The 249,301-nt window shown below is 37.4% G+C and overlaps 13 protein-coding genes across 30 annotated transcripts; 3 read left to right on the top strand and 10 right to left on the bottom strand.

The window, feature by feature from the left end:
• Window positions 1–8,536: 8,536 nt before the first annotated feature.
• lims1 (LIM and senescent cell antigen-like domains 1) lies at window positions 8,537–17,490 on the bottom strand. 3 transcript variants are annotated; one of them, XM_043252370.1, is made up of 11 exons: window positions 17,459–17,490; window positions 14,537–14,696; window positions 14,190–14,256; window positions 13,984–14,104; window positions 13,140–13,289; window positions 12,908–13,058; window positions 11,690–11,782; window positions 11,525–11,573; window positions 11,336–11,411; window positions 10,839–10,972; window positions 8,537–9,880 (listed from the first exon to the last, which is right to left on the bottom strand). In XM_043252370.1, coding segments are annotated over exons 1-11 (1,014 nt in total). In that variant the 5' UTR covers window positions 17,470–17,490; the 3' UTR covers window positions 8,537–9,878. The 3 variants fall into 3 exon arrangements, with proteins under 3 accessions (XP_043108305.1, XP_043108306.1, XP_043108304.1); XM_043252371.1 differs by lacking the exon at window positions 10,839–10,972; XM_043252369.1 differs by lacking the exon at window positions 8,537–9,880 and having other exon boundaries at window positions 10,660–10,972.
• Window positions 17,491–21,196: 3,706 nt separating this feature from the next.
• On the top strand, window positions 21,197–68,371 carry thsd7bb (thrombospondin, type I, domain containing 7Bb). Its single transcript, XM_043252540.1, is given in 56 exon segments — window positions 21,197–21,457; window positions 33,670–33,822; window positions 41,949–41,980; window positions 41,983–42,103; window positions 42,106–42,148; window positions 42,150–42,222; window positions 42,224–42,294; window positions 42,296–42,435; window positions 42,438–42,533; window positions 42,536–42,736; window positions 42,739–42,763; window positions 45,628–45,853; window positions 45,855–45,874; window positions 46,194–46,204; window positions 46,207–46,352; window positions 51,772–51,904; window positions 53,488–53,663; window positions 53,665–53,732; window positions 53,804–53,840; window positions 53,842–53,912; window positions 53,986–54,040; window positions 54,042–54,112; window positions 54,849–54,957; window positions 56,175–56,267; window positions 56,269–56,368; window positions 56,460–56,474; window positions 56,477–56,517; window positions 56,519–56,567; window positions 56,570–56,703; window positions 56,705–56,745; window positions 57,220–57,326; window positions 57,329–57,423; window positions 60,430–60,533; window positions 60,535–60,568; window positions 60,665–60,682; window positions 60,684–60,740; window positions 60,742–60,768; window positions 60,770–60,784; window positions 60,872–60,981; window positions 61,403–61,524; window positions 61,527–61,551; window positions 62,823–62,857; window positions 62,860–62,894; window positions 62,897–62,941; window positions 62,943–62,997; window positions 63,176–63,264; window positions 63,267–63,302; window positions 63,304–63,361; window positions 64,332–64,342; window positions 64,345–64,433; window positions 64,553–64,598; window positions 64,600–64,635; window positions 65,640–65,721; window positions 65,724–65,828; window positions 67,570–67,657; window positions 67,920–68,371. Coding segments are annotated over 55 exon segments (4,128 nt in total). The 5' UTR covers window positions 21,197–21,457; window positions 33,670–33,695; the 3' UTR covers window positions 67,999–68,371.
• Window positions 68,372–86,521: 18,150 nt separating this feature from the next.
• Window positions 86,522–95,701, top strand: spoplb (speckle type BTB/POZ protein like b). 2 transcript variants are annotated; one of them, XM_043252728.1, is made up of 13 exons: window positions 86,522–86,702; window positions 88,216–88,331; window positions 88,756–88,885; window positions 89,904–90,028; window positions 90,125–90,246; window positions 92,133–92,284; window positions 92,406–92,533; window positions 92,635–92,812; window positions 92,991–93,046; window positions 93,619–93,741; window positions 93,821–93,963; window positions 94,253–94,306; window positions 95,129–95,701. In XM_043252728.1, exons 4-13 carry the CDS (start codon window positions 89,951–89,953, stop codon window positions 95,271–95,273), a joined length of 1,179 nt encoding a protein of 392 aa, XP_043108663.1. In that variant the 5' UTR covers window positions 86,522–86,702; window positions 88,216–88,331; window positions 88,756–88,885; window positions 89,904–89,950; the 3' UTR covers window positions 95,274–95,701. The 2 variants fall into 2 exon arrangements, with proteins under 2 accessions (XP_043108663.1, XP_043108664.1); XM_043252729.1 differs by lacking the exon at window positions 94,253–94,306.
• A 1,416-nt stretch (window positions 95,702–97,117) lies between these two features.
• Window positions 97,118–102,704, bottom strand: nxph2b (neurexophilin 2b). Its single transcript, XM_043252275.1, has 3 exons — window positions 101,538–102,704; window positions 100,938–101,073; window positions 97,118–98,527 (listed from the first exon to the last, which is right to left on the bottom strand). The coding sequence occupies exons 2-3, from the start codon at window positions 100,986–100,988 to the stop codon at window positions 97,781–97,783; spliced, it is 798 nt and encodes a 265-aa protein (XP_043108210.1). The 5' UTR covers window positions 100,989–101,073; window positions 101,538–102,704; the 3' UTR covers window positions 97,118–97,780.
• Window positions 102,705–102,838: 134 nt separating this feature from the next.
• si:ch211-227n13.3 lies at window positions 102,839–106,613 on the bottom strand. 4 transcript variants are annotated; one of them, XM_043252271.1, is made up of 6 exons: window positions 106,390–106,613; window positions 106,018–106,078; window positions 105,296–105,908; window positions 105,115–105,193; window positions 104,325–104,438; window positions 102,839–103,709 (listed from the first exon to the last, which is right to left on the bottom strand). In XM_043252271.1, the coding sequence occupies exons 1-6, from the start codon at window positions 106,569–106,571 to the stop codon at window positions 103,031–103,033; spliced, it is 1,728 nt and encodes a 575-aa protein (XP_043108206.1). In that variant the 5' UTR covers window positions 106,572–106,613; the 3' UTR covers window positions 102,839–103,030. The 4 variants fall into 4 exon arrangements, with proteins under 4 accessions (XP_043108206.1, XP_043108207.1, XP_043108209.1 ...); XM_043252272.1 differs by having other exon boundaries at window positions 106,381–106,611; XM_043252274.1 differs by lacking the exon at window positions 106,018–106,078 and having other exon boundaries at window positions 106,381–106,606.
• A 391-nt stretch (window positions 106,614–107,004) lies between these two features.
• Window positions 107,005–122,575, bottom strand: phka2 (phosphorylase kinase, alpha 2 (liver)). Of its 6 annotated transcripts, none has more exons than XM_043252265.1 (32): window positions 121,910–122,575; window positions 120,959–121,117; window positions 120,485–120,532; window positions 120,206–120,374; window positions 119,230–119,312; window positions 119,069–119,149; window positions 118,898–118,996; window positions 118,543–118,689; window positions 118,404–118,457; window positions 118,185–118,307; window positions 118,003–118,098; window positions 117,148–117,255; window positions 116,857–116,935; window positions 116,117–116,251; window positions 115,860–115,969; window positions 115,594–115,738; window positions 115,426–115,504; window positions 115,192–115,322; window positions 114,176–114,346; window positions 114,011–114,111; window positions 113,792–113,925; window positions 113,533–113,689; window positions 112,668–112,747; window positions 112,463–112,541; window positions 112,249–112,378; window positions 112,061–112,162; window positions 110,953–111,071; window positions 110,803–110,826; window positions 110,433–110,486; window positions 109,775–110,002; window positions 108,601–108,801; window positions 107,005–108,196 (listed from the first exon to the last, which is right to left on the bottom strand). In XM_043252265.1, exons 1-32 carry the CDS (start codon window positions 121,985–121,987, stop codon window positions 108,023–108,025), a joined length of 3,678 nt encoding a protein of 1,225 aa, XP_043108200.1. In that variant the 5' UTR covers window positions 121,988–122,575; the 3' UTR covers window positions 107,005–108,022. The 6 variants fall into 6 exon arrangements, with proteins under 6 accessions (XP_043108200.1, XP_043108205.1, XP_043108202.1 ...); XM_043252270.1 differs by lacking the exon at window positions 121,910–122,575 and having other exon boundaries at window positions 120,206–120,289; window positions 120,366–120,374; window positions 120,959–121,042; XM_043252267.1 differs by lacking the exon at window positions 110,433–110,486.
• A 474-nt stretch (window positions 122,576–123,049) lies between these two features.
• On the bottom strand, window positions 123,050–136,867 carry col6a2 (collagen, type VI, alpha 2). 2 transcript variants are annotated; one of them, XM_043252136.1, is made up of 28 exons: window positions 136,664–136,867; window positions 134,295–134,378; window positions 133,181–133,788; window positions 132,973–132,993; window positions 132,005–132,070; window positions 131,830–131,883; window positions 131,659–131,703; window positions 131,283–131,309; window positions 131,160–131,186; window positions 131,027–131,071; window positions 130,888–130,941; window positions 130,746–130,808; window positions 130,580–130,642; window positions 130,446–130,499; window positions 130,321–130,356; window positions 130,177–130,239; window positions 129,990–130,052; window positions 129,820–129,882; window positions 129,611–129,673; window positions 129,474–129,524; window positions 129,297–129,395; window positions 129,156–129,218; window positions 128,557–128,592; window positions 128,436–128,481; window positions 128,196–128,348; window positions 127,634–128,089; window positions 127,497–127,535; window positions 123,050–124,514 (listed from the first exon to the last, which is right to left on the bottom strand). In XM_043252136.1, the coding sequence occupies exons 2-28, from the start codon at window positions 134,362–134,364 to the stop codon at window positions 123,913–123,915; spliced, it is 3,030 nt and encodes a 1,009-aa protein (XP_043108071.1). In that variant the 5' UTR covers window positions 134,365–134,378; window positions 136,664–136,867; the 3' UTR covers window positions 123,050–123,912. The 2 variants fall into 2 exon arrangements, with proteins under 2 accessions (XP_043108071.1, XP_043108072.1); XM_043252137.1 differs by having other exon boundaries at window positions 136,668–136,867.
• Window positions 136,868–147,605: 10,738 nt separating this feature from the next.
• On the bottom strand, window positions 147,606–177,479 carry col6a1 (collagen, type VI, alpha 1). The gene is made up of 35 exons (XM_043252236.1): window positions 177,202–177,479; window positions 176,023–176,152; window positions 174,656–174,856; window positions 174,414–174,573; window positions 174,028–174,141; window positions 173,464–173,484; window positions 173,347–173,367; window positions 173,224–173,268; window positions 173,039–173,092; window positions 171,431–171,475; window positions 171,296–171,322; window positions 171,125–171,151; window positions 171,002–171,046; window positions 169,894–169,947; window positions 168,645–168,707; window positions 168,409–168,471; window positions 168,238–168,291; window positions 168,070–168,105; window positions 167,882–167,944; window positions 166,268–166,330; window positions 163,905–163,967; window positions 163,745–163,807; window positions 163,602–163,652; window positions 163,239–163,274; window positions 161,882–161,944; window positions 155,914–155,979; window positions 154,998–155,033; window positions 153,708–153,744; window positions 152,406–152,414; window positions 152,194–152,318; window positions 151,816–151,925; window positions 151,459–151,645; window positions 150,004–150,175; window positions 149,346–149,375; window positions 147,606–149,264 (listed from the first exon to the last, which is right to left on the bottom strand). The coding sequence occupies exons 1-35, from the start codon at window positions 177,287–177,289 to the stop codon at window positions 148,663–148,665; spliced, it is 3,024 nt and encodes a 1,007-aa protein (XP_043108171.1). The 5' UTR covers window positions 177,290–177,479; the 3' UTR covers window positions 147,606–148,662.
• A 10,034-nt stretch (window positions 177,480–187,513) lies between these two features.
• tdo2b (tryptophan 2,3-dioxygenase b) lies at window positions 187,514–191,469 on the bottom strand. The gene is made up of 12 exons (XM_043252936.1): window positions 191,328–191,469; window positions 191,057–191,147; window positions 190,894–190,984; window positions 190,732–190,802; window positions 190,326–190,453; window positions 189,799–189,985; window positions 189,595–189,702; window positions 189,388–189,499; window positions 188,877–188,934; window positions 188,693–188,772; window positions 188,522–188,612; window positions 187,514–188,300 (listed from the first exon to the last, which is right to left on the bottom strand). The coding sequence occupies exons 1-12, from the start codon at window positions 191,360–191,362 to the stop codon at window positions 188,141–188,143; spliced, it is 1,212 nt and encodes a 403-aa protein (XP_043108871.1). The 5' UTR covers window positions 191,363–191,469; the 3' UTR covers window positions 187,514–188,140.
• Window positions 191,470–193,500: 2,031 nt separating this feature from the next.
• atp13a3 (ATPase 13A3) lies at window positions 193,501–227,183 on the bottom strand. Of its 6 annotated transcripts, none has more exons than XM_043251878.1 (34): window positions 227,001–227,181; window positions 219,368–219,458; window positions 213,438–213,525; window positions 213,188–213,361; window positions 212,642–212,818; window positions 210,763–210,833; window positions 210,592–210,675; window positions 210,423–210,492; window positions 210,152–210,286; window positions 209,005–209,077; window positions 208,648–208,779; window positions 207,392–207,574; window positions 207,004–207,161; window positions 206,082–206,270; window positions 205,505–205,566; window positions 205,264–205,414; window positions 205,042–205,158; window positions 204,935–204,961; window positions 204,684–204,837; window positions 204,471–204,591; window positions 204,227–204,351; window positions 203,125–203,297; window positions 202,737–202,865; window positions 202,573–202,652; window positions 202,376–202,418; window positions 202,172–202,281; window positions 201,674–201,770; window positions 201,481–201,553; window positions 201,076–201,241; window positions 200,774–200,949; window positions 200,311–200,399; window positions 199,915–199,995; window positions 198,449–198,541; window positions 193,501–196,298 (listed from the first exon to the last, which is right to left on the bottom strand). In XM_043251878.1, the coding sequence occupies exons 3-34, from the start codon at window positions 213,486–213,488 to the stop codon at window positions 196,098–196,100; spliced, it is 3,765 nt and encodes a 1,254-aa protein (XP_043107813.1). In that variant the 5' UTR covers window positions 213,489–213,525; window positions 219,368–219,458; window positions 227,001–227,181; the 3' UTR covers window positions 193,501–196,097. The 6 variants fall into 6 exon arrangements, with proteins under 6 accessions (XP_043107813.1, XP_043107814.1, XP_043107810.1 ...); XM_043251880.1 differs by lacking the exon at window positions 193,501–196,298 and adding an exon at window positions 198,115–198,321 and having other exon boundaries at window positions 227,001–227,182; XM_043251879.1 differs by lacking the exon at window positions 198,449–198,541.
• A 2,218-nt stretch (window positions 227,184–229,401) lies between these two features.
• Window positions 229,402–237,819, bottom strand: tmem44 (transmembrane protein 44). Its single transcript, XM_043251596.1, has 9 exons — window positions 237,555–237,819; window positions 237,349–237,478; window positions 236,777–236,867; window positions 236,511–236,671; window positions 236,291–236,377; window positions 235,519–235,689; window positions 235,207–235,428; window positions 234,966–235,109; window positions 229,402–233,087 (listed from the first exon to the last, which is right to left on the bottom strand). The coding sequence occupies exons 1-9, from the start codon at window positions 237,698–237,700 to the stop codon at window positions 232,893–232,895; spliced, it is 1,347 nt and encodes a 448-aa protein (XP_043107531.1). The 5' UTR covers window positions 237,701–237,819; the 3' UTR covers window positions 229,402–232,892.
• A 218-nt stretch (window positions 237,820–238,037) lies between these two features.
• Window positions 238,038–243,026, bottom strand: lsg1 (large 60S subunit nuclear export GTPase 1). The gene is made up of 14 exons (XM_043252924.1): window positions 242,585–243,026; window positions 241,986–242,112; window positions 241,317–241,437; window positions 241,109–241,195; window positions 240,937–241,023; window positions 240,774–240,834; window positions 240,521–240,697; window positions 240,071–240,394; window positions 239,890–239,991; window positions 239,555–239,698; window positions 239,293–239,416; window positions 239,136–239,215; window positions 238,867–239,040; window positions 238,038–238,749 (listed from the first exon to the last, which is right to left on the bottom strand). The coding sequence occupies exons 1-14, from the start codon at window positions 242,684–242,686 to the stop codon at window positions 238,573–238,575; spliced, it is 1,887 nt and encodes a 628-aa protein (XP_043108859.1). The 5' UTR covers window positions 242,687–243,026; the 3' UTR covers window positions 238,038–238,572.
• A 1,000-nt stretch (window positions 243,027–244,026) lies between these two features.
• fam43a (family with sequence similarity 43 member A) lies at window positions 244,027–246,195 on the top strand. The gene has a single exon (XM_043252493.1). It carries the CDS (start codon window positions 244,246–244,248, stop codon window positions 245,287–245,289), a length of 1,044 nt encoding a protein of 347 aa, XP_043108428.1. The 5' UTR covers window positions 244,027–244,245; the 3' UTR covers window positions 245,290–246,195.
• Window positions 246,196–249,301: the final 3,106 nt, after the last annotated feature.

Genomic DNA, 249,301 nt, shown 5'->3' with positions numbered 1-249,301 from the left:
TTAAAGCCATTTAAATCTTATATACTAAAACAAAACACGGTTTATGTGTTGTTTTAGAGCTTGACAGTTGCATGCAACATTTACTTATTACATATAAAAACGTCTAGGCCAAATATTCTTGAAAATAATTATAACATTTTCACTTGTGGTGACTTTTTAATGAAGGTAATATTGCGTTTTAGACATTTTAAATCTGTTATGGAAACAGATGATAACCATATAAGAGCTTTTTAATGAACACTTAGACATTTACTGCCGATTCGGTTTAAAATAAACCTTTTTTTGTGGGGGGGTGTTTGTGCGAGTGTGTAGCGTGAAGACAAACTACCCACACTCCACTACCTGAAATGGCACACCACATAATCAGCCTGTAACCTCTCATCATGGCACCATTAAAGCTTCAATCAACATTTTCAAATAACCCTCAACCTTTTCCCTGAAACACAAACTCTGTAGACTATTATGCCGCCGCTCTAGCAGATGCTTTCCGTACAAATGATCGTTCGCTAATTTCAGATCAAGTCTTTCCGAAGCAACCTGGAGCAATGGCTTCATTTATTCTCCAGCTCAAAGGTAATAGCGATTTGGGAACGGACTTGAAACATTCGTGTGATCAGCCAACTGTTACGCAACTTTCACATCCGGTAATGTGCAAATTACAAGAAGTATCATAGCAAAACATGCTTAACCTTTACAAAGAGCAAACGGAATCTGTGTAAACATTTTACGTTTTTAAGCAACTTTGGTAAGAAGAAAACGGTTATTAAATCACATTATCGCATTAATGCCAGCTCCCCGGACGCACAGCTGAGTTCAGGCAATTAAGCAAAAACACAAACACCAAGAAGAACCTCATATAAATTCAAGGATCTTTTAATTGCAGTAAATTTCTATCAAACAGAGTAAGTGAAAGTAGCAGCGTAACCAAACTAACTACATTTTGGTTGAGCTACTTTTAAATGAAGTTTAGTTTTTTTGTTTTTAAGCTTTCCCAATACTGTGACCAAAGTAAATCAGCCCATAAGAGTCTTTAATAATCAATAACAAGAAGCAAAGTCATTTGAAGTGCACTAATGTGTGTTAAAAAATTAGACGTGTTGAACATAAGAGAGAGAGAGAGAGAGAGAGAGAGAGGAGAAGAAGAGGAAGAAATTAAGAAGTAGCTGCGTTAGTTTAGGCTAAAAGATAAAATACTTTTGAAAATGCATTTGCTTTAGTAAAAATAAAGAAGCGCATCTATTAACATATACAGCTAATTAGCAGGAAATTACGTGACAGCCCAAAGGCAATATGGGCATTTCTAGTAAAACTATAGTATGGTACGTTTTCAGATTTTACTCTAATGAGGGTATTTGCAAATGTCCTTCTTATGAATTTTTAGTCTTGTTAACAACCTTACAATTTGAGAATTGTGGGAATTTTCTCTTCAAGATATGCATAGTAAAGTGCTCCTTACCCATTGACTAAATCTAGCTCTTAAATGTAGTTTAACTGAACAGCGAACAGTCACTTCATAATATATTACCTCACTGACCTAAAGAGCCCATGGGCATGTAACATACACACACATTTGTTTTTTCTGTCATGGACTTTTCATTAAACAAACAATTCACCAATAAATAAATAAATAAAATAAGAAATTCACTGACTGTGTAAATGTTTTAGCTGTTTGATTCTGATGACACCCATTGACTACAGATGGCTTTTATTTCTGAGAAGCCATTTTCCTCTTGGGCTCTTTATGGCTTCTCCCCTCAATATAGATAATTTTAGATTTTACTGACTTTTGGGGACATTCTTTCCCCAAAATGCGTCGCTCTTGCACAATTGTTTTGGCGGTGCTCTTTGCAAAATTAATTTAAAATGATCAAAGCTGCCAAACACGCGCACACACACACATGCGCCAAATTTCCTGGTTTGGTTTAAATATAGCTCTATGTTTCACGGCATTTGGTTGAGGAAAATATGTTCTGTTGGGAGCAGGCCAGAGGGGAGAGAGATCTAATTTGGTATTCTTGTCGATCCCTCTGTATATTTGTCTGGAACAATCAGGTGATTACGGCAGTGGAGTTGGATGGCAAATCAATGGCATTCCTTTCCCTGTTGTTTCTCTCGCCATCTCATCAGGAAGGCCAGATTCAGTTCAGACACACAGAACATGCAATGCAATATGCTAAAGGTTAACGGAGCACATCGGGTCAGCCTTAATCAGATAGCTTGAAAATGTCAGTAGAGGGCAGAATCTTTAAAACTGCCTGAGCGCATTAAAGGAATAGCTCACGGAAAAATTACAATTTCGTCATTTTTCACAAAAAAGGAGGAATATTATACAAATATCCAACCTGGTTGCATAAAAATATGCACCTTATATGTAAACCGTTTTTAGTATTTTACTGGCACTAAAATACAGGTTCAATACGTGCACCCTGGTACATTTTTTATTACGTTGCTATAGGTATGTATTGCAGCAGTTCAGAGTTGAAATATCAGTGGACTGTCACTAGTTACTGTTCTATCATGTTGGAAATATGTTCTATACCAAATTCAAACCTAAAACCTACCCGATAGAGTTACCAAATGCAAAACTGATATAAAAACACATTTGTTGATGCAACTGTGCCATTTCAGCTTCCTTTTACACCGATTTAAACGGTTTTGTCAAAGCGTAGTTACACAGGATTCGAACCAGAGCTCCTCGTCCTCTCTGTACTCCGTGAGCTACCGAGCAAACCTATATCATCTATGAAAACAAATGGACACGGAGCTGGATATGTGTGACGCTAACACTTAAAAGCATTGGGTTACAAATATCCCAGCATTTTAATATTGTTTTGAAGCCATAACATGATATTCTTCAAGTAATTGTGTAATAATTATTCTCTATTAATCGGAAATTTGTGTGAAAAGGAATAAAAGGAGTCAGAGTTTTACTGCCTCTAGTGTTCATATGTTGGTACATATTTTGTGAAAAAAATTGATGTTTGATCTACATTTGTGAGTTTGGACATTTTAAAACACTGCCATGTGTAATTCACTCTATTCTTTAATAAGCAACAGGGACAGAGCTATAACTGAAATATAAACCTAAATTAATTATAAATATAGCTTCTGAATCAAATCTGTTACAGCTTGTAAAAAGTTTTTGTGCATTTTTTATTAAAATGTTTTCTGTGAATTGTGTCTAGTAGATGTGTTTCAATGGACTCTAACAGCTTTGATTTAAAGAAAAAAAACTGGAGGTCTCATCTTCATTTTTCACTTCACAGCTCTAACCTAACACCCGCTAATATACCAAGACATTACGTAAATGGCAGACTAGAGATGTTTAATAACTTCATCTAAATACAGCGAGGCAGGGAGTCTTCAATCAGGAGGACTGCGATGACATTTAAACAGGCACCTGAGCAAATTAAACCTGGAGAAGGTTAAGCTCTGTTAACACCGTCGCAATGTCAAAAAATCCTACATAAAGTTACTTTCCCATGCCTCTTTTATTTGAGGTGGGATTCAGTGTGATGGCTCACAAAGCCAGGAGAGCTCTCACACTGTGCTCTGTCTGAAACAATTATCTGCTTTTAGCTTACTAGGATTTGTAGACTGAGAGTACAGCGAGAGAAATGGCATACTGTCAGTGTGACCCCTTGGGGAGGGTTGTGAATTTGGTGCACCGTCGTCCTTTTATGTTTCTCAGAAGGCCTGGATGCAATGAAGACTTTACTTTATAGGCGTTTTTGACAAGGTAATGGTGCAGGAAAGTTATCCCATTCTGGATGGAGCAAAGTTATAGGTTGTTTTAGGTGGAGATGTGCTGTCAGATCTTTAAGCAAACCATTCGAGTGTGAAATTCATAACTCTGGGTTATCATTTTTAACCCCGGGTTATCTTGTTCCGTGTACATTTTAGGCATTTGGCAGATGACGCCAAGCTATTTTTCCAGTATGCGCATTCCCTGAAACAGAACCTATAGTTGAGCTATAGGAAGGTTTCACACTGCTCATCGAGTTTATTGATCCCCGGGGTGGTCCGCTTTTGAGATTAAATACTGCACATTTAAAAACCATGAGTTAGCATTCTTATTTGCATTTTCAATTGGCAATACTTATAACTTTAATTGGACAAATACAGAATACAATAAGAGCACAATCTGTTTGAAGAACATCTGTGTAAGTGTTGTCACACAAATCCACTGTGGTTGTCTTCTGAAACAAAGACTATATTAAAGGAAATGAAGACACTTTATTTATTGCAGAGGAGCATGTTAATAAGTGCTAACATTATTGCTAATAAGTATTAGTATGTACGTTTTTTTTTTTACCTATTGCAGGAGGATGCGTTAATTGATTAAATAAATTAGATTGATATTTTCCTCTGATGTTAAAAACTAAACATAGCACTTTAAAGTTTTAGCATGATTGGTTGGGGTTTTTTATGTACGTTCCTGTAGCTCAAATAGTAGTACATAGGCATCAGACTAATTAACAAAGAATGCAAGAACACGTCTTATTGGGTGACCTTGACTGCTATGAACTTGGATTAAAAAATAAGTACGATTTACGTATTGTGGTCATATTGCATTGCAAAACACTTCTGGATACCAATAAGGTTAGGCACAGGTTTAATGGTGTGGGTAAGGTGTATGGAATGGGTAATTACAGAAATTATTTACAGATGTAATTGCGCATAGGTATTTTTAAAATATATAAATGCAATGTAAAAAGCATGTATGTACACAATTAGTGCACTGTACCAAATATAAGTACACAGTAGCTAAGGCCACCTAATATAAGTGAGGCCATAAAATAAAAGCAGCATCTTTCAAAGGTATAAATGTAAAATTTTAACATCCATGCTCTGCACACTGTACACATTGGAAAGGGCTTTACAACCCATTAATTAACTGTCACCATCTTTCTCGCAAAAGCCTTGTAATTGTGAAATATGCATAACCTTCTCTGGCTTAAAATATGGGGTTAAAAAAGATCTCACGATTCACTAGAATAACTAAAATTAATTGAGACATCCTTCACTAGATATTCATTTTTACTTCGTGCTCAGACATTTCCATTTCCATGAAAATTCAATGCAGTGTGTTTTTTAAATGACAAACAACTAAATGATCTCTATCTCCCAGATGGCATCCTGGTATAAGAAACTGCTTATTGAACATTGAAAAGAAAAAAATATTTAGGTGATATAATCTCCCTCGTGTCCACGAAACAGATGCTTTAACGTTATTTTACTGGGAACTTCCTTGAAACCAAATTTGCCCAAAATCTGAGCAAAACTTGCTGTCACGCTGATGAATGATGCAATTAAACATTGGCATCTCGAACTCACAACATCTAATTCACCCCCCACATTTCACAGGTTCATTACATGCTGTAGATTTAATGCCATTCTTAACTAAGATATCCGTGAAAGCATTTCCTTTCTGCCGTGTTCCTAAATCGTAAGAAAATGAGCCCTGAAAAATCAATAGGTAAAGTAATTTCACTTTAGTGACTTCCAATCAAACACCAACCCAAACAAAAACACTCAAGCGCACTTTTTTTCCCCCCGATGCACAAGCCATGATATCACTTGTCTCCTGAATAAAACATGCGTCCCATTTTGATTCACTTGGCTTCGTCTTGGAGAAAGAGAGAGATCTGGTCTGATGGGACGTGGAGGAGAAGCAACGTCTAGAAATAGTGCTGGCACAAAGGATCGACTTATTCGCAGATAATTATGTCAATTATACAGCTCTGAAATCCTGCTTCCTCTTTACCTCAATAGCGTGCGATGAAGACGTCTGGTCGCTTTCGAAAGTCTCCACTTGAGAAAGTATGTAAAACCAGAAACCAGCAGCTCAGAGCACCTGCCATGATGGCACTCTTCTCAATATGCTAATTAAGGAGACAAAAAGTAGAAGATTTGACAAGTACAAGATGTCGAGAACACTTCTCAGTCACATACGCTGGAGCATATACAGCCGAGACGCCATTAATGCGAGCCCACACATCCTGGCTGCACATCCCCGAGACGTTTCTCCTTCTAAAACTTTAGCGAAGAGAAAAGCAACTTTGATATCGGCCGTGTTTATATCGGATGAGCGGGCTACCGTAATTTTCCTCGCCCGAATCAATAATATTAATCAAAAAAATGAACTGGGCTGTGTTTGGACAACCAGAAACCCGATAAGCACGGCTGCACCTGCGTTTCCGCACACAGATCCCCGGCTCTGCGCTTGTCGCTTTCCTTTATCCACCCGGAAGGTTTTCTGTGTGTGACACATATTGACGTTTTCTATGCATACTGTCACCATGATAGATTTTCAGTCCTTTGCCATAACTCCCCGCAGTCCTGAGCCTCACTGTTTCCATCAGTCCGTCTCTCTTTTCAGCCTTCTTTCTTTCTCCTACACACAAATTGATCCGACACGTGCAGGAGTACCAAGCGTCTACGCTAGTCAATCAATGCGTCCTATCGTTGAATAACAAAGTCTAGCAAGTACGACTATTCCCGCTCAGCATGAATAATTAAAGAGGGCTACTCTCGTGGACACAGGAGCTATATTTTCTTTTCTTATACTTCATTCGCACTAGAATCGGCCTCTGGGCACAGCATGATTTTTACACGCCGCAATCAACAAACCAAATGCACTGCGGGCTCCACAACAAATATCTGGTTTGATGTAAATCCTTAATTAGCAGACACTACTATACACTTCTGGCTTCCAGCTAGCTGCATCACAGCCTATATTTCAAAAATGTAGTTAAGATTTTTTTTTTATGGTGCTCAACATAATCAATGAACAGAGAGAGTAGTCTATTCAGCCCAGTGCGTCTGGATAAAAATTAAAGATGTTTATTAAAAGGCCGGTCAGTGAAGGGAAGCAGTGCTGTGCAATAACATAAGGATGTAACTACATATTCAAGATTAATGGGAAAAAAATTTCATTATATATCATACATTTGTATTTGTGTGTGTGTGTGTGTGTGTGTGTGTGTGTCATGCGTGGGACCTCATCTTAAAATTTAAAAGGCATCTGCATTTTCTTGGATAAAGACACACAAAAATATGAATGTCTAAATATTTAAGTTAAATAATATAAAAAAAATATATATATATATATATATATATATATATATATATATATATATATATATAAGTATATTGCACTGTACTGTACACAGTACTGATGTATTATTCATCATTCATTTTCTTATTTTAATAAGATTTTCTTTCATATATTTATTTAAATCTAATTATTTATTTATCTGTTTACTTATATGAATAATTTGATTTGAGGGTAAAATAGGGACAATTTTCTTTTAAATTGCAGCATACAGATATACAGCAAGTTTAGCATGCAAGATGATGACGCACCAGCCAATGTATTATTATAGGAAATAAATTTGTTATAGCACAGAATGTAAAATCGTAAAAGTGGGGTAAGAAGCCCCCTACTTACCTTTAAAGGACTTTATGTATAGGTAGCCTTTATATATGAGCTATTTTGACATTGTAGTTCAATAACGGATGACAAAGAAATATGTGAAGATACATGAAGCAAAAGCGTGAAAGCAAATCCATCTATTTATCTATCTATGTAGCTGCTAACAAACAACACCGAGGTTGAGGTAAATACTGAGGAAGACTCAGGAAGTGTCTGCACAGATCACAGCCCTGCAGTGTCGACATATTGTTGAAGATGATCTCTGAGGAACTAACTAGTCCAATCCACCCACTTCAATCGCTCTCTTTGAGAACTTTTTGAATGCGTCTCATTGTTCTTTGTCATTTCCTTCTCTCGTTTCATTTGAAAAGACTCCACAGAGGAAGAGATGCTCGCAGGGAGATGACGAATTGCTGCAGCCCTCGAGAGCACAGAAATTAGCGCGGCTGAATGTAAATTACTGCCATTGTAAACGATGACAGAGGCGAGGCGACACCCAGATAATATTTTTGCGCTGTTCTCACTTCTGCCGTCGAGCTACAATAATAGAATCAGAGGTATTGTTTCATTTGTACTTAGAGCTTCAGAGGGTAAGACAGTGAGTCTGTTCAGAGTAGCTGTTTATTCAGTTCAATCCACCTCAGAGCACTTTATATGCGTTGCGTCCCTTTTCTTTTTTTATATTTTTGAATGAAACCATTCAACCGTGATGCACTTCGACTGTGTAACTATAATTCTGAAGGGAAACTAGAGGAAGAGACGGCACTGAAGAGTTTACAGTAGGAGTTAATGTCTCTTCCAAAACGAAATGCAACTTTCCTTGAAAATTTCAGCTATAAGCCTAGTGTAGCAGCGCCACCTGGTGATGTAGTCACATTACGTTTTTCCTATTTAAAAACAAAATGTTGCAAGTCTGTCCTGGCCCCTTATTCAAGCGAGATCTTACTATCCTGCCTTTTGTTTTCATTGAAGTGCAAGTTGAGTCAGTTGGCTGCATATACATGTAGAAGTCTGCTAAAAGCTAGTTTTGACTATTTATAGGAGCGCACTAGCATGCAGATGACTTTAATAGATATGGACAAAAACAAATACAAAGTGTGAAGACATCCGAAATAGTGCATACTTTATTCATATATTTTGATATTACATACAGAACATAGTGAGTTTTTTTTTTTTTTTATTAAAAAGCTGCCAACAAGCATATTAATACATATTTTGCCTAAATGCATCATTCAGTGAATGCAGACGTTGATTAATTCGTAAAGTAGATTTGCAATAGCGAAAAAAAATATACGTAAAATTCACTTAATAAAAATTAAATGCCTAATAATTTTACTTTAAAAAAACCGAATGCATAGTCAAACAAAATATAATGTGAATTGATGGAAGTAGAAATGTAGTGAGCTTAAAGGTCTCCTTTTTAAAATATCTTTAATACGTTATGAAATCAAACACCATCAAATCACGTTTAAGTTCAGTCGATTAAAAAAAAAAAAAAATCATAATTACTGTCAATGCAGATAATACACAAGGCACGAATTCATTATATCTGAGGAGTATAAAAGGCATTTTTCTCCAAAACGATAAGGCAGGCATGTCATAAAACTAAACTTTGAAAAAGACAAGAATGTTATGATGCAAGACAGTCAATACGGTTCATAAACCACTCAGAAGAAATATAAGTGGTCTAATGCATTGCATACTGCGAAGAACATGGCGAAGGCTTTAATAAAGCAAGATAGTTTAGCTTAGAAGCAGATTACACAGCCTCAGCACTTTCAGTTGAGCATAAACCTAGGTTTAGAGCTTGTTGTGCTGCTCCAGGCTCATTACATCATGCATTAGCTTCTGATCCCCCGTCTGACACAAAAATATGAGGCTTAAACATACATTAAATATCAAATACAACTCTCAGATCAATACATCAAAGCCAGGCCCACGGTGAAGACACAGACAGGGGTTCGACATCTGTGGCATTGCAGATGAAGCAACAGAAGTGACAAACGTGCTGAATAATCACTCCGAACAGTGTGAATATAACTAGTATTATCTTTATAAACATGCAAGTACATATATATCTATATATATATCATTAAACGATGTAAAAGTATTTGTTTGGTTTTGGTTGCAGAGTGTTAAGACATAAGAACATCTGCTGGTGTGAGACCAAAGAAAATCTGCTGGCTACTTTCTGCCATGGAAGACCCACTTCTACGACTAAGCCAAGATCATGTGTGGTCCAGATTTAGTTTGGTCTCCGTTCGTACTTTAAGCACCATAGATGTAACTATTGACTATCCTTTGACTCCCCCTACGGGCAAGGAGATCTACTTGCGGCCTAAGGTCTCCGCAAGCTTCTTAAGTCTCTTCTTCAGCTCCAGAGGAAACTTCTCGTAACATTTCTTACACACCGGCTTCATGTCAAATTCCACAAACTTGTTCCTAAAACACAAAAATTGGTATTAGGAGTGGTACTGGTATTAGAACCATTTCAACTAAAACTATCAAAAATAATTTGGGGTAATAAAAAAAAAAGAGGAATAAATTAAATATTGTTGAAAAATGGTTACAAAATAATACAAAAAAACACTGTTCTTTAAGATAACTTTAAATAAATTTAGGTTGAAGTGTTAAAATACTAAAACTAAAATTTTAATATATTTATACATTTTTTTATAAAAGCTAAAATGATTACTGAAAATATTAAATATTGTAATAAAACAAAAACGAAACTATAGGAAAAAAAAAACTTTATTAAAACTTTGATAAACATTTTGAAGACAGTGTCATGCATTAATTAGGTTTATGAGTGGCATCAATAAAATATAAAAACAAATATGATAATGGGAAACTGACAAATGAAATGACAAATGAATACTGGTAAATAGAGATGCATCTATATTATATTATATTATAACTATTGCTGATTGCAATAACCAGATTATTATTTTGATGATATAGGCAATAACTGGCTGTCATTTAATTTATAACAATTTATAATAATAACTAAATTAAAAATGTAAGAATTTTAAATTGACTACAACTGAAATTAGGAATCATACCAATCCAAAAACTATATTAATTTTGAAAAGTATTATTAAATTAATAGTGGTTTTTTTGTATTTGTTTAATAGTTTATTTACTCTTAAAGAAAAAAATCCCGCTAGTAATTAGATTAGATTATGGTAAACATTTCAAATTGATGGAAAAAACAGGAAAATAAGCATGCATAATTATATATATATATAACTAAATATCCATTATTATTATTAATAATAATAATAATAAAACTAAAAAAAAAAAAAAAAACTAAAAATGGTGAGGCTAAGAACACTAACCAATAATAATGAACGAGTGAAGCAGATGAGCATGAGAGAAAGGAGAGAAAAGGGTTACAGACAGACGGCGATGACTTTCTTTCGCCGTTCGCGAGAGTCACGTTCACGTTTCGCCAAACGGCGCTTCAGCTCTTCCGGCAGGCGTTCATAACAGTGTTTACACACCGGCTTGAGGTCCACCTCCACAAACCTGTCCCTGCAGGGCCACCGCCGGGGACGAGGAGGGACCAAAGAGGAGAAACCAGCCAAAAGGAGGGGGAAATTGGATAGAAAATTGGAAGAGGAATGGGTTTGAAGTGGGAAAGAGAAAGAGAAATGGAACGCGGTGGCATTTGGAGAGCGAGGGGGAATCGAATGGGACAGAAGTACAGAATAAAAGAGTTAGCTGGAGAGAAAGGTTAGTAATGATCCAAAGAAGTACATCACGGCGGCCGAGAGAGCCGATTTAAAGGCACTTCTGCACAAATTTAAACACAGCTACCGAACAATCGCTAAGAGAAAAAGGAAAGAGGACAGATTGTGATATAGGATGAGTACGTGTGCGTGTAGAATCACTTACTTGAGGGTGAGCTTGGTGTTACAGGTCGAGCACGAGAAGCAATTCACACACCAAGCCTTGTTCAGAGCCGAAACCACTGACAGAAAGCACAAAAACAGCTCAAAGAACTTGTTTTGTAATTGTTATATATTGATGTTTTAAAGGCTGAGAACTCAATGTTGATATCGTGTTCAAGCAAAGAGCGCTTACCATCTCCTTCGATCACGCGGTTGCAATGATAACAAACATCGCCAAAGAGCTGCGCGACACACAGAGCAGACGCTTTAGTCTCACGTTAAAAACTTTCATTACCTGCAAAACAACAGCCTTTTGAGATGAGAAGGGGCTTTGAAAGAAGAGCCAGGCACGCGTTACCTGGTTGTAGTGAGTCTCGCAGTAAGCAAGCCCTTTTCTCTCGTAATGACGGTGGCCCAGGAAAGGCTTCTCGCACTTGGCACAGACAAAATGCTGCAGAGACGCACAAACACCGTGAGCGTGGCCTTCCAATAGATGCTAACATCCAAACGTTTCAACTATTTTAAAAGAAGTCTCTTATGCCCCCCAAAGCTGCATTTATTTATTGTAACATATCACTACCATTTAAAATAAGTGTTTTCCACTGCAATACATTCTGGGATGATGATAAAGCTATATTATTACCATCCTTGTTCCAGACTTCAGTGTCTTTCATAAATCATTTTAATATGCTGAATTGCTGCTCAAGAAATACTTAAACATTTGTTTTTGTATGCTTTGAACAAAGAATAACATTTAAAAGAAAAATCATAAATGCCTCTACATTCACTTTTGATCAGTTTAGCGAATCTTATTTGATTAAAAGCGTTAATTTCTTTAAAAGCCATATCATCCGGTCACAACGCCGAAAAAAGGCTGATATAATGCCGTTTTGTTTAGTATGAGTTAAGTATTACTCAATTAGGTATAGGACTGTCACAATATTAACATTTCAGAAATAAGCTTTTCATAACAATAAAAAAATAAAAAAACAACAATTAAATAAAATGTTGATTAAAATTAAATATGAAAACTACATGAAACCTTTAGTTGTCTTTTTAAAGGTAAGCAGTCAGTAATAAAATAAATGCATATTTGAATATAAATATACAGACACAAAGAAATAAAATAATGTGCTTGAAGCTTAGCACTTCGTTGCTGAAATATTGAAGAAATCACCCAGAAAGTGTGATATGACTAATAAAATAAATCACCTGGCATAGTTTATTTTTACTGCATGATGTTTATATAATACACATTAATACTGATCTGATGCAACTTGACTGCACAGAGTTTAAATGAAGCTAGATAAAAGCAATTTTCTTCTATATTATTATTTGATTACTATTCCAAACACAAAAGACCGTGGCAGGTCTATTTTACTGCAAGCCCTCACAAACAGAAGCGATATCCCATGTCCAAGGCACAGCGGATTGCGTTTGCATTAATACCTCGCCAAGGCAGCAATTCTGGCCAATGCACACGTCTTTTTTGCTATCACCTGACATATTTTTATAAATATTACGGTGCACATTGTACTGGAATTGTCGCAACACCGAATACAATTAAGGCACGGACCTCAACGTGCCACTGTTTGCCCATGGCGTTGACCACGCGGCCCTCGATAGGACGTCTGCAGGCTCCGCAGATCGGCACACCCATCTTATCATGACAGGGGAGGCAGTAGAGTTCCCCTTTCAGCTCGCGGGCATCAGCAGTCAGTTCCTTGCTGTAAAAACGCACAACCTCAAATTCACATCGCTTTCAGTAAATGCACACAGCAGAGGGGCTCATTTAGTGTCAGACTGACCCGCAGTTACTGCAGTTGAAGTGGTCGGGATGGTACGGGTCGTTTTTGAAAATGAGGGGCTGTTCCTCGATGATGGCGTGACACTTCTGACAGATGTATTTCCCTAGGCCCCGAGCTTTCTCGCGGTTATGGCACGGACGGCAGAGATGGCTGGGAAAAGCAGACATGCGCATTTGCCAATCAGAAAGCTCGATCGGTGATTTGGTTCCACGTGCAGATATGCATCTCAAAAAGGTGATTGTTGTTGGTAGGACTAAAACCTGTTTTTAAAGGAATAGTTCACCCAAAAATGAAAATGACCTCATGATTTACTCACCCCCGAGCCATCCTAGGTGTAAGACTTTCAGACAAACACTGTCGGAGTCTTTTAAAAATGCATCCTGGCTCTTTCAAGCTCGGTGGATGGTGACCATTATTTTGAAGCTCCATAAACCACATATATCCGTCGTAAAACTAAACGATATGCCTCCTGGGGGTTAACACGTGTCTTCTGAAGCAGATACGTTTTTTAAAATGATAACCATCACTGACTACCAGCAACGACTGTATGCTCGTTCGCAAGGGAGTCAAGTTCCGGCTTATTAGAGGACCTCCGACTCAACGTATGCCGTTGCCAGAAGTCAGTGACTTGAGTTATAATTTAAAAAGAAGACATGTATTAACCCCCTAGAGGCCTATAGGTTAGTTTTACGACGGATTTATGCCATTTATGGAGCTTCAAAATAATGGCCACCATCCACCGCCATTACCAAGCTTGTAGATAAATTTTGAAAAACTGTTTATTGAATGCATGCAGCCTAGCAGTCGCCCGTCCACGGTCACCCCTCAACGGCTGTAAACTCACCGGCCGGCGTTCTTGACGAATCCAACATCGGCGAGCACGGCTTGGCAGATATCACAGCAGAAACAGTCAGGGTGCCAGCTGTTATTCATGGCCTTAATCACACGCCCAATTATAAACTCTCCTGTGGGAATATGAGGGACACAATTCACAATTAGCATAGTCAATAACATCACCTGTTCGTATGTTTGTGTGCGCGCGTCTCGTACCACACTGGTGACAACAAGGAGCAAACAACATCTGGAAATCATGCTCACAGTATTTCCTTCCCTCAAACTATGGACAGAAGGGAGAAAAATCAAACATAACATCAGCTCCAATGGGAATACATGTCAAAGTCAACCAAATGCAGACAGTTTGCAACCTGCAGACCTAATGTTACTAATATTTACATTACTAAAACATTTAGAAATTTATATTTCAGGTTTTTGCTACAAACAAAAATTGTATCTTCCTATAATTTACGAAAAAAAAAAAAAAAAAAAAAAGGATTGATATTACCCCTTCAACCCCTAGGCTTCATGATTTAATGCTAAAACGGGTTTAATTGAAGTACCTCATAAAAGAGCCCTTCAGGAAACTGCTGGAAGCACTGTGCACAGACGAAGCACTGTTCGTGATACAGCTCGCCGTTGCTGTTGACAATCTTCTCTGCTGGGGCAAATCCACTTTTACACCGTTCGCACGAGGCATTTGCCAAGGCATTGGCCATGTTGCTGTTAGAAACAGATCAATGTGAGGAGAAATGAACGGCAGTCGCCATGAGCCTTGATCTATCTGCAACAACTAAATGCAACAATATCATTTTTTTCAAAACCGAACTGCCGATAACGATCCAATCTGATATCAGCAGTTTTTTTTTTTTTTTAAATCAATGCAGAATGTCTTTACTTCTTTGTGTTGACCTGATCCGTCACTCTTCTGTGTGTTAAACATTTATATACTGTATATTTATATATAAAAGACATTTCTTTCATATGTCTAGCACATTGCACAGAATTGTATTATAATATGAAAAGTTCCAATATAGAGTGGCACTCCCTGCCAGAAAGCTTATTAAATATAAAAAAAATAAAAATAAAAAATATTTTATTTCAAATATTCACATATAAATCTTTTTTACAGCAATATTTGACAATATTAGTATTGTAATTTTTCTGTATTTTTCTCAAATAAATGCAGCTTGGGCAAGTAAAGTGTTTTTTCAAAAAACCTTTTTTCAACAATATTATATATTACTATGAGAGTTTATACGAAAGTATGAATCCTCTTTTGTATTTACAATACGAATCCACATTCAAACACAAAAACATCAGTGGGGCACAAGATGCAACGACAATGTAAAGTTTATCTTTCATATCACCACTGCACTTGCATTAGAAAGCCATGTTAAACTAATGCAAGCTAATCTTTTAAAAAGTGCTTTTATGACAATTTTATTAAAGCAAAAAAAAAAATTGAACAGATATATTTATCCGAAGATAATTGCAGGCCTTGGCTTAGCCAACAAACAGAACTCGATGTTTAAAGGGATAGTTCACCCAAATATGATTGAATTCTGAATAAAGTGTATTCAATTATGCATGCGTTTCACTGAATATCATTAAACTGAACGGATATCAGTATCCCATCGTCATTTGTTATCCTTCTCCTGGAAGTGATTGAAGCTGATGATTCCATACTGAAAACCCCCACGCCGTCTGCCTGGCACTTCGCGAGATATTAAGTTTCTCCATTAAAGAGTCACCAGGCAAGGCTGCAAGCAATGTTTACATCACACTAACAGAATTAGTCAGCCGTGGCCTGTGGTTACACTGCCAGACGCGATCTCAAATGACTCCCTGCTCTATGACATCACAGGTGATGTGGCTATTAGGGCACGGGGCGTCTTTACAACTTCCCCTCATTCCCTTCTCTGCTGTCACCCGTGTTAATGCAGACCGATGATTCTAAGGCCGCGTTCCCTATATGGTGAAGTGAAGCCCAGCAGAGAGGATCTGCTTGTGTACTATAAATAGATCATTTGTGTTTTAAAGAGAAGGAGACTGTTGTTTGTCAGTTCTTGTTACATGCAAGACCTCACAGGGAAACAGTGGAGGTGTCACACTGCTGTGTGAGAAACTGGGAGCTGTGCCATCTGTGTGTGTGTGTGTGTGTGTGTGTGTGTGTTGAAGATTTGCTTATGTCTGTCTGTACACCCTCCCAGCTGGAAGAATACACAGTGGAGCATAAAAGTTTGAAAGCCTAAACATAATATAACTATTTTATTTTCAAATAAACTTTTTATCCCAAATGTAATTAAAATATTAGATATTTTTTACTAGTGTTCTTACATAGAAACTCATGTACTGCTGCTCAAAAGTTTTGGGTCTAATATATATATATATATATATATATATATATATATATATATATATATATATATATATATATATATATATATATATATATATATTTTTTTTTTTTTTTTTTGTATGTAGCTTTTGTATATTTATATTTTGAAACATAACTGCAATTTTAAATAACTGCTTTCTATTTAAATATATTTTAAAATGTCACTTCTTCCTGTAATGGCACGGCTGATTCAGTCTTCAGGGTCACACGATCCCTCACAAATCATTCTGATACGCTGATTTAGTGCTTAAGATTTTTTTTTTGTTATTATAATCAATATTGAAAAGTTATTCTGCTTCATATTTTGTAGAAGCCATAATACTTTTTTTAGTAATCTTTAATAAGTCATCAACACAACAGCATTTAAACATTATATGCATCTTTACTATCACATCCATTCTAACAGAATAAAAAGTATTAGTTTACTTTTTTAGTGTAAACGTCAGCGCAAATTTTTCTATTTATATTTTAAACACGATCATTGTAATCTTAACATCTCAGGAAGCAGATCGTATCCATGTTTCCCCAGAGGACCTCCAGCTCAAGAATGCCTCCCAAAAAGCACAGACTGCACAAAACCACCAAGAAGCAATATTTCACGAGGAAGAGGAGCACAGTTATCCAGAAACACTTTGAGATTTAATATCACAGTCATGTTAAATAAAATGAAGGGATTTAATTTGCTCACAACGCATTGTACGGGAGGTTAACTACGGTATGACAAGACGTATCTAAACACTTGTGCTCTGTCTGTGTGTGTGTGTGTGTGTGTGTGTGTGTGTGTGTGTGTGTGTGTGTGTGTGTGTGTGTGTGTGTGTGTGTGTGTGTGTGTGTGTGTCCCAGGAAAACTCTACTACGGAGGCTAATTAGCTTAGCATCCGCCCTCATTTAGCAATCTATTACATTTCAGTTTTCCCTCCAAAATAAGCACAAATTTAACACAAATCGTTTAACAATAAATAAAGAGAGTGGGTGGAAAAAAGAAAGATTTTTTAAAAAGTAATTAGCCGATAGCTGCAGAATCTCTGGTTAGACGTTTTTCCGTAACATATCAAATTAAAAATTAAAGTCGCAAACATTGTACCTGCCCGTCATCTCTGACACCCCAGCATCCCCTTCAGCACACACCGTTTTGAAAGACGATTCAGATTTTATTCGACAACATAAGACGCCCAGCGGATCTGTTGCTTTTTCACTTTTTCCGTTCTCTCTGAGACAAAGATGTTGTGGAAAAACAGACCGTACACTCTGCTCGCTCAGCGGGTAAGGTCACGTGCTGCTCCGCTGGACTTCTGATTGGTTACATGTATCAGCTCCACAACCATGCAGAACTTCGAGCTTTATTTGTGTAATATAATAGAATATAGTGCTTTCAAACGATTCATCACGATTAATCGCTTTCGATATAAAAGTTTTTGTTCACATAGTAGATTTGTGTGTGTACTGTATATATTTATTATGTACATATAAATGCACACCCATGCATGTATATAAGAAAAATATGTTTATAAAGTACATATAGTTACATATCGTATAAATTGAATATAAATGCATGTAAATATATATATATATATATATATATATATATATATATATATATATATATATATATATATATATATATATACTTTTATAGTATAGTTAAATGTAAATATCACAAATAGTAAGTAAGCTTAGTAATCAAATATTATACACTCAGCCATAGTTCTTTAAAACTTTGTACAAAGCACAGACCTCTCTAAGAAACATACGTTTAATGTATATTCACTACAAATCTACATTAATATTATAACATTGGTAAGCACTGATTAATGTGCCCTCTTGTGGTTGTTTTAAGTTAATACGGAACAGTAGTGAAAGAGGCGGAACAGAGTGGACAGGCTAGAATCCACAGTAGAAACGAGCTACACGCTTCCTCTGACGTTAGCACTGTTTTACTCACTTCTATCAAATATAGACTTATATGGCATTGATTCGCGACAGCGCAGATACGCTCATTTAGAGTTAAAATCCTCAGCCTACGCGTCTGTAAACGTCTTTCGTCTCGCTTTAATCGAAAAACAGTATTATTCTGTTAAATGCGCACTGCATACATTGTGAAAGTATGCGTTTTGAAACTATGTTGCGAGCTTTTGTTGCATATCCACCACACGAGTGCGCTGTTGCAAAAAATGAAGGCAAAAAGATCTTGCTTCTGTGGTTCCGCCAGTGACACCTGTGTGAAATAAAACGGAAACATGCAAAGTAAATAAGATTGCAGTGTTTCTCTACGTATATGCTGTACTGTAACAATTAGCGAAAGTAGGCTATCAATTAATTTTAGCATTGCTAATCATATTGTGTGCGCGCGGATGTGCTTTGATAACAACAACAACGGTGACTGTAATGTATAAAGCAATTATTATTATTAATGGGAATTTATGCAGGCTGTCATTTACACGCACAAACCCAAATCTTTTGCCTGTTATACCCTATAATTTACGTCCATTTAACGTGATTTTTGAATGAGATGCTTTGTAAGCAATCCAAAAACATTGCCATCATTTGCATTTTCAACAACTGTCAGTCAAGTTGTTAAACAGAAACAGCAGCTGATAGGCTACAGACTACAGAGAGAGAGAGTCCCTGTTATTAATGTGCCCTTATAAAGAGCAGCCGTGTCTAATCTTTCTGTAATGGTTTCTAAGCTATAATCTTGTAAAAGCCGTTACCAGATTTCAAATCTCTCATTTATATATTATCATTTTTTTGGCCTCTGGGTTTTGCCCTTTAGTCTGATGTCATCACCTCCTAGGTATCGTCGTCATGGATACAGATGGATGCGCAAAGGTCCATCTGAAGTTCTGGGGAAGAGAAATGCAATATTCCCTGATGAACATTCAGAGTTACGTAAAGATAGTATAATCAGCAGCAGGCCTGATAACGCTGTTCGTCTTAAGGTCATCACCGCTTTAGAGGAGTGTTGAGAGGGACGATCATTCATGAAGTGGAACTTTAGTCGCGCTTTAAGTGGCGTATGTCAGTCCTCGTCAAGTTTTCCTTTTGCCTTCTGAGATTTGAACTAAATAAGCGACTGTGTTTGTGCATGTGCGTGATGAGCTCCCAAAGATGGGCTTCACGCTTCACGTGGCAGAGGAAGAACATAGATATGAATCAACATCTCTTTATAAGTGTTTTTTTTTTTAAAATCAACTCTGGGGGGGGTGTAAAAATATATATCTGACACAGCAAAGAACTTTGATGCATTCAGAATTTAAAAAATCAGTTATAAGAGCATGTAATGTAGGATATTAGGTATTGATTTCACATCCAAAACATGATCGATAATTATTATATGCAAAATAAAAATAACATTTTGGCCATGTAAAAGCAAATTCAGCTGCATTGTTTGAGTTAATATTTCATTTCATGGTGTAATTTGCTCCTTCGGCTACATTTGTGTTAGCAGCATTTTTGAAACAAATATGAATCATACCAAAATGTACAATTAAAACTGAACTAAGCAATGAATCACCGCATAATTTGTGATGATAATCACATAATCAAAGTGAATCACCGCCAGGGCAAATATTTACACCTACAGTGGCTGAACATCCAGATAGATAGATAGATTCATCAAAACTTTTCAGTGCAATGGTATTTCAGAGAGTGGTTCTTGTTGCCATGTGAACAACACAGCTCATAAACATGTGATATGAAGCATGAAAACGCTGTGTGCGGTGTTTCTACATGTGGCTCTGCGCATCTGAGCGTCTCAGGGAAGTGCGGATGAAGGACAAACTATTCATAGATTACTCTTCATCTCTTTCGATGAATGTAGATTTCTAAGCGTCACTGAGAAGTGAGCCATTCACCGCGCATTCATCTCCCGTCCTGCCGGAAACCTGATGAGTATCACGCACACTATATTCATGTCTTTAGAGTTCTATTTTTAGACCCTTCATGTGTAAAGTATGGAAACCCCTCTCGGATATTCACAGCGATCTGCATAGAAACACTTGCTCTTTTTAGGAAATAAAAAAGGTCAAACGATGAAAATGATTCATGCCTTAATGACAATCAGTTCAAAACAGCATCGATGGAGATTAATATTGGCCATTTAACATAAGCCTACCTTTTTTCGATTTGATTGGCCATCTCAATCGTTTTTACATCGATAAATGCTGCTATGGGCTTCTGAGGCAGACCGAATAAAAAATAAATAAATAAAACATTTGTCAGATCAACAAGAAAAAGCAACATCAGTCTGGTCTTTCCTTAATGTCTATGCTGGACCCAGCTCTTCAAGTTGGAAAGTAGAGATTCACAAAGTTTCGAAATCTCCCATCGCTCCTCGATAGCGAGTGGTTAGAAAGTCTTTATGACGTTCTGGTCTCTAAATACAATCCTGCAGGATTTTTTAAACCCGTTTAATCATCCACCAGGTGAAAATCATAAGATTGCTAACCAAACGATTCGAGGCGACCTTCGGTTTTGTGGTTGAATCATTGCAAGAGGTCTATAAGGTTAATACACCTAAATACTCCCAACCCTAAACTACGATCATTAAAGCTTGACATAGAAGGCACCACTAACGATGCATGAAATCTCCAAATCTCCTGTACGATTTCGAACAAGAAACGCTTGCGATCTGATAATATGTATGAGATTATCGTAGTGTTAAACTCTTTAGCCTGGTCTGATATGCTTTGAATGCCGATCCATTATTTGACAATGAGATAGAGGAAGGGGTGGAGGGGGAGTTGAGTGTTGGCAGAGTGAGAGAAAGAGAGGGAGAGCGAGTGAGCGAGAGAGAGATAGCTAGTGCTGCCAGTGTCCGTACACCACACACAATCCCAGCTCTCTGTCTCTCTGTCACTTTATCTTCAGCAAGGGCTGCCCACTGGGATAATATTCTCTATCTGTCTTTCACGCGCATTAATCAGTCATTCTCCGGCTTTTTCTCTCCCTCATTATTTGACACTTTTTCTCCATCTGCTTTCTGTCATCTTTCTCTTTCACCTCCCTGTCCTCCTCCTTTATCACTTGCCTCTCACATCATCTCACAGACTGGAGAACTCACAGGACGCTGGAGGACAGACAGGTAAGACTGCGTGCGAGAGAGAAGTAAAAAGATGCTGTGCATGTTTAGACGCGTGGCATGTTAGATTGATAATCCATAATCTGCTTAACTGTAAAAGTCTCTTTTAGCTTCATTTATTGTTCGCCGAAGTATCATCTTGGTGGTAGGTGTTTTAAAATACTTTAGGAGACACAAATGAGACGGCCAATGTCATATGCTGTAGTAAAGTTACGATATTAACGTTGGCTGCGTGGCTTGGTCTTGGAAGCTTGTGTGGAGATATCTGACTTTCGGCTGAATCTGAAGCGTTTGATGAGATTTCTTCGAAAACTCACCTGTAAAAATATATTTTTTGTGAATGTTATGAAATGGTAAATCTGTGTGAATAAATCTAAAGACATTTGTTGCTAAATTTCACTGTTATTCCGTTGTGCTTTCCGACATTATGTTTATTTGAGTGATTTGCCAGACATCACAAAATAATATAGAACTGTTTTTGAGCGTCAGTGGAAATCTACGGTGACCGGGAGGGGACATCTTTGGTTCACTTAGTTTTGTCGTAGCTACGATTCGTTACGTTGAGGGAACGATATATTTTTCTCGTGGCCGCAAGTTTATTGCAACAAACAAACCGGTGTGACCATACCCGGGATTATCAGAAAGATTACATTATATCTTTTATTGTTTTATAAAAAATTATTATATTGACTGTATGCTATCAGACAATAAGTTCATAATAAGTTTATCCTGAAGAAATGTGAAATAAAGTAAATTGATAAAGTAATATTTGTATAGCATCGTCATCATTAATTATAGTTTTATGTCATTTTTTTCCCTTAATTTTGATCTCTGTACAATTTTCGACATGCCAACATTGAAGCTGACGTCATGCCACGTAGAGTTCTGGGAAACTGCTTTGTTTATCCGCCATTTTGAAAGGATTGCTATGACTCTCCGCTATCGAGTTCAGGGCAGGATTTTGATTTGTCATAATTGTGGAAAATGGCGTCATAGTTTGTCTTTCATGCTGCATCGAGAATTGCGAAAGTATTTTCGATCATCAGCATTCAGACCAATCAGCAGAGGGTGACTCTCTTAAAATGGCGGCGGCGCCCCAGCTTGCAACGCAGATTGTCTATAAAGCTTTGATTTTGCTGACGGGAATTTTTAATTTAAGATTTTATTTTTGCAAATTTATTCGGCACGTTGGTACTTTAAAATTTCCAAAGTGCCTTCTGTGTGAACGCAAACAGGGTTGGGGACATGGTAACATTGCCGGGTTCGGTCCCAGAACGAGCTCTGTGTGAACAAAAGCCAGAGCCAATACCGATCTTTGTGCTTTATTAATACTATGAATGTCAGTTTCAGGTTTTTTTAAGCAGTCAGAAAGTTTCTCATCAGTCAGTCAATAGACTAATTTAGTGAGCCGATAAAACGTCCCTCCTTTGAGACTCCACTAGAAGGTAACAAAAACAACAGGCTGAGATAAACAGATGTTTCTATACACGTCTGAAGACATTTATCTATGTGGGTAAAGTGACCTTGATAGCAATCCACACATCTCCTCATGTTGTTTAAGTTTTAAATAAAAGTGAAAAGCAGGTGTTTTGGTTTCAAGAGTTTGTGTATCTGTCTACCCGTGACTTCACCCTGAATTGTGAGGAGAACTCATCTGAGCATGAGACATATGGCTGCTGTCTTTTTCTGCCCTGCTTTTAATTGAAATTCCACTAAGGTTAAAGCAGGCGAAGGCTTACCTGTGGTCTTCACAGATGGGCTTCTAATGGCCCAAATTTTCAGTGTCATCTTTTTCAAACTAATTTCTTATCACTTGCTTTCCATCCATCAGTCCATCCATCTGTCCACCTGTCTGTCTGCCTGTCTATCTATCTATCTATCTATCTATCTGTCCTTCTGTTTGCCTATCAATCTGTCATTATCATCTATCTATCTATCTATCTATCTATCTATCTATCTATCTATCTATCTATCTATCTATCTATCTATCTATCTATCTATCTATCTGTCAGTGTCTGTCTATCTGTCTATCCCTCCATCCATCAAACTATCCTCCAATCTGACTAACTATCTAACTGGCTGCCCATCTTTTGTGTGTAAAACGTTCTTTCTTCATGTCTTATTGCAGATTTTTTTGTCCTCTTTAACATTATCTCCATGTCTGTCCTTCTGTTTTCCTCCGCTCTTCCTGTTCACAACCGGCTGGAATCTCGCTGTCACTTTGACAGATCTATGTTGTGATGGATTTGCGTGTGTATCCATCTATAGAGCCATAAAATATTTGTGCGTCCATTTTATGGCTCCGAGGGTCATGAATTTGGAATGGGCCCATCGGTGCTTTGTTCAGATCCATCGGGAGAGACGAATGCGGTGTGCATGTGTGCAGTGAACATGCGATTCCCGTTGTTACAAGTGCACATTAGTGACAAAAGATTGAACGAGTGTGTGCTGTGGACCGGAGTGTGATGTGGCCATTGTGTGATTCATAATTAATGCTATTATTTTCATAATTTATATGAATGGGTACAGTAGTTGGGGGGGAGAGGGAGTGGGCACTTAGTAATCAAGGTTTTGCTGGGTTAATTATGTTAACTGCTTTAAAAAAAGGGTCAGGCACACCACTTTACGAATGCAAACTGGTCTTTTAACAGCTGAAAGTAAATGAGTTTATTTTTAAACTCAGGGAGCGTTTATGCTGTTATTGTCAAGAAACGATTTCAGTGGCGCTGTTGTATTTAATGTCAAGTGTGTTGCCATGTTGTGAACACCTCTGACCGCACGCTTGGTTTGTTCCGTTCAATAATTAATGGATATAATTATAATTAACGTTATATTTCAGCAACATTTCTCAGCTACGGTTCTCCGCTGGGAAAAGCATTGATTTGGTTTGGAAAAGGAGAGTCAGGTGAAGTTTTAAAGGTGGAAAGGAAAGTAAACTCCCACTTGAAATGGCTGTATAAAACAGACTAAAGTGTGCATGCATGTTTGTGAGAGCGAGCACGACTGTGCGTTGTTTCCTCTCCACGGAAATCAATCCAAACATGGAGTGCTGGAGCGCTTATTGCTATTCAGGCGCGCGTCTGTCTGTATCATATCTTTAAATCTGCTAATTAACCTCATTACGGCGCTCAGCCTGCAGGGGATCCAGTGTAAACCAAAGCATACGCTCATACACACACAGATTCCACATGAAAACTTCTCCAACCCAATGCAGACTGCTTTTCCAGTTTAATTATAAAAAGCCAATGATTGAATAATTAATACCGTTGGGTCACCCTCAACATCTCACTAAACAGAGGCCAAGTGGTCACTGCGGTCCAGATAGATATGCTCTAAATAATCCAAACAGTCAAAGACCTCTGTAAAGTGCCAGCAGCCAAAAACATGACCCATGCAACTAAGATTATACCCTTCGATACACAAAGCACTCAATGCAAGCCTTCTGTAGATTTGCACAAAGCCTGATCATTGAACAAAACATCAGAACGCAAGCTCTAACCACACAAAATCAAGTAAACATGTTTGTTTTTGCAAGGCAAAATGATGGTGGTCTTCCGGCTTTGGCAGCTCACATAAATGACTGGAAATTGCACTTATTCAAAAACAGGCTTCACTGATACTATGGAACAAAGCATTTTAGCAGCAGTAAGGTCGTCAGAGCTAGTTGAAAGGCCCTATAAAATCTGTTTTATTTATTCCGAATTCAGTTTTTTCCATTTAAATTTTTTGGCATCCTATTTTTTCTTCGTTCAAATTTTTCTAAATTAGAACATTTTTGCATTAACCAAAACGCTCGTTTAATTAATCGAAACTTACAATATTAAACGAAATTCATTTTAAGGCCCTTTAAAATATGTTTTATTCCTTCTTAAATTCTTTTTTTATTTAAAATATATATTTAAATATTTAATACATTTAAATAATGCATTATACGTTCATTAAACAACAGATTTTAAAGCTGAAATTTACATAACTGATAACAAAAATGATTGAAAACACACAAAATGTACTTTAAAATGTGTAGTGTCACGCAAGGATATCAGGTTACAGTTTTTGACTGTAAACTATACGTTGATTTGTTCTATTTACTTCTAAAAACCGTACAATTAACATCATTTCACTGAAATGACCGGTTAGATGTTTTACACTTTAATGATCATTTACATGTGTTCATATTCTGTTTTTATTTAAGAGAACTGACCTAATGTTGATGTATCCATCTAAATTCTGTTACATTATGTAACATTCTCTATTGAACGTTTTTATGGCTGCATGGATTCTGGAAATCATAGGGCACTACAGTGAGTAGATTACATTTCACATATACGAGGAAAGACTCTAAATGATTATGAAGGAGAAAAGCAATAAAAGTTGCCCACTTTCTGGGAATAATTATATTTCTTCATTACTGCAGTTACAAAAAAAATGTCTGACAAAGTACAAACAGTGAAGAAAAAGGTAATGAATTCATAGTGATTTGCTAGCACTGGTTGGCGATTTGATTCTCAGGGAACCCAGTTACTGATTGAAGAAAAAAACATATTTTGAATGCATCGTCACTTTCATTACAGGTACAAGCTTTACGTGAGAAAGTATGACAGATGTGTTAAACAATAAATCCATGTTTGCTATTAAGATAAGTTATCCCAAGTGCAGTCAGGGGACCGAAGCCCATAATTTGTGCTGCTCCAGTTTCTTTGTTTATTTCATCACTGATTTGATTTGCTGCACTTAAAGGTTTCTGGTATCAGGCATCATATGAGAAAGTCTCAGCATCTGCTGTGCAAAAATAAATTGTAGAGTGAGAATGATTTACAGTAGACACCTGAAGAGGCATAGAGTGAGTATGTTTAACTTTTTTTTTGTTTGCTTCAATTGATTTCTCATTCAATTTGATTTCTTATATACAATAATGCTTTATTGAAACACAGTGACTGATTATATGACAGAAATATTTTTTGAAAGCAGCAAAAGTAATACATTTATATTAGTATTATTTTTATATTATAAATAAATATAAATTTTAATATAGAAACATATATTTTTTAAAATATATTTGAAGTATAGAAATATATTTTTTTAATATGTCAAATGTGTGTGTGTGTGCGTGCATGTGTTTGTATTCACATATACATAATAATATACACATTCATATATTATGTAAACAAAAACTTTTATTTTCAATGCAATTAATTGCGATAAATTGTTTAACGGATGGAGCTGTTGTTCTAATTTTATCGTTCTAATTTTTTCACATTATTTTTATTTTTTTGTGACAGTTTATCTAAGAACTGCCTTTAAGAAATGCCTAACCTAGTGTCATTCAATTGATGTTGACATCTACAGTAGCATGGAACATACACATCCAGAAGTTTTCCTCTGTCCTACTCTAAAGTTGTCTTTTCTCTATCATTCTAACTGAATACTAGACAGCAGCATTCTGCTGTTTGATCTCAAAATACTGCTGTGGAGCGTCCAATGCAGCAGTCCAGGACTTTGCGAAAATTGTGAAGTTGTGCTAGAGTCTGAGAACTTTAGAGATGATCCTGCAGTGATGATACAGAGGCATCAAAGCACTGACAGCACCTGATTCTGTCCGGCCCTTCAAAGCATCACCAGGACTTTTCTCCGAAGCAAAATAGCTACTTTGGACAACTCGATGCATGTCAATGTGAAGTAACACATATTAGTTCATCAAAACATTTGGATTTTTTGTTTCATTTAATTGCATTTTCTATACATATCGCTATGTCTGAAGGACCGTTTCCCGGTGTATCAGAGGTAGCTCAATGTCTAATCTTTCATAAACCCACAGCGTTCGCAGATAAAACAAGAAAGCTTTATAAAAAAACAAGGTTAAAGCGTTGACATTTGTCTGAGCATTTCTCTCTGTTGTTTCAAATGAAAGTTGAGGCAGCGACTCCAGCTCTCATAGATCCTGAGCCCAGCTTTCAGGCCTCACGGCTAAGAATCACAATGGGACTATGAAGAACAGATGAAAGAAAAGACAATCAAAGACAACTCAAAAAAACATGTTGAGTTTGCTTTAAGTGAAACACTTTGAAACCCACTTCCCGCACTGTTTTTATGCAGAAACTCTCATTAGTGTGGCACACATGAAAACAACAGTATTTCAATCTGTGTGAAAATTAGCTCAAAGACTAATAGACTCTCTATCTCTGCGTCTTCAGTTTTACTGCTGTAAGTCTTTACTGTTTGTCAGATGTTGAGTTATTGAATGACGGATGCTGTCACTGAGAGCTCCTCAACATGGCAGTTCTCTTTTCTCTCAGCATAGATCCTTTATTTTTGATGTACTACGCACAAGGACCCATATTAGATTTTTGCCACCCTGGCCAAAGGAGAGTAAATTTAATGACCATAAATCTTTCTTACTGGCCACAAAATTGTATTTTATTTTTGTATTTTTAATATTAAAGCTATATTTTCATCCCTTAGGCAATGCAATTATTCCAATGTTTTCCCCAGTGCATGTCAGCGTGTGACTCACAGCATTATATATGAGATCTCTACTGAAACTATATCTGACATTTGATTTTGTTCCTCATATTTTCATGTTGGTGGTTTAATCAGTGTTTGTTTATAGTGCAACCAGCAGACAGATTCTACCTTCTTTTTGGTCTTAAAGCAGTCAGGTACTTCATTTAATAGCAATAATAATAATAAATTATAAATTATAAAGATGATTATATATATATATATATATATATATATATATATATATATATATATATATATATATATATATATATATATTTATTTATGTCAACAACAATAATGCTGACAATAATAATGTTATTGCTAATGTTTTGCTATTTGAAATAGAAATATAGAAATAGAAGATGTTATGTTAGACATAATTGTCCATTTCATGTCCATTTCATCAGCTTCAGAAAATCAATTAATCAATTTTAAAATAAACCATATATTATATTTCCGTTCCTGTTAACATAAAATGACTCATTTTACTTGCATTTGGTGCCTAGTGAATGCAAATTGAAGACCCTGAACGTTCATACACGAAGCGGACTGTATTGAAGCCTGAAAGCCAATTTCAGAGCCCCTGGACATATCTGTAATTGCGCTCACTCCATTTTCCATACACTTTACCAATTAAAGGTCTACACCTCATCCTATTTAAGAGCTGTCTCCAGCCACCAAGGAAATTACAAGAACAGATGTTCAATCCAGCAGCTACGCACAGCTCTCATTTGAACCCTATAGACACTACGTTTTTATTGATTCTTTCATTTCCACTTGGATTCATAAGTGTATGTGCGACAGTTTCCTGCTGAGCCGGAGCTGGTTTGGCCGTATATAGCTGCCATATGCTTCCTGCTGCAGAGCTCAGGGCCACAGCAGGGTCTGTGTCCTAATTGAACTGTAATTGACTCAGCAGCAGGGAAGGTCAGTTTGTCACTGAGCACTGCATACAATAAGTTGTCGAGCCCTGTTACCTGATCTCACAGTTATGACTCATGCCACTTTTTATGAGATAAAACATGAAACTGATGCTTACAATTAAGAACACGCATACAGAAGCACCATATCAAGTGAAAGAGAGAAAATGTACATATTCAGTGACATGTGGATTCACATTGACTCTAAAGTAATTACCTAATGTAGCTGACGCTATTGATTCTTGGATTTCTGTCTTGTATGTGAACACTAATTAAAGACAACAGGAATTTTGCTGTCCTCACTATCCCGCTCTAGACACACGTTCTGCAGGAGAAAATGTATATTATGCAGTTTTCCCCAGAAAAAAAAAAAAATACAAATGATAATAATGATAAAAGTAATAGAATAATTATAAAAAGAAATCAAAGTAATTTTATTTATTATGATTTGTAATGTTTTTATTATAATAATTGTAATAGTTTAATGTATTATATGTATTGAAAGGCATTTTTATTTACACCAAATTCAAATCTTAAGAGTCAATAATTAGTTTTTAATATAATATGTAATTAATACTTATGTACTTTATACATTTTAAATTGTGTTGTTTTTTTTTTACTTTCCATTTATGAAAAAGACAACAAAAACAATTCAGTTTTATCGTCATAAGAATAAATTAAATTCTAAACATACAACTGAAATTTTGAATTGTAAAAATATTACAGTATTTCACATTTTAATATACCATAGGAACAGAGTATCTCAATGTGGCCAGTTAAACCTAGCATCATTAACCATGTTGCTACACAATTAATTTCGATGCATAATCGATATGTTTTGCATCGTGTAAAGGGCATTGTTATGCCAAATGACCGTCACCTGTAAGTGCTTGTGGATCTCTTTGAAGTTGCTCTCTCCTATACATTTGCACATTAATTATTCTGATAGAAAAAAAACAAGATCTCCGATTCAAACAGAGGCAGCATCTGCGAGAGCAGCCGCTGTAATAACGCAAGATTAGCTCTGTCGTCCTCTAGGTTAATTACTACAATATCGCTGAAGCAAAGGTTAAACAAAGGTGAGTCTTGTTGGCATTTAGCTTGGATATCCGAATTCCTCCTCAGCAGAAGCGTGAAAATTTGAGTCAACTCTAAACCTCAAGCGTGGGAGATTCTACGAAGGAAGGGTGAATTTTAACGCAGGAGTTAAATGTTTTAAATGAGAAGCTCTTCCAAGGCTGGTATTATGAAAATGTCATTGCACTTCTAGTGGGTGAAAAGTGATTTCAAGTGGTGAGACGTCCTGCAAACCCACCTGAAAATCGCTGTGGAAATGAATGCGCGTGTTATTGCCTTCTAAATGCATGTGTGTGCAGTAAAGGCTTACTTTGAAACAGATTGCCTCGAATAGACGTCTTAGGAAGGGGGTGTTCGTGAGTTTTTCTGCAGGTCTAATGATGCCTGTGTGTTAAAGATTAAGACGAATTTGTTCATTATTCTTTCCTTTACAACCCCTCGACCCTCAAAAACAGAGCAGAAGATTTCGAGGCTTAATGAAAAGGATGCGCCCGTTTAATCAGCCAAACAAACTATTTAATTAAACTTTCCAGCGAATTCTCGAGTCCCGCAATTCCTCGAATCAATCCGGCCTTCTTGAAAAATGAGTGTTGTAATCAGGCGGTCATTTGTAGATTGCTATTTCTACTTCGTGTGTGTGCGGATGCATCGGAGTCTGCACATGTGTGAGTGAATGGAGTCCTGTCGGAACTGATTAGCTTTGTAATTACTCTCCGGTCTCCGGTCAGCGCTAACAGACATGTTTAATGCTAGGCGTCAATCTACAGTCCCACGATGAAACGAGCGGGGAATTTTGAGATAACAGCACTTGGAGGAACGCAGCGGAGAACTGTGTCTCGAAGCTCACTTCAGTTGTGACAGGCTTTTCAAACTGTGTGACAGAGCCGAATCAGCTAACCAAACATTTGATGCGGATCCAGTCAGCGTTGTAGTACTGTGGAAGGGAACGTGATTTACATTTTTGGATGGAAATTGGAGCGGGGATTGTGGCGAAAGGAAGAGACAGATGTGGAGAAAAAGGAGGAATTATCTCTCAGAAACATCAGGGGAAATAGAATGGGAAGTTACGGAGCTGAGTAGCTAATGAATGGGAGACTATTGGAAGCAGAAATAAGAGCTGTTTGCAGACCATTATAGCCAGTCGACAAATTATTTAATCTATGATCATCAAAGAATCCGTACCTCAGAACTATAATAATCATTTCAGCATACTTCAGTCAGAAACCATATTTTTTAATTTTGATGATCAAGAAACATTCCTTCTTATTAGCATAGTTTAACATTTTGTGGAAACGTGATACATTGTATTTTTTCATTATTAGAAAGTATTGGGCAGCATTTAAAAATATATATCAGTCTTTTGTAACATTTTACTGTTACTTTTGATTAATTTAAAGCATCCGTTAATACTTTAGTATAGGACTGACTCTCACTGTTAACTAGTTTCTTATTAGCAACTACCTGACTATTACAATTTATTAAGGCAAATAATTATGTAAATTAAATGTGACCCAGCATCCTTGCTAAATAAGAGCATTCTTCTCATTATTCTTATTCTGAATCGTACATATAGATGAATCAATAAACTGAAAAATATTAGCTTTCTTTTGAGTTGACTTTTTTCATAAGATTCAGTACTGAACCATATGCCTCATAAACCCTGTTCTATTCCAAATCATATTTGATGTCAATGGAGCAGTGAACACACAAACAGAAACACACACCTTTTTTAGGTGCATTTGGAGTGGTTTGACTGAGTTAAGGACCTCCCTCCTCATCCTTCTCAGAGGGTTAATTGACTACTGTTTGTCTGAAACAGATGTTCCAGTTCAGATCTACAATTATTTAGTGAATCCTTACAGCCTGGCGTCTTTAAGAGTTTTTTTTTTCTCTCTCTCTGTCACTATACAATATTTCGTCTTTATCTCTCCAGCTTTTCATCACCTCCTGTCTGTTCTCTATTTCCCACCTCTTCTCTCTCTCCAGCCTTTTCTTCTTTCTGCTAAGTAACGGATTTGACATGGCGGGAATGTGGCAGACGTAATTTAGCTGAGTGGAATCAGCCACGGTTCTTTGTGCAGCAAAGCACCGAGTGTCCTGTTCATCTCTTTAAATGTTCTCCTCGAACAGAGCGCACGCTTCATCCAGTCAGCTCTAACGAGCGCCAATCAATTCCCTTCAAGAGCCTGCATGGATATTTTTTCCCCTTTAGGAAAGTGTTTATGTGTGCCTTAGAGACAGACGAATAAAACAAGACAAAGAGGGAGCGAAACAGATACGGAGTAAGGATTTCACAGGTTTAGCTTTTCGTGTAAATGTGTTCACTGTCTCCAGGGGCGTATACTTCTTCTCACTTTTTTGATTTATTGTGCTAAAACTTTCAGACAGAGATTTTAAACTAACGTCTAGGTACCGAAACACATCTGGATCTGTGGCTGGAAGTTAATTAGTACTGTGCATAATAAGCACTGACATTTTGTATATAATATTGTATAATATTTCACCATTTTGACACATTTTGACAGTTCTTGATCAATTTAACCTCAAATTTGACTTAAAATCATAAAAACTTTGCAAACCGTAGCAATGGACCCAACGTAGACGATGCTCAATTATTAAAGACACTTACAATAACGTGTTTAAAATGAAAGCATCAAAACAAAGAGACATTAAAACAGTTTTAAACAACTTAAAATGCTGGTTGAACAAAATACTTCTGTGAGATTATAATATGATTTCGATATTTCTGATTACACTTGTTAGGAAATTATAAAAATATATATAATGAATAGACGTGAAAGGTCCTTAACTGTAGGATCAGTACAATTTGGTGTGCTTGGTGTAGGGTCAGCGATTAAATAGTAGAAATTTGTGGTAGAGACTGAAACTGGTAGAGATGTTGCTATGTTGTCAGGTAATCTTAGCATTTGCGCACATTTTAAGCACTGCAGTGTAAAAACAAAGGTTTTTAAGCGACTGAAATGCAATCAGCAGTGAAAAGAAGTCGTTTAGCTACATGCACCCACCGTCGGAGAGGGACCGTTTCTAAGCTTTGTCAGAGAAGTGTGTGTATGTGAAGACAGTGCTCAAAGACCACGGGGGGTTATTTTTGCCACTGTATAGGAATTGAACGGTTAAATACACACACTTGTATGTGTCAAGTATCTTTCTAAACACAGTCATTTTAGGTCTTAAGCAAACAGGGAGACTGGAAACACACATGTCACAGAGTATTGGATCCAAGCTGCTCTTAATATGCATTTAGATCCGTATACATTTGATTTGATTTAATCGATTTTTAATTAAATTAAATTAAATTAAATTTATTACTTTATCCAATATATGTAGCATTTCTTACATATTTGTTCTGCTGCAGTTTTTTGTCCAATTGGTTACAATAGTCTTAATTAACCACTGACTAATTACTTGTCCTCATTTAGCTTGAGTTTGATCTATGATATTTCTATGGTATCAAAAATTGCTAACAAAAAAATAACTACATTGTGATTTAGAGAAATAAAATGACTCTTATTGCAATATAAACTTTTCCCCACTCCCTAGCTTAAGCCTAGTCTAGTCTAGCACTTAGCTTAATGGATGAATTCTCATTAGATTGAAGGAGGGTCTAGAAACCAAAATGTACAGACTTTGACCAGTGAAGTGTCGTCTTAAATTTCTAGAACTAACTAACTAGCTATTGTGTATATTTCTTTGCAGGTTAGATACTAACAGGCTGACAAAAGATGGCATTTCTGAAGGGAGAGATTACCTTTGTCTTCTCCCTGTGGGGTTCCCTCCTTTATGTAGCACTAATGTCCCTTCCACTGGGGGCAGAGGCACCAAAAAGAAGCCAGTACATCTGGAAAACAGGTGAGTTGACAATATTTCCAACATTAGCTTTTTTTTGGGAGACAGAATGAAATTCCTACATGTGGCCCCAGCTGATTTATGAGTGTTTTTCTTCCATGATTACTTGTTTCTGTCATCATTCACTCACTGCCATGTTGCAACAGTACAAACCTTTCGTTCTTCTGAACACAAATTGGGAGTTTTTGAAGAATATGGCCACTATTTTCCATATGAAAGCGATTCATTGAAAAGATATGACTCAAAAGATGTGTTCAGATACTTCTCTCATAGGAAGCTAAGGCTTTCCATGAATATCTAAAATGTGGTCTTTTGTCAAAGCAAAGCAATCATATGGCTTCAGAAGACTTTTATGCTGCTTTTTTGGATCCAGACACTCCTCATTTGCTTTTAAGAACAGCCAAGATCACCTTTCTGGGCTCTACAGAAGAAAACAAATGCAACAAATGCATTTTCATTATTGCATTAATTGTTTCTTTAACAGCGCACATGGTAAATCTTCATACAGATAAAAATGCAACCATTATTTCAAGGTTTTGAGACATGTTAAACACACAGCTTGTGTTTGTAAGATCCATCTATATGAGCCAGAGAATTCTGACACATTTTTTTCTAATCCAGTTGAAGAAGTCACTTATTAGGATTGCATAATCAAATGTGTGAATGACAGTGTTTGGTACAGTACAGGCAGTCGAGAAGCTAGGTAATGTACATTTCTGGTCTGCATTTGATAGAGGAGAACAGAAGTGCTAAAAAAATGGTCCACGTTGGATATTGATCTTTGTTGTCGCAGATCTTGAATCAGCAGGCATGTATGTACAGCACTTCAGAAAACTGTGAGACCATCTGCCTGTGTTATCTGTGAAGTCTGATCAATCTTATATCCAGCTGGAGTTGCACTGAGAATTCTTCATGTCGCCATAGCAACAATTGTTAAGTGTGAGATTGACAGCTCGCAAAGAAGAACAGAAGATTATTACTTGGCCTATTAATGCCGTCCAGCGCATCCAAACTACATTTCAAGACGCATACAATTAAGCACTTCTCCAGAACTTGTAACAAAACATCCTACATATGGCTGTGAAGACCTCAGGTAGAAACTTCATATCAGGCAACTGTGATTCTCAGTAAATAAAGACAGAAATGAGTATCCCTCAGTTTCTCTGGCTGGATGCAGGGACCAAATTGTGGGAGTTTTAAGTGATCTGACAGCTCTTGATTAGATACATCTATTCCATCGAACAGCTTTTAATAGGATATCTTTAGCATATTCGTTTTTGTAGGTGTTATCATTTTAAACATTTTTCGATATGTATTTCTTTGTGTAAAACGTTTTACAATAATACCATCCTTATATTTCAACAGAATTAATTATTTTATGATAACTAGCTGATTGACGGCTTCTTTTAAAAGTTTACTCCCTTATTGTAAAATTCAAGCGCTGGATGGATGGATTGATGCATGGATGGATGGATGAGTGGATGGGTGAGTGGATGGATGGATGGATGGATGGATGGGTGAGTGGATGGATGGATGGATGGGTGAGTGGATGGATGGATGGATGGATGGATGGATGGATGGGGATGGATGGATGGATGGATGGGTGAGTGGATGGATGGATGGATGGATGATGGATGGGTGAGTGGATGGATGGATGGGTGGATGGATGGATGGATGGGTGAGTGGATGGATGGATGGATGGATGGATGGATGGATGGATGGATGGGTGAGTGGATGGATGGATGGATGGATGGATGGGTGAGTGGATGGATGGATGGATGGATGGATGGATGGATGGATGGATGGATGGATGGATGGGTGAGTGGATGGATGGATGGATGGATGGGTGAGTGGATGGATGGATGGATGGGTGAGTGGATGGATGGATGGATGGGTGAGTGGATGGATGGGTGAGTGGATGGATGGATGGATGGATGGATGGATGGATGGATGGGTGAGTGGATGGATGGATGGATGGATGAGTGAATGGATGGATGGATGGATGGATGGATGAATGTCCAGCGCTGCTGATGAAGGCAACTGTAAAAATGCTTTATAGACAAAAGTGGTGATGATAATAGAAGTTTGGTGTGAAGTTGTGGTCAGTTCTCTGAGACTCTGAGTGAGTTTCCTCACGTGCTTTGTGTGGATCGAAGAGCAGCTCTGCAGGGCCACGGGGGTGATGATTCCTGGAATGTAAAATCGATACTTGTTTCATCCTGAAGGAGTGGGTCCACTTTCACACTGTGAAGAAATGCTCATTTGTCCACCTACACACTTGCTATTGTACTCAAGGTCTAATTTTCCTTACCTGTTTTGTTCTTAATTTTTCTTCAGTTTCCCTGTTCTGGAAATGAGAATACTGTGTGCAGACAAGAAAGCAAATTCCTGAGATTGTGTCTTAAAAGCACTCTGCCTGCTTGAAAATCTCATTTTAAAACCAGTTTCCCTGGAGTTCATGTAACTGACGTCACAAGCTGGACAGATAATGACTGTCTCGGAAAACAAGAGGGTGCAAATTAACCTTCTAGAGATAAAGACAGCTAGCATAAGGTTGTTCTCAAAGCTAACAGGCATGTACTAAAAGCCATAAACGCATTTTAATGCAGGAATTACTTTCATGCATCAGCCACACTCAGTCTTTTCAGCTGCACTCTTTATAACGCACAAGTGCTTCAATAGTGCCTTAGGATAAACTATCACTTAATACAGTGAAAGCATGATGTTGATTTATTTTCTTTCATTATTATATAGGCTGCTCTCTCTATATATATTTATTTATTTATTCATTTATATTTTTGCCTGTATGAAAAGACACTGGTGACCTCTCACTCTAACTCAAACCCCAGTTGCTAAAAAAACAACATTTGTTTTATATTAATAATAATATATACATATATATATAAATACTATAAATACAAATCTAAACATGAACATGCATATTATATAAGCTGAATGTAATTATAAAACATATACATATACAGACTGTTAAAATACATAATATAATACAAAATATACAATTTACATTATTACAAAAAGGCACCAAACACTTACAGGACGATCAAATATTTGTTTAATATTGACCAAACAATTCAATTTCTTCAAAAAAAAAACATTGACATCACAACCCTTACCAAAGTTAACAATGGTTTTATCATAGTAAAACTCCTTAATTTCATTTTGTGTGATTTCTGAATCATCGAGACCATAAAGTCAATCACACTGTATTAATAAAATCATATATCTGTACAGAACTTCAATTGTAATTAATATATAATACAGTTGAATTACAATTCATTTATTTACATTTATAGTTTATTAAAGTTCTATCTTGACCCCCTTTTGAGGCCCTGACAGTAAGTACTAATTTACTGTGGGGTGAATGAGGAGAAACCATCACCATGTACAGATGTTCACACACAGCCTTTCACAGAATTATAGTTGGTGGTCGTGAAATGAATAGGATTCCTGTTAAATCAAAAGCCATTCTTCTTGTAGCGGAGTTCTCTTTCACAAAAGACTATAAAAAGGTTGGCATTACATAGAGACTGAATAGATAATTGCATTATCTTTATGACCTTTATCTCTGACTCTAAATCTGGCCAACTACATTTCTTTCTGTCATTATTAAAATACTAGCTCCAAACTGTATGCATTTGATCTTACATACATTAACAGGAAATAAGAGAAAGTAAGCATATTGCAGGTTTTATTGTTGCTCAAAATGAACTTGTTAGTTGTCAGATGTTATTAGAACATGCAATAGTTAATGTAATTTCTGTCATATTTTACATCCAAGAAAACAAAAAAAGCTTTCCAGAGCAAGATCCAAAGCCTTTCACATTTAAGACGTCAGAATCCACCCAGACTCCAACCGACTCGTGACAGACCAAAAACAGCTCCATTTCCTTTGCTAAAGTGTCGGTGATAGGCAGAAAAGCACTGTAATTGCATCTGTGACCATCAGCAAGTAATTAATTTGTCATGTGCCCTATTGTTTCACCGTGGACGTATCCAAAAAGTGTGTGAGTGTCAGACCAGAACATTTCTTTGAGCTGCTGAGGGAGGATTTTGCCATCTCCAGAGACCTCTGGGTCAGGAAATGTGTTTTCTTTTCTTTTCTTTTTTAATGTGTAAACAACACTAATGGCTCTGACACTTTCAGACATCATAAATACATAATTTGATTTCTTTCGGCATAAACAGTGGTTGCATTGTTGAGTCATGCTGTGTAGCATATGGACCAATGCACTTGTTCATTACGGCAGCCAATCTCCAATTATACTTAGCTCTCTTATTCAGCTAAACAGCATGTGATTTGGTTTAGCATTGCATACTCTTAGTCAACTGTTTTAATATTACAAAAATGCTTTTTAACATACTGTAGTTGTGTAAATTCGAGTCACATTAGACCTAATATCTGGTTTATTATTATTATTCACTATTTTGAATGGTACTGTTCAGATGTTTTCATCTATTGCTGGATCATGTATAGCAACAAAAAAAAGTATTAGCAGCACAACTGTTTTTAAAATTCATAATAATAAGAATTAGCATATTATTTTATAAAATCATGATTTATGTTCATATATTCAACTGTTTGCATTTCTGTGATTAATCTGAAGAGTTCTCAGATGCTTGTAGTGTGTTTAGTATCACATCACAGTATGCAGTATGCATAAATGGTAACATCATTGTACTAAAGTATATTTTTGTAGGCTGAGAAGACTTCATCTCAGAGTATGCAGCTAACAATGCTAAGGTCACAGGTTAGATTGCCTGGGAATTCACGAGCTGATGAAAATGATAATTTTGCATTGTTGAACTTTTTGCACTAGAAGTATAGGCCAAATGCAAAATAAATAACATAAAAAGAGACCAATAGACAGGTGTTTTGAGTGTGCTGCAGAGGTGATACAGCAGTACAGTGCTGTTGATGCCGGAGGTCTTCATAATAGAAGTACAGCCACTGAGGAATCCCACCATAGAGAGAACTCTGGGAGCCTTGTGTGTTGTGGGTGATTAAAGCTTTTGAAATTTTGAATAGCGGAAAATAACCTGTCTCGGGTGTGTTTGAACCAAAGCATCTGATTGGTGCTAATGAAATATACCTAGCAGTGGAGGGCGATGGGTTTTGCCTGGGGCAAAAATAAAAACCTCTTGGAATGAAAACCAATTTCAATTTTCACTCAAAATTAGATTTTTTCAAGTTAATAGATTTAAAATTTTTAGATAATGTGTAAGGAAATAATGTGTATTCTCCCAGATAAGATATCCTAGTTCAAACTGTATCTCTGTCTTTGTGCTGCCAAAATTGAGTAAAACCACTCTCGATCTTGCCGACAGTGACTTTGCTTGCGATGCCCTGGGAGCGACCTCATCCCATCTAACAGCTTTAAGTTGCTGTGACACCACGGGACAGGGTCCTGCTCGTATCTCAGTTCTGTTTCTGTCCGCCTGCCTGCTGAGTTTCAATGATGACCACATGAGAGACAGAGGAGATAGAGGATCAACTCCCTGTGAGACATACAAGTCAGTCTGAAAGTTGGAAGAAGCTTGTCACAGCTGTGAGGGTGATTTTGTGTGTGTGCGTGTGTGTGTGCGTGTGTGTGTGTGTGTGTGTGTGTGTGTGTCTTCCAAAATGTAATTAATATTTGGAATTTTTAGAGTCTCAATGTTGTCAAATCAGATTTGAAAATATCACACTTTTCAAAATTACTGCACTGCAGAAACACTGTCTGACCGCAAAATATTAATGGGTTATGTTCATACTGTAATTTGGTGAGCGCCACATGTGGTAACTCTGGTAAGGATGTGAAAATCAGCTGGTCCTTGGTTTTCCTGAATCGGTTTATGTGTTTTTTTCAAGCAATAAGGTATTCATTTGTGAAAGTGACAGCAAATATTTTTACTTTGAATCCATGCTGCTCATTTGAACTTTCTATTTACAAAAAAAATCCTAAAAATGCAACATAATTCCACAGTATAAATAAATAAATAATACTAAGCAGTGAAATTGTTTTGAGCAGCAAATATTAGAATGACCATATGATACTGAAGAATGGGGTACTGATGCTGAAAATTCAGCTTTGCTTCAAAATAATAAATTACGTTTTACAATAAATTACAATAAAAAAACAGCTATTTATATAATACTCACGATACACACCGCTTTTACTGTATTTGTGATCCAAAACATAAGAAATCATCCCAACCCCAGAGTTCTAAATGCTAGTGTGTAAACCAAATCAATATATAATCTTCATAAGCATATGAAAAAAATAATATAATGGATATAGATCTACATTTCTGATAACGTGGTTTTCATCTTCCAGTAAAAGTAGAGTAAATGTATCTCCCTTCACAGCTAAAAGCGTCGCATTTTCCTTTCTCTCTCATTTTCTACCCCAAAAATGTCAGTTCAGACAGAGAACAACACAACAACAACCAAAAAAAAAAAAAAACCTCTTTCCTGGCGCTTTTCTCTCATCGCCTCAGTTCAAAGCGATTATTCCTACATCTAAAGTCTTTAATCAGCATGCCATCCATCAGAATCCTGATTAGCAGGAGATCTCTGTAGGACAGGCCTCTGCGGTTAAAGTTTTACCTGAACCCCTGCCTCAGAGTAAATTGATATTTGAGTAAGGAGGATGAGCGCGAGCAGTAATTAGACGCTGTGAGGACTGACAGTCTAATGATCAAATGTGTGTTCGGCTTTGACTGGAGGGGGTTTGGCTGACCTCGGCGCTCATACAGTACCGATGTCACCCCATATGGCTCTGTCACATGCTTTATGTCTGCTCCGCTGTGCATTAGCTGCCATTTAGGAAGGCGGGTCTCACTGGTGACCTCACCAGTGGTGTGATGAGGAGAACATGGTCTTTGACGTCCCCTGAGGAACAGCAGCAATGATGTCAGACTTTTACTGTGTGTTTGAAGCATCTGCTCCTCTCTTCCCGTGGCTTCTTTTTCTTTCTGTCCACTCATTTCTAATAGGGGATAAATGAAGCAGTTGTAAAAAGTGGCAGTTTTTTGCCTTCCTTTGAATTGAAAAAAGTATCACTAGGTCATCAGGTAAATGATTTAACATGAATGATCTGGATTGTTTTCGTGGCTGTGAGGTCGGAAAAAACTGTAGTTGCAATCTGGCTGAAACCTTGAATTTTGGTTTAAATAGAAATAGTTCGATAGACATTGTTCTGGAATGTTTAGGAATAGTTAGTCAAAAATGCTGATTAAAACTCTTTTCCATACAAAGGTAGGCAATTTCTGACAAACTGACTATTATAATATTATATTATATACAAAAATTTAGGAACCCATCTTTATATTTTTATAATATATATTTAATGCTTACTAAGGCTTCAATCAAAATTACAGTAAAACACTAATATCGTAATAGTTTATTTAAAACATGTTTTAAATGTTTTACTGACATTTTGACATTTTTTCAATTATAACGTTCTGTCTTTCTTTTATTTATTTATTAAAGAATCTTGTAAATTGTTTAAGTTGTATTATTATATTATACTATATTATATTATATAACTATATTATAATAAACACTAAAAGTTTAGGTTTTTTTACTTTTTATTTTTATATATTTTTGAAAGACGTAATGCAATAGTAAAAATATCAATGTTGTGAAAATATTAAAATAACATTGTTTATTTGAAACAAAAATATTTAATAACTTTATAAATACTTTTACTGTGATTTTATATGCATTTAACGTAACTGATATATTAACTGACCCCAAACTTTTAAATGTTCTTTTCTATTCTATTCTATACACTGTTCCAAATAGACTGATTTGCTGCATCTTGTTAGAATCGAAAGCTCCTATTTTCATAATCTTAGCAGGTAGCAAAAAATCCAGATTTTTTGTCATTGTTTTTCCCATCTTTTCCTCTCCAGTTCATTTCTTTTGACAGCGCTGTTTCTAAAGTGATTAAAGATGATTATCCTTCTTGTGTGGCTGAACTACATGTACAGTATTTCAGCTCTAAAGTGAGATAGATAGCAGCTCATCAGCTAATACCTCTCTTTGGGCTTTAATAGACAGCAATTACAATATGATATAATTCCGCGTCATATTCTGTCTGCCTCTCCCTTTTCTTCTCCTCTAGATGTATGGGGTGTATCGTGTAATAGTTGCGGTTAGAATTAGGGCTTCAGAGTAAGCTCTGTGTGGTGTGTGTCCATTCTGAAGGCTGGAGCACGCATCAGTCAGTACTTTCATCTGATCGCCCAGCGCACCAGAGAGTGTGTGTGAAGATGTGCAGTGCAAGGATCTGTTTGAGTGGCGCTCGTCTCCTTGGGGTCCCTGCCCCGGGTCCTCTCCTCCCAGCCAATCGATGTGTGACCGCTCAGCGTGGAGTGCGACGAGATGTGGTGTGTGTGAAAGCGTACCAGCGGCACCGCGGTGAGCCAGCATATGTGAAAAGCGTTTTCCAGCAGCGCGGAGCGAGAACAAGTGTTTGTTACCCTGCCCGATCGACTGCGTCGTCTCCTTCACCCACTGGTCCACCTGCGAGTACGTACCTCGCGGTCGAGCCCTCAGCAGCGCGCAGACCGCGATGCTGTGGCGCCCCACTCTGTATGGAGGAGCAGACTGTCTAGCCTCACCCAAATGTCCCTGCAACACGAAAGCCACCCTGCCCTTTGTCCCTCCGACCAACAGGAATACGGTTACAGTTTGTGGGTGGGGCCCTGGAACCTTGCAGACTTAAAGGGACGGGGCCTGTTGGAAAAGACCACAGTGGACTTTGGTTCGGGCTTGATGGGAAAAAACAATCAAAGCCGTACACCATCAACACGCTAGAGTAATTACCGTCAAATCATTATGATGAAAGAGGCCATAAAGAATCCTGGGAAATTATCATTGGCTATCAGACTAGGCAACTGCGCTGTATGAAGGCGATGGGAAAAACGCCATGCTAAGGTGGTAATGAGTGTAGAAATGCAATCAATTTAATGTCCATCAATTCATGAATCGATCAGTCAGTGTACAGTTATTAATTTTATTTAATGTGTTTTTATTTCTTTATTTTATTTTTGTGTGCTTCATCCACACCATAAGAGCAAAACTGCTTAGCGATACCTATCAAAAAAGTGTTTTAGATACTTTTTATTATCTAAGTAAAAAGACATTGTAAAGTCATACAAAGAACATGAAACTAGCACGCTATGAAATTGATCAATTATAGCATTTTACAAAAAAAGTCCACAGACTGCTTCAATTGGTTATTGCGATAATGAAGAGAGAGCTGTGTAATAAAAACTTTCTGTAAAAAGAAAAAGCAGAAAAGAACCTAATGTAGATGTATTCAAATTGTCTGTGGTCAAATAGAGCCGCAATGAGGACTCCATAATCTGACCATGAATAAATGATACAGACCTAATGCAGACAGTTATGCAACAATGTTATGCAATAAATTTACTTGTTTTATTAAATGCCTCCCCCACAGTGAGGATATTAAGTCTTCTGTATTAAGCACTACCATCCTGCGAGTGCAGATGGATTCCCATTTACCATATGATCTTTGTTTGCATCAAAGAACATGCTGATATTTATGTGTATGCGTTACTGGTTGCACTGTCAAATTAATGAATCTAGAATTTTGCAACTTCTGTTGTGGCGAGACGGAGAAAACAGAAGATATTCATACTTTTCTTTTTCCTGCTGAGGAAGATCCAAGTCAGCTGCTTTTTATTAATTTTTCATTCGATTTTAATGGAAATAGTACTTGTTGCACCTAGAAACTACAATAATAAGCTCCAGAGAGGAAACAGGACTGCCGTGTGTAGTGAATATTAAAATGAAGAATCATTTCAGAAAATATCCACATCCTGTCGAGCATACTATAGAACAATTGGGAATCAGTGAGACAAGCAAGCTATGCTTTTGATTTGCTGCAAATATTTTCCAGAAGTTCTGTGTATTCATATTTGTCTAAAATCGTAGCACCCACTGAGAGCCATCTATTGACAAAAAGGAAAAGAAAGGTGGTCTGACTGAACCAACTGCAGGAGTCTTAACAAATCTCACAAAAATTGTAACAAATCAGCGTTTAAGTTGAAACATAGTGAAGGAAGACTATTGTGCCCCCTTTTACAAAGATTAATATAAGTCTCAGGTGTCTCAGAGTATGTCTGTGAAAACTGTCAAATGACCCATAGACCATTCATATCATCATTTTGACATCAATGCCTGTTTGAATGGAAGCAGAAACAGGCTGTTTTTGTGCATGTCTCTTTAAATGCAAATGAGCCTGCTGGTCCCAGTCCGCTTTTCCAGAGAATTGGACTGTACCTTGGCAGTGTTGCCAAGTCCATGGTTTTTCCACAGGGTGGGCTACTTTAACACTGTTGCCCTTTTAGTGTCTGCAGGTTAGCGGCCACAATATGATATTAATCCTGAGTGTGAATTTCAACCCCGGGACCCCCACTGGGAGCGGGTTGGGCGAGTTTGCAGTAGCAGCAATTGAGTGGGTTTGCTGTAGAAAGCTCTGAGCAACCACTCTTTGATCCTACCTCAGTACTCTCCTGGAAAGTATCTTCTGATACTTTTGATTTATAGCTCCTGTCACATATAAATCTCATGCGTTTTAAAACCATAGTAGTGAGGGAGTGTCTCAACCAATGCCCAGCACTGTTTTCAGCTGATCGGATAGGACTTTGTAAATGTGACATCACACTTGTTTGGGGTCTGCTTATGATTTACGAGGATTAAATAAAGCAGCAGGTGGATATGTATTATTAAAGGGTGGTTGTGTTCACACACTGCCAGTGCATTTATGTTCAAACAACGAAGTGATTTTTGCATAATGGAAATTACTTCAAGGTTCAAAAATGTCCATATAAATCTGTATTTAAATATAGCACCTGAGTGGGATGAGTTTTAATTCCATCACTATGTAGACATTTTAAGTGTTTTTAGCGTATCAAACTCATTATCTGATGAAATACTGTAATATTATTTAATCAAAATTCTTCTGCTTTCTATTTCATGTTAATACCTTTTTAATAGTATATTGAAGATTAGCACTTGGCGATCCTATTTAACTAATCCACTAATGTTTATTCAGTGTCAGTTCAACTCTAAAACAAGCACACTACTTAATCAATATTTTGCAAAAAGCGCTGTTTGTTATCTATGCAGTAGCATCAATAGTGTTACCAACAATAAGATGCTAATGCCGGTCTTTATTGTCTGCATAATAAATTAACATCATTTTATGTCTTCAGATTATCACGATTCCCATTGCGGTTTACCAAACTTTTTACGCGCGTGCGTATTAAGCCAGACTAAACTTCTGAATAAATTGGTACCACGGAACACCCATCTCTACTTGGGATTTCATGGATTTGCTTTTTAAGCTTGTTTTCTATGCCAATATATTCCAGTGAGAATCAGCAGCAACGATAAAGCCTTGAAGTTCAGGCTAACTTGAAAAATGTTCTGTTTATGTTGCTACCTTTTTGTCATATAGCAGGACTAAATGCATACCAGCAGCTTCAGAACAGGCAGATGAACCTCTTTTTAATACAAACCAATACATAAACATGAAAATCCTTTAAAGTAACCCAAACAGTAACTGCTGATGTAATTTTTGGTGTAATCAGTTTGTTTTGTTGTTTTTAATAAAATCCCCAAAGAGGACAGTTCAGCCAACCAGTTAACCTGAAAATAGCAGCAGAGCGCCACAAACTATCAATCATCTTTTTTACAGCGGTACAATTCTTCATTTTACAGTGTCATAAGAAATGAGTAAAGATGACACTGTAAATTTTCTTCTCACCCAGCCTTTGCGACCCGCGATAACAGCCGGTGAACTTTCGCTCATGCGTGATGCCCAGACACCGCAAAGTGTCTGATTGATCCGGTGATCCCGTGTTCAAAAGAACATGTCCGGACCGTCTGATCAATCGCCTGCTTCAAAATCAGAAACATAGCCTGGAAAGAGCAGCCATTGGTGGAGAGAGCCATGCCCCGCCACAGAAGAGCATTAACCTTAATGTTTTGGAAGACCACTCTGCCACTGTGCCCAAGGTGAAGAGATAGCATTGGCAAAATCATTTTAAATGATAGTTTTAAAATTCAACTTGAAAATAAATTTACCAAAAATGCACATGAGCAATTATCCGTGCAGTTTCTTTAAAAATGACCACATAACTTTAAAATCATATCTTACTATACAGTTTTTTTTTCATTTTTGATAATTGTTGTGGAAATAATATAGAAAGAAGATATGTTGCTATTTCAGTTTTATTATGACTTTTTGAAAAGACTGGACTCGATGACTCTTTAGTTTGTCTTCAAGTGTATTTTATGTATTTTAATGTGTATTTTAATTGGCTGGGAAATACAGGTATGAGTGGAGGTGACCAACTGGAAACCATGCCAGGTGACCCCACTGTTGAGTCAGCAGGACCATGCATGCATGCTGCCACCAGCATCCTGTGGGCGTGGCATCGGACCCGAGAGGGATATTGTGTCCAGAATCCATGACAACAAGTATCATCCCATAGTAAAGAACTCAGTTTTTTTAAAGTCAACTGTGGATCATTAACAGAAATATGTTTTTAGTTAATATTTTCACACAATGTTACATGTTTTTGCACAATGGTAGTATCGCACATTATTATTTGAAATCGTTTTATGTGAGTATGAGTCATTTATGTAGTCATTAGGACTTAGTGAAAATCAGTATACAAGTGGTCTTGACAACATCCCTATCAGCTAAAGATTTCACGAAAAATTAAATGTGCATTGATCATCACAAATTTGCCTTCTGCAGGCAGTAAATCAGTATATATATATTTTAAGAGATCGTATGACAATGTAGTAACAATGCTGAGAATTTAGCTTTGCATCATATGAATTAATTAAAATGTTATCCATATTGACACAGTTAATATGATTATTTTAAAATTTTAATAATATTTAACAATATTGCTGCTTTGCTCTATTTGTTTAAACAAATGCAGCATAATGAACATTAAAGAATCTTACAGACACTAAACCTGTTTTACAATTTCTCTGATGTAGTTTTAGTTGTTCAGACTTCACATATCATTATCAACAATAATGTATTAATAAAAAGATTTTAAACTAACGACAAAATTTCACCCTAGTAATTGTGTGCATTATATAAATTTATGCTTATTAGGAGTATTGTGTATCGTTACCTTAGCAACAAGAAAAGTCCTAGGAATTTGCAGCCTATGAAGTGTGATCCAAGTCATTTTATAAGATTCCATTTGAGTGAAGATGATGCTTTTGAACACTTTTTTGGTTTTTCAGATCAGAGCACTAATAATATGTCCATCGCGTTACAACAACAAATGTGATTAACACAAATAAGAGTCTTTTTTAAAACATTGTTGGCATAAACAATGTTTAAGGCCCACAATAGTGCTTTCCTTTTTACTTAATCCTTCATAGGCTGTGTTAAATCTCAGGGCAGAGCAGCTAAGGGAGATTAGTTTCCTCTATATTTCTGGTTTTTGATTTAAATGGTAATCTCTGGCCACACAGATGGATTTGAATTACATTTATTTTTGTGTTTGATGCATTTCATATAGCTGATAAAAATATACCACTTTTTATAGTAAATCTCTCCGTTTTTCTTATTAGTGAATCGGCCTGTTGGCAGAAGCATGCACCGGACGCTACCAGCTATTAGCTGAGTCTTGCTTCATTCCTGTCAAGAAACATTTGTCCCCTCACGCCTTGGTCACCTGGGGACCCTGTGTCTCATGACCAGCTGTTTGGAACTTCAAGGGAGAAGAGGTGGGGGCAGAAAACATCCATCAACTGAATCCCTTTTACATCCAAAGCTAAATCGCACATTTATTCCCACCCCTGTCCATGGTTTCTCCTCTCAGTAATGCATAATCATGTGTGAATACCAGGTGTCAACATATCTGACCCTAAGCTGTGGTGCGCCCTCAGGTCAGCTGCATTCCCTGCATTTAGACTCGCCATAACGCCTTTTTCTGCATATTCCGTTTCTATTTCTTCTCTCACTTTCCTGTGCATATATATCTGGCAAGATATTGAAGCTGCTACGCATTTTATTTTGCCAGGTGTTAGAACAACCTCTGCAAAAGCGTTGGCATCGAGCAGGTTGCTGTTTTGAGTCATCGCTGTTATTTTGCCTGCGTTCACCTCACTTTTGGAGTTTCAGGGTGAGAACTTCGTTCTGTAATTAAGGAGTCATGAGGCGGAATCCGACAGTTGCCCTCACGTCAGCGGCGATGACCTGCGATGACCCGTCTGCTTCCAAGTGGAGTAGCGTCTGGGGACCCTGTGTTCCTCAAAATGGGCCGTGTGGCCCAGGATTCCAAGAACAGAGTCTGGAGTGTTGTCTGCCACAGGTATATATATACACAGCTCATTGTTTCCTTTTTCTTTCTATTTTTATGGAGTAGTTGACCCAAAACTGAAAAGTCAGTCTTGCCTTCATGTAGTTACATACCTGAAGACTTACTTTTATTCATGGAACAGAAGAAGGACTTATTTTGCAGAATGTCAGATGTGCTCTTTTCTGTACAGGAGAAAATAAAAGCAAACTAACAGTATCATGCCAGTCCATTTGTATATTTTCCAGTTATTCAAATATTTAATGTTATACACCATATTATTCAACCTGTTGTCTAATGTTGTAAGCCCTTTTGCCATTTGCCATTGCCTTTTACCAACAAACAAATTATGGCAGCCTGACTGATTATAAAGACCGATGATACTTGATGCCAACGACATCAGTTCTGAGCGTCTTGAGAGTACGAGGCGTTTTTAGGAAATATCCCACAACTATTTCTTCAGAAGAATATAGTATTAAGACAAATCATGGTGGACTGTAATTTCATAGTGTTTGTTGTCATTTTTGGAGCCTAACATCCTAATCTACTAACTTCCAGTTTGAGTTTTGGTGCCAATTAAATTTTGTTGTTATCATTTTTGCTGTTACTCAGCAGGAACCATTATATTGTTCAAAAGTATCAGTAAACACATTTATAATGATACGTAACTTTCAGTAAGCTGTTATTTTAAACTGTCTATTCATTAAATAATATTGAAAAGCTGTTAAGACTAACTGTTTCTCAAGCAGCAAATCAGCATATTAGAATGATTTCGATAGAATGATCACGTGACACTGAAGACTAGATAGTGATGCTGAAAATTCAGCTTGTATCACAGAAGATAAATAACATTTTAAAATATATTAAAAACAAAACATGTATTTTAAATTGTGCTGTAATTTCACAATATAACTGTTTTGCTTTGTTTTTCATCAAGGTAAATATGTAGCCTTATTTTAAAAACATTTCAAAAATCTTACTGACCCCAAACTTTTTGGCAAAAAAATCTCAAGGTATTATTCTAAAAACATGCATAGAGGTGATTAAAGGGAATGGATTCATTTAACAATGAAAATTCTGTCATAATTTTGATAGTATAACCTCAAGTGGTATGAGGGTGCCCAACACAAAGAAAGATATTCTGCAGAAAGTTAATCAGGCTGTTTTGGGTCACCATTTCTATACAATATTTTCCTTTGTATTCGTCAGAGCAAAGAAATACATAAAAATTTGGAACTACTCAGTGAAGTAAATGATGAAATACAAAGTGGGATTTTTTTGTTCGCTAAATGAGAATACCATTTGCATTTTGTGAACTATCCCTTTAATTATCTTTCTCAATCCCATCATTCTTCACCTTCATCTCTAATTACTTTCAACCTTCTTTTATCCCCATCCTCCAAACTCTTGATTAGTTATTTTTACTCCACCAAGCAAATGATCCAGCTATCTTTTAATCTCCCTCTCCTCCCAGAGGTCACGTGTGTATTTCTTATCCGTCCTCAGCTTCTCACTGAGATGAGTTTGAGATGCAGTTTTGACACACAACAGCCAAAAAAGGAGACATGGGTGTTCTCTAAGGTCTTTCTTTGTAATAATATCACTCATCCCACGTCAAGCGCAAGCATGTGTGTTAATCCATCAGTAAGTAAGCATATAAGTAAGTCGCCAGAGGGAGTTTCTTTCAGCATGTAAACATGTCATGTATAGAGCAGTCGCCGGGCATGACTGGATGCGTTGGAGCTGGAAATTTGACATCCGGCTAGCACATACTGTATCTGCATTAAACCTTACAGCGTCATCCTCCCAGCATGCATACCAGAATGTTCTACAAAGCGCCAAAGTAGAAGCTGAAATGCCAAAAACCATTACAGCTGAACTGCAGCTGGTTAATGTGATAATGTATTCTTGCTGAAATTTGAGTTGTAATCGCACATGCTTGGTTAAAGTTTATGTAAACCATAAACTTGATTTTTACATTTTCTGATGAAAAATTTAGTTGGTGTTTTTCTGTGTACTGCCATGGTGATAAAGTACAATTCTGTGTATATATGTATATATACACAGTTACTATAGTGCTAGTTTTGATCGTACTATGCATTTTGCTGTATAGGAAATTGCTTATTGGAAGAAGCACAAAGTGTAAGGATTTTTGCAATGGCCAGACATGGTTCATAGCTTCATTTGCTAAACTTATCCTCAGTTTTCTGTGATCTGACTGCAAGTTCGATGTTTATGAAGTAGCACGCTATTGAATTCTGCTGTCTATCAACAGTCCTGCAGTTCTCTAGCGCACTATAATGCACTTTTAAGGCTCTAGGTGATAATCACTCATATTGCTTCTTCTAACAGTACAAATAGTTGAAAAAATCTCCCTGTCTGCCGTATCAGAAAGAAAATGAAATAAACCATATAACGCAACAGGAAAGTGGTGATTACAGGGTCATAAAAATGCATATTAAGAGCTGTGTGCATCTTCAGTGAACGTCTCTTTAAAAAAAAAAAGACTCAGTTTGTTTCATTTTATATCTTAAACCTTGAATACAATTCAGAATTGATTTTAAGGCCTAACATCAATTGGTGAAAACGTTGCCCTTCCTGCATCTGAGATGTAATGGAAAATGAACTATTAGCTCAATATCTGATTCCTCAGAGGAGAGTCTGTCAGACCAGTCAGGTTATTACTGTAGCACATCTTTGTTCTTTTATCTCACAAAACAACCTGAAGGACACGGTATACTAATTTGATTCCGTATGTGTCTATTGTTCTTTCAATCTCTCACGAATAAAAAGATCTGTAGAGATCGTTTTTGTATATAGGGAGTTGATCTTTTTCCTCAGTTATAAGTTAATAATGTTTAGTTAATGTTTGGATTAAGTATACTCATTGCAAAAAAGCTGAGCCTACTAAAATGTATTAAAACTCATTTAAGTATATATCTTGGCTGTTTTGTTTTTCTTGAAACTAACAACATATAGTAAGATTAATGTTAAAACATAATCCAGAAAGTACCACTAAAATCTTCTTTCCTTCTTTATATTTATTTATTTGTTTATTTATTTGTATTAAGCAGTTAGGACTTCAGAGTATTTTTCATATAGTGAAGTTTAGCGCTAATGTTTTTAGCACCATTAATTATCAGATAATTATTTTCAGCTGTCTGGTAATTAAAAATCATGGTCTTTGAGAACAGAATGAGCAATCATAGTGCTATTCAGCATCTTATTTGCATATTATTCTATTTTAATTAAAGAAAAGTGATTGTTAGGTGCAAGATAACAGTAAACCGAATTCTCAGTACTTACAGCAAACCATGATCATTATTTCAATGTTCTAATTTTACTTGGCAGTAAATTTAATTGCATATTTTAAAAAAACAAAACAAAGAAAAAACACATTTCCTTTGGTTGTATTCGAAGATGTTAATTAAATGTGCATTTTATTAGGAAAAATAAGTGTTGTTCAAAAAGAAACTGTAAAAATATAAACAGTATACAGTATGTTGATATAATTAAAAAACTTAAAACAAGGGCGTTTTGTTGCATTTAACAGAAATGTCTGCCTTCATCTTTGTATTATAGGTGAACCGGTCCCTAATGGCCAGGTGTTCAGAAGATCCTCCTCGGTCCTGCAGGCATGTGAGATGCCTATCCTGGGGACTGTGTCCTGGGACACTGGAGCCCCTGGACTTCCCTGTTCCCCAGTCCTGCTTGAGTAAGCACCAGAGGAAAACCGACTTCGTCGCGTCTGATACAAGCTCTTCCTGAAGGAAGTGTGAGTTCAGATTGAACATTTGGTTCCGCAGTATTCAGTTTGTGCAGGCGTGCCAGGATGCGGGCAAATGATTCAGGCGCAAAGTTGAGTCATATTTTTCATTGTGATGATATGGTTATTGTAAAGTTATATTGTAATTATTACAACACACAATGAGGACAAATCATGAATACACAAAGCCCAAATTATAAAAACGTGTTAGAAATGTATAACGTTTCCGGCAGTTGCAGAAGAACTGAGTACAACAGCAGGCTTATTAAAGCTCTTCTTTGTGGCTCATTCCATTTAATTATTCAAATGCCTCTTTTAAACTGTACTCTGATTTACCCCAGTACAAATCTCTAATCACCGTTTTAAAATGATATTCTATTAATCTCGTCTGTCATCCCCTTCTTTGTGTTGGTGCAGCTCTTTCCAATGAATTATGATACTGTCTTTTATGACAAATTCACGAGGACATATCCTTTGTTTGACCCCTCAAACATATGTGCCTTCATCCCTAAAGCGCTCCTATTATGGGTAATGGGAGTTCACAGGTTTTGTGTGTCGCTAACAACAGGTTAACATGCATGCATAGTCAAAAACACTTTATTCTCTTATAATATGCATTATTTTTATTTGCTCAAACAATTAGCTTTTCCATTTTGTTACAAAACTACGTTCATGTGTGCAGTGCTGCTTTTTGTACAGCATTAACGAAACAGCTATATTTTACCGCTCAAAAGCGGCACCTGTGGCAGAATGAATTAGCATTTTCATTCAGACCATGAAAAGACCAACAAGTTTCAACGTAACGGCAGGATTCATTTAAAAAAACGACTTGTTTCCAATGATTGAGTCAACTCTTTCTTTTGAGAGCGTCTTTATAAAGCAGTGCAAAAATGTCTTTTCATGGCCACAGCGCCATACTGCATAAGTAAATTTCAAATCCATAATAGGAGCGCTTTAAATGCAGCGCGGATGGGTGTGTGTATGTATAGATTTTTGTAATATATATATTTCAAAGAAAAATCTTGAGCTCAACAGGCTGCATTAATTGATCAAAACAAAGGATATATGTGATTATATTACAACTGCAACAGACATTTATATTTTACATTTTACATTAATTTTATTCCACAATTTTTAGCATTCATTACTCAGTCTTTTGTTGTTATAGTCATGAAAATCATTCTTATAACTACTTTTCAATTTTTTTCTGAATCCTTCAAAGAATAGAACGTTGAAAGAAACAGTATTTGTATCACTCCTGAGTAACTGAATATTTCTTGCTGAATAAAAGGTAATGTAAAACATCTTACCCCAGCCTTACTCCAAACTAGTGTGATATTATGCACAGCTAATGATTGATATGTATATACAGTATAATACTATAGTGGATGTCTAATAAATGATTCTATGATGCCATTAAATCAATGTGTAGAGTTTTACTGAAGTGATAGATTTGTTGAGGCTATAAATAATTACTGCCGTAGTTGTTGGTATGCGACAGATTTGGGATTTAAAACTACTTTTTGTTATAGCTGGAAAGCCATGTCCTCCGGCCCCTAGGCTGGAGCAATGGAGACCCTGTGGCACACACTCATGCACAGTATACTGACCAGGATACTTCACAGCCAGGATCCTGTGTGCCAAACACACCATCTGGAGCGAGCGAAGGTAACAGCACAACTCACAGATGGAGAATGATGCCACCTGCCCAGACAGGAGTAGAGAGATTAAGCCAAATCACGTGCAGAGCCGGGAGCGGACATGTTCTGCCAAAGCGGTAGAACACAAAATCTTCCATCCTAAATTGGTCACATACAGATAGTCTCATGGAATATCTTTAGGTGTCAGAATCCTCCGTCTGACTAAACAGTCTTGTCCTTTACCTTACCAAAACTGGCTGCGTTGTCACACCTTTTAGTGAATGGAGCGCCTGTACCACTTCCTGTTTATCAGGTAAGCGTAGTCCTAACCAGACTAACCAACCCATTAGTTTACAAACTCTCAGTACTGTAGTTTCTTTGATTTTCTAGTAAATGCTACACTGCAGCAGTCCGTCACAGGATCATAATCCAGAGACCTGTTCTAATGGAGGTCAGAGTGCCCCGATACTCTTTATGAGGAGAGAGAATGCGATCCACCTCCTCTCTGTAGCGTGCAGGTAAAGAAAGAAGTGGTTTCATAATTGAAATATTGAAGTAAATGGCAAAAAGTTGAATAATCTGAAGAAAGGCCCAACAAGTTAGCTATGGTCAAGTCATTTTACAACCAAATCTCAAAAATTTTGTAGTTTCAAAAGCTACACAAATTTGGTTTTGGTAACTTAAAAAAAAGAAAGTCTCTTATGCATTGCACAGCATTGCAGCATTTATTTTCAAATACAGTAAAAACTATAGTATGTTCAAATATTATAACAGATTTTTATTTTACTATATTTTTAAAATATTAATTTTATTGAAATAGAAATATTTTATAATGCTATAATTTCACCTTAATAAAAACATACATTTCAATTAATAGCGTATAACAAAGCTGCTGTACTCCGCGTATCAAAATAAATTATAATCAGTTTGAAAATGACATAATATCATCATCAGTAGCTCATTAGTTATTCGTTGTCATGAAAAATCCGAACTGTGTACACTAAAACTGAACTTTAAATATCATTTTTCTCATTTGTTTATGGGTTTTTCTTAAAATTAGGAAAGTTTTATAAAGTACTCTAGCGTTTTAAGAACCTGTCTTTTAAATACCAAATGTAATCAAACATGTGGTGTTGGGCAATGGTAATGTGTATCTACTAGATGTGCCAATAAGATACAAAATGTTCATAAGGTATCACTGGATGTAAGCCAGACACCACCAACATGTTTTTCTGTGCGCTGATGTTTCCTGGCAGATGGCAGACCCGCTGGCATCAGTGCATTCTAGTACCTGATTCAGTGAAGGAGCAGGCTGAGCTGGGTAGGCCACCAGAGGCATGTGAGTATTAGCCTAGAGACAAAGTAAGTGACAGATTAGGATCTCTGTATGATTTAAAAGTTTTATTAGGAAAGTTCAAAACCGGGGTTACTGTAGGACGATATGCTTATCTAGCAAAGGAGATTCAGAAGGGACTTCTTGGCTGCCTGAAGGTTATTTTTTCCTTGTGATTTCCCCATATTCTCCGTCTTATAAAGCGTTGTCAGAGATGTCAGAGAGAGGACACAGCGCGGTGTGACATCCCAGCATCTCCGTCCCCGGGCACCTTTTTTAAAACACCCTACAATTGCTTCATGTAAATTTAAAAGGTGCTGGCCTATCAAAAGAAAGACACAGTAGGGATCCTTTCAGTAATGCGGTTGTATGGGACCAAACTCTGTCTATCAGTTTTGGGAAAGTAGAAGAGTATTTCTCAGCAAACAAGCGTACTTGGACTTCATTTAAAAACATGAGCAGAATGATTATCTATATGTAAATTGTTTGTAAGAAACCATTCTTCCTTAAATTATTGAGTGGAACAATTTACATAAGACGGTTATATGAGCGTTTGCACTGTTTATTCTGCTCATCATTGAGCAGATAAACTCAGTATGTTACAGCAGGCTCAAAATATAATTTTACTTTACTTGGGGCCCATTGGTGTAACTTGACAAAATCCCCTCAACACAATGGAAATAAGTCTCAGATAGCTGACAGCAAAACCATAAATCGCAACTTGTTTTATACATATTAATTTTTATATATTAGCATATTTTAAAAACAGTTACGCTAATAACAATAAAAGGACATAGATGACATTAAAGCGCCCAGGCTGACGAACATCGTGCTGCGTTAGTTATCATAGGAACATCAGCCTTCTGAAGGTAATGAGAAATTGCCGCTCCTTTGACAAGTCTGCGTTCAAAGCGACTAAATGGTGACACGCCGTGCTCTGCTGCTCACTCAAGTCTCCACTAACAAGGGGATAGGGATGATCCTACGATTTTTGGAAAAGGACCATGAATCGCACGATGCACAATATGCAAATCGCTACACCTCTAGGCCACAACACAACGGAAACATTTTACATATTTTATACGCATGTTGTAGAGATTTCATTGTGTTATGCGCATGCCAAAGTAATATATTTAAGGAATAATTCAATTTAAAAATGACAATCTGTCAAAAGCGCCCAAAATGGTGTGTTCCACTTAGAGCATTGTCACTGAAGCGCTCTTTTCCCTCTCCATCATGTTTTCAGAGGTAACGGTGTTGGTGCGACGATTCTCCAGCAGATATGACAGACTGTGTGAGGTGGGCTGGGCTGATGCCCGGCCCGGTGAGGGAATGTCGTGGTGCCTTGCAGGGATGAATGTAGCTTCACGCCCTGGAGCAGATTCAGCCAGTGTCAAGGTTGTGTGAAGTTGGCGCACCTGCCCTCCCGATCTCTGATAGGTAACATGCTCAACCATAAACCATGCTGATTATCAAAATGTTTTCCAAAGCACACACACCTTCCCAGATTCTCTTCCACTTAAAATCTCAGGTCGGAGTAAGAAGCGCTGAGATGCCAACAGGAGGAGACGTTTCCTCTGCTGGAGAGAAGAAGCCTGTCCTTGTTCTGAATATCAAACCAAACCTCAGGGTCCCTGGTCTCCTGTTTGCTCTCACCAGCAAAGAACATTGCTGGCCATCCTTTCATCCAAGGAGTTTTCCACCAAAGCCAAAAGGGCAGTCCAGGGGGCTGGCGAGCTCAGAGGAAGAACAGCGAGTGTGGGCATGGAAAGCGCTTTCAGAGCTCTTGCCTGTCTGGATCACATGGGACGACATTGGTGAGCCAGCCTCTGCAGCAGCCCCTGGTGATGCACTCTTTCAAAATATAAAATAAAGTATATATATATATATATATATGTATATATATATATATATATATATATATATATCCTGTGTGTATTTAAGCTGTAAAGCAAAACTGCATTTTCAACATCAAGTATCTAGTCTTCAGTATCACGTGATCCTTGAAAATCATTTTAATATGCTGATTTATAATCAGTGTCGGAAAAAGTTGTGCTGCTTAATATTTCTTAGACCTGTGATACTTTTTTTTAGCATTCTTTAATAAATTAAAAGTTAAAAAGAACATTCTTTTTGTTACAATATACACTACTATTCAAAGTTTGGGGTCAGTAAAGGATTTTAAAATAAATTCAGCTTTTATTCAGCAAGGATCTGTTAAATGAAGTGATGGTAAAGATTTATATGGTTAGAAGAGATTTCAGTTCGACTTTTTAGTATTATCCTTTTAGTCCGTGTACTGTGTGTGCTGTTACAGGATTAGAAGAGGAATCGTGTCATGTAGCCTGTTCTACAGACTGTAAGCTGAGCGAGTGGCCTCAACTGGGTCACTGCAGCGCCTTGTGGTGGGAGGCGCAGTTGTTCGCTCTCAGTGGCTGCGAGAGAAGCCTTTCAATGGAGGTCGACTGTGCCCAAAACTCAATTACAAAAATCAGGTGAGAATGAACGCTCACTTCAACTTCTACCTCATCGCCTTTTTAAGAAATCAACGTAATTAGTCCAAATAAGATATGAGTTGTTCTGAGAACTTCAAGTATCCCGAGACCTTAGCTGTTATTGATAATAGAGCTGTTCACAGTGTATTTAAATTAGCCTCTGAGGAAAATCGCTTGCCAGAAATTATACATGCACTTGTATGCTGAATTATACGTTCATTAATTTCTAAGTACTGTATCTTCATCTGTGTTGTGGAGTTACAGAGCACAAGTCAGTGTGAAAACCTACTGTATAATTTATTACACTCTGGCCTGGCTTTGGGGTCTTTCCAGGCTGCCCACTTTGAGAGCTGTTTCCACAATGTTTCAACCTCATTTGTTCTAGTAAAATGAAGACTGGAGAGGATCAAGACCTAGGACTGAAACATCTTATCCCCGCTTGCTTTGCTCTTTTCTTTTTTTTTTTCTTTATTTCACTCTCTTTTATTTATATTCCATCAGGGCAGGTCAAGAAACATTAAAGTTTCATCGATCTGAAGTGTGAGTCGGCAAGCATTTCCTTCAGCTCAGTTTCTCTCATATAAAATGAACCAATTAAATAACAAATCTACAGTTAGGGCAGACATGTTCTTAACAGAGCTTAATAGGTAAATCTCTTCATTTGTTCTTGTATCCCTTCCCTTTTTTCTTCTCTCCCTTTCTTTTACCTTTTCTCATTCTGTCTTTATTTTACTTTTCTTTACATTATTTTCGCCTTCCTCCCTCCACCACCCTCCTCTTTCAAATTTCTGTCCGCTTATTTTAATTTCATTTTCCCTCATGTTCACTCTTCTGGTTCTTATTCAATTTCTTTCCCTTTTCTTTTGCATTCTCATTCATTATTTGTGCATTACTTTCCCTTTTCATTTTCGTTTGTCTTTTCCTTCTTCCTTTTCCCTGTTCACGTCTGTTTTCTTTCCTTATTATTTTGACCTTTTCTTTCCTTCACTCTATTTTCTTTCACATTTCATTCCTGTTGCTCTCTTCCACATTTCCCTGTTAATTTCACTTCCTTTCTCATTTCAATATTCTGTGTACCTTCCTCTTACCTCTCATTTTCCTCTTTTCCTCATTTACTTTCCCTCTCTTTTTTGTTTTCTTCCTGCATCCATTCCATTTCCCTCTTATCCTTCCTTTTCTTTTCTTTTCCCATTCCATTCCATTCTCGCTTTCCGCTTTTCCTTTTGTTTCTATATTCTTTACTTTTTCCTTTCCACCCCTTTCCTTTCTTATTTTGTTTTCTATTTACCTCTTAATTTCCTCTGCCTTTCATCATATTTTCGATCTCTTTGTTCACGTTTAATTTCTCATTTCTGTACTGTTTTCCAATTCATTTTCTTCCCTTGCTCCTTGCCCATGTTTTCGTTTCCGTTTCTTTCCTCATTCTTTTGTTTTCCTAACTGCTTCTTTCCAACTCCTACGTGTATTTTTCTGCTGGTCATGCTGGATCTGAATATGCCACCAAAGGCTCAGGTGAGTACACTGAAGGGAGTGTGCGATTAAATGTCTCCATGTCCCTTCTGTGATGTATATGTGTGTCTCCAGCAGGCATTAGCACTTTGTATTTTTCTTTACACACACACAAAACCTCAAAAAGCATAAGCTATCTTGTCTGTGAGCAGGTGTCACGAGGTACTGCTCTGTGCCTCTGACTGCGGTCAGTACGTATGGGAAGTGAAGTCCTGGTCCATGTGCCCTTCTCGACCACCTAAGCAATCTCACGAAGGCTGTATGTGGAGAGGCTTCCGGTTGCACAAAATCGGTGAGCTCATCACCAATGAGCAACTAAATAAACGATTAATCGAAGAGAGTCAACAAAGATTTAAAAAGACGTCTTTTAAAGCGTCCTATTCTGCTGAAGACTGGCTCCACATTATAGTAGCCAATTTTTACCTCCCTTCCAGTGCAATGATAAAACAGATCCTGTGGCCGTCACGCAGCATAGGTATCTCATAAGTCAGCATTCAAAACCATTGGAGGTGGGTCACAGCAGTGCCAAACAGATTCATGTGGGGTCATAACTTTGCTAGCTAAAGATAGAGTGAGATGATAACTCTGCCCTTCAGACCAAAAGTGAGTCCAGGGGGATGACGCGAAACTTCATGAGTAATGTTATAACTGTAGAGAACAATGTTTTCTACTTCTAGTTCATGCTCTGAATGTTTTCACCAGAAATTGCTCCATTTGAAGCTCGTGAATGAGTCAGTTTTCACGGCTAAAGATAATGTTATTTGTTTGTCTCGGTATGAAGCTGCTTCGAAAACGGGAGGAGAAAAACAGTGTGAGGTCGTGGATCAATACGCTGTGCGCAGCGGAAGGGACAGCCAATAATGATCAGGGCCTGCCCTGCTACCGTGCTCCGCCCACTCGCGTGACATCGAAGTGAGTCAGTGGACCAAGTGTAGCGTGGTCAGTTTGACTAATGGAAGCGTGATTAATAAACGTCAGGATGGAGAAGCATCGCCATGAATGAATGATCAAAACGAAAACCATTTACTGCGTAGTAAATATAATGAGTTTGCAAGTGAATTTACAAAATGATTCACAGCAAGCAAGTAAAAACACAGGACAGATAACAAAATCAAAGTTTTAGTGTACCCATGAATCTTGAACTTTTTAAAATGGTCCTCGGGAGGATAGGAAAACCTCATCTCTCCTACAAGAAAGGACTTCATTAATGATTACATAATCTTTCTTAGATACCTATCACATCTAAAAATGTCAAAAGCTGCATTGAGTTTTTTGTAGTGATATTATAATCAGCCCATATTAAGAGAATATTTCTTTTGAGCTGAAATAACACGATTAATGGAAGCGCTTTACAAAATAAGTTCTCTCTCTGAAATGCTTCATATGCATTACTTTAAAAATATTGATAATGCAGGTCCCCAGTGGAATATCCCATATCCCAGTGTGTATTATGTATTGTTTTATTTGCATGTGTGATTCGTGCCTGTGTTCCTCCAGGACTATATTGAGGGTGATTTGAGGTGGAGGAGTAGAAGTGTCTTGAGGTGGCCAGAAGGAGATCATACCTGCCCTGATCTAAACCAAACTCAAGCCTGTATCAACAGGCTGTCTCAAATACTCCTACTCCTACTCAGGTGCTGCTACTAAGCATTTACACTCACAATTTATAGATGGCATAATGTATTTCTGTCCATGTTCTGGAGTGAAGTGAATTATTTGTGTATGTTGTGAGGACTGGAGCAGCTGTCAGCCTCAGTGAAAGCGCAGTATGCGGCGCCAGGATGGAGACCAGACTCCTGAACTGTGTCACGGCGTGACGGGAAGCTGGTGGAACTGGAGCATGTGCAAAGAGGTGGTGACTATTCTTTTCTCACTGGGATTATTTCTCCAACAAAGGCTCTATTCAGTTTATTTCATTTTTTTCTTCTCTTTTCCCCAGTTGGGTCCTTCACGTGGAAAGCTCTCTGCCCCTGCAGTGGCTGCCTGTTGGTGCCTGATCACAGAGTGGTCCACCTGGTCAGGATGTTCCACACACCTGTGGAAGCCAAAGTACGATCTCAACTGATGCAATTCCATAATAATGACAATAAGAAAGAAACCATTCTTTCCAAGAAACCAAAATTGTTTATTGAATATTACATAAATGTTTAATTCTATTTTATTTTAGAATAACGTGATGAAAACATGAAGTGTTCAACACTAGCCTGTAAAAGAGGAAACGAGTATTTTTCGCAGAGATAGCACACAGCTGTTACAACCAGAGAGACACCCAGTCATGCTTCCTTGAACTCGGCTGTTGTTAGGAGCCTAATTAAAAGCTTTATCAGTCTCATTCATCTCAATTCAGAGCTCTGCCAGTCCCATGATAAACTCTTCCCAGAAACAGCTTATTAAATTTCAGCATGCGAGTTCTCACACTGGACTTCAGCTTCTGATCCCATGCGTTTATGTCTTGTGTGCAATTTGCCAGGTCAAATGACACGCGATCCAGGGTAGTTTTGCAGCCCGCGGGTGAAGGTAGAGTGCGTCCTGTCCGTCTCAGCTGTCCCAGACTCGCCCCCTGTCCCATCAGGCGGTACTACAGCTGGATACTGGGGACTGGAGACCGTGCAGGGTGGAGGTAGTATTGACAACGGAACACCTGATTGAATTACATTCAAACAACAGCCTCTGCCGCTGAGAGCGTTGTCCTTTACATGCACAAATGAACAGACTGAAGAAATTCACATAGCTGAAGGCTACCTGCTTTCCATTAAACTGTCAAATTGAATGCATCATGTCAGAGTTTCCCCTGAGCTCATATGAGATAAAATCATCCACGCTGTGCCGTTATGAACAGCCCTGATAGAGTTCTCTTTTCTCATCTCAGATCTTTATGTAGGTGCTGCATCACATTAAAGTAAGTAATGGCAAAACTATATTCACAGATGTATCTGTCCTCTATTGATTCATTTCACAACTGAAAGCATACAGTATAAGGGGAATTGAGGATGAAGATGAATAAAAAACAAGCACTAAAGTGATCAAAAAGTGACAGTGAAAAGTGAAATATCCCTTTGAACTTTCTATTCATTATAGAATCCTGACAAAAATGTATAATTGAACTTCACAGAAATATTCAAAGCACAACCATTTTCAGCATTGATAATAATAAGAAATCACAATTCAACCATATCACAGGAATTAATTACACATTTTATAATATATATTTATAGACAATAAAATGCATAAATATATTGCAGTAATATTTTGTACCATGAGCAAATAAATGCAGCTTCAGTGAGCGTAAGAGACTTGACTTGGAAAAAAAAGAAAGTAAAAAAATATATAAATAACTAAAAAGTATACCTAAAATGTATATCATTATAAAGAAAAACTATGTAGTAATGAAGTCAAAAATTATTTGGGGGGTATAAAATATGCAATTGTAAAGTATATAATTACAAATAAAAACGAGTCAGTGGAGACAGCACACTTTCTTGGCCAATCAGACCAGCCAGAACACTCTCTGGCTGTAGATCATTCAGCGTCTTGGACTCGAGCCCATGCAGGAGAGCCCCTCACGGTGTTATGAGCCAATTATATTACAGGTTAAATCTGGAGCCGTTTCTTTCTACCAAGCAGATTTACACTTTCTAAATAACAGAATCCAGAAAAATGTCCTGATATATTTCAATGGCGCTTTGAAAAATGAATAATATATCTAAACAGCCCAAAATAACATACGCTATCTTGATCTTTTGATCTTCTAATAACGAAGGTGACAGGCAGCTGAAATCCTCTCTCTCTCTCTCTCTCTCTCTCTCTCTCTCTCTCTCTCTCTCTCTCTCTCTCTCTCTCTCTCTCTCTCTCTCTCTCTCTCTCTCTCTCTCTCTCTCCTCTCTGTTTGCAGGGGCTGACTGTGGCGAGGGAGTAAGTCGGAGGAAATATCCTGTGTAGTGCACTGGGGTTCTCTTTCAGGTCATCTCCTCGGCCCGTTCCAGTAGAGGATAAAATGTGTGTGGGAAATTCAGGAGAGCAAAGTCAGCGAGGTGGAGTTACTGCAGCCCCTGCACAATCCATGTCCCGGGTCTGCATCTCACAAAAAAAACAAAACAAAGCTTAATAATTTACAGTGACTGCATGATGGCGACATTTATCTAAATTAAGGGTTAATTAGTGATAAGGATAGGGTTAATTGCTTTTAATTAATCATACATGTCTTTAGGCTACTGCTTTCGTTGGCTGTAATTGGCTGTAATTTCAGGAGAATGTCACCTGACCAAATGGTCACCGTGGAGTTCGTGTCAGCTGCTGTGTGTTTGGATGGGAGGGAGTTTTGAGACTTGGGGCATGAACAGGCTCGTTCTAGAGCCGTAGTCACTCAGGTCCCGGGAGAACCAGGACACCTGTCCCAGCCAGATGTACGAAGGCTTGCGGCCGTGCCGAGGTTCGTGAAGCCGATGCAGTCCGACTGAGTTTGAGTTTGACACTGAAAACTGGTGGAACGGCAGCTAAAACATTTAGCCAGCACGGATTAAATTACTGCTAAATAGTATAACAATTATTTCAAATAAATTCATTTAAAATGTAAGAAATGTTGATAAATATCAAAAAATATTTATTGTTTTAAACAGTAATAATATTTGACACTATTACAACTTTGATAATATTTTTAAAGCAAATATATGGTGATAACAGACGCCATTTAAAAAGACGACCGACTCCTAAACTTTTAAACAGTATAATAAAATGTTTAAAGTAAATAAATCTAAATAATGAATGCATTTTTAGGTGAAATAAAGTCAGGTGAAATAAAGTTAAGGTTTAAAGTCTTTATTTTTTTACAAAAAATAGGAATAGTTTACAAGCAAGACGCTTATTAGAAGCATACTAATGTGGCTGTAAAAGCAGACTAGTGAGTCGATGAGTTAACCTGTTTAATGTCCGGACAGTCTCAGTTGTTTTCTATTTTACCTCTTGTTAGCAACCACCTGTTTGAAGACAGAGATAAAGCTTCCAAAGAAACTGGTACTGGTGTGTTTTTATTTTGTGAATAAGACACCACAAGTAAATAAGCACATACCTGTGACCTCATTTAAGACATTTAACCAAAAACCCTTTCAGAAAACACATTAATGTCGGGACGGTGGAAGCAGAGGATTAAAGCCACTCTATGTTTAAAAGAACACAATACTCATTTTTTTCTCTTCTTTTTCTTCCCCAGGGTTGAACAAACAAGCCCCTTTCTCTCTTCCCCTCGGACCCAGGTCCAGAGCTGCTGTATTTGCCAAACTGTTATTTCCTCTCACAGCTCTTTGAGAAAATAGCTCTAAGATGGAGAAGTGATAGACAGGAAGTGTTGTTCAGTCACTAGACCAGAAAAGCACTCTGGTGTATTTTTTTGTCTGTTTTTCCAGGAGGAACATGTCTCTTAGTTATGAATGGATGACTGGTGAATGGAGGCATAACCGTAGACTGGTGTGGTGCCAGCGCTCTGATGGAGTCAACGTCACAGGTGTGCACTTCTCCATCCTTAAAATATTATCAGCGTTGTATCTTATTTCACAGCTTTATGTAAAGGTCTTATAATGTCAGATTTCAATTTCAGCCGAATGTAATCAGTGTTTCTGTACATTAGAGGCTGCGTTACTCAGAAGCAGCCCTCTGTCGCACGACAGTGTCAAACCCTCCTGCACCAAACCCTTCTCCTTCTGCACACAGGTGACACCCCACAACACTGCCAACACACTTTCATCTCACAAAGCACGGCAATTCTTACTTATCCTTTTATTTATTATATATTATTTGTGACAAAAAACATTTAAATGAAAATTTGGCACATTTTCCTATCCCTCACTCCCGTATGGTTATTATTAATTCAAACTAAAGTGATTAAAAATCATTGTCATAATTGAAATCAAGCTGAAATTTATTAACGTAAAATTATAAACGTTGCCATTGCAACTGAGCTAAGTTGAAATAAACGCCAAAATGACTTGGACTAAAAATGATATAAAAATGAATAAAAAAATATTGAATTATCTGCAAAAAAAAGTATAACAATTACTAACTTACTAAAACTTGAATTAAAATAAAAATGGAACTTTCATAAAAATAATATTCAGATTATTAATAAATACTATAACCGTATATACTGTAAATAACACTAAAATAGCGCTGCCTTCCATACTCTGTGTGTGTGAAATTTGATTATTTTGATTCCCATTCGGTTAGATGCATTGCTATAATGTAATGCAAGTAATACCAAGAACAATGCTGGTTGCTATTGTTGTTACTGTTGTTATTTCTACATATAATTGTTTCAGGAAATATGAAATATGGAAGTGAAATATGATCTGAACGTGTGACACCCTTTTGATAATACAGCTACTGTTAAATCGTGACTTGGATAATGATAACATCACCCAGTGCTTTAATTGCTATAATGTAATATTTACCAGCAGTGAATAAATTTTAATACGAATGATGAACTATGACAGATCCTGAGAGTTTGCAAAGTGTGGTATCATTTACGGTCTCATTCACGGTGAGATCTAAACACCTTCATTATCACATATCGCGACTTCATCTCATCCTCTAACGCCTCGCAATTAACGACTGTGTGTCTGGCGTGTGCAGAACGTAGCACATCTCAGTATCCAGCTGTCAGCCCGCCACCACTCTTGATGATGTTTCTCATAAGCTCTTCTCCGTCTCTCCGTCAGAATGGAGTCTGCGGTTGTGAGAAGGGCTTCACGGAGGTCATGACCTCCCACGGGTTCCTTGACTACTGCACCCAGAACCCCGGGCTGACCATAAGAAGGCAGATGTGAAGACCACATGCAGGCCGCCTTCGACCAGAGCAAGCCTGAACAAGCACCCCATTAAGGACTGGGCGCTACAGCCTCGACCAGGTGCTGCCAACACCTATATGCTTTCCTGCAGAGTGCTGCAATGGATATTTAAGGCTGAATTTGCATCAACCATCACCTTGTCTGTTAGCTCTCAGATTGTTCCCAGTAAAGCGTGTTTCCATATCGTCACGCCAGCCGTGACGGAAACGGCACCAGTGCTTTTAAGAACTGCAAGTTTCTCTAGTAATGGCTGGAACTAATGCGCTTAATCAAAATCTTATTGGCTGGCACTCACATGCTATCGTCCCTGTTTTGATTTCAGCAATCGATTCCAGCGAACGAGACTATGTGATTAATGAGGCCAGCAGTTCAATCGTCCTTAGAGTGTTTTATATTATTAGTAGCAGTAGAATTCATAGTAGTTTTGTCATCTTATCAATTTCTTTTTATAGAAACACTAAATGACAAACAATATCTTAAGCGCCACCCTTCAGTCATCTATCATCATGTAAGGCTGAATTATCATAATATCACATTATAATGCTTGACTGACTGATGCCACACATTATTTATTATATCATGTGGATACTAAGTCCTTTAAAGTCTTACTGACCTTCAACTGTCAAAATAGATACAGGTTTATGGTAAAAACTCTGTGAAGGTAAACAGCTGGGAAAGAAATGGCATGTTTATATTAGATCTGTGTGGCAGCAGTGTAATATACAGCAAATAAATCAATAAATCACCGCTGTCCCGTCTCCTCTGAGACTCTAAACATCAGTCCTGTGCTCATCAGCGCAGCCAAAGATAAAATAGATAGTATGCTTTGCTAAAACTTTCACCATGGTGTTACTACTGATACATTATTACCTCTTTGCTAAAACATAGTAATATGTTTGGTAATATTATAATACGATCCCCTTTTGTATATCATCAGGGAGCAAAATCTGTCACACTTTATTTTCCCACACCTGCAGAGAAAAGGGTTACCAAAAATTTTTACCTTAACTTTTTCATGTTTTTGGGTTTTGTGGGTTGGTAGATGCACTGGGGACACAATTATAGCACTTAAACACGGAAACGTGGAATAGTTTGCAAGAAATTGAACAGAAACGCAACGAGGTTGTAAAAGCTCTGGACTAGTGAGTCAATGATTTAACCTTTTTAATGTCCTGACAACCTCGGTTCAATCAATCAATCGATTTTTGAGCACAATAAAAACAACCGTAGCTGACCGCTGTGACTTACGGACTCTACTAAAAAGACATAGAAATAGATTTTAAAAAATAATAATGACTACAGTGCGCTAAAAGAAGAAAATCGAGAGGAAAAGGAACACTGGATAAATGACACATCCTTGTACTCTATAAGGTTTGGAAGAAAGGTACGTTTTTAGTTTGGTTTTAAAAGATCACAGAGATATTCAGAGCCGCTTCCACTCAGAGCTTTAAAACAAACAACCAGTGCAAAGAGCATATATGCACGGGACATATGATCAAATATGCCAGTCTTTTTCATCCGAAGCGATTTATAGGTGTTTCTCCAATTGTTATCAGCCTCAGTGGTGTATTAAAACATCTTGAGACGTGTAACTTAAAAGTAATTTAAAAAAAAAAAAAAAAACACTGACATCTAGACAACTCTTAGACTACGAAATAAGTCATCCTTGCAGCACTCTGTTATTGTCTTTTTTGATTGACAGCTAGTGGTCGAGAGTCATTTTTCTCAACCAGAATCAAGTCAGAATGATTTACAAAAGCTGTACTTTGTGAGCATTACTGTACTGCATTTTGACCGACAGACGGCCGTGTCAAGTTATGGGTGTATGGGCTGATGGCGGCCGGGTTTGTCGTGATCCTCCTCCTCATCATCATGTCCTTCCTCCTGTGGTGAGACACGGCTTCACTAGTTTAATGTTCTTCCTATTCTCTCTTCTCACATTAAAACAATCAGGGTCCTAATCACCCTCCCCCGTCGGTTTATTTTGCTATAACGACTGCCTGGCTGAACATTGTCTCTAAAAGTGACAGCTGGCATGCGTCTCGTGTATAAAACGTGGCTGTCTATGTTCTGCACTCTAGTGGTGATAGTTCAGACCGCAACGCGTTGTTGTGCGAGCTTACGCGTATGCTGGTGTGCTTTACCTTTCAGTAAAAACCCGGAGGACAGTCCCGGCAGCAGTCCGCAGAAGGCGCTGGCTCTAGCGTACGACGGGGACGTGGACATGTGAGCCCACCGTGGGTACGCAATGCTGAAACATGCTCACAACGCACGTCTGGCATCTTTCAGAGCGCAACATAAATGTTTACGGCAGCGCACGAGCTGAGCACGACAGATAGCCAGGCCAGAGACGGCGCTGACCGGATGTTTAAACGACACTAAGACTAAAAGCGAGGCTGTCTGTGGAGGAACTGTTGAGGAGCTGCACAGAGGAAAATGTCATGCAGCCAGAACTGAACGCGGCATACGGTTACCATAGCTCGAGTGTGTGTGTGTGTGTGTGTGTGTGTGTGTGTGTGTGTGTGTGTGTGTGTGTGTGTGTGTGTGTGTTCATTCATGAGGGTGCCCATCATGAGGAAATAGTCCTGTTCGTCTTAAAGGAATCGTTCACTCATTTTGTTTTTGTTTTATTTTTCTTTCATTTCAAATCTGTATGACTTTCTATCTCCTGTGAACGCAAAAAGAGAATTTCACTTTAAAAGAGGCAGTTGTATAAACTACTTTTATGATGATTTTGTGATGTTTGTTTGTTTGTTTTATCCACATTCAGTGTAAATGTGTAAAAAAGAACAAACAGACCATCCTTGAAACATTTAATTAAAAGTCTTTATATGTTCTGCAGAAGGAAGAAAGTCATATAATTTTGCAATCACATAAGACGGATAGCAGAATAGTCTTTTATTATTATTATTATTATTATTAATTTATTTACTTATTTTTGTGTTACTACGCCTTTAATGATCCTTAAAAGGGATGGTTTCTGATGCACTACATTAGTGCCATCTTAAGTGCCATATTTTTCATTTATTTATGTTTTAAAACCTACATAGCCTTTCAGATAGCCTCCTTATTATGTGTAAAAAGTTCTTTTGAATTCACCCTGATAAGCTGCATTTAAACGCTTTATTATCCTTGTGACATGTTCTTTTGTAAATGTGTGTGCTGTGAATATTTTCTATCTGTGTCTTCAAGTGGTTTATAAATAAATCTGGATCTCAGAGAGGAATCTTATATTTAGATAAGGGACGCTTCGTGCGGGAGGCTGTTTGAGATTTCTCTCCATCTTTGCGGTTCTGGGACTGTGCTGCTGTCATTTGTGATCAGTATCAATACGCTGAGCCAGATTCTATGGGCCAAGCTCAGATTGTCATATTCCTCTCATGAATTGTAATTAGGATGTGCATTAGTTACAACAGATGAGATCAAATAAGGGAAAACGCAGGTGCCACACTGGTGTTGTATTTAGGTGCATGGGCCAGTAGGTGGCAGTAGAATACAATTATAGAAACCCTAAGTGCTAGGTTGCTGCTTGATTGTGGTGTGCTGATATGATGCTCTATAAGCATAAAACATCTGAGTTTTAAGCATTAGTGATCGTGCAATTTATAATTAACTGGAGCATATTTAATGCAAAAAATCAGCTTTTGTTATGAATATTAACAGAACTGTGTAAAATAAACAAAATTTTATTTTTAAATAATTTTATTATATTAAAGATTAAGGTAATATATTAATTTAATTTTAAATCACCCTTCAAATAAAAATATAGCAATTAAAAAAAATACTATATGCATCTGTGAATTCTAAAAATCATGTTTTGCAGCTTAGTTTTCACATCACCTTGTTTTTTTTCTAAAATATCTAACAAATTTTTTTTTTTTACATTAATTACATTAATACGGTTATATTACTGATTCGAACCCATGATTTCCATTGAACAAAAAATAGGCTTTTATACAAGGAATATTGCACACTGGTACTGATTCATCAGACATGTCTTCACAAGTTTAACGTCAGTGTCGCCAAATGTAAACGGTGGTTTAACGTTTAAAAAAATGCAACTGTTTATTTTTGCATCAGCTGTTACTTTAAAAGTGCCTATAACATGTATATCTTGGCCTCTGGTGGGTGAACCACCAAGCCAAGGGAGAGAAAAAAAAAACAAAACAAAAGGTTTTGCAATCTTTTTAGCCTCTGCATGCTATTAAATACTGGATTGTTGGCATAAATGCATGACAGAGAAATTCAATCAGCAAATGTGATTGATTTGGAAAGTTGTTGACCGAGCGAGGTGTTTGAGCGAGTTTTCTTCACACCTCACTTTGCATCAGGTCACTGATAAGGTTTTCCAACAGCCCAGATTTCGAAATTGGATTCATTGATTTACGAGGGGAGGTAAACGACTTTTTACTACTCTCAAAGGAAAATATTGTAGGTTATTTGGACCTTGAATTATTTTCTGTCTAGCTAAATTCAGCCAAAGATGATCAAATTACCCATTATAGGCAAATGGGCGGCCCACAGCAGCAGTCTTTTTGCATCAAAATGTATTTTGTCTCTCGCAATCTGGTTACTGTTGAAGGACGACATCAATTTTACATGTCCGTTTTTTGCGACACTGGATCAGATGTTCTGAGGCCTTTTTTGTAGATATGTGGTTGTTTTAGACACAGTTTACTAATTTAATTTAGTTTTCGGTCAAAAGAAGACCTCTCATCTCCTCATTCCTCTACTCTCGTACCCTCCCCTCCTTTTCGCTCCTCTATCAGTGAAGAAGTGCATTAGAGAGCTCTCGTTCTCGCTCGTGTCTCTGTGCGCCTTATCAGATGAGATAAGCTTGAGTGCTGAGGTTCTAATAGGGTTCCAGCCCAGCGGGATTCTCCTCACGTGCCCAAGAACAACAAACACATACATCACTGCACCTCGAGATCAGCTCCACTCCACAACAACACAGACGCTGCCCAAATCAACCACTTTCTTAGGCGCCGAGATCCCAGTTTACTGAAAGCATCTGAGGTTGCCCAGCATTTGCATTTAAAGGGATAGTTTACGTTCAAAAATTTTAATTCTGGCATAATTTACTCACCCTCAGATCACTCCAAACCTGACTTTTTTCCATGTCGGCATGTGCACTTTGACCGAAATCGATGCACTGTTTGTCACCGATTCAGCGTGAGCTGCGCTAACAAATATAAAATGTTACAATGCCAACACTGGTGCCTTAAATCATTGCGAGCGGTTTGTAATCGTGCCGTTCCACGATTGCTCACGTGCAAAAACACCTCTGACAGTTTTTTAGAACATCTTATAAATCCTAATTTTGTGATAAAGCTGCAATTTATGGTTTTCATCTTTGTTGTTTTTTTACTCATTCTAGTCCCTATACATTTTAAGTACGCGTTTTTACAGAAGAGCCGCATGGGTTAGAAACGACATGAGAGCGAGTCAATGACAGAATTATCATTTGTGGGTGAATTATTCTTTTAAAAGCGTGTCTTATTTGTTTAGCCGTTTGCCAGCTCCCCCAAACTCACACTATTGGTTAAATCGGAGTTGCTGTGTTGGGACTGACAGAGCACTCGAACAAACAAGGTTTTAAAGAAGCCACGGAGCTACAGTGAAGAAAAAGCGTTTATCGTCTAAAACATTGATATTTTCCATAAAGTGCATAAAACATAAAAACACAAAAAAAAAGGTCTGCCCCGGCAACAACAAGCTTTACCTTACGCTTTCCAGAGGCCAGCTCACCTTCCAAATATTAGTAAACCATTATAAAACACAAATACTAAGTGGAAGGCCGGTAATGAGAGAGATAAAAGAAAGTGGCAGAGCGAAGAAAAAGAAGAGTGTTGGCAAAGATAACTCCCGTCTCTTCATTACTCCCTTCTCTCTTTCATTAAAAGCCTTTTCCAGCTCCTCTGCCCCCGGCTGAAGACTCTGAAGAGAAAGTGTAATTGTGCATGGGAAATTAAGTCTGCGACTTGCGACGCTATTTAAAATACTGAGTCCCCAAGGGTAAGGAAGTCTGCTAGAAAATGACAACCAGTCTTGAGAAAGCTACTTGAGAACTCTAGCATGTCAAGCTCCTCGTGACTTAGTAGTGGAAGTAGTTTACTAGAAAATGAAAATTCAGCCGTTGTTTACTTACCCACATGTTGTTGTATGGCTTGCTTTCTTCCAAGGAGCACAAAAAACATCATGGCAGCTGTTGTGAATTTACTGAAATTGACTTCAAATGACACTAGTATCTCGAAAGTTGTTAAAAATGAGACATGGACTGTATATATTAAACTATGTCTTAATATGATAGTTTTATGTGAAAAACAGACCTTAATTTGAGTCCTTAGAAATTTCTTGACAGAAATAGATCTCCTGAGTGAAATAGCAATGACATTTCTTCTTTTCGGTTAGACCGTTTCAATGAATCTCTTGATCCATTTGACAAAACTGGTCTGGAGTTGATTTATAATAATAATTTGCATTTCAAAGAGTTATTTGGGGTGTGGGGAAATTAAATGCATTGTAGTATGCAGAGTGGTCTTACATATGAAGTAGACTCACTCCCTCGGTCGAAGTCGAGGAGTGGAGGGTCTGGACATATTATCTCCATCCAATAAACGAAGTGGAATGCATCAGGATTCCACAAATAAAAGTGTGTGTGTGTGTGTGTGTGTGTGTGTGTGTGTGTGTGTGTGTGTGTGTGTGTGTGTGTGAGTGTGTGTGTGTGTGTGTGTGTGTGTGTGTGTGTGTGTGTGTGTGTGTGTGTGTGTGTGTGTGTGTGTGTGTGTGTGTGTGTGTGTGTGTGTGAGTGAGTGTGTGTGTGTGTGTGTGTGTGTGTGTGTGTGTGTGTGTGTGTGTGTGTGTGTGTGTGTGTGTGTGTGTCTAAAAGTGAAGTGAAACAAGTCTAAATGATTCATTCACGAATCAGACTCATCCAGTTCTCAAATTCAACATACATTGCCACTTCTAAGTCTCGAGAACCTGATCAGTAAACAAATTATGCTTTTTCAGATCTTTTAAATTAAACAATGAATCAACTGAATCACAGAACTGAGCACAATTATTTATTTACAGATTAAACTCACTCACTTCTGACGTTGTTTACGTGGTTTACTTGCAAATTGACTCGAGAACTGAATCAGTGAACAAATCATTCATTTATTTGGCCGATCTTAATCTCTAATTTAACCCAATTCATTCACAGGGTTTAGGATTTGATCCTACGACTTCAGAGTATACTTTTATGAGACTTTATAAAGTTTGACTTCCTGGACCTTTGTCCAAGCCATTGATGCTCTTACTTAAACACACCGCCAGCAAGTTGTTGTTTTTTTCCATCATTAGTGGAAAAAGAAGTGCATCATCACATTTTTTTCTGTAGCAGAAGCATGAATAACAAAAACTACTCGTCTTGATGACAGATTGCTTTAAAACTGCTGTGTTTTCTCCCCCAATCAAATCTCGCATTTGTTCTCTTGTGGTAATTTTAATCAGTTAGTCTGGCAGAGTTCACAGGCCAACATTTTCCCTTGGGATCAATAATCGTATTGATGACAGTCCCGATAGAGGCAGTTCAAGCAACCCGTCTCCACAGAGCCACATCGATTTCATTTTCTGCAATCCATTCGAATCAGGTGGCTGCCAAACGCCATTGTGTTTCACCTCGCAGCAGACAGGCATTATCAATCACACACAGAGAATGGCCTGTCCGATCAGGCCAGAGTTATGTGCAGTCGGTCTTTCTCAGGGACATTGTCCCAGGCGTCCGCTCTTGAGAGATGAGATACACTGGGGTGCTTTACACAAATGCCGTCAGGTTGCAGTGCAGCTGTTGTGTGCTGGCCATAGGCAGAGGTGTTCAATCTCTTGCCAGACTTATGCAGCATGATGGTGGCAGAATCTCTCGTCTTGTTTTGCAAAATCTGACCTGTGCTGATTAGATTTAACTGGACAAATGGTATATTTTGTCTTGTATTATATCCTCTTAATTCTTTTATAAATATGTGTATGTGTGTGTGTGTGTGTGTGTGTGTATACAGTCATGGCCAAAAATATTGGCACCCTTGGTAAATATGATCAAAGAATTATGTGAAAATTAATCCGCATCTAACCTTTCATTGGATAATAAGAATTTAAAATAGGGGAAAATATTGACATTTAATATACTGTTTATACAATATATACATTATTTATAATATTTCTCATTTTAATCCTTGTTTTAGCAATTTTCTTGTGCACTTTTGTCTTTTTTGTAAGCGTTCTATTTAGCTTTAATTATTTTTTCTTGTTTAAGTCATTTTAGTACTTTTAATCAGGGGGTTTTTTTGTGTCTTTGCATACTATTATAGTTCTTGTTAAGTATATTAAATTTAATTTAATTTGTATATATTGTGCTTACATTTTAATTTTAAGTCTTTTTGTCATTTCAAAAATATGTTTATGTAGTTTATCTTTTTTTATTACTAGAAATTAAAATATATTAGGTTTGGGTTTTTTTTATATGTAATGAAAATGCTTTCTATACTTTTAGTTTCAGTAACAATTATAACATTGCCGCTTATAGATTTTGTTTTATATTTATATATGTTTTTAATATATATATATATATACCTTGTCTTTTTTAATTGGGAGCACTTTATTTACAGTACATGTACTTAAATGTAGTTAGATATAGGGATAGGTTCAGGGTTAGTACCTAGTTATTACTTAGTTATTTTAATTGCTACAATAAGTGCATAGCACGTTCAGGAATAGGACTGTAAAATAACATGCTACCGTTTTGTGTTTAATTTTTAGTTAACACTAACAACACTGTTTCATACCACACAGACATTACTGTGGTTATATGTGCACAACGAAAGAACATTTCCAGACACTCAAAATTATTTGCAAACACTTTCAATCAAATATTTTTTAAACAATTTTTTTATTGAAATCCACTTTCCTAAATAAGCTCTTTCATATTTCTCTTATCGTTTTTTGATTTAACTTCAGACCAGAGGACATGATGAAGCTGTCTTCTGGTCTTTATTAATGGACATTCTGCGGTATCACAGCCCTAGGCAAAAGAGGGAACTCAGATGCAGCACTCGATGCCATGTGAAGTGTTTCACATCTAAAATGTATCGCCGGACCGCCTCTTTGTCAATAATACCTGCCAATGTGAATGTCAGGGCGACGTATGACAATCCATTAGACACGGCAGCAGTAGCCTGACCTGTGGCATCGCATTCAGTCACTGCAGCCTGCTGTCATTTCTTTTTGGTCTCCAAAGAAATATTCGGAATGGAGTGTTAACCCTGGATCATAAAACACGAGAGACTGCCATGGGCCATTTTGACATCAGCCTCAGATAAAGCTCCTCAGACACGTGTAGCTTCGTGAAAACCCACAATCTGCGGTATGAAATGAGAGCGTGAGATGCTCTTTTTTTTTCATTTGCCGTGTTTATTTGGTTTTGGGGTAAAATGTGTCCTCGACAGGTTGCAGTGTGATTCACCTTAAAATTCAGTTCTGCCGCTGGGAGTTTAAAGTAAGTGCTCCAGCCTAATCTTAATTAAAGGGCTCGATGGCAAAAAGGCAGGGCTGAGAAATCCTGCAAAAACAGATTCGTTCACAAGAAGAGAGAGAGAGGGGGGGGGGAGAGAGAGAAGAGAGAGAGACAATAGGTTCCTAAATCCCATGCCGGATTGATCTTCCAGCTTGTGGTGTTGGGAGTTCTGTAATTATGGCTGAACTGAGTCCTTGACCCACTTTTGCAGTCTTATCTCTCTCCCTCTTTCTCGTTTTCTTTCTTTCTATCTGCCTTTCTTTCCCTCGGTCTCTCACTCTGTATTCTTCCTGTCTTTCGTGCCGTCTTTCTCCTACTCGCTAAACTGCTGAAGAAGTGCATGTGAGTAGAAATAGCCTTGTAGATGCTGTTATGTGAGACGGAGATGGCCGAGTGCCCGGGGTGTTTAAACTGCGAGAGCGGGGAGAATTACTCTCCTGCTCTCTCTCAACACCACGTTTGGCACCTGAGGCCTGCCCTGGCAAAGCACCTCATCGCCCCCCCCTCTCAAACCCAGACACAATTCAGCACGCCACTGCAATCCGCTTGGTAATGCGGGACCTCAAACACCGCTGGCTGCAGGGAACCGTTGGCCATCTAATATTTCATTTGATCCATTTCTTCTTGGAGATGAGAGTGGATAGTCTTGCTCGGGGCGATGTTTGGTGGTAAAGACGTTCTCTTTTAATACTACACAGCAAATGTGCCGAGACAGAAGACTCGGCTCATCTTTATTCCCTGGCCGAAGCGGGATGGGCTGAAGGGGTGAAACGCTCGAGTTTAACTCTCAACCTCATTTCACGTGTTATACTGGATAATTTTTATGGCGTCGCAGAGTTTATGATTTAGAACGATGTTGGAAAAAGCTTTATAAAACACCAAGGTGTCCCACTGCCGTGTTTAATTTCTAGCAGCAAATGCATATCATTTGCTTGAACATAAAATCTGTGAATCTCACGAAAACATGTCCAGGTCAAATATAGGATAGAAAGTAATTAGAAAAATTTTATTAGAAAGATCAAATCCAGAAGAACTGTGGCAACCAATATGGCCTCCAATATGCTTCAAGAATGCTTTTAGAATTTATATATATATTATAAAACAAAAGATATATATTTTATAGTAGGGACCAATTATTAACTACTTATTAATACGCATATTGCTAGAACTGGGCCTTAAAATAAAGTGTGAGCCAATTTATTTTTATTTGGGAATGAAAATGAATCTGGACATGTTACGTTTCAATCCTAAACATTACTCTGATTTGTATAAAACAATATTTTTTTGTTAACACTAGAGCATTGTAACTAACAGATTGAGCAGAGTTTTCACATTCAGGTTGCCAAGGTAATCAACAGGCGAAGACTGCTCAGCTCCAGGAGCCATACATCACTGTCACCCGACCGCTCCTATCCATGACGACCGTTCCAATGCACTATCACAGCTCCTCAACCTGGATGCTAATCACATCTACATCCTCCGTCTGCACATGGCCTTGAATGCATCCGCGTCGTTGTGTTTTCTTTAGTCCCTTTATTTAGGTTTAATGATTTTTATCTCACAAAGAAAGCGTATTTCTATAGGACCCTGAACCGACGGCAAAATTAGAATCAGTCATAATGAATAGTAGTTGTATTTCTGTTCATCTTACCTCACGTCTTGCCTAACTCTGGCTGGCTCGTGATAAACTGCCTGCAATGTTCCTCATTTGTAAGTCGCTTTGGATAAAACCATCTGCAAAATAAATAAATGTAAATGCAAATGAAAATACTTCCCTTTCTCTCTTCATCCATTGGGTCTCATGACAGTATAAAAGTTGTTCGAACGGCTCTGGCAGAAAAAAGCACCTTGCATTTTCCTCTGTGTGGACATTGACAGCACCATTTATTCTCTGCTGATCGTGCTGATACGAAGCCTGATGTTACTGCTGTTTTCGAGGCATCATGCAAAATTCCTTTGCTAAGAAAAAGCACCTTGGAGTGCAAGTCCGTCCGTGAGATAAAGATGCCTGGGCTGTGGGAGAGATATTTTTAAATCTATGTACATAGACTGTTGTTTTTAATTTTATTTTGACAACCACAAACCAGCAAAGACATACTAACCTTTCATGAGTGCATTCAGTTTATTGCACATACTTTCTTCATTGGCAGAACTTTATTTCTAAATCCATTTACACTGTAACAAATACATACTCCTAAATTGTAATTTTTTTTTTTTTTTTTACTGGAGTACTTTTAAATAAATTACAGTGTTAATTCAATGTCATACTTTGGTTTCTTTGTCATTATTTGTGAAATTTACTAGCAGGGTTAATGTTAGTAAGTAAGGGTTTGGGTTCAAGTTCTTTGTTCGTGTTTGTTTTGCTGCTTGATGACACTGGTGTGTCCTATCATGTTATTTTTATGTATTATTTTCATTTTGAACACACCGGTGTCTTCTAGGCTTACTTCTGCGGAAATATGTGGATACAGGTGGAGCTGGGGAAGTTGGAGAGTATTCAAGTATTTAAATATTCAGCAGCAAACTCATTGACCGCTGATAGAAAAAGAACCAATCAGCTGTGCCGTGTAATAATGATGTCATTATGTTAGATTTAGTTAGACCTATTGGACCATTTAGAATACGGATAAATGAAAATGTATTGTTGCTAAGAAAGACAGGGCTATAAATACACTCTATTTGTTGGAAGCACAAATTAAATATAACTTTTCATCCAATGAAAATTCTGTCATTAATTACTTAAGCGCAAAAATACCCTCCACAATGGTAGGACGCCGCTGCAGATGAGGAGAGAATTGTTAAATAAAGTTGTTATTTTTGTCTTCGCTGTGCAATTTCTGTGAAACTATTCTCGTAGCTCCAAAAAGTTGCAGTTCAACCCTGATGTCAAGTGGACTATTTCACCGAAGTCCTTGCTATGTTTCTGAACCTGGAAGCATTTGGAGTCGGAGGGTGAGAGGGCTCTTGGATCTCATTAAAAATATCTTAATTTGCGTTCTGAACATAAGCGACAGTCTCACAGGTCTGGAACCACACGAGGGTGAGTAATTAAAAACATTTTTGGGTGAGCTATCCCTTTAAGACTACTTTTGAACACGACTTCCTTATTTCTATTTCTCATTTACAAGTTTTTATTGACTAGTCTCATTCAATGAACTGCAAGCGTTCGATGCCTTTCAGATTTATTTAAATAATATATTAATTATTATTGAGCTTCTTGCGGAAAGGCATTGTAATTCTAAATCAATCAGAGCATCAAGGAAATGCCACTTAATTAATCTTTCCGCTTCATTAGATTTTCCGATCATAATTAAATGATTAGTAGATATGAACTTTGTATTCAAGCGTTCCACTCATGCATTTCTCCGCACTGAAAATTAAAACGGCACAATGATCTCATATGATTGGGGGGAAATTGAGGACTCGGGGCTTGAGTGTTTCTTGAGATAATATTAGATGAAATTCGTAACTGTGAGTGTGTGTTTTGCGGGTATGTGCGCAAATGGCTAAAGTGTCGTTATTTTTAGGAAATTTCGTGTGGTACGGCACGGAGTCTCCAATCTGGTGCTTTCGCAGCCCCCCGTGAGCAGCCGCTCTCTCCACAGAGACACCCTTAGCTTTTCCCGTTCCTCTCGCAGGGTTTCGCGCGCACCGGAGTGTGCCCTGCAGCCACGGTGTCTGAATGTCACAGGAAAATTAAAAAACTTCTATTGTACCTCGGCCAAGGGCCTGAATCTTAATATAGACCCTCGCTAAATCCAATACGCTGGAGATTATGACCAGGTGACGGGGTCAGTAAGTACTGATTAAAACCGAGGTCAGTAAAAGGTGGCCTTTGAAAAAGAGTGAAGAAGGAGAACAAAATACTCTTCTGAGGAGCTCTCTTAACAGACGCTTAAGGCTGCTCTTATGTCAAGCGCTGAGCTGTTGCTCGCGTTTCCTTCCCGTTTCATTCAACCCAGACCTGTAATAATTGCTCAGATATGTTTTGATGTCCTCTCTGGTCTGATATCGCTAGAAAGGTGTGAAATAAAAATTGCAGAACTGAGTGGCGTAGTATAAGCTACACTTGATTTCTCTGCATATAGAGATATCGGATGATGTTTGTATGTTGACTCAAGGACTCGATAAAGAAAACACCCTGTTTAAACATTTTCACAGCAGACAAATCAGCCGTTGTTTGTGACTTCGTCGATAAGTGTTGCTATTAGCAAAAATTCGACTTTTAGTGTAAAGATTAGTGTAATGATTACCTGTGAAGCGTCACTGATAGCTAATGACCTTCCATAAAAGACCATCCACAAATACGCATTCCTTCTGCTTTTGTTTTCTACAAGATAAGACATACGGTAACATCATTTTAGGTGTTAAGTAGGTTAAGTTCAATTTGGAGTTAAATACCATCATTTCGTTAACTGATATAATGTTAATATACCAACCTACTGAGATCAGATGTTCACCTTCGAAAAACACTGCTAACCACCAAATGCAGGTGGTGGTGAGAAACTGGCGTGATGAACCGGAACGCATCACAAGTTTATAAATATGAATATATATAGAAGGTGTTCAGTGTCATTCACACAAGCACTAAACACCATCATGGTGAGACTCATTAAACTGAAATATGCAATAAACATTCATTTAACAACATTACATCTAACACACAAGCCTAATAAACATAGCTAATACGAAGAAGCATCAAATTAAAACAAAATGTGAAATGCAATGCAAATTTACATTTTTTTCCCTGTAGATTTTACAGGAATTTACCATTAATCATTCAACAGGTTTTTACCGTAGCATTTTCACAGTATTTTACCGTTAAAAATCAAATATCATGACATAATCTTAGTTTGATTTTAGTAATTGTAGTAACTAGTATTTCAATGAAATTATGGCGTTTCTATATCACCTGTCATATTATGTTTAAGCTATAACTTCAATGACAAAACGTTTACAGTTTATAAAACAGAGTGGCCAACGTTATAACAATAGGATATTAGCATTAATAAACAGCATCACTTTATATAATTCTTATAATGAAAGCAATTATAAGTAATTTGAATATCCATATTCCATAATTTGAGAAGTCTGACTGAAAGTTTTGCTTTGCTGCCAGTATGCAATTATTTAAGACATAAAATAATAAATAATAAAAAATAAAATAGCTACATTTGGTTTTTCATAACTGTGAAAACCCTTCTTCTTAAATAAAAGTTCTATTTAAAGCCACCTTGCAGACCCCGAGGACCCTTACAGTGGTTTGAGGGGTCCCCTAGTTACGAACCGCTGATACTAAAAAAAACAAACAAAAAAAGCACAATTGTATTAATTAGTGTAGTTTTTGAGGCAAACTAACAAAATGGAGGAAATGGCACAGAATTAAAAATATGTGGCCGTTGTTTGATGACTAACTGTTCAAGCCCTTAAATTAGCCTCGCGCGTTGCCGAAGTACTTTTCACCTCATATCACAGGAAAGCTTGTGAGGTAAAAACGGCTTTTCATCCGTTCCCTCCTTCACGAGCCCGTGAAAACACGGTGATTTCTCATTCCAAAAACACAAATTTAGATATAAGTACAAAAAGAGCTTTAAACCGCGCTGTCAACGGCGGAGATGAAAGGGAGTAACGCGTCGGAAGCCTGTCAAACCGGTGACATTCCCGCGTTATCTGCACAGCGCGAGCTGCTGGAAACGCGGGAATCGCGTGTCTGCTGACCGATTCGCCGCCTCGCGCTCCCCTCCTTTCTGTCCTTTCTTCTGACAAGCAGTGGGAGAGAAAGGAGGAACAGAGAGAGACGATGATGTGTTTTTCTTCTTCTTTTTCTGTTTCTGAGGCGAAATAAGGATAATTTCTTGGAAACCCAAGACAAACAATGTGGTTTTGTGCGGCGCTGTGTGTCTGTACATTTTCTCTGAGGCCTTATCATTAAGGCTAATGTTGATTAACTTCTTACAGTTCTCTCCCCACGTCCCCCCCGCCCTCTCTTAAGCTGTGTGCATTTGGCAATACATTCCTCCTAATTAAACCAATGTCTTCCCAAGCTTTTGTGCTTTTGTTGATAATTGTGTGTTTTTGAAATAGCCAGCCTGACAGAAGTCTATGAAATATCTCTGTGCAGACAGGCTTCAAAATGTTGCTATCTGCGCTCTCTGTTACTCTCTCTCTCTCTCTCTCTCTCTCTCTCTCTCTCTCTCTCTCTCTCTCTCTCTCTCTCTCTCTCTCTCTCTCTCTCTCTCTCTCTCTCTCTCTCTCTCTCTCTCTCTCGGAGTGGGATATATACACAGCTGGTATATGCAGAAGACCGTTGAAGCATGAAACCAACCTTTATAAAATGTTATATCACTGCACACATTCCTGGTACTTTTCACCTCAATAAATTTTCAATGGTCACATGAAGGTGCCTGCAGCAGCACAGGTCATCATCTGAATGAGCGATCCGACATAAAATGAAATAGCATACAAGCAGAGCTTCCTTTTAATAACGCTCTGGGAACTTTTCGCTGACCTACGCACACAGGAACACACAAATTTGCAAACGCTTATCTCTTACGTTCACCGAGGCTGCGTTCGTAAAATTTATCCCTGTTAGGGCAAGGCTGGGTTTTCAACATCACTACTCCCGTCTTCAGCGTATCTAATTTTCTAATATCAATAGCGAATAATCGAACCATTATTTTATATGCTTCTTTTATTGCAAAATATTTCGATTTTTTCGATTCATCAAACTGCCTTGAAAAAATACATCTGTGAAAACTGATTTCCACAATGATAATATAAGGATCATTATTAATAACCGGGCCCCAGTAATAGCCAGCTAACCAAGAATTTGGTGACTGCTGAAAATTCAGCTTTGCCACCACTAAATTGCTATTTAATATATAAGATATAACACCGATAGCAAACTGAAATTGCAATATTTTAATATAACTGTTTTGATAGGCTAAGAAGAATTCCAAAAACATTACAAAATCTTAATTATTATTATTATTACTTAATTATTTTTAATTGTTAATGTAAGTTATTTTAAATAACTAATTCAATGTGCAAAAAAGTTTGTTTGAGTTTATTTAGTGTGATTTATTTTTTAATTTCGACAGCATTATTATGACTCCACTGCATTTTTTCAGTTTCTTATCGTAAAACGAGAATTTAAGAGAGGACTTTGTATATTTTCATACTAATTCTTTTGATTCAGTTTCACTGAATTATAGTTAAAGAGTTAAAGAGTGCCGTCTGAAACTGTTAAAGTGAAATAACTGGACATGGACAAGAATATGACGGCACTCTTCAGTAGTATTTTTGATTATGGCCTTGTGATCATGCTGTGGAAACTGGAAACTCAGGAGAGAGGATATGAATGAATGTTTTGCTCAATAAAAGGTCTGTGCAGTTTGACTTTGTGGAATCCCTCTTGTAGACCGAGCGTTAATCACTTTTCTCTCTGTATCCTTTCCCCTGTATCTCTCTCCATCCTCCTCTCCGTTGCCAAAGGTTTTAAAACTCATTACTATTTCCCGGATTAGAATTCAGAACTCAAACAATGAAGTTAATTATGACAGATGATTACTGCTGTAAGAGCTCTGGAGTTCTTAAGACATCGGTTGCCAGGGGGTGCTTTGCAGGAGCGTGCTGCAACCCAAACCAGCTCAGCTAATCTGCTGTGAACTATTTTGCTTTTGTCAAAACAGGAGACAAAAAAATCTGTTAATAGTAGTGCATAATTAAAATGATATTTTATTCAAAATAAGTTGTCTGGAGAAGCTATGTCTAAAATCTCATTATTTTTAGGGTGCACTAATTAACCGGCAACCTCACATGGCATCTGAAAATTTCAGAAAAATTAGTCTATACTTTTTTTTTTTTTTTTTTTTGTGATTTGTTACCTGTTTTATATTCCACCCATTTGTTCAAATAAATAGCAACTTGGCACTGCATGCATCGCTGGTAATACCAGAAATGCTAGAAAACTCTGAATACTGTATTAATGCACTGATAATGCTTGTTTGATGCAGCATTTCCAGCTGATGAAACTGGCCAACAGTTTCCGTGTGTGTTAACGGCAGTACCTTACCAGAAAAAAACAACAACAACAACAACAAAAAAATCTCCATTATGATAAAACGTTCAAACTGTTATTGATGTAATAGCAACGCTGATGCTGAAAACCGTGATCAAGCATCTTTTGTGTCAGTCTCGTGCGCTCGCTACCTGACGGGGTATTTGTCTCATAATTGGGAGAGCCAGAGGGGCAAACTCAACATCAGAGCTGTTTCTCTCTCGTTGTCTGTCTTTCTCTCTCTTGTGCATCCTTCTTTTATTATTAACATTATTATTATTTCTTTTAATTGAGGGGGGGGAAGCTAAACTGGCAGCTGTGGATTACAAAAATGTCAGGTACTTCAGGGAACGGTTTTCATAGCCGTATACTTAAACTATGGTACATTCTGCTTTATTCCTTATCATATACTGAACCGCTATAATAATACATAAATTGTAACAATATTTTACAGTATGTAATGTCTATATTGCAAAAGGGTTTGGGGCACACCCTCTAATGAACAGGTTTGACTAGTCATTTTTTACAAAGATAAAATGATATTCTAGAGATTTATTCTAACATAACAAGGCAGACGCAATGTTTCTTTGTAAAGCAAAGATCAAAAAGAAATGAGTTATACTGATTATGTTTCCATCTTTGTTGTCACGGTTTTGGAAGTGCATTTTTCTCTTATAAAGACGGAGGTGTCCCAATACTTTTGTCCATATAGCATAGTACACTGGAAAAAAAAAGGAGAGTATGATTTACTTAAAAAAAAAACTATTTTCACTCAGAAAAGGCTAGAAAATTAAAAAAACATTTGCCAAGTAAAAGCCTATCCATAATTATAAGTTATGTTTACTTTGGAGTTCCCAGTAAATTTTATTGATTTAGTTTGTAAATTTTACTGAAGTATGGAAATTATTTTTAGCGTGGAAATGAACTTTGATTCACCCAAATTAAAAAAACAAAAAGCATACTTTTTGCACAGTTTATAAATGTAGCACTGGGAAAAAGAAATAGAAAAGGGTCCAAACAGTTGCTATAAAATTAAAAGCACACAATTCCCAAGAATATAGTTTTATTCTTAAACATAAAAATTTGTTCTCGTGGAAATTACTTAAGTAGTCAAGAGGTATGAACATTTTTATTCATTAGAGGGGGGTGTTCTAATACTTAATCTCTCAAAGTGCTTTTATTTTGAAGAGTAGTTCATATTGACTTGATTTGTTTAAAAGAAGTTTTACATGCAAAAATGAATAAACTAATTAAGGTTCAGAATTGTATTAAAGAATAATCATCTGGCTTATTTCAGACAAATACAATGGGAATTTTCTTAAAAAATGTCTTGCCCTTCCAAGCTTTATAATTTCAGTGAATTATGGTCAGAATTTTGACCATATGGTTTCTGCTCCACATGGAGGAAGGGCCTTCTGAGGTAACTGAGGCATTTGTGTAAGAATAATATCCATATTTAAAAGATGTAGGGAGTGGTGTAAGCTATGATGAGAATAGGCTAGTGTCACAAGAATCGAGTTTTGTTTAAAGCAGTATCCTCTTGGCTTACATACATTTTTGTTCATAAATCCTCTTTCTAATTTGTGACCCCTGGAGCTGTGTGGAGCACTTTTATAATGAATATTATTTCAAACGGGGGACTATTGTCATTTTTGGGTGAGCTATCCCTTTAAGATTTAGAATTTTTTATATTCTTTTACTGTTAAAATGAACATTTGTGTCTAAAAAAGCAGTTCTTCATTGGCATCTCGTCCACGAAGGCCCTTCATAATCCATGGAATTGAAGCCAAATATTGTTCTTCGGTGGAATTGCTGCGAAACCCCTCTTTTGTAACCTTTATTTGTAAAATAGTAAACCAAGGTCCCCGTCGTATTTTTAATATAATGATTTATATGCAAGGCTGTTGTAATGTAATCCAGATCTACATTTTAGCACTGACACTGAATTATAAAAGCCTTTTATTAAACTTTCGTCTGCGTTTGATAATAGAATATTTTTCCACACAAATACCAGTTCATCCACTCTCATCTTTTTCATTTAGTCGATAATCCTCTTACTTTCAAACATTGATAGTGCCATGCAGCAGGTCACAGGGCATCGGGACTCAGGTTTTGTCATGGTAATGAAGCAAGTGAGACAGCTTTTAATTCGCAGACGATGAGCTCATATCTTTTAACAGAAATAATAGTTTTTTTTTTCTTTTAAACCATTCAAATCTGCAAGTCACTTTTTCATCTGTTATTATTTCTATGTATATCTCCCCTGGCTTAAAGGATGCCATATTTCATTGAGTGATTGCCTGGATTTGTTGAGGATCATTACCATTACAACAGCCCCTGCAAAAATACGGTTATCTTCTCCCATGATATCAAATGATGATATATATATTTATATATATAAATATATATATTGTGGGGTATTTCATTCAGTCTTACAGACAAGATATGATCAGCATGAGTTTATAATGATGAAGTAGAAAAAAATAAAATTTTAGTCTGCAGGACACTTAAGTCTGGTTATGTGGGGAAGGGGGAAGTAGATATCATGCTTATGCACTATATATATATATATATATATATATATATATATATATATATATATATATATATATATAGTATATGTGTGTGTGTGTGTGTGTGTGTGTGTATATATATATATAAAATATATTAGTGTTAAAAGATTAATTGCAAAGTGTTTGTTTGCATAATATATGTGTGCATTTTATGTATATTTATAAGGTATATACAAATACACGCACATACAGATACACACATGTACATATAGTTTTTTTTTCTACTTTTGCATGCATTTACATTTATATTTATATTCATTTAATTTATATTATGTCATACAAATCTGAGGGTATTTACTTTAATTATGTGGCCTCACATGGGAATTGCTTGTGGCTATGCAGTTTAGAGTAACTTTGCAAAGCTTCATAAAATGTATTTAGGCTACATATTTAAATGTACATGCAAGTGTTATCGAAGACGTGGAAGCTGACCTAATTAAACAAACAAGATAATTACTCCATCGGTAGCGGTAAATCGCATTTCTGGCCATTAAAATGTAGTGTACGCTGCTAACTAACTGCGCTTGTTATTAGAACAGATGGTTTGAGAGGAAGTTGCGTGCGCATGCGCAGTGCGCCTGCATAGAGCTGAAGCGCAGACAGCGCTATGAGAGACAAGAGAGAGAAAAACACCCCTTATCTGTAGAGAAAGGCTCAAAAGTTCACTCGTTTCGCACAAAATCCTTTCTACGACTCACTCAGGTCACATATCGCACCGTGTTTCTATGTCTGTGATGCGGAGTGTCTGAGAGGTTTGTAAAATTATGTTTTTTTCTTGTATTTTAACCACCGCTCTGCGCACTGACACAAAGACAGATGCTTACTCGATCTACACACCATTATGTGCTGCTTTGGGGCAAACAAATCAGATTCGTGCGGGCTTTAGTGGAAGGATCTTTCTTTGTTTCGGCCGTAAAGCAGCATTGTTGACTCGGCTTTGTTATGGTTCTGTCTCTTGTTTGGGCCGTGCATGAAATTTAGGCCAAACGAGACGAGCCTTGGTTGGCTAACTTGGTTTCTTGACTCTTTTTGTCTTCGTTTTCCGATTTAGTCGAACCGCGAGCGGATCTAACGGAAAAGCGACAAGTGTACGGCGCTCACATGTATGTAGAAACTTGCTCGAACGCGGTAGGAAACGCGGTTATCGATTTATAACACAAACTTGGGGCGGATGGGGCTGCTTTCGTAGCGCATTACAGCGATGTCCGATTCGCGAACGAATCGCTCTTTTGAGTCGGATCTTATTAGTGAATCGATTGATCCGGTTCACACGCACGCGCGAAAAAACGACCTGTTCGCGATTACGGAATCGTTTGGATTCTCAAGGATTCACTCGCAGTGAGCGTATTGACAATCGGGAACCGACTCTTTCGGACTCGATTGACAACTCAACGACTCATTAATATGAGTCTTTCAAATATGAATTATTATTATTATTAGTAGTAGTTGTAGTTCAGATGGAATTTTTAATGAAGTTTAATACAACACCTTTAGAGAAAAGCGAATCAAAGCTCCTTAATTGAAACAGGAAAGGACAGGACATATTTTTTTTATTTTTTCTGACAATGGCTACAATAACAATAGTTGCATAAAAGTTGACCCAGTAACAATATCCTGAGTCAGTTTTGTAATTGAACATGTATTGAGATGTTTTGGGGTTTCCTGTAATAGCGTAAGAATGGTGACCGTTTTAGGAGAGAACTTGTTTCGGTCAGTAGCTGTGTCCAGTTAAAACAGGGGTTCTTCCTGTTTATTTGTAAGTTAAAAACGCAGTTTCATTCAGTTTTTGTGACTTCAGAAAATATAATTGTTAATTTTATCTGTGGTATGCGCACTTTGAATAAATTGCACTGTATCTGTCGTCAATATAACAGCCATCCTCCACGGTCCAGGCATTCGTATCGGCCGTTAAAAACATTAAGTGCACTTGCATTGTTATTTTTCTTTGTGTCTGTTTATATTTGATGTTCTCTCTTTTAAAATGAGCTTGTCCCTTTCTATGTCCTGCATCACTTAAGCAGACATCCTGATGCCCTTTGCACTTTTTGCTAAGTTCTGCACGTCCTTGGATGACAGAATGTTCCCACTGGTTTTTTTCATTAGTCCTAGATCGTCTTGCTCAACCCGACTCTACATTTACATGCCCATATCAGCGCTGTGATGTCACTAGTCTGTAGTCAGAAGTGTAGGCTGCAAGGCATTGGGGACAGAACTTGATGCTCTGCCAGTGTTGATGTGGTTTTAAAATGCTGTTTTTCCTGCCAGGGTTCATTGAGTCTCTGCTGAGAGTGGCATCCCACAGAACTGCCCTCATCTGCCAAGCTCTCCGCTCTGGAAGGCTCGCAAAACTCCCACTAGTGAGATTCAGCATTCTTACTGAGGTGAGTTGCTTTTTTCACGAGGTCAGTCGTGGCGTGCAGAGTTAAATGATGACTTGATTGTAGAAATGAGTGAATTCTGATTTGTCTTGTGCTCGCTAATGTTTCCTCCAATACGAGTTAAGCTCTGATTACTGCTTTTGTGGCATATTGTTCCTTACCACAGTAAATTTATATATATATATATATATATATATATATATATATATATATATATATATATATATATATATATATATATATATATATATATATAGATTATAAAATGTTATGCATAATAGTGATCAAATTATTTGGGGAAATATAATATCAATATAAAATGTAGTCCCGATGAAACCAGTTTGCTTGATCACATCATGGCAACACTCACAGATTCCAGTCAAGTGGCTGGATTTATGTTTGGTTAATTGTGTGTCTGTGTGTTTAGGATGGCTTGTTTCGAGGCTGAGGTCAGTATGCACTGTTAGTTATTGTTTCCGGTCACTCTGAAGGCTGTGTCTCTGAGCTTGGGCCCAGGGATGACATGGAAACACAACCTGCTGATCTCTGAACACAAGGTATTATTTGACTTTATGCATTCTTGTTGTATTACTAAGTTTGTACTAAGTTTGTACTGTATTACTAAGTTTGTACTTAACAGTTGAGTTAAACAGTTGAGTTTTTATCGGTTTTGAATCTATCCAGCTGATTTCCGGGTCTGGCGGTAGCACTTTTTAGCTGTAGCTTAGCATAGGTCATTGAGTCTGATTAGACTGTTAGCGTCACTCTCAGAAATGACCAAAATTTTATATTTTTCCATTTTAAACTTGACTCTTCTGTAGTTGCATAGTGCACTAAGACCAATGGAAAGTTGAAAGTTTTTCATTTTCTAGGCAGATATATAAGCTTATAAGTTAAAGCAGCACAGTTGATAATAAGAAATGTGCCTTGAGCAGCAAATCAGCATATTAGAGTGTTTTTTTTTTTTTAAGAATCATATGATACTGAAGACTGGAGTAATGATGCTGAAAATTCAGCTTTGCATCACATGAATACATTTCAATTGTAAATCTATTCAAATAGAAAACTTCTATTTTAGAAATAATAATAATAATAATTTTCTCCATAGTACTGTTTTACAAAATTTTTATGCTCTTAATGAGCAAAGAACACTTCTTTACAAACAGTCTTGCAGACCCTGTACTTTGTAGAGTACTGTAACATTTGAAACGTAATAAAGCACATGATTTGTCTTTGAATCACCCCAAACACCTTATCGTATGTTGCATTCTACAAATGTAAGTCGTTTAAGTTAAAAGCGTCTGATAAATGAATAAATGCAAGTGTAGTGGGAGTTTTTTCAGTAAATGCAAAAGTCTAGTTTCTTTGCGGGCTAAAGGTATAATTGACTGCTTTCGGTGTTAGCAATCACTATATATAAACTTTGACCTAATAGTGCACCTCAGTTGTGATTATTTATAGACGTTTGAGAGCGCTGCCTTGTGATTGTAACCAGTTCTCGTATTGGGAAATCATATTGACTCACTGACCTGTTTTGACTATAGTTGCACAGTTTTGTCTTCGTTTTGTTCGCAGGCCGAGCAGTGAGCTAAATCAGGGACGTGGAAGGGTGAAAGCAGGCCATGTCGCGGGTTCCCACACCCCCTCCCCCAAGGGAAATGACATCAGGACCTGTGGCGGAAAGCTGGTGTTATACACAGGTGAGAGAGACTGGCCGAATAGAAAATGAATCGCTCCGACTTGAGTTTTTTCACTTAACGCCGAAACCAATATCTGTATTTTTTGTTTCATGGCAGGTGAAAGTTGTGAAGTTTTCTTACATGTGGACGATAAACAACTTCAGCTTCTGTCGGGAGGAGATGGGAGAAGTTGTAAGGAGCTCGACCTTCTCCTCAGGCCCCAACGACAAGATGAAATGGTGTGTTTCATTGCTTTTTGAGTGTTTGATGAAAGCCCTCAAGTGGCCTCTTAATTCTTTTCTGTAATGCCTCACCATTCTGCCCAGCCAAACGCACTCACATACACCCACAAATACAGACTTGACCTTTCCAAATATCATTGTCTGTGAAACAACAGTGGCCCGTTTTGATTTAGGCTGGGTTTTCACTGAGCCGCCTGGGACAAACTTTTCGCCAAAGATTTCTTTTGTCGCTGACAGCTCATTAATTGCGTTACGATAAATCTAGTGTCTGATGAAGACGTTGATCTTGCAGACATTTTGAACACAGATAGCCACTGCTCCTACGATGGCTCTTCCCAGTCAGAAAAAGTTTAGTTTAGTTTCCGAATTGTGTGGTTAGGCATTGCACGTGTTATTTCAGTGGTTTAAAAAATATATCTATACGTAGTACACTGCTGGTTAGTTTGGAGTAATTAAGGTTTTAGTGTTATTTATTAATAATAATAATAGAGAGAGTCTGCATTTATTTGATCAAAAATGACAGGTTTCCATAAAACTACAAACAACAAAAACGGTTTTCAGCATTAAAGTTCCCCCGATTGTGCCATTTTTGAGTCTACTGATATTGGTTTGGGAGTCTTCTACAATACATTACATTCATGCAAGGTATAAAAAATGCTTTTCTCAAAATATGTGTTGAATATCACCTTATTTTCCAGAGGTTCTCAAATTATTTGTTCAAAGCAGTTCTAAGATTCAGTCTCTCTAATTTCCGTCAGCCTGCTCTGCTCTGATTGGTCAGATGGCCCAGTCTGTTGTGATTGGTCTACGTCGTACAGCACATTGAAAACGATCATTGCCGTAATTTGAACGCTTTATGGAAATATTAGCATCTATTATTTATCATACTTACACGTTGTGATTCAATGGAGCCGCTGGTCTATATAAACTAGGTGCTGAGCCATCTTGCAAGAGCAAGTGTTTTGTTTATACCACACTGAACTCCCCGAGATGATGAAGCTGTAGTCAGTAAAGTTATTGGTCTGTAGGAGGGGTCGAGTTGTTTATGGCCGGCAAATGTGGAACTTAAGGGAAATTAAGCAAATGTGTTACCCCAGGATTGGGTAGTGAGTTTTATAAGAGAAGTCACTGACTTTGCGACAGGTGCGATTCAACTTGTGTTTTTCCCCATTCATTCCTATGGTATCCGTCTGAGTGTCACACTACTCTGACTGAAAAGGTTGTAATGATGTGATTGGTTGTTAAAGGAACAGTTTACCCAAAAATTAAAATTCTGTCACCAATTACCTGGTTACACACTTTTCAAAATATGTTTCTATGTGTTTTGGCAGAGCAAAGATTTGGTACTACGTGAGGGCGAGTAATTGATGAGCGAATTTTCATTTTTGGGTGACTATTGCTTTAAGGGAAGTGTGATCAAAGTTTACAGTTAGGCTTTTTTCCAATAGTAATGCAGACCCTCTTATCTTCCTGTATTGAGTTGATTCTTTATTTTCAGGTTCGACATCTTTGAAAATTGTTTACATTCACATACGTCTAACTTAGATTACACACTGCATGAAGGGCAGTATTGGAAATAATAACTGAGCAGCTATTGGAATGTTTTCTGTGAGATCGAAGACTTGAGTGATAACTGTACCACTGGAATAAATGTAAATTAAATTTTAACATATTAAACAACAGGAACAACAAAAACGACGGAGAGCATAAGAGAGTTCTTTCAAAGAATACATTAAACGTCATCTTCATCGTATATTAAAAATGGGATTTTATTGCTTTTGGACACGTGCAGTGTTTTCCAGTTATCTAAAATTATTAATTTTTAAACTATATTTTTACCACGTCTTCCTATTATATATTTCTGTTTTCTTTTTTTTCTGCAGGTGTTTGCGAGTGAACCCAAAGGGTCTGGACGATGAGAGTAAAGATTATCTTTCTCTGTACTTATTGCTTGTCAGTTGCCCAAAAAGTGAAGTGAGAGCAAAGTTCAAGTTTTCTTTACTGAACGCCAAAAGAGAAGAAACTAAAGCCATGGGTAAGAATTTTCTGGATATTTACAAAGGGGCGGAAAATGTATGGGAAAAAGGATTGAGTTTATGTTGATGTTTATGCTTTATTCGTATTAATACTTTTTTTTTCCTCTCTCCACACTTCAGAAAGCCAAAGAGCCTACCGCTTCGTCCAGGGAAAAGACTGGGGCTTCAAGAAGTTCATCAGGAGAGATTTCCTGCTGGATGAAGCTAATGGACTTCTTCCTGATGACAAGCTCACTCTGTTCTGTGAGGTATCGCATCAAGTAATGTTTTCTGTATAATAAATGCTTTGGTGCAGTGATGCCCTTGCTTCAAACCTTCAAACCTTCAAAGCAGCGGCTCATTTGTTCAGGTGAGCGTGGTCCAAGACTCCGTAAACATCTCTGGACAGTCGAACACAAACATGCTGAAGGTTCCGGAGTGTCAGCTTTCCGACGACCTGGGGAACCTGTGGGAAGGCTCCAGGTTCACAGACTGCAGCCTGTTCGTGGGAGGGCAAGAGTTCAAAGCGCACAAATCCATATTGGCAGGTGAGCTTAGTCATCCCGACACGTTCGGGGTAGACCCAGATTTGCCTTGCTAAAAAGACGAGCCGCGCAGACAATAGAGAACGTTCAGTGACATGATAATGAGGCGCATGATGAATTTAGCAGTACTTTGCACACAGATGATTCACTTGAAACTGATGATTCATGTTTCCTTTGACAGCGAGGTCACCGGTATTCAATGCCATGTTTGAACACAAAATGGAAGAGAGTAAAAAAGTAAGTTACTCTACCAGTCAGACAAACATACCCGTGATTCCTTAGGATTGCCGATGATAGCTGTTATAATATATGTAGTAGTAATAATATTCAGTAGAAGTTTAAACTATTATTTTTAGGTTGTTGAATTATTTTAAACCGATTTCTTTATTTTATTATTGAAACAATAATAAAATAAACATTTAAAAAAAATTAAATAAAAAGATTATATTATAAAATGCATTGCCATTAAAAAGTTTGTTTTAAAAAAAGTGTCTAATGGTCATCAAGATGGTATCTATTTGATCATAAATACAGAAACAAACTGTAATTTTGTCAAATATTATTGCAGTTTAAAATAAGTTTTCTGTTTTAATATACTTTAAAATAAAATGTATTCTTGCGAAGCAAAGCTGATTTTTCTGCATCATTACCCCAATTTTCAGTGTCTCTCGATCCTTCAGAAATCATTCTAATATTCAGATTTATCATCCATGTTAAACAGTTATGTTGCCTGTGACCTGTGGTATCTGTGCATGTGTTAATATAAATATATAAATTCATTCTATACATTTTTTCAACCCCTTTCGCAGAACCGTGTGGACATCAGCGATGTCGAACCGGATGTTTTTAGGGAAATGATGGTATTTATTTACACTGGTAAAGCTCCTAACCTGGAGAAAATGGCCGACAACCTGTTAGCTGCTGCAGACAAGGTAAGACTCTCATGCCGCTGTTATACGAGAACGCTTCCTGTGATTGACCTGCAGCTTGTTTTCTTCTCTTTCCTTTTAGTATGCTCTAGAAAGATTAAAGGTATTATGCGAGGAGGCTCTCTGTAACAGTTTGTCAGTAGAGAACGTGGCTGACATCCTCATTCTGGCTGACCTGCACAGCGCAGAGCAGCTTAAAGCACAAGCCATAGACTTCATTAACAGGCAAGTACACACGCTTCTCACTCAATCATAAAAAAAAAAAAAAAAAAAAACATCACCGTATCTGCATTGGAAGTATTTGCTTATTTAATGACTTGGGTTTCATTGGGCTGTACAATAATAATCATTATTATGTCTTCCATCGGTCATGAAAATAATACTTTTATTTTTGTATGGTCCCGATGTAACTTTGCATAAATGACTGGTTCGAAGCAAAGGCAATTAATTGACTTGTTGCTGGGCTGGTGAATATGTAATGGTGGCTGGATTCTGCTCTGGTCTCTTTTCTCAGATGCAGTGTTCTTAGACAGCTGGGCTGTAAAGATGGGAAGAACTGGAATAGCAAGTATGTGTGCCAACACGCTACCGTCTCCCAGAGTCCTTTGCAAATAAAAAGCGCTAAACACATCTGTATTTAGTAGGAGGCTTCGGTTTGCGTAGTAATTATGTGACTAAGATATCCGTCAAAAGAAAATGTTTCATGGCACAGCTGGATAGTTTGTTTATATATTTATTTATTTTGTTCGTTCTCGTTGTATGATCAGTTTTTTTTATGTTCTGGGCTTGATGCAGTCTAAGCATTGTCAACAGCAAAGTAACGGAGCAAAATTGAACCATGGTTAGCTTTTAAAGCCGTAAAATATTTATATATATATACACACACATATATATGTATATATAAACTTTTTAAAAGATTCACTTAGATTTTTATCTTCAGCTAAGGGAATACAAAATACATTAAATCAGCAATATTGTAAAATATTATAATGTAAAATACCTTTATTTGAATTTTAAATGCAATTTATTCCTGATGGCTGAACTGTCTTTTCAGCATCATTCCATTTCTTCAGCATCACACTATATTCCAGAAATCGTAATTCCTCAATAAATCAATCATTTCGTCTACATCAATTGTTCATTACGTTCTCCAGATCGTTTTACACCATTGTTGTGCTGCATACGCGGTTTGTCATTTTTACAAACCTCATGCCGCAGATGCTGTGGATGAAGCTTAACTTGTTTTGAACCCAGAACATTCCTTTAATTAGCGTGATTTCCCTGAATTAATAAAAATCCCAGCTTATCTTTACTCATTTCATCAGCGTGTGACGAACGTTACGTCATTTTGTAGACGGTAACCTTCAGGCTTGTTTTTGCTCGTTCGCAGTCACGCCGCAGACATAATGGAGACCGCGGGATGGAAAGCGATGATTCAGTCCCATCCTCACTTAGTGGCCGAAGCGTTCCGGGCTCTCGCTTCAGCACAGTGCACTCCTTTCGGTCTGCCTAGGAAACGGCTAAAACAGTCCTGACCTTCGCCCTCACAGACTGCTTTGAACAAAACGCATGAGGAGGCAACTACCCCTACTTCCCCCTCCTTTTTGCCGCCCCTCTCCGCTCACCCGTCGCCCTTACTAGAGACCGGATAGAGGAGCTAGTTCAAACCACAGTGCTCAAAACGAAATGGACTTCTCCATGCTGTTTACTCTGGGCGTCATTTGAAAAATGGCCTTAAAGGATCTGCCCCCTCCGCTCCTTCATGTCTCTACGTGTAGCTACGTGCCTGCTGCGACTGATCCCAGACCTGTCTGGATTGCACTAGCTCCCACATAATGCAGTAGTTTTAACATGGTGGTGTTTAGGACCTTATGTGTTACGTGTTCTCGAAGGGGGGAGGGTTGCATTAGACCTTCTTGTGAACTTGTGGTCTGACGTTTAAAAAAAAAAAAAAAAAAAGAATCAAGTATACAGTCACTAAACGCATACCCACGCACGTGCATCGAGTGCAAAGGTCATCTCCACTGACACTTTTAAAGTGATGATGTTGCCGATGTTGCTGGCCGAATGTCGCATCGTACGTTTATCATCATTCAAATTGGCGTAAGTATTAACCGAGGTCGCGCTGTAGAATACTCGGAGAGATGTGACGCAGTTCACATTGTGAGTATTACACGAAAACGGCTCAAGACGTCGATATTTTGCACCAACTTAAACTAATGGTAAATATGAAGATTTGTTTACCGTGTTGTTTACAGAACTTGTTTTCCCCTTTTTCGCACAGTTAGTTCTGACTTTAGTTGAAGTTATTTTCCATGGTTTAACATACTTTATGGATCAGGAGAGTTCTTTGTGTTTGGAAAAAAAAATGTATTGTGGTTCAAAAGAACTTTGATTTATTGCTTTGGAAATAAAACAGAGAAGAAAAAAATGTTGTTGTTTTTTTTTCTTGTCTAAAACACCTTACCTTACCTTTTTTTTGCCTGATGTCACCAAAACGTCTTTGAACAGCCATACAGTTTAGGGGCTCATTTATAAAGCGTGCGTACGCTTATTAATATAATAACAGTCTTTGACGTCGAAAAGTGCTCAGCGTCGCGTCAGGCTTTGAGCAGACATACACACTTTATGTTGGGAGTATTGAAGGTTTTTAAAAAATGTAAGTGTCTCGCTGCTCTAAATTGGAGTTAAATTAGTTGTTTACAAGCCTTCAGTTAGTTTTTAGTTGACAGACCATATTTAAGAAAATTTTTTTAAATTCAAGTCTGTCCCAGTTGTAATCGTTTTAACTTTTAAAAGTTTCAAAATATCAGTATCTTTAAAAACTCACCGGTATAACCACATGCGAAGCTGTGTGATCGTTACAGTATATTCAGTCTGCGGCTTCAAAAAAATCATTTGAATGAACGTCTGTAAATCTTCTCTTCTTTTTTAGTCTTTAAACATCTGGAGACGAGTTAAGCTGAGATCAAAGCCAACGAGCTGCAAATCCTCAAACGCCCTGTTCATCAAACCATGAGATTACACAGTCTCAACATTATGTGTACATTTTTCAGATCAGAGTTTGCGTATATGATCAGACCTTCGCGAGCTAAACTTCTTTTTTTTTTTTTTTTTTTCTGCTGATGTGAAAATGTCACCACGTTTTCACATGGCAGAATTGATAGAGTTTAATGGCTGTTCTGTAATAAGACTGTCCTCCGGAGAAGGATACTGAAGCTTTTAAGAAGATTTTGCAACAAATGCGTTAGAGTCGACTGCTCGAGCTTTGTCTGACTGTTTGTTTGTGTGCATCGTCTATCCAACTTGAGAAGTTGTACATCAAAAATCATCTGACAGTCTTTGAGTCAAAGAAGAAACTACACAAGGAAGCATTCTGGAAATTTAAATCTAGTCTTTTCTTTAATAACCGAAAAAAACAAAATTCAGAAGAACCGAGGAGCACATTATGGCTTTAACATTAATCTTAGTTACTGACAATGTTTCTGTGAACACAAAAATATGCTGGAATGAAAAGGAGGGCATCACAAATGGCTGCAATACGAGATGTTTTACTTTTTTTTTTTTTTTTTTGTTCTGTTCTTGAATCCCAGCTTAAGTTGATTGGGAAATTCATTTAGGAAAATTTAAAACTTCACACTGATGACGTCACAAGAATCACTGAGAAAGGGTCGGGGGTCACTGTGGAAACCATAGATGTGGTCTTGTCCAATCTAAATGTCAAACACAAGAAACAGCCGTCAGGAAATCAGGTCTTAAGCCTGGATTCACCCAAAAAAAAAAAAAAAAAAAAAAAAAGTCCTTAACTCCTCATTTTGTTGACAGATTTTTTTTCTGTGGAAAATTTCTTTTTTGGGTGAACTATTCCTGTCATCGACTGCCCTAAGAGGACGAGTGGGATAGAATCAAAAGAGTGGTTCCTCATCCGATCTTTGTTTCCATTCATCCAGTTCTTTATGGAACAGAAGAACAAGGAAACTACAGGCTAGACAGGCTGTAACATCGAGATGACACCTCATCGACACATCCAATCCAGGCTGTGCTATCCCACAGAGGTATAGGGAGTGTCACTGTGGTAGTTGTAGTCTGGGCAGACCTTCTGTACTAGCTTATAGTCAGCACTGAAGAAGTCAATGTAGATGCAGATGACCTTGAAGGGCTTGGAGCAAAGCCAAGACACATGGCTTTGGGTCTGTTCCTGGAAACATACCCTGTTCGGGAAGTCGCTGCAAACGGACGTCCTCTTGCTGCGGTCCGTCTTCTCATATTCCACTCGACAATTGAAGGCCTTATGGTCTTTGGGCACCTCTATGGTCTCCTGTTGAGTGATCTCAAAATCGACGGCCTTGGAGGGCGGGACCAGGCTGACGGACACGTTGCCCAAGCCGGTGGAGTTGTGGCGGAAATAGACGCTAAAGGTTCCGTTGCCATGGTCAACGATCTTCCCAGTAATCAGAAGGTTTAGCTTGACCGTTTTGATGTTCGAATGGAAGTCGCCCCAGCCAAACATCTTCTTAAACTTGCCCGTTTTCACATAGGGGCGACGTTTGGCCCTCGAGAGGGTTCCTTCGGTATCAGTGTGGTTGGATAACCAGGCCCACAGATCCAGTGCCCCGGGACCTGGAGCAGTTTCACGGCTCTGGCTGTTAGATTGGGACGTGTGGGAGAAAAGCCGCAGGGATTTGAGAATCCCTGAACGAAAGCCGTAAGGAGAGACACTTTCCTCCTTATCGCTCTCTCCCCAACCAAGAGGAGACACAGCTGCTCTGAGCTCTGCTCCACATGTCACCTTCAAAGACAAAACCAGGAAGAGAAATGTTAAACGAAGAGCTTGTAGACGATAATGAATCTTAATAAAAATAAAGATCCAATCCTGCCCAGTGAACAAAGAGGTTTCTCCTAAAGTCAACTTTAAAAGGCATTTAAAAAACGACTTTACTTCCATAGTTTTAATTAATATGTTTCAGACACAATTTGAGGTTTCTCTTCCCTTCAGAGAAACTGCTAAGAAATCTTCAGATATGCAAGTGTACACAAAGAACTTTTCCTTATGATGGAGTTGTTGGAGGTTCAACACTCTTTACGTTCTTTTTTAGCCTTTATGATTCCATAAAGAACATTCATGGAATCTCTCCATTCCACAAAAGGGTCTTTATATTGAATTTTTCAACTATTTTTCAAGTCACAAAAAAAAAATTGTTACTAATAGTTTTTTGGGGACCCAAATGGTTCTTCTATGGCATCGGTATGAAAGCTTTATTTTTAGGAGTGCAATACATTAGTAGTTTTTGCAGGAATTAACTTTCATCTTTAGTGAACTTCCTTTTTAGAAAGGGTGCCTAGAGCCTCTCCAGAGAATTCTACCGAGAATCTAAAAAAAAAAAAAAAATTAAAAAACCCCTACATAATGCCTCAAGCATCTTTACATGAAAAATGGTCACTCCATACCACTGTTAAAATGAGAAGATGCTCGGGGCGCTATCCTGTCAAACCAGAAAAACGCTCTAGGAAATTGTAGGAACACTTTCTGGGTTGCCTCAGATACCTAGACCACAAATTTGCACTAAGAAAGAAATTATGAATTTGACACATTTACATTAAGCATGTAATATTTTGCGTTAGTGAACATTTATATTAAAGAATTCCATAAACCTCATGTGAATAATCTACTACAGTAAAACATGAATACCATTACGGCCAGTATATAAAAGAAATCAAAGGAGATGCATCACTACATTAATAATCGAAACTGAAGAGGGGATGGGAAACTGAAAGCTGCATGAGACAGCTCTGCTTTAAATGATGCAAACAGGATGTAACATCTCCGAAGTATGAAACTGTTCAGTGCAATGCAAGTTTACTACTGACACAATAAACACTATCCCCCTTAAGCCTGAGACAGTGACACCCACACAGTCACACACCCAGCAAAACCCCTGCCTAAAACACACCCATGATTCCTGCCGGGGGGTTTTTTCTTTCTGGAGAGTCTGGAGTTTCGTATTATTATTAATACAGCCAATCAATGGGATTACTTTGTTTTGAACTGCAGGCATGGTGAAATATGAATGAACAGAAAACAGCACAGGAAAGACCAAAGCAGGAAGGTCAGGGAGGAGCTGCCCTACTCTCATTCTCTTCATCTTTCAGCGAAGCTCGAAAGCCTCTCACATATACTTTCAACGGCACAATTTGATATAAATCAAGGAGCGTATACGTCCCAAGGGCTGTTTTGTCCCCATCTTCTTTTGTCTTTATTTTCAGAAATACATAATTAGGAGAGACAGAAAATTTGCTCACAGTTCATAATTCAAAGCCTTGATGGCGAATGAGGAGTAAAACGCTCTGTGCGTGAACATATACGCTGTTTGTTAATTTTAGTATGATGCAAATTCATATCCACTGAACAAGACAGCTACCGATTTCCTCTGGAGATAAATGCTAATGTGTAAAATGTAAGAAAAAAGGTTAAATTTGGTAAATTATAAGTAATCTCTGGAATAAATTTAAGTGAAAATATATATATATTTTTCCTTAATCTGAGGTCATTTTAATACAGTTCAAAGATGCAAATAAAATAACTAAAAAAACGTGCTAAAACTCAGAGCGTGATTGCAGTGATAAAGTCTCTTGAGAGAGGACTTAGGGCTGAGCCATCACAGGTTGTCATTTCATCTTCATCTGGCTTAAACTGGTTTCTGGGATAAAGTCTTCAACGGTAATGGGTTTGTGAAGTCAATTTATATGCATTAAATTTAATCTTTGCAAATAAAAACATAATCACACACACTCCTTTGAGAAATAAGCGAATTGATGGATTAAAGCCGTGCGGAAACTGGATTATTCAAAGATTTACAGAGGAAATGAGACAAAAAGCCACAGCATATTCTAAAAGCGTATTTGGATTGTACAAACCGTTTTGTGCCTTTGAAAAATATAATTAAATTATTTATTATTATAAAAAAAAAGTTTCGCAAATACTGATACTTAAAAAAACACACAATGAAGATGACTGGTTTTTATAAAGATAATTATTAAAGCAACATGAATAATAATAATATTATATATATATATATATATATATATATATATATATTTTTTAGCAGGTTCATTAACTTTGGCAAACTAAATATTGCCGTATCCACATATCAAACTTTGCTTTAATTCAAATAATTAAAAAAAAAAAAAAAAACTCATACCATGTGTAAACAGACCATAAGCAGGGCAGAGTAACACTGGCACATCTTCATGTGTTTTTTGGGGGGGTTTTTTAGAGTCCAGATCTGGCTTGGCAAAGATCAGGTCGACTCGTGGCAAGGTCTTCTGTCAGTATTCCTAAAAACACAAAAGCCGTCAGGCTTGAAATTATGAGGAAATACATGAAATTAAAAATAACAAAAAAAGGGGGGCAAACGTCACATTAAACAGTATAATTATGTTAACATTAATAAACAAAACAGGTCAAGTTTGATTTAATTACTTTTTACTTTTTCGCAGATTCTGTGGTGTGAAAAATAAATGTAAAAAAATTGCGAACACACCGCATATTATCTGTAATAAAATGACAAAATCATAAAAAGACAGTTTCATTGATGATATTGATTCAAGTTAAATTACACCAAGGCTGTTTAAGTTAGTTTTAAACGAAGTATAAAATGAAACATCGAGTACCCAACATATAACACGTAATTACTTTGAGAAAAGGATATAACCGTTCAGTTAGATTCAAATAAGCAGTGCAAAAGCGTCCCCAAATAAGCAAATGTGTTATTTAACAATTAATTTTCAGCATAACTCACCCTTTTACTGTAGAGTTGGACCCGTGCATCTCTGCGCGGCGAGCATCCTTACAGCGTAGTTATCGTAGTGCTTCAAGACAAACATCACTCCTCGACAGTTCAAACTCAAAGTGAGCAGCAATAAAAACTTCTTCGCATTTGATTAAAACAATATAATCTTCTTCTTTACTCAGCGCGGCTCGTGTCCAGCTGCATTAAATCCTCTTAGCTCTGCTCATCTGGCTGCGCGCCTTTCCTCTGCAACACTCGCATATCCTAACACGATTATGCGTGGATGCGATTGTCCACCCAAAAGAAAAAAACGATAATAAAACTGCTCTTTAAGCAGTCCCCTGGTTAGAAGTCCGGTTTTGCTGCATCCTTGCCCGCTCGCTCTTCCTAAACTGATGTTGTGTGATGGATCGGTGCGCTTTTGGGTTGTGACAGTGGAGTCGCTGAGCCCAACCCCTCAACATCAGCACCAATAACAGCACACATCACACTTTAAAGCTTTTTTTTTATGTATGTAAAGCCATTTAAAACCACCGCGTGTTAACTTGGTGCTAAGAAGCACTTCGATGGCTCATAAAACAGCAAGAAGACTTGCCTCGCGGGCAGAGTTTATATTTTTGAGACAAAACTGCTATTCGGAAGCATTTTATCGCCATGAGAGTCTGCAAAAAATAAAGCACATCTTTAGGTTTTCATATTATCATAAGCTTTCTTTTATACTGGAATATTTTCAGGGTAGTCTAAATAACAGTGAATGCCAAAATAATAATAATAATACATACACACAATAAATAGTATGAAAAAACACTAATTAAAAGGTCCCTTCATAATATAGTTGACCCTTATCTACCTCAAGTGTAGTATTATTGTCAACAGCTTTGACAAAATATTTGGTTTGGATAGAATTCAAACTATTTTAAATATAAAAAGGTTTTACAATAAACGTTTTAGAGGGGTGACTCAAAACTTTTTACCTTTTCTATTCTAGTCTATTCGCCACAACCTCCACAGGTATCAGAGAAATGCCAGGACGGGTTATAAAACAGAGCTAACAGCTGTCTAATAATCTTTATTAATTCAAATTGTTCACGTGAACATGAATAAATAGCTGCATCTAAATTAAACGGGAAGCTCTGCACTATGCACAAGACTCATGTCAAAACGCTAAGCTGGCAGACAGTCTTTTACAATTTTTTACTTATTTTATATACAAGTAAAAACGGAAAAAAAATGTGTAAAATGTAAAACTGGAAGTTTGTTTGGAAACAGCTCCGCTCTGTGGTTATTACAGTAACTGCAGCTCAAGCCACAGAAGTTAACCCAAGATTTATTTACTCACGCAAATGCAAATGTTAGAACACATGAACAATACGATGAATATAATCAGACCTTTTTTTCAGAAAGCAGATCTATTCATTTAAACAGTAACAGAATGAACAAATCTCGACATCAACGCACGTCTCTAATTATGCGAAACGGCTAACAAATCCAATTACAAAAATTCATTTGCAGGACTCTTTAATAATCCGGTTCTGATTCTTCACCAGAGCGGCTAGCATGGTCGTGAAGCTGGGCTTCTGCACGGCAGGTTTTGTAACACCAGAGGCAGAGATTTTCTTCTGGTTACTTCGTTTAATCTTGGGCTTCACGCTGAACAGATCTGTGGGCGTCCTGAACCCGTCCGAATCCTCGGGAATCCCTTCCTGCTGCTCGTCCTGGAAACCGTCGTGAGCTTCACGAACCTCTCGGCGCCTGTGCTTCAGCCGAGGGCTTTTCCTCCGTTCGGCAGTTTCCACAGCAACAGTTTCAGGCACGTCTTCGAACTTCAGCACCCGCCGTGTTCCGTCTAGGCCGTCGAGCACTTCCTGCTTGCTCAGTTTGCCCCGGACATTAGTCGTCCTCCGTTCGCTGGAGGCCCCGGGGCTCCGCTTCAAATCTGCATTTAATCTTGAATCATCCACAAGCGGTTTGTCCTCCTGCCTCACACTGACGCTGAGGTTGAGAGGAGAAAGCTGCTGAGATGAGGTGTTGTTCAAGGAAGCTCTCCTTTTCATTAAAGAATTCCAGCCAGCAACAGGTGGCCAGACCACAGACCGCGACCTCTTTCGATGCCGTGGCTTTGCTTTGGTAATGGACAGGCTGGTCTGAATGGAGAGAAGATGCTTGCAGCGACGTAAAGTCCTAGATATATGTATACAAAAATGTATTGAATGCATGTATATGCATACCGTAGTGTTTCTATATCTTTTCCTGAATAGCACACATCGTTTTTTGCCGATATCATTGACTGAAATGAAACTGAACTGCCATTTTCCTCTTTTTAGAGCCGCTTTACAGCAGAATTCAGTTTTGTTTTTGTATTATTGACATTATTTTTCTGTTTAACTCTGTAAAGTTGTTTTGACACCCTGTATTGTACAGATCACTATATAAATAAAAGGATAACTTGACTACATCGTGCTAAAATGAAAATCTTTGTCATTAGTATTACCATTTTAAATGTATTAAAATATATTTTTTAATTGTGATATTTTACAGCTTATGATCAAATAAATGCATCTTTGCTGAGTAAGAGTAGAGAACGGTGGTGTACAAACTACAGTCAATCTAATAATAACCATCATATGTCAATAAATAATACTATATTATACATTTTCAAGACAGGTTCAAAAACTTAAAAACACACACAAATGAATGCAAAATAGACAAAAATTAACCACTATCAATGAAGTGGATAAAAACATTAGCCTGTGTTTAACCCCTAATCCTTATTGAGTTGATCCCATGTCGACTCACCTCTGCTGAAACACATGAGGTCTGGAGCAGCTTGCTTCAGTTTTGTTGATGAATGCAGAATTGGAGGCTCCTGCTAACAGCTTCCTGACCCGACTCAGGCTTGCCCACAATGACCTGAACATCAACATTCACACGATTCATATTCAAAGATGGGCTTTTAATAAAAGATAAAAAGATATGGAGTGAAATCCGACTTCTCAAACCTTCATGTCGTGATGCAGTTATTTTGAACCAGAGAGCTTTTTCTTTTTTCTGAAAATGTTAATGCACTGGACTAAAACCTACAAATTCCTGTAATTTTTTATTTGTATTTTGATTGATATAAAATGTTTCTGCCTTTTTGATCAGAGCTTATGCGTGTATGCGTTTTTAAGTCACTTTATAGAAATAGCCAGAAATACACGGAACGTATAAAAATGATACATTTTCTATTTTTTTACGCCAAAAATCATTGCCATGTTAAGTAAAGGTCATGTTCCATGAAGATATTTCCTACAGTAAATATATTAAAACTTAATTTATGTTTAGTAATATGCTTTGCTAAAACCTTTGTTAGGACGACATTAAAGCTGATTTTCTCAGTATTTAAATGTTTTGCACCCTCAGATCCATATGGTTGTGTCTGTGCCAAATATCTTAAACCATGCATCAACGGAAAGCTTATTTCAAAACATTTACATTTATAATATTTGCATTAGCTCAAGACCAGTAACTTTACAATATAAACTATACCATACAAACATAGAGTCTCCTTATTATCAGTGTTATATTAAAGTAAAAGATAACGTACCCCTTCTCTCGATGGCGCCGTCTCTGAGGATGCCACTTCTTAAGCAGAACCCACACATCACAGGATAAAGATGCCGGATCTAATATACAAATGAAAAATACTTTTGGCAACATGATAACAGGTGTTTTATGTGGCATAATTTATGTTGATCGCTTAGAGCCAGTACATCTGAAATATTTACCCGCATCTCTGCTTTTCTTTTTCAGGCTCGGCTCTTTTCTCATCTTGGCAAAAAGCCTCTCGCATTCTCTACATCTTACAGTATGGACAGGACGACAGGGGGAGCTGGGACCTGACTCCACGGTGAAATCAGTGCCGGACTCATCCAAAGAAGACTCAAGCTCTCCCTGAGACTCGAGCTTGGCCTCAGAGGTATCAGCCCTAAACCTGAGTTTCTCTAAAGTGTCCTCAGCCATAGCACCGGGTGCCAGGCAGATCTTCTGAATCCTTCCATCTTCTGGTTCCTCGACGGAAAGCGTCCTCTCATCTTCTTTTCTCTTCCGAATTGTCCCACGTTCCGGTTCCGCGACGGAAAGCATCCTCTCATCTACTTTTTTCACGGCTCCTCTCTTCCTCACTGGCCGCTTCACATCACGAGCAACAGGCCCAGGATCTTTCATTTCTTCCACACCGTCTGACTGACTACAGTCAGTGTCACTCAGCACCACAGAGACGATCCCAGAGTCCTTCTCACGTTCTCTCCGTCGAAGCCGCCGGCCTCTCAGGTCTGTGCTGCGCCGCAGTTTCATAGAGACGGTTTGGGTAGTTACCTCCTTGAGAACCAAGATGTTCACCTGTCATGAATTAGATCGAAAAAGTTATCAAACAACAACACATGCAAGTTACTAAGGCGAAAGACCTCTTCTAGATAATGTTTTTTTGACTTATTATAGTGATTTCTACCTCACTGTTGTATCCCGACTCCTGTCTTGAAGGAAAGTTAGTGAGGTAGTGGTAATTTTCCCTGAAAACAATAGCCACCAGTGACTAAACCACAGTTTGTCTCATAACTAACTAGTTCGTACACTTCTGGCACAAATCCTAAAAACTACGTTAGCATATAGTAAACTTCAGCTCTCTCTTGAAGAAACTTTCATAGAAATAACTTAAGTAATTGGGATTGTGTTCAATGGGTTAATAAAACACTTCATCTCCTCAAAAACTGCACATTTTCGTTTAAGTCAAGATATTTTCATTGTGTACGTTGTTTTGGTTTGCCTGACCGTCTCGTGAAGAAACGGCACTCTTCGAATAACGGTAACACACATTTCTTACTCTCTCTCGAAATGTCGATAATCTGTTTGCTGAAATAACACATCCAGCACGTCCATCGTTTTAAAACCGTGCTCGACGCAGATCGATCCGAAGCCAAATCGCAGTTTTCTGTTTACTTCGGCACAGGAGCAGGGCTGCTCGCGCGCGTCCACTTTTGAGCCAAACCTCGCGCGACTTGTCATCGACCGGAAACTGGAGTAGCCACAAGGGGGCGCTGCAGGCTTTCTTTTAATTATGCTAGCCTACGAAAAGGCAACGTACTGCATTAACATTCTATTTAAACGTAATATTAAACTAATAAATTGTCTAAACTTTTTGTGACACAAACATTTCTGACTCTTAAACCTTTCAAGCTCCCACCAGTCAGACCAGTCTGTTTCATAGGCCTGTTATAAAACATCAAAATTCTATGATTTAAGTTAGTTAACTTCGTTTTACCTCAACGTATTCTCTGAATACACACACACAATGCTTAACATAATGCGTAATGCTTTTTCCAATAAGATTTAACATCCCAACAGAATCCATCACATACAAGTATACTTACCATTAAAACAGAGGACAGTAAAAACATTAAAAACAACAACAGAAAAATACGGCCATGAAAAGTTGTGATTAATTAGATGTAGTAATTACATTTTATTTGTCTGTGGTCATACAAATGCTTAATGGAGGCTAAAATACAGTACTTTCCTTCAAAAGCTGTAATTTGTCGTAAACATGAGAAACAACAGGACAAAATAAAACTGGCACACTTTTGACATGTCTCCTGTCAGTGTCCAGATGCCCTTTTGCTCTTCAGGTGTCTTAGGTTGAAACCTATAACAAAAAGTAAAACATTTTCTCTAACTTAGTCGAGCTAAGTTCTATTGATGTTCTTCATTAACGGAACTCTAATATCAACAGTTTTTCACCTGAACATAAAATCACTAAAAATGATTCAAACGCATGATTTGCCAGTGTATAAAACTGCACATGCTTGTCTTTGCCATGAGTTAGAATGATGCATGTTTGCGTGCAAGAAAACAGATTATGAATTAATTTTACATCTGATTTTTGCGAGGCGTTACATTTTGTATTTTATGTTTCTTTGAATAAGAAGCACCTGTTAAATAACACATTTCAGGGTAGTTTTATAATGTCATAACAATGTATAGATAGATATTAGGTCTCAAAGCTTACAGTAATATAACACAGTGTTTTGTTTAACTAGAGACATGGTACAAGTGCCCTATAGACACACAATTGAAGCACCAATTTAAATAAAATAAACATATTTCTATGAACATAAAATTATAAATCATTTAAACGAGTTAACCAACCTAAACAGATCATTAAAATAATTTATGTTGAAATTAAATATATATTATCATATTATTTTATATTAGTTCATTTCGCAGTTCGTAAATTATAATTGTACTTAAAAACACAGAACGGCACAGTGGTCCATTTCCTGCAGTCTGTTAGCTTCACAACTTATCCTGTGGTGTATTTTAGTGGCTTCCCTGCTGATGCTTGTCCTTTGCTACTGAACTGAGGTCAACTGATTTTTTTTTTTTTTTTACTGTTAGATTTAATAAAACCAGTCACAGATCTGTCCTAAAGGTCACCGGTTTCCTGGGAACCGCTGTCGTTACTGCATTAGACAGCTGCTGCTTGGCAGGAAGTCTTGAACATATGTGACCACAGCCTTGGAAAGATAAGTCATAGTGCCATAGCTGCCACTAGGAGCACTATCAAAAAAGAAGTTACAGATTCCTGTGGCAGGATCTTTCTCCAAGAAATACTCACTGGCCCCGCTGGATCTCTGAAATAAAAACACATGAGACACAGTGTCCAGATGTGCAACGCTGGCATCTACACAAAACAGGCACACTTTGAAGTTAAGATGTTTAAGCTTTTTCATTAGTACATAATTACCGTAATTCTATTTGTGTTATTTCTAGTGCTGTCAAATTATTAATCGTGATTAATCACATCCGAAATATCGTTTTTCTCCAATGCATGGCGGGCTGGAATTATTGGCACCCCTGGAATTTCATATTAGTTAATCGTGACGAATCGTTCGATAGCACTACAAAGTTTTGATGACATTACCATCATGCTTAAAATGTCAAAAACCATACTAATCAAGAACAAGTAGGTGTGTGCATGTGAGCATATCAACTGTACATCATATGATTATATATAACAGCATATGCATGATGATACCTGATCCTGTTGAAAGAGATCATTGGCCATGTGAACAATGCGGTCAATGTGAATAATTCCCCCAATACTGGGAATCTCCATGTCAGCTACAAGGGTCAGCACCATAATGGCCTCCACCAGCAGCTGTCTGTACTCAGGCTGAGGGACATGATTCAGTACAGACTCCACGTGCACTGCAAACTTGATTTCTCCTTCTGTCATCTACAATAACACACAGAAAACAGCACAAGGTTATGGGTATTTAAAGGAATATGAGAAGAAATTGCTAAATAAGGTTATTTTTTGTTTTCTTTGCACACAAAAAGTATTTTTGTAGTTTCATAAAATTACGGTTGAACCACTGATGGTACATGGACTATTTGAGTAATGTCCTTACTACCTTTCTGGGTCTAAAACTAGTCAGTTGCATTGCTGTCTATGGAGGGTCAGAAAGTTCTCCGATTTGATCAAGAATATCTTAACTTCTGAAAATTAAAGAAGGTCTAATGGGTTTGGAAAGACATGAGTAATTAATAAAAAAAATGTCGAACTATCACTTTAGGGTTTAATGTAATACAGTATGGTATAGTATACTGCAGGGGTCAACAAGTTCAGTCCAGGAGGGCCGGTTTCCTGCAGAGTTTAACTCCGACCCTAATCAAACACACCTGAAGCAGCTAATCAAAATTTACTAGGTATACTTCAAACGTTCAGGCAGGGTTGTTTAGGCAAGCTAAACTCTGCAGGACACCGGCCCTCCACATATTTATATATATAACAGTTTAAAATGAGTAGGTTAGATTTTTCTTTAAACCAAGGCTGCATTTATTTGATGACAATATAGTAAAAAAAAAAAAAATACTGTAATATTGTGAAACAATTATACAATTTCAGTATAAAAAACTGCTTTTTATTTGAATATATACAATTTGAATATATATATATATATATATATATATATATATATATATATATATATATATATATATATTTTTTTTTTTTTTTTTTTTTTTTTTCCTGTGATTGCAAAGCTTAAAAATCCAATGAATAGAGAGTTCAAAAAGTTTTTTTTTTGTAACAATGTGAAATACTGTTACTTTTTATCAATTGAATGCATTCTTGTTGACCCAAATATTTTTAGCTGTTGTACATATACATATATATGTACACTATATGTGAGTGTAGGTGGATGTACCTCACGGGTGGTGGAGGAAGGCAAGACATATCCGGCGATGGAGAGGCCATGACATTTCTGGAGAATCTTCCAGACTTTCTGGTAGAAGCCCATGGGAACCCTGTTTATGGCCCCGTCCAGTCTGCGTCTCCTCAGCCACTGGCCTTGGCGCTCCTCCCACTGCAGGTGTGGGTCTCCTGTCCCGGTCGGAGACAGCATCCCGCTGGGAGTGGAAGGGCTGCTGCATCGCTACAGACACGCACGCATTCGCATCGTCAGTACATCACAAAGATATGAGGTCAAACATTTGTGCCACTAATCAGCACATACAACACACTTAAGAACATGCTTCAGGTTTAGGAAACAGAAACTATGACAAACATAGCTAAAATGTTACAATGTCAGCCCATGCTAAGAGAGTGAAATGACCACAAGAAGACAAGACCGACAATGTTAATTGGCTGGAAGTTTGTCCCATTTCAAATCAGTCAACTAATGTGAGGCACTAAAAAATTCATTAGATTCAGTTTACATTCATTCAGAACCAATTAACAGAATTCACCCCTCCAAGTTAAAATGATTTTTAATTGTCTGACCTGACTGAAAAGAGAGTATTCGACAGTGGAGAGCAAGTGTTAGTGGAGAGGGTTTTGGTACAGTAGGCTTTTCTGCAAGTTACCGTGGAACGAGGGGATGTGAAATTACTGCTGATGGAATGACTGCTGGTAAATATCTATGAGAATAGAAGCAGAGCATACAAACACATAAAATGGACATACAAATGAAAAGCATTTCTGATGAACATCAATTATACAGAGAAACATTAACATGACAAGCTAACACCTTCACGTTAAAAAAAAAAAAGCTTTATATGACCAAAAAAGATGCGTATGATATGAGCAAACTGAATATCACTCAGAACCGTCATGCTAATACTGGTTGCATGGCCTTGACGAATGTGCTGTGACCTCTAGACAGAATGGGTTCTGTACAAAAAAGCTACTCTACGGGAATTACCACAGCATGCTAAAATTACAAACTCAACCCACACTTATGGGTCTGGAGTCATCGAGCTGAAAACAAAATAATATAAAAGTCATTCAAAGTACAGTGGGCAGGAAATCTATCTTAAACCACAGTGTAAATACATCACGATTTACAAAACACAAAAACATCTCATGTCTCATCTTTCACTCCACCTGTTTGATTTCAGTCTTGAGTTTTCTGATTCCTGTGCGCTCTGTCTTTGTGGCCCCCGTGTGGCCTAGTTCATGGATGGAGATGGCAGGACTGGTGGCAGAAGACTGAATCGGACGCACTTTCACACAATACAGAGCGATTATTGAAAAACAGACCAAACAAGAAGATCACAAGAATAGCTACATCATACCTCTTTTTAAATGAAATAATAAATAATACTCGTGAAGCTGTTTAGCTAGGCTGTATTAATTGGATCAGAAGTTAAATAAATTAAATAAATGTAAATACATTTTATAAATTCTAATAAATAATTTTTTTTACAAAGATTTCCATTTCATATAAATACTTTCTATTAATGAAAAACTGAACAATGTATGATAATTTGCCATTAATTTGCCTGTGCAAGAAAAAAAAAAAAAGTAACTGCAAGTTTTTCTTTCTTTATTTCTTTATTTCTCCTAACTGCAAGTTTGTATCCCTCAAGTTTTTATATTCTGACTTTATAACTCACAATTGTGCCTTTATAACACCAAATTGCGTAATACACTTGCAATTCTTGTTTTTTTTTTTCATTATGAGATATAAACTCGCAAATTGTATACTCAGAAATGCAAGATATAAACTTGAATGTTGGGGAAAGAGAATTTTAAAAGTAATGCATTACAATATTGCGATACTTCTTAAAAAAGTAACTAACTACATTACTTAGTTGCTTTTTATGGAAAGTAATGCATGACATTACCTTTGCGTTACTTTCGACTTACTTTTTAAATATGAGCAGGGCTTGATTGTTTTTAATATAAGTTCTATTTATAGCAAATGTAAAAACCCTTTCACACCAAAAAGTGAATACTCTTCAACAATGAAAAAACAATGAAGCTCAATTGTCAGTTTATCTAAAGCCATTTTTGCTTATTAGTATGGTTTGTATTTATATTTACTTCATAAATATACACAGTATACACACACATATATTATGTGAACAAAAACTTTTATTTTGGATGTGATTAAATACAATCAATCGCTTGAAAGCACTAGCAAATGTAGTATTATAGAAAAATGGCACCTAAAAAAAAGAAAGAAAAACTAAGGTTTATTGATACTCACTGCTTCTCTCTACACCAAATTCTTTCCCGCTCAGGATGTGATGTAAGAGATTCTTCATGTCAAAAGGACTGAGGCTCATCAGGCTCTCGGATGCCTCCTCACCTGTTGATGTCATACGGACAGATTTATTGCACATTATAACAAAAATAAAGATTTACATTGCAGAACCAAAATTTGATTGGCTGTACCTGAGCAGTGCAGACTGCGGGCAAGTTCTGTAGCCATCACTTGCATGATGAGCCCGATGCGCAGACGCAGCATGTCTCCAAACAGAGACGGCTGAGAGCGCACATACATGGCTAGATACACCATGATCTCCTGAGTTCGGAAGTTTAATGAGCGAATTTAATTTAAAAAATTGAAAGACGGCAACATCACTCGCAGTCTTAAAATTAGAACTACCTGTGTGAGGACAGCAATGCTGATGTCTTGACCACTGGCCTCATAAATCAAGCTAATCAGTTCTTCAGGAGGAAGAGGACTAAAAATAAAAGAAATGGTTGAGTAAAAGGAAAACATTAAAATGATTGCCTTTATTTAAAAAAAAAAAGAAAAAGCAGTTAATGTAAAAAATATATATTTAATCTAAAATGACCATGAGACTCACACAGTGATGACCTTCTCTCTGGGTTCAGGAGGAAGACCCACGGTCAGCTGTTTATGATGGGAGATCAGATCTGTGCAAGCCTACAAAAAATGAGTGAAAATATTAGAAGCACAATTGCTGAAGATTTTATATTTATACCATTATAATCTCTATGAATCAAATAATGTATATTTTAAAAACTATTTTCTTTATTTAGGAGTAAAAGTGTAATTTTTTTTAAACATTTCCAAGTTTTTGACGAATTGCTATATAAAGATTTCTGTTTAAAAAAGTTCTATTGTTAAGTACTTTTTTTTTTTTAAAACGTTAATTTAATCTAACAATCCTTAAAAAAGGTGTCCACAAAAAAGTATTAAGTAGCCTAACTGTTGTAAAATTAATAGTAATAAGAAATGTTTCTTGACCTCTGAAGGACAGAGTATATAATGAGTATAACAGACTAAAATATTTGGTAACACTTTTTTTTGATGGTCCCTTTTGAACATTCTGTTGACAATAAATAACTTTGCACCTACTTATCAACTAACTTTCCTTAGCGTGTCAGTAGACTATCTTTTAATAAGCGTTAATTGTGATTATCTCAGACATTCTACTGACTGTAGGTAACTTTGAAAGAACAACTCTAACCCTACCAGTGTACTAATAGTCTACTAGCACTATAGTTGAAGTTAGGAGACATGCATATGCAATGTTATAGTCAACAGAATGTGTTAAAGGGACTAAAGTGAATTCAAATATTCTACTAAAATCTGACTCCACGCTTTTGAATGATAATATAACAAACATTTAAGTTTAAAAAGGTTTAATATGCAAGTTTATTCAATAAAAAAAAAATGAACAAGCATTTACAGGAATAGGGTCTCACCTCAGCAAGGACTTCCACCCTCTTCTTCAGGATTCCTGAAATGTAGCGGATGAGGCCCCATTCCTTACACGCTCCTGCCCGAACATACAGCTCCTCCAGCAGAGAGCGAACAGAAGCCTCTCCGTGTTCTGACAGATTTACTATCCAATCTGGCCCTCTAATACACACACAAACACCAGGAGGAGAAAGATTTAATGACTGAGTTTAGACTTTAAATTACAAATGTTAATGTATATGCCCAGTCAACAAACATTCTCACTTCATAGCATAGAGCACATAGAGGATATCTGCCTGGTCCTGAAGGGATGGACAATGCTTCAGCTGATTGACCAGAGAGGCAAAGTCTGTGTTCCCATGAGAATCACGTGGCAAGTGCAGGTCAACACTATCTGCCTGGTGTGACAAAAACAGACGTGAATCAAAACCATTGCCCATTTATTCAATTTTTTACACTTTATGATTAAGTGTGTAGACTTGCCTTGGTGTGATGAGAAACATTGTGCTGAGGGACTTCCAGAAGGTTCAGAGACTTCCTGTGTTTGCTCATGATGGGGACAACAGGCAAATACATGGACGGCTCTGAAAAAAAACAGAATGAGCCATACTCTAAAAAAACATTAAATACACTATTTGAATGGCTTACTGGGCATGTTATGGCCCTGAACTTGGGCCATGAAAGAAAGGATGTCCCTGGTGGTGTGTTCAGCACTGAAAACGTGGTGCTGGCCCCTCTGGATGGGCGGCAGATGGCATTTTGGAGCAGTGCTGTGCAATAGATCTGTGAGATACTGGTCAAACATGTTTCCTGAACCTCCTGTGGGAAAACAAACCAACACTTATTTTTTTTAGTTTATGTGGAGTTGTTGCTTTTTGGATGCTGATGTCCCCAGTAGACTTATTAACTAGCTTAACCAAAAAGATCAGAAACAGACATGTGCAGATATTTAAATTCTGGATGATAATGATTAGTACAATTTGACACCATTTTAATATAATAAAATATGAAATAATATGAAAATAATGTACATCACAATAATACAGTACAATATTAAAAATGGATAATCGCATGGAGATTTGTTAAATATTACATTTTATAGTGCTATTAAACTAAACATGTTTTTAAAGATGAATTGACTTTAGGTGATTTAAATGTAAACACATTTTTAAATTAGTAGATAACTAACACATTGTTAATCTAGAATTGTTTATTTTGTTATTGAAGTATTTTGAATGAGCTGTTTTATATTTTATTATTAACTCTAACTTTAATTTTATGATTTTGTCATTTTTATTAGTTTTGTGTTTTTAAAATTTATATTTATTTTATTTTTTATTTCAGTTTTACATTCATTACTTCAGATTCAACTTATTTTATTCTAGTTGCCAGTGCCAATTTTTATTCACATTTTTTAAGTTTAAGTGTCAGCTAATATTCACATTTTAATTCAGATTTATTTTAACAGTTTAGTTTAGTAACTCTGCTGATATGGTACCCTAAGAAAGACCATTCTGGTCTATCAGCTTGACCGACATTAACCAGCATAAATCAACCATCAACACTTAATCTGGTCTAAAAAACTCTTTAGCATGGTATGAATACATGTCTTTTGGGTGGAGAGATGTTTTTCAAAGCAGCTGTATGCAAGTCATTATGGATACCTGAGGGCCCAAATTCTTCCTCTTCTTCCTCCTCTTCCTCCAGCAGATTCTCTTCAGAGTCGGCATCCAAGAAGCTGAGTTGGGTGTGGAAGGAGGTTGTGAGGAACGTAGAGAGGTTTGCCATCTGCACCCTAAACAGCAAAGAGACTTGCAATATCAAATCAACCGTATTTGTGCCACAAACACCATACTGTATATAGCTCTTTTCATTGTTATCGTCACAATTTTCCTTGCCTTGCACCCGCAAAGTAGCCATCTTGAAGCTTCCGGAGGGTGGAGAGGATACAGGGGTCAATACTGTCACCATCCTCAACTGGCCCAGTTATAGAAACAAAGAAACTGTTATTATTCATTTGTGCATTTTGCAATACCTTCCCTCGAGCTAGAAGCTAGAAGCTTTACCCAGCATGCTCTGTGTGATAGGAAATGTGAGAGTAGGTCTTCCAGTCATCCGCCAGCAGGACGAAAGATAAGCAAGCTCTGTTCGCAACATCTCCACAATCATCTGGTTATCCAAAGCCAAGTAGAAGTGATGCTGGTCAATGAACTATGGGAGAAATATACTGTTATAATATCTGTTAAACTTTACAGTATATAGAGAACATACATTTTTTGCAGAGTAGGTCTTCTACCATAAAAGACTTCGGCGTGAGATCGATTTTATTTACCTGTGGAGTGAATGTGTAAGTACCATTTCTGATCTCGTAAAACTTTGAAGTTCCCAAGACACCGATGTGCCTGTATGGTCGCCCACTCAGATTCAGTTTTTTACAGTTACCTAAGCAAAGAAAAATAAATAGTTTGAATTCATTTTTTCGTATCCCACAATCATCAAGTCCTTCTTCTAAATGCAGTTTTACAGATGTAGCCTTTGTTTACGCTGTCTGGCTCTGTCCTAGTAGTCATGGTGGATCTGAACACTTACCCAGTTTCACGTAAATGTGGCTCAGGATCCGAGCTGGCATGACTCGGATGGGCGAAACGTCAGAGATGGTCTGGACCTCAATCCCTTGGTCCTTCAGCAGCTGCTGGATCTGCACTGACTCAGCCACTACACTCACTAAACAGAACAAATAGAGTTGCTGGCAAAAGGTCAGGCTTCTCTGTTAACAAATTATCGTGTCAAAATCTATTTCTAAATTGAGCTTCAAGTAATGAATTGAATCTGCTCCTTAAATGGACTTCAGCCCAACAAAACCAGCTGATTCATTCCTACTATGCGTTGAATTTTTATATCCCCTAATATCAAATATTAAATATTAAAACAATGTTAAACTTACACCTTCTATAGATAGAAATCTTACTATATAGTTCATGCTATACATTTTTAGTCTGAAGTATATATTCAGTTTATTCTTTCTTTAGCCCAATTTTTTCAAAACACACAAGTTATTTCCCTTAAAGAGCAACCTTTTCCCTTTACCTGTAATAACTCTCAGTGCGTTATATCTTGCTAATGCGGTTGTAAAACTATTGTGCAAGTTATAAAGTAACTGAAAGAGCATAAGTGCCTGAGTTTGACCAAAACATATACTCTCTGCATAAAATTTGAGAAACAGTAACACAATATAACGATACACATAAGTCTGTGCCTTATATAGGTACTGTCTGACTGTCTATATTTCTTATAAAAAACCAACGACTAAAGCAATAACATTCACAAACCTTGCACAACAACATCTGGCTTGAATTCTTTAGAAAATCGCCTGTTTAGAGGATCAATTTCTCCAGGGGCCAGAAATCCCTAATTAAAATGAATCATTTGTCAGACATCATAAAACAAAGGAGCAAAACACACAGGATTGCCTAAGAAACACTGGGACTACTCCGTTTTGACATTTCACATCTGCACTTAATCAACAAAGACACCAAAGGTAGCGCTTCGCCACCTGACATCATATCTGATTATACACAGTATAACATGTTTAATATGGAAGTGGATTCAGACTTTAGTACCTCTGCCAACAGGCAGCCCAGGATATACAGAGACTGGCCCCACATGTGTGGTAGCTGGCCAGAGGCCACCCGCTCCACGGAGTGAGGATTTCCGTACTCCTCTTCAACCTGAACAAGAAATAAACACACAGATGAGCAAGAGATCAAAACATTTTACCCAGGATTGTTTGTGTCATAGTTACTGAGCAGAGTCCAAACACTAATTCAACTTAAATTAAAGGGTTAGTTCGCCCCAAAATGAAAACAATGTCCTTAATTACTCACCCACATGTCCTTCGTTCATCTTCAGAACACAAATTAAGATTTTACTTGGTGAAATCGGAGAACCATCTGACCCTCCAGACTGCAACACAACTGAAATCGTTTACGCCCAGGGGAAAGAGCGCGTTGCGATACCCTCCAAAATGGCGGAAGACGTAAGTCGAGGGAGGAGAATGATTGACCAAATTATTTTATTTTTGCTTTCTTTGCGAAAAAAGCATTTTAGCATCACAAAACTGAAGTTGAGCTACTGATGTCATATGGACAGTTTTACTGACGTATTTACTACATTTCTGGACCTGCATCATTTCAGTTGCGTTGCTGTCTGTGGAGAGTCAGATAGCTCTCAGAATTCATAAACATTATCTTAATTTGTGCTTAGAGGATGTCTTATGGGTTCTTATGGAATAACTAATGATTAATTAATCATTAATAATTGTATTCATTTTATTTAGTGTCTTATTTGAAGAAAAAAAATCTTATTTGAAGTAATAAATGTGCATGCTGATTCAGGATGATAAACAATCATTTGTTGCAGATGAGAATTAAACATTGGTGAACTGTAAATGTTATTGATCAGAATATAAAACTCACTTTGTCAGCGGGTACGGCGTATAGTTCAGGCACCAGACGAATCCCGTGTTTGCCTCTCATCAAAACTCCATCAAGAGCCTCCCTGTATTCCTGCACCTAAGGAATGACACCCTGCCAGTCATGAGTGGGAGTTATTTCTTTTTCCTAAGAGTTACTGCCGCCAAGTACAATACTGTTTGTACCTGCTCATGGTCTTCATTGAAGATGCCATCGAGTATAAGGTAAGTCCAAAACACTGGCCACTCACATTCGATGTTCTCAAAGAGCTTCAGCTCAGCAGGATCATAGTGAAGGCGAGTGGGGTCCTAGCGCAACCGTAAAAACACAGAATGCAGTAACACGATGAAAAAATTAGCCACAAAATTCTTGCTTTGCGTAAAAAAAAACAAATGTTTGGTTACCTCTTTTGGGGTCCTGTATCCATCTCTGATAAATCGACAACAGCCGTAACGTCCCTAAAATGATTGACAACTGCTTAAGATCATTATAAAAGTAGCAACTGCATTTGAAAGCACAGCCTTTTCCTCAGCGGCCCAGTACCTGCAGCTTGGTGATGATTTCACCCTTGGTGATGTTGACCAGATCTGCGTCCTCCACTGCAAACGCAGGAAAGGAGATGACAGAGAGCAGGCCGGCATCTATCTCTTTAGAGGTGGAAGCTCGAGGAAGCATGGAGCACAAGATAGACTAGAAACGTAACGAGAAACAAGATGTTTGACTTTCATTGACTGGGAGAAAAAAACCCCTTAAAAAATACTAAATAATAAACCTGAGTTACATCTCCCAAAACCTTTGTAAGCATAAGTACAGTGTATACCATTGGTGCTAATTATGCTTTTGAGAAAGTCATCAAAATAATAACCAACTAAGAACCACATTTAACTTATTAATTTACCTGACAATGTTCTACTTCATCTGGGAGAACATGAATCACTGATTTTGGGCCTCCATGAGCTCCAAACAAGTCAAGCTCATCGATGGCCTCCAAAGCTGCCTAAAAACATGAACGGCAAACAAAACTCAGTTTCTGAATGAGCAGAGAGATGAAACCAGATGACTTTCCTACCTTAGCCATTCCGACAGAGCTGCCGTTCAGTTCAGGAATTCCTTGATTGGTTTTGTCTCCTCTCTCCCACATCCCATAATCCTGCAGAGGAGCGTGAACTGTAATGTCCGTTCAGTAACTCTATTATCTAAGAAGAAGCTGATAAACCAATGAAAACTCACAGCCACTTTGTATGCTGCCTCGATGTAGAACACAAGGTTCTGGATAAACGCCACCTCGTCTAAGTTAGATATGATACGAAGACCTGAAAAAGAATTTCAGCGACAATGAAAAAGGTTGCTGAAAATAGGAAACCCCACAACACAACAAAAAGCACAACCCAAACAATGGAGGCTAAATTGAAAAACCTATTCAAAGTTTGTTTGTTTGCTTTGTGGCAAATCCATACACAATCTCTGTGAATCTATTTTCACATATTCTGCTCTAGTTTTTAGGGCAAATCAGTAGAATTCTGTGGAATAGAATTGCCAAACTTTGCTAAAGATGCTTGAAGACCTGGCTATAAGTGCAAGTAAAAAAAAGTTACACTATTTGTTTTTACCACATATATAACTTTAAATGAGAAGTAATTTTGAAGAAATTGACTATTTTATAATTGACTACTAGTGCTGTCAAATGAATAATTGTGTTTATTTATCGTCATGTACATGTACTGTGTGTGTATTTATGTATATATAAAAATTCACACACATACAGTATATATTTAAAAAGATTTACATTTTACAAATATATACATATTTATTGTCTTATATTTCATATTATTTATATATATTTAATATATAAACGACATATATAAACATTTATGTATTTATATACAAATAATAAATGTAAACACACATATTATGTAAAAGAAAAACTTTTATTTTGGATACGATTAAGCGCACTTAATTGTTTGACAGCACTAAACACTACACATAATTTTATACATGAATATATAAAAATATTTACACATAATGTGCTCTAGAATGGGAAATCCCAGAAACTACCTGCATAAATCATAAAACAAAGCTAAGATTTTCATTTTCATGTTAACTTTACGACTTTCCTCAGCAGAAATGTATTTGCTGTCTCTCTCTCTCTCTCTCTCTCTCTATATATATTTCTGGATAAATCCATTCCACAGGTTGTTGTCCTTACCTGAGGCGGTCATCTGAGCCAATGTGAGCAGGTACAATGATGTGGCATCAACCTGCAGGTGCCCCCACTGATCATCTCCAACCACTGTGGCACAGGAAGGAGTGTGATATTTGGCATGCAGGCAGTCCTTTGTGCTCTGTGTGTGTTTGAACTTCTCTACCTTTTCCACCTGCAGTAACATACGCGGATGCTCAGCCAGGCTGTGTGTGTTCACATGAGCTCAACAGATGGGTTTAGAATAACAAACGAGCGAGACCATAGAGTTTAATGCCATCTCACCTGTCTCATCATACACTGCAGGAGCCCCTGCATTAGTTTCACCACACTCTGGGGAAAAAAAAGCTCTTAATAGTACAAGTACAGATTTCTGGAAATAAACAAGCAGCACAATATTCTGGATAAATGTCAATTTTCTTTTTTTTTTTTTATATATTTTATACGCATACAAAGAAATAAATATTTTTATTTAACAAGGATGTCTCAAACTGATCCAAATTTACAGAAAGTCCTTTGTAATGATATTATTATTAATTTATTTTAATTTTGTTTGTTTTTTATAGGAGTAATGGCTGGTGAGAATTCAGATTTCACAGGAATAAATTACATTTTAAAATATATTCAAACACAAAATAATTATTTAGAAAATTCCTTTTTTTTTTGGTGAAAGCATCCATCAACCTGTTACAGTACTCAACGACAATGTGCTACCGAACAATGCCGCAACAGGTGGTCATGTTTTGAGGTTTCAGTCACCTGTTCAAGCTCGTAAGCTTTAGCTTTGTCCTCATCACGGTCTGCATTCTTGCGGTAAGCCATGCCAAGTCCCCACACTGCCAAGATGCTGTAAACGTTATCTCTGACCCAGGCATCCTTCTGCTGCTCGCTAGCTGGCAGCAGACCTGTCACCGGATTCTGTACGGAGAGGTCAAACCAATCTTTATTAATTCAGATATACACCATTTAAATACAAGCTTGATCTGACTTGCTATGCTAACTCTCATAACACTTACATGTTAGACATTTTAAACAAAAGTAACATGCTATTTACTCATACAAATAAATAATACATTTAGTCATTTATTATTACTTATACAGTTTCTTGTGCTGTGCATAAAGCATAAGCTTTGATTTTAAAGGAATTTACATGCTGCAGATAATACAAATATTTTCCTCACTCACGGGTTATTTAAAGGTGACCTTTGTTCAAACCTTATTTATTTTTAGATTTCTCCTGTCAAAATGGCCCCAGTGGGGCAGAAGAATCTCAACCACAAGAAACTACTGTAGACAAAAGCCTATGTTTTTATTTGAGCTGGATTTTTCTTTTTCCTTTTTCTCTCTCTCTCTCTCTATTTTTTTTGTGTGCATTTTAATAATTCATTATGAACAATATAGATCGTTTAGAACAGATTTGCAGAACACATTAGAATTACAATTTACCGTAATACGGAATTATTAGAATAGATAACAATATCAGTGTATACGATACTGATTAGAACAATGGGTTAAAACAGAATAGTAAAGAATTATATAGTACATTCAAACAGAATAATGCATGCAGCTAAATAAAACAGAATATATAACGGAGCAGAACAGAAATAATGGAGTAAAAGAAAACAGCATGATGTAACACAGTAGACTAGACTAGAATAGAATAGAATAGAATAGAATAGAATAGAATTCTCGATCATGTTTTGAACAAACCTGGTGGCATAAAATTGTTTCTTGGACAAGTCTGGCAAATCCATCCAATCTCACTCCTGAATTACTGCGGCTCCTCATGCTGTCATCTATTTATGGTCTTGATATAGAATTTAAGAAGACACGAAACAGAAACCTTCTGCTTCCTGGTCGATTAGAAGAGCGCATGCAACCAGGTCTTTACTGTAACCTAGTGATTCATGACGGCTAGCCAAGTCATGTCGGTCCGCAATGTTGTCCATTCATTTACTAAATAATGAAACGATTAAAATAAACGGGCCCACCAAACAAACAGGCCATTCAAAGTCAATAAACGTCCTTCTACCATTTTAAGGATCTGTATTAAAGCTCTGTATGTTTATTAAGCGTTGCACATCCCGTATGAATTCCGATGTTGACAGCAAACGAAAGCCCGCCCACATGATGACGTACGGCTGTTTGAGTGACAGGAAAACCCGGAAGTACGGTAATACTTCGCCAGCATCCAGGGAGTAACGGAAGATTTATAGTTATTTTAAACAAGCATTTCCTTTCTCAAGAGCTGGTCTAGGATTTGAATGTTTTTTTCTAACAATTCACGTCTATTAATCGTGCTAAACGCTACTGAAACGTTAATTAAAACGTCTCGTTTAAAAAATAATCCATGTAGGTTATCCGTTTGTCATTGGAGTCCGCCTACGGTATGCGCTCTGGAACAAACGCGATTTGTTTTCACGTAGAAGCTCGTCTTTTGATTGGTTCACGACGAGTGATTTGGAGTACATTAGGGGCATTGACACTGAAAGTCAAAAGTAAAGTTTCTCTCTGGTTTTACGAGGCCACTGTCAACATTGTTCAATTATATAAAAGTATACATACTTTTAATCTGACAACAAAAGTGCCACACATTTCTAATTTGTGTATTTCCTTCAACTTCCGTAGACTTACATTGACCTTATTTTGACTCACAGACCAATCCAATGTCCAAAAAAAATCCATTTGCATTTAGTGACCCTAGCCCCTATAGAAACAAGCAAGATAGCGCAGAACAAAAATAATTTACTACGGCGAAATTGGGGTATAACTGAATAAGATTCTCGTTCATTTTAAACAAACCCGGAGACAGAATATTGCATAATAAACAAAAAACACAAGACACCTCAGTTGTGTTAACACAGCTTGATTTATTGTAAAAATTTATTTTGACAGCAACTATGGAAATCTTCATTCAAGTGTCCAACAGCATGTGAAATATTCAATGTACCTTTTTGATTCTTAGAAGTAAGAGACTGATTGTGGTCATAACTGTCTCATAATTATCCTGTACATTAAAGTGTAGGTGAAGAAGCTTCTATACTTCACTGTAAATAATTTTTGATTGAATTTTAATTTCTAAGCATGTGTTGGTTTAAGAGTAAATGTGCTGTGGAAGGTGGCATAGATTTATTTCAGCTACTGCAGGCCATTTTTAAGTCAATTTAAATCGAACGTTTTTAGGCATAATTTTAATCTTATATGATACACAATGAATGTGGCCCGTGTGCTTTTTCTTGAATTCTTGAACCCCTGAATTAGTGCACTTTTTACTAATGTGCATCTGATAATGATATGCAGGAAAAACTCCAGTCTTACTCTGGTTTAGCACCTTGTGTATAAGAATATATATAAAAAAAATCAGCTAGAGGCTTTTCGGAATAAAAATACAGAGAAAAACTACAGTTGCAACTTTGTCAAAATACACATTCAGTACATATTCTTTGGAGTGTTACTAATAACTTGGCCTCTTGGTTTACTGCAGTGTCTTCTTCTACCCAAAGCCCATTCCCACTGGTGAAATCATTGAATTAAATCCAATGAAAGAGTTGCAGGTTATCCTAAAAAGTCATAACAAACCTTTTTTACCACAATATATGTGCATAAATTGCATAGATTTAGTGTAATAAAATGCATCAGTTCTATTCTAACCATTGTGCTGAACCTTTTGACACACCACTCCCCCCAAAAAAACTAAAAGAAAAACAGACCCCTCAACAGATCCACCGAACGAATCTCTCAAAAAAGCTGGCTTTGTTCAGACTAGCAAAATCCTGACCCCTGAAAATGGCCGTCTGGTCTCCCAGCGAGAGTTTCGCTAGGATTTCCTTGTCAACGTCGCTGCCCATGGCAACCACCGTGGGAACGCCCTCTGCCCTGCGCATGGCGCTAATGCCTTCCTCCAGGTTCTTGTTGCTGGTCACCCCGTCGGTGATGAAGACGAACGCCAGCTCGGCATTTCGTCTAGCCAATCGTGTGCCTCTGCTCGTGACGATGTTGTTGATGGCGTAGATAATGCCGCTGCCCACATTGGAAGTAGAATCCAGGTACCTCAAGTTGGCCAGGGAGTCAGCGATGAGGGTGAAGTTGGTGGTGAGTTTGGAGCCCAGCTGATGTTGGTTTTCGTCGCCATACTGCAGAAGAGCCACCCTGGCATTGCGTTCATCGCTGTCTCCCTGGGCGAGGGTCAGGCGGTTGGCGACGTTCTCCACGAACTCACGAGCATAACGGAAATTCTCCTGACCCATGCGCTCTGAGCCATCCAGCATGAAGATGAGATCAACAGGCCGCTGGATGCAGTTGGCTACAGCTGGCTCTATAAAATACAAAAACAACAATAATTGCCTCGGTTGACATGCTTGATTTGCTCCAGTGGAGATTTGTTGAGTTTTTCTAAATAAACGTGTTAGTTTAAAGAGATAAGGTTCATTTTAGAGCAAATAAACCTAATGAAAATAAATGTTTCATTGCTAAAGATATTTATTTGTCAGAAATAATTCAAGTCGCATTTCTTGCAGTCCAAGAGCTTGCAATTTTTTTCATTGCACATTTCTGATATACAGTATACATATATAATACTACTAAATATACATAATCTTACCAAGAGCAATCTCATTATTGTCCAAAATGGCAGACTGAAAAACATTCTTAGTCCATTTTTCTTTCACTCATGTATAGTCAATATCAGCTAATTCACATTGATACGTATTTCCATTCAAAACGATTCACTGAGATAATCCTCAAGCATAAATGACAATTAACATTTATATAAGGAGGCTACAAAAAATATTACTGAATTACCGTTGTAGTACATAATTGCTGTTATAAAAATATGTCAGATACTCAGCTTTACATTGCCTAAATAGCAGGTTAACTTTCGGGGGCAATTTAAAAACTAAATTTAACCAGAAAATAAAAATTTTTGTTTTTGTTTAGGAATAAAACAATATGCTATAGCATTGTTAAAGCAGTTTATAAAACAAATCCTTAATTTATCCTACCAATTATTTATACATATATATATATATATATATATATATATATATATATATATATATATATATATATATATATATATATATATATATATATATATATATATATATATATATATATATATATATATATATATATATATATAGTAGTATATATTAATGTAGTAGTTATTTGAATGTCGACCATGGCAAAGCTGCACTAAAAAGCGCCATTGATATTTCACTAACCTATGTGAAGCTTGTGAATTCAGCCTTAATGTGCAAAATGCAAAACTGAAATTTTTCATTCATTTACAGACGCTTTCAAGGAATAGATCAAGTAAAAAAAATTAATTCAGTCATTGTTATCTGGTTGTGTCATTCAAAACCTGTATGAATTTTCTTCAAATAAAAGTTAATGGAATTTACTTATTTACTTATTTACTTTAATTATTTCCCTGTCTGGAGTCTGACAACTCCTGGTCATTCTGTTTTTATATTTATTTTAAAAAATCACAGTTTAAAACAGTTTGGGTAAAGAAAGTCATACAGGTTTGGAACATTTATCAGTTACCACTATATTTGATATTCACAACACCGAAACATTTATAAAAGATCAAAATGCCTTCAAATCCTAGAAGCCCTGAGGAATCAAGCAAAAAAGTATATGCTGATGAGAGCATGCTATGCAAGCAAAGTGTCGAAAAATCTGTTCATCTGTTCAATATGTGTTCATTTTGCATATATGAATGCAAAAAAAAAAAGATTTTAAAAAAGCAGCGAGGTCAGGTTGCCATTTCACATTTTCATAGCGCAGAATTGCTTTTAGCAGAGGCTAGAAAACAAATGTAAGTGGTTGATAACTGGCCACGATGTTAAATATTTTACATGCTATTTCTTGCAAATTATATGTTACATCTTCAAGAGAGGTTTTAGCAGCAATCGATTAATAACGCAAATACTATATTCATGCATAGACCAGCTAGCTTTTTACTTCTACTTTAACTCTACAATGAGGCCAAGTGTATTCTTTTAGCCAAGCTATCAGTTTTTTGGAAATGCCCAATCCCATGCTTCCTAACACAAGCCAAGAGCTTTGTTTGGGTCTCCCATCATATCGGAATAGATCGCTCTAAATGAGTCAATGAACAGATCGGTCCATCTCTGTTTGTCAGGTTCAGAGGACAGTTTAGCCATCTGGGCTGCGTAAGCCAATGTAGCTACAGCCTTGGTGTAGGTATCGGGGTGTTTGGCCTCTTGTAGATTGTTGAATAAGTTTGGGAGGCTTAGTACAGTGGTTGGGATGGGACTGTCCTTCCACTCCTCTGCAAGGGCGTCATCTGCAAGTGAGTGTTGAAACAATAGTTTTAGGGGCCTCCTAGCAACTGGCTCTGCCTAGTTGCTGTTTCGATTGATTTAATTTTTGGTTTGATATCTTTCGACCATTGTGCATTTTGCTGGCGTACCCATAAGGAAATGTCGCCAAACAGCTGTTTACACACCTTTGTTGTGATAATGTTTCATTTCCCTTGTGAGACTGGGCTGGTCATCACACATAACAAGTGTAAGATTAATATTCATAACATGTCCATATGAGATGCATACCTCAAAAGTCTTGTAACGTTTGTTATGTGTACTGAACCATTCATTACAAAAATGCAGTAAGTTGATCATTTGTGGATTTCAGATTAGTTTGCGGAAAAAAAATATTATTATGACTTTAATATGACTTTCTTTTTTTGAATTAGCATGCTAGCTGTGTCATCTAATAACTGGCCTTGAACAATATTGTATGCAGTGCTGTTACTAGTAACTAAAAGTAAAAAATAATTGTCAATAATTGAAATTAAGCAAAATAAAAAAAATGATGAATAAATGTTAAAAATAAAATTGAAAATGTTGCCTTAACAAATAACTGACATAAATATGTTTGTTAAAGTAGAACCTGAAAATAAATAAAAGCTTAATGGGAATATTAAAATGACAACAAAACACTAATAGAATTACCAAAGTTCATGAATATTTAAAACTAAAAGCTTAAAAATAAAAGCTAATATGAATGAATGCTATACTCGTATATATATATATATCATACTAAAATAAAACTGATTATATGCAATGTATAGAGTATTTCCCCCTATTCATATCCATTTAAATCCTGTGAAAATAAGAAAATTATAAAAATTATAAAAAGTTTGCACTTATGTAAAGAAAATAATGCATATAATAAATATATGTATTTTACTGTATGCATTGAGTTAACTGTAAGAAAGATTCAGAATGTTTTTCAGCAATTATGAGAGTACATAATCATACACACTTACCACTTTTACATGGAAGATCAGGGCAAACTATCACTGGATCTACAACAAATCAAGAAAATAAAAGTAATTAAAAGAGAATTATTTCTGGATATCAAGACAGTAAACTAAAAATATAGTAAAGTCAGGGTAGGACTCACCTGGACAAAGTACAGTCTCGATCCTATCGATGAAATCCTCCGCGACCAGATCAGCGAATCGCCTCATTCCCATGACTCTTCCATCTTTTCTGCAAGCAATGGACTTAAGGCTTTCGTTCTCCTCCGGCTGGTCGAACATGTCACCAATACCGATGGCATTGACGTCGATGCTGGTGTCTGCGCAGAGGTAATTGAGCAGTTTGTCATCATCACGAGGGTCGTACCGGCCGTCTGTGATCACAACCACTGTCACGTTAGCCTTCGCACGACGGCTATCGCGAATCAAGTTATCGTAGGCGAACTTCAGGGCAGAAGGCGTCCATGTTCCTCCAGCGATCCACTCAAGCTTCTTCACGGCATCTTTGAAGGCGGACATTGAGTCGATCTTAGAGTCGTTGAGGCGAATGGCCTGGAATGTTCCATTGTGACTGTACTGGACGACGCCGACTCGAGTCCCTGAGATATTTAGCAAACACAAATTTTGTTAGATTACATGAAAATGCTTATGCGTTGCTACTTAGAGTAAGCCGATTTGTAATTGGCATGCTAACTGGCTTTTGACCTGTTTCAGAACTGGGATCTTTTGCTATTGAGCCCAGTCTGTTGATGGTGTTGATAACGAAGTTCTTCTCCAGGGTGAAGTTGGTCAACCCCACACTTTCAGAGCTGTCAATCACAAACACAATATCCAGCGCACCACATCTCTTTTCACAGTCTGAAACAGACAAGAACATTTACTGAACATACTGCAGCAATACAGTTATTTTTATGATTTTTATGAATCTCAGTATGAGAATATTACCACAGCATCCACAGGTCTCTCTGATGTAGTTCATGACGTCACATTCCTGAGAAAAAATATAGTGTATATTCAACATTTTTTCATTAAGTCGTTTTGAGCAATTTAATTATATAATGCTTACAGTAAGGCCAGGGTCTCCCTCTGATCCAGGGTCACCCTGTTAAGTACACAATTTGAAATGGTTTCATAAAAAAAATCACTTAAATCACCCTATTATATATTCACATTTTGGTTTAATGTTAACATTTACAGTAATTTCTAGGGACATATAAATTAAACATCTCAAATGTAGAGCCGGGGGATATGGGCAAAAATGTTTTTCCATTATCAAAGGTACCATGCTATTCATTCAGTGCTTTTCGACCTTGAGATGAAAAAACAAGCTTACAAATTGCACAGAATGGAGTGTATTGAAAAGAAAAATTATCCAAAATGAAGCAATTCTCGAAGCAGCTATGGAGATGAAGTTCGTGCGCACGTCTTTGTATATTAAGACATATATTATGAAAGAGAACAAGTAGGCTTATTAGGCTTATATTACATGCACTGACTCACTGTTGTTTTGTTTATTTCTGTGTGATAGACTGTTAGAGTGATCCATATAAACAGTTTATCGTCATTAGACATACATTTTATTGCAATATTGATATGATATAGTTTATCACCCAGCCCTATTAAAACATCATTTTAACATTAATATGCAATAAAAAATAAACTTGCATCTCTTCCTGAGTCTCCTCTAGGTCCTCTTGGTCCAGGTTCTCCTGGAGGCCCGGGCTCTCCCTGAAACACAATGAAATTATGAAATTAAAACAGGTTGCAAATGTCATTTAATTTTGATTTTATTGTCAGTATGCTGACCGACTCTCCAGGAGTTCCCTTTGGACCTAGGTCGCCCTTTGGTCCACAGTCTCCCCTACTTCCCCTTGGTCCAGGTGAACCTTTATCACCCCTGTCACCCTGTTAAATACATATGTATTAGATGTATTTGTCTAAAGTTTCTTTCAGTATAAGTACAAATTTAACTCATTACGGTACCGTAGGTCCCCTTGGTCCAGGATAGCTGAATCCAGGTCTGCCAGAATCACCCTACGGCAAAAGAATCACCATTTTGTATTTCCAACAGACATGCAAGCATTGATTTTGAAACCATCAGATTTTTTTGTGTGATGTACCTTTGGTCCTGGAGGGCCAGGATCACCTCTAGGGCCAGAATCCCCTGAGTCACCTTGGGAACCCTGTAATAGACATGATCTTTGCTGACTGTTCATGCAGATTAAAAAAGTTCATCATCAGTAAGCCCAAAGGGCAGCCATTTTTTAGCCTGTGCTTACTGTGAAATGCCTTGCAAATATGTAATTTATCAAAAGTTTGCAATTTTTACATTTCTGCCTGGTTCTCCAGGAGCTCCTGGTGGGCCTCTTGGTCCTGGAAGTCCATTATCGCCCTAACAAAAGCCAAAAAATATGCATTTTTCAGTGATACTTATCAACCAAACCAAACCAATAAAAATACATTTCCAACAATGACCTGTTGCCAAATAGTGATTTTTACCTTGGATCCTTTGTTGCCAACTTCACCCGAAAGACCCCTGGGTCCCTCAGGACCTGGTTCACCCTGTCAAACATTATAAATATTTTAATCAGTCAGGACATTGTTAAAATAATATTTAAATACCAAGGCTTCCCCTCCTGCAGTCAAATTCTTTGTAAAGTTAATTTTTACTGAAGTCAACACTGACCTTTTCTCCTTTTGGCCCATTATTTCCGGTGCTGCCTTTAGGCCCAAAGTCTCCTCGTCTTCCCTAAAAAGACAACAGTATATATGACCAAAAGTCAACGTGCTATACTTAAATGGGAAATATACCAGAAAAAGCATTCCTCACAGGGTCTCCTTTAGGTCCGGGTCCTCCAGCTGTACCCTATAAAATGAAACAAAGTTCTCTTTAATATCATCTCTAATCTACACCGTTAAAATAACAATAATGATCACAATTAAACGAATACATACAGCAGATCCTTTCTGGCCAGGAATACCAGGTGATCCGGGACTTCCTCTTTCTCCCTATAGGGGGTGTCAGAGAGCACATGTTAATATTATTGATTACTAATGTTAGTGTACTCTCTGTAGTTATGAAATCTTACTTTGGGTCCAGGATCTCCAGCTATCCCAAGTGGACCTGGTCTTCCTGGACGACCTGGATCACCCTGAGAAGAAAGTGAGAGAGTTTAACACCTCAAACCACAATGCCTAATGAACAGCTCTTACCTAAATGTCAATTTTTTTTTTTCTCTGCAATTTCTCAGGTACCTTTTCTCCCGGAGACCCTAGTGGACCAGGTTCTCCAACATCTCCAGGATAGCCATCAGGGCCCTGTAAAAGGTACATTCATATGCTAATAGACGTAATATTAATACTAGTGTCTGTTATCCCAAAAGAAAAAGACTCGCACCTTGTCTCCAGGGTCACCTTTGCAGCCAGGAGCGCCGATCCTTCCAATTTTTCCCTGTTAAAAAATAGTACATTTACTTAAATTTTTATATTTTTATTGTTTATTGTTCACTCTTCACTACCTCACATATATGACTTACCTTCTGCCCATCTGTTCCGTTACGGCCCGCTATTCCTGCAACACCCTGTTAGACAAAGAAAAAAAATTATAAATATTTTAAAATAGATGCGGCATGTATATAAAATAATAAGTACACAGTCTAAGGAGCTTACCTTCTTCCCTTGTGCTCCAATTTCTCCCTGAAAACAGATCATTTGCATGTTACGTTTTTGTTGCATTACCAATAAGTCAACCATATTTATTAAATTTTATAGATAACATTGAGAAAATCATACCTTTTCACCTTTGAAACCAGGCTCTCCCTAAATGAGAATAAACAGAGGAGTGGTTATAAACAGTAACCTGGATAAATCAAGTGCAACATGTTAATCAGAAGAAAACTGAAATGAAATGCATGAGGTCAACTGAGCATTTAACACAATATGTCCTTAAACATCACAAAAAATTAAATAAATAAAAATGAGAAGAGAATTAAAATAAATAAAATTAGCCTATATGCTGTATAGTTTCCTTCTAGTAATTAGCCAAACAAAGACACTTAATCATTTTAATATAGACTATATATACTATATACAGATTAATTGGTCTGGTAAATACATTTTGGTTTATTACTAGATTTTAATCACATCTGAGGAATTGTGAAAAACTTACTTTAGGTCCAGGATGTCCAATGGGTCCCTCAATACCTGGATCTCCCTGTAGGTTTTGACATGAGTTAATATAAACAGTACTGAAGTGAATACACATTAAATTTAGCGTATAGTCTTCTATTTAAATGCAATGTTTTAACAAATTAATTCAACAGAACTGGTTTGTACTCACAGGACGTCCTCTCTGACCTTTGAGACCGGGGTCGCCATTATCTCCTTTAGCTCCCTGTAATAATCAAGACGTTAGATTAAGTGCTAAGCAGAAAGAAAAAGTAAAATGACTTCATAGTAAGCTTTCTGTCAGCGCTGTCTTTTTAAGACAAATGTAGTTTATTTAAGATACTCACTTTCTGTCCCCTGATTCCCGGTGGACCCGGAGGTCCTGGAGTCTCCAGACATTTCGTAGAGTAGCACTGGAAAATAACGATAAAATTGAATTAGAAAACATTGTAATGACATTTTCAGACTTTAAAAATGTTGTTCATGTTGTTGTTCTACATCTAAAACAGGGTGTACACATAGAAGGGTTTAATCATTCATATGAATGGATAAAAATCATATAAATGATAAAAAAGGAAAAATAAATTTTTAGTTTTTTGTTTTTGTTGTTTTTCATTGACAAATTTTTCATTAGGTTTCAAGTTCTGTCCCCACTTTTCCTCAATAGAGTCAGATATTGATTAAAATGCAAAAAATCATGGTATATCAGGAGCAGCTGTCACTGAGCATCCCACTTAGTAAATCAATACATCAAGTCTTATAGAATATTTAAGAATATTTAAAATCCTAATGTTAATATTTCCCGCGTCACACAATCTTTCAAATTATGAGGAAATTATGTGAAATATTTACTTTTTTTTTTCCTGAAGTAGGTTCTATTAGCATCAAGCATCAACAGAAAACCTCCAAATTTGTCAAAACCATCAGATGTCACCACTATAAAGGTTTTCTGTTTGACACTGGTGACAGGATGGATTTGAAATTTAACGTGAATTCATCATATATAATACTAAATATCATTGCTAAATTACTATTATTACTAAATATGTGACCTGACAGCACATATTGCTTTTGTGGATTGACAGTCAGCACTGCTAGCCAAGTTGAGGGAACATAATAAGGAACATAAGGGAACCTAGGGAACCTCATTTCCTGGTTTTACTGGAAGATATAGCTAGAGGTCATCAGCGAATCAATGATAATTTATGTTGAGTATTCAGCCCATGGGGAACATGTAAAAAAAAAAAAAGAGGGCCGAGAATGGATCCCTGCACTCAATAAAAAAAAAAATGCAATGCACTGATATGGATCTCACCTCTTCATAAGCCAGATGAAGCTGTAAGAAAGAACAAGACCAAAAAGGAACATTATTATAATAATAGTCCTTAGCTCACAGCAAATATGAATGCAGTACTAAATAATAGTGTCTTTGTCATTAAATACATCTGAAAATCGTCCAGCTTCTTAATTTTAGGGTATTATGCTGCATATCCAAAAGAAAAGTATAAAAGGCATTGCATTACCATCGTGTCATAAATGCGATCGATTGTTGATTGCACTATGAGTGGCCGCACTCCCGTGAGATCAACCGCCATGTATTTGTTACGAAAAACTCCAGCAGGTGAGTTAGCGATCTCCCTGAGTCCCGTCTCCTCTAGGTTCCTGGATGATGCCACAGAGAAGATCCTAATGAATTCATCACGTGCTCGTTCTGCCGCCACCTTGATGCCACCACATGGGTTTCCGGTCACATGACCATCGGTGATGACCACCGCGAAGCGTTTGGCATTGGGTTTGGATGGGAAGCGGACCAGTTGCTGGGTCATGTTGGTGATGGCACAGTCAATGTACGTGCCCTTGCCCAGGTAATTTATTTTCATCAGCTTAGAGATAAATTCATCTTTACCGGTGATGGCACTGATGATCTCCTGCCGCTGAGAGAAGTGAAGGCCTCCTACAGACCAGCTCATCTGGACTAAATCTTTGTATTTAACGTTTTCTAGTTTCTTCGCAAAAGCAGCGGTGAACTTTTTGATGCTTTCTACCAAGCTGCCAGGTGGGTTCTCCTGCAGAGCTATGGTCTCAGATGTGTCGATGACAAAGTACAAGTGGATTGGGCATTCAGGTATTTCTGGTGGGAGAGAGAGATAGAGGGAGAGACAGAACACAAATGGCAAATTAAGTCACAACATGAAGTAATATTAACATTAAGTATTATTTATTATTATAAAAAGAATTACACTACCATTCAAAAGTATGGGGTAAGTAACATACATTTTATTTTAAATAGATGAAATTAGTAATTAGTCATTATAATGGTACAAATATATATATATATATATATATATATATATATATATATATACATTTTATGTTTTTTTTTCCATCAAGAAATGTCAGTTAAAATGTCAGTATGACATTTTTTTTGTTTTCTTATGAAACTTTTACATGGATGCATTAAATTTGTCATAAACAACAATAAAAACTTTAATGAATGTTTTAACAACATGAATTATGAATGTCCTTTCGACCAGTTAAATGTATCCATGTTTTTAAATAATATGTGTTACGAATGTGTAATGAACAATGCGTAGAATACAACAGAATAATCGTTGAGTGAAGTAAACGTCTCCTCACGTATGCAGGGAGTCTGGCCCTGTATGTGAACGGCCACAAACAACAGAAGGAGGATCGATAGCCTCATCATCCTCGTTCTCCTTCCTGAACGCACAAACAAACCATGATCACAACACAACACAACTCAGAATCTGTGCCCATCTGTGGACACGTCCAGGCAGGCCAATTACATTTACAAAACAGCAAGGAATTTTTCAAGAAAGCAAAACTAGCGTGAATGTGATGATTTACCACTTACAGTTTTTCGAACACACAATCATAAAACGACGATAATTAAAACTGCATGGATTGAGAATCTTTTGCATTATCCATCTAACAGGGAGCACAGAAACTGCTAAACCGGTAACAAAAAACGTAAAAAAGGAGGATTTATACAAGACACTATTTCATTAATTAAGTTTGATAATTAAATATTATACAAAAATATTATAGAAATGCCCTTGAAGATGTTCAAACAGAGTTAACAGACTAAAAATCAAGCATAAGCTGTTGAACTGAACACTGAAAGGTATTCTGGGAAACAAACTGTTATGTCACTGTGGTCCATAAATTCGTTAATATTATTTTACGCTTTTACATTTCAGTTCTAGCTCCTGTTTACCTCCTCAATTCAAATTCATCCCAAATTCAATTTTCATTGTAAATCTGGATATTAGCTTTCATACTTTTGCAGTCGTGTCGATTCATTTGTTTACAATATGCGTAAACACTACTGGAGCCAGAGATGAATCGAGCGTCTGTAGAATAACGAGCTTGTCTTGATTACGAATGTTGCTGAATAACAATAAATTTGTTCCGTTTGCAGTTTTAAAACCTAGAACGTAATAGCATTTCGTTTCATGAAATCCATTGGCTTTTTACAAAGAGGTCTTAACGTTTAGGTAAAATAAGGGCGTGGTCAATGTTACCTGAAGAAACTTGTTCTGTTCTACGGGATTTTTTTTTATGCAACCACAAAGATGTGTGTTCTTTGACAAATCAGATAAAAAATCTAACAAAATCTTCAATCACAGTGGGTTGGATTGGTTCAAATTTTATAACTCTTCATTTATAAAATTATAAAGTCTTTTAACTACAAAGCCTTTCTCGAATGTTTTAAAATCTCAGAGAAAATTGATGGGAATTACTTGTTGTTAACCACAACCGTAACCAAGGCAACCGTATAAAATGGGCGGTCACTGCTTGAAAGGGTGTGGCTTACTTGCCCGGAAGTCATTTATTAAGTGTTCAGATGCAGTGTCAGCCTATGCAATAATAATAATATAGTCATTTACTTTTCACTGTGTAGTATTAATGGAACGAATAACGTTTCTCGTTGTCATTATTCATCTGTGAGTTATTGTACGGACTGCTGCTAAGGCGCCATGCAGATGCTACAAATATGGACCAATCACAGTCCTTGCGATTACTGTATATAGCTAGACTGCCAGATATCAATCAGAGACAATTAATCTGAGATATTTTTTTTTTGTCTCAGAGGAGATAGTTATTTGCTGCTCATTCCAAACAAAATAATCTGATCTACTAATCTGAGCTCATATTCTCTTTGCTCTTCATCTCAGTTCGCCTGATGCCAAATCACACTAAAATTGATCTCACTACTACTGAACTGTCAAAGCAACTTTAATTATACTGGCTGCTTTAATAGAAACGACGTTAAACAAACTGTGAGGTTTTACTAGTATTTTGTGTTTGAAACCTTTATCTCAGCTTTGCCTTGTGTTTAGTACTTTCTCCATCTGTTCGCCTCTTTAAGGTGAATCGCTTTGGATAAAAGTGTCTGCAAAATGACTAAATGTAAATGTATTAAAATGAGCTGATCTGATATATGCATGCCATAAACGCTTCGCTATTCGCCCAACACAGGTGATATAATGACATGACTAATTACTAAATAATTATAATTCACATGTTATATAAAAAAAGCTTAGTTATTTTACATTTTATTATATTAGGTATCAAGATTTTTTTTGTTTATCATACAGATCGCACCATAACTTCAGGTACTGTACTTCAGGCCCATTAGTCAATATGCAATATACTGTTAACATAGCCATATTCTAAACTCTAAATATCTAAAGTAAGTTTACAATACAACAAAAAGAGCAGCAGCACGCGCATGTGACATATTGAGCATGACCTTGAGTAAGTACATGCAACACATACTGAGTTTTAAAATCACAAATAAAGCATGCAAAGCCGTTTATACTATTCATAAAACGTTTTTAGACGAAATTAAGGAGCAAGCATTTACGGATTACCGAATCCCCGAAAATGTGCAACTACGTGCGCCTGGGCATTTCCAAGCTTCCACTCTTCAGAGACCGAAACGCACTGAAAAGTTTACATAAAAGTCAGACATCACTTACCCACCCCAAGATCAGGCAATCGGGAGCTTTTCGAGAGCTGATTTATGTTTTAAGGTCACCAAACATACATTCCGAACCAGGCAAAGCAGAAATCAGAATAAAGTCCAAAATAAGAGTGAGTGAGTGAGTGAGTGAGCGAGAAGCCAAGCTGCAGGAGAAGTTTCCTCTGCGCTTCTCCCAGCTTGAACAGAAGTCTCTCGTCCCTCCTTCGGCAGAGCCGAGGAGACGGAGCGTCTGTGCGCCGCCTCTACTGTCCGCGTGGCGGCGCTGTGCATCCACACTCCCTGACCGCACTGCCACCTCTCACGACTACGAGGAGGGGTGTATGGTCCAGAGTGAGGACATCTTATTGAGTTATATTTATTTAAAAAAAAGAAGATAAAAGCGTGTACTGAATTAATAGTGTTTCTCACATGACTTTCTTCTGTAGAACTGCTCTAATGAAATGCACATGGATAGCATCTGGTATTTTTTTTTTGAGTTCTATTTGCAGTTTTCTAGAGAATGCGTGCGAAAATCGCTGCCAGATGTTATTAGTAAAGATGTTCAATGCTCTCGGTCTGTGTGTGCATACATATATAGCCTACGGTTGTTGTTGTTGTTTACCATTCTACTTTTATATCACAACTGATTTCATATTAGGGTGATAAGAATGTTATGATTTTCCATTATAGTATTAAAAATGTGTGCTTAATTGTCATGAGAATAACGTTTGAATGTCAAGAAATGTATTAAAAATTGTTATAATTATAGTTATTTTAAAAATGGGGTGCATTTTCATATGCAGTATATACTGTCTTTTTTATCATTTATTTATTTTTCTTATTTTGAGGATAAATATGGACATGCTATTAAGAGGCTTGGTCACAGTCGCTTCCTTAGTCAGTTACACGGACCAGCGTAACTAAATATTTCCAAATCGCGGGCATCTGTCGGAGAGTGCCCCAGTCACAAATGACAGAGTTACTCCACTGAGTCACCTTCACCAAAAAAGATATCTGCATAAACATTCATATTCCAGTAAACTCCCATAAACACGAGTTTGCGCAGACCCGGTAAAATACACACTTGATTCACTCCTGCCGAAACCGTATGCAAGCAATCATACTGCGAAATGGGAACAAAACAACTATAAACCTCAAACGCAATCATATGGCACCATCTGAGGAGCAGAGGAAATTACTGATCTCTTCATGCCGCCATATGTGGGAGAAACGGGGTGGGTGGATTTGGGATTTCCCCCCGTGTGGGGAGAGAGAGGTGAAAAAGAAAGGGAGAGAGAAAAGATGTCTTCCACATCCTTTCCACAGATTTAATATAACTTGCACAAATATCCCAATGAACCCAGGTTACAAAAGAAGCCATTTATATCCCAAATGCAGGAGGAAAAGAGAGGGAAAGACACAGAGGCTACTTAATGCTGTACTAAATAATTTCAGCCCTGATTGGATACAGTATACATTAAATATGATTCAGCACCATGATGATAGAGCCCCAGCTAACACAAAATGTTCCCTAAAACAAAAACATTCTTGTTGGCTTGTCTTAAATTACAAACAAATGTTCTTTTAGTTACATTAATACAATGTTCCTTTAAAGTGATCCGTGTTTATACATTGTTCATGCAAAGTTTTTGGGGTTTTTTTACATTTCAGCGGGACGTTCAGCTAAGTAAGATTCCTATAATATAGTAAAATGTATCGTTTCCTCAATGTTCATGTGACAAATAAAATATATAAATATTTTTTGGTAAAACTCAGGGAACATTGAGGTATTATTAAATGTAGCGTGTGAAGTTTGTTCTGATGATTAAAGTCGACATGAACCTGGAAGTTTGCAAATGATTTTACTTCAGAGAGAAACAGATTATTGAATGAGAAAAATAGAGGGCGTGGCTTATTTTTAATACTGCGAATTGATTGGATGTAGTAAAGTGGGCGTTTCTTTGAGAAATGAATGCTGTGGTTGGAGGGGCGTGGTTAATGAGCTGATGAGTCATCAGAGAAGACGCATCATTTTAGAGGGGTGGAGCATATATAGTCGGTTTTGATTTTCAAATAGACTTGAACCCAAAGTCTTTATGCATTAAAGTACAGTTGGTTTGTTAAATCGAGAAAAAATTAAGTGTCTTTATTTCTTTTTGAAGCCTATAGTTAACTGAGTGGAATTCACAGTGGTAAATATATTACTGTCATTAGTCCAGTGCAAATCTGTACACGTACATTTGTTGCTAATTCATTTCGTAATTTTTGCACCAAAAAACACCTCAGGAGTGTGAGAAAGAAACAGAAGCCATTCGCCTTATGAGCACAGTGTACCATTAAAGTGCTTTTGAAATTGATATATCAAGGTTTAAAAAACCTACATACGGTTGCTTTAAGCCCTACTTATATGTAAAAGTATGTATACTGTGCTGATTGCTCCAGCATAAAGATCCGAAACGTGTTCTTTTAATTGTCTGGTTTGTGTGGAATAAAACAGGGCCGTTAAAATCAGTATGAATGGAGCTCTTTCCACGGTGCCGGGAGTTGTTCGGTACACTTAGTTTTTTTGACATATTAACTCATGGGAACGTGATATTATGTCGTGGTCACAACAAACCTGTGACCATAGCAACCCGGGATTATCAGAGATCGATTCAAGATGTCGTTACCTTGACAAAAAGATCTCATGGCCACATCATAATATCGCATTCCCACGAGTTAATATGTCAACAACAAACTTAAGTGAACCAAACACGGCTGCCCCCCGGGCACCATACGTTTTATTGGGCATTTAAGCAAAATAAACGTGAAAGTGATGCCAATGTGTTGATGAAGATTGGACAGTAATTCTCACTTGGTAGGTCTGCTATTTGGTAACAAATCAAAGGCTCAAACATTAACACACTCGACTGCGTACACACAACAAACTCATAAGCTCATACAGATGTGCATTTTCTCCCCCCCCCACACACACACACTGACACAGACATAACAACAGTTTGCAGCTGGATTTTATCGTTTTTTGCTACCCTTTGACTTTTAAACACTTCGTGTGCGGCATGTTCGTATGCATACATACATGTTCTGTATATCAAGTCCAACCACAGTCAAACATATGTATACACGTTTCAAAGCCATCTGTGACCTATAGTCTATAGTCCAGATCACTACTCAGGACAGCAGATGAAAACAAGCCTGTTCCGCATTTAGAACTGAAATCATCTCCTTTTCTTCATTGTGTGTCTGTATATTAAACGTCTATGGCTGGATATTAAGATTTGCATCTTCCTGTCTTTTAGCACCAGCATGCATCCGAGCTTTGACTCCCTCATCCGATCAGCTTAAACGTTACTCTGGAAAAATTCCAACTGAAAACAATTCTAATGTCAAGCACCTCTGTGAAGAGAATAGAGGCAGCATCAGTGCAGAGAGGAAACACTGTTCCAGCCCAACTTCTGCAGAATAATCAGGCAGTACTTGTGAAACGGCAATGGGTTTCAGGTTTTTTTTTTTTCTTTGTTTCTTGGCAACGCTTTCATATTTCCTTAAAAAGGAGAGAAAAGGATAAAGGAAAAAAAGGGCATGGAAGGGGTCTGAATGCAGGGAGACTGAGTCTGGTTTGTCTCAGAGGCACTGGATGACTAACACTGCAAGAATGATTCCACACTTCCCTCCAGTTACAAGCACACAAACGAAAAACGACTTACTCTACATCAAGATCCTGCAGAATAACTCTGCTTCAAGATACATGAGCACTTTTCAGTACTGTTTTTAAACTCATAAGCTATTATTGGAAGCTTATTTGAACCACATTTGACAATAAAAGTGCTCTTTTAATACATAATACGTCAATCAAAATATTAATTTGTAATTATGAGATCCAAACTATGAATACTAAGTTTTAACTATGAGGTAATAAGCTCAAGATTAAGTCATAATTATTACATGAAAGTTAAAAATCATTACAGGATTATTACGGGAGTAGAATTTCTACCAAAAGTAGTCAAAATTATGATGTCATACATAAAAAATGTAATTATAACATGACAAAAAAGTCAAAATTATCAGATGAATTATGAGACAATTGTGAAAACATTTGTAAGACTAAGTACCAATTATGACAAAGTCTTTTTAAACTCAACTGCCATAATTATCACTTATGTCACATTTTAAATTTTTAATCTTATAATTACAGTTCATGTCATAATTATGATTTACCAAAGCATGATTGTTTTTAATGGGGCAAAAATTGGCTTCCATAAAACCCCATTAATCAATAAACGGACTCATTCTGTCATTCTAAAGAGCTCACAGTAACTCATTCCTCTAAAATTTGATATTCAAAACATTAAAGGTTAATTAGGAAAAAAGACATAACGTGAGCAACTGATGAATGATGGTGTGAGAAACCCTCAGAATATGTGCGCGCGTCATCTGTCCTCTTTATCACAGAATCATGTTGAATCCAGAGTTTCTTTAAAATCTTGGAATTAGCAGCAGAACCAATTTCCTTTCAAACAAAACCTCAGGTTCAGAAAAATAATATCGTCCATTTAGTGCACCCGTCCCTACTGCGCAGATCTGCTTTTAATAAAACCGAGGCGGCCCAAATAACATTTAGCTTAAGATAACATTTAGTCTGCTTTTTTAAAAACCAGATATGTGATATTGCAAGTGGCATATGGTGCGATCACAATAATTCCAAGTTTTATAGTCAACATAACCTGTTACGTAACGTTCCCTCGTTCTCCGTAACCAGCGATTCAGAACAGTGAATCCCTTTGAGAACGCGGGAAAGATTACCTAAATGGGAAAACAGAGTAAAACATATTCATAGAATATTCCAAGTGAAGTGTGTTGACAGTTCCACTGAGTCATCTACTTGTGTGTTGTAAATACAGTGTGTTCTGTTAGACCGTTGGGCTGCGCTCTCATCCCGGCCAGGTTAAACAGAGGAGGGACGAATTTGTAAACCGTTATTTGATGAGGCGTTTTAACCAATGTGTTGGCTGGTGCAGGTGCAGATCTGAACAAGACATATTCATTACTCATTTTGCTCGTGTTTGTCCATGAGGCCGGCCGTTTTTTAGTTGCGACCTTTAATTAGTCTTTGGGGAGTCGGCGTAATCGTTCACGTTTCTCAGCGGGTGGCCTTTGGTCTCGACTGGTGACAGCGGAGAACAAGACTATTGTCCCGCTCAGACGTAATGACCGCTGACTGTATCCACTGTGGCAGCAAAATAGTTGCGCAAACTTCATAAGTACAGGACTGTTTAATGACTTTAATGAAGGAAATAACCTCAGTCCCAATAGGCATTGTGAATGGCAAGTAAAAATGGTGGAGGAATATAGAACTATTGATTTAAAGACTAAATACATCTAGAAACAAAATATAGTTTAAAATACAATATTTAAGTTGCTTGAAAGCTATTACATCATTCCCATTGCGTCGGTGGAATAGGCAGGTGCTTAAGTTATCTTTTTGTGCAACTTGCTTCTCACAATTTTCTGGAGATTTTGTGTGTGCTTGTGTTGCGGAATCATGGGTAATGTAGTTTATTACCAGTAGTTCTGGTGTTAAAGGGATGTGAAAATTAAAACAATGCTCTTCTATGTCAGTCGTGACACATAAATGCGCGTTTAAATATGTTAAGGTCCCGAAGTGTTGAATATTGTTATTATTTTAGTTTTATTTCTATACAAAAAAGTATTGTCGTCACTTCATAACATTGTGGTTGAACCACTGATGTCAGATGGAGTATTCTGATAATGCCTTTCATATTTTTCCGCACCTCGACAGTGTTATTTGTTTGGCGGTCAATGGGACAGTCACAAAACGAATGAGGGTTTTACAGGTTTGGAACGACATGGGGGGTGATTAATGACAACATTTACATTTTGGGTTAGAATAACCCTTTAAACATCGTTACTTTAAAAATCATTTGAAATAATGTAGACAAATGGGTTTAACAAAATAAAATAGCTCAAAGTTCACCTGGAGATGTTCGGGATTTTTAGTTTTTGTTTAAAATGGCGTTTTCACATATTATTATTATTCAAATATAATCTCTAGTTTCTGTATCTTAAGTTGCAATTTAAAAAGCACTTGTAACCTGTTTTTCTGGGATTCACCTTTGCTTGATAAGTAAGAGACACATTTCCATGAGTTCTTCCATGAACTGCATCTTAATTTAATCCAACGATTTATTTGCGTAGCCAAAATTGAGTACTTTTAAATCAGCTAATTAGATGCTGCCTTAATTCTACCATTAATCAGAATAGCTGATTTTCCAGTGAAAAGCTCAGTTCATTAAATGATTAATTCCTCAGAGTAGATCACATTATAATGACTCCATTATGTTAGTGAAGATCCATGCTTACAATAACATGAAGTGTTTTGATTCAAGCGAGTTCCCCCCCCCTAATTTAAGCCTGTGACTCAGCTTCTCCTACGAGCTGTAACAAGATTGCGTGTGTCATCTGACTAAGTGTTTAACCGTGGTTTTGGTATCCCGGTCCTGCGGTTCACTATTGGACGGAGTTTGTTTAAACTAAACTAAACTCCCACCATGAAGCTCTCACAGCTCTCATTGCTCAAGCAAATTACAGCGCATTGTGGGATTACCCTGCTGAACCATTCAAGTCAATTCTTTCCTTCCCCTCTCCCACCAGTTTTTCTCTCCGTCTCTGATTTGATCTCATCTCTACTCCTCTGCCTTCCCAAAGAATCCTCACTCCCCGTGTGTGTGCGTGCCCATTTCTTTGAACTAAATTTAAACGAAACATAAGTTTCAATTTCCTCTGATATATTTATGCAATCCAGTCTTTTTACACGTATTTCCTCTTTTGTTTTCATTCTTTGTCGTGGCTCGCGCCCTTGCTTTTTTCTGCAGGCGACTTGCGTCTTTTAACCGAGATTTTTTTGTGACCGCATGCCTCCAGATGTTGGCTCTCGGTGCTCAAAAGCCAGCTGGGAGTCATTATCTGGGCATGCTGGACCAAACCTCTTCCCCAAAACCCCTCCTACACCTCTATACGCCCGTTTCCATGGCCACAGTGCTGTTCTGTGGGAAATTTGGGGTTTGGCATGCATGTGGTGCTCCAGGCATGATTTGGCAGAATGGACTTGTAACGTACTGTTGAACTTATATTATTGGGATGCTCCTAAAGCAAACTTGTTGCATCTCTTCTAATATGAAACAGACTGTAACACCAAATTTGGCAAGATTAACAATTAAAAAAACTGAAACCAGTCAAAAGGCTGAATGTCTTTGTGTTCTGAAACTGCTGACTGTTTGTTGACAATAAACAGCAGATCTGGTTTACTTAATTATTCAGGCTCTTGCTGAGTTAAGAAGAAATCGTAAAATCAGAGACTGAATTTGCCCAATGACTGGGGGAAAAAAAGTTGAATTAGAATAAGATGTTTTAGCAGCTGCAGCTTTTTTTCCGGGGAAAGCTCCAACTGGGAAAACTTGTTCTTAGGAAATCAAAGGGGGTATTATTTGAAGCAACAAAACAGAAAAAAATAAATCGAAACCATTTCTTTTTCTGGTGATAAAATATTGAACCCATACTGAGTGTCACGGATTGGGTGGACCCTACCACAAACTAAACGTTCTAAGCACCTGCATCTATCACTCATCCAATCTGCACAAGTGTGAAAGCACACTCCTCGCTCATCACTTCCAATCCCGTACCTGCAAAGTGGACTCACTATCATCCCTCTGCTTATACAAAGGCCACCTACCTGTTGCTTACCTCCGGTGTTCCTTCCAGTTCTCCAAGTGTCTCCAACTGCCGAGGTGTGTGCTATTCCAGCCATCCTACAAGATACAAGGACCTTTTACTTCAAGATCATCTACTTTGAAGCTGCTTTCTTACCTGAGCCATTCTCCAGCTTGATTAACATCAGCTCACTGAGTGTTGAAAAAACAAAAGACTCACCTGTTGTCTGAGCCCCTTCTGTTACAATGATAAAGTTTTTTTTTTGTTCATGGTCTTTCTAAAAAAAAATGTTGATGACTCCTGCACGATGTGATTTTTGTCCAATTAGATGCTCTGTACTATTTACAAAGTAAAACGGAATCATGATCAATCCTTTTGATGTTCCCGAAACCATCTGTTTTAATAGGAAATATGCAAACACAGTAAAAAAAACTATTTATGGCATCTTTAAGAACTCCTGAGCTTGTGTGTCTTCATAATCTACGACAGGGACTGAGGTTTGGATTACTGAAAAATAAGGGCCTGACTAAATCTCTACATTAAATTATGCAGTTAACTTTGAAATGGGCTCATGCCATGAAATATCAATGATGCTCTGAGCCTTGCTGTCTAGAGGAGCATGCTTTAATGGTCTTTTTTGTAAATTCAAAGATGTGGTCACTATTAGATATACTGTACTTACAAGGAAACACCAGAAGCAACTATGTAATTTAATATTGGCTAATGGTTGATGTGGTTGCAGACTCCTGAGAGTTAGGAAAGGAAACAGATGCTACGGGCAAAACCTTAATAGATGAGGGCAAAATTACACCACTGCTACTGAATCCCTGACCGGAGATGATCTTGTAGATTTAACAATGTCAGAGAAGGCAGTGACACTAGCTGCACATGGCATGCAACATGGAGTCTTGATATGGTGTTTCTGAGAGTTATAAGAAGCACAGGCTTCCTGTCAGGGAAGAAGTCTGGCTAGTGGGTTTTGTTTTGTGCAGGTGACTTATTTAGCATGAAATCAGATCATTCTGTTTTGTACTTTAAATTTTAAGCAGTAATATTGTTAAATATATATATATATATATATATATATATATATATATATATATATATATGTATATATATATATATATATATATATATATATATATATATATATATATATATATATATATATATATATATATATATATACACACACACATACACATATATATAATGTATTCATCAAATCTATTTTTTTGCATCATTACTCCAGTCATTAGTGTCACATAATCTTTCAGGAATTCATTCTAATATGCTGATTTGCTGCTCAAGAAACCTTATTATTATTATTGACAATATTTTAAATAGTTGAGTACAATTTTAAGATTCTTTGATGAATAAAAAGATCCAAAAATAAGCATTTATCTTAAGTTAAAGGGTAACATTATACACTAGACCATTCAAAAGCTTGGGAGTATTTTTTTTTATAAATTATAGAAATTAATGTGTAAAATGAAATGAAATTAAATTAAAGTGATGATAAAGACATTTCAGATCAATGCTGTTCTCCTGAACTTCCTTTTCATCAAAGGAACCTATTCTATAGAAAATCTATTTAACTGTTTTTAGCATAATAATAATACGTTTTTGAGCAGAAAATCAGAAGTGTCATGTCACTGAAATTATGCAAAAAAATTTGCTTTGAAAAATCACTGAAATAAATTACATTTTAAAATATATTCAATTTGAAAACAGTTATTTTAAATAGTAAAAAAAACCTTTTATCAAAACCTTTTGTATAACACTACTGTCTGTTCTAAATAAATAAATAAGAATGCATTTCCTTTTTGTATCGAACCGTGACCCCATAACCACGGTAACAAACCGTTAGGTCTGTGTACCATTACGCTCTCTGTACAGAAAAAATCAAAAACAGTAACAGATTCTGACCCCTCAGATATTAATATGTTTGTTATCTTAAAGTACTGGTTCATTAATTATTAACAGACGTTAACGATGTGTTAAGGTAGGTCAGATGGATGAATGAAGCGGCAGACGTTAAGCTATGCTTGGCAATGCAAACGTTAAGTGTTTTGTTTACTTGAAAGGATTCTAGTGAAACTATTAATTTAATGAATCACAGTTGTTCTTCAACGTCTTTTCTAGGGAAAAATGAACATCAATGAGAAATCATACAATAGCTAAAACGAATCCATATGGGATCTGTTTACAGCTAAAGCGAGTAACACCACAGCTTCCTCTTCATGCTTTCTCACCTCGGGGAATTAAATAAACCGAACCAGCAGTTTACCACTGATCACTGATCTCATTCACCTGGCTTTTAAAAGAAAAGAGAAATTTATGGAAATGTTCAGTGCAATGAATGAATCCCACATATATACAGATGAATACCAATAAGAATTGTTTATTAAACACCAAATTAGCGTATTTAATTATTTCTGAAGGATCATGTGACACTGAAGACTGGAGTAGCGATGCTGAAAATTCTGTATCCTGAAGTCTAGCAAATGCATTTTTGCCCTGTTTCCTGTCTCTCTTCCAACTAGTAATTGTATGGATAAGTTTAAATGGTCTTGTCGGATGATATCAGTTCTCTGGAGTGAGAAAAGCATATGTTACACAGCAAAACCACAGGCGGATCTCTAATGACATATTGCATGTTGTCAGAGGGTTGTGGTTGTTAACTGGATGGTTTCCATTTGGAGACTTGGCATTATTCATTGCCATTAGTGTTGTACAAACGTATAGGAAGTCCTATTCACTGTTCAACAAAGTGATCAAGCGATGCTCATAGTTTACAGAATTTATTCTTTTATGGGATACAGAATATCTTATGTCAATGTACAAAAGGACAAAAACCGAGAATACAAAAATGACAATGGCTTTCTATTATTAATAATATGTATTAGTTTACCTTTAAATACACACTACTAAAGCTTGTGAACTGCAAAATATGAATAACTTGTTTCAACTTGAACCATATTACTTTTATGTTTATATCATTGTTACTTCACTGGCTAAAGCGAAAATTTTAAATGTACAGTCAACAGCCAAAAATGTATTAGAGGCTGAATGTTTGCGGCATATGCAGGGAGATAAATTATGGGAAAAGGCAATTCACGACATTCTCATTTAACAACTAAACTGACTCTAATCGTTCACAGAGTATTTTGGTGTGTTGTGGAATGCAGATGTTTTTCGAGACAGAGACATGGCAGAAGCCTTAGCGGTGGGGTGTAGCATCCTTTATTTCAAATACCTTTACAATAGACCCGAGGCTGGTCTCAAATACATTTCTGACATGAGAAGCCTATTGGTAAATTCTTTGGTTAAAACAATTTTAAAGTAACCTGCATTTGAATAACTAAAGGAGCTAGTGTAGTGTTTACATTGGTAGCACCAAATTTATATTCAAGTTTTATTTTTAATGCTAACAAAGAAGTGTACCACAGACTAATGCAAATAAAGAATTGCTTGGACTTGGTAGCAAGCAAGGTCCAAAATAATTCCTTTACAATTATATTTGACAATATATATAAACATATATTGTGGAGGATTGGTTCATTGATAAATTGATTGATTGATAAGAATGTCTTCATTTTGGACCCTGTTTGTAAGACTTGCGTTTTAAATAGTCTAAAGGCCATAGCACACTGTGTAGGAAATTCTCACATGTGTTTTTCAGTTTTTTCCACATTCATCATCCTTTTCATCAAAATGCATTTTACAAATCAAAAAAGCAGATAATCGAACCTGATTCGCATTTTTATCGAAAGTTTCAGAGGCAAGTGTGTAAAACGTGAATGACACAACATCAAATCTATTTTTCAACATGTGAAAATTTCGGACGAACATTTTGGGCCCAGTGTGCTATAACCTCTAGTCAGCATCAAAGAGAGATGACATCAGAGAGATTTCAGCCCCTTACCACTAAAAATGTTTCGTGCCCTCAACAGTGGATATATTATTTAATGCTAATTTCTGGCAGTCATGGACAACTTAACACAGTCGTAAAATCAAAGCTCTAGAAGCCATCTCCGATATTAACGTAATCTGTAAAAACTCGGTTAATCGCTTTACTTACAAACAAATAAGTGACATAAAAACATTTTGTAAGAAATCTGACACAATCATTTACTGTCTTTTATGAAATGTAAGAGACTATGAAAAACCTTCTAAGTTGAGATATACCTTTCACATGAAAAACAGACAAAAAACAAAAACAATCAAAGCTTGTGCTATACTGCCACCCACCCTCTTTATTCCTGAACCCCTCCCACTACCCAATCACACCCTCGCCACCAGGGAAATCTTGCGGGATACAGTTTGGTAAAAGACCCCAGTGACCAATGAACGGTAGTCGGACACTTTGAACAGGTGGCGGTAGGCGTATGCATTGTCATAAGGCCGTCCTGCGCTCACCAAGGTTTGAAGGTGAGCCTCGTTTACCTGGTTGCCCACGGCCAGCACGTACATCTCAATGTCCGCGTTGTTCACTTGCTCCACGGATTTTTCAATTTGGATTTTGTTGATGCCTTGGGAACGGCCATCTGAAAACACCAGCAGCTTCTTCTTCCTCGTCCGGCCACCCCTGAAGCGGTCAATGGCGAAGCTGAGAGCGTTTGTTATCTGTGTACCTGCATTCTGGAATTTTGCTTCAGCGATCTGAGCGACCACCTGGGTGGTGTTTGAGGAAAATTCGGCTTCCATATTGGCGTTGTTGCTGTACTGGCCGACGCCAACCCGCACCTGGAGGCCTCCTCTTTCTGCTGACAAAAAGCGCTTCGCCAGCATTCGTGCGAACTCCTTAGTCATCTCGAAGTTCTTGGAGCCCACGCTCGCCGAGCTGTCCATCATGATGAGGACATCGGTGTTGTCAGTAAATGAAACTGGACAAGAAAAAGAAGGTGTAACTATTATTATCTAGTAGTCAAAACAGTGACAAATGTGGCTTTAAAATCAATACTTACTTGGGCAAGTATAAGTGGGACACTTCTTGTCTGTGATGGAAGCACAATATTGTAAATTAGTGTTGTAAACTAGTGCTTTGGTACCAAGACAGTACTAAAAAAATTAAAACGTCACAATACAAATTTTTTTCCACATGCATTTTAGAGTCATGTCATATACACACAGAAATTTTAAGGTATTCACAGCAACCAGTCAAAATAGATAGATATTGTGCAGAAATATATTACTATTAGAGTAATGTATGTGATAGGCTACAACTACAAATATTGTTTAACAATTAATAAAACTTCACATAATCACAATAACATAATATTTTATTTTAATTTTAACAGGCAATTCCCTTTATTTGCAAAAAAATAAAATAAAATAAAAAATAAAACTTGTTTACTGTTTTTCATACTTTTATTGCTTGTGGAAAAACTCGAAACACCATTTATGTAGTACAGAATGGAACTGATTTTTGTTTAACTTTATTAATAAAAATAGTGTGATTTTTTTAAATTCCCATGTTTTGTGTATTGCTTTGGTGCCAAAATTGGTACCAAGAACCGTGCATGGTACTGAATTCAGAAATGTTGGTACCATGAAAACACTATTGCAAATAGCTCTCAAGATCATATTCCAGAACTCATAAAGCAGATACGCTATTTAACCTACCTTCACAGATCTTCTCAGTCAGGTTTTGCAGGAAACTGTCATCCAGAAGAAGACCAAAGTTGTTTAAGACAAAGGCAAAGCCTTCTCTGGGATCATCTTTACACACAACCTCATCAAGCTGTTCTGGATTGGGATTCCTTTCTGCATAATCCGTCACTCCAACACCACCAACCTTTCATGAAATCATAAGAGAGTCAAGGTTTCCATCTATCGGTACATCCTTTCTGGTTGTTGACTTGATTTAACTCCATATCATGGGACCATATTTGGATGCCAATAGCATCAAATGTCACTGGATCACAAGTTTTCCCTAACCAAACATCACATCTGCAGGATATTCGATTCATATCACCAAATCACGAATTCCACTTCTGTGGAAAAATCCACACAACTGCATTTGTTCATCAGCTCAAAGTTCAACACAGGGTCAATGGAAAAATGTGCCATATGTGCCAGAATGATATTACAATGCTTCCTGAATACTTGCATACACTTTCAAACTTACATTTTCAGTGAGAGGCACTTAAAACATGCTCAGCTTAATCTGAAACAGATGTATGTGAATTTAACAATGTTTTATATTGCTGGTTGCACATAATGCGGCCTCAACCTAGCCCGTGCTCTTAACAAAATCAAGCAACAAGATATCTTTTAATGTGATTCATATTTCAGGGGACTTGTACTAGGTGCGTTACAGAGCAAGCTGACTATGTCGGTATAGCCATACATATTGAGCTGTTTATGCAATGCAGTTGTCGAAACTATATGCAGTCACACATTATATTATACAGGTCCCTAAAGCCTGTGTACTTACAGAGTAAGGTAGTGTGTATCCACAGTGGTAACTACACCTATAAAGTACACATTGGTACATAGTACACATGTAACAACCCTCAGAATGGTATGTGTAAGTACAAATGTGTAACAGGACATTGGTAACTTTTTGGTAATAAAAGTACAAATGTGTAACAGGCACTTTTTAAAGAAAGTGTTACACTTTATATAAAGTAAACAATTCCTATGGATTTATTATGTAATTACTCTAAAGGCAGCGGCTAGTAAGTTAGGCTTCAATCACCTATTGTGGTTTGTGTCCAGAATGTTACTCTTTATATTAAGTGGACAGTTCCTGAGAAGTTACCATGTGAGTACACTGCTGTGGTGCATCAACTCTGGATCTAACTCCTCCCACTTTACGTATCCCTGAACCTACCTGTTTCCAAATTCTCTTATACGTTACAAAATGTATTTATTTAATGTCTGTTAGACGAGTACACTGGTAGTGAATATCCTGTTGCACATTTAAGTGGTTGAAATATTAAAGTTGTAGATACTATGTACCGATGTGTACTTATGCTGTGGTTACATACAACGTACACATCTAGTTACTATGTAAGTGCACAGTATAATGTGGGACTAGAACTGTTGCCATTTTGCAGTTTACTGCCGTTTTACCTTCAGTCCCTTGCCGCACAGCACATTTAGGGGCACATTGTCTCTTTTGGTGTCAGAGCGTCCATCAGTAAGGACAATGACCACACTCCTCTCTGTCACAAGCTTGTTAATCATATTGTTTAGCGAGTACTGCAGAGCTTCTCCGGTGTACGTGGCTTCAGCCAGCCAGCGCAACTCTTTCACAGCTCTAAAATGGAAAAGAACATTTTTATTTATTTCTTCAGACGTACACATGTAATGCAAGCTCATCTGAAGAGGAAGCAAATTACTTCAAGCCACAGAAGTGTATCTTGAAGTTGATTTGCCATATTGTGTGCAGACTATGGCATTTAACAAAAGAAAGTTGATATTTCATACTGTTTCAGGTCTGTTAAGGTCTTAATGTTGGGGTCACCGAGCTGTACGACCTCCTGAGCACTGGCACCACTGTACTGCACCACTCCGATACGAGACTCGTTGGCACCAAACTGAAAGAAAAAATAAAGAAAGCCATCTTAAATACAACACCGAGTGAAATTCATTCAGGAGAGTATATACCACCATGCATTCAAGATTGGAGAAGACCAAATGTAATAATTTATCAATCATCAAAAATCAATCATCGAAAAACCCAATTTTGTGAACCACTAATCTAGTCTTCCTTAGTGTCTGTGTCGTATACGACTCTAATAAATTAAAGCTGACGGTTAACTGAAACGGTAATGAGTCTCATGGTGATCTGAAAAGGAACCTCACCTGTCCTAATTTGAGCCTGTCCATTACCGTCACAATGAAGTCTTTAGCGATGGCAAAGTTAGTAGCTCCGATACTCTCAGAGCTGTCCACAATGAAGGCAATGTCCAGGGGTCCACATTTGCATTCTTAACAAACACATATAGAAGATTGCTTTGCAAAATGCTAAATTAAAACACCATTTGAAACATATACTTCAAAGCCTTGGGACTTACCACAGCAAGCTGTAAGAAAGGAATGGAAAAAGAGAGAGAAAACATATTACATTTGCATCAAATTTGACAATACGAGGCAAATCAGAAGCGCATGTTCTTTCAAAACATTCACAGTAAGGGATACAAAATTATTTAGCTATTTCACGGAAGGATGAATCTAGTCTGGAAATAATAAATGCTTATGAAAGTTTACTCAGTAAGAATTACAAAAGATCAGTTAATGCTCTATTTTATTAACATTTGTTTGAAATTATAATCCTAAAACAGAATTTCAAAAAGACCATAATCTGTGTTTAATCTGTGGTGACAATAGTGAACAGAACAATGGCTTACATAAACCTCTAGTACATAAAATAAACCAATCTGTGAAAATCTGGACAGAACAAGGCAAAAGTAATATGTTTGGGAGTAAAACTAAACGATAAAACTCTCACACAAAGCAAAGCAGCCTAATCTCAAATGAACGGTTGAAGCTATTTGTCTTAATGTTTTCTGGTCCCTGAGGTGTCATTTAATACAGTAACCAATTTCAAACTCTGCTTTTACTCATTGTGTTTAATCTTACATGACTAATGTCATTTCTAAAATTAAATACTAACACAACACAAGAGTGAAGATTTTTATAAAAAATAGCAAGATGATTGCACAAGGGAGCCTTCATATCCCAAAAATGTGGGCCATATAAAGTGAAACAGCAGCCCACAACACATTATTCGCACCTGATTGGTTAATACTGTCAAATCCCCTTCCTTCAAACTAATGTGTAATCTTACACTCAACCTTTACACACTTCTGTTCAAAGCGTCAGTGTTTTCTCTCTCTCTTGGATTATGTCCTGCTTTCACATGCCCGGATGGTGATATTAAATATCTAAGTTAAGCTTCCAATGCTAATATTTATGATAAACATGCACAATATGATCATTTAAATGAATCCATTCTGGGTAAAAGGCTACAGCTCCGACGAGAGTTGTGAAACAAAATAATAAATATCCTTTTAAAAGCAACAAAGACATAATTTGATTAATTTACTTAACTAGTCATATGAATGCATGATTTCTGCTACGGTGTGTTGAGTAAAAATGTAGATGTTATGAATTAACTATGGTGTTTTTAAGTTTTTTGCATGTTTTCTACTGGCCTGCAGGGTATTGGGAAGACTGAGCTGGTTATAGGTGGATTGCTGCACAAGTCGACGTTGTTAACTTGTTAAATCAGTGTGGGTGACAGGCAGTATGCCATTTAGGGAGGCAGTGAAACTGAGTAGTGAGTCACGGGTAAATACAAAAACAGGTCTACTCACAGCACATCTTCATGATGATATCCAGAATCTCACATTCCTACAAATAGAGAGAGACAGTAAAAGAGACTTATGCTTCTGCAACTGATTTTCTCTGTCACCATTTTGTATAACAAAATGGAGCCACAAGTCCATGTTGTTTTAATTACAGGAAATTCTGCTGCACTTTCTGCACAAAGCTCCCCAAAGACTCAAAGTTACTGCAGTACACTTCATTTACAAGTGCATTTCCTCTTGTGCTAAAAGGCGCAAGCACATACTAAACAAATATGCAACATGAGTCCTGATAAAGGGGTTATTTATTCAAGGGAACTCAATTTTCCCTGATTTTTTGATAAAGATTACTTTACTATAAAAATGAGAAAGCTTTTTCTCAAGTAAAAGAGAGACCATCGAAACCAACAACCAATTCTAATAAAATGCAATAAAATAAAATACTAATTCTATACTGATACGGTTTATTTCTTAATCAGGCATATGCTTCGTAACTACCATATATGTTTCACATAACATATTTACATATTACCGCATATATGTTATTAAGAAACCTGTCATAGCACTAAAAGACAGATTACAATTATAATATTCAAACACCAGGATAAAAAAATAATAAAAGTAAAATATGGGATACTCTGAGCAGTTTCTAATGGTGTAGCACCTACAGCTCTGCGGATCCTTCTGAAGGACGTCAGTCATTAGTCAAATTGTAAAAGTTTTCGCGGCACATTTAACACTGCTTGCTTAGAAAACCTGTGAAAATGGGACATTTAAAACTACACTGAACTTGTATTTCATTTAAAATGCAAAATAAAAGTTCAGTTCTATAATGGTCAAAATGGTTCAGCCAGTCATTTTTTTTTCAGCTTTGCTTTATGCATTGTAAGTAGCCCTCGGCAAAAAAAAAGTACAAAATGACCTCTAGAAACGCTCTTGAACACTCCACATCTATAGTGTCATGCATTCATTTCTTCATATATGCAATTGGAACAAACCAGCTGTTGTGTGCTAATAAAAGATGCTTTTCTTCCACAAAAGGAGTAGTCTAGTATGTGCTTGGGCCTTGGCTAGAGGTTTCTATCTCTACTGACTATCAGCGATGTGGAATTCACAAAAATAATGGAAAGTGAGTCGTGGAATCCCCAGGATCATTTATCAAGAGCACTGTCACCATTTGCATTGTCTCTTCATACAGGAAACTGTGCTGGAACATTTGCATCAAACTACATCCAGTAATGTGTGCCTTTCTTAGATTTGTTCATTCAGTTATCCTTAGTTTATTTTAATTAAACTCACATCAGCTCCTTGCGGCCCAGGTGGTCCTGGTGGTCCCTGTGCAGGAAAACACGACAAATTAAATGTGCAATGTACAAACTGAATTCACACAACAAATGCAAATATGACTGCTTCTGTAACACTGAACGACATAAAAGGTCACTGCCTGCTTTGTTATATGCTACACAGATGTAATTCTGCCAGTGCAAGGAAGCTCTGAATCTCATTCCAAATAAGTGCATTTTTGAGACGGTCAAGTCTCCTCCTCTCTGGATGTCATCCAGTGGCAAAGAGGAACATCACAAAATTGCAGGCTGAGAGAAATTTCCCTTCCCACACTCCCATAACTCACTGCTGCTCAGCGCCATTTCACATAACTAGAGATTTGTACACTTAAAAACTTCTCATGGCTGCTCTGGACAGTACCTAGGGCCTAGTTGTTTACTTGAAAATATAATAATGCCAATCATCTTTTATATGTATCTGATTTGGAGATTTATCTCAGGTCCAGTTTTTTTTTAGGATAAGTGAACATGTCAAAAGTGGCCAGTGGTGTTTCTGATACTATATCAAGCTGACAATAAAACTTGTTTTTCTAAGTTTTATTTGGCCAACATTTTGAGGTCAGATTTGTTGATCACATTCCATTGGTTTTCGCAACAAAGGTCGAACTGAACATCAAAGTGCATTTGGATGACCGGCATTTGGTGCAAACATTTTAGATCTCACAAGTTTAAAGAATCTTGAAACTCAAGCATCGGACAGCAGATCAGTATGTTTGTTTCTCTGACCCAGAATACAATTACAGTGATTTGATTCTGATATAAGGAACATAATTTGTGCAGAATATCGTACTCATAATATGTCAACTTTTATCATAATCCAGTAAGAAAAGATACAGTAAACGCATGCTAAATGCAAGAATTGGTGCACTTACAGCTCTTCCTTCAGGTCCTCTGTGACCTTTGGCTCCTTTAGGCCCAGGTTGTCCTGGTCTGTTATTCTGTGGAACACAAAATATGAACATTCAGCCAGGAAAATACAGTGCTGGCAGAGTTATTAGTAGCTTTACCATTTTAATATGGCTAATGTATGTCATTTACAGTGTAAAATAATAATAATGAAAAATATGTTTTATATTTTTTGAATTTAGAAAGACTATAGAAAGCGAAGCGGGTTTTATACAGTGGGATCCACTACTGAAAATCTACTGAGCTTTTTTTGTACTATAATATTTTTTACATTACAAATGGAAATAAAATATCAAGTTTTTCCAAATTCAAAACATTTAGGTTTAATTTAGACTCTTAATTCCAGATTAAGATTTTCAGGCCTTTGAACATCACTGTTATATCACTTCTATAAGCGTCGCAATCAGCTGTTTAAAACTCTCCCAGACAACCATCTTGCTTCATATCAACCGTTTAAATGGTCGGCAATAATTCAGCTCCCTCTCCAGAGTTTTGCCAGCCCATGTGTATCTTGTGCCAGATTACGGTTAGGCAGTGAGATAATACTAACCACCTGTCCCTATTTTCAAGATGTCTCTCACATGCTGCTTCAATTACCTTCAAATTCTTCACTTCAAAGTCTACAACTGTCACAGACGTTCTGCTAGCAAGCTCACAGTAGGGACAAGGTTAAATGATGCCGTCATGCCAATATTGTTTGGGTTCATTGTGATTACCTTGACAGATACAAGACCAAGTGTGGGCCCCTCGAGTTTGGGAGAGGCCGGAGGAGCCGAATCAATTGTTTACAAGGATGAAAAACATTTCTAAACACTCTTGGCCAGCAGAAAGACAGAGTCAAACATAAGGAAGAGCAAAGCACCTTCATGGCTCATATGGAGCAGATGTGAGGCCCTGAATATCAATTTATACAAAATAATGTATACACCATTAAATCAAACACTAATCAGTTGTACAAACATAATAAAATAATCTATTTTCAAAAGTAATAACACTTCAACCCAAAAGAAATATGTATATCACTGAATCAATAATTTAATTTTCAGAAAAAATGTAATTTACCTTATCACAACATAAGTCAGAATGTTGAGATACAATAACAGAACATTTAACAAATAAGTCAGTTCTAAACTTGCATTGTATATTTTTTCTCAGAATTAAGTGTTATTTGCTAGTTTCAGCTTTATGTAGTAATAATGTTTATATCCAATGCCGTTGTTAAAATAGCAAAAATACTTGCATCCATCTATGCCCCCATGGGCATGCTAGTGTAAACAATTATGTGTGTTCAGGTGCATTGTTGATATTTTGAGGCAACTGAAAATGAATGCCCCAATGAACTAAAAAATGGTGCAATATTCTTGTTAAAAGTGCATTAGTAACTAATTTGTAATATTTTTTTTTTCAGGCACAAAAAAATTCTAATTATCAATCAACGGAAAGCATGTTAGCATTCTACATTTGCTAAGGTGTTCTGGTGGTTGCTGTCATACTTAAATGATTATAAAAGTAACAAAATGTTCAACGAGTTGCACGCTAAGAATGAGAAATAGTAATGGTCATCAGCTTAACAAAAACCACTAATAACAGAAAGTCTTCATAAACAGAAAGATTAATTGTGTGTAAAGGTTAAACATCCAAAACACATATACAGTGAAATGTTTAGATATCACATAAACAATTGCGTTTGATTAATAAAGGCCTTTCAGTAGCCCAAACATTCAAGTGTGTGTTCAATCACAGCAGTTTAACTTTACTTTAAATCTGTATTTTTTTCAAATCGTTCTTCCCTCAAATCTGATGTTTATTATGAAGAGCCTCTGGCCAGTCTTTAAGATTCAGTTGTAAAACACATAGTAAACATTTTAATTTATGGCCTCTGCAATTCTGCTAATGATTACTTTTGGAATTATAGTCAGCTTCTTTTTGATCTCTGCACAACATGTTTCCATTGTCTAGATGAACTTAAGTATGGTAAACTACTCAAAATATTTACAGGGGGTCCTTAGCCAGTAAAACTAAATCCTCCAAAGCGAGCACTAGCACAGGATCTTGTGAGCAGTTGAAGAGGGTTACAGAGAGGTGTTAAACCCAAGGATACGTTTCTAATTACTGTAAAGTGTGTGTGTTTGAACTTTCAGTGAATCTGTCTGAAGCCACTGCGTTTTCATGTTCTAGGCACCAGACACGCTCTAAGTGATTTCTTCTGGTTAAACAAATGAGTTGGCTTTCTGAAATGTGAACATTATTAGCCTTCGAGGTAATCCTCAGAGGGGCAAGGCAAGTAGTCAGGGGCAAAAAGCTTCTAACAGGCGAGAGTCTTCCACCATTGAGGAGCTACATGGATGAGATAACAAGCATCCTTCAGACTGCTCCATGCATGACCAGGATGCTCAAGGGTCTTTGTTGCCCATTCCTCTGGATGAGAAACCATTGAGAAGCCTGGGGAGATGGGACACCACAGACTTACCCAACAGGCTGATGGGGAAGCTAGCCAGGCAACAATTTGCAGAGGGCATGGCAAGAACTGAGCGAAGCCACCTGCCTGGGAAGCATAAAGTATGGTGTGACCAGCACTCATTATACCAGTGCAGGTTATTCCCATATCAGGATGGTCAGCTGTGCAAAAAGCTACAATCGAAAGCATTTGGGCTTGCCCTTCTGCTTAGGTGTCTTCGGTGGGGCTCCGCATTAAACCATAGGCCTAGGCTACAAGCAAGAGAAGGCACCCTTGTACTGGAGATAAAGGACTCTCTTCAAAAGGACCCACTAAAAAGGAGTGCAAAAGGTACCATCCACACAGCCCACAAATGAAAGGCACAAGCTGTAGAGCAATGTTGCTCTAGTCCGAAAAATTGAGGTGATGGGGTTAGTCCAGACCAGTGGGGTTGGCCTAGGCTGAGGAGCACCATAGCAGTTCTGTTCTAAAGACACCAAGAAGCAGCAGAATACCATGGTGTTGGATTTTTTAAAATTAATTGGTTATCGGCCAGCATGGTCCAACCTAGCTATTGGTAAAATCCACTATCAGTTGACTAATGAAAAACAGTACTATTATGATAAAAGATTACATTTAATTAATTACACAATTAATTTGGTGCTCAAGAAACATTTATAATTACTTTATATACTTTATACATATCTATATGTTTTTACTTATAAATCTTGTGGAAACAACGGTGCATGTCTAACAGGATGTTTACGTTTACTTCATTCAAGTCACTCAATATAAGAAATACTAACAGTCTGTAGAAAAGGGTATATTGTGTGTCTTTCACAGAAAGATCACCTTGTGTAAACAGTTTGCACACATCTGCTGCAAAATGTGTGTGGCATGTAAACATCCCGTATGATTAATAAAGGCCTTTCTGGTTCCCAAACATTCACGTGTGTTTAATCACTACTCAACAAACAAACAAAAAAACTCTCTCTCTCTAGCAGAATGCTCTCTTACATGTGTGAGAGAACAATCATTTTAAAATTAGAACATCACTTCTAAAGAAAGGACCATGAAAAGCCAGCAGCTGCAAAACAATCTTTCCACATATGCGCAGCTTTACCACTTCCTTGAAGTTTTTGATTTTGCATGGACTAAGACAAACACAGTGATGAATAGTGAAGCAGTCTGGGCGTTACATCACCAAAAATCGATTCCAGATGAATAAAGATGAAAGCTAGCGAGCATGTGTAGTTCTTGCTATTTTGCATCGGCTTGTACAACCACATTGAAGCGACTTGATGAAAAAATTAAACATGAGCTCAGAGCTTTGATATAAGCATGTGTGATTTGTTTACAGCTCCCATTCATCTCAACGCTCAAGGTCATTTTGTATATATCATAATAGTCTTCTGAAATTCAATATGGTATGGGCTCATACTGTCCAGTGCTGCAATACTTATGTTCCAGATGTAAGGAAGAGACGTAAAGAAATACAGGCTACAGCGTGACATTAAGTCTGCGGCCCATGCTTTTGTCCCGATGGACAATTTATACTACTAGGATCCAAGTTTGGGATTACAAAACAAACAGCTCAGGATCTACCCGCTGATTAGATAAAATAAAACTGAGAGGAAAATGCTGCTATCTTAATCCCGCAGATGTGCAAAACGGACAGAATGATCAAAGCGCTGAACGCGTGTTCGGTTTCCTCAAACATTTGCACTGCCGAATCGCACAGCTAGACAACATAAACAACAATATTAGCCATCATATCTGCTGCCGGTTCCCTGTCAAGTCCCCGCTGACTGGTCTGAATGATGAATGCACGGGATCAAACCCTGCTTCTGGGCTACTAGCGGGTTTTCTAACCACCCAGATGGATGAATGAGTTTATTTTGGAATAAAATCTGATTCTTTCCGCTTGTAAATACAGACAGGGCAGAGAGTAATTGCATCTTTCTGACGCTTGTACACTCGTGAGAGCAGAAAACAAAAAATTAAGCAGCACAAAGTCTACTTGTTAAAGCAACAGCGCACATTTCTTTCACAAGATGATTTATGGAGCTGAATCAAATACTATTGAACATTTTTATTGGCCAAGGTGCAAGAGGTATAACAATAATTCATCCACTGCAGAAGCTGTCCTATTAGCTGTTGTAAAATAACATATCGAAAATCTCACTGGACAGCAGTTGACCAAATCCAAAACTCTTTGCTATAATTTCCACCATCTAAAATCAATCATCAGGCACAAAAAACAGCACTGTGTCCAAACCTGTGAGTGTTCTGCAGCACATGTTTTTTGCGCGAGTGCTGGAGAAAGTGTGGGGGCTGTTAAAATATGCAACCCAGCTGAGGAGTCTTGTAAAAAGTGTTAAACATGAACTTCCCGTGAATTTCTGCACTCAAGCGAACTTGTTTATGCAAACAGATTTGAATTATTACACGCCGATTTGTTTATTAATGCATGCATTCAACAATGACAAATTTGTTTACCCTGTTGGTTTACTGAAAAAAAACTAAAAACTTGGTCCTGATGTGATTTTCTCACGAAATCATCTTTTTAACAATCCTTTTTAACTGGTTAAAACTAATGCAAATACAATTTCTTAAAAAAGATCAAGACCTAAAGTTCGCTTGCTTGTATACATGACAACAAGAAATACACAGCTGCCTGAACTCAACACCGGAGACAGCAACCAAAACACTCCAGAGAGGCTCCAGGACTCTTCATTCTCTATGAAAACTAGGCCATCACATCATTCCTTGGCTTATCTTTGAAACATGAATTAGGATATTTTTAATGAAATTTCTGTCCCTCCACACAGAAGCTAAAGCTTAAAGGTTTCATTAAAAATATATTAATAAGTGTTTTGTAGATTAACCAAAGATTTACGGGTTTGGAACTACGAGAGTAAATGATGACAGGATTTTCATTTTTTCATCTATCACTTTAACAAAAGACATATTAAAAGGAGCCTTCTGTGTTAATAAGTCATTTTTCCTTTTTAAGTGTAGAAATAAATAGTTCACAATCACATAAGATGAAAAGTAGCCTAAAAAGCAATTGTATTTAAGATGCATCAGGGTATCACATCATGGGACAGCCATACTGAAATCACATGACCTGCCCAATATTGCTCACATTTTATCATTGTTGACTGAGAATTGCAATTTTGTTCAACGGTGTATGTTTATTTGCATGGTTCTGTATTTATGCAAAATTAATCCGTATTTTAACAAAAGAGTTGTACATTTCTAATTTAAACCGTTGATGATAGTGCTTTGGACGGTGCTTAATTGGTTTGGAAGCCAGAAAATTCCTTTAAAAGTGAATAATTTGTTAAGCAGGTCAAAAGGGAAGGAGAAAAGTGATATATAAGCTATGGAAAAACACATACTTCTATGAGACAGAGAAAAGAGATGAAGAGGCCAAAAAAGAGAAAATAAAGAAAAGACTAGCGATAAGCACAAATGCATCTAAAGTGACTCACATCTGATCCAGGGTCACCTGGCTCTCCATCATCTCCCTTGGGTCCAGGGGTTCCTTTTCCACCCTTGAAAGTGAGAAGTTGAAGAAAGTGCAAGAGAGAAGAAGGGAGATTAGATGAGAGGAATTGTCTTTGCTGTGTCAGCACATCAACCGTCTCCTCTTAACGTCTGGACTCGGCTTCAGTCTAGACAATTTACATCTGCTAGGGATGAGCTGTTGTGTTTCTATTGCGATACACAGTCCCTGCTGTGAGACACACATGCGCTAACCCCTGATGAATCAAGACACTGTGAATCAACAGTAAGGCATGCTAATAAAAACCACTAATAAATCATACAAATCATTTTCGATATTAACATCAGCTTCAGTATGGAGGACTTTCTTTTAATCGGTAAATATTTTTTTCAAGATAACCACAGTCATGAATTATACACTCAGTTGTGGAGGATTTTTCCAAATAATATTTTCCAATTAATTAAAAAATAAACTGTAACATAAATGTGTATAAATGTGTACATTTACACTTAAATATTATATATACGCTACATTATATGTACAGTATACACACACACACACACACACACACACACATCAATACTAATAGTGCTCTCAAACAATTAATCATGAATAACTGCATTCAAAATATATGTATTTTTATGTTTAAGAATGGTTATTGTGTATAAATAAATACATATATATGTGAAAAAAGTTTATATTTATGGCATATAAAATACCATAAAAACATGAATATAAAAATATATGTAAATATATATATATATATATATATATATATATATATATATATATATATATATATATATATATACACTTATCTTATTTATTTTGAAAATATATCCATATAAGTGCGTGCATTTATATATGCATATAATAAATATACACAGTACACCCATTTTAGATGTGATTAATAATGATTAATCATTTGACAGCACTAATGTATATATATATATATATATATATATATATATATATATATATATATATATATATATATATAAGACTGTGTATATATGTAATATTTACTGTGATTCTAAGCATCAAATATTTAACAGTTTGATAGTGTAAGGAGAGTGGAATACATCATTCCCTTGATTTATGAGAACTGGAGGTTTTTCTGCAATTCTGATTAATGGATCTCTCTGAGGAATAATTTGGTCCTGCACTGGAAATATTTATTTTTTACAGAAAATGAGCACTTATCATTACATATCAAATTAAATGTGTTATTCATTATCAATCAAAATCAGTTTTTCAGTGGAAGAAATGAGATTTATTTAACTTCTGGTACACCATTGGGTTGTGTTCAAAAACAGATCTTTTGTAGGGTTCAGGATACTTACCGGTACTCCTTGCTCGCCCCTGGGCCCAGGATAACCCTAAAAACAACACAAAACATGCACATAAACAATACAGATACTCTACTACATATAAAGTCCTCATTAAAAAACAACTGACAATATTTTTTTGTTAGTGCACATTACCTGTCTTTAAGTGAACAATTAATCAGTGCAAGTTTATTTGTCTTGGTAATCTTTAATAAAGATCTTATCATTTGCATCAGAATGTGCTTAACCAGAGATGAGAGCACAAAAATAAAACCCGACCTCTTTTCAATATTCTGTTTCGGTTTGAAATACGTCTATACTGAAATAATGCCTGCAGCAACTTCCTGTTAAACTGTAACAAACAGTGAGGCCATCTACCTGGAAACCATGGCAGCCCTCTGTTCCGTTTCCTGGTGGTCCATCTTCACCCTAACAATGTAAAAAACAACTTTATTAAAGCAATGGACAACTGTCTTTGGTTAGTTAAAACCACTTCTAAAGCATCAACAGGATCAACTCACCCTCTCTCCCATCAGGCCTCTGTCTCCTGGGGCCCCTTTGATTCCTCTGGGCCCTTTAGCTCCCTAAAGCACAGACACGCAACATGGGAAATGTAGGTCAGTCGTAGATGCAGCAGGAGCTCTGGTTAGAAGGTAATCGAGACTAGTTAACATCACCTACCTCTGGCCCAGCAGCACCCTCATCACCACGGTAACCTGGTGCCCCCAACCTTCCTGGCTCACCCTGTTGAAAAATAGGGAAAAATTATATTTCTGAAAATATTAGAATATATTTTCTTATTTGGTTTTTTGAGTTAATTTTTACTTAAAATGTACTAGAGAAAAACCTTTATTTCATAATGATATTTCCTCCCATTTAAAATTGTTATTATCCAATGAAAGCTTAAATTGTAGTGAATCTTTTAAATACAAGATCAAAATTAATATTCTCAGCCTTCTTTGAATAATTTTTTTTTTTTTTTTTACCAAGGGTGCCAATATTTTTGGCCATGACTGTATGTAATATTTATATAATATATTATTTTATAATAAGCTGTAGTGACTGTCTCGTTTAAAAGTGGAGAATAAAAGTCACTCCAGAGTCGAGGGTGTGGAGAATGAAAACAGAGCCATTCATGACAACATCACCACATATTGAAATCATACAGTTATCATATTGTACGTTATTACATTTAGCTTTTTGCTGGCCTTAGACATCTGAGTCATCAACTAAATATATACTCTCGGAAAATGACTAATGGAAAAAAAAAAATCTCTCTCTCTCTCCCTCTCTCTCTCTCTCTCTATATATATATATATATATATATATATATATATATTTTTTTTTTTTTTTTTGTTTGTTTTTTTTGTTTACTGGAGGGGAATCTGACACACAAGCAAATTAAATCAGTAAAAAAGAATGCTCTGAGAAAGCAGTGGCTCATGAGTTCAGAAACGCATCCAGATTTCCACCTATTTGAACACTCGGTTCTTTCCCATCCCACCCACTCAACTCTACTGGAAAATATCCCTGCCAGGACAAAACCCATAAAAAAACGAGAGCTACTCATAGAAAAGAGCAAAACTCATGATTCGCTGGTAACTTCAAGCACAAAACTGAGCGCTTCTGGGATAACAGCAGTCCTTGCTGCTCACTAACGAAGATTAGGTGCGAGCCTAAAGAGCAGCTGCTTTTGAGAAACAACAGATGACTCTGAGAAAACCATGAAACTGAGGAACCATTCGGGCACGCATATTCTCCGAAACACTCTCACGTAAGCTGCACAGGAAATTTAGAGTCCTGAGAGGCAACGGAAATTTGTTGGTCTGTTCGCAGTTGGCCTGGCAGTTTACAAGAGAGAAGTCAAGTGCTGAAAGAACTAGTTCTGTGGTGCAGCTGGTGATGTTGTAAGCCTCAAGACCCCTAGGTCCAAATCTCAGCAGATTAGCTTGTTTCAGCAGGGAATCTTGAAGCACTCTAAATGTCCTTCCTAAAGTTGAGCCATTCTAACGAATGTTACTCAATGCCTCAAATCAGCCAAAACATTTTCTCTTGAGATAAACACAAACATACAAAAAAAAAAACCCCGTAAAAACGTGGTGCCTGTTCAAAGTTCAGACCAGACCACATATAAGATGGTTTAAAACCTGTTTTCCAGACTGGCCAAGCTAAGACCACCAAAAGTGTTTTTTAAAGAGGTAGTCAAGATTTTAGGTAAAGATTTTTTTTCCACAGAATAAAAGCTCTACAAATAAAATAAAATCTCAATTTTTTTTTTCATTTTTGGATAATTAACAGTCAGACAGTCATCATTCCAAAAGAAACAACTTTAGATTAATACAAGACCCCTTTGACTATGAGACCCCATTTCTGCCATGCCTCAGTAAACCATAATTGTGAGGAAAAATAGCCTTAATCATGAAAAAAAGGTTTTGTTGAAACGCCAATAACCAGTGCTTTTTAATTAAAATGATCTATGTTTTTATGCAATTAGGCCTGGGTGGTAGAACTTACAACCTAAATAATTTTTGGACAGTGAAACTATGTCATCTTTTACTACACGGAGCGTGAGATATTCCTGTCAGGGAAGAACATTCGTATGATTTCAGGTGTTAATATACATGTGTTGAACTGTACATGCTGCTCAGTTTTGAACTGGCCCAGCCGGTCTGACGTCGCCCATCTGGAGTCCATCTGACCTTGCGAACTTATATACATTTCGTTCTTTCTCCTCCCACTGCCCAAACCATCACGAATGGCAGAGGCACTGCTCGTATTTCTTTGTTCCTCAAGTTACCTCCTAACACAGCCCAGAGGTCCAATGATCTCAGAGATTTTAGAGGGCCTCACAGAATGCCTGTGTCCTGAGGTCATAAGCTTTCATCCTTGTTCAAGCTCTTATGCCTTACATACTGCACAATTCTGCACTGTATAATTCTGGATGAAGCGTTATCCTGCAGTGGCTCAGTTCAAGCAGGATAATGCTGAAGGACCGATCTTACACACTTTTATAAAAGTCATGATGGTTTTCGTCACTCACTCACCGGATCTCCGTTTGGCCCTGATGACCCCTCACGTCCTTGTTCACCCCGGGGCCCGGGTTCACCCTGTCAGAGTCAGAAGTACACATTCATGTCACTTGTATCATCCTTTCACAAAACGACTTTCTTCTTGGGTGCATAAACAGCGAAGGCTTAAGCTGTCAAACAATTTACCGAACAGAACGTGAACAATTAATAACTAATGAATTTGTTTGAAAACAGGCCTTTACGTACATCTGTGCATATATTATGTGTCAGATATGTTAGATTTATGAAAATGTGTATTTGATTATCAAGAGAGTAAGCAGAACCACTTCTTAGTAAGAATACTGTCTTTAAAGTCAATGTGAAATCTAAAAGAAATTTACTTTCTTGAGAGCGCTTCATAGTTAAAACTAAAATTATGACTTTTTTAAGTTATAATGTAGTACCATATGTCACAATGTACTCATGCATTCCATAATTAAAATTTATCTCATAGTTATGATTTTCTGTCTCAAAATATTTCACATCTCATTCCATAAGCTAAAATGTAGTATGTCATAATTTTGACTTTTTATTACATAATTATAATTATGTATTTGTTATAATCTGTTATGTCATAATTTCATTTTTTATGTTATAATTATAATTTATGTCATAGTTATAATCTATTGTCATATTTATTACTTTTTATCTAATAATTTAGACTTTTGTTATAGTTATAGTGTATAGTGTCATAATTTAGACTTTTACAATTTATGTCATTCTTATAATATATTCTAATATATTATATCATAACTCCAAATAATGCCAGAGTTATAACCCTAGTTTCTCATTGTTCTTTAATGTCACAATTATGGAAAATTTAGTCTAAAAAATTGTATACAAAGTAGAAATTCTGCCATGAAACTATGACAATAAGTTGATTTTATGACATAAAAAGTTTAATGTAATAATAATTACTTTGCATCTCATAATTTCAATTTTCATCACATAATTATAACAAATTTGGACAAATTTACAGTCTAAATAAGTTTAAGACATTCATTCGACCCTATAGCCTAAAATAATGTCATTTTTTACTACACAGAGTATAAGAACATTTGTTTGCCTTTAAAGGAATAGTTCACCCAAAAATAAAATTAGCCCATATTTTACTCACCCTGAAGCAATCCTAGGTGTATATGACTTTCGTCTTAAAGAAGAACACAGATTTGTTTTTTGTTTTTTCCTGGCTCTACGAAGCTTGTTAATGCTGGTGGATAACGACCATTATTTTGAAGCTCTGTAAAATGGATATATATCTGCAAGTATTGTGATCTAAAACTAATCTATACGCCTTTGAGGTGGTATCACCTGTCCGCTGAAGCAGATCGATGCTTTCTGACTCTATGCATCAAGCAGCATTACCAATCTTGGAAGACTCTGATTGTGTTTGTCTGAAAGAAGAAAGTCACATACACCTAGGATGGCTTCGAGTAAAATATGGAGCCATTTTCAATTCTGTGTAAAATGCATCCGTTACAAAGTTATCATTGTTATTATTGGCTTGTTTCAAGTCATTCCAAACGTACTTATTAGCAGGGTTTTACTATTGTGTTTGCAAAGATTGTGGGAAATGCGACATATACTTACAGGGTCGCCTCTGGGCCCTCTGTTACCTCGGGAACCTTGTTCACCCTTCTCACCAGGTATGCCCTGTAACAGAAAAACACATCACCTGCATATCCTGGCCCTCACATATAAAATAACCCACATCTGCAAACGGCATTAAAACAAAACCATTCACGCTAAGAGAGATGTTAATATAAATGCTTGATTACTCTGTCTCCTCTTGGGCCATCTGGTCCTGGTAGTCCCTAAAAAAAGAAGAGGAAATGGAAGAAACTGTTAGATAACACTAAAAGCAGGTCTGTAACACATTACTACGCTGAATGTTTAGAATCTGTGACATTGTAAAAAAAAAAAAAAAAAAGAGTGAAAACACTTACATCATCTCCTCGCTCGCCTTTATCCCCATTGGCTCCACGAGGACCTCTGTCTCCCTGAAACAACAAACAATGAGATTGCAGATGAGCCAATGTCCACTGAAACTAGTTATACTGTAAAACCCCACGAAGCCAAAAAACAGCATTAGCGAATCATAACTAATCATAACGTACCTTCGCCCCTGAAGACCCATAGTTTCCTGGTCTTCCTGGTTCACCATCTCTGCCAGGATCTCCCTGAAAACAACAGTTAAACCCAGATGATATGTTTCTAAACTTAAATATGTTTTACTGCTGGAAATGGCTTACAAAAAGCCAATATCACACATCGATCGCATCTTGATCAACCGTGAGCATTTGTTGCTGCCTGAGCATGATTTCTAACACAACCTAAATTTGAAATCCCTTACTCTTCCTCCTTTGGATCCATATTGGCCGGGGTCTCCTTTAGGACCTGGTTCTCCTTGCAAGCCCTACCAAATTAAATGTAAAAAATATTATTTGCGAATAATTCAGAAAAACATACAAACATACGTTTCATTCAGCATATTCTTTACAACAGAATGTAAACACAGCACAAACTCTGTGCAGAGTTCTGAAAACAGCTTGGATGTCAAATTTGGCAAAGGTTTGGCTGCTCAAGAGGCGTCCTGGCTTCCAGATGCAGGCTGAGTGGAAACAGGCACTCGTGAGACGGACTGACACAGAGCACAGCCAATGAGCATTGCTCAAAGGGGCGGGAGCTTCTACAGTCCTGCTGAGGTGATGCTTTGTAGGAGAATGAGATCCAACTCAGCTAATTAGATTCTGATAGCTAGACGTGTGGATCTATAACTTAATTAACCTAATCTATAAATCTCAAATGCATCTGGATCAGCAGAAGTTTAAACACTTCTGGATCAAAGTAATCTGATGTAAACATGCACTCAGCTGGTAGACAGTCACGGGAGTCCACACCTGTAAACACTTACAGTAAGTTTGTATGGACAAAAGGAAGATTTTGCAAACAACTATATTTTTTGCTCTCTAACCTGCACAAAGTTCACTTCATGAATCCCGCTTAGCAGATTTATAAACATGAAGGCACAAGCAAAATTCCTTTGCCAAAATAACCGTATATGGAGCTTACAACGTGATTTATTATGCATGGCTTTATCTCCTTATAATCTCATTATGCATACTGCCATCCACACATGTGATCCTAATACATTTAATGGTACTAGGCACTAGAAATAATAGGGAATAAATAAAGATTGTAAATGTGGCTTGGCTAAAAATTATTCTTTTGGTATTTTTTTCCATTTTTGTGCAGAAATACCTAATACCCTGTAAAGACGACCAGATTCAATGCGGTTTATTTGCAAAAACCTTTTTAATTTGTCATTTTTCAAAAAATCATGTATTTTTTTTACTATGCTATCATGTTTTTATTGTGTTAGTCAGCGCTAGCTGCATTTGTCATTTTTTTTATCTAGTCAAAGTTATCTGTTTTTGCAAATGAAATGAAATATTACGATTTTATTCAGAATTTTGAAAATGAAGAATCTATTATTCTCTCACACCTTTGCTGTTAACATTTGTCAACATCCAACACTCGTGGTGGATAATAAAAAAGCGCAGATGATGCACAAATACATATTTTTTAACAGTTATACTTACATCTGGCCCTGGTGACCCTTTACAGCCTGGAAGGCCAGGGAATCCTGCCTCACCCTATGAAATTAAATACACACACACAAAACATAAAGAATCTTCTTTATGGTGGGAGTCAAACACCCTCAACTGCATTTTATTAACTTGAGGGAGACATCATGCAAAGAAAGAGTAAATATATGAAGCACTTAAAGAAAGCATTACAAAACAAGATTGCATGCAATGCAGACTGAAAATAACAACGGCTAGAGATGCATGTTGTAAATCACACTACGATAAAGTTTTACCGTGAGCTCAGATGTATCGTGTGCAGATGGAGGAGTGAAGTATAGGGACAGTGATTTGTTGAGTGGAAAATGCCTTGGAAAGAGTTACAGTACATGTCGAGAAATAACTGAGGAGCAAATAGGACCCAAGAATGAAGACAAAGTTAAGTGAAGGGTCAGAGACACAAGACTAGGCTGTTTTCACAAAGCACAGACACACTTAAGAAAAAACACAAAGCAGAAATGGAACAAGTGTCACATAGACAGGAGAGATAACCATGCTTTTTGGGTATCTGTTTTTCAGATACTGTTAACCTGAAATCAGAAAGAGGATGCCAGAGAAAGCAGCACAGGAAAAAGAGAGAGAAGTAACATCAAATCTAACAGCAGCATATTATTTTAGGAATAATTCATTTCATTAATGACTCATTTAATTCATTTATTCATGCTCATGTGAACACTGCTTTCATGGAACACGAAAGGAGATATTTTACAGAACATTCACACTGTTCTTTTCTGCATGATAAAGGTGAAAAGGATGCAGTATTGGCGAAAATACAAAGACATACCATACAGTTTGTGCACTATAGGACAGATAAAAAAAAATAAAGCAAATATTTCCAGTATTGTCTCTTTAAAATGTAGTCATATTAGCCATTTTATTCCTACATTTCTGACTTTGGTGGTCCTTGACTCCATTCACTCTGAATAAAATAGCAGCAAACATTAGGCAAAATTTCCCTTTATTGTTCCATGGAAGAATTATGCAGGTTTGCTTAATTACGACAGAATCTTAATTTTTAAGTGCACTATCCCTTTAAAATCACACTTTGAACATAAGCACCTACCTTACGTCCATCAACGCCATCAAGACCATGTTGACCTTTGTCTCCCTAAAATTAGAATTGGGATTTAGTTCAGCAGGATAAACAACCGGGAAAAGTAGGTAAGACTCAACGGCTAAAGCTCACCTTGAAACCCTTATGACCTCTCTCTCCCTGCAGATAAAACAGAAGTGCATTTGTGACGTTGCACAGTTCCAGAATGAATTATGAGATAAAATAATCAACTGCAGACTCTTGGAATGTGCTTTTGATAAAAAAATGTCCGTCGAATCTGCAAGGAAGCTCTGCCTCTATTACCTTATCGCCTCTTATTCCTTGGTCTCCCTGGAAGGAAAGGAAAAGCAGTATAGATTAGCATTTCAGCAAGAGCGCACAAATCAACTGAAACATAAACAGAATGTAAATATTTGAGAGAGAGAGCGGAAGACAGACCTTCATTCCTTGGTAACCGACAGGACCTGGATCACCAACATTTCCCTAATAGGAGAAGTAAAGAAACATCAGAGAGAATGCCAAAAAGAGTTTTGCTGGATGCGGTTGTGATATAAATCACTAATACAGAGACATTTGTTAACATGGCTGCCCTCTAAACCCCATTTAAGATCACGCGTATGCCTTAATTGAGGATAGACGAGGCAAATTGAGGTAATCAAGATAATACCTCGAAGAAAAACGCTACAGGGCTTTATGCTGTATGTAATTATTGTTATGTCTACACAAACAGTGTTTGCTGTAAAAGTCATCATGCGCGGTTTAATAGCAGAGCTGGACTTTTTCCAGAGCGTGGGTGTGTTTGCTTCTTTTATGACACTTATAATGACCAAATCTCTGAAAACATCCTGACAAATATTTTAAAATTCTATGCATGTGGCAGACAGGAAGTCCAGAGGAAAAAAAAAAGACAGATCGTAGAAACTGTAACAGCTGCAGAAGATGATAGAAATAGGGGTCAGTCGAGGGTTTTGCTTTGATTGGATTATCAACAAAGAAATTCAGGGACAGATGGAACGTTTATTCGACTGGGTGATCTCCTAGCCATGTGAAACGTATTAATCAGCACCTGCACTTGACAACTGCATACTTTGACTTTGTTTTTAAGGTGTGGTCCTTCCTTAAATGTTAGCAGGCAAAACTGATTTAACTAATCAATCAAGTATTTATCAAATGTACACCATCGGGAATTTTGTGTGAGGGTGATATGCAGATTCTCTCAACAGGTTCACATGCACGTCGACTAACAGGAAACTTCTTTGCTAATGCTAATGTGATTGCACATCCCATTTAATCTAAAAAATCATTAGCATTAGCAAAAAGCGTAGTCAAACGTATAATAATGACTTTAAAGATATTTATTGGGATCGTTATTTTAGTGTTACTGTTAATAATCAGTGCGTAGCGCAGTTTTGAAGAATTCAGCTGGATTCTGATTGGCTGTCAATGTTTATATCGTTGATCAGCTGAAAAAACATAATTGAGAAAGTGATCCCAATGATATTGTTTCTCTGTGCTGATATTGTTACAGTTGTGGTGAAACATCTCTATTCTTATAGAATCATAAAATGTTTTTAAAACTTTACCTTTAGTATTATGTTTATAGTTATCATTATTAGTGTAAATGGGTTTTAGACATGAGTTCTGAGTTCTATTAATTCTGTAAAAATGAATCACATCTAAATAAAAATCTACATATTATGTGTGTGTGTGTGTGTTCTGTGGATATTTATTAAGTATATAATATGTGTGTATTTATTAGCGCTGTCAGATGATTAATTGCTATTAATTAAATGTTTTTGTTTAGATAATATATGTGTGGATACTATATATAAATACAAACACATGCAAGAAAAAGATGTTATAAATACATCTAAATATGATAATAATAATATTAATGCTATCTTAAACACCACAGTTCAGCATTACAATCAATCTTGAGTGTTTTCTGGATCAGAAACAGGTCAGAAATGTCAGATGTATTCCTACAAACACCCACAAATCACTTTTAAACGGGAGTATATCTACAAGCAGATAGCAGATGCTTACCGGAGCGCCAACATCTCCTTTCTCTCCTGGCATACCCGGTCTTCCATCCTCTCCCTGGAGTAAAAAGAAAAGGTTAGGCCACGGTCATCTGTGCACGCTGAGAGTAAACTGAACATGTGTAACGTTTCATAGGAATCAACAGGTGATTTCTATAAAGACATAAAAATGTATTTTTTAATACTCACTCTTTGTCCTGGTTCACCAGGGGGTCCCAGAGGGCCTCCAGGAGCCTTTGAAAATATTGCATGAAACAGTTAAAAGCCCAAAACATCCATAAAAGATCTGTTTGAACGCGTAATGTTACTTACGTTGCAGTCAAAGGAGCAGCACTGAAGGAAAGATTGAGAAGACAGCATTAATATTCTAACGTACAAAATTAAAATAAGATGCATGAAATGTGCAAAAGCTATGGAAAAGCAACATACCACATCCTTTGTTTCGTTTGTCTAAAAAGAAAAGCAAAAACAGAGAAAAGACAACTTTAGACAGAATCTAAACGCCGCTGGCATGAGTGAGTGATATTCCCTCAAGCGTTTAGTGAAATGTGAATTAATAAATAAATGCTGTACTGAGACTATATCAATTTTTGATCAATTTTAATATGCAAAACCATTCCAACATTACGAATACTGAAAAATTCGCCTAAAACCAGTATTGTTTTTTTCAGTTTGAAACCAAAATTCTTTGTAAAATTATAAATGCTTTACTGTCATTTTTGATCAATTTAATGAAGCCAGAAAAAGTATTAATTTTTTCCAAGGAAAATAATAATAATACTGACCCCATACGTCGAATATAGCTCAAAGCACACTTTATGTTTAAGCTAAAATAATCTTGCAATCAGGCAAATTTAATCATGCAATTTCAAGCAGTTTCCTAATCCTTTTTCTCCAGCCATGTCGATTGTGTTTGGGTCAGTCTGACCCATGAATCCACAGGAAAACCGCTTAAACGCCATTGTTGTGGTGAGCTCGTGTTACGACACTCACGATCATGTTGATGATGGTGTTTATGGTGTTCATCTGTGTGGAGCGGGAGTTGTCTGCAGCGGTGAAGTTCTGTCTGTAGCTCGCATCTGTGGCGATGACAGAGAGTCTGGTGTCCTGAGAAGAAGACGGTTCAAAGAAAATTACTGTTTGTCCAAAAACAACTGCAATACATTTCCTATCAAAAGCATCACATTTAGTGCGACCAGACTTTTGGCCATCAGCATGTCTACCCCACAACGCTGCTCATTATGGTCACCCGCTTACATAAGAAAAGGATGTCTCATTTTCGACGTTGTTTACGAGTAAAGTCGCACCGTATCTGACTAAAAACCCATTGCATGCTTTGTACTGCGTGCAATACACTTGAAGCAGCGTCCGTAGGGTACCTCCTGGTCAGGTGAGATGGCCACAGCGAACACTTTGATGGCATGCTGTCGCGCTTCATTGGCGGCCTCTTGGATCCCGCCGCACGGCTCCTTGTAGCCGGTCACGGGGTGGCCATCCGTGACCACCACTATGTACTTATTCTCGTGATAGTGGGAGCCCCTGCAGACAGATGGATTTGACCGTTTTCACACATGGCTGTTTGTAAGGATCACCGTTTTTAGCAACATCGGTTTTCACGTACGCTCGGAGCAGCTCAGAGATGCCCTCCTTGATGGCACAGTCGGTGTACGTTCCTTTGCCGATGTATTTGATTTTGTCTATGGCCGCCTTCAGGTCAACTTTTTTTGTTTTCAGGTCAACTAGTCCCATCACCAGCTCGATGTCGTCACTGTAGTGCAGCGCTCCGGAGTTCCACGTCACGCTGCGATCACATGGCTGTGGTCTGGCAAAAACACAACAGATATAACCATATTGATAACACTTTATTTCTATGTCCAAACTATTATATAACCGTACTATTATATCGCCCTATGCATATTACTAGCATATTGACTATTTATTAGCGCTTGTTATAGAGGTGTTCATAGCTTATTCTGCATGACCGTATTCTGAAATTAGTAAGCAGCGATTAGGAGTTTAATGAGGGAAAATTCTTAGTTAATAGTGCATGCGTGTCCCTAATTTAAAGAGTTAGTGAAAGCAATAGTGAAAATGTATGTTAACTAATTTTAAAGATGCACTATTAGAACATTTGTTTGCTGGCAGGTACAACAATACTGACCAAAATTATTATCAATAAGTAAAATAAAATAAAAACTATTATAAACTAGTACTATCAAACGATTAATCATGATTTTTCGCATCCAAAAAAAAAGGTTTTGGTTACATAACATTTATGTGCATGTCCTGTGTATATTTACACATACATGCATATATTTAAGGAAAGTATGTTAATCAAAATATATGCTGTGCCTTTCAATATACATAACAAAAATACACAGCACACACACACAGCACACACACACACACACACACACACACACACATATGTAAACAAAAACCTTTATTTTGGATGCTATTAATCATTTTACAGCATTATTAAAAACATTTTGTGTACCGAATAATGCTGAAATATAAATATAGCTATAACATGAAACAACAAAACTTAACACAATCAACTTGAGTTGGGTTCAGTAAATGCTAATTAAAAATAAATAATTAAAACCAAAACAAAAATGTAACCTAAAATTGTAATAATTTAAAATAGAAATAGTATTAGTACTGTTAGTAATGACAAAAATGCACTACCAATAAAAAGTCAAACTAGAATACAAACTGAAAAATAAAAAAACAGAAGTTAATTTAAAAAAATGAATAAAAACTATAATAGTATAAAAAAAATGTCAAGTAACACTGTGACAGTGTGCAGAATCATGCAATTAGAAAAAAAAAATGGTCATGTGATATCAATATGGCATTCAAATTATGAATTTGCATTTTCTAAGATATACTTCATAAGCTACATATTACAAAAATTGATATATGATCAATTTCTTGGTTAATATTTTCGACACATCAATCAGAATGTGTAATTTAAAGATAGCATACAGGTTTTGTAGCTGTTCGATGAACAGCTTTGTGAAGGTCTTGATCTGGTTTATGTAAAACTCTGGAGGTTTGGATCTGAGGGCCACACTTTCAGACGTGTCCAACACAAAGAACAAGTCCACAGGACACTCTGCAGGACGACAGAAGGAAAATCACAAAATGATGTTTTAATGAGTCCAGGACCTGATTTCAGGAAAACATCGGCTGGCAAAAACAGCGTGAAACTGACTGTGTAAACAGCAGCAATGCATTCCCATGTTTACAGTGCTATACAAATATTAACTCCCTTTTATCTGTCACTTCCTAGTCATGATAATTATGGTCAGTTAGGAAAAATAATGAGCTCCCCCTATTGGTGGCTGATAAAGTTGTCGCTCCATTATCAATCTGAGAAATTAGCATCACCTGACCAAAACCCTGCAGTCATGTGACATTATAGATCATTTGAATACAGTATTAAAGTGTATGTATATGTATACAGGCATTACAGATGTACCAGGATAAGTAAACCACCCAAAAGTCTTAAAATGGTTACCTAAGCAAATGAACTTCAAAATCCATTTTTGGGACAGTCAGATAAGATTTACTCAATCACAATAATGATTTCATCATATTTTTACCAACTCCAGTGCAGGTTATATAAATCTAATATAACTTTTATTTGCTTTGAAGCATCATTTTGCTCTTTGTTTTTGCATTAAACATAATAATCTCCTGCATATGCTTTAAAACAAGTAGCATCATATCACCATAGGTATGTCCTTATGGATAGATATGTAATATTCCATCTATAATATGGAAAATAATATGATAAAATAATGCATTCTGTCATTTGCTATATTGTGACTCTTTAAACTATCGCACTTTAAAACATTTGACTATCCTACTATCCTTAACTAGCTTATACCTTTCGAGGATTCCACTCACTACCCAATACTTTGGTTCCAAACACCTCTGTAAGACTTATTATAACGTTTATTATAACAAAAAGCGAACGTTGCATGCATTGAAAACCCATATATGTGTCCATCGTTCATTTGCAGATGCGTTTGAGTCCAATGTAACTTATAATCGACTTTTACGCACAGGGACAGCATTAACACCGAACATGCAATACGTATATTTCCTTCACAAACAAGGCAATCGATGCAACACGGACGGAAAAATATTTACAATTACCTCTGAAGGAGATTCTTTGGGCATCCTGAGCGATGATCCCTGCCAAAAGTGCGCACAGAGCGGTCAATATATATCCATTAAGCGCCATAGATCCTGATGTTATTGCACGTTAACCGTGCAAACGGAGGTTGAGGGACACACAGAACAGAAAAAGTGATATGACTGCTGGTGAAATATGAAAATAGGCTCGGATGAGATGAAGTGGCGGACAGTGGCACGGTGGCGCGTCCGCTCAGCGCGCGCAGCAGAATGAAACGCCTTACAGCAGCAGGGAGGAGGAGGAGGAGTTCGGGTTACTCTCCGCTACTTCAGGGATAACACCGATGTTAGGCCCTGAAACTAAATATTAGGTGTCTTTAAAATCAATACGTACTTGATCATAGCCTATTTACTGCGCCAAATGCACCTTAATGCTGTTGTTTGAAAACGCTTTGTTGATTAATTATCATTTGGAAATAACCTAAACAAAATACTTATTAATAAAAAATATATATGTGTATATATGTGTGTGTATATATATATATATATATATATATATATATATATATATATATATATATATATATATATATATATATATATATATACTGTATATATATTCTAAATTATATAAATTTTGCTAATATTATAAAGTCATAAATAAAGTACGAATATAGGCTATTTAAAAAAAAAAATCTTCAGTGATAGGATCTCTATTACCATTATTGTATGGTTACCATGGAAACCACTTCTATAGTTGAGTTCTGGTGTGTGTGTGCACGTGCAGGAGACCTGAAGCGCTGCGGGTCAGATGTACAGAAGCGTTTTTACTCTGGGAGAGAATGAGCCATACTGAAAGAGCCGTGCTGTTAGCGATGTGTAATGAAGTCTTTGAGTGAAATGTGCGTTTGAGAGGTTATAAAAGTGTACCCAAGATACACAGCTAGATGATTAACAGTTTGAGAGAGAATAACGAATTAACGAGACATCTGACATGTCTTTTCTCTTCCAGAGGGGGAGGTTAAAGGTCTTTCCACATCTGCATCTCGTCTACTCGTACACCAGTTGATGAGACGACAGAGAGAGAGAGAATCAAAAGGAACATATGAAAGGCAAAAAACAGCGGCACTCCCTTCTTAACTTTTCTTTTTGAAAGAGGAACAGCGCCACCGATGTGCGGATTTTAATAAGTCACAATTGTTTTAGAAGAGAACATGCTTTGCTCAGTTTTGGCTAAGATCTCGATTATGAGGTTTTTCATACTTCTCTATAACTGAATGTTTCCTTCTACAAAAGTTATGTGGCTCATAGCCTATATTTTTTATCTTCTTTAAGTGTGTGTGTGTTATTATTTTTTTAATGGTAGAATTAAAAAGAAAATTTAAAATCACAATTTTAAGTCAGTAATGAAAACAAGCTATTAATGACCTTTTTTCTTCTGCCATTTTAAGGGTTATCAAACAAGCATATATATATATATATATATATATATATATATATATATATATATATATATATATATATATATATATATATACACTATTGTCAAAAGTATTTGCTCACCTGCCTTGACTCGCATATGAACTCAAGTGACATCCCATTTCTAATCCAAAGGGTTCGATATGACGGTCCACCCTTTGCAGTTATAACAGCTTCAACTCTTCTGGGAAGCCTGTCCACAAGATTCAGGAGTGTGTTTATGGGAATTTTTGACTATTCTTCCAGAAGCGCATTTGTGAGGTCACACACTGATGCTGGACGAGAAGGCCTGGCTCTCAGTCTCCGCTCTAATTCATACCAAAGGTGTTCTCTCAGGTTGAGGTCAGTCCACACCAGACTCTGTCATCCATGCTTCGTGCACTGGTGCAGAGTCATGTTGGAAGAGAAAAGGGCCAGCTCCAAACTGTTCCCACAAAGTTGGGAGCATGGAACTGTCCAAAATGTCAGGTATGCTGAAGCATTCAGAGTTCCTTTCACTGGAACTAAGAAACAACCCCACACCATAATCCCCCCTCCACCAAACTTCACACTTGACAAAATGCAGTCAGACAAGTACCGTTCTCCAGGCAACCGCCAAACACATCGGACCCGTCCATCAGATTTCCAGATGGATAAACGCGATTCGTCACTCCAGAGAATGCGTCTCCACTGGTCTAGAGTCCAGTGGCAGCGTGCTTTACAGCACTGCATCCGATGCTTTGCATTGCACTTGACTTGATGTGTGGCTTGGATGCAGCTGTTCGGCCATGGAAACCCATTCCATGAAGCTCTCTGCGCACAGTTCTTGAGCTGATCTGAAGGCTACGTGAAGTTCGGAGGTCTGTAGCGAACTCTACGAACAATGAGCCTCAGCATCCGCTGATCCTGCTCTGTCAGTTTACATAGCCTACCCTTTTGAGGTGACGACTTCCTGTTGTTCCCAAATGCCTCCATGTTCTTATGGCACAGCTGACAGTTGACAGTTGAATTTCTTTAGGAAATTTCATGACCAGATTTGTTGCATGGGTGACATCCTATCATTGTTCCATGCTGGAATTCACTGAGCTCCTGAGAGTGACCCATTCTCAGCCTAGGTGCCTGATTTTATACGCCCGTGGCCATGGAACACCTGATTTTGATTATTTGCATGGGTGAGCAAATACAATATAGTGTGTGTGTGTGTATATATAAACAAGGATATTACACACATATTACTTAAACAATAAAACATAATTTGTGTGAACACCAACCTAAATATTGCGTGGGATGGGTTATAGCTGCTGGTTTGCAATCTGTAAAATGAAGCTGATGTAAATCAACACGCCAAATAATGTCATCAATTGAGATAAATTATCTATACCTTTGTGTTCATACATTTTTTTGGAACGATGACACTATCACAGGATCGCAGTGAAATAGTGACTATCTGGAGTTAATGAACGGCGTGTCTGGGTTAATGTCTCCCATTAGCGCTACAGTAAATTCAAGATGACACTCTGGGACATTATAATTACAACATTGTGAGTGAAGAACGACACCATCATTCAGTCTCGTACACAACGACAGACTTCATGTGAGAGCATGGGAACACGACGGCTTTGAGAGAGTCCAGGCAACAGCAGCTACGTTTTAAAAATTGGAAAGAGTGACTGCAAAGCTGGTAAAGTGAAGACACTACATTCATTGTACATCTAGCAGTGTTGCGTAAAATAGAAAGGAAAAAAAGTAGCATGGTTCACCAACAGAGGAAGATTTTTTTCCCTCTCGGTCTGTAATGAACACTGCATGAGAGGGGAGATCAGGGTGGTCCTTGGGGAAATCTAGTCATGGTTCTTTACAATAAAAAAGGTACTGTGGTGGTACCATGGTACTAATTAATATTTACATGGTACTATAAGGTACTATGTGCAAAAAATGTGGTAATATCGTGCTTATTCTTCACAGAGGGAGGGTGAAAGTGTGAAATGGGATGTTTATGATATGTTTTGGATCAAAATAGTCGCCTGGTGGCAACTGAAGAGAAAGAGAGGTGTGTTTTTCCCCCCAAAGAAAGGATTCATTTCTCCTTGAAAATTCTATTTACAGGAGTCCGATGTTTAGCCAGAGCTCAGAAAGCTTTTTCCACTGATCTCATTCTCTTAGCTTTTTTCTTCCATGAAGAGAAAAAGAGAAAAAATCATTTTGTACCCTAAGACTGGGAGGAAAAAGGGGGGGAAAGCATCTGGTAATAATCAGGATTTAATAGTGGAGGCTTACTGTAAATCTGCGAAGAATCTGACAGCTGCGCTGGTTCATTCAATATCATCGAGGAGGATGACATCAGGATTCTTCACTGTTATATGTGAGGGGGAAGTATACTGCAAGACAGAATCATAATCAGCAAAAAAAAGATTTTTGCTGAAGCAGAACTGCAAAAGGCAAATGTGAGAACAGACTAGAAGAAAGTTCAAAGGCAAAGGCAGACTGACAGGTCAAAGTGCACGGCCTTTAAAATGAACGTTATTTCGACATGTTAAATGGGGAGTGAGGGAGGGGCTAAGCTTGACCTCTGGCCATCTATTGGGTGTCTCAATGGTTAAGATTATAATCACAAAACAGCAGGTAACATAAACTCCCCAAACTCTAGATGTTATCATGTTATGTATTGTTCAAAACTTTGGGGTCTGTAAGATGTTTAAAAAGATTTTTAAAACTTAGAAAACTAAGGCCGCGTTTATTTGCTCATTAATGCAGTAAAATTAGCAATATTGTGATATTTTAAAACATAAATTATATCTGTGATGGAAAAGCTTTTTTACTCGTCTTCATAGTGACATGATCCTGAAGAAATCATTCTGCTGATTTGCTGCTCAAGAAACATGTTATATATCAGTTGTGGTCGTATTAATATTTTTGCAGAAACAGTGACTTATTTTTACGAAAAATGTATACGTAAGCATAAAAGTTTGTGAAATCGAATTTTTTTTATTGCACTTAATGTTGTTATTTATGTGTATGAATTATTTTTTCCAGTACTATATCCCGGTGAAATGCACTCTGCAATTCTGGGAGTTTTGTCTGAAGCAAAGGAGAGACAGACAAAAGCATTGACCTGCAAAATACAATAATCCATGTCATAGCTTTTGTTCGAACGCTGGAAAAAGCCCAACGTTCACCAAATGAATACCTGCCTTCCTTACCAGATCTAAATCCAAATAGGAAAGCCAGTAAGATTTTCAAGGGATGAGATCATAAGCTCTTGAGGATTGCCCCAAGCACATTTGAATAAAGATTTTACTAGAATTATGAAAACCTTTAGAGCATGTGCGAGAAACGAATGATGAATGATGATTACGTTACGCAATATAATTCAAAGTAATCTGTGCGGATAAGATCATTATTTATATTGCACAAGAATAATTCTGCCCCATTTCCTCTATCAATTTAAGATGGTGAACAGATGTTGTTGCAGACGTTAGATCACCTGCACATGTTGTAGGAACATGGATAGTTGAATTCAGGTGATATGCCCGTGTTAATGAGAAAACAAACTGATCCCAGACTGCACAGATGCACATTAGTGTCATCTCCTGTTTTACACTTCAGCAAAACCATGATAAAACCTTTCTCAGTTTTTCCAAATCATGTGATCATGTGACAGATTGAGGCAGGCACATTATTGTAGAATAATGTCTGGAAAACACATTATTACAAAAACACCTGTTAGGAGAGGAGAAGCAAATGCTCCGGTGATTACAAAGAGATCATTTTTTCAATAAACTCTCTAACATAAGGCCACTACTGTACACATTCAATGGTAAATTGAATTTACTTTTAGAGTGGCAACATGGCCTGTTATTTCTTTTGTGTGCTGTATGAGTTTTGTGGGGTGGTGAATAAACTGTAGGCCTACAGTGTGTATTCTAGTATAGGTAAAACACGGTAAGGTTGTGAATGGGATCTTGAATACCAGGTAGTTCTTGGTGCCCAGTCTGTGAGTGTTCACTGAGCATGGTAAGGTATGATGCTTTCGCAAGTGTGTCATGGAAAAATTAACCGTGCTTAGCTGAAGCTGTCCTTAATTAAATCACGCCCTGAGGGTGTAATGAGACTGAAAGAGAGTAAAACACAGAAGAAAACAGCACTCTGACCACAAGAGTCTAATCACTCTACAAATACCTCTCAGAGGATCAATTTGGAGCAGCCATCAAGGTCTCTGCAGCTAATTAAACACAGACCTGAGCTGCACTCAAACGGCTGTGAATGCTGTGACACTTCCATCAATCTTGAAGCACAGTCTGCCAACCAGATGGTGAGAACTGGTGAAGTCCCATTGCTCTCTCTCCCAACGTCTGGTACGGTGTTTACCAAATATCTCAATCTGCACTGACAATAAAAACAGCATGCACTTTATGAGACTTCCACAGAAACAATTTGCGCAAAAAAAACTGTCCACAGACAAAGACTGACAACTGAAAAACAATGTACCATAATAGCACATTAATGAAAACATCATGAATGGACACACACCCGGAGCTTTATATTTCACTGGAAACATTTTGAAGCAAAACGTGTTCGTGATGAATTACATTGGCACTGAGGATATGTTTTCATTAACATCGCTTCGTCTGTATGTTTTTCGTGCAGTTCCGCGTCCCCCAGCTTGAATTGGAGATAACTGCAGGAAATGCTTGTAGGAGGGGTGCAATCAACTGTGATACTAAGGGGACTAATTGAATCTTTCAAAGGAGACAGATTTCCTGAGTTGGTGTTCAGCCCAGTGAAAATATGTCCCCGCTGCCCAGCTGATCCGTCTGTCACTTACATCCTTCAAAGAATGTTTTACACTTAACACGATTTCATAGGTTGTTTTGTCTCAACAACGATTAGAACAGAAGATGAAAGTACGCCATGGAACAAGATTTTTTTTCCTTTGTCACATGACGCTTCCTTTGCCAGAGCAACCCTCACTTACTGTTGGATACATTCTGCCCTCTAGTGGACAAGTAAAGCTCTATCTATCTATCTATCTATCTATCTATCTATCTATCTATCTATCTATCTATCTATCTATCTATTTATCTATCTATCTATCTATCTATCTATAACCCCCTGCCCTCTGGCATATTTTTTTTTAACATTTCAATAATTGAACAGCACATTTTCTTTACTTAAAAACTATTATTACTTTTGTTGTTGTTTATTCCGTTTTAAAGATTTGATCAGAATTATTTTACATAAGCTAGCGATTGATCAAATTAATAAAGGTAGAATTCCAGATCACTGTTATAAATTTCCATAACGATCACATCAGTATTATCACAGCATTATTAAAATATACTGGGAATTTTCAAGGCGCTCTCATACACAGATTTGAACAAACTAAAAATATTGGTTAAGTAACTCACATCATATAACATGTTATTTTCTACTACATGTTCAAATAGTTCTGAAAATAAAATAAAATAAAATAACACACACAGAGTGGAGTCTTGCAAAACCATTAGCCTATGTGACAGGTCCTACCCAAGGAAGGGGAGACAACAGAGACAGACTTCTTCACATCGACTCCCAATTAGCTGGATCATATCGGGATATAGTCACCACGTAAGCTGTTGTGAGAGTGCATCGACTGCACGTAATGTGGATGCTGTGCGTTGATTTGCACTGCGTCTGACTCCAAAGGAGATGGTTGGCGAGCTGTAACATGCGGGGTGATCGTAGACCTCCCTGATGGCTGGTGTACGACACACCCACAGTATTGTCTGTGCAGACCAATACATGATTGCCTTGAAGCAGTGGTCAGAATTGCCACAAGGCCAGATGCACTGCCCACAGCTCTAGGTAACTGATGTGCCAAAGCAGACGAGGCCCTGTCCAGAACCCTGAGGCTGCCTGACTGTTGCATGTGGTACCCCAGCCCGTCATGGTGGCATCTTTTGTAACCACAACATGCCAAGACACTTGTTCCAAGGGCACCCCGCCCATAGAAAAGCAAGGTCTGTCTAAGGGATGAACCTGTATTGACAAGACGGTGTGATTGTCACTCGGTGCGTCCCATGGCACCATGCCCACCTCCGGACTTGGGAGTTCAGCCAGCGCTGAAGTGGTCTCATATGTACCAAACCGAGTGGCATGACTGCAGCTGCAGATGCCATAGGCCCCATGACCCTCTGAAATTGTTTCAATGGAACCACTGTCCTGCCTCTGAAGCAGTTCACAACTCCACACCAAGAAAAGAGATTCTCTGGACAGGGGAGAGCTTGTTCTTTTCCAAGTTGACCCAGCAAGGGCAAGTGTGCCCTCCACCACCTTCGTAAAGATGCAGGAAGAGGCCGAAGTGGTCTGTGTTGGGGAAGAATCGAAATGTGGAAGTATGCATCCTTCAGGTCGGTCGCTGCAAACCAATCCTGAGGCTGGATGCACTTCGTTATGCACTTCTGCATGAGCATCTTGAACAGAAGCTTGTGAAGGGCCCGGTTCAAGACATTCAGATCCAGGATCGATCGAAGACAACCACCTTTCTTGGGCACAATGAAGTGAGGGCTGTAAAACCCTGTCTCCATCTTGGCTGGGAGACTGGCTCGATTGCATCCTTTGCCAGGAGGACAGCAATCTCCTAGAGCAGGGACATCTCACACAGAGGCGTCTCAGACTGCCACCAAAGTCTCGAAGACACTACTGAACCTGGGGGTTGTCAGGTGAATTGAATCGCATAGCCAAGTCGGACAGTTGAGACAGAATGGGTGGCAGCAGAAGGTACCTCTCCACTACGAAGGATAGAGAGGCGAAATCGCAGCACTGTCAAGGGCAATGCCTCACAATGCGGACATAACCCCTCACAAAACACCTCTTCAGCATGCTGGAGACCCAGACACTGAAGGCAGTGCTAGCGGCGGTTGTTGGCAGTCATGTAACAACCACATCCATGAAGACACGGCCGAAATGGCATCTTTAAAAAGCTCTTTTAGTGAAACACCCAGGGGAACAGCTGAAGACAAGGACGCTGCTGATCGTGTTGTAATGCCAGAGGAACTACCATGTCTAGCTCTTCCTCATTTGCAGCAGATGTAATCTTCGCGTGACAGCATGCAACGCTCCGAAGCAAAAAAGCAGTAGAGTGTTTACACCTGTCACCTATTTAAACCCACTTGGCGGGAAGTGGTTTAGGATTAGTTCATTTCATTGCCATTTTCTTTTAATCAGAGCGAATCGGGCTCCAAGCAAGATCCCAGTCTGTAGTCATGACATAACTGACGACACAACAAACATCTGCCCTCTGCTGGACACTCACGGCAATTCCTCTAAAAGACATCGCCTAGAAGATATTTGCTCTGAAAAACAACAAATGAATATATAAGCAGTGAATATTAACTTGACTTATTTTATTTGTGATCATTAACAGAGTGCAAAGAGACGACAGAAAAGCCCCAAAGTAACTGCCAAAGATGAGAAAGAACAATAGAGCTAAGTCTGCAGAACCACAGGAAAGATATAGACAGTGATAGATAGATAGATAGATAGATAGATAGATAGATAGATAGATAGATAGATAGATAGATAGAAAGTAATAAATAAAATATATTTTCTCTTATTTTCATTTTATTAAATAATTAACTTGTCATTTTTATTTCTTATGCATCTGCTATACTTCTTTTATAATAATTTTTTAAATATTATATTTATCTAAAGCATTATGAATTACCATTGTATATGAAACATGTGAAATAAACTTTTTGCCTAAAAATAAAACTAAATAGAAACATAAAATTGTGGCCTTCATCAACACTAATTCAATATGCCTTTCTTTATGAACAAAATAAAAAGGGCTTCATAAAGTAAATTATTCAGTTACCTTTATTTTATTTTTTTTGACCCTGGCACCAATTGCATTCATTATTTTAAAACATGCATAAAAAAAATAGTGAAAGAAACTAATACTAACAAATGTGATGAAGTCACTTAAAGCAATGGCCTCTACAATTCCTACTCATTTCTGACTGCTGTATATGTTAGTTGTAATAATTTTTGCTATAATCATTGCTGTTTTCTAGTTTTCATGGCTGTGTTTCCCACAAACCAATGGGTTTTTGTTGAAGTCTTGGATTTTATAAAATCTAATTTTGATCTCCACTGTGCATTTCTGTATATCTATTTTTTTTAAAAGAAATAAATCTATACAATAAAGTAACTATACTATGCATGCAATTTTTAGCTCTTACTGTCAGACCCAATGACTGTGCGCTTCTGTTCATTTTCTATACAAACACTACTTCAGCAGATTCATGCCCTCTGTACATCTATTTGTGGACAGTGCAGGTAATTTTTTAACAGAACTTGCATGTTTGTACCTTATGTAATACACAAATCACTGCACGCTGTTCTTGACCACACAACTCACACCGGCTTTATGTAAAGAGACAAAGTGTACTACATGTCAGTTAAGTAATCTTGAAAGTTTGCGAATGAACCCTAAAGACAACATGACGTACCAAAACAAAGAATCAACTCAATTATGCCTTATCATTTATAAGCGGTTAAGCAGAAAAATCAATCTGGCCATTACATACATACAAGCCCAATGACATAATATTCACCAGCTTCTGTAAGTAAAGTTATATTTAACCGCTGTTACTTTTAGATGATATTTTAGTGTTTTCAATTTAAATGATTGAACACTTTGTCTTTTTTTAAATGATGAAACAGAATACTTTTTACGATTTTGAGCAGTTCATATGTCTATTTAAACAAAGGGCAAAGTAGCCCTTCATTCACAACACAAACATGAGATCATCTGAGAGTGACTGCGGTCAAACAAATATCTACCAACAAAAGCCGGTGAACATGGAGAAACATGGAGAAAATGTGGAAAGAATTCAAATAAAGAATATTTATTTCACAAGTAGCATTAAGAGAAATATATAGCTTTCTTTATTATTGTGGTGCACAACATCTTCACTTTAAGCATAAAATAGGCATTTTAACTGTATAGTGAAAATTACATTTGTACATTTTGGACCACAAAACCAATTTTTTTTCCTATAATTTTGAGTCATACAATGTATTTATTGCTTTTGCTACAAATAACAGTGATTTTATATCTAATTGTTTATGCAGCTTGCAAAATACATATATATATATATATATATATATATATATATATATATATATATATATACATATATATATAATATATGTGTGTGTGTGTGTGTGTGCTTTCTCAAAAAATATCTATTACAAAAGACACACTTTTACATAGATGCTTAAAATATAAATAGTATTTACAAGATTTCCTGATTTCCGTTATATACACGATCACTTCCTCATTAAACTTTCTTTTTACATCACCTTGAAAGAAGTTTCTAAACCCTTCTAAACCCTTCACTACGTAAACAGAACTAAAAGCACAAACTCTGGCTGATCATTACAGACTACTGGCACTCTTTCAGAGTTTCTGGACATCGTTTGGTTTCGTCGGCACAGACAAACAAGTCTGACGTTTCTAATCTGAATCCTCGCTGCTGCACGAATTGTACGAGCTGTCGTAACACTCGGCCATGTAGGGAAACTTATGGACGTTTGGGTTGAGTTTGGGCACCCAGGCACGAGGTACCAGGAATGTCGCGAGGTTGAACAAATCCACGAACACTTTGTAACGATCGCTGGAAGATAAGAGAGCAAGGAATTTTATCGCTATGTGACACAGTGAAAATGTTTAAAACGCTTGTAAACCATATCAGCGACGATAAGTGAGCATTATGCATCATAACTTGAGATATGGATGAGTTGATGAGCTACAATCATGCCACCATTGAGTAAGATGATGATCAAAACAAGACTGGGACAAATAGCATCTTTCTCAGATCATTGGTGAGACACAAACCTGACAGTAGAGCGAAGGTAATGGTATCCTGAAGATCCACCTGTCCCTTCCTTACTCCCGATCATTCTGTGCACCATACACACATGGTTATCTGGAGGGAAAGGTTTGAGGGATATTAGTGGGACGTGGCTGTTGAAATTCGTGGATTTGTGCTCAGAATGGAAGACTTACACCTCCACTTGGTCATGAGCGTATCGATCTCCATCAGTGCAGTCAGGAGCTGGAAGGGCACCTGGAAGCGAGGCTCTTCCCTGGAATAAAACAAAAGTAGATGCTGAAAAAAGTGCCCTACTCTATAATGCACAAAACAAATACTGAATATATTTCATTTGAGATTAAACGTAATCTCACATACCTATAGAAATTAATCATTAGAGCTCCCTGAAGGGCCTTGTAAGAAAGTCGCCGTTCCCCTTTTGGAAAAAGATAGAAATTTATTGGTATTGATTCACCATAGACTGCAGAATTCAGTGTAAATTGCCATTTCTTTGTAATTATTTGTACAGGTTTACTGCTGTGAAAATATCTTAAATTATGCACATTTTTTAGTGTAGAATATGAATGATAAGGTCATATAATGTCTAAAAACATGGTATTAGCAGCATTTTAACTTTGAATTTTAGTAATTATTATGCACCACTGTCATTTTATTACTTTGGGTTTTTTTTTGTTCTTTCAAAATATTTATTTAATTTTAAGGATAATTCAAGTTCTGTTTTAGTTTTTTGTAGTTCTAGCGTTGTCAGACAATTAATTGTCATTAATTGTTTAACAGCACTATTTATTTCCTTTTTCATTCAGCCTTGGCAACCGCAGTGTGTTTATTTTTTACTTTAACATTTATATTTCAATCAATCAATCCCCACCTTTGCTTAATAAATGCTCATGGCGTTTCGGGTCAAACAGGGCGGCGAAGACCTCGGCCTGTTTGTTTAGATCTGTCAAAAGGTCCCGCTTCACTTCAGAATCGTCCATTTTCTGCAAGTCAAAGAAACGGACAAACCTTGAGCCTCATTTCTGAGAAAATGGAATGGAAAAGAACGATTGTGATCAGAAAAGAAAGCAGAACGAACTTCCAGTTTGCTCTTCTCCATCTTGAGACCCTCTTCGATGCTGGCTTGCAGTTTTCCCCAGAAATTAAATCCATCCTTTTCCAGTCCGGGAGTCCTCTCCAGCCATTGCTACAATATACATTATACAATTGAAATGGCATGCTAATTATGCCAAAAAAAAAAAAAAAAGTGCCAAAATGAATTCTTGGCGATGCGAAGCTTTACCTCCACCAGCTGAAGGAGAGTGGCTTCCTGCTCTGAACTCAGCAGCGTCTCGCTCTCTTGTCCGTGGAAGTTATCTCTGTAGTGTCGTCGGTTGTAGGGGACTCTCAAATGATTCGCCACACCAATCTTAGCCTCCAGAAGACGGAACTGAAGACTCTGGAACCCCGAGGCTGGGGACAGGTACTCCCTAAAACACATAAGCATCTTAAACCAGTCCCACTTCGGCTAATTCATCTACTTTTTATGTCAATGCAAATCTAAACCAAATTAATCATGTGACCTAAGGTTGTTTGAGTTGAGGCCATCCAGATCTCATTAGAAAATGTAAGTATTTTATGAGGTGGTTATGTTTTATGAATTAGTATGATGTGATTCATACAGAAACATGATTTAGTCAGTGAGGCATATGAGGATTATCCGCAAACATATGAATGCAATTGTATGAATTCATATGAAATAACCACCAATTTACAAATATTACAAGTACTTATGAACTGCCATGAGAGTAAGCTGACTGAGGATGTTACCTGAAATCAAAGAAGTCCAGGGCGGTCATGGTCTCCAGGACTGCAAACTGCTCCACCAGTAGTTTGAAGATCATGGTGACCCTGTAGATCCTGCTCACCACCTTCAGCATGTTTCTCTCATCCCGAACCTGTGGACAAAGTTCACATATAATGGTTTAAAAACAAAACAAAACAAAGAAACATCTACTTCTGATACCATGTGGTCAATTCCTAAAAGAACTTTGAGTGAAGAACATTTAAAAAATTCTAAAGAACCATTTTCACTAGAAAGAACCTTTTGAGGAACGGAAATATTTCCATGTAAGTTAAAGGTTCTTCGTGATTCCACTGATGCCAGAAACAAACCTTTATTTGTAAAAGCTTGAGGAGCAATCAACTCAGTATGGATTTTGCTAGTTCAACTCACATGGTTTTTAAGGAACAGGTCTCGAACTGAATCAAGCTCCCATAAAATCTGCTTGAACCACAACTCGTAAGCTAAAAGAAAAAAACACAGAATAAGAGTGAGACAATGTTTTGAGCTAGCATTATTTCATATATTATAAATACATATAAATAGCATTTTTACCTTGGTGGCTAACAATGAAGAGATGCTCATCATGGATTTTGTTACCTTTCTGTTCACTCTGCAAAACTTGAGCGCTCAACACCTTATCGAGCTGAAAGCATGCTCAAAGTTATATATGAGTAATTAATATTCAGTAGATATATAAAGGTTGATGACCTATTACCTGTAGGTATTCTCCATAGACGATTCCTCCGTTATTGGCTTTGTTGATGCCCTTTTGGGATTCATCCTCTTCTTCTGTCTGACTGGGTTTACTGGTAAACAATCAAATTTTGAGATTTATATATATATATATATATATATATATATATATATATATATATATATATATATATATATTACATTCAGGTAAAATCTAAAAACAGTTTGATCTATTACACTGTATTTCATTTGTAAATGTAAAGCATAGATAAAAACTAATTCTAAAAACATACTGATGCTTTCTTCCCAAAAAAGGACATCCACTCATGTTTTTCCTCAAAATGTCAGACAAAAATGAATCTTATTTATCTATGTTTACTAAAGGTTATCTCAAGGTTCTGGGTGCTTCACTGCAAAGTGAAGCATTTAAAGGTTTTCAGGGTCCAATCAAATGCTGGAGAGCCAGACCCTGCCTATCGAAGCATCACACATGATAGACATGTGAGTGTGTGTGTGTGTGTGTTTGTGTACAGTTTACAATATAAGTGTTATGGGGGGAGAGGGGACATGCCAAATTAAGTCATATAGTCCAGGGCTGTTTCTAACCATTTTAGTTACTTAAAAATAAAAATGGCCAAAAAAAAAAAAATATATATATATATATATATACAGTGCTGCTTAAAAGCTTGAAATATATAGAGAGAAAATTCTAAAGATTAAAAATACTAAATACTGAAAAACGACTAAAGCTTGAGAATTTACTTAAAAAGGGGAAATATAAATTTAAAACATCCATAAAAACTGTAATAGTATCACAGTGATACTAAAATAACGCTGATTAAGGTTTCGAATAAATCGTCACAGCTGCTAAAAAGTGGATCCCCAAACTCCAAATTACATTTAACTAAACTTGTAGTGCTGTTTTATTTACGCTATTTATTTATTTTTGCATTACCTTCTACATTATCAGCTGATAAATATTTACTATTCAGTATGGCCATGTTCTCTTAAAATCAAACAGAAACAGCCAATAGCAGGTTAACATGACGAGGTCACGTGGTGCTAAAAGGATACATCTCAGTGTAGAAAATAAATGAAAACTAGAACATTTCAAAATAAAGAGCTACATTAAACTTAAGTTTAATCCTCATTTTCAAGACTGCATTACCATATTACCGTCAAAACTGCTTTAAATACTCCAAAAGCATATATAGTTGGAGATGTTCATATGCATATGCGTACATACATGTATATATATTTCCAAGTCACTAAATCTTTTTGAGAGATTTTCTTTGGGGATCACAACAAGATTGGCCGTTACATAAGAGCAGGCGTTTACAGATGCATGCGATTATATGAAAACAAAACATCAGTCGGAGACAGATCGGGAGGTCTGACCTAAAACAACGAAACAAATCGATATTTCAGAAAGAGCTTGAGGTCAAAGTGTTTAGCGGTTTTAACGTGGGGGCTTAAGCCGGGTTAATGTACAAATTTATGGGCAAACACGTGTAAAAAAAAATCACATGCTCCATGGCACAGAAGCAGCAACGACGTAGGAAAGAGTCGCCTAAAAAACTGACCTTGACGCTCGATCGGGTCACATGACATAAGAGTTAAAGATTCTACCAGCTCCAAAACATAAAACGAGCAGGACAGTAAATTGTGTCTATTTCTACCATGGCCAGCTTTTTTTCTCCTGAATGCTTCCTGTGCTACTCTTCTCTCCATTTCATCTGTACCGCTGTCGCCCGTCTAACCTACCAGAAGCCAAGAGATATTAATATCATGATAAACAATTCTGTGAAACCGCTAACTACAACGCATACAAAGAACTACATGTTTGTGCCCGTTTTAAACTCGGCTCATTTATTGTACTGTATTATTGAAATTTACAGTAATTCACATTTTTTATTTTGATTACAACAAGTTTGGGATCAGTATTTTTTTTTTTTCTGAGAAATACAATTTGTTACAAAATATTTTTTAGAAAATATTTATTTAGAAACAAAATGAGAATAGGAAATGTATTTAATAAAAAAATTATTTAGCATAAAAAAAAAAAAAAAAAAAAAAAAAAAAAAAAAAAGTTAAACATGATGCTTAATTTCAATAAACAAATGTGTTTTCTATCGCTTTTTCCCCCGAAGCGAGCTGTGCTAAAGAACAAAAAAAAAAAAAGTATTACTTTCATTTTCATCAAGTCTGAAAATTGACCATACCGCATTTTAGCAAAAAACAAAAAGAAGCTTCCGTTTACAACATTTATTACAGAACATTAAGTAGGGGAAAAAAAAGATGACGAATTACAATTTTTATTAAAGCAAATAAAATTAAAAATAAATTACAGGTGTATAAAAAAAAACAAAAAAAAAAAAACCCAGCAACGACAAATTTACATTTCTACAAAAATAAAGTGGGATTTAGAATACCTACAGAACATCTCCAAGAATACAGACCCACATATCTTTTTCCATACTTATTTATTTTGCATTAATCATTACAAATACACACATTTCCCTGAGGAAATTAACCACTCCAGCTTTAAAAGAACCAGTGGCTGATCTTTTGCTCATGTTTGATAACACCGTTCTTAAATGAAAAAGACATACAGTAATAGAAGAATAAAACGAAGGAGTAACATTGTTACATGATGCCGACATGAACATGGCTCCGGTTTAAAAAAAACAAAAGTAAAAAAAAAAACTTTTTTCAGCACATAGATGATTGCTATGGACCATAACGAATGACATGACATATTTCAGCGTGCATCTGAAAGTGTAAGTGTAAAAGCAAACAAAATCAATAGAAATGCGCATAAGGTGCAGGTTTGTTATGAACGACGGGGTTTAATGATGTTCTCCAAGGCCTAGCAGCAACCTACTGCCTCCTAGAGGAAGAGAAACTGATTGCTACACCACACAGTTCAGATCAAGATAAGCCGACCTACTTAAATACAAAAAAATTAAAGAAAAATAATTAGCATTAACAAGAACAGTAATTAAAAAAAAAAAAAAAGAGAAAATAATTTAAACATTCCCCGATCCCCAACTCATTCAGCATTATAGTTCACATTTGTTAAGGAAAAAAAAAATGAAGATTGTTTGTTTATCCATCTGGGGTCAGTAGATGGTGCTTTGAGGTGGCAGTTTGATTGATAAATCATGTGATCGTCTCACCAGTCCATAACGGCCTCGTTCAAGGAATGCCCAGCAAACAAACATACAGATACAACAATCGGACAAACGCGCTTGAAAAGAACACGCTGTAATTATTTCGGATGACCAATACCATTTCATAAAACAAACAGTACCAAAGTATTGCAGAAATGGAGCAATAAATACAGAGACAGATTCAGCCCTTTTTCAGATAAAACTGAAGATTTAAAATGCCCCATACAGTAAAATAAAATCAACATGAAATTTGAAGTCCAAACAATAAATACATGCAAACATGGAGGAACACACATGATCGGATCGTAAGATTTACTGCATGAACTTCAACTTTAATTGAGTCCTTTTTTTTTTCTCCACAGAATTTAACGGTTCGTGTAAAACATTTTTAATAGTTTTACAAATTGCATTACCTCACGTATTAATTAAAGTGAAGCTGCAACATGCAATTGGCGTTTAATTATAAAATTGTACTATTAATCATTTTCCTTTTGAAACCACTTCTGCGGGTTTAAAAAACGTTAAAATCTGAAAAGAGACGCCAACCGAAGTAGTGAAATGGTAGACCAAAACTTTACAAGCGGCAATACAAACGGTCAGAGATTAAACAGAGGCGCCCACCTGATACGGTTTACGGTTTATAGAAACGCTTTTCCTTCGAAACCAAAGATGACACACTGAGGCAAGCTTGCTAGTCGAGGCTAGTTGAATCGCTCTGCATAAATTATGCAAGTAAAAATCACATCTGGAAGGAAGGAAGGGATCATCTGAAACATTTCGAACCTTTAGTTTGTTACTTAAGATTTTAAAAAAATGCTTTGATAGATTAGCAGCAAAACCGTTAAGGAGTCATGCACTAGTAATACTGTTATCTGGCTAATTTTGAGTCAATTCATTGGCAGCCTGATTTTATTTGGAAAATTTTAACAATTTTAACAGTCCCCACCTCGCAGAAACGCTCCAGTTTCAAGCTCTTACCGTTTGTACTTTTGAACATGCCCTAAATTTCTTCGTGAACAACCGATCCCCTTCCAGCCGATTCGCAATGCAATTCCCAGAAATGCCTTATTGAATGATGCTGCTGAATAAACCAGGACTTGTCGTTACACTTTTTTTTTTTTCCTCAACGAAAATTGGTACAAAGTTTCAGGATGGACCAAATCAAAACCCATCACTGGATACCGCGCCAGACGAGGTTAACAAAACGCAAACGACTTTCACAATGTTTGGCCATCCTCACCCGAATCCCGCCTCAATTCTTCCATGGGAAGAGATATGAAAAGTAAAGATCATGTGTAATTATATATATATTTATATATCTACCTCGATATATTTGTAAAAACGAGCTGGCTGTAAATGAAGCTGGATCTTGGATTCTGTGAGCCGCTAGAGTTTGGTTTGGTTTGTTCCTGCATGCAAAGCGTTAGCATGCAGCCCCCTGCCGGCAGCCTGGAGAGATGATACGCTTCCGACTACGTAACAGTGAAGAGCTGAGAGCCACCAGGTCCATGAAATCACGGAGAAGGTGATGTAAAAGAGCCACATTTGGTAGAGTTCAATCACTTTGCGGTCTACATGATGTCTTGAGTGGATATCGGCGACTAACCGCGTTCCCGTGTGGGTGGAGCTTCTACAGTTCCCAGCCTGTGAGCCTCACCCATTAAAAAAAAAAAAACCCAAAACAAACAATCTTGAGCAGCAGGGCGAAAAAAAACCAATAAATCACCTGAAGATATCTCCGAGGTGTTAATACAAACTCTCCTTTGTGGGTTTTTGGTGTCTTTTTCGTATCTCTTAACAAAATCTTTATATTCGACAGTGCTTTATTTGTTTAAAGGTATCCCTGGTGGTTTGGACATGCGATATGGAGTGTGTTGGGTGGGGGGGACGCTAGGAAACGGCCTCGATCTGGTAGGAGCAGTCTTCCGGATGAGAGGCGGCTTTGGCTTCAGTAGTGCTCTTAGGTTTGGGAGGCCAGTCTGGATCCACGCTCAGCTCTTGGGCCAGGTGCATGTAGCGAGCCTTGGGCACTTTTTTCTGCCGGCAGCAGAGCCAGGACAGGCATTTCGTTCCAAACATATCTATTCCTCCCTATAGTCAAACACACAGGCCAGGGGGAGGTGGAGAGGAGAAGAGAAGATAACAAGAAGTCTGGGTTTATCATTTCCTTCGAAAGGACAGAATACAAACCTGTGATGGAAGCGCTAAGCTATAACAAAATAGGATGAGATATTCATTTTCATATGCAGAAACAAAGTCAGAGCCTTTGGTCTGTCTGTACAGTATGTCATGCCTTTGAGAACATGCAGGGGTAATGACTCTTTATGGTTATTAAAATTAATGCCACAATTCAGTAAGACCAAAATGCTTGCTTTAGGTAGTGCTGAAGCTCGAATGGCATTAAAAAGAATGTTCCGGGTTCAGACCTATAGCATCCTGACAGTTACCACAAAAAAATAATACAGATTTATTAAAACAAGCAAATGTTGTGTATAAAGTAATGCGCCTACAATACAAGTTTATAGGGTAGGCTACTGCACTGGGATTATTTTTTTATTTTTTTTCTCCTCAATTATAAAATTGGAGACACTGAAATGTTACTTGCGTGACAAAACTATTTATAAAGCTAATGTGGGAAATATATGATAAACAAGTTAATTGACAAGCACTTCAACAAAACTATGAACAATGCATTTTGTTAAACCCATCTGGAGGCCCAGCCTCACGGACTTTCATTGAAACTGCATTACTGTAAACAAGTTTTGCTTATTTTTACATTCTCGTCAAAATTATTTTTAGTGGTAATCAAAGGCAGGCCACAGATACTGTAAATACAGCTCACTTAAAACCAGGAACATTTCTTTAAAAAGAATATTCCAGGTTATGTGCAATTTAAGTCAATTTAAAGTAATTTAGATTAATGATTGTTATATTTTAACTTCATATCGGTGTTGTTATTGTCAATTCATTTTTTTTTTGAAAATCATTATGAAACTGTTAAATATAAAAATGACAAAAGCACATTAAAAGCACATCTACCAAAACTTAAATTAAAATGAAAAACTGAAGAAAAAAAAAAATATAGCAAAAATTTTAATAGAAATAAATATATAGTAATACAAAAACACTGTAGTACTTGTATGAGGACACCACAACACGTTTTACATGTGCTTTTCAGATGAAACCTCAAACTATTACATTTTCGCAACCAGAAGTTTGTTGTTAACTAGAAAAAGTAGTCCCACTTTAAGCAGGAAAAAAAATGACTGCCTATGAAAACTGACAGCTGGCCAGACCCATTTTTGAACCCTCGGACATTCATTTAAAGGAAAAATCGGAGTTATTTACCCTTTAATGTCTATGACAACTTTACTATTCACTACAGTTCAAAGGTTTGGGATTGGGAAGATTTGACCGTTTGAAAAACTAAACTAAAAACAGTAATATTCTGAAATAACATTATAATTTTAAACAATGGTTGGAATATTGTTTTACATAAAAGTAATACTTCTGGTGGCAACAAATGGAAGGTTTAAAGGTGAAAAATGCAGATTTTTTTTTTTCTAATTTCGCACATGATACCAGAAATGGGACTTTATTTTAAATAAAGTGTCCTTGTTACAATGTAATAATACATTTAAGTACCGAGTAACATTAATTAACTACGTACTATATGGTTAATTGATATTATGATACAAAGTCCATGTAACAACGCTACATTAGTTATACAAATAGTAATAGTTCCTCTGCAAAAACGCAAACTTCATCCTATAGACATTAAGTTGCAAACAACCCGGAATGTTCCTTTAACCAAACCACAAAACACAATGTGTCAGAACGTTAGTGCAAGTTTTACGATTCACCGAGTTAGACATTAAACATTGCTCTGTTTGCCACATACCTGCACCGTCACTGCAGTTTAAACAGACGCAGAGCTCACACATGTATGCAGCAGTTGCCACTACAGAAGGAGCATTAGAGGGAAATGGGAGGGGGAAGTGGGGTAATCGTAAGCCCCCGGAGCATGACAAAACAAGAGTCCCAACAGGGGGCACTAGAGAGCGTTCAGAAAAATCATGTTGGCGCATGCAAGGCCAAACGTTAAGACAGGGTGCTGGGTGAGAGGGAGAGAGAAGAGGAGGAGGAGGAGGAAGAGGAGGAAGGAAAGGAGGAAAAGAGTGAAAGTGGACACCAGGAAGTGAAAAGGCAACGGTGAACAGAAGTGTCAGATTTTTCCCAACCTGTGGTGTCGGGCCTGCAGGGGAGACGCCATAGCTGCCCTGCTTGTCTCTGCTGAACACATGCTTCCATAAGATGACGTCAAGCACGACGGTCTAAAGAATATCGCAGTAGGGCGGAAAGAATGAAGAAAGCTACGGATCACATGGCTAGCAAAAGATTTCTGGTCATCATTTGTTTCTGCTTTTTCCTTGTCAAGAGCAAAACTAAATACATTTCTTGAAAGGGCGGTGATTTGTTTTTGGATTGTGTGTTAGTTTAAAGGAAAACAGTGGAGGCAAGAGAATTACGTTATTCTGGACTAAAAGTCATCAGTTCACTACACACAGCGAGATCACAGGAGCGCCACTGATTGGCTGTTGTAGTCTAGTGTTCTACTGATTGGTGAGAGAGAACGGCGTGACCTGTATTTAGCACCAGGAAGTCAACCGGGATCTAAAAGGGCGAAGCAAACAGCCACTATGCCACTAACATGATTGCTGGCATTTCTTAATCAGGGTGAGGAGCTTTCTCCCCAAAGAAGACAAGAATAATTTGACTTTTTCTGTGGGATTCAGAGGCAGAAGGAGCTGCTGATGGAATCAGACACGCTGTACAATACATGGCCTGGCTGTTTCCTTTTCCTGCGGATCAGCCTGAGCAGAGCGGAATTAACTTCTAAACAGGGATGGGAATCCCGAAGACATTTTGCCTTTTCATTAATGATTCTTTTAACGCTGCTAGCTGCTGATATTGTTATGCCATACACATGTACTAAACTGAACTACACTTATATTTGAATTTATAGACAAAGATTAATAGCTATTCATACTTATTACAACAAAAATCAGATACTCATTAATTAACAAGTAATTGCCTTTTTAGGCCAATGAATTTGAGACAAATTCGTTCTGAATTTATGGAATAAAATTATTACAAATAATACGTAAATATTAAGTAGCACAGAAGCCAATATTCGAAGTCGATCAAAACTTTTCTTCAAAGGTGTCCTAAAACCAAATCAATACCCATTCTTATCTTAGGACAACATCCATAAACTTTTTTGATCCCCTTCAAATGTTGACTAATGTATAAAAGAATTTATATAAATATTTTTGCATATAACTTTTTATATGTTTTACAGTTGTAGCTATATAAAGATGTTGGAACTGATTCCCAACCCTATATGTGTGTTTTTCTGTATATCCCCATTAAATACACTCAAGACGTTTAATTGGGTTACAGCAAGAGCAGTGTGTTATGACCCTGGCTGAAGGGTCCACTATTTCTCACAGTCACATCCTATAAGAAAAAAGTATCATCCATAATAGCATTGTACTTTCCCAGTTAAAAAAAAAAATATTATGTATATGAGCTAGCAATACAACTACAACTTTTGTTGATTTGAACAAAAATGACCAGTTTATTTTGATGTGAATATCCACAACAAACACTGCGACAGATGTGACGGCCTGATGTGTCCACTTACCTCGATGAAGACCGACACTAGGGTATTGCCCACCACGATGAGCACCATAGACACACGCCAGCTCAAAGGAACACATACAAGCTGAGGAGAACACAGACAATAGAACGAACGGCTTAAAACAGAAGACTTCCATTCAAAAGGTCAGTAAGATTTTTTTTCCCCAAGAAATTTAAACATGCAGCTAGGGTGAAGCCATTAAATTAATCAAAACTTGTAAAATTTTAATATATTTTAATAAATATAAGACTTTTTTCAAATAAATGTTGTTCTTCTCAACTTGCTATTCATCAAAAAAAATTGTTTCCACAGAATTATTAAGCAGGATAACTTGTGGTTTTATAAGGGCCTGAATGATATTTGCTCCAAGCATTGGCCATATATATTAAAGTTTCATACCTCTAAAAATTGATAGATTCCAGAGATTGGGACAAACATGATGAAAAACAGGAAAATGACGAGAATTAAAGCAGACAGAACAAACGGCCCTGAAAAAAAAAAAAAAAAAAGGAGAAAACAGTCAACCAGAAACACAATGAAGAGTAAGTGAGAAGCCGATTAGCATTTGCTGTGTCTTCAAGGCAAACGTCAGACAAGAACAATTTCATTTCAACATGCATATTGCAATTTTTACACATTACTTACATTTTAATTCTAGAGAATTTTAACTAAACTAATTACCCCAAGTTAACCGCACAAACATACCAGGATGCAGAGCTAGAATGCAAACGTTATATCTACGTAACATTCAAATGTTCAAAATGTACTAAATAGAATGTAAAATTGTGAAACAATGCTGCTTCGTGAGTTTGTCACACTGCACCGTGAACGCATCGATCTGAAAAAGGTTACGGTTCCTTACAGTTCTTGTAGCTGGGCTGGCGGAAGGGCTTTCCTTTGGAGAAAACAATGGCGACAATGAGGTACTGAAAAGAGGAGACGAAGAAGAGTGTGGTATTCACATCATTCATGATGCGTTCTTCAGACGTTTCTTCAGTGGAGTTATCTATGTGTTGGGGAGCAGAGCAGTTGTAGAAACTGGAAAAATAAAACAAAGACTAAAGCTGATGATTTTTTTTTTTTTTTTAATGCGAGCAAGTTAAATATGAAAACAATCTGAAGATGTTTAAGTGCGTTGCAGTACCACTAATGCGCTGTACTCACTCTGGTTTGGAGTACCAGCCCAATTGTTGGATCAAGAGGAAGGCCATGATCTGGAAGCCGAGGCAAATGAGAATCTGGCTAAGAACTGAGAAAAGGAGAGGACCTGAGACGAGGCCGGAGGGAGGTCTTTGGGCGACAAGCTCCTTCCACGCAGAATTCAAACTCACTAGGGGTGAGCGGGAAAGCAAACAAAACAAACGATTAAAAACGGCCTCACGAATAATCAGTAATGCTCCTGCATTTTCATGAGCTCAAATCCAAGTGCTTATTGACAACATGAAACATTTATGTCCCAAAATATTTCTAGTGCATATTATTCTAAAAGGTTTTTAGCCATTAAATGCAACTGGCACCACTGAAATCGATTTGAGCCGAACGAGAAAAGACATTACAGCTCATACTCACTGGTGAAGACAATTAGAAGAATGATGGCCATGTCGATGAAGAGGAACTGGAAGTCACCCAGGTTACTGCCAATCTGAAACGCATTACTACTGGATCAGGGATGTAGGAGCATGAACTAATGACCTTCTGTCACTCACGAGCACAGAAAGACATAACTGTAGCAAGTAATTCTGTGAATGACGAGGGAACTTACGGAGTAGAGAAGGGCAACACTGAGGCATTGAATAATACTGTATAGAGCCATGAACTTGAACACGCAGAAGGAGGTGATGAGAGCCGCTCTGCCCTCTCTGTGGAGAAACGGCATGTGTGAGACTCTTGGAAAACACAATGTTTTGTGAAAAGAATGAATTTGTCTTTGGGAAATGCCTTCTACAAGCACCATCAACTATTTCAGACTAACACAGCATCCTAACCAAGCAATCGACAAAAGGTCCCATTTCTTACTGTAATAAATTAGGTAAAAGTAGACATATTTGTTTGTGCCATTATGCCATCATGTTTTTTGGATTTCTGATGTCCAAAACGAATCTAACGTTTGTAATTTTAATAAATGCTTTTGTTGGACTTTGAGTTGTTTTGAGTCCTGAAAGTCACGGCAGTACAATAAATTCAGTCTGAAATCCGAAAATGATGATTTTTCTTGATGAGGGCTTGAAACAGGAGGTGTGCTGTGGTGCGGTTAGGACACCTGATCAGATTGGGCACGCAGGTGATGCTGGGAGTCGTGGAGGTAAATGGAGAAGCCACTGAAGCCTCCAGCTCTGACAGAGAGATGCCAGCATGAGCTCTCTTCAGTGCCTGATGACAAAACCGACAGACATTAGCTAAGCTATAAAAAAAAATAAAAAACACCACACACAATCCTATCAAATAAGATTTTAAAATATCTCACCCCACAGTCGTTCGCTCCGTCTCCACACATTCCTACAAAATAACTGCAGAAGAAAAAGGGAAAAAACTTTAGCAAGGTTTTACTACTACTATGCGAGTAATCCCTTGTAAAACCACAAGTATACACCAATGATTACTATTCTAAAGAGACATGCAAACAGAGCTCCCATGGAGTTTGTGTGTTTGTGTAATACTCACTCTACACTTTCTAATGTCTCAACAAGCTGAGTCTTCTGGTCAGGCGCCATCCTTGCAAACACTGTTCCATGAAGCACCAGCTACACCAACAATCAAAACACCATAAACATCATATATTAACAACTCACGTCTACACGAATCAAAAAAAATTACTTTTTTCATACCTTCTGTAGCAGGTCCTGGAAATGCTCAGTAATTACAGCAAATGATTTGCCGCTCATGGCAAAGTGATACTGTTCCTGAGTTTTCATCTCATCCACAGAATGCCCATCTTCCATAATAATCTCCATCTCCTGCAATCAAAGAACACAAGTACAGAGAGATGATTGATACGAGGCGTCTTGAGATGTATTTGGCTGATTCCCATAGATTAATGCATACTGCATGTTCCATTGCACGTATCTTACTGTAAGACTGATTTTGCTAAAGGTATCTGAAAACGGTGTCAATGTGCCACAAAAACTGGGGACAGGTCTCAAACCGTATTAACCCAGAATATTAATTCCCACAAAGTCACAGTGACTGGGTGTGGCCAGCAGATGGCACACTGACCTCTAGTTTAGTGGGCTTGTTTGAGAGTTTGCCGGGTTTGTCGGCGTAGTGCCAGGTGATCTTGGCAGCCTGGCCATCTTTAGGGGGCAGCGCGTCGGCAATAATGACTCGGTCTTGTGGCTGAATCATGCCGCAGTCTCGTGCCACGGAGATGGCCGTCAGCATGTTGTCACCTACACAAGAGACAAAGAAAAGATTAAGAAAACAAAAAAAACAAAAAAAACCCTTACAATAACCTATTCATTTTTAAATTCCATTCTATTAGATCATTCAATATATTGGTACAAAAGTACTTTTTAATTAGTCAGTAGACAGAGATGATGGCTGGTGTCTGGCAATGAACCAGTGCTCCTCATGATTGTGAGAGTAGGTCATGTACAAACTCAATCTGCTTACATTCACAATGCTGCATTCAGCCTCGTATGAACTTTGGAGCGCTTGGCTGGTAATCTGGAGAGCCGAGAACCTTATTAGACGAGATTCCAGGAATACCTAATGATTTAAGCTACAAAGCTCCCAGACTCCCGTCTGCCCGCGGCTGGTCGCCCTAAACTCCCTTCCATCTTCAAACAACATGAGCATGTTCAGCTCCCGGTAAGCTAGCCAGGTGAAATAACACAAGTAAGGTACGGAGGGCGTAACCGAAGCATGTTTGTTGGACACAGATCAAATGCGTCCTGCTAGGTACGTACTACGAGAAAACATTTATACATCATAGGCAGCGTGTGCCGCACACAAGTGCTCAAAAGTTTGGGATGTAAGCGTTCAATCTTTTAATCAGCGAGGCCACATTAATTTAAACGAAACAATGTAAACACTACATTTACATTTTTTACTCAAAAGAATCTTGGAAAATAAAATTACATAAAATATATAAAAATAAACTTTTTATGTTATTATTTCAGAACATTAGCGTTTTACTGTATTTTTGATCAAATAAATGCAGTCCTGATGAGCAAGAAGCCTTCTTTTAAAAACTAAATCTTTTTGAATGAAAGCTACATAAAATATGCTCCGATATTGACCATTTGAAAAGTATGTTCAGAAACCATATTAAACGGGTTTCCACAAGTAGAACATGCAGACCACAGAAGTCATGTACCTGTGACCATGACGGTGCGTATGCTGGCACGTCGGAGATCGTCCAGCACACCTGGCGTTTCGGTTTTCAGCTTGTTCTGCATGATGATCAAACCCAGAAAATCCATATTTTTCTCAATTTGATCCCTGTATAGAAACACAGAACCAACAGTTCCAGCGTAACATGGCACCTTATTCTGTAAAAGTCAGTTTAGTTAGTTAAGTTTAATTTTAATTGACGTCCCAGTAAAAAGCGTCATCTTTACCGGTTAATGTTCTGCACTTTGTGAAATGTAAGTTTGGATTCCAGCCGCCTGTGTGCCAGAGCGATGACCCGGAAGCCCTGTTTGGTGTAGTTCTCCAGAACCTCTGCAAAATCTTCTGGTACTGTCGTGCGTTGTGAGGAAAAAAATACTTCAATCGGATACTTGAAACTTAAGAGGTTAGATATTAACAACCGACTGATTTTTCTTGCTGACCTGTTTCTTTCTTACACAGGCTCGCCACAACCTCTGGAGCTCCTTTCAGATAGGCATCCATACGTCTCTCTCCGATCTGACGGACAACCACACTCATTCTCTGCAGAGCGGAGGAGAAGGAGAACTGCCGCACGATACCAATCATATATGACGCCTACAGCATTAAAAAAAAACAAACAGATATCATTTAAACCCCAATGTGTGTCCACAGATTTCATAAATTAAATACAAATAATAGCCATTGTACATACCGAGAGCTCATAGAGTTCAGACAGTTCCTGGAAAGAAACAGCAAGAGATCAGAACAAATGTTTTAAAAACAAATAATTTATCCTGTAAAAAGCAGAGAAATGCTCACCATGTCCTGTTCGGGTGATATGACTGGCGGCGGCAGAAGCTGATTGGGTGGTTTTACGTAAGTGAGTTCAATGCGGTCGTGGTGAGCCGTCTCCTCTTCTGTAGCTTCCACCAGTATCTGAAGCCACAGAGCGACACCAAAATAAATAAAAACAAGTACAACTAGTTCCAAAACTCGAATGAGAACATTAAAAGCTGTTCTCCTGTCACAGCAGACACTGACCCAGCCTGTGGCCTCGAACATCTTGAGGTCCAGTGGATCTCCAGAGAGCTGACCCTCAATCTTGGTGAGAGAGTGACAGGTGGCCATGCAGGACACAAACTTGGTTGTTACCAAGTTCTTATCGTCTGCTTTTTCTTCTGAATGGTGGAATCTAGTGCAGAGGAGCAGTTAAAGCACCTGCAGTGATGAGCCAAAAACAACTGAGAATGTTCTGGTAATCCATTTCATCTTTATTTTATACCTGCCATCTTCTGTTCGCTGAATTCCCCACATGTCCAAGCCATCTTCTGTAAGGGTGCCTGTCTGAAATTATGAAAAAAAAATAAATAAATAAATAAAAATAATAATAATAATAATAATAATAAATTACTAAAAACAAGCCTCGTTTTTATACTGTAATAATAATAGTTATTTAACAACAATTTGTTTCATATCATGATCATTATCATTATTATTATTATTATTATTATAATAAAGTAGTAGCAGTAATGTCTTTTTTTTTAAATAAACCGTTCATTTTATTATTTAGACAATAGTAATGTTTAAAATAAGTAAATTGTTTAATAATTGCATAATATTACACATCTGTTAAATGAAAAATTGTAAAATGATAAATGCATCAACTCTGTATTAGCTAAAACATATTACTGCATAATATTAGACCATGAAGTTCCAAAATGTCTCCACAATTTACCCTAGTTTTATGAAAAATAACCAGATTTAATGTTTCTGAAAGTAGTTTTTTAAAAAAAAAGATATTTGTAATATTTGACTCCCCGTTGCATTAAAAGAAAAGGACTTCGGTCTCCCATGTTTACCTTGTCAAAGCACACCAGGTTCAGCTGCCCACAGATGTTGATTCTTTGTGGACTGATGGAGAATATCCCGACTTTCTTGAGGCGCCGTTGAGCATAGACGATGCCCGCTGTCATGGCTGCCGGCAGCGCAGGGGGCACCGTGATAGTAATGATGTCCAGAGACTTGACTATGATTTCCTTTACTGGTTCCTACATGACAAAAATCATACCAGTGAAACACACATTTTTCACACTTTATTTACTCAATTTATTGAACCGGTCACATTTTCCTAGACTTTCAATTCTGCTACATCTATATACACAAAAAGTGTTCTATAACCTAAAGCTGAGGTCAAAAGTTTGCATCCCCATTTAAATGCCAATTATTTTATTAAATTTAAGAGGCATCATACAAAGTGCATGTTAACGTTCATTTAATAACTGACCTGAATAAGATGTTTAGACAAAAAAAAAACAATTTATAAAAACGGAATTGTTCGAAAGTTTACATTCCCTTGATTTTTACAACGGTGTTGTTTTTTGTTTCTTTAGTGACAGCCGCTCATGAGTCCCTTGTTTGTCCTGAACAGTTAAATTGCCTGCTGTGATTCAGAAAAATCATTCAGATCCAACCAATTTTTGGTTTTCAGCATTTTTTGCATTTGAACTCTTTCCAACATTGACTTTGATTTCGAGATGAATCTTTTTACACCTGAGGGACTGCTATTACAGAAGGTTCAAATGCTTCAAATGGTTCAAATTGAACTTATTTTGTCTTCTGGCAAACGTGTAACTATCGTCTATAAACTTTGAAGGGCGGTATTAGGGGGAAAAAAGTGTGTCCCCCAAAACTGTTCAAAGTTGGGGATGCAAACATTTGCCCCAACTTACTGATGTCACAAAAACACTGCTGTTCCTTATGACATTAAAGAAAGATAAAAACCTTATTTATGATTTTCATGACCAAGGAATAGACAAAGACGATGCTGGCAACAGCGACCAGGCACAGCAGGAACATGTACGCGTCCCGGTACAGCTTAAAATCTGTGGGTTTTGGGTACAGGATAGAGCGGATGAGCTGCCCTTTAGCGGTGCTGAAGCCTAGAGAAGAAAAATACACACACTGAAATTGTAACTATGGGCTCCGTTACAGAATCTAGTCAGCTGCTTATGTTGGCAGTATTTTAAAGCATCATTCGAGCAGATATCCTGCCTACTATGGTACCTTTTAGTGCAAACTCGAGGCAATACATTGAAATACAACTTCAGCGACAAAAAGGCGGCAGACAAAGCATGCTTAAAATGTATTTGAAGTACTTCTGGCTTCTAACCTGTGCGGACCACCACAGCTTTGACCATTTCTCCCGTGTAGTAGCGGGTCTGTATGACGTTTGTGCCACAGAAGAGCGTGTGTCTCTTGTGTTCCTCTGTGCTGTAGATGGCATCTCCATCCCCACCCTTCTTATCCCGTTGAGGGTTTGGAAGGTCAGTCTTTGTGACTGGAACACTCTCACCTGAATACATGAAATGAGAAACATTTAAGGAGACATGCATATCTTCACTGTATTCACAAAAAAAGGAAAATAAATTAAATGACAACAACAGCCGTTAAATGACGACAAAGGACAACATATACATGAAATCGGTGATTATCACTTTAAATAAAAACAGAAAAGAAAGCTGAAGTCAAAAATCTTACTGAAAGTTAATGCGCGTATTAAATCATAAAAATCTTTGTTTCTTCAATAGTAAAAATTTGAGTAGATTAGGTGGTAATGTAACAAAAAAACGTCACAATAATGTCAAAAACATTTGGAATGGTTCACGAATATACTTCATCTGTCTATTGACCAATCACTGCAGCAAGAAAAATGAAACCCTAATTGTCATGTTTAGAAATAAATAAATATCATATGAGTGGTGACAGTCATTTGTATATTTAATAGCTGGAAACGGATGACACCAGAAGCCAGACCTATTTTTAGCTGTGCAAAACATTTATATTTATATAGTGTCACTATATTATTTTAATTTATCTTAATTACAAACGCACTGGTTTGTAGTTCAAACTGTTTTACTGTATGCTCATTCTTCTCGTTATTTCCCTACAGAGGTTAATGAACAAGAAGACTTGCGCATTCAAAAACAACTTCTGCAATGAAAAAGGTGGACAGGAGTTATGTATTTGAACTATTTTTGAGCAGTCATGAGGAATACGTGTGACCCTGGACCACAAAACCAGTATTAAGTCACTGGGGTATATTTATAGCAAGAGCCAAAATTCCATTGTATGGGTCAAAATGAATGATATTAACTAAAGATCATGTTCCATGAAGATATTTTCTACATTTCCTTCTGTAAAAATATTAAGGCTTAATTTTCGACCAGTTGCAACTTCACAAAGGTGATTTTCTCAGTATTGCATCCATGCAAAATCACATTTATTCAGCCATTAGATGATGTATAAATCCCAATTGCCAAAAAATGTTGAACACTGACATTTATAACCGGTTTTGCGGTCCAGGGTAACGTATGATTTCCCCCCAAATCGCCCCTCTCTAAATCAACTTTGGCTGCATCCAATCACCTGTAAGCATGCTCTCATTAACAATGCAGGTGCCACAGATGAGCACTGCGTCACAGGGCATGATGGTCCCGTTGCTGGGGATGACGATGACGTCGCCGGGGACCAGGTCTGTGGACAGGGCTTCCTCCGTTTCTGTACAGCAAAAAAAAAACAAGACAGAGAGAGGTGTGAAATAAAAGCAGTCTGTCTCAGCAGATCACTTATTACCCATGCTTCCTTGCGCAGGAGTGCTGACTCATCGTGACTTTGGCCACTGCGCCAGGCTCACTGATGCAGGCAACCCAGACCTGCAGCAGCACCCTCATTACAAATATACTTAGATGTAATGAAAATCATATTCCACACTCTGATCCGTACCGTTTTCGCCCCTGTAGACTGTAACTCGAACAGTACTGTGTGCTGCCACCATGTCGTGTAGCATTACATATTGCTGTAAAACAACAAAAAAAGGCTAAATGTAAAGCACAAATAAACATTCTCTTGACCAGGCAGCACAGATAATCTAATCTAATAGGCGTATACAAAAACATATGAACTGATAACAGACCTCAGTTATGTAATCAGAAATTTAGCATTAACTCTAACCTTGGATACACCCCTATGCTTGATGACTCTAAAATACAACATTATATTGATTTATTTGCTGAAATAACAGAATCAAACTGGTCGTGTTCAAATGTTACCATAAATGTCTTTTATTATGTATAATTCATCAATGTTCGTTATACTAAAACGAGAAATGTCATTCGACATGTAAAAACTTTCGCTTAGAGAATTACTGATTTAATTATTACACTAAAATAAAAAACTAAATTTACAGTATATAAAGTATCTCATAAATATGTGGCATGTTACACAATTTTAATAGGTAATTTATTAGTTAATAAAGGCCAAAACCTTTATTGACCAATATATTTATGAACTTAATGGATTTTTGTCTTTGATAAAACAATATATATATATTTAATTGCATTTCAAATAGTTTGTTTTCTTCATGGGAAATGTTTTTTCCTTAAAAAATAATATTTAAAATACCTAATACAACATAAGAAACAGTACAGGAAGCAAAATTATGTGTAGTAATAATTATGTTGTATTTCATATCAATACTGATTATTAATTGGCTCATAATGAACAATTTTAAATGTATTTGAATAATATTTAAAATAGTGCAGAATACAAAATTCATATGTATATTAAATCATAAAATAGCATGTACATATTTTGCACAAATACTTTGTACAGTATACAGAATAACAAAGAATATTAACATGCTATTAATCAGTTAGTAGCCAAAAATAATCATTGACTTGCCTGCATTGGTCAACATTTCACAAACCATTAACTTATTAAATAAATAAATGTAAAAAGATCTGGACTATAGTATTAATCCACTATACCATTATTTTTTACTAAAATTAGAAATATTAAAAATATGAAAAATACAACAGCACAGTAAATAAAATGTTTTGCGCATACCGTTTTAAACGATTTAACTTCATACCTTTTTAATAGTGTAGAGAGAGGTAGCTATTGATATGACTGACATGACGACTATGGCCATTGCGTAGTAGTAGTATTCATCAGTACACCACAGGATAACACTGAAGAGCTGGAAGATGTAGAAAGGATTGAGGACCTGAGAAAGAGAGGGACGAAGATAGTTCCTTTATTTCAAGTTCCTAAGAAGACATACAATATTTACCACAGCAGAGTCAGCAGTGCTGCGTCATGCTATTTCTGCAGCCAGGGTCGGTCTCACATTTCACTCATACCTCCTTAATTAGCAGCTTGAAAAGAGAAGGCACTTTCACGTCTATTTCATTGAGTCCGAAAAAAAATCTCCTAAAGTAGAGATGAACAATAGTTAAACTTGATTCTTGAGCCCACTAGTCAACATTTATTTCCAGACACGGCTCAACTGACAGATTACAAAGGCTTCACCTGTACTCCTGCTGGTTTTTGTTGAGCCCGAAACTGTGCTTTGAGTGAACAGAAGAGCAGGTCATGCTCTGATCTTCCAGGCCTCTGCAGAACAATGAGGTTTTAGGGTTTCGCAGAGCAGAATTTATACAAATCATCAGAGACGGGTCATAAATGGGCATGTTTGCTTACTTCAATACTTCGAAGTTCTGAATGGAGTCGTTCCAAAAGTATTTAGTGCTGTGGAGGGTAAAATAACGCCTCTGTAATGGAGAAGAAAAGCAGAAATATGAGAAAGAAAAGAGGTTTACCCATTCACAGATAAAGCCCAACTACACTACACCACATTCAAAATGTTTAAACAATAGCATCTGTAATGTTTTGAAAGCTCACCATGCCTGCATTTGTTTGATCTAAAATGCAGCCAAGACGGTAAAATTCAAAAAGCATTTTTACTATTAAAAATTACTTTTTAAAATGTTATTTATTCCTTTGATTTCAAAACGGAAATTTTAGCATCATTATTTCAGGCACATGATCCTTTAGAAATAATTACAATAATCTGATTTCCTGCTCAAAAACTTCCATTATCATTATTATTATTATTATGATATTGAAAACAGAGTACAACGTATTTTTTCCGAAATGGAAATCATTTTAACATTATGTCTTTATCATGGCTTTTGATCAATTTAAAGCATCCTTGCTTATAATTATTTCAAGCTTCCAATGAATCTTAAAAAACCCCTCTTAAACAGCAAATTAACATATTAGAATGATTTTTGAAGGATTATGTGCCACTGAAGACTGGAGTAATGCTGCTGATAATTTAATCAATCAATTCAAATCACTTATTTATAAAGCTCTTTTAACAAAACAGATTGTATCAAAGCACTGGACAATATTAAATAAGAGAATACAATGATAGGGATTTCATTTGGATCACAGCAATAAATCACATTTTAAAATATATTCAAACAAAGCAGTCATTTTAAATTGTACAAATATTTAGGGCTGTCGTCAACTAGGGATTTCTCTGGTCTAAGATTTCTCTGATTTTAAGCATTGACTAACCGCATGTTTATTAATAAACCATTCAGGTATGAGCATTTATTTATCATCGTACCATTAGTGCTCAAGCGAACGCAAAGCTCGCCAAGCGCAGCGGCAGAAGTAATGATTATGAACGTGTCAGTGAAAAACAGTATGGAGACTGCATTAACATTTTACTATTTTGATCAAGCAGCGCTTTCTTTTGTCCTTGGACACTCTTCTATGCAGTAGTGATGTGTCTGTATGCATGTTTCATGAGGATAACATTCTATAATTGTTTTCAATTTGAATTGGTTCATTTGAAAGTAGACATTTCACTGTTTTGCAGACATAAAAATATATCTACAGAGAGAAACAAAAATGTATGAGGTGTTTTGCGCTCGAGTTGACGGTCAGAGACGGCAGAGAGTGCGTCCTGTTTGCTTTCACTAGGAATTCACAAAAAAGCGAGATATATTATTTTGTTATTGTGAAAGCACACATAAAAATTTGAGCGCACCACCGTCTCCATCTGTCCTACTCTTCACTCTCTGCACAGACACTGATCAGCAGCCATTACAGCGGCCAGCGTTAACATTACACGGCCATGTAAAGTTGCTAATACTTACACATTTCAGATAACAAGCCATATTTGAGGTCGATGAATGATAGGCAAGCGTTTGGACGCAGCTGATGTTTTACTGCATTACCATAAACTAGCCGTTATCTGTCAGTCATGGACTGCGAGACTTCACCTGGGGATTATTATTTTTATGCAACTAAGCGACTAATAAAATTTTGGTCAACCTAGTCTCTACTGGTGGACCAACAATTAGTCAACTATTAGGGAGCACCTCTACTAATTTACTTTTGCAGTATTTTAGATCAAATAAATGCAAGCTTGGTAAACAGAAGAGTCTTTTTTGTCTTCAAAAAGCTTTGACTGGTAGCGTATATATAGTTAGCAAACACTAGAATTTGTGGAAATGCAGAATTGAACTATATGTGAAGGTTAGGATTGATTTGATGCGAATGATACCGGCACAGGCTGGTCCTCTGGATTCCCGGTGATTTTCCCAGGGGCAGGGTCAGTGGGGTTGTGGGTGTGGTCATTGGCTTGAGGGGAGGCGGTTTGAGAGGCCAGGTTGTCATAAGGGTCCTTCCCAGGGGCCAGCATTACCCGAATCTTCGCTCTAAACCAGCGCTTGAACTCATCCTATGGACAAAAACACAGATTACATGCAAACACATACTTATGTTACAACACACCACATCACTGCACTATAATTATGACTGGAAGCCATTTACGAATGATCTGCCTCAGAGTAGAGGGTTATCTGCCAAACAACAACATGACGTCTGCAGCATTGTCATTCTTAAAGACTATAAGTCTATTTTTTGCTAGACATAATTTGTGCCTTCGGTTTATTCATTGTTTAGGGAAATTCCTGTCTTTTAAAAAAATAATAACATTTCAATAAGCATATTTATAAAACCTAAAAGTAGTTATTAATAAAAAAAAAAAAAAAAAAAATTATCAAGTGATCCAAAAATCACTTGATGCAGATATAGGTTTAATACATACGGTGCTTCGTAAGAGGGCTACGTCTGCATCTTTGATGGTGGTCCGTCTGCAGGTGGCCTTCACACACCATTCAGGCATCCAATAGAGCAGCAGGAAGAGAAAACCACCCGTACAGAAACCACCCAAACCCACCAGAACCACCTTCCATCGGCACAGCCGATACCCGCTCAGCTCCTGAACAGAAAGAAAATCAACTTGTGTGCTTTATGAAAGAAAAAAGGGCAAAAAAAGAGAGAGAAAAGTAAAATACCATCTCATCCTCCAAACCCTTGTTGATAATCTTCAGATCTTCCTTCTCCATCCTGATCTTTAGTCCTGCCTGGATAACTTCTGCTCTCCTGCACACAGAGAGAGAGAGAGAGAGAGAGATCACACGCTGAGAGAGAGAGCGAGAGAGAGAGAGAGAGAGAGAGAGAGTGTGTGTGTGTGTGAGGGAGTGTTTAGTACAGTGAGGATTGTGTGAGGCCCAACAACAGCTGTTATACCATTGGATTGTACTGACAACCAGCTGACCTGAGATGACACATGATCATGTGCACACATAAATACAAACACTGGAGAAGAACTTCCTGTGAGTCACGATCCTGAGCGCTACAGCTGAGAGCCACGCTGAGAGTGTTCTCAGACACACATGAGAGCCAGACAACAGCTGGCAAGCCAGCGAGACAATCTGACCATCAGAAATGTAAAAAGAGAGAGATACACTTATTTACACACAGGCCTAAAAAATAAAAATCATTTTACCTACCAATTGTTGGCGAAATAAGTTACCAATCATAATTATTTCCTGTCACCTTATTGGTTTCATATCACATTTTTATTAGACTCGTTTAAGCATCAGCGTATATTGTGATTTCTTTGCTTTCACACACGCTGAACATAGATGCAGCAGAGCTACTACAAGTGATTTTCGTTGATGCAAATCTATTCAACGCGTGTTGAAACTTCGGCGTCGTCGTGAAGAGCCAGGTCACGGTTGCACAGCGATGGCAGCGCTACGAAAGCGCAAGCTCCCAAGCATTTTGGAAACAAGCAATAAAGCCTCGCGGCGGGCCTTGTCCACGCGTTTGACATGAGAACGACCCCAAAGTCTGTCTAGTGTCTACACTGGACACGACAAAGCGACCGTTGAACTTTGTGTCAGTTACCATAAATGGGAGGTCTCAGACTGTCGCTGATTGTAACCAGCTCTATTGTATTTAGCCATGTCCTGCCGGTGAACACCGAATTCTATTCACTTCCACGTCTGTTTTTCACAAAATGACAAAACTATATGCATGGCTCCTTGTAAACACAGTCGCTTACGGGTTAGGTGAGGGGAAAGAAAATGGATGTTGTCATTGGTTCATGGTTTCACCCTTGTATTGTGTTCGACTTCTAGGTACGATTTTGATGGCCTTCAATGCAAATTCACATCATTAAAAACAAGGAGGAATCAATTCTGAACAAAACATCTCTTTTTTTTTTACCACATTTTTAAGCCCTTAACTGTTAGAAGTTTACTACTATTACCTACTGCTAATGCCTAAACAAAATTGCATAGGAACCTTCCTTTGTGAACTTCAAAAAAATCGGAACAACTTATTTAAAACACGTTCGTGGCCCTAACTGAGAAAGTCACAAAATATGGACAATAGATTAAATGGTATTTGATTGAAAAATAAGATTATAGCTCAATTTTAGAGTATTTTTTTTATCACTGGGAAAAAAAAAAAAAAAAAAAAAAAAAAAAAAAAAAAAAAAAAAAAACCTTTTTCCCTTTCTAGGGTAGCAAAACACCAACATAACATATTTAAGAAATATTTGTTCTGTACAGTTGCCTTAAAAAAAAAAAAAAGTGGGTCAAACTGACCTGAAACATAATCGTCAGAAAATTATTAGTGTGCACTTCAAAGCACATTGTATCCTCACTTATCCACAGCCTTAAATGAGAAGAAAACCTCACAAAATATTAAAATTAAAAATCACATATTAACTGGTGTTTCCGACAGCTCGAAAATCAAAATAAGGGAAAAATTGATCCAGAATGTAACACACAGGTTAATGAATCTTTCTGTGTCGAATGTTAAATCACCAACAAAAACATACTTTTTGGTTTTTTGTTTTTTTGTAAAAAAAAAAAAAAATTTTATTCAAATGGCTGTTTGATTTAGTAAGAATATTGTTGCTCAAAGACAAACAGTTCCGCTTTGGCCTAGTTTTAAACTTTCCATTGATGAAATAGAATAAAAACAGGAACTTGTGCCAAAAAAAAAAGTCACTTTAACTTATTGAGCTGCTCATCAAATCAAGATCACATCTGCAATTGTGCTGAAGTTTGGTGGAAAAAGTCAGTCTTCATGTGATATTAACTACATCAAATGATATAAAAGACGATGGAGGACATTTTTACCCCCTTCTACCTTGAATTCTGGGGGAATTGCGTTTTAGTTGACTAAATCACATAGATTCTAAATGTATAGTCTAACCCGCCTGCACTCTCTGTGTGTCCTTTTGGTTTTTTTAAGATACTCGATAAATATCCATCCGCATATCAATTACGAAACAGATATAATCTCACCTCTAAATCCTCAAAGATAAAATCGAGTTACGATGTTTCCAGCAGACTTTGAAACTGAACTGCTCCCATACCTTACATCATAAGGGGCAAACTATCATTCTTCTATAACTTCTATTCAAATTCTGCTATAACTGAAGTCGCCATCCAACTGGCAAGTTTATGCGCTCACCAAAGTCCCTTTCATTCTCAATTGGTGCTGAATGGGTGGTAATTTTGGACCTTTGACGCAAACGTCGGAGATGATAGAGATTAATGGTTAAATATTTCATGACTGTGCAAGTGCAGTTGTCTTGAAGATTGACGGGAATGAACAGCAGGCTGCATGTAACCAAAGCTCTCCGCAGAGGAAAGACAAGGAGATCAGAGAAAAACACTGGGCTCTGTCATTCAAAAGGCTCTTTCCAGCTCTCATAATCGTGGCAGATGGACTAGCACAATCTGCCATTCTCGCTACAAATCACCAGCCGAACGAGTCTTGGGCATAAACCATGATGAAAAGTTAGCTGTCTGGCGGTACACGGTCACTGGCGCAAGTTCAGTTCTGTACATACTGCACAACATTTCTGCAAAAGTAGTTGTCATCATCTGCATTTTGCAGGAGTTAATTCAGCAGTACAATGCAGTTATCAGTCCCATAAATTACACAACTGTGTGTGCAGAACGGAATTAATGCGCTAAAAGGTGAACTGACAACCACATTTAAACGCAGTGTGTGCGTGGCCATGGAAAAAGTTACATTTTTCTCATTTGCAAAATACAAGTATATATATTCAAGCAATTTGTCTTACTGCTTTTAACGGATTATAATTCCAAAGAGGAAAAGTGGAGTTATTTGATTTTATAATACAGTAACAAAATGCAATCATATGACAAATTCATAAAAACTTAATATAGTAATAAATTTAGGAGAAAACAGCACTGAATTTATTAAAATAGTCACAATTTAAATCACCAAATCCTAATGGTCAAAATTCTTATTTGCTCAAGCAATATAAATAAAACAAGCTATTTTTTTGGTTTTAATACGCTGTTATTTTGGTTGAACAATTGATTTAATTAATTTTTTTCAATTCATAATCAAATTGAGTGAAATATGATGTAGACAGTTTATTTAAAGTGATCTGCTTTCATTTCTTATTATTCCTCCCCCTGACTAATCAGAACGTAGCAGAAGTTCTCCTTCACACTAGTATTAGCCAATTAAAATGACCAAATGCTTTCCATCTGCATACTCAATTCACCTCTCCTGACCAATAGGAGAGCAGAGTAGTGAGCTCCCTACATTGACATTACTTTAAGGCAGCAGAAGCATCACACAATGCAAATGCTGTAAAAATAATGCTGTAAAACAAAATAGGAATGGAGTAATTAAGCTATATACGCCTGGACTCCCCGCCAACAGAGCGCTCCAAATCTATTCTTACGAGTATTGCGTGATGTTTGGCCTGAAGGCCTCTCACTAGGTTTTGGAAGGGAGCTCAGCAGGGAGGAAACCAGCACCGTGCTGGTGTGGTCACCTCAACAATAGGGCAGCAGGGAGGCAGAATGGCAGAAAACAGGCAAAGCGTGCGAGTGTGTATTAGACAGTTGGGTGTCAGTGGTCATGCCCTGCTCACTGTTCCCTGCCCTCTGCCACGGGCCCTGATCTTATCAGCCCCCCGCACCCGCACAGAAAGGGGAAACCCAATTCAGGACCGACCCTTCCTACCATTTTCCCTTTCTGAAGCAGCTGCTATATGGTCACATCTGCTTATAACGCAAATCGCGATTGCAACATGCTGCACTTTTTTTCTTTTTTTTTTCACTTCCTCAGACTGTACGTTGAATGCAAGGAAACACTGCAATCATAAACCTGACAGGCTTTTTTTACCCAACCCATGTCAATGTGTCATGCAAGTATGCAAGGAGTCATTTTGAAGACACTTCTTTTTTTTTTTTTTTTTGATATCAAACCAAGTTCAACTGACGGCAAAAAGGTAAGTCTGTGAAATCAAAACGGACTATATCTTATCCGTGTTCATTTCTGAATGAAATGCCTACTTTACTACATCCAATCAGTTTGCAGTAGAAAAAAAAAAAGCCACACCATCTAGTTTCCTCATTTTAATATTCCGTTTTAATATTCTGTCAAACTATGTAAATAAAAAAGGGCTAGAAGCTTCCGGTTGACACTGACTTTAAAGGTCAGTTAACCCAAAACTGAAAATTCTGTCATTAATTACATTAATTATTGTCGTTCAAACCCACAGGACCATCGTTCATCTTCAGAATACAAATTAAGATTTTTTTTATTATTATTATGAAATCTGACAGCTCTCCATAGACTCTACATAGAGCAAACTGCACCTACCAGGTCTGAGACCCAGAAAGGTAGTAAGGACATTGTTAAAATTGTCCATGTGACATCTTTGAGCACATGGTATTCTCGTAGCTTCATAACATTAGGGCTGAACCACTGATGTCTCATGGGCTTTTTGGGCCTTGACTAAGGCAGTTGCGTTGCTTTCTGTGGGAGGGTCAGAAAGCTCTCGGATTTCAGCAATAATCCCATTGGCATTCTGAAAATAAATAAAGGCTTCACAGGTTTGAGTGCGAGTGAATAATGACAATTCATTTCTGGTTGAATTATCCCTTTAAAATCAGTATCGGCATGAGCCACAGACAGGCTGCATTTCACAGAAAAAAAACCAAAGTGTGTAATGTGGACTTGGTTCTGTTCTTTGGCTTTTTCGAGACGTATGAGAAATAAAAAAAGGAAAGAAATATGCATGATGAATGGTTTGCAACAAATCACCAACATACATTTCCAAAATTTATAGGTTATATTTATTTTATGCAGACTTTAAAATTCATCCAAAAATAGTTTGTGTCACGTAATGACTTTCAAGTGGCAGCTAACAGATAAATTGCTTAAATGTTTTAAAATGAGATGTGTTGCTTTTTTCATAAACATAATAAAAAAAACTCATTGCAAATGATAAAATTGAATTTAGACAAATGTTAGATTGTAGATTGATAAAATATTTTCTTCGCTAAAGGTAGCATTTAACTTTAAATAATTAACTTCTTAGACTATTAAGTTTAATAATAATAATAATAATTTAAATGTAACATTAAATTACCTTCAAAGATCAACACTGAGTGTTAGATGATGGCAAGGTTAACCTTAAAGCAAAGTAATGAGTAATACAAGTTTTATATAATTTTACAAGTTATAATAATGCTTTTTTCTTGTGTAATTAAGAAACCCTCTTTTTAAGTTGAGCATTAACATAACCTTTCCAGTTTGCTCAACGTCATTATTACGTACAACACAGCATGTTAGTTGGATCCTTAAAACTAAAACGGATAGTTCAAGCCGTTTCAACATTCATAGTGAATGGCCTAAAACTGACTTCATGTCAAATCCTCATCCTACATTCAGTAGTTCCACATTTGACAAACATTTTTTATAGTAAAAGTATGTTGAAATCAACAGCGATTACAGAACCAAGTCTTTTAAAGGCCGTTTTTTGGAACTTGACATCTCCAGTTAGTTTTTTTGGCCTTGGTTATGTAAAGGAGCATGGGAAAAGTAATCAAAAGGAAGGTGATTATTGAACACGGCGACATTCCCTTACCTTCAGATTCTGGGCGCTGTGGCCCTGGGCAATCCCTTCACCTATAAAGAGGCCTCTCTCTTTTACGCTCTTTCACTGCAGACCTGGACTCCTGAGAGAAAACAAAAGAGGAAAACTTAATTAAACTCGATGCATCACACAGCCTTTGGTCTTCTAATGGACGGATTCTGAAGCTCTCTCAAATCTGACACGTGAATAACATTTTGAAAGATTTACAGAGCGTTTCCTAGCAGCTCGCCGTGAGAGAAAAACATTAAAGCGACAGGCTGTTCAAGGTTTTCACTTTCTTGGATTTAAACGTCTGAACACAGACACTGAAGAAATGAAACAGAAAAGGGCTCCGTGTGTACATTAACAAATCAAACAGTGTCTGGCTGGTATACTGGCAATTTGGGGGGAAAAAAAAACAACAACCCACCAACAGCGCAGTATAAAGCCCACAGGAAATTTATATCCTGATGAGTGTGTTACTCAGAACATCTAACACTGTAGTCATATAAAGACTGAATAAAATAAAGGTTAGAGAAGCTATCCACTGAGAGACTTCACCTGATTGGTTAGACAACCTTTACATAATTTACTAAGAGTTTGTGTGACAATTGTCAATTAAAAATAAGTTTCTGTTCATGTTTTTATTCAAAGTGATTAACATTAATACCATTTTAAATATTTATTCATTCTCACCGCCAATAAATGAGTATTAATTTCAGATGCACATAAAATTAATCCTAATATTTAAAGCAAAAAATAAATATTCATGATGTAAATAAAGCACAAAATTTTATTGTGAGGCCAAAATTAATATTCATGGGTGCAAATATATATATTTTTTTATTTCTAATTTAAAAAGTAAATATCAGTATTGTAAATGTTATTGTTAAGCAGACTCTCAAAAATAAATCCAAACGAAACCATAAAACCCCAAATTTTTAGGCAAAAATCTGTTGTGTTACCATGCAAACCGACACGAATTTGTCAATAAATCTAGACCGTCAATTGTTGAATGACTACCCTATTCTCAAAAAGAACTGTCAGCACAAAATGCATTTATAAAAATCAACAATTATCCGAGTCGACCTAATGATTAGGATTGTACCAGGAAGTAACAGGGCTCAGTTATTTTAAATCTAGTCCATCAAATAACCGGTTGCTCCTCTTTTTCTCTTTATGCTCAGATTTCTTTGCTATAAATTTGAATAAAAAAAATAAATAAATAAATAGCCCCAGGTAAGTCCGCCAGCTGGATTTCACAAGGTCTGTCTGACAAACTTGTCCTACATGCATGGCTTTCTGACATCGTTACAGATCGATTTTTTTTTTCTTCTGAATGTGCTGCAACCGCTGAGTCAGTATTCTGCAGGTAGCTCCGTTTGCAAGCAGTTTCACAGGAACTCTTTGAAACACAAGCCGTTCCAGAAATCAGACGTAGTTCTCTTCAGTTTTCTAGAGAAAACACCAACACCCACCACCCACCCATCGAAGACATCGGCTAACAATGCGCAAAGATCTAATGTAAGCCCTGGAGATAATTCATGGAAGCCTTCAGAAGAAAAAGTTACGTTTGGGGTTTAATGCGCTTTCTTCATTCGGTTTCGTTTCCTTCTGCACTGGGTCACCATTACTCTGACCTGAATTCTACTCCTCTTTTTGAACAACAATAATCTGGTTTTACTGCATTCAAAGCGTTTAGAAAGAAAATACAAAGACGGAAAAGTCTTGTGGAACATTCGCTGAGAAGCGGTAAGGGATTAATAATTAGATGTCCTAAACAATAGAGTTAACCGCTGAGTTAATGTGTCACAATAAAGGTGTGTTCGGTTGCATGATATAGTCTGGAATCATAAAGATAAAACAGAGCAGGAAAAAGAAGAAAATGGTGAGAAATAATAAAAAAACAACAACAACAACAGCTTCCAGGTAAACGCAATAAATCCCAGACGTCGTCGAGCGAGCTTGGCAGTTCTTAATTTGACCTAAAAGGACGGTTATAAAAAGATGAACGCCTAAAAACAGATTTATCGCTAAGTTCAACAAAAAGCACATGCAATAAAAAAAAAAAAAAACTATAATCCCTCATTTCTTTCAGCAGCCTGTCGTCAGCATAGAAAATGTTATAATGAGATCAGAGATTGCTTTGAGGATGACAGATTTTTGAACCTTGAACCAAAACAATTTATAAAACTCTTCAAACCTGCAATAAAATCCCATAAATATTGTGGTAGTACCATAGTGCAGTGATGACACCAAATACATATCATGGTACTGAATGATTACCACAGTATTCATTAAACTTCATGTTAACTTTGTATTACAGTAGCAGTCATTTTTTTTAATTAAGGGAAAAGCAATTTTGAACATTTGATGGAAAGTGCATAATTATGAACTGACTGTACAACCTGTAGAAAATTACATTTTGGCATGCTTTGAAACGCTTCTTTCAGGTCTACATTAAATGTTAGCCCTGACATTAAACGTAATCAATAGGATATATGCTTCAACGTCCTCTAATAAGCTTACTGAAAAAAAACTACTAAAAACTTTTGGAAAACAAAATCTCCAACACCAACTGGGCAAAGCAGCTCGACTCTCAGCTGGACAAGCGCTTCACTAATTCATGGGCACATTTCTTGCCATCGTTCGGGATCCAGAGAACAGCAGTTTAGCACAAATGTGTGCTTTTCTCATGCATTTTTGAAAGTGATTCTTCAGTAGTCAAGGACAGCACCGACAAAAAAAAAAATCCTCTAATCCGACCGCGGTCGCTAACTCGGGTCAAAAAGTATCAAAGTAGTGAAAGGAGGAACGAAAAAAGATCAATCTCCTTACACTTCAAAGCTCTTGATCATGAGAAACTCTCACCGAATGTCAGACGGCTGTTGTGAACCAGTTTAAGACTCGTTCTGATGCGACGGCTTATTACTTACTTGAAGATACAAAAGCAATATTAAAAAAAGCATAAGATAAATAAATGCAAATATACCTGGTAAGCTGGTCTTATCTTCTCCTTTAGCAATCATCCAGTTGCCTATTGATAAGCCCTTTAAAATTTACTATCAAAATTTCAGGTTCTCATGCATCCCAAGACCCTTTTACGCAAGATATCAAACTTTTATTGTACTACGGCTGACTGCGCAGCTAAGAATGATGGCAACGGCCCATTTAATAAGAGTGGAGAAGAAAAAGAAGAAGAAAAAAAAAAGATGGAGCACAGAGGTGTAGCCTACCCAGCAGTGTCGAAAACAGTGGTGGACAGAAAAAAACTGATCAAACAAAAAAGGAGACCAGAGTCTAGCCACATGGTCTTGGATTAGCAACTTTAGTCAGTGCCACTTGAGAAAGAAAAAACTGAGGAAACTGCCCGTCTCAAAGTACCACAGCCTACAGTAAACTACCCTTCATAAAAGTTTGATCCTTCCGATATTATCTGCAGGAAACGACATTTACCAAAGGTCAAACACGGTCAAGTAAACACGAATGATGATTTGTACACAGACCAAAAAAAAAAAAAAAAGAAAATTCATATCAATGTAATTAAAATACAAATCAAGTTTAATCCAATTAAATAAAGCATTCTAAAAAAAAAGAACAATTAGCTCTCAGAAGCTTTTCACATTTAGTAATATTTGATCAAATATTGCCGTCCGGGTATCTTACCTCAGCCATTCCGACTCAAATAACAAAATCAATAAAAGTCAAAATGCTCTCTGGTCAAGAGTTTCTCTTGAAGTCTCGTTTCACATTTTTGGCTGCAATCTGTGAGCTTGGTTCACACTTTGGTACCAAATTCTACATCGGTCACTATTTTAACCCAGCGTCTTTTATCACACCTCCCATGATCGGAGGCTTATTTTAGGTAAACCGCACGCGGTCTTGTCCGCTCCGCAGGCCGTCGAGGATTCTGAGAGCAAACACTCCGAAATCCTCACAGGGGGACTTGCACCGTGTCACGATATGTCACGCTTCGTCTCTGATTCAACACTGGCAGACTTTCTGTCATACGCTGTTGTCTTAGAGCAAGTCTGCTAAAAGTATTCTCAGAGTAATCTCGGCATCACCTCAGAGCTCCTCGGGACATGACAGCAAAACCACGCGGCAAACTTCTGAACTCCACTGTTATCCCTGTCATCACGTCAAAGATACAACCCCCGGAGTACAACGCATTTTAACTGAGTAACAGCCAAAGTGATCAACTTTTGGTTCTGCGCCGATCATATCTCTTGGCTAAAGATTCACTAAGATTTAATGCTTTTTTTTTTCATGCAAATCATAATATTTACTCTTCACTAAAGTGTTGCAATGTTTAGAAAGCTGTTGTGAAGCCTCCTGGCCTTTAAACCTCATCTTAGCAACATACGTCAATGTCTAAATCGAGGCCCTACACTTGACCTCGGCAGTCAAATAAACGCAAAACGGTTAAATGATGATTTCTCTCTTTTCATATTCATCGACCCTGTTCTACCATTTAAAAGTTTGAGGTCGGTGAGATTGTTTTTTAAAGCTACATTTCTTCAGATGACACTACAGTAAAACATTAGCTATTGTGAAATATTAGTAGAATTTAAAATAAGTAATTGTGCAAAGATGAATTTTTAGTAGTTACTCAGACTTCACATGGCACATGTTCCATGATGTTTTGATGCTCAAAAAAAATATATATTTTTTTTTATTTATATTTTATTCTTGTGTTGAAAACACTTGGGCTGATAAATACACAGTATCTGTTTGAAATAGAAATATTTTCTAACATGTTAAATAGTGATTGATATTTAGCATTTTTTTAAATATCGGCCGATAAACTTTAATGTTTGTCCGATATGTTCAAGACTTATTTTGACGGCACTGAGAAATGAAGTGCTTGTGTTCTCCCTCTTGTTTACCGCCGTCATTCAGCTCCGTCTAATATGGATAGAAGTATAACTAATAATCAGACAGAACAGTTAAACAAAGCAATGAATATTTTTTCAAAAAAGTAATAGAATTGCTTTAGTATTATTAGTAAATTAGAGTACTTTCCCGTTTGCCTCTGCATTCAGCAAATATGCATTTATATCATCTAGTTAAGATCCTGTGAAGTGTGTGTGTGTGTGTGTGTGTGTGTTCTCTTTATGACGGACTATCAGGCAGCAGAGTTCAGCTTCACTGGAGACGAGCGATCAACAAACTTCAAACTCAGAATTTTTAATTATGCTGCGCTTTATGTGTTTGCCCACTGCCATATTCATGTTATTTTCACAGTGTGCTGTATGTAATGAGTGTTACTTTAACTTTATTTAAAAAAATATCATTCCCAAAGCACTCAAACTACCCAGAATGCCGAGTGCCCTGTTGGTTACAGTACTTACTTCCTCTTTAATTATAGTTTTATTTCAATATGTATTAAATATTTTTTGTCAAAAACTTGTTTCTATTACACATTTATATTTTAATCAATTTTCAAATGGCTTAAATATTAATTAAAATAAATATCGGCCTGCTTTTCAAGAAAACCATTATCAGTCGCCCACTAACGTTAAATGTCTTTACCGTCACTTTAAAATCAATTTAATGCATGCTAGAAGAAGACATAATTCCTCTCTCTCTGAGACAAAAAAAAAATATTTTATATATTTATATCTCAAACTTTTGAAACAAACTTCGTACTCACTCTGTACTCAAAACACTGATACCTTCAACCCACCAGACTAAGCAAAAGGTGCTTAAACAGGGTTTTAAACTTATCGTAAAAATTTGGAAAGGTCCATACGCACACAAGACTTCTTCGGTCTGAAAACAACATGCAGAGACAGATTATTTGAAGCAAATCCAAAGTTCAGATAATGCAGCTAACTCAGCAACTAATTTTTGCTTTAAACATGTTTGTGCTTCTATCAACACGCAGTGAATGAATGACCGCTCGTGATGTACGTTGAGATGCACGTTAACACCAGGTGTATCCCCCTCAAATACTGGAAGATGTAAAGGACAAAAATGCAAAAGACAAGTCAAAGTACAAAAAAAAGTTACAATGATTAAAAGGCAGCAGCAAAATAAGCTTAACAGAAACATTAACAACGCAGCTCCGAATTTGATTAATTTCATCTAAACAGGGATGTAACATTTTAATCAATATGGCGATATCAATGTCTCGTGGTCACATGACAATATAAAAAGAATTTCATAAAAGTTTTAAAATGTATTTGTTTCGGGCCATTATGCTTTGCCACAATATCCAAGCTAAAACCGAAAGCACAATATGGCTTAATCCCTTCATCAAGTTTTTAAGTTTTGGCTGGGTGTTTTGAAGCAAAGCGCACCCATCATTCACACGATTGGCTCGTGACCCGGCGTTCTCTGCACCTCAGAACGGCTCCGACCAAAGGGAATAAATGCAGTGAGCTCGTTTATTGCAGGTGCTGTAAGTTTAGTGCATGTCGCAGTCAAACTCAAAATCTCTCTTTCAAGTGTAGAAATTAGGAAGGTGTTGTCATTTCTCCTTACTGTAGCGTAAAGCACTAATTTGCTAATAAAATAATACACAATTGTTTTAAACTTAAATTGTTTAACAATACATGGCTGCTACTGTCATTGTTGTTATTATGTTATGTTATGTATATTATGTTATGTTATGTTAATATAATTTCTTTGGCTTCCTAAAACACCAGCGTGAATGTGACATAAAAATATCATGTAAAAAGAGTTACGAGTCGCAATTAAAATTTAGGTAAAGGTCAATTGACAAGTTTTCAAGTGCTTGGTTTGGAGCTTTTAATTTTGAACTTTAATTACAAGGTATTGTGAGATTTTGATATCATTGCATAAAGCATTTAAAGATGATTATGTCCCACATCGCTACATGTCCGTTACCATCGGGCATTTATTATGCTGAAAACAACCATTAATAAAACAATTAAGCACACAGGTTAAAGTAAGTGATTTTTACCCCCAACTGAAACATCAGCATAGGCTACACACACACACACACACACACACACACACAAAAACAATACAGCATGTACATTTTCTTTGGCCATTTTTGCTCAAATTCAAATGTTAAATACGAATCGCATTTACTTAAAGTAATAATGTAAACTTGTATAATATAATTTTGTGAAATACTAGAGGACGCCAGTCTCAGTCCCCGTTTACTCACACTGTGTAGCAACTGAAGTGAACGGTGACTGAGGCTGTCAGTCCATCACGTCCTGCCTAACCTTCGTGTGTGTGTGTGTGTGTGTGTGTTTATAAGAAGAAACATGTCCTGCAAGTTCATAAGGACACGAGGCTGAGTAAACGATGACAGAAAAATAAAGTGCGAACTGCCACTTTAAAAATCGCACCGCTTGACGTGAATCCTAAAACGGAGTAAAATTCAAAGTACACATACTCCGCTAATTACACATTAGGACACCGTTACCGGCTAAACAGACGGATATAGATCAACGTATTAACCGCTGCAGCGTTATTAAACACCGACTACTTCGTTTCGGTCATTTAATAGCGCAATAAACCCCATAAACGGATCGAGGACACACGAGGAAGAAATACAGGCAGCCATGACTTCATACTGACACATCAATGAAGAGACCCGCGCGCGCGTGTGCGTGCGTGCGTTTGTGTAACGTGTGTGTGTGTGTGTGTTTGAAGTCGCACTCACCCAGAACCACCGGGAACGAGGATCACCTCTGGGTCATGATGAGAGCGCTGGGATCGCGGACAAAGAGACGCGGGGCTCGGCTCTTGCGTGCTGCTGACAGCAGATGAGAGAGAGAGTGTGTGTATGTGTGTGTGTGTGTGTGTGTGTGTAAATGTGCCAGACTGCCCAGTTCTGCCTCAGCATGCACAGGAAGTGATGCAGAGGATATGAGGTCACCCGTGGAACTGCGTCAGGTGCGTGTGAGCGCGCGCTACAGGCCCATCTGGCTCCAAACCAGACCGGTTACCGTTTTTAATGACAAAAAGCCGATATATGCGTACGCGTGTATCTCTCTGCACGCGCGCGCGGGTTCATGAGCGGATGTAAGGTCCTACACTTTGCCGAATTACCGTAGTACTGTGATAGAAGCATGAACAATAGCGGGCAATATTATTAATTTTGTAGGCCTAGTAAAATATCGAATTCAAAAGTGAATCTAAAACACTACTCTGTTAAGAATTTACACACCATGCATGTTTACACAATTTATTAATTACAATATTTTTGGCCTAAACAACATTTATATTTTTAAGATTTATTTTTAAAAAAAATTCTCTTAAATGTTTAATGTTTTACGGTATTTAACTGTGCAGAATTCATCTCAACTTCAAGTACTGAGGAAGGAAGGCAATGTATTTTGATTTATTTACAAAAAATAAAAATAAAAAATTTGCATATCTGTTCATTTGAGAGTTCATTCGAAAGCATAATTTCAAAATCCTCCCGAGGATTGCTGCACAATTTCTTCTGTAGGTTCTTCTATGACATTCAGGATATGATGTCACCGCAGAGCCATGTGACTGCCCTGAGCAAATCTTTACTGACGCTAAAAGAGTGAATTATCTAATCGTGCAATGCATTAACACGCCATACATACTGATAAAAAAGTGATAGGTCTTAATTATATTCAGATAACAGCATATAAGATAGATTGCTAAACCTTCCTCGTCTTTCATACATGTTCATCTCCACTTCCTAGATTAGTTTACCGTCTCTAAGCATGCTTTTAAAACGGCAGCAACATCAATATGATGTGCAACTTGTCAGTAAAGAATAAGTAAAAGCTGTATTGTTAGGCTGACAAGTTGTATTACATAAGAACGAGTTGTCTATTTGTCCATGTTTCATCTATTTGTCCATCCAAAGGTCAATCTAACCTTTTAGACCTGCTGTTTTGAAAGTCAAAATGAGGTCTAGCTAGTAACTGCTCTTCTATAATTTACACAGAGAGCGTGATGTGACCGCCTCTTGTTATAAGTGACTGAATAAATCGACCGTTTCTCTGATTAGCCCTCTTTGTGACAAAAACCACTCAGGAAACGGATGAATATGCAATATTCTGATTGTCCATTCTCGGCTGAACAACATTAATGGCTTATGAGAAAGGGGCTGATTTGAGCTCACGCCACCTCGTTCTGCCCTTCGTAGCAAGTTCAAGACGACATGTGCGCCGATGCAAAAGAAAACAAGAGTCCTCGCACATGACCGCAGGTTCAGATGTTCTAATCCGTGCTTCGAGTCAGATGTGCAAACAAGAATTCCACCTATTTAAACAAACCGGAGAGTTTGCTTTCATTTCTCCAAGTTCAAGGGGGGAGAGGATTAGCTACGAGCTCGCCCAGACGCCCAGGCGGAGCTCAGTGACGTCAGAGGAGAGCATTATCCACGCCGCGTTACGTCAGGGGCTCTGTGAAACGACGGATCAGCAGTCTGAGTTCAAATTCGAACCAGTCTGAAGATATTTTTTTTCCCTCATTCACAAAACCCAGTGAGGAAACAATAACATTAAAAACAAATTTAAGGGGATAGCTCGCCCCAAAATAAATGTCTTCACCTTTGTGTTTTTCCAAAGAGGTTATTATCATTAAAATATAAAAATATTATAATATTTGTTAACTGAAATAAAATGTAAATGATAGATGAAATATTAGAAATTATACTGTAAGTTTAAGTTGAAGCATCAGTATTAAAATTAAAATTAAAAATTTTATTAAATAAAAAAGAATAAAAATTGGTACATATAAATTCAAAATGCCAGTAAAAACTAATATTAAAAAATATCACTTTTATTTATATAGCGCTTTTAACAATACAGATTGCATCAAAGCACTGAATAGTATAAAGTAGAAGAATACAATGATAGGTATGTATGATGACGAGATTGAACAATTTGTTATTAAATGCGGAGATGGTCTCTGTAATCAAATCGATGATAATCGCTAGAAAGTAAGTGCCCCAACTTAGCGAGCCAGAGGCGACAGCGGCAAGGAACCAAAACCCCTTCCATACAGAATGGAGAAAAAAAAAACCTTGGGAGAAACCAGGCTCAGTTGGGGCCAGTTCTCTGGCCGGACGCCCAGCACTTAACCTCCAGCAGCTATGTCAGATAGTGTAAAGGACTTTTTTGTGTGTGTGTGTTCTGGTCTCAGATGAACGTCATATCTGGGAGCTGATCCACCATCTGATCTAGATACAAGCTGAGAAACAGAATGACAAAGAAACTGACTAATATTAATAATATTGCCATTCTTTTTACGATGTCACAAGTACATTGTGTTTTATGAGGAGTGTTCCCAATTCCAGCTAATCTAATTAATGCAGCCTAGCAGTCCTTTAACTGATTTGAATTATAAAAGTGTATTAGTGTGTTATGTGGTTAAGTGTAGGCTTGATTAAATAGACGTGTCTTAAATCTAGATTTAAACCCACAGAATGTGGCTGCTTCCCGAACCCTCTTAGGGAGTAAATACTAAAATTACACTTATTGCAAAAAGGAGGAAAGAGATATTAATAAAGAAGGCAGTGGGGACAAATGTTGGACTCTACTGACTTCCATTCAATGAAAAACACAGAACAAATAATGATATACAACAATATGGAGTAAACATATCTCACAATAGCAGGTCTCAAATTTACCCATTTTTGTTTTGTTTTGTCTTAAAGACAAAAAGAAAACAATTTGCAAAGTCAAAAAAATTTTCAAGGAAAAAAACCAAAAAAAAAAAAACGAATGCGTTACGTTTCTGCCTTCTGCTTAAAATGTTCTTGATTAATGTTTCAACTTTTTTCCCCACATCAGTATACACTCCATTCACAATAATGACAAAGCAAAAAACAGTACAAATAAGTACATTGCATAAGTATCCATACCCTTAACTCGGTTAATTACCTTCACCTTTACAGTCTTTTTGGGTATAACAGCATCTGTCAATCATCTGCCACTCTTCTCCTCAGCTCTTCACCCCTCAAGCTCTGTCAGGTTGAATGGAGGCAGATGCACATTTTCAGGTTTCTTTAGAAATATTTGATTGGGTTCAATCCCAGGCTGTCTATAAGCCACTCTTGCTGTGCGTTTAGGGTCACTGTCCTGTTGGAAGATGAACCTTCTGGCCAGTCTGAGCTTCTGAATGCTCTGGACTGGGTTTTTAAGGCTATCCCATACACTTTGGCCTCAATATATCTCAATACTTAGCTTTTTTCTACTCTGACGTGTCCCTCGGCACAGTCTGCAGGTGATGAACTGAGCTGGTTTCCTTCAAACATGATGCTTAGAATTGAGGTTAATCAGACAAAAGAATGTTTCTCACAGTCTGAGGGTCCTTTGGGTGCTTTTTTTTGCAAATTCCAAGTGTATTTTCAGGTGTCTTCTATGAGATTAGGACTGAGTCTGGCCCTAAAGCCCAAATCGGTGGAGTCTTGCAGTAATGTTTATCCTTCTTTAGGTTTCTCTCATCTGCATATATGATCATGGAGCTCAACTTGACCATCAGGTTCTTGGTCACCAGTCTAACCTAAGCCCTTCTCAATCAATTGCTCAATTTAACCAGAAGGCAAAGGGAGAGTCCAAATATCTTCCACGATAGATAATAAAGGCTACATGCTTCTGTGAACCTTCAATGCAGTAGAATTTTTTCTGAACTCTTCCCCAGATGTTTGGCTTGTTGCAATCCTGTTTGTGAGCTCTACAGGTTTTTAGCCTCAGGGCTTGTTTTTTTCCTCTTACATGCATTTTCAGATGTAAGCTGTAAGATGTGTGTGCTCCATTCGTACAATAATGCGATCTCATTTCTAAATGACAGCAAATAATTTCTGTGCATTTCTCAGCGTTCAGATCATGCTGCCTTCAAGGGTCATTGGGACAAGGGACAATAACAAAACACTGTAGGTTTCTCCCTTCTCTATTAGATCACCAATCAACAAATCTCAAATCACTTTTCTCTTCTCCCTTATTGGTTCTGCTATTTCTCAAGTGATTTGTAGGCTCGGGTATACAATCACTTTCTGCGTTCTGTTCATACAAATTGGTTTTTGGCCTCAACAGCCTTCCATACTGTACCACCTACTTGACTTGCATTGCCTCAACATTTACCTCGTGGTTTAACCGTCGGTGCGTTCTCAACATATTGCCTGCATGCAGACAGTGTGCGGATGGCCGAAGTATACTTTGACCTCAACAACGCTAATCTGTGCTACCTACTATTAGTCACATAATAGGAGAGGTTCCTCCCTGAAACCTTAAAATGTTGATAGGTAGTTTTTCTCTTTTTTTTTGCAATTAATTTAATTATAAGATAATTACGATCTCAATTCACATGCATAAAAATAGTGATTCACATTTTAGCAAGAACTGTGCAGCACCAGTGAGTGCCTTACTAAATCACGCCCATACAACTGAATCTGCCACAAGTTAACTTCACTTGAAGTGAAGTTACATCTATAAGCAGCAGCAACATTAATGCTCCTGAGCCTGATAAAGGTATGAATACTTATGCAGTGGAATCAATTAAGTTATTTTTAATAGATACTGTATACATACATGTTAAAACCCTGCTTTGGTGTATGGATTGTAGATTGATGGAAAAGCATTTAAAGCAGTAGGGCAGCATAACATAAGGCAGCAACACAGAACTTCTCAAGTCACCCTGTATGTATGTGTATGCGTGTGTCTTCTGAAAACATTTTTTAACAAACAAGCAAAAGACAGAATGTGTAGAATTTTGTTAATGACAGGAATTTCTGTCATTCTGATTCTGCGTGGGCCTGCACATTATTCACATGTCCAACGCAAACCCACCAGGGCAAGGAAAGCCCTCATGTTCTCGACATACTCTAATCAACACATTGTCTTGCTATCGTGCTTTGAGGAAGTCCAATATCCATCCGTTAAACCCGACTGACTGAGATACAAAGAGCATGGGACGCAAAGTCACAAGCCAAGGCAGGTCAAGTCTGGTTACCAGCGAAGACGCTGAAAACACTCTCCTCTGTGCCTTATCTCAGGCTGCTGGGTCGTGTCTAGTCCAGCTCAAATAAACCGGCAGAAACTATCAAAATAAAGGAAGTGACCTCCTGACCTGGCGAGCCTGCAAAAGGGTGATATTGTTTTTATTAGGGCAGTCTATGTGACACCTCCCTTCATTTGTCAGTGTTCGGTATCGTCTATGAGAACGACGGGTCTGATAAGGTTTTCAGAGCCATCCCATTAATCAACAGCATGGCTCTGGAGAGGAAAGGGGACGACAATGGAAAAAGTCGTCAGCGTGAATGACAGGGAAGTGCTGGGAGCCTTAGTCGCCGTGAGGGAAGGATACAAGTGTAGATCAGCCTTCTAAAGCTGGTAACAATAGGTACTGAGGTACCGTACGAGTTACATCATTTCTTCTGGCTTTTTGAGCGTACTCAAAAATGTGCACAGTCACACAAAGTCAATAAAAAACATGCCAGTGATGTCCACAATAACATATATTTTAAGTAGTATATGAATGATATACAGTTTTACACTTTATTGAACTTCAAATACACTTAAATCATGTTAATGCATGTTAGCCAGTGGCACCAGGTTTTGTCGTCTTATTATGTGGATGCTAACTTTTCCGCTAACTTTTCCACTAACTGTGCGCGGTTGCAGAAGCAGACGTGAGAACCGGGTCTGCTGGTCTGGTTCGAATTCGCTGGCCACTCCTGGAGCGGGACCGCCTCAGCTTTCTGCAGATCTTCTGGAGCTTCCTCTACCGGGATCCACCGCGTTTTTGTTTCTTCAAAGTCCCACTTAATAAATGAAATAAATAAATAATTAGTTTTTTACTAGAAGAACTATTCACGAATGATAAGATGATAAATATTAATACATTTAGAATTTTACTTTATTGACACTCTCAAGCAAAAAATAAAAACAAAACAAAAAATCTTAAATACATTTAGTGAAGAATTTAAGAAATAAATGAAATTCCTTTAATATTTAATTGAACCAATAATTTAGCAAATTTAATGAAATATCTCTTTAATATATAAAAATGCATTAATAAAATGTATAATAAATAATTAATGATCAAAAAATGTAAATCAAACAAAAAGGATCCAAAAAAAAAACACATTTAATAAAAAACCCTAAGTAAAATAAAAATTATTTAATAAACTAAAAGAAGAATTTAAGAAACAATTCATTTCAGATAAATACATTTTATTAATTGACATGCAATTTAACAAATAATTCAATAAATTTAGTGAATGTTCCTTTAAGAAATAAAAATAAATCACATGAAAAAAATGCATTTAATAAATAATTCAGGATGATTTACTCTTGGGTTACGTAGAACCAAGAATCTAACGCAGGATCGGAACGACATGAGCTCGTGTATGATTCGGAGGGAGTAATGTTTTATTTCGGGCTAAACTACTCCTTTAAGTCTCATATCGGAGGAATGTTTAGTTACTCATACGCAGACACAAACAACCCCTCCTCAAAGAACAGAAAAGCCCTCGGCCTGTCCACTGTTCTCCACACATCGGGCAGGCGACAGACCCTCTCCTAAAATAGCAGAGTGAGGGCCAAATCTCCTCTAGACTGAACAAGCATTTTGTACCACTTCCGATGCAGAAAGGTCCTGCCCTGTTCCTTTATTATAGATCTTTAACAGCAAAACAATCAAGCAACAACATGAACTTCTGGAACACCAAGCCCAGCTTTCTCTTTCACAACTGCTTACAGTAAGTGACACAATGGAATGGAATTGCAGGAATCTCCCATTTTTTTTGGATATAATAGTTCGGGTCATAATTGTACCCAAAAAAAATTTCTGAATTTAGATACTTTTTTAGATCCATTTTATTTAGACTCTCACAGATAGTTACGAGTCCTACTTACGAGTTCCATCACAATTCTGCCTGTAAGTGATGCTAACAGAAATTGAACAATTTGCCTGCAGTAACCGCTATCAGAAATCACACATTCATCACCGGAGGATTGCTCTTGACATCAGATGTCTGAACGCTGAACTGAGGCGGTTCACATGCTTAGCTTTTTCCTGTTTAGTGAATAAAACAAAGTTCAATTGTTTTCGTCCAGGGCGATTTGCCTTTGTCTTAGATTAAATGACATCCTCAATCACTTGGCATTCTCAAAAGCCATTTAGAGAGCCAAGAAACGACTGGAACTGCTGCACAACAACATTTCAGCAAAACTGTGACATGTAAAGTTAATATCGAGATGCTATACTCTATGATTAGATTACATATACAATTTGATTACATATACAAAGTGTCAGTAAGTGTCCAAGAAGTATGTAGAATAGATATTTTGATAAATCCATTTGAAAAACTGTCAAGAAACTCATATTTATTTGACACAAATGTGATTTGTCTTTAAAACTCTACTACCATCTACCCTCCTAAAGCAGTACTGCAAGACCCCAGTTATTACATATTTTATTTATAAGTGTATTATTTGTTTAATATTAGAATTATACAAGAATTATACTATATTTAAAATATATACATTAAAAATATATGTATAAAATATATATATATATATATATATATATATATATATATATATATATATATATATATATATATATATATATATATATATATATATATATATATATGGGCTATACAATGTGCAAAGACAAGAAATAGTGTTCCAACCTCTAACTCCGAGCCAATAGAGGACGAATCGGTCGAAGTACCAGAGGAACAATGTTCATCGACCCGCACCACCCTGACGGTCCTCTTTAGAGGAAGATTCTCAGATGAGCCGTCCCGTGAGATGGTGACCTCCTTAAGACAAACCTAGAAGAGACACCAGTCAAATAAAACCACGATGATCAATCGCCTTATGGGCTGTTCAACACACCACGAGACGTTAAAACTCAAAACAAGAGCAAACCTTCCTGATTGGCTGTATGTTGACATCCATGTAGAGTCCCATGTCAGACCCTTTGGGAGAAATGCCTCTCGCTGAGAGGTGTTTCTTCCTGCAGCATTCAACATTATTGTTGCGCAGCTGACCTGTGACAGAAGAGTCACCTAGCAAAGACTCAGTATCCGAGTCCAGAGACCGGACAGAAGGACGTTTATGGCTGGCTCTGTAACAGATGAGGACCACAATCTGAAAAACATACAGTTAAAGAGGTGACTGAGAACGCTGGTACGTTCAACGAAGTCTTTCCAGACACGCTGGATCTGTGTCAAAGGATACAAAAAGATCCAGAACGGCACCGCTGATAGCAGAAAGTATCCACGGCATTGCTTTGACGACCGTTCTTAGCTGTGTGTCGTAGAGAAGGATGGCAGACGCGTACAGAGATCCAGCTGCAGAAGAAAGAACTCTAGAGGACACCTGCACTGCAGAATTCTGCTCTCCTCTATTCTAGAGAAAGGAAAGACAGAGTTAGACCGCTTATACAAAGTGCATATAGGGTAGTGTGGGATTGCTCTTTTATTTAATGTTCTGTTGACAATTTTAAGCAATCCAGATGTAGATTAATTTATTTTAACGTCACAAAAGCTTTGCATCACTTTCTCACCAGTGGGTCCTCTAAAGTGAATGGGTGCCTTCAAAATGAGGGTCCAAACAGCAAGTAATCCACACCACTCCAGTTCCTCGCCCAAGCTGCACGTCAAATTAAAAATGTCTTGGGTCACGCAGGTTTTCTCCTCACAAGCTGTTAACTGATGGACTGGAGTTGTGCGGATTATTAGGATATTTTTAATCAGCTGTTTGGACTCGCTTTCTGACGGCACCCATTCATTACAGAAGATCCATTCGGTGACACAATGCCATTGACATCCATTTTAAACAATACGAAATCCAAATTTGTTCTGATGAAGAATCAAACGCCTCTGATGCTTAGGAAAGATATTCATCAAATTGACTAAAACCAAACAAAAGGGCAGACGTGATAATGGGATTGAAAGAAGAGCTCAAAATAATTATTTAGATTGCAAAAGCGTTCACCAATGCTACGCACTGCTTTCGGGATGAAGGGAAACTTTGCGGTCCAGCTGATTGCAAAGGACAGAAGCCCCAACACGTAACCGAGGTTCTCGGTATGGTCCTGTTCCCAAAAGACACATGCAAAAAAAACGGACGGGTCTGTTCTAAGCAAGCGTGACTTTGCATGTGGTGCAAGTTTACATATAGCATCAGATATGGTGATATATAACTCTTTTGAGAATGACTTTACTTACATTGAGGAATATGCCAAGTGGTCTCCTCGTGGTCGGACATACCGTTAGTGAACTCGAATGGACTGGTAAACCCATGTAAACGCTGCCACCCATTACAAAAAGCAGAGATACAACTAGAAAATTCTGCCTCCTTCTTCTGGACACCATTCTCATTTTCTTTCCTTGAGAACATGATTAACAAATCGCTTATTGTGATAGAAAGCACAATTATACCAACGAGTGATTAAGACAGAGCTATATAGCTATACACATATACAAACGCTTACCCATTTTAGACTTATACCATAAATAAATGGAGAATGATACAGACAAGAAATGGATGACATCCAAAACTGCCATATATGAAGCCATAGAAATCTGCAACAGATGGAAATAACATGCGGCTTTCATTTAAAGCTTGTTTATTACGAAACGCCCCATGTTAGGCTGTCTGCGAAACAGCATACTTGCTCACTGCCCAGTACTCAGTGCATACTACTTACTACTTTTTAAAGAATAGTGAATTATTATGATAAACGTTGTGGATTATAATGGGTTATATAGTTCAATTTAACTATTGGAAATACAGAGCTTAACAGAAATCGTTGCAAAGCAGGACATTAGGTTTCTACAATATATTTGGTAACACCTTATCAGTGTTCAGAAATGTATAAACCAAGCGTTACCGTAAAATATTGGTCTAACGTGTGCAGCTGATGCATCATAAATAAACAAAGCAGGAACACGCTGTTGAACGCTACGCTTCACTTCCGGTAGGTGTCGCTGTCAGTCGATAGGCATTGACAAAAAAGTTGGCGAGGTAGTAATAGAAAAGGATAAGTTTTAACCGCTTTCTCACCTGAAAATCAAACTGTTTGGAAAGCGAAGCGCCTGCCGCGCCGCACAGGTTCCCCACGAAACAGTACAGAGCGTTGAACGCTTCGTCGCCAAAACTCTTGCGTCGCGTTTTGCATCTGTGATAGAGAAGACTGAAAGCGAGCGACAGAAGATGAGTTCATCCATTTACGCGCCTCGGCTATTTTTTAATTACAGGACGGCACTCACAGCGAACTGGAAAACAGTAGCATCAAAGCAGACAAGACGTAAAAAGCAGCCGAGATGCAAATATGGCCTTCATGTGTCGAAAAACAACCTTTAACCGACTCCGGACTCCATCGCCGGACAATGTCTGAAACTGTAATGTTACCCATATGTTTGGTTTATGCTGTCACCCGCTGAGGGAGATGTATTTCTAACTTCTACCATTAGCTTGCCAGCTGCAGGGATGGTAGTGAACCACCTGTCAATCACCTGTATCTTTTAGGTAACGCCCACGTGCGTAGCTCATGCATATTAATACGCTCTGTGATTTCCGTCCACCTGATTGGCTGTAAGGCTGCGGTTAGAAAGAGTCTCGCGAAGTGACGAATCGACGTTAAAACAGAGGTTCAGAAATGTGTAATATTACCTTTTATCATATATGTGTGTGCGCAAAATGCACATAATTAGACATTTTATCACCGAAAATGAAGTACGTGTGGCTAAAAGTAGTAAGAAACTTGCACGATTTAATGACAAATCTACGCATCAAAATATACACGTTCTATCTTATAGATTTACATAAATATTTCCCTTAAAAATGTAACGTTTGTCTATTACTACCATACAATTTCATGCTCTCTCAAAAACACAGTACTAATCATAAGGCTTTAGAGAGAGAAAGAGAGAATTTAGAGAGAATTGCACTGAAAAACTCTTCATATATGATCATTGTCAGCTTTGTTAGTCAACCACGTATTCAATAAATCAAATCAATAATTTTAGTAAATAACAAAAGTGCTTTTAAGGACATCATGATGAGATCTTTATTTATTAGCGTTTGTCTGTGTCCATTACTTTCTTCATCCAGTACACTGATTAAACACAGAGTGATCGTTTATTATTATGAGTGATGACATTTCATACAAAGGGGAATGTCCAGCAGCACTTTTTAATCCCATCCAGGTATAAGACATGGTGAAATTAAAGTCTTTGCATTAAAGAGTATCCGATCAAAAAAAAAAAAATCTTAGTATAGGGATTATTATGCATCCAGATGTTTATTGAGTCTTCTCACTTTCTCCTTCTTGTTCCGGTTGCCATGTTTTTTCCAGGGTTTACCAGTCTGTTCTGTGTTTGCACTTCCAGGTCCAACAGGACCGCTTCCGGGCTTATAACCCATCACCATCTGCACACCCTTGGTCAGCGCCTGCACGTTTTCCTATGAAACACGACAGATTATGAGTGCTGCGAGGGATTCAACTTCAAAGTGAAATGAACTGTTTCAATAGCCATGCGATAAGTCACAAAATAAACCCGTTGAAGAGTTAAATCTCACCTGATGAAAGAAATGTTTATCCACTGTGTTCTCTATGCGTTTGACTTTCGATGGTTTGCCGGCGTCGCTGCTGATCTGTCCGACTCCTCCGCTCGGTCTGGTAAACCTGGCATGCTGAGGCTGAAAGTCTTTAGGGTTGATGTGGGGTGGAGAGTGGCAGTAAAGCAGTTTACCCTGCAGAAAATCAGGAGGGAAGAGGTGAGCGTCTCCTATTCTGCATGTTCACGACTACAATACAGAGCTAGTAGTGACAAACGAAAGGCGCTTACATTCACATAGTCTTTCAAGACGTAACGGGCTGATCTTGATTGGTCTGGCTGGCCGTGTGCCGTCATGAAACCTCTCATATCTGCATTACAATACGTTTTTATTGGTAAAGTGTGATGCCAAATGCATTAATGTGTACATGGTGTGAATGAAACTGACATCCATATGCCATGAGCAGCTCCTCGTGGGTGGGGGGGCGATCGGGGGCCTCGTCCTCTCTTGGTCTGATGATGTTGATCCCGTAGGTCCCCTCCAGCACAGATCGAGGGATAGTCTGACATACGTATTTAGGTTAAGGGGAACCATATTTCACAGTATTGTTTTTACTCTACATTTGACCAAATAAAAGCAGTCTTGGCAAGGATAAGAGACAACAAAAAAAAACGCAATTATCATGATGGTTGCTGTTTAAAAAGGTTATCAAAGAGACGGCTGGAACATGATCTCTCATCTGATCGATGGGTAGGATCCCGCTGCAAATCATCTCAGCTTTGGTGGACACAAAAGAAGGCATGACCAGTCCGGGACAATCACACAGGCAGAGACCAGGATCAACGAACAGAGTCTGAAACATGTGGACACAGCAAACAGTTCATAAAAGCCCAATAATGAACAGATTTCCCAATTGCTAACTCAATCAGGGAGTCTGATAGTTGATGGGTATACAGATAAATAATGTCATTTGTCCCCAATAGTGATGCAGAGGCAAAAACGTGAAAAATGTCAAGACTCAATCGTTTATTAATTAGGAAGCACCTGAAAATGCTTTGTGTGTCCAGGTGTTGCTGAAACGGAGACTTTCTTATTTCTCAGGATGGTGTTGATGGTAGAGCTTTTTCCAACATTAGGATATCCCACCTTTAAGAGAATTTAGAGTTGAAATAGGAATATGAAGTTACAATGTTTGCTACAACGCAGAGATGTAACTCGGGCTCACCAGTCCGACTGTGATTTGTCCATCTTTGCATGTCGGCCCAGAGTGCACACCCTTAAACATTTCCAGCAGCTCATTTTTGCGTAACAAACGGCTGGAGTTGTAGAAAGATGAAACGGCTGTGGATTCCGGTTTCTCCTCAGAGTGATCTTCATCTCCGGATTCCTCAGAGCACGTCTGCCATTCTGTCTCATCGACAAAGACTCTTCCTTCCTCTTCATCTTCCTCTTCATTAGGATTAGGATCCTCATGAAGATCTGTGACATTTTTGGAGGCTGCTTCCTGTTCTGTATCGCTCTGATCCTCTTGGTCCATCGGCTCTTCTCCCTTAACCCCCAAACACGAGTAATGAAAGCATATTTAATTATCTGAAAACTGCAAAGCTCAAATTCAATCTTACTAACAGCTAAAAAGCCCTTTAGTGTATAACTGCAGACCAGCTCCGTATATTACCTTCTCCTCGGCCTCAAGTCGCTGTGCCTCAGCCAAAGCAGACCAGAACGCCGCTCGGATGCCCTCTTTCTGGAAGTATCGGGCCCAAGCTCGCCGTTGTTCTCTAGTGAGGAGGTCGGCTTTGTTCAGCAGAAGCATGTTCACTTTATGAACCGAGACCTCTTTTACATATTTTTCCTGACAGAGACAAAATTGAAAGCTTGATTATAAAAGAAAAGTGTTATTGTTTTCATGTGATGTTTCGGTTGCTTACGAGATCTGGACAGCGGAAGAGAAGCGGGTTTCTGGCATCGACGATTTGAACCACAACATCACTGGAGATGAAGAAAAAAAAAAAAAAAAAGTCCTCTAAGAAACCATCACTGGAGAACACAAATGAAACATCAATTCTACTAAAAAGGCAAGCAAGAGCTCACCTCCTCTCGATAACTCTCCAAAGCTGCCTCCAGAAATCAAGATTCCTCTCAAAAGGGGTAAGAATCAACTTCTGTTCCTCTTCCAACCTATTACAGAAATTGCATTTGCTCACAAACACTATCCCCTTAGAGAACAAGATTTGTGTAAGGACTAAATTGATCAAACATTCACCGAGCCAGTTCTCTTCTCCATATAAGGAAACTGTCCCTCTCGTTTTGCTGCAGAACCTCGGGGCTTGTGCTCTCGTCCCAGAGAGGCCTGTGGTGAAAATGATGAATTTATTAGTTTTTGCATAATTGTGTATCTACAACAGATTATTTAACTCATTTAACTTTCATACATGTTTATATGAAACACATTGGACTGCGCTTTAACATACCTCCGGGGAATTCGTAAGAACTGTTTGTTTTCCTCATGGAGCTTCTTTAATCGTGTGGACTCCTCAGCAGAAAGCAAGCCAGCCCTCGCTTCAGCTGGGACAAATTTTATGTTCAGCTTCTCTGCAAAAACATTAATAACACATTTATTATTCCTAGCAATGTTATTTTAAAGTTATTTACATACGATTAACTTTTTTCATAAATAGTTTTAATAAAACTTTTACTTACTTTTTTGTTATGTGCTGTCATTTTATGTTTAGCTTATTATTATTTTGTTCCTAGCAATGTCATTTTATGTTATTAATGTAATATTACATTTTGCATAAATTATTTTAATTCATTATTTTGATATTTTCATTTTTCGTTTGAATTCTTTGATAGCGTTTTGTCAATTTAATAGTCTTTTTATATTGGTTTTAGGTTTATTTTATTTCAGTTTTAGTTTTTATTTATTTCAAGTAATCTCCACCTTATTTCAGTTAGTTGCAACATTTATCATTATGGTTTAATTAGGTTCAAACAATATGATTCTAGTATTTATTATATAATGTATGTTATTTAACTTTAAATAAATTATTTCAATTAATAAAAACAAAATGTTTAGTTAAAATAAACCAGTTTCCTAAATATAATCGTACAAATTAACCAGAGATATAGTCAACACCTGCCTGCAACAAATTCAGTTCCAGCAAGTTCAGCTGTGGCCAGAAAGTCATCCATAGAGCTCTGCTCCGTGACAGACTGTAGGTTGAGTCGACCCCAATCATATCCATCGTTCAGTTCACTGGTGTGAAGCTAAAAGACACAAAACAAGCCGTATACAGCAGATTCACATCACCTCAACTGCTTGCCTTGCATAAAGAAAAAGATATAATTTCAAGATAATTTGTAGTCTGCATTTTTAGGTTTACTGATATTGTTTGTTGATGCTATGCACTGAAAAAAAAATTGTATGTGTGTGTGTGTGTGTATGTATGTATGTATGTATGTATGTGTGTATATATATATATATATATATATATATATATATATATATATATGTGTGTGTGTGTGTGTATACACACACACACATTTTAAATTATCCATAAATGTTTGTTGCTGCAGTTGGTTCTATGTTTTTCCCCTAATAAGAGGATGTGAGGAAATATTAAGATTTCTGATCTTATTTTATAAATGCTCAATATTGCGTCTACGATGTTCTGTAAGTTACATGTGAAGGTAAAGGTAAAGTAAAAAACTTCAGGATCTGACTGTCACAGTTTCTTACCCATGTGTCATTTCTTCTGTATCCACGGCCTGCGTTTAGTCTCTCCTTTAATAAAGCTCTCCCCAACCCTGAACCTTCTCCACGAGTCTTCTTCTTTCCCATCTTATATACTTTTACACGGTAAAATAGTCATTAAAATGTGTCAGCGATCTGTTCGTGGACATCCGAGTGGACACAACTTCACGCGTGTGAGATGTTTGTTATGGCAGAGGAAGGAAGTCACACGGAGTGGTCTATGAGAGGAACCTTTGCTTCAGGGCCTTAATCCGTTTAGATGCCGAACATAATGTTATTTTGATTCTGGTTCGTTCATTTTAGTAGAGTGCTTGTGTTTACAGTTTAAATGTTGGTGGAACTGTCTGAGAAAAAGGTTAAAAGTCGAATCTTCTCTAAACCTTTGGTTTGTCCCAAGTGTCTCACTAAAAATGTCCGCGGAAAACCAATGCACATAAAAAGAAGGTTCCGGATGTAGAACCGTCAGTAGCCACTGAACAAACCCCGACTGAACCTTCCCTTGCGCTTTTGATGAACCACCAGCAGAGAGCAGCACATAACAAGCCAAACCTTTCCAATGCCAAAACCATGCCTCTCTAGTAGCCGAGGGACAATTATAATACATAATGGATTATTATAATAGAAATATTTAATTATTCGTTATTAATACAACATTTTATTGCATTAATAAATATGAACATATTTATTACTATTATTATATTACATAATTGTTATTGTATATATATATATATAAAATTTTGAATATATTATCAGTTGCATGCATGCTTAAAAATCTGTATTTAATGAACTATTATACAACACTGTTATTTATTATTAACAGTTATTAATTATATAATTAATAATAATTATGGTACATTAAATAATTTTTATATAACATATCACTATAAAAATGCTACTACTAATAATACAATATATTAGAGGTTGCAAGTATATATAATAGGTTTAGGTTAAAATGAAAATGAAACAACCATACAAGATCATTCATTTATATTACATAGTTATTATTTTTAAATGAATTTAATTTTAAATTAATTGTTTATTATTAACAATACAATTATTATTATTATTATTATTATTGTTGTTGTTGTTGTTATTATTTAAAAAGGCTATGCGCTAATTTTGAAATCAGTAAATGTTATATTTGCTTTGAAAAACATTTCATTGGCCCCAAACTTGTCAAAACGACATGATGCCTTTACTCGTAGACATGCGCATCAGTCCGTGCGTAAATGAAAACCAAAAGGCCGATATGAAACACATAAACCAAAGAACTAAATATGCTTAATAAATATACAAATGGAAACATAAGCGACAGCTGAGTGCGAAATCCCGGCGAGTTTGAAGCCCGTGTTTTGGTACGGCCCCGGCTCTGTCGACCCCTCCGCGCGGCTGGGTTGGTTTACTCCGGTATATAAGTCGCCGTTTCACGCTTGTACTGTACAGTGTGTTTTCTAGCGATGCTGCGATCCTAGCGTCCGGCGAGATACTCCTCCGCTCACAGCTCCGTGAAGTGCTCTGCAACTCCAACTACAAACATGTCTTAAAGCAAGCCGGTAGATGACTAGAGCCTGTTTCGCGGTAGAATTTAGCCGTCGTAGAATCGCTAGAGCAGACTTCGCAGCTTCGCTTTCCTCAACGCGAGCATTATGTTGCCTTGGAAGAAGAACAAGTTCGAGCTGATCGAGGAAGACAAGCAGCAGTCCAAGCAGAAGGGCTATGCCGTGAGCCTCAACTACTCCGCGCTCACTTCCTTCGCCAAATCCTGTCCAGAAAGCGCGCTCAACAGAGTCGGGAGCATGTTCAAATCCAAGAGGAAAAAGGTGAAGATCACCAGCGAGGACCCTACGTACACCGTCTTGTACCTGGGCAACGCCACCACCATCCAGTCCAAGGGGGATGGATGCACAGACGTGGCCGTCAGCAAGATCTGGGGCAAGAGCGAGATGGGCAAGAACGGCACCAAGATGAAGCTGACCATCAGCTCGCAGGGCATCCGCATGGTCCACGTCGACGAGAAGACGAAGAGACCGGGACACCTGTATTTACTGCACAGGATCACCTACTGCGTCGCAGACCCGCGGCTCCCCAAGATCTTCGCCTGGATCTACCGGCACGAGATGAAGCACAAGGCGGTGATGCTGCGCTGCCACGCCGTGCTGGTGTCCAAGCCGGAGAAGGCGAAGGCCATGGCGCTGCTTCTCTACCAGACCTCCGCGACGGCGCTGGCTGAGTTTAAAAGGCTCAAAAGGCGGGACGACGCCAGGCACCAGCAGCAGCAGCTGATCGGGGAGCAGACGATCCCCCTGGTGCCCCTGAGGAAGCTGCTCAACGGACAGTGCTACTACAAGCCCCCGGTGGAGCGCAGCCGGAGCGCGCCCAAGCTGGGCTCCATCACGGAGGACCTGATCGGGGAGGAGGAGGAGGAGAAAGCCATGCACTTCGAGTGCGAGGATATTCTGGACACCGTCAGCGACTGCGTGTCCAACGGCAAGCAAGAACTATGCCAGATTATCAACGACCTGGGCTCCATGAGCATAGGGAACGACGTGCAGACGCTTAAAGCCGATTTGAGGGTGACTCGCCTGCTGTCTGGGGAGAGCACGGGCAGCGAGTCCTCCATAGACGGCAACCAAGAGACCCTTTCTCTCGCCAATGGCGCCGTGGATGGGAAAATGCAAGAAGTCGGCTGACCTTTCTTGAAGAGCGCTCGGGTGCACGGATGTGCCATTTCATCCACTTCGACTTGAAAGCGCGACGTTAGGATGTTTATAGCGAGCTGCCTACCTAGACAGCGAGTTTGGGCCAGAATCGCTGCTCTCTGTGACTACTACAATTGACTTCCGCCTTAAGTGAACCCAAAGCGGTGCCAAAGTTACAACCTGCACTTCTTCATCTAATTAATTATTATATATTAAAAAAAACATATTGTGATAATCTCCTGAATGGATGAAAATACGAATGTAATGAGTTCAGCTCATTGAGAGTGCCCACAGAATGCCGTCTAGGTAGGCAGCTAGTGTTTGAGAGATGTTTGAGGACTTAACAGACACTCGCACGATAATCCCTCATTAGGGGTCTGGATGCTCTGCGCAATAAGACGCTTACAGTCTCTGCTTAACCTCTCTGCGGTGTAAGAGGTTTTAGGAACGATCTTGTTTACCTAATAAGTTTCCCGCGAGGAAATATCTTTTCTGTTTCACCTTTTTCTTCTTTTTTGTTGGTTGAGGAAAAGCAACAGTCCCGAAACGTGTAACTCCGAGATCTTTCTTTCTGTCTTTCGAAAGAAGCGGTGTCTAAACTAACCGAACAATGAGTTGCAGAACCCCCCCCCCTCTTTTTTTATTTTATTTTTATTTTATTTTGCACTGTGGTAAAATTCGGACAAGTATTACGTTATTATTATTTATGTGCGTAATATTGTTTTGCTACATTATGTTCTTGCAGACATAAATGCGTTATCTTTGCTGTGCAAAAGAGACCATTTTCCTGATGTACAGAGATGTATATATTAAATACACGACATGTAAAACAAAATGCATTATTTTTTAAACAATGTGGTTTGTTTCTGTGAACACCAATAAAATCGTAAAAACGCATTGATTTCGAACACTACATACTACTCTGGCTAGCTAAAGCCAAGTAGACTTGTTTTTGACTCATGGTCATCTTGACCCAGAGAGGGTTTTCCGGTTTGCCCTTTTTTGGGGGGTTAGTTCCCACCTTGTTAAACATGTAATAGTCTTTTTGTCAGCTTGCTGCCTTAGCACCGGTTTCATTTGTTTCTGGAACCGACTGGGCCACGGTCCTCGCGGATATGAGCTCACGCGCCACACTTTTTGGCAAATTTGTTCACTCGAAAAACAGCGAGGCCTACAAAAACAAGTCCGTTCCAAAAAAGGCATTTCAAACCCGCGCTGATTGAAATAAACCGACTGATTCCGTCGATATGGTTATGACGAACCACAACGAAACATTTCAAAATTCGATTTTTCAAAATTCGGTTCCACGACCTGAACTTCCGAGCGGGCCTTGGCTTTACCTGCCGTCTCATTCACCTGTCTCGCTCCCGAGCGTGCTCTCGGACGCATAAAGGCCCCGTGTTACGCTCCCCTTGGAATCTCACGACAGCTGGCACGTTTTCCGTCGCCACTCGAGGGGGATCCGCGCGCTCCCTGCGGTGACGGCGTTAATAATAACGGAGCTGTCGCTTCCTGCGGCGTAAACCGGCAGCTCTTTATTACCCTGCGTGTTCCGTGGCCCCCTTTCAGATCTGGAATTGTAAACAAGTGAGCGATGGTGGAAGAGAGAGGCGCGAGCAGAATCTATAAATAGTTTGACAATATGCTAAACTCGTTATTAGGTCAATGAACTGTGGCTGAGTAAAATTCGTGCTTGAGCAGTGGAGAAATAAACCCGCTTTCTTATCAGACGTGGTGATAAAGCGTTCAGATCTGAAGGCTTTGCCAGCAGACGAAGCGTCAAAGCATCATCTTTTACTCTCAGTTTCCCACTTCCGTGGGGATCGCCGTCAAAAGCTTTCATGTGCATATGTAACGCGGCGTAGCGCACAACAATAAACGGGTATGCTAACGTCAGCCTGTGATGTGACAACTGGCCACGCGGTTAGAAAACCTATTACACTGTTACTTATCTACTAAAACGCGTTTAGGCTTCCATGCTGCTGCGCTTCCGTTATGGAGCTTGTTAAACGCGCGTAATTTCCAAAGCGCGCGTTCGAGCGCATTAACAGACACCCCGGCGTACTTAACGAACGATGCAGGTCACGGACACATTCACGATTCACGAGCTTGATTCAAAAAACGAGCGAGGATCGTTTGGAAGTGTCCGACGCGCGCGCAACGCTTTTTGGTGTAGCTGACGATAAATTCAGCGCGGAAAGTTTCGCGTTCAAAGCCGAAGTCCCGTTTTTCGTTTACGCGAGATCCACCTCGAAGCGAACTTTGTCTGCTGTGCTCTGATAGGAAAAGCGGCGAATCGACCGAATGGCTCGCGCGTGGAATTAAACGAAAGAAAGCGCGCGAGCGCAGCGCAGCATCACGGCGTCGATTAACTAAAGAAAGGGCGAAAGCGTCTTGATAACGCCAGGGAATCCTGCAGGATGGTGCTTTTTAATAAGTGCTTTTTTTGTGGCCTTGCATCACTGTGGTCTTTCTGCTGAGACGGGCTTTGGCGTGGCCACTGAAAGCAATATGAATGTAAATAATGCATGCTGTTGTTTAGAGCCATGCTGTTGCACAGGTTAGTCTCCTGTTACACCTGTCTAAGAAATGAACGACTCACCCGCAGTCTCACACACACACACACACACACACACACACACACACACACACACACACACACACACACACACACAGGATTCCCTAACGTTATTCTGCGTAACATTTTGCATATTCGCAAGCCCTAAATATGCAGCGTCTCCACAGTAACCCATTCGTGCCAGCTGCTTGCATTACAGAATCACACGCAGGCATTTATTTAGCAAGCCATGCATGTAACCATTACCACCTGAAAGAAACAAGAACGTCTATAAAAATATAAAAAAGCATCAGGTTTGTGTCTGCACAGGGAAAGGTTTCCCGAAAACAAATAAACTATAAACAGAACTGCGTATTAAAATTTTTCTTTGCATACTATATTATGCATATATGTATAAAATATGATATGTATACTGTGTATATTTATTATATAAATACAAACACATGCATGTATATATTTAATACAAATGTTATGTTTATATATTACATGTTTATACTTCATTTACATGTAAATACTTTCAATATATATATATATAGTATTTATTTTAGTGCTATATATATATATATATATATATATATATATATATATATATATATATATATATATATAGATGGAAATATATGTTTATATATGAAAATTTGGTAAGAACCAACATATTTTCCACCCACAATCTTATTTGAAGAATAGACAGAGATTGTCTTCCATCTGTCAGAGGTTTATGTTCACGACCGAGGGCTCCTAACATCATTGTCATTTCGAAAACAAGGCGAGAGTGCAAACAATTGTTACGGCGATGCTCTTAGTGTGGGCGTCTTCAATATACACATACAGAGTCACAGAGTTTGTCTTTCACATCCTGTTCCTGTCATGCCCACCTTTTCATGAGTCAGTGGCATCTTCTCAGAGAGCTCATGAAGTTTTAGCACTATAGGGGCCTGCATAAGAAAGTGGCTCCTCTCTTAAATGTCTTCTACACAAATGGTTCCTCCAGAGAGCAATACACTTTAGCACAGCTATTTTAATCCTACTACTCGCAGGCAGGAAATGGAATAATAACAGGAAAACAGGACACTTAGATTGGGAGATTCCATGGATATGTGTCTCTCCGAGGGCTCATATTTTATTTGCACTCGGCCGGTGTGTGTCTTGTAGGACCGAAGACGGCACCTGCTTGGTCATGTGCAATCCAAAAAAAAGCACAAAAATCACGTGACCGTACACTGCAAAAAATAAACAGCATAGTTGACTTCGGCGTTTGAAATTTTTTTTAAACGACAAAAGGTTTTCAGGTTTTCGGACTATAAATTATGCAAAATTAAGCATACTTTAATTTTGATTTATTTTTTTGTGAATCACTGTTAAATCAAAGCATACTTGTTTATTATACATTGCTGGTTTTATTGTGCATAAAAATAAAATAAAGTC

The sequence above is a fragment of the Puntigrus tetrazona genome, chromosome 11 (genome assembly GCF_018831695.1).
Source record: "Puntigrus tetrazona isolate hp1 chromosome 11, ASM1883169v1, whole genome shotgun sequence".
In the NCBI taxonomy this organism is placed as follows: Eukaryota; Metazoa; Chordata; class Actinopteri; order Cypriniformes; family Cyprinidae; genus Puntigrus; species Puntigrus tetrazona.
This window is presented reverse-complemented; position numbering and strand designations above follow the sequence as displayed.

Excerpts from the sequence above, each read along its gene's own strand:
- spoplb (XM_043252728.1), top strand. The coding sequence starts at position 89,951 with ATGTCGCGGGTTCCCACACCCCCTCCCCCAAGGGAAATGACATCAGGA. Across the intron at positions 93,742-93,820 it reads TGTTAGCTGCTGCAGACAAG|TATGCTCTAGAAAGATTAAA; the intron begins GTAAGACTCTCA and ends CTTTCCTTTTAG. Across the intron at positions 94,307-95,128 it reads GGGAAGAACTGGAATAGCAA|TCACGCCGCAGACATAATGG; the intron begins GTATGTGTGCCA and ends GCTCGTTCGCAG.
- atp13a3 (XM_043251875.1), bottom strand. The coding sequence starts at position 213,488 with ATGGAGAAGGAAGATCTGAAGATTATCAACAAGGGTTTGGAGGATGAG. Across the intron at positions 202,866-203,124 it reads ACAAGCCCACTAAACTAGAG|GAGATGGAGATTATTATGGA; the intron begins GTCAGTGTGCCA and ends CTTTGATTGCAG. Across the intron at positions 202,282-202,375 it reads ACGGAGCGAACGACTGTGGG|GCACTGAAGAGAGCTCATGC; the intron begins GTGAGATATTTT and ends TTTTGTCATCAG.
- si:ch211-227n13.3 (XM_043252271.1), bottom strand. The coding sequence starts at position 106,571 with ATGACAAGTCGCGCGAGGTTTGGCTCAAAAGTGGACGCGCGCGAGCAG. Across the intron at positions 105,194-105,295 it reads AAAGAAAAGCAGAGATGCGG|ATCCGGCATCTTTATCCTGT; the intron begins GTAAATATTTCA and ends TTTGTATATTAG. Across the intron at positions 104,439-105,114 it reads CGGCGCCATCGAGAGAAGGG|GTCATTGTGGGCAAGCCTGA; the intron begins GTACGTTATCTT and ends GTTGATGTTCAG.
- col6a1 (XM_043252236.1), bottom strand. The coding sequence starts at position 177,289 with ATGGCGCTTAATGGATATATATTGACCGCTCTGTGCGCACTTTTGGCA. Across the intron at positions 163,653-163,744 it reads GAGGCCTGATGGGAGAGAGG|GGTGAAGATGGACCACCAGG; the intron begins GTGAGTTGATCC and ends TTACATTGTTAG. Across the intron at positions 163,275-163,601 it reads AGGGCTGCCATGGTTTCCAG|GGTTATCCTGGGCCCAGGGG; the intron begins GTAGATGGCCTC and ends TGTTGTTTTTAG.
- col6a2 (XM_043252136.1), bottom strand. The coding sequence starts at position 134,364 with ATGATGAGGCTATCGATCCTCCTTCTGTTGTTTGTGGCCGTTCACATA. Across the intron at positions 130,357-130,445 it reads CTGGCCAGAAAGGATCTGCT|GGTACAGCTGGAGGACCCGG; the intron begins GTATGTATTCGT and ends TTCATTTTATAG. Across the intron at positions 130,053-130,176 it reads ATGGGCCAAAAGGAGAAAAG|GGTGAACCAGGTCCTGAGGG; the intron begins GTCAGTGTTGAC and ends AATGTTTGACAG.
- nxph2b (XM_043252275.1), bottom strand. The coding sequence starts at position 100,988 with ATGAAGATGTGCCAGTGTTACTCTGCCCTGCTTATGGTCTGTTTACAC. Across the intron at positions 98,528-100,937 it reads TTATGGTCTGTTTACACATG|GTGACATGTGGAGCAGAGCT; the intron begins GTATGAGTTTTT and ends TTGTCTTTGAAG.
- lsg1 (XM_043252924.1), bottom strand. The coding sequence starts at position 242,686 with ATGGGAAAGAAGAAGACTCGTGGAGAAGGTTCAGGGTTGGGGAGAGCT. Across the intron at positions 242,113-242,584 it reads ACAGAAGAAATGACACATGG|CTTCACACCAGTGAACTGAA; the intron begins GTAAGAAACTGT and ends TGTGTCTTTTAG. Across the intron at positions 241,024-241,108 it reads TGGAGAAGAGAACTGGCTCG|GTTGGAAGAGGAACAGAAGT; the intron begins GTGAATGTTTGA and ends TTTCTGTAATAG.
- lims1 (XM_043252369.1), bottom strand. Across the intron at positions 13,059-13,139 it reads TTCAACTGCAGTAACTGCGG|CAAGGAACTGACTGCTGATG; the intron begins GTCAGTCTGACA and ends GCGTTTTTACAG. Across the intron at positions 10,973-11,335 it reads AACACCAAGCTCACCCTCAA|GGACAGGTTTGTGGAGGTGG; the intron begins GTAAGTGATTCT and ends GTGGCCCTGCAG.
- fam43a (XM_043252493.1), top strand. The coding sequence starts at position 244,246 with ATGTTGCCTTGGAAGAAGAACAAGTTCGAGCTGATCGAGGAAGACAAG.
- phka2 (XM_043252265.1), bottom strand. The coding sequence starts at position 121,987 with ATGAGGAGCCGCAGTAATTCAGGAGTGAGATTGGATGGATTTGCCAGA. Across the intron at positions 118,099-118,184 it reads TCAATGAAGACCATGAGCAG|GTGCAGGAATACAGGGAGGC; the intron begins GTACAAACAGTA and ends GTCATTCCTTAG. Across the intron at positions 115,323-115,425 it reads GGCTACTTTGCGGGTGCAAG|GGTGCAGATGGCAAACCTCT; the intron begins GCAAGGAAAATT and ends TTTGCTGTTTAG.
- tmem44 (XM_043251596.1), bottom strand. The coding sequence starts at position 237,700 with ATGGGTAACATTACAGTTTCAGACATTGTCCGGCGATGGAGTCCGGAG. Across the intron at positions 237,479-237,554 it reads CTACTGTTTTCCAGTTCGCT|TCTTCTCTATCACAGATGCA; the intron begins GTGAGTGCCGTC and ends GCTCGCTTTCAG. Across the intron at positions 235,690-236,290 it reads TTCCCTTCATCCCGAAAGCA|AATAGAGGAGAGCAGAATTC; the intron begins GTGCGTAGCATT and ends TCCTTTCTCTAG.
- tdo2b (XM_043252936.1), bottom strand. The coding sequence starts at position 191,362 with ATGAGTGGATGTCCTTTTTTGGGAAGAAAGCATCA. Across the intron at positions 190,803-190,893 it reads CTTCATTGTTAGCCACCAAG|CTTACGAGTTGTGGTTCAAG; the intron begins GTAAAAATGCTA and ends TTTTTCTTTTAG. Across the intron at positions 189,986-190,325 it reads CTGGACTTCTTTGATTTCAG|GGAGTACCTGTCCCCAGCCT; the intron begins GTAACATCCTCA and ends TATGTGTTTTAG.